The sequence below is a fragment of the Mercenaria mercenaria genome, chromosome 6 (assembly GCF_021730395.1).
Source record: "Mercenaria mercenaria strain notata chromosome 6, MADL_Memer_1, whole genome shotgun sequence".
NCBI classification, from domain to species: domain Eukaryota; kingdom Metazoa; phylum Mollusca; class Bivalvia; order Venerida; family Veneridae; genus Mercenaria; species Mercenaria mercenaria.
Window position 1 is genome coordinate 63,730,681 of NC_069366.1, and position 275,710 is coordinate 64,006,390.

The 275,710-nt window shown below is 35.9% G+C and overlaps 11 protein-coding genes across 15 annotated transcripts; 4 read left to right on the forward strand and 7 right to left on the reverse strand.

The window, feature by feature from the left end:
* The first annotated feature begins 6,992 nt into the window (after positions 1-6,992).
* On the forward strand, positions 6,993-8,330 carry LOC128558063 (piggyBac transposable element-derived protein 4-like). Its single transcript, XM_053546857.1, has one exon. It carries the CDS (start codon positions 6,993-6,995, stop codon positions 8,328-8,330), a length of 1,338 nt encoding a protein of 445 aa, XP_053402832.1.
* A 14,238-nt stretch (positions 8,331-22,568) lies between these two features.
* Positions 22,569-40,442, reverse strand: LOC123550039 (uncharacterized). The gene is made up of 9 exons (XM_045338478.2): positions 40,292-40,442; positions 38,013-38,076; positions 36,874-36,989; positions 36,427-36,593; positions 35,003-35,030; positions 34,644-34,758; positions 25,628-25,765; positions 24,505-24,603; positions 22,569-24,033 (listed from the first exon to the last, which is right to left on the reverse strand). The coding sequence occupies exons 2-9, from the start codon at positions 38,050-38,052 to the stop codon at positions 23,885-23,887; spliced, it is 852 nt and encodes a 283-aa protein (XP_045194413.2). The 5' UTR covers positions 38,053-38,076; positions 40,292-40,442; the 3' UTR covers positions 22,569-23,884.
* A 702-nt stretch (positions 40,443-41,144) lies between these two features.
* LOC123550399 (uncharacterized) lies at positions 41,145-92,986 on the reverse strand. Of its 2 annotated transcripts, none has more exons than XM_053546145.1 (14): positions 92,915-92,986; positions 65,921-66,047; positions 64,500-64,714; positions 63,339-63,540; positions 61,156-61,305; positions 59,891-60,033; positions 57,919-58,144; positions 55,342-55,488; positions 54,657-54,803; positions 52,554-52,657; positions 50,880-51,081; positions 50,021-50,121; positions 48,627-48,801; positions 41,145-47,252 (listed from the first exon to the last, which is right to left on the reverse strand). In XM_053546145.1, exons 2-14 carry the CDS (start codon positions 66,045-66,047, stop codon positions 46,993-46,995), a joined length of 2,199 nt encoding a protein of 732 aa, XP_053402120.1. In that variant the 5' UTR covers positions 92,915-92,986; the 3' UTR covers positions 41,145-46,992. The 2 variants fall into 2 exon arrangements, with proteins under 2 accessions (XP_053402120.1, XP_053402119.1); XM_053546144.1 differs by having other exon boundaries at positions 48,627-48,797; positions 50,017-50,121.
* A 7,410-nt stretch (positions 92,987-100,396) lies between these two features.
* On the forward strand, positions 100,397-103,041 carry LOC123550038 (uncharacterized). Its single transcript, XM_045338477.2, has 2 exons — positions 100,397-100,534; positions 100,807-103,041. The coding sequence occupies exon 2, from the start codon at positions 100,810-100,812 to the stop codon at positions 102,463-102,465; it is 1,656 nt and encodes a 551-aa protein (XP_045194412.2). The 5' UTR covers positions 100,397-100,534; positions 100,807-100,809; the 3' UTR covers positions 102,466-103,041.
* Positions 103,042-106,206: 3,165 nt separating this feature from the next.
* Positions 106,207-177,770, reverse strand: LOC123550398 (uncharacterized). The gene is made up of 13 exons (XM_053546858.1): positions 177,222-177,770; positions 176,363-176,521; positions 175,576-175,848; positions 175,307-175,397; positions 169,579-169,814; positions 167,996-168,074; positions 164,691-164,803; positions 163,887-164,220; positions 162,020-162,110; positions 152,741-152,879; positions 150,668-150,813; positions 147,956-148,141; positions 106,207-110,194 (listed from the first exon to the last, which is right to left on the reverse strand). The coding sequence occupies exons 1-13, from the start codon at positions 177,768-177,770 to the stop codon at positions 109,243-109,245; spliced, it is 3,348 nt and encodes a 1,115-aa protein (XP_053402833.1). The 3' UTR covers positions 106,207-109,242.
* Positions 177,771-182,513: 4,743 nt separating this feature from the next.
* LOC128557803 (calmodulin-A-like) lies at positions 182,514-197,987 on the reverse strand. Of its 2 annotated transcripts, none has more exons than XM_053546153.1 (7): positions 197,811-197,987; positions 191,525-191,570; positions 189,651-189,794; positions 189,212-189,321; positions 188,702-188,792; positions 186,915-186,971; positions 182,514-183,566 (listed from the first exon to the last, which is right to left on the reverse strand). In XM_053546153.1, exons 1-7 carry the CDS (start codon positions 197,835-197,837, stop codon positions 183,385-183,387), a joined length of 657 nt encoding a protein of 218 aa, XP_053402128.1. In that variant the 5' UTR covers positions 197,838-197,987; the 3' UTR covers positions 182,514-183,384. The 2 variants fall into 2 exon arrangements, with proteins under 2 accessions (XP_053402128.1, XP_053402129.1); XM_053546154.1 differs by lacking the exon at positions 197,811-197,987 and adding an exon at positions 192,677-193,180.
* A 4,643-nt stretch (positions 197,988-202,630) lies between these two features.
* On the reverse strand, positions 202,631-205,796 carry LOC128557802 (heat shock 70 kDa protein 12A-like). Its single transcript, XM_053546150.1, has 3 exons — positions 205,454-205,796; positions 204,691-204,847; positions 202,631-204,413 (listed from the first exon to the last, which is right to left on the reverse strand). Exons 1-3 carry the CDS (start codon positions 205,682-205,684, stop codon positions 203,959-203,961), a joined length of 843 nt encoding a protein of 280 aa, XP_053402125.1. The 5' UTR covers positions 205,685-205,796; the 3' UTR covers positions 202,631-203,958.
* LOC128558064 (heat shock 70 kDa protein 12B-like) lies at positions 203,445-203,903 on the reverse strand. Its single transcript, XM_053546859.1, has one exon. The coding sequence runs from the start codon at positions 203,901-203,903 to the stop codon at positions 203,445-203,447; it is 459 nt and encodes a 152-aa protein (XP_053402834.1).
* An 856-nt stretch (positions 205,797-206,652) lies between the features above and the next one.
* Positions 206,653-213,839, reverse strand: LOC128558065 (heat shock 70 kDa protein 12B-like). The gene is made up of 2 exons (XM_053546860.1): positions 213,768-213,839; positions 206,653-206,982 (listed from the first exon to the last, which is right to left on the reverse strand). Exons 1-2 carry the CDS (start codon positions 213,837-213,839, stop codon positions 206,653-206,655), a joined length of 402 nt encoding a protein of 133 aa, XP_053402835.1.
* Positions 213,840-217,613: 3,774 nt separating this feature from the next.
* LOC128558066 (protein suppressor of hairy wing-like) lies at positions 217,614-231,264 on the forward strand. The gene is made up of 8 exons (XM_053546861.1): positions 217,614-217,706; positions 221,094-221,271; positions 221,976-222,578; positions 224,616-224,728; positions 225,205-225,538; positions 227,302-227,392; positions 229,070-229,208; positions 231,115-231,264. The coding sequence occupies exons 2-8, from the start codon at positions 221,121-221,123 to the stop codon at positions 231,262-231,264; spliced, it is 1,581 nt and encodes a 526-aa protein (XP_053402836.1). The 5' UTR covers positions 217,614-217,706; positions 221,094-221,120.
* A 9,130-nt stretch (positions 231,265-240,394) lies between these two features.
* On the forward strand, positions 240,395-258,027 carry LOC128546095 (uncharacterized). Of its 3 annotated transcripts, none has more exons than XM_053546143.1 (6): positions 240,395-240,445; positions 241,302-241,917; positions 250,143-250,301; positions 250,823-251,095; positions 252,150-252,240; positions 254,149-258,027. In XM_053546143.1, the coding sequence occupies exons 2-6, from the start codon at positions 241,360-241,362 to the stop codon at positions 256,683-256,685; spliced, it is 3,618 nt and encodes a 1,205-aa protein (XP_053402118.1). In that variant the 5' UTR covers positions 240,395-240,445; positions 241,302-241,359; the 3' UTR covers positions 256,686-258,027. The 3 variants fall into 3 exon arrangements, with proteins under 3 accessions (XP_053402118.1, XP_053402116.1, XP_053402117.1); XM_053546141.1 differs by having other exon boundaries at positions 240,426-240,727; XM_053546142.1 differs by having other exon boundaries at positions 240,426-240,723.
* Positions 258,028-275,710: the final 17,683 nt, after the last annotated feature.

Genomic DNA, 275,710 nt, shown 5'->3' on the forward strand with positions numbered 1-275,710 from the left:
TCATTGCGTGAAATTAAAAACAATTACAAATTCTATGATACTTATATGTTACAGATATATTCTCTTATAGAAAGACGAATACTTAAGTTATGATATCTTTCAACATATGTTTCATGATCATTGTTTAAAAAAGTAAATGGTTCTACTTTTCATGTTTAAACAGTAAATGATTCTACTTTTCATGTTTATGTCACGTATATTCAAGTTTATCATATTTTCCAACATATGTTTCATGTCCATTGTTTCAAAGTGAATACTTCTAATTTTCATGTTATGACCATTTATTATTGGTGTAATGTTAATATAAATCATTTCAATGAATGCAAAAATGTTCTTGTTTTAAAATTTTCGTTCTCGTTTCAGAAGTATACATGTTTTCAATGCGTTGACACCTAGTGAGTTGGCATCTATCCCTGAATCTATCCTATATAGACGGTGCAAAACAGAACATATGTATATGTGACTTATGTGACTTTAGTTTTATGTGGATGACAATGTGAATCGAACTGAACATTTTTACAACTATGTTAAATCTTAACTGTGCGTTAATGTTGAATTCATATGTGTTACCAAATTTATTATGTATTATTGAATTATTTAAATAATGTGTCTAATGAAGGACAATAATGTTACCATCACTAAAAAGAAGATTATCACATGTACTAGGCAAATAATGTTAACATCGCTAAAAAGAATATTATCAAATGTACTTACCTTTATTGAGCACCTGTCCGAAATATTCTTTTCACAATTGTTTATTCTAGAACACTAAAAGTAAATTTGATGCCCTCCACTGGAAGGGGTTGCCTTTTATTACGAAGGTAACTTTGAGGTGACAGACAATTAGAGATGATTCTCAGTATCTTTAATTGACTGTTTCCGATATACGTGCAATATATCTGTCATATCAGCTCAATTATCTCGATATTATAATTATCGCAACATCACACATTTACCTAATTATCGGCTATGTCAAAATTTTAGGTTATTTTTAGGATAATTAAAGATTTGATAAGACCCTGAGCAATATTTTACCTCGAGCGACATTTAATGTTGTGTTTAAAAAAAATATAAAAAAAAGTAAAATCTGCACTCTCATTATGTAATAAAATTTTTCTTTTGTAAAATCTAATGCATAAAGGACTCTTTTCAAACTAATATTTAATTTCTAACATAAATTATTGTTTAAAACGGGTTTTGGTTTATTTACTCTTTTGACAGATTAACTTTATTATCTTTATTTTTTTATATTTTTTTTATATAAGAATGAAAGGAGTTGTAGCATTATGGGGTTTTCTTAATTATATAAAAGTTTTAAGGAGTTTTGGATTTCATTTATATTAGGGATTTTGATATTATTGAAATACTTTTAATATGTTTAAATTTGAAATTCTCTTATTAATTTAAGTATGTTAAATGTTTAAAGTTTTCTCTAAAAGTTTAATACGCCTGTCAATTATATCAATATATTATATGCCACAGGGTCATATCATATTTATTATTCAGTATATTTACGGAAAGAAACAAAAATACCCAGACTTAACTCGGAAATGCACGAGGAAATAAAGTTGTATTGCACAAGCGTGTCTAGTACAGAACATTTTTTTTCTTTATTTTTAAGACACAGATTACAAAATACAAGTATTCTGCAATAACATGTGAGCAAATAATTATTATAGAAAAACAATATATATTATGGGTATGGACAATCGGTTGTGGAATATCTAAATAGTAATACCAGATAAAAACATTTTCACTTTATCAATTAACATGTCATACGGGTATTGTTGTAGAAAATTAATCCTTTAACAAAAGAGAAGAGAGTTATACCATTTACAATGTTTTTTTAAGTTCAATACAGAGTGACTACAGAAGTACTTTCGCACGAGAATTTCTTTGTATTAGACGATCTACTTATATGAATGAATTACAGTCGCGCGATTTGATTGGCTAAAAATACTATTTCAGAATGATTTAATTCATGAAAATGCGATACACATTTACTATGGATAATGGATTTAAAAAGAACGTGAGTTAACGCAATTTGTTAAAACCTTCTAAAATGTTCAATCAGATCTTTAACAAAGTAAGCAAGATTTGTCAAAATAGATCCCCTTGTACTTGATAATAAATCTTTAAACTTGATAATATTCGGCCTTTGATAGAATCTTTTTGGTATAAGCTTTGATCTTTTATCAACAAAGAAGGGACATTCTAATAAGTAGTGCATTTCATCACCAAGACTGTTAAAGTGACATAGTCGACATTTGCGCTCTTCATGTGGGACAAATGACTGGGCCCAGCGGCCGGTTTCAATAGGGAACCTATGGTTGCCGGTACGAAAATGCATCAGGGACAGTCTTAATAAACTAGGTAACGAAGTAAGATATTTCTCCTGGTCAAATGAGTCTTTATAACAACTGTACATTTTACCTTTATTAGAAGTTTCTAATTTTGAGGACCACTCCTGTTTAAACTGATCCGTTAACGTTGATGTGACAAGTTTATGGACATTACATCCCCGTACATTTTCCTGAGTATGCCAGAGATATGAATTACCCGTTTTGTCTAAAACAGTTTTTATGAAATTAGTCCACTTAAAAACATGGTCAGACTGTATCATATTTCTATAACATATATTTGATATCTTTGTTTCATTAGACAAGATTAACTTATTCCAGAATTTAACCATTCGGGACTTAATAATAATATCTATGGGGTAACGACCTAGCTCCGCATATAACATATACCGGGGAGTACTTCTTCTCGTTTTTGTAATTTTACGTAAAAAATTAACGTGTATTTGCTCAATTAAGTCTATGTTCTCATAGCCCCAAATTTCACTTCCGTATGTAAGAATAGGTAGGACAGTATGATCAAAAAGCTTTATTTGGAGATCAATGGGGAGGTCAAGGTTGTTTATTCTCATGTATAACAGGTGCATAGCCTTATTCGCCTGTGTGACAATATGTTTTTTGCAAGACAAAAAACTCCCAGAAGCAGAAAAAACTACCCCTAAATATTTGTATTCCTTAACTACCTCTATAGTTTGACCATTTATGCTAAAAGAATATCTGCTAGGTTTATTTGTACCGAAAACTATTATCTTTGTCTTTGAGAAATTTATATTAAGTTTCCAAGTTTGGCAGTACAGGTAAAAATTATCAAGACATGATTGGAAAGAAACTTCTTCCTCGCCTAAAATGACTGTATCGTCTGCATAAAGCAAAATAAGAATTTTAAGAAAACGGACGGCGTCGTTTTCGTGTATATCAATTAAGATACCATTGTTAGGTCTTAAGAGAAAAGATTCTCTCCTGCATATAAGCGTATGTTTTGAGATGTAAAATTAGATAGAGTCGGGAGAGATAGCTAGATAGGCTGAAGGTTACTTATACATTCTGTCAGTTATTTATATGTATGGTTAAAAATTATAAATATGTTGAACTGTATACTTCATGAAATAAATTGATATTGAAACTTTAAACTTATATTTGTGTTACTCTACATTTTTCAATACATGTATTATTTGAATCTTTACTACATAAGGACGTGTTAATCTGCGATACTATATCATTTAAAACAGGTAATTTTCCTATCAAATTTCTTCTAAACAACATTTTCTTATCTTCTGACCAATAAATACTTTCTTTCTCATATTTCGAGTGTAAGGTTACATCATATTTATAGTCTGCCTATATATCCAAAAAAAGGCCTAGAAATAAATTGCCTTTGATGGCATTTTTTGTTAATGCCCGACAGCCATGTTCATTGTTAACTTTATAAAAATTGGAAAAGTTTCAGGGGGTGGGGGCTGTCGCCTTCTAAGGGTCATAGTAAGGTCACAGCACAAGGTCAGAGGTCAATAAGTGCATTTTTATTATAAATGTCAGATTTTCGCCATTTTTGTTAACTTCTAATATAAACTTGTAATTTTTCGGTGATAATTATGAATTTGAGAAGTAAAATAAATTACTTCAAATAGATTTATTGCATTTGACACTGGAAAAATTCAAAACGACTGAAGTTATTTCTATAGAATGAGCTTAACTTTTCGTACGCTCTGATATTTTGTTCATTTATGAAAGTAATCTTTCTAATGTTTCTAAATTTCCGTTTTCTGGCTAACAATTTCCATAAAGGCTGGTTGGTTACCTGTATGATTGTCTATATGAACAGCACAGGTAGAAAAAATCTGTGGCGCGTTTTTTTGTAAAGTAGTACAGTCAAAGTTCGTTTGCTCGAATTCGGATTATCCAATTACTGCTTTTGGCTCGAACTCAGCGTCAGATCTATATAATTAAGAAATAATAAGTTCCCAAGACTGGCCGGTTTATAGTAGAATAACCCATGTTTTGAGTTCTTATGCGTGGGAATATTTCACGAAGGCCGTAGGCCGTACCAATTTTATTAGTATGGTCTTTATGACTGTGAATATAGGGATAAAGCATGTTTGTTTTCCTGTTACAACACCTTTAGATTTCCGAGTGATTGTTGGTGATAGAACCGAGTAGAGCAATTTACCAATGTATCACGAAGGAATATACTGATGTTACAAAATAAACAAAAGTGAGCTAACGCTATTGACATGTAGCCTTAAAAGTGTAAAATTAAATATATTGTCAATCAAATTCATTGCGGAATGCTAGAATGAACTACCCTTATATAAAAATAACTTCTTACCCTTATATAAAAAAATGAATAAACCCCATAACAATTCACAAGCTATGGACGTCTTAGCCTGATATATTCAATCGGCAGTATTTGTTTATTATAAATCCATCGTTTTGAAATCTCTCCTTCATGCTCTTCTCAACCTGCAGGAAGTTATTTTTTACGCATTGTATATCTCTTAGTTACTATTGAACCACTATATTTCATCATTTTGATTAGCTGAACCATCAAGGACATCCTGTCTGAAACCAAGTGCCCGATCTGTAAATTGTTACGGTTTGTTTTGAACGGGAAGTGAGGGTGTAGAAGCAAAGTCAAAGATAATAAGGATCGAAACAGAAATAACGTGCTGAATTTCCAGAATAAAATGATGCAAATATCGCATTAACCACTTCGATAGCCTAGTAGTAGAGCGTCCGCGTCGGGTGCGGGAGGTCGTGGGTTCGATCTCCGTCTGCGCCATACCAAAGACATAAAAATGGTACCAGTAGCTCCCTTGCTGGGCGCTCAGCATTAAAGGAAAACTGGCCTCTTCTCTCATACCCTCGTGGCGATGGATTCCATCAGGAATGAGGTGTAGAGAGTGATCAATATAAGTTGTAGAACTTCCTTTACAATCGACCTAAAATAAATTCTGTATAAACTAAATATCACAATAAGAGCTTCGGTGATAGAAAATCTAGTTCTTGAAATGTGATGCTAAATTGCAAATACATAAAATATGATGATAAATGCCTGACCGATAGTAAAAAAGAACGAAATAAAGGAAATAGTGTATAGATAAACTACATGTAGTTTAAATCGTACAGATCTGTTCTGTTTTGTTTATTACCGTACATGTACTGTGTACACCTTTGATGTGACCAATATTTCATTTATTCCTTATTCCTCTAACATGTCTAATATGGTCCTATTTAACCATCACCGCGTGGACAAATTAACATAAATATATATCATATGAATCATCACCAGATTTGAAATAATTTCTTAAGGAGCTGAAGAGTCATTCCATATGATTATATAAATGTTACCTTCAACAATATTTCAGTCATGTAATGGCGGTCAATTAAGGACTATGTTATTTTGACAATGAAAAATTTCTATGTAAAACTGAGATTGTCGTAACAACACGAGAAATGCGCGGGGATCAAAGAGAAACTAATAATAATGAAAAATATATCTCCGAGTAAATTATAAAGTATCAATGACACTCGAAAGCATGTCCCAGCAGTGTACTTGAAGAAAATGCATAGAAATTTTCGGGGTAGGCATTTGGTACCGTAAGTCTCTCATATGTATACAATATATATATATTCACCAATCAAGGAAATGTCAGTGTAAATGAGCTGAGAGTTAGTTTTCTAAGAAAACGTCGTTAAGCTGTGTTACACAAATTACACGTGCACCGATTTTTTACAAAAATATGTCCGCCATGTTTTCTTCAGTGAACGAAATAAAATGAGTATTTTACCTTAGAATTCCTTATTGTATAGCGCGATTCACTCTCTAATCTAAATAAAGCATCACCTTTTTTATAATATCCCACTGTCCGATCTTTCTGATCACTTAACGGTCAATCACAATTACAAAATAAAACCAAAGTGTCATCAAAATTATCACTTTACACGGCTTCATGGAGATCACGGCCTACTAACATTAACTCCCTGGGGCCGATATGCGTCTATAGTCGTCATATTTTCTACCCCTGTAGCGTCGATATGCGACTATAAGCGCGTTATCTGGACTCCCCAGGACGGCGATTGACGAGTATAGTCGCGGCATCGAAGTCATGCTGATTGCGTCACATACTTGTTAATTTTTGATAATACTGACAAAAGCAAAATTAATTTGCATACTGGGAATTATTTCTTAGATGTTGTAATTATTAATTATGTTAATAATTAATTCCCTTGTTTAAATAAATGTTCGTAATTATGCGGTCATGTTAAAGGGAATAAAAATATGAACTCCGCTGTGTTTTGTTCATACTTTATTTGACTTTTCAAAAGAGTACAATAATGTCGTCTGCCAGTGATCTTTCTGAAAATGAAGAAAATAATTATTCTGACTCTGACATATCAGTTCCGTCGGATGATGATTCAGATGATGAAATTCCGTTGATTCAGTTAGCAGAACATCAGAAAAATGAATGGTCGGAGAATTTGCATGGAATTCGCACTCAGCAGTTCGAAGGAAATCCTGGACCGACGTCAGTTTTATCCGAGGACAAATATGAAATTGACTTTTTTGAAAAAATCTTCAAACCAGAAATATATGAGGACTTAGCCCGTGAAACAAACATGTATGCCGTACGGAAAATGCGTGAAAAGCCGGACGAAAAATGGCGCGAAGTGACTGTGGCTGACATCAAGGCATACATTGGATTTCAAATCGTTATGGGAGTGATCATAGCACCACGACTTGATGACTATTTTTCAACTGATGAAATGTTCGGAATATGTGGAATCAAGCATAGAATTAATCGTGATAGATTTGACAAAATTAATCAGTACTTTCATGCCGCGGACACATCGATGAATCCACACAGAGGAGACGCCGGTCATGACAAAATCGCGCACGTGCGTCCTGTGCTTGAAAAAGTACGAACTTCACTGTCGTCTGCGTACCGGCCACACAGGGAGTCGGCAATTGACGAGGCAATGGTTGCTTACACCGGAAGGCTTTCCATCAAGCAGTATGTCCCGATGAAACCAACGAAGCGCGGGATAAAAGTATGGGTTCGGGCTGATCCGCACAATGGTTTTATCAACGACTTTCAGGTGTACCTTGGAAAGGAAAACAACACAGGAGAGTATGGTCTTGGCGAAAGAGTAGTGTTGGACCTAACTAGAGACATTTTAAATCGCGGGCATCATATTTACATGGACAACTTTTTCACGTCGGTGAAGTTATTTGAGAAGTTAGAGGAGAACGACACATATACCTGTGGAACTGTTCGAGCTCAGAGACAAGGGGTACCACCGCAAATACGGAATGCTAATATAAAGAACCAAGGAGAGTCTGTGATTATGCAAAAACGAAATATGGTTGCCTTGACATGGAAGGACAAGCGCCCTGTGAATTTGCTGTCAACAAACACTGATCCCCGACGGCAAACTACCGTTCTCCGACGTCAGAAAGATGGTTCCCGTATTGACGTGCCTTGTCCAGAAGTTGTGAAAAATTACACAAAATTCATGAATGGAGTAGATCGCGCAGACCAGCTTAGGGCATTATACTCCTGTGGTAGAAAAGCAAGTAAATGGTGGAAATATCTGTTTTGGTTTCTGGTGGATATTTCAATTGTGTGTGGGTACATTCTGATGAAGGAATCCCCTGATCATCAACGGAAGTCTCGAAACGGTAGACAAAAACAACTGTCTATGGTTGACTATCGCAAGTCGCTAGCAAAACAACTTATTGGTATCTACATGGTCAGAAACAAACGAAAAGCTATGAAAGAGAACACCTCATATGCCGACGGCTCGAATTGCTGGGTAGCGGACATGGGAAAGAAACGTCGGTGTGAACATTGCAAGCCCCGTGGTATCAGGCGCGAACCCCGATTTGGATGTGAAGCATGCGGCGTGAACCTGTGTGTAGAGTGCTTCAAACCATACCATCTAGAACGATTTCCGGACCGATATACTCGATGAAAATTGTGTACAACATGAACCTTCATTCAAAATGTTTAAGTTTTAGAAGTTTGAAACATTCATAAACATACATAGACTACACAAACAAATGGATAAAATTAATACAACAAAATATTTTCCATAAAATAAAAAAAAAAAACGTTTGTGAATAAAGGCATGTTTGTGAATTTAATAGTATTTAAACTTAAGATGGATGTAAATATCGTAACTTTACTGGACTTTACACATGCTCTTAGCGCGTGTCACACGTTCATGTACATATTTAAAAATAGATTTTACATCAAAATAAACCATCGATATACGCACAAAAACGGATGTAAATTTCAAGTAATGCTGGTGCTAATATTCTGTGTTAATAATATATCTCTATTTATTGGAATTTACCGTCTTTACATGTGAAAAAAAAATAAGAAAAATCAGAAATGTATAAATATTCAATAAACGTAATAGGTGTGTTAAAATTGTGAATATTTCATTGTGAAAATATTATTCTATGTGGCTATAAGTTATGGGCAAAATATGGATATAAAAATGTTTGTTAAAACTTCGAAGAGTTTGTAAGTTTATTTTGATTTACATCCCAGTTATTTATGTTTTCCTGCATGATTGTACTTGACTGCATGCGAGTGTTATTATGATAAAATCAGAAAATGCTCTTCGACGTCTAGTGGTAATTCTTATCTCGCCGCAGCAGGTATATTACGATATCGGCCTCAGGGAGTTAAATTTGTAAACATGCGCCAACCGAACAAATGATGAAAGATTTGAAAATTTGTATTCAAATTAGAATTTTATGAGTAAATAATACCTACCTGACATTACCGTAAGGATTATTCCGTTCGGCACGGCTTTTAACCCGCTCTAAACCGGAAGTAAAAACCTTGACCTTCACGGTCAGATGTACTTCCGTTAGAAGCACCATGCTTCAGTTTCCTTGTAGGCGTAAACAAGTCGCCTGGAAACAAGATATTAATGGGGAGGATAGGAGGGTAAATGTAATGTCAGGTAGGTATTATTTACTAATAAAGTTCTAATCTGAATACAAATTTTCAAATTTCATTTCGTAAATAACCTACCTGACATTACCGTAAGGATATTCTAGATTCCAAAGCAATGTCATGGGAGGAAGGAAATCTGTTTCCAACCCCAAAAAATCTGAATCATATAAAATAAGTATTAAGCAACAGATAAATTAAGTTATTTACCTGAATTAATCTTCATCTGTACTCTACAGTTCATACGGACATCCAAGAATAAAACACCATGGTCTTTCCACTATTTACATCTAATATACAACAGTTACTGTAATATCCCCTATATACATGACTGTAATCCCAAGTTCACTGGTTTTAATAAAACACTGTTCAAAATCCGGGCAACCCGCCGGAAGAGATAACACAGTAAAAAATTATTGAAACTTCCAAATAATTAACATTAACTTGTTTCAAATAATGTTTCACAAATGTGGTCTCTTTTGACCAGTCCGCTGACTCCATAATTTGCTGAAAAGATGCTCCTTTAAAAATTGCCCACAAAGGTCCTATACTCCGTGTAGAATGTCCAGTTACACAACCCACTGACGTATTGGACTTTTAATAACAGTATTTAATAGTACTAGTTATCCATCTAGATATTGTCTGGGATGAAACTGGCTTATGAGGTTTGTTGATTGCCAAGAGTAATTTCAAAGAAACGTCTGATTCACTACGAAACTTTTCAGTTTTCATTAAGTAATATGTCAGAGCTCTTTTGGGATCCACAGATTTATCTCTTGTGAATGCAGGTATGAAAATTGACCTTTTTATATGACTAGGTCTATCAGTCTTGGATAAACCAGTTCTAAGAAAAGTGACACCTTTCTTCTGTATATTTACATTTTGTTCTCCAAGCTGTAAAGGTTGTAGGTCACTGCATCTATGGAAAGTGGTGACAGTGATCAAAAAACAGGTTTTCCAAGTAACAAATTTCAAAGCAGCATCCTTCATAGGTTCGAATGGAGCCCGTCTCAAACAACCTAAAACGAGAGGTAAATCCCATTCGAGTATTAGTTTTTTTACGGGTGGTCTTTGATTGAAAATACCTTTGAGAAGACGAATAATACAAGGATGCTGACCTACAGGTTTTCCCTCAATTGAGGGTAACACTGAAGATAACATGGATCTGTACCCATTGATTGTCCTATATTTTAAACCTTAGTCAAAAAATAGAAAAGACAAGAAATCTGCACAATCAGTTAAAGTTGCTGCATACGGATCAACCTGTTGTTGACTACACCAACTACTGAACAGTCTGAATTTGCAGCGATAATCTTTCTGGGTTCCTTTTCTCCAGGAGGAGGCCAGTTAATTTCTAGTATGTTTTGAAAACCCCTTTGATAAGTTTCTGTCGATAACAGCCATGCAGACTGAGAGTTTGTGGGTTTGGGTGTACAAGTTTGTTCCCCCTTGAAACAATAGGTCTTTCCTGCATGGCAGTCTGACTGGTTGTGCAATCAGTAACTGTAACAGCTGGGGAAAACAAAACTGTCTTGGTCAACAGGGGTTAATCAAGATTAGTCTACAAATTATTTGACACTGAAAATGTGACAATACCCTGGGAATCAACTGGACAGGGGGGGGGGGGGAATGCATAAGCAAACATGTTCATCCAGGATATTGACAGGGCATCCACTGCAAATGCCTGATGATGTTCGGTCCAAGAACAAAACACTGATGTTTGTTTGTTTTGTGCTGTTGCAAATACATCTATCTGAGGTGTCCCCAGAGTGTTGAAAATCTGAAACACTACTGTTTTGTTCAAGCACCACTCGGTTTCTCGGACTAAGTTCCGACTCAAAGCATCTGCTATAGTGTTCAAACTCCCCTTTACAAAGGCTGCTTTCAGCTTGATATTGTTCTGTAGAGCTAAATTCCATAGCCTCCAGGTCAGGCGACACAACTGTTGAGATTTGGTACCCCCCTGTTTGTTTATATACTGGATAACAGTCGTGTTGTCTGATCTGATTAGAACATTCTGGTTCTGTAATTTGGCAAGAAATGTTCCACTGTATGAATTACAGCTTTCATTTCTAGACAATTTATGTGTAGCAACCTCTCTACCGGGGACCAACGACCTTGCACTATACAACGGTTCATGTGACCACCCCACCCCCATATCGAGCTTGCATCTGTCGTAATTGTGACTGGAAATAACTCTGTCACAAGTGTGTGACCCCTCAAAATGTTCTGATCCTGTAACCACCATTCTAAATGTTTCAACAGGTCTGGTGTAACAGAAATCTGGTATGACAAAGCCATTTTGGAGGGACTCCAGTTGTTCAACAGATGAAGTTGGAGTGGTCTCATGAACAGTCGAGCATTGGGTATAAGTTCTAGGCAAGATGCTATCCGACCCAATAAGGTAAGGAAATGTCTTGCAGTTGCTTGCCCTTGCATTATACTGAGAACTGCTTTTTCAAGTTTACTACTCTCTCTTGAGTAGGGTACACTAATCCATGATTTAGTAGAAATAGGCAGCCTATGAATGTTGGATTCTGAACAGGATTCAATTGAGATTTGGTTTTGTTTATCATGAACCCCTGCTCAAAAAGTGTACTGAGAATTACAGTTCTGTCCTGTAATAACCTTTCTCTGCTTTGTTTCAGAGCTAGCCAGTCGTGCAGATAATTTGACAGTATTATTGCATGTTTGCGTAAATGCGCTGTTACAACTGAAACTATTTTTGTAAAAATTCTCGGAGCTGAAGTTGGTCCGAAGCAGAGAGCTCGGAACTGAAAGATTTTGTTTTGTTTTCTGTGATTTTTGTAAATTTTTATGTTAAAATAGGCATCTTTCAGATCTAGATTTATACTCCAGCTGCCTTTTTCTACTAAATGCAAAACCTTTTGAATTGTCTCCATTTTGAAATGTAATTTCCGGAGATACCTGTTTAGAGGTTTCAAGTTGATGACTGGTCTCATTTCCCCATTTTTCTTCGGGACAAGAAATAATGTGCTGTATAAACCTTCTTTTGCATGGTTCATTTTTACTCTTTGAATGACATTTTTTTGTAAAAGCTTGTCTATTTCTTCTTTTATGAAGGGAATATGGTTTGAAGGCACTTTTGTAGTTTTGATGCCCGAAAAAGAAGGTTTCTTTAAAAATTCCAGTTTGTAACCGTTTTTTATTACATCTAGTACCCATTTGTCTTGAGTAATTTGTTCCCATGCTGGTAGAAAATGAGACAGTCGACCCCCAACAGGAATCTCCGGATGTTTTGCTATAGTACCTACCTTGTCATTGTTCATCTGCTTTTCCCAGTCTTCCTTTAGTTGCGGTATTCTGGGAAGATCTCTTAAAGTGGGTAAAGCTAGATCTCTTCTGTTTGTGACTGAACTTGTCTTGATCTCTGGATACCTTGGGAATCCGAAAATTGTTAAAAGTACGGTCTGCAGTGCTAGATGTTGCTGCAGTATTTTGACGTTGTTCCAATCTAGGTTTTTTTAAAACTATGATCCTGAGTTGGTATAGCACCTTGTTTTTGTTTAAGATCTCTCCTTTTTATATCTAGAACAATGCCTTCTATTTGTTTCTTTTTCTCTTTCCTACTTTTCAGAAGGGTTTCAAAGTCTGGACCAAAAACACCTTTTCCTGACAGAGGGAGATTGGCCAGCTCATTAGCATTGTCTAATTCAAAAAGTGCAGAATCGGTTATGGCTACAGTGCGACGAATAACATGGTGAAAAGCACCAAACCTTCCCCTTTGATCTAGGGATTTAGTTGTCATTGCGAATATATCTTTGACTTGCTTCATAGCCTTTTCTTTGTCAAAGGAATCATCTTGATGCTGTTGAAGTAATGTCGTAAGACTCTGTTGAATATATGTAGTCATCACGATGCCTAGCCTAGCAGCTTGTTGACCTTTATATGCTATTTGTTCCACTTTTTTACGTGGCTGAGTAACTAAAGACCTCGAACGAGATTTACTGAATGAAGCCTTAGGTCTATGCCGTTTAACTAAACAACTTTCAATAAGGGTGTCTAGTGGTGGCACCTGAAGAAATTCATTTGTTTCTTCATCAACTGGAAAAAAGTTCAAAGTTTTCTTCTGCAAATGAAGATAAATATCTAGGTGTCTTTGACCTAAAACTGTTTTCTATCACTTCCTTTTGAGAAGCATCGAGTGAAATGCCCTCTTGTTTGACATTTTTCTTGATTGTAGCATCTTCGCCAAACAAATCAAACAAGCACTTTTTATTTGTTTGTGATAACTGTTGATTGTCATCAGAAATTTCTTCTGTGAACATATTGTCATGTTTAGACCGTACTGACAGCGCATCATCATTTTCACAGGAGTTATTTGATGAAGCATAAGAATCACTGTCTTCAGAATGATCTGAAAAATGTTTCTGTCTGTGTGACGAAACTTTCCTTTTCTGTCTGTGCGACAGAGACTGTTTTTTTTTCTGTCTGTGTGTGTGACGAGAAATCATCCTGTCTGTGTGACGGGGAAGAAACTGGAGACAATGACCGTCTGTGTGATCGGTCATTCTGTCTGTGTGACGGGGAAGAATCTGGAGACACTGACCGTCTGTGTGATCGGTCAGATTTCAAACTTTTAATCAAATCTGCTAAACCTTCCACAGTCTTATTGACATTGACAATATTACTGTCTAAACTATTCAAACGACCATCCATATTGCCAAATTTTTCATTCCATTCCGCTTCTAAAATGTCATAGCGGGAACGACGCTTACCTTTATTACCAGTGGAAGGTGTACCGGAATTTGTTTCCGAAGGAGAAAAGTCCGAAATGTGTTCATCTTCGGAGGCAATATCCATCCGAGAACGTTTGGCCTCTAACTCGGTCATTCTCAGACACGAAACATTCAATATCCTCAAACAACAAACTTTTTTAAAAAATGTTAACACTAAGAGCGAGTAGAAAAACGTCCGACTTGTTTGCGCCGAAAGAGAAAAACCGAAGCATAGTGCTTCTAACGGAAGTACATTTGACCGTGATGGTCAAGTTTTTTAGGCTGATCACTACCAAATAGAATGTTAGCCTCCGCAGGTCTAGTCACAAGTAGTCCAAATATAAATAGTACTAATCTTTTTTCCTTTCCTAGTGCATTTTCTCGGCAGCAACGTGCTTACTTTTACCCTACCGCGTTTCAGCATGTATCACTTTGCATTCTGTTGAAATCGGCATGTTCCTATCGCATGTTAGATAAAAAATTTCGGCGTAAGAATTTAATGTCACGAAAAGAGAAATTGAAAGAAGCGAAAAGTAGTAAATTCAGCGGGTTGTATTTAACGAACTGTAGTTTTCTTATATAAAAGTTAACACCCCCTTTTCTGTTTGTTTTTCTAAAGTAGCGATCTAGTTCTTTATGGGAATATAAGTCTCTGAAAATCTGATATGCTAGAAAATGTCGAAAAACCGTTATGAAGTGAGTGGATTTTATATGAAATAAAGAACAGCGGGATTTAGTGGTGTTCAGCCTATAATTTCCTCTTCCGGTTTAGAGCGGGTTAAAAGCCGTGCCGAACGGAATAATCCTTACGGTAATGTCAGGTAGGTTATTTACGAAGTGAAATCGGGACTTTTTCAAAGATATGTTTTATTTCCAGAAATTTCCTGATATTCTAACGTTTAAGCAACAGAATTGTATGCACAGAAAATAACGAAGTTATGCAATATAGCTTTTAGTTAAAATTTTGGACCTATCTTTTTCCAGCCCAACAACATGTATGTATGTCCTCGAAAGGTTTTTTCACGCAGTTGGTGTGTTTTTTTCCATATAACTGTGATTAAACGATAACTTTTTTAAACTTTACTACAGCCTAATTATTGCTGTATATTTTGATACTTTTTTCAAGAAAATAGGATGAATAGTCATTAAAAACATTTATTTGTATCACTTCAAAGAATTTAAGCATGGGTCGCAACTTTTGACGTTACGTCGGTGTATTCGACATACCATTATATTACTGAAAAGTTAACTTTTTTTTGTTGTTGTTATCAGGGGAAGTAAATCACCTGTAACTTCTTCATTTGAATTATGAAAGTTACTTCCCTTGCCTCAGTCATAATTTATACTAACGAAAGTTGAGCATTCTGTTCTACAGATTCTCCTTTTTTCTTTTGATTGGTAACCTCACTTTGTAATATATCTACAGTATTGCAGATAATGTAGTCATATTTGGTAATTTAAGTGTATATAGTTTGAGAGCATGGTGCTAATTAGTTTATGCCTGATCTGATCAGGGGTAATAATTGATATTTTACATCCATTCTTTAAGCTGTGCATTTTTGTGCCAATTTTGCTAATCACTTTTTATGTAAATTTCTTATGGCAGTTTTTAGGCTTGCTCGGGTTAGATAGTTAAGTCAGAATTAGCACCATCAGCTCAAGTTTTTAAACTTAATTACTAGAGCAATTGTATATCATAGTTTTACTAATTATGTGAATATTGATAGTCTCTTATAATTCTGCTGAAGAATGGTCTTGCAAATTTTTTAAAGTGTATAAACTATGGGTTTTTTTTATGATTGTATAATGTATGCAAGAATGAGACTTTAATAAAGAATATACATATACCATTTGTAATTTCCTACGGTTAATATCATTAAGACTATCATTCATGTTTTCGAAATTTAATTGAATATATAAGTTTAATACTTGCAAAAGAAAAAAAAAACGTAGATATAAGTGTTCAATTCACAGGCTATAAAAATCAGCGTGAATATTTCATAATGGTAAATATTTCAAACGTTACTTCTATAGATGCCTCCGTGGCCGGATGGCCAAGGTCGCTGACTTCCAATTCCTTGCCACCGACGTGGGATCGAAACTTCACTTTAGGTGTAAAATTCTTTACGTAATAGGGCAGCCACCAGCTGACTTATCGAAGGTTGATGTCTCTATTTAGGTACTCGCCTGAGCCCGAAAAAAATGTATGGAGGGGCACCTGGAGTCTTTCCCTACCAACAAAACTTGGGAAAAGTTAATTGTGTCGTTTCGATCTTACTCTATACCCAACAAAATAAAATAGATAAACATAATTCCGGTTTTTATTTGTTTGTTTGTATGTTTGTTATATTTTTATATATATGGATATGGGGTATTTGTTTGTTTCAGTGTAACGACAAAATATAATATTACAATTATACATCAACAGTGAACGCCACAGACTGAACTATCTACGGAAACTCAGAAATAAGGAAATTGACATAGACCCAGGCAATCTCATCCAGCCTGGCGATTCCCGCACCAGAGGGAAAGTAGATTAAGACAGCGCGGCATACATTCTACCGTGTACCAACAGTCATTCTACCCAAGAACTGTCAGTGAGTGGAACCAACTCCCCACTCGAATCACCGACATCGACTCAACTGAAGGCTTTGCAGCTGCCCTGGATGATCTGCTCAGATGTGGCTCCTTCGTCTTCAAAGCGTAATTACATCAGCGCCATGTACATAGTTTTAATTTGTAAATACAGCTGTACAGATATTTTTAACCTGGAGGATGATCATGGCTGTCTCAACTTTCTACGCTGGTCAACTATACAGTCAGACGATGACTCCTGACCATATATTGGAAGAAGAAGACATAATATTTTCACGAGGAGTTAATGCTTTGATGTTACATGTAAAACAAACATATCCCTTTTGTATAGAGGTAAAGGTCTTGTATATTATAGTGTCATCCCTATTCGAAAGGACAGCCAATTTGGCTTATGAGACACCTTTATTGTGCTTGTCAATTACATCCCAACTTCTACCACTATGCCAGGCGCCATGCGGATACAAGTCTGTAACCATTTAACTAGCTCGCGGCTGAGGAACCGGCCTTTTCGGAACGAATCCCCTGACCCCAGTGCAAAATCATCCATGCTAATAATACGTACGATGTGTTTGCTTTCTCAGTCTCTAACATTTCCGAAACGATATATGTTATTATACCGGAGCCAAGGAAGAAGCACTGTCGAGTCAAACAGTACACTAGGAATAGAAGGGCAGCATGAGAGCACTGTCGAACCATTTGGTGGATTGCATGAAAGACTGCTAAATCTAAATATACACTGGGAGTGGCAGGGTGGCAAGTCCTCGGTAGAGTTTTTTCACCTTAGAGTGGTGAAAACAAATGGAAACTTTGCTAGCAGTGTAAGCAAAAAATTATTAAGTAAATTTATTGATCTATTTATACGTAATTACATACTTGAACTTGTAAGTGAATGAAGTATTGCAATGCAATACAAAGTCCCCTACTGGAAGGCACCTAATTTTCTCTACTGCAGTATAACATTATGAATGATATCTGTCAATGATGTATAAACAATAGTGTACTATATATCCTTTCCGCAGCCTTAACGTACTAAAACGTATTAGCGTCTGATGGCCCTTTCACGCTTCCGTAGAAACATTTATGACACGAAACTAATTTTGAAAATATTTCTGAAATGTCTAGGTCTGCAGCTTTCAAATACGGTTATATCTTACATCTGAGGCATATACTGACACTCTCAGACAACATCAAAAATGACATTTTGAGCGATTTGATGAAGTTCCAAAATTATCAATGTTACGGACCCCTGTGGGATTTCTGTTTATCCAGAGCTCATATATTTTTTAAAAGCTGACATGCTGTAGTACTAAAGCCCAGGTAATTTCAATTCGTAATAAAGTGCTGGAAATTGGCTCCCCAATAGCAAAAAAAAAAAAAAAAAAAAGAAGTCCACGCGCATACATTTAGACGGGGTGACCCCTGCGCGTGACCCCTGACTATCTACGAATCAAAATGCGGCTTTCGTTTTCAAGTTTAGCATTTCTACTTTCATTTTATTTACTTCCGGAAATAGCTGAAGGTCGAGTGACGTCATTTTCTGTGTTGTCAAAAACATACGTATGCCTGGCGAGATTGCATAAATATGTGCTGGCCGTCCTAAGGATATATATACAATATGTTATAACAACGCCGGTTATAAAAAAGTTATCATATAAGTTATTCATAGTAACAACAAAGGGAAATTAATCCTGAAAAAAAATCTATACTGGTATAATGTAAGTCCACTAGAAACTCTTTACCAGGTAGAGATAGGTCAAAATACACCTTACAATTGGATGTAACATGCATGTTGTACCACAGAAAAGTGGTCTCGATTTTTCTCTACCGCCAGTAATAAAAAAGTTACAATAAAATGTATTAATAGTAAAACAAAGAGACATAATTCTAAAAACAAGGGTGCCTCATGGTGGTGAACATTTGGTCCAAGTTACATCAAAATCCCTCCACGCATAAAGAAGAAATGCTCCGTACAAAGTCATTCTTGAATTTGACCTTTAACCTCTAAATGTGACCTTGACGTTAGACCTAGGGACCTGGTACTTGCGCATGACAATCCGTCTTATGCTGGTGAACATTTGTGCCAAGTTACATCAAAATCCCTCCATGCATGAAGAAGAAATGCTCCAAACAAAGTCATTCTTGTGTCTGCCCTTTGGTCTCTAAGTGTGACCTTGACATTAGACCTTGGGCTTGGGTTTTGCGCATGACATGTTGTCTCATCCAGGGGGAATATTTGTGCCAACTGATATCTAAATCCTGTTTTGCATGACAAAGTTATAGACCGGACAGGAAAAAAATCCTATTGACCTTTGATCTCAAAGTGTGACCTTGACCTTTAAGCAAGGGTACTGGGTGGTGCGCATGACACGTCGTCTCATCATGGGGAACATTTATGCCAAGTAATATTGTAATCCCTTGATGAATGACAGAGTTCTGGATCGGACAGGAAAAAAACCTTATTGACCTTTGACCTCTAATTGTGACCTTGACCTTTGAGCTAAGGGTCCGGGTTTTGCGCAGGATATGTTGTCTCATCATGGAGAACATTTGTGCCAAGTAATATTAAAATCCCTTCATGGATGGCAGAGTTATTGACGGGACAGGAAAAAACTGTTGACCTTTGAGCTAGGGGTCCGGGATTTGCGCATGACACGTCGTCTCATCATGGGGAACACCTGTGCCAAGTGATATTAAAATCCCTTAATGAATGTCAGAGTTATGGACCGGACACGGAACAGACCCTGTTCATGCTATGTTAACCTTGACCTTTGAGCTAGGGGTCTGAAAGTTGTGCATGACACATCGTCTTATTATGAGGTACATTTGTGCCAAGTAATATTAAAATCCCTTCATGGATGGGAGTGTTATGGACCGGACAGGAAAAAAGCCCTGTTGTCCTTTGACCTCCAGTTGTGACCTTGACCTTTAAGCCAGGGGTCAAGGTTTTGCGCATGACATGTCGTCTCATCATGAGGAACATTTGTGCCAAGTAATATTAAAATCCCTTCATGGATGGGAGAGTTATGGACCGGACAGGAGAAAAAGCCATGTTGACCTTTGACCTCCAATTGTGACCTTGACCTTTGAGTTAGGTGTCCGGGTTTTGCGCATGACACGTCGTCTTATCATGGGAAACATTTGTGCCAAGTAATATTAAAATCCCTTCAAGTATGCGAGAGTTATGGACCGGACAGGAAAAAAGCCCTGTTGACCTTTGACCTCAAATTGTGACCTTGACCTTTGAGCTAGAGGTCCAGGTATTGTGCGTGACCTGTCGTCTCATCATGGGGAACATTTGTGCCAAGTAATATTAAAATCCCTTCATGGATGACAGTTATGGACCGGACACGAAATTGCGGACGGACGGACGGACGTACGGAATGACGGAAAAGCGCATTCCTATAGTCCCCGAAACTGGTTTTCAACCAGTAGGGGACTAATAATGGCTGGATTATAAAGTACGTGTCTTATCAAGATTACCACCTGATCTATTTCGGGTTAGATCCAACAAATTTATGACGGAAAAAGTAACTGCAACATAGTGTTGATTAGATAAAATCAAGAGAAATAATGGTCAAATACAGTTGAATATAGCTTATAATGCCATCTTTGAAAGTAAATAAGCCGGAAAATCTGATATTATTAAAGAAATAAGTGTTTGTATGTGGCTATAAGTAATTTCAATGTACCATTTTATGGGCAAATTTTATTTCATAAAATATTTGATGGCCCTCAACACACTTAGTGCATTTCGGTATGGCATATTGTATACATACTCATCAGCATACTTTAGGCAATCAGAGCAAAATCCATCATCATAATGTTGAGAATTCGTTGAGCATCTTGGCCTCGGAATTTCGGTAGTTGGATTTGCTAGCACAATGCATTCTCCTTCCATTGTCTAGTACATGTGTGCTTATCATAAACAGAGCTTCAGCATCATAGTGTGCCTATTTTGTTTCTATGCAATTTGGCTAGAAATCTATCATTTCATGCTTCGTTTCAAGATACTTCTATCTCATATAATATGCCATGATATTTCATTAATTTTCTGTAATGATATTAAAATAATAAAAGTCACGGCCTTATTCCATTCAATCAGCATTTGTTATTTATTGTCAATAGTCAGAAGAGACAGGCCGCTCTAGGCTTACTGATACATGGTTTAAATCTAGGTCACTTCTCGTCATAGTTAAAACAACATGTCTCTCAGAGTGGGGCGAGTCTGTCGCTTCTTATATTCATATCCTACTGATAAAATAAACCATGCATTCTTTTGTAAAATAAATGTAAGCTTGTATATATTTGACATCCTGTCAGTGGACGTATAAAATCTGGATCTTTTGCGCAGCCGGAAGTGTGCTTGATATCATATGACACAACCAGTGTTTTGTTCGCACAGGGAAGTGACACCGCACAAATTAGTAAAGACAAGGCAGTCTACAAGACAGCTAAATCCCCCGCCACTGCTATGGATAGTGAAAGGGTAAACCTTTGATTTTTGCTGTGACCTTGACCTTGAACTGACATGGCTGACTCATGAATTCTGCACAACGTCTTGATGAGGTGATCATTTGACCCAAGTTTCATGAAAATCCTTCAAGGGGTTTAGGAGATACAGAGCTGAAACCTTTGACCGTCAGTTGTGACCTTGACCTTGAGTTGACATGGCTGACTCATGAGTTCTTGATGAGGTGATCATTTGACCCAAGTTTGATGAAAATCCTTCAAGGGGTTTAGGAGATACAGAGTGGACACAAAATGGAAGGCTCATACCTTCGACCCTTAGTTGTGACCTTGACCTTGAGCTGGCATGGTTGACTCATAATTTCTGCACATCGTTTTGATGAGGTAATCATTTTACCCAAGTTTTATAAAATTCCTTCAAGGGGTTTAGGAGATATAGAGCGGACACGAAATGGAAGGCTCAAACCTTTGACCTTCAGTTGTGACCTTGACCTTGAGTCGGCATGACTGACTCATGGGTTCTGCACATCGTCTTGATGAGGTGATCATTTGACCCAAGTTTGATAAAATTCCTTCAAGGGGTTTAGGAGATATAGAGCGGACACACAATGGAAGGCTCAAACCTTTGACCTTGAGTTGTGACCTTGACCTTGAGCCGACAAGGCTGACCCATGGGTTCTGCACATCGTCTTGATGAGGTGATCTGATAAAATTCCTTCAAGGGGTTTAGGAGATATAGAGCGGACACAAAATGGAAGGCTCAAACCTTTAACCTTGAGTTGTGACCTTGACCTTGAGCCGACAAGGCTGACCCATGGGTTTTGCACATCGTCTTGATGAGGTGATCATTTGACCCAAGTTTCATGAAAATCCTTCAAGGAGTTTAGAAGATATAGAGCGGACACAAAATGGAAGGCTCAAAACCTTTGACCCTAAGTTGTGACCTTGACCTTGAGCCGGCATGGCTGACTCATTAGTTCTGCAAATCGTCTTGATGAGGTGATCATTTGACCCAAGTTTTATAAAATGCCTTCAAGGGGTTTATGAGATATAGAGCGGACACAAAATGGCAGGCTCAAACCTTTGACCTTGAGTTGTGACCTTGACCTTGAGCCGACAAGGCTGACGCATGGGTTCTGCACATCGTCTTGATGAGGTGATCATTTGACCCAAGTTTCATGAAAATCCTTAAAGGGGTTTAGGAGATATGGACCGGACACGATTTTGTTACGGACGGAAGGACGGAAAGACGGAAGGACGGACGGACGCAGACCATTCCTATAATCCCTCCGCCACGGCGGGGTATTAAAAAACCATGAGCATGTTGCAACACTAGCGGAAGTAGGTCATACATAATTATCACTGTTTTGATGACCTCTTTAACGGCACTGAGAATGTTGTCTGTGCAATCCATGGATACAAAGAATACAATAACGTCAACAAACTTATATATTACATGTTTCTTGAAAAGTATCAAGTACGTGCTGGCAATGCCCTGAGTACATATAATGGTATGGACATGAGTCTATTGCCACTGTGAAAGTTGTCACTTAAAATGCTCATAACACGTGCGAACTACCAATTGTTTATTTGGATTCAAACTCATGAGAGCTACCCAATTCTACCAAAAGTAGATGAAAGTGGATGGAAATTTGGATCAGAAAATTTGTTGGAATATGACAGGTGTTCCGGTAATATAGTACCTCAAGAACTAGCTGAAATTATTTGTGACACACCAGCAACATGTGACGAAGATGACTCTGATGATGACTATGAAGAAGTAAAAATCACCAATATAATTGGCACCATATACGAAACAGACAGTGATTATGACGACTTAGGTGACTGAAAATATCAAACTGAAAAGAACTGTTAATAGCAGTAATTACTAATTTGCTTATTAAAAGGTAGCAGAAGAATGATTAATGCTACAACTTAATTGTTTCTCAATTCTAATTTATGTGAACTGATTTGGTAAAGCAGATAAGCAGTTGTAAGCGTGTATTTTCCAGTTACTAAAATACACATACAGTAACGTATCGTAACGTAGGTTACAATGTCAATGCATTTTTATATCAAACTAGTTCGAACTTGATAAGATATTCGCATTATCTTAGTCTAAACATCATAATAAGGATAACATAAAACACCTATTGACTGAGAAATGAAAAGATTAGATCTATATCGTGAATTTTAGTAACGTATATAATAATGGTAACGTTCTTGTTCTTAAAACTGTGAAACGATAAATTTTTAAATAATATGCATATGAAAATGCTATATTTTAGACATATCTGATATTTTCTGATAATTAAACCTATTTTCAGAACAAAACTAAGCGGGGAACAATGACAACAGCATATTTTGCATATCACTGAACACACTTGCTAATGAATTTGGTTGTATAAATCACCACATTCCAGTTTTATCATGGGGTCTGCAAAAATTCTATGAGGGTTCACCTTCCAGATCTAGACCTAATATTTAAAGCTGTGAATTTTCATGTTCACGTATAAGCTATACAGATATGACTGAATTTCATTTTTTCTTTCGTCTTTCCTTGTGTACCGGTATTTTAAACTACCAAAGGTAAAGACACATCCAAATAAACAAAATATTTCTCCGTTTGAAAAATATACCACTGAAATTCCAAATTCTCTGAAAAAGTTTCATGACGAAAACATCGCTCCAACTGTTCTGCTTCAATCATTTTTGACATAATTTTATGTTTTAAAAAAACGCATTAATTAAAGTAAAGTTAATCAAAGCTGCCGAAGCTTCCACAACTCCCACCGCTGCCGAAGCTGTCTATGGAGCTCCAACTACCTGATCGTCCCATTCCAAACTTTCCAAATCCTCCCAACATCTTTTTGGCGCCATATCCTAATGCAGCGCCACCTAGCAAACCTGGAATACATTCGAAAACACATCAGACCTATCCGTTATATAAACATACTAAGAAACAGGTATAAGTCGGACTCGTGTTTTTTCATTTCTGTTATTGTTCTCATCAATACAATATATAACTTAAAAAGACTCTAATCACTTGTTACAGTCCTGTACAATAAATCTCTTTGCCATAAAATCCTCTTTAATAGCCTAAAATTGTTTTCTTAGAAATGTTCAGTTTTAGTTTGAAAAAAAAACAACATTATTATAGAACATTTGATCACGATAGACTTAGCTTTCAAGAGTATAGGAACTTAATTAGATTTATCTTGCATATGGGCGATAATAAAGACAAAATGTTTAGTTTTAAAAAGCTTTTGAAGTCTCATTTGAAACAGAACCAAAACAATTGTCATGATTCTAAAAAGATCCAACTTCCTTTTATATAATTGTTGAAACTGCAAGTCTATAACACAGCAAACAAAATACCTGCTGCAATTTTACCCATTTTGCCTCCCGGAAAATTACTCTTCTTTTTATGATGGCCTAGATATTGACCTCCCTGTGGCGGCTGCTGATAAACGTATGCTACAAACAGAAATAATACAATAAGAAGGACACGAAATTTCATGGTTTCGCCCAAAGTGACTATTTCATGCGAACATAAATGTGCAAACTCCTGAAAAACTGTATTTTCAATGCGCCATCAGCTGATTTCAAATATTTAATATAAACAAAAATTTAACTTTTTAGATTGACATAACGGCTAAATCCGCCAAAAATACATCCCTCATGAAAACTCATGACTTCAAAGTGGATGGTCTTGATATAAAATAATACTTTAAACATAGAAACTGCAGTTTCCAAGTATATTGTAATTCTAAATTAAAACTATTCAGATATCTGTGTTTGACTGGTTGACTCTGAACGATATCTTAAAATTGACCTAATGACATGGTTGTATTCTTACAGTGGTGAGCAAACTTAGAAATGGTAATATTGAAATTGGTATGAATGTACATTGTTATGAGACTTCATACAGTAGTGACTGCGGGGCAACAACAATGAGTTGACTGAAACTGTTTTGTTTTGTTTTTATACATAGGTTGTTGCTTTGGAGGGATCAGTTTTTGTTTGGTTTCTTTTTGTTGTTTTTATTGAAGTTAATGTCGCACTGACAAATTTACAGGTCATGTGATGACGTTCCAGCTTTGATGGCGGAATAAGACCACAGGAGTCCCTCTTAACGGACGGGCACCTGGGTAGAACCACTTACTTCTGTAAGCCAGCTGGGTGGCTTTCTCATACAGATGAATTCTACACACAATGTAAGGTTCCCAACCCACAGCGATGAGAGACAAGAGATTCGAAGTCAGCGACCTTAATGTACTAGGCCTTAGAGGCCAAGAGAGGTAGCAATTTCTTTTTGTCGTGAACAGCTTAGTTATATAATAATGGTTAGTGCTCTGAATTTGATCACTTAGATGTTTTTAGAAACCCCGTACGTACGCGTCAGCGTATACTCTCTATTTGCTAGGAAACCTGTCCAGTTAGGAAGTGTAGGAAGTACTTGTGTTTAATAAAAGTTATACACATAATGTATATTTCTTACGTTGTTGTCCATAATATTGTGGTTGCTGATATCCTTGTTGAGGAGGGTATCCCTGCTGCGGTGGATACCCAGGTTGTTGTTGTGGATACACATATTGCTTTGGCGGATACTGATCTTGCTGTCTGCCTTGAGAAGAACCTGGAAAAATGGAATTATTTTGTAATTTAATACAGAGGAACGTACAGCTTACAAGAAGCTTGATAGAAGGTACATGTATTTAAAAACTCGTTTCTTATGGGGATGTTCTTTACAGTAAGACATGGGTCATGGCAATTTTCCAACTGTATTTGGAAAAGTTATCGTTTTATTAAAAGAGGTTATGACACAACTGTTTTGAGACTCACCGAATGTTAAGTCAACTTAAGTGTTCAACCCTTTTAAAGCTTTCCTCTTTAATTGATTATGACGGAACAGGCAGAGAACTTTATGACAGGTAGCACTTAAATCCCACCAGGATTAAGCTGTTTTGATATCTGTCTTCTGGCCTGTTTTATCAGGCCCTTACGGATGTTTTCCTTGAAGCTCTGTCTTCTACAGAGGCATCGAATGCATGCGGCATTCTTTTTTTTTTTTTTTTTTTTTTTTTTGCTATTATACAAATTTACAACAACATCTTTTTGTGTTTTATATAACTTGCCTTTTGTTGCCAATGGGTATCTTAGGAATTCACCTTGCTGGATAACTTATTTACAGTGTCGTGTGACTTTTGAACATGCTGGGGATAAGAATGAGGTTAGGTGCACTATAAATATTTATCCTTGTATTTTTCCAAAGAGAAACTTATACACACTATTTTTCCAAATTTTAGACACTATAAATACAAATTCGTAAAGTAGTTGCGCGGCACTGTTTACTTAGTTAATTTTATAATATTAGTAAATGGTCAGTAGATGCCACCTATAGCTTTGGGGTCAGTAGCATATAATATAGGTCAATGGTCAGTAGATACAACCTATATAAATCCTTGGGGTCAGAATAATATAATGTAGGTCAATGGTCAGTAGCCACTTACAGCTTTAGGGGTCATTAAGTCAATGGTCAGATGACGGCCCCTATAGCTTTTAAGGTCAGTAAGTCAATCAGTCAATCGTCCGTATACGGCGCCTATAGCTTTTGGGATCAGTACGTCAATGGTCAGTTGATGACCAATCGTTTTAGAAAGGTCAAAGGACAAATTGATATTTCAGACTAAAACAGCTCTTGTCAACATTTGTTTTTGTAACCCATCCACCTTGCATGGTGCGGTGTTACATAAGATATTGACCCCATTGAAAATTGACACCATGGGCCCTTTTTCAACGTTGAGAATTGAACCCGCTAACATTTCAACATTAAATTTTGCTCAAAAGGGAGTTGAAAACTGATCGGTTGTTAAAATTTAATCAGTTATTGGGTCATTTTAAACGGTTAATAAAATTTAAGTTAAACGTCGGAGATCGTCTGTTTGTAGAAGAGAAACACACAGGAAAGAACCAAAAACAATCGCAGGCTTGCTTGATAGCTTCTTTAAAAATAATTTAACAGAGGCGAGCCCGGGCTCAAACTGACAGCTTCCTCGAGGTAGCGAGATCATCTATACAATGTTATTATGTTGGACATGGAACTGTTAACGATAGTTAATCACAACGATTTTTCGACAGACACATCGGGACTTCCATACAAAAAGTATCTTCTCCGATCATAACAAGATATTTATTATGGATATCTCTGTAAATCATAGTGATATCTCTTTAACACAAAGGGATGTATTTTACATTATAAAGATATATCTTTATGTTAAGGTATGGAAGCGTCCTAGTGCCAGGTTTGAAACATTTTAAGAGTTACTAAGTTCTTATTACGAGATAGTAGAATTAGGACTTAATAACTTCTAATTATGAGATAAAAATATTACAATATCACCATTTTTCTAACCTTTTATCGGTTTTATTATTTGTATAATATAACACTAAAAGCACCAACTATTCTTGTAAATACTTATCATATATCATTTTACGAATATCAAATACAAAACTTATACTCGAGGAACTTATGGGGGACACGTGACCAGATCAGTGTTTGTAAACACCAAGAATATTTTTGGTGTGTATAAAAGCCGCGTTTGAAAATACACCGACGGTTTTGATGCTGTGTTTCATTGGCTGAGCTAAGTCAAGTTTGAACTACATAAAAGATGCCGCAAAGAAAGATCAAAGACGCTGAGGCCGTGTATGAATCGACGTTGAAAATGTTTCAGGTTGACACTAGCACTTTGGTCTACAAGCACGATGGAGGGTCTGGATGAAATAAACGTATATAACGAAGATAGAATATCCAAGCCGATTTAACAATGTATTTAAGAAAAGAAACTTTAGAAGGCAGGTTATACCATTGACAAGTCAGGCGTTATAACACGGCAAGAGGGTGTTGGACGATTCAGACTTGGACAAGGCATTGTGAAGCATACACAACCAGCCGCATGGCTGTCACTTAGGCATAAATAAAACGCAAGTGCGATCATAATCATTTTCATATAAAGATCTTGTAATGGCACTCTTATGCTCTGCCTTATTTGTCTTATCGACGCCCTTATTTTCGCTGTAACGTGTTCTCCTTAAATGTTGTACTGAAAGTTGTTTTCCAGAAAACGGGATCCATTATATTCTAGGAGTCTGGGGATTTGTCATTTTCAGTGTTATCTTAGCTTGGGGTTTCCATGTTAGCTAGCTGACGTATATGGAGAAAGTTTTTATAAAGATCAAATTCTCATCTGCTTCTAACAATTAATTTTGCTGGTTATCAAAAAAATGTTTCAGGTAATGTCATACTGATTAATCTAATCATTATCCGGTTTTGGCACCTTTAATCTACTTGCTGTTCCCATGCAATGACCATGCATTCCTTTCAGCGGAAAGAAGGACACTGTATGTCTTTAAGCAGTGATAAGTTCGGAAACATGTAGACGTTTTGGCTGAACTATTTTCATAGTATATAATTCTGAAAGCTTCAGAATGTGCGCAATACTATCTCATTTCACCGAATCTTAAACTTTGAATGGTTTAACTTGATCCACCCATAATATATTAGGCATTCGTATCAGTTAGAGTTTCATTTTTGGTCATGTAAGGTGGTTTAACGTTATATTTTGACCCCGTCCATAATTTACATAGGGGTTATTTTACAACGTTGAAAATTGATCTCCTGTGTCATTTCAATGTTACAAAACCGTTACATGACAGACCCATAAAACATAAACAACCAGGTCAGTAGCCTACTGCGACTCGGACCAATGGCCCTAAATCGATGAGAGCTTTTGAATTGAACGTTGAAATATGACCGGACTGTAGTCGATCAGTTTTCAGACATCCCGTCCATATGTTACACGTAGTTACCAATTTTGTATATAGACGGTAATAAGCAACTAAAGAAGTTTAGCTGGGTTTTAATTTTTTTATATCTTACCGAGTTATGGCCGATGAATTGGCAGATAATTAGAAGTATTATAAGCTTGTGGCGCGCTCGAATGTACAACTAAACGTTTCCTGAAAAAAATACAGAAATGTTAATCTTTGATCTGTGTGGTAATAGGCAAATTGCGTAAGATTACTGGGAATCAGTTTTCAACGTAAAGATATGACCTGACTATAGTTGATCAGTTTTCAACGAGGGTCAATTTTTCACGCATGGGTGGATCAATAAATAACGGGCGGGGTAAACTTTCAACGTCGAAAATTGATCAGTCATCCGTTGAAAAAGGACCCAGGGGGTCAATTTTCAACAGGGTCAATATTTAATGTTACACCGGCAATCACTGTCAACAAAACGTATTTATTTAAGGGACATATGACATTTTAATATTAACATGTCCAATTTTATAAAATATTTTTTATTATTATGTTAGAGAACAATATGTTAGACTGGCTACAGCATAACATATTATCATTGTTGAAACGTACATGTGATCCAAATTTCATATTTAAGAACATAAACGATTACTTCATAATGTTTATGAAAACATAAAATTAACAAGTTTATATATATTCAAAGTACTATGCACCTGAAGTACATGTGTTTGGTATCATTTTCAAGACTAGCACTTTACCGAGGCAAAGTAGTAGAAATAATGGTCAAACATCATACTTTGCTTCAACCTGTCAGGGGTCATTTTTTAAACATCTCGTGTATTATGATTTTCAGTTTTAGCTTTTTATTTGTGCCAATGGTAAGTTTGAGAAAACATATACTTTGGAATGTTACTTTATAAGAACAGTTTCAGCAACATAATCAGTTTTGTCTAAAAAATGAAATTCTAATCATTTTCTGAGATAATGGAGTATTCACTATATGTGAATTGAAATAAGAGTACTTGCTACACAGCCAAAGAGATAAATTAGCATCTGCTACATGCGCAAGGAGATAAAAGAGTATTCATTACACTTGTGCAGAAATTAGAGAATGTTCATTAAATGTGCAATGCAATAAGAGTATTCACTTAATGTGCATGGAGATATAAGAGTATTCACTAAATGTGCATGGAGATATAAGAGTATTCACTATATGTGCATGGATATATAAGAGTATTCACCAAGTGAGCATGGGGATATAAGAGTATTCACTATATGTGCATGGGGATATAAGAGTATTCACTATATGTGCATGGAGATATAAGAGTATTCACCAAGTGAGCATGGGGATATAAGAGTATTCACCAAGTGAGCATGGGGATATAAGAGTATTCACCAAGTGAGCATGGGGATATAAGAGTATTCACCAAGTGAGCATGGGGATATAAGAGTATTCACCAAGTGAGCATGGGGATATAAGAGTATTCACCAAGTGAGCATGGGGATATAAGAGTATTCACCAAGTGAGCATGGGGATATAAGAGTATTCACCAAGTGAGCATGGGGATATAAGAGTATTCACTATATGAGCATGGGGATATAAGAGTATTCACTATATGTGCATGGGGATATAAGAGTATTCACTATATGAGCATGGGGATATAAGAGTATTCACTATATGAGCATGGGGATATAAGAGTATTCACTATATGTGCATGGGGATATAAGAGTATTCACTATATGAGCATGGGGATATAAGAGTATTCACTATATGTGCATGGGGATATAAGAGTATTCACTATATGAGCATGGGGATATAAGAGTATTCACCAAGTGAGCATGGGGATATAAGAGTATTCACCAAGTGAGCATGGGGATATAAGAGTATTCACCAAGTGAGCATGGGGATATAAGAGTATTCACCAAGTGAGCATGGGGATATAAGAGTATTCACTATATGAGCATGGGGATATAAGAGTATTCACTATATGTGCATGGGGATATAAGAGTATTCACCAAGTGAGCATGGGGATATAAGAGTATTCACTATATGAGCATGGGGATATAAGAGTATTCACTATATGTGCATGGGGATATAAGAGTATTCACCAAGTGAGCATGGGGATATAAGAGTATTCACCAAGTGAGCATGGGGATATAAGAGTATTCACTATATGTGCATGGGGATATAAGAGTATTCACCAAGTGAGCATGGGGATATAAGAGTATTCACCAAGTGAGCATGGGGATATAAGAGTATTCACCAGTGGCATGGGGATATAAGAGTATTCCACCAAGTGAGCTATGGGGATATAAGAGTATTCACCAAGTGAGCATGGGATATAAGAGTATTCACCAAGTGAGCATGGGGATATAAGAGTATTCACCAAGTGAGCATGGGGATATAAGAGTATTCACTATAGTGGCATGGAGATATAAGAGTATTCACCTATAGTGTGCATGGGGATATAAGAGTATTCACCAAGTGAGCATGGGGATATAAGAGTATTCACTATATGTGCATGGAGATATAAGAGTATTCACCAAGTGAGCATGGGGATATAAGAGTATTCACCAAGTGAGCATGGGGATATAAGAGTATTCACTATATGTGCATGGAGATATAAGAGTATTCACCAAGTGAGCATGGGGATATAAGAGTATTCACCAAGTGAGCATGGGGATATAAGAGTATTCACTATATGAGCATGGGGATATAAGAGTATTCACCAAGTGAGCATGGGGATATAAGAGTATTCACTATATGTGCATGGAGATATAAGAGTATTCACCAAGTGAGCATGGGGATATAAGAGTATTCACCAAGTGAGCATGGGGATATAAGAGTATTCACTATATGTGCATGGAGATATAAGAGTATTCACCAAGTGAGCATGGGGATATAAGAGTATTCACTATATGTGCATGGGGATATAAGAGTATTCACTATATGTGCATGGGGATATAAGAGTATTCACTATATGTGCATGGGGATATAAGAGTATTCACTATATGTGCATGGGGATATAAGAGTATTCACTATATGTGCATGGGGATATAAGAGTATTCACTATATGTGCATGGGGATATAAGAGTATTCACTATATGTGCATGGAGATATAAGAGTATTCACTATATGTGCATGGGGATATAAGAGTATTCACTATATGTGCATGGGGATATAAGAGTATTCACTATATGTGCATGGAGATATAAGAGTATTCACCAAGTGAGCATGGGGATATAAGAGTATTCACTATATGTGCATGGGGATATAAGAGTATTCACTATATGTGCATGGAGATATAAGAGTATTCACCAAGTGAGCATGGGGATATAAGAGTATTCACTATATGTGCATGGGGATATAAGAGTATTCACTATATGTGCATGGAGATATAAGAGTATTCACCAAGTGAGCATGGGGATATAAGAGTATTCACTATATGTGCATGGAGATATAAGAGTATTCACCAAGTGAGCATGGGGATATAAGAGTATTCACCAAGTGAGCATGGGGATATAAGAGTATTCACCAAGTGAGCATGGGGATATAAGAGTATTCACCAATGATGCATGGGGATATAAGAGTATTCACCAAGTGAGCATGGGGATATAAGAGTATTCACCAAGTGAGCATGGGGATATAAGAGTATTCACCAAGTGAGCATGGGGATATAAGAGTATTCACCAAGTGAGCATGGGGATATAAGAGTATTCACTATATGAGCATGGGGATATAAGAGTATTCACCAAGTGAGCATGGGGATATAAGAGTATTCACTATATGAGCATGGGGATATAAGAGTATTCACCAAGTGAGCATGGGGATATAAGAGTATTCACCAAGTGAGCATGGGGATATAAGAGTATTCACCAAGTGAGCATGGGGATATAAGAGTATTCACTATATGAGCATGGGGATATAAAAGTATTCACTATATGTGCATGGAGATATAAGAGTATTCACCAAGTGAGCATGGGGATATAAGAGTATTCACTATATGTGCATGGGGATATAAGAGTATTCACATATGGCATGGGATATAAGAGTATTCACTAATGTGCATGGGGATATAAGAGTATTCACTATATGTGCATGGAGATATAAGAGTATTCACCATAGTGTGCATGGGGATATAAGAGTATTCACATATGTGCATGGGGATATAAGAGTATTCACTATATGTGCATGGAGATATAAGAGTATTCACAATGAGCATGGGATATAAGAGTATTCACTATATGTGCATGGGGATATAAGAGTATTCACTATATGTGCATGAGATATAAGAGTATTCACAGTGAGCATGGGATATAAGAGTATTCACTATATGTGCATGGGGATATAAGAGTATTCACTATATGTGCATGGAGATATAAGAGTATTCACAATGAGCATGGGGATATAAGAGTAATTCACTATATGTGCATGGAGATATAAGAGTATTCACTATATGTGCATGGGGATATAAGAGTATTCACTATATGTGCATGGGATATAAGAGTATTCACTATATGTGCATGGGATATAAGAGTATTCACTATATGTGCATGGGGATATAAGAGTATTCACTATATGTGCATGGGATATAAGAGTATTCACTATATGTGCATGGGGATATAAGAGTATTCACTATATGTGCATGGGATATAAGAGTATTCACTATATGTGCATGGGGATATAAGAGTATTCACTATATGTGCATGGGATATAAGAGTATTCACTATATGTGCATGGGGATATAAGAGTATTCACTATATGTGCATGGGATATAAGAGTATTCACTAAGTGAGCATGGGATATAAGAGTATTCACTATATGTGCATGGGGATATAAGAGTATTCACTATATGTGCATGGGGATATAAGAGTATTCACCAAGTGAGCATGGGGATATAAGAGTATTCACTATATGTGCATGGGGATATAAGAGTATTCACTATATGTGCATGGGGATATAAGAGTATTCACTATATGTGCATGGGGATATAAGAGTATTCACTATATGTGCATGGGGATATAAGAGTATTCACTATATGTGCATGGGGATATAAGAGTATTCACTATATGTGCATGGGGATATAAGAGTATTCACTATATGTGCATGGAGATATAAGAGTATTCACAATATGTGCATGGGGATATAAGAGTATTCACTATATGTGCATGGGGATATAAGAGTATTCACAATGAGCATGGGGATATAAGAGTATTCACTATATGTGCATGGGGATATAAGAGTATTCACAATGAGCATGGACATAGAAGAGTATTCACTATAGTGCATGGGGATATAAGAGTATTCACTATATGTGCATGGAGATATAAGAGTATTCACTAAGTGAGCATTGGGATATAAGAGTATTCACTATATGTGCATGGGGATATAAGAGTATTCACTATATGTGCATGGGGATATAAGAGTATTCACTATATGTGCATGGGAATATTTAAGAGTAATTCACTATATGTGCATGGGATATAAGAGTATTCACATATGGCATGGAGATATAAGAGTATTCACTATATGTGCATGGGGATATAAGAGTATTCACCAAGTGAGCATGGGGATATAAGAGTATTCACAACATGTGCATGGAGATAAAATAAGTTCTAAAGAAGTAAAATCTACATAGCAAACTAAACGTATAAGTGGATGAACTGTATGCAAATTAAAAAGAAAGCATTACTGTAAAATCCTACAGGGTGTGACATTGATGCGCCTCCATGGTGGGGCCCGGAGCTGTACGGTGGCGGCTGGCTACTCTGTGAACAGCTTTCCTGTCCCCATGATCTAGGTCCTAACTAAAATAGTTTTAGATATACTGAAAAATCACTTATATTCGTGGGTGAATGATTTTTAAAGAATAAATCCAAAACTTTTTAACTTTAAACTCAGTACAAAACAAGCCATTCTGGTCAAACCTTTGAAATCATATTTAGTTCCATTGAAGTTCATAGTCTAATACTCAGTTATAACTGTTTCAAAATGATCTACATTTTATACATGAGGAATTTTCTCAATCCAACATCTAAGAATTCCACTTACTGTTGAACAGATGGCTGTCATCCATTCGCTGAAACAGAAAAAAGGCATAGTTAATACCTTCATTATTATAAGTTTTGCTCAAACAAAAACTCAGTTTTGGGTTATAGACCCAACTATAGGTTGGTATGTTAAATGAAAAAGCATTTTCTGCAGGAAAAACACACGGAGAATACGTATATGAACGGGAAAATGCCGAGTGTTATTACGGATTCAGTGATACCAACTGCCAAAACATTAATACATCTAAAAAAAAAAGAGCAAGCAAATAGAGATTAAGAGCAAGAAAATAAAGAATAAAAACCTAAGTTTGTTTAAGAGTAAGCAAATAGAGAATAAGCACTTAAGTCAGAACTATAGAAAGTAAACATATAGAATAAACAACTAAGTTTGTTTATGAGCAAGTAAACAAACAATAAATAACTAAATTTGAAGCAGAGCAATCAAATAGAGAACAAGCACCAAAGCTTGTCCGCAGAATGGTTATATCGGTATATCAACAATTTACAGTCATATCCTAAAAGACAGCTATAACCACAGCAGCTGTTATGGATAGGGAAAGGCTTGATGTTATTGGTTGGAAGCATTAACTTTATAGTCCATGTATGACGACATCAATGATTTTTTTCCAAATCTTTGACCTAAAGCTTCGGCCTTGACCTTGAGCCGACATGGCTGACTCATAAGTTCTGCACATCGTCTCGATGAGGTGATCATTTGACCAAGTTTCATGAAAATCTTTTAAGGCGTTTAGAAGATACAGAGCGGACACAAAATGAGAGGCTCAAACCTCTGACCTTGAGTTGTGACCTTGACCTTGAGTCGAAATGGCTGACTTGTAAGTTTTGCACATCATCTTGATAAGATGATCATTTCACTCACGTTTAATGAAAATCCTTCAAAGGGTTTAGGAGATACAGAGCGGACACAAAATGAAAGGCTTAGACCTCTGACCTTGAGTTATAAACTTGACCTTGAGTCGACATGGCTGACTCAAAAGTTCTGCAAATCGCATTGATAAGGTGATCATTTGTCCCCTGTTTCATGAAAATCCTTCAAGGGGTTAAGGAGATGCTGCGCGGACACAAAATGGAAGGCTCAAACCTTGACCTTGAGTTGTGACCTTGACCTTGAGGCGACATGGCTGACTCATAAGTTCTACACATCGTCTTGATGAGGTGATCATTTGACCAAAGTTTCATGAAAATCCTTCAAGGGGTTTAAGTTATATGGAGCGGACACAATTTTCAGGGACGGACGGACGGAAGGAAGGACGGACGGACGGACGGTCGGACGGAGACCATTCCTATAAACCCCACCGCTCGTGGCGGGGGATTAATAAATCGCTATCAGGACTAATGATGACAGCGCTATACTTAGTTGCTTGCCTTGCTTTACCCTTTAATACTTATAATGTATAAACTTACTGTAACTCTTGTTCATTTTGCATCAGAAAAAAGTGGGGTTTTGAGTTTCTGTTGGGTCTTTCTGGTATCGCCAACACACACAAGGGGCTTGCATATGGTGGCAACGCGGGGAACTCCCTAAAGTTCCTAACTGCATGATCTCCATAGGCAAAATGTTTGCACACATCCTGTTAACAACAAAATAAATTGTCAAAGTTGGAAACTCCGTCCTTTGAACAAATTTTCAGTATGAGAACTATTTTAGAGTAACAGAAATAGAGAACGAACAATAACATGATAAATAACTGATCTATAATTTCAAACCCGTCAATTTCAAATTAAAAAAGTTAAAACATCTTCAGACCATTCAATCATACATTTCAATTACAAAATGTCAAAAGTAATATTCAAACAATTTTCATACTTTTACCCAAAAGATATTTCATGAACAATGCCTCGTTTACCTACCCTCATACATATTCGAACTTTAGGATAGCCGTCGCCTTGCCTTTTAAAAGCCAGTAGAGTACTGTCTGAATAAAGCTGCAAATAAACATCTTTCCAGCCTCCGTGTAACAAACTCTCTGTAAATGAAAAATTATATAATTGCATAGTCAAATACAGACTGGTATGGAACGTCAGTGGAGGCAACTAGAGTTAAAGATTCAGTCTAAATACCTTTGAATGTTTAAGGGCGTATCTCATTCGTTAATTTATTCCCACCTGCACAACAGTGTTTTGAAACCCCATCTTTTAAATATTTCAATTAAGTTTCATACTTTAAATAAAGTTTCAATTTATATGGGCATCTTTTGAATATGTCAAAATACAAAGATTGGTGTAAGACTTATGGACCTTGTGTATTATGATATGATTGATGATGTGGAACAACCATTTTTTAAAGTTTGTAAAAGAATCCATTTAGTCTAGTAATTACAGCGGTAGAGTGAAAGTGCATCAAAAATTTAACCTGAAATTCTCAGTAAAAAGGGGAATACTAGTAATTCATGAAATATTTGTACATGAGGTATGAATAACTATTTTAAGTTTGAAGGAACTGGAAACACATTGATACTTGTACATGATCATTACAACATTGTCAGCTGTAGGTGATAATCTATATACAGTTTGTTAATAGTTCTATTTTCAAAAGGTTATAATTATCATATAATCTCGAATGTTAAACAATAAATTTAAGATCTCCTATGCTTAATGGCTAAAATACTGCTTCAATCCAAACATGTTATTGAGGCAAAATTCTGACCAAGTTTCATACGATTTTGCAGAACTTGTAGACGACTAATAACTAATACTGGGTCATCCATCCGTGTTTACACCATCTCATCTGGAACCTTTGGTTGCTAGCGGAACAGCATCTCATCGTCATAAAACCCAGGGAACCTTGGTAGACCTCTGTGTACCAGAATGACAATAGCCAATTTCCGTACGATTACGATTTATTGTACGCTTTTTCGGCATCCTTCGGGCATGACAGAAGTCTGCTGGAGAATACCGAAATCACATACGGAAAAAACCCGAAAAATACCAATTGTCATTACGGGTCCACTACCATAATAAAAGCAAACAAAAAGTTTTGAGTGACTTACTACTGTGTCGTTTGACGTAGCCATCCTTCACAATTGACATTTTGTAAAACTAATTTTCTTCTATCTGAAAAATATAATATCAGATAGTGTATCCTTATCTCTATTAAATGTTACAATGAAAAACATGTTGTTTTGTGTATCAAAGTCTATTCTATATAAAATAACTTTATTAATTAAGTAAAACAGACTTAAAACTAGAACACGGAGTAAATTTTCCCTGCTTCTCATAACACTATCTCAGGACAGCTAAGGTTTATTAATAAATATTATATACCCTTTCCCAAATGCGCTCATTGATTGGTCGAAATAAGTGCACGCGCGTGTCCGCAAAAAGCGATATTGACCTGCAAAAGTGATAATGACTCTTCCGATATTACTTTTTCTTATATATATGAAATATGGGCCAGTCAAACAAATGCATTTGAGAAGGGCATATAATATAACAATTATAGACATATGTTGAGGTCAATATGTGTTTTTACGGACCTGTAAAAAATGATATTGACCGAGGACGCAGTCAATATGTGTTTTTACAGGTCCGTAAAAACACATATTGACCTAAACATAAGTCAATAACTGTATAAGACACAATCGCTCAAGCTTTTAACATTATTTGATGCAAATCAGATTGTCATCTTTATATAAACTATACTGGTATTCAGATTTGTTTACATTCCTCCCACTAACAGTATTGGCAGAAAGACGAAATACTCAACGCTATATTTAATTAGCATCTACAACATCTGATAAGGTATATCAGCGAGGGCTTGACAGTTTGGTGTGAGTGTAGAGATGATTCTGTAAATGCTTCATCACGCATACTTCGAGAGAGCTTCCCAAAGTGATACTAGTATACCACCCCAAAAGTTCAATAGTTGTGTCCGCTTCGAGTACGGAAGGTTGGGAACTCTATCCTGACCGCGTAATAATACTAAAGTCATAATTGATGGTACTGGAACTCCCTAGCCCAACCCGTTGCGTAATTATCACTTTCATTTCATTTCAGTTTGAATCAACAGTAGATACTCATATTCCAGCAAAAGACACTTTGCTCTAAACTGCCAGTTACAAGTCAAGTCAGGTCGAGTCAATATTTATTTATTGTGGGTATATAAAATAACATTATAAACATAAGCTATGTATAGCTTTTGACAGACATTACGTCTTAACAAATTTATGTGGATCATTCGGATTTTTTTAAAGCTTTTGTGAAAACAGATAATAAAAAAGTACAGCCGAGTTATAAAAATCTTAAAACAGTAACGTTTACTTAAATTTAGATGCAGTCAACTTGGAAACTTTCCATTTACCTCAAGGCAAATTCAGTTTTGTTTAAGACATACAGTCATACTGTCTACCATGACATTACTATCTTTTGTCTATGTCACATCAAAGAAATCGGTTAATAGATCTTGAGTCCCATATTTACTTTATAGGCAGTTATTCACATTTGAGCAACTCTCGTGCACATCTTGAAGATTTAAGTAATACCGCCGCTAAGCAGATTCATATAATTTTTTATAATACGGCTGTGTGGCGGCTGATAAAAGTCTCCCCATACTTTGTTTCAATGTTGTTTTGTTTTTTGTTTCTTTTCAATTGTTCTGTAATCGAATTCCCCTTAAGTTCAGGTGCTTGCTGGCATGAGGGATGCTGCACTAACACAGATAAAACTGAGTCTGGTAGTATTTTTAGGCTTTTCAATCGGCCTTCTTAGAGAGTCATATCGTTACATTAAGCCAGATTCCAAACCAGAACCGTATCATTTATTTTATTTTTTAATTTTGTACCTCTCTTTTAGAACGTATGCTTTGTAGATAAAACCTGTTTACCTTGATTTCAACAAGACTTCCCGTTTCACAAATTAATCAGCGGGAATAGCAGAAAGTTTCTGACACTGTACATTTATTCAATATGGTTAAAAGGTAGGTGAGCGAAATTGCAATGTTTAGTTCTTTTGTTTATTGCTGCAAAAATTGTGTAGCATTATTAAGTCAGTTACAAAATTTTCGGCCCTCTTAAAATTTCTTAGTGGTTTTTATTAATCTGAAAATGAGCAACAAAGTTTGAATTTTTAATTCTACTCGTTATGTATATATTCACTTCAATTTTTTTTTAACAAATCCGCGGCAATTATTACAAGTACACTGAACAGTCGTAGCGAATTTTTATTTAACATTTGTAATGAGGGTTGTGTCTTCTATAAAATTAATTTGACCCTCGGTATGTACTTTTGTGAGTAAACAAAATAAACATGTAAAAATACAACAGGTACTTACATGTTAATGTAGCGGCTCCTTCAAATTATATACAATAATCACAATGTAAATTGCTAATGTGCATGACTTTTCTACACAACATTCTAGAAAATGTAAACAACGTATTTATCATGAGAATTACTCATTGTCCATCGAGGTTCTGGAAGTGTTGTGGTTGTGTATAAAAATAAACGCATGCATGTACATGCAGTAGACTTAATTTCCCTTTTACACAGGCATACCAGGAGTTTTCAGTTGGGCAGATTGTTTTGATAGAGCTCAGTCCCACCGAGCCCGAAAATGTAATATGGAAAAACGTCAAATACAGCGTTGTGGCCAGTAGCTGTGCGAAAACATTTGGCCTCTTAGCTGTACAAAATACGCAATTTGACATTTTTAGTTTGAATATTTTCAAAGGGGAGAAGCGGACTAAATATCAAATAAAATTTATCCTGAACAAGTAGCGGGAGAAGAGGGTGCAGGGCATGTATAGAAGATCTCTCCCACAAAAAAGAAATAAGATCAAGAATCGGACTTGTGCCTTGGAGATAAATTATGTTTACTAATGCATGCTCGTTTCATTATCATCTCATGAAGTTTGTCTCAAAATTGCATGGACTGTCTGGTGCTAATTCAAATAACTCACTTAGGTGCTATTTGCTGTCCTCATTTTAGAAGTTAACAGTAGGCCTTATTTACAAACTTTCAGTGGTGGCTCCGAAGGACACTTGCAATTTTCCCTAGCACTTCTTTTTTGTAAAACGATGTATACACACAATCACCTATGGGCAGCTTGCCTGACAGCAGACTTACATTTAACAACACATAAAGTGTTTAAAGAACATATACTTAATGAAACTGGTAAGAAATCGTCAATAGTTTTTGCAGTTTATTTCGTCATTCTAAATGTACATTCATGAAATATCTGATATACTTATAACAAGAGGGCCAAGATGGCCCTAAGTCGCTCACCTGAGTAACAAACAGTAACAGAGTAAACATGTTTTACCTAGTGATTTCATGGAGACAAATATTCTGAACAATTTTCATTAAGATAATTAGATTGGACCAAGAAACGTGGCCTTTTGAGTGTAAACAAGCTTATTCTTTTATTTGACCTGGTGACCTAGTTTTTGACTCTACATGACCCAGATAAAAATTCATCCTATATTTCATGCTCACAAATTCATGCACATCAAATGAACAAGTGTTCACAAGCTTTTCCTTTGAATTGACCCGGTGACCTAGTTTTTGACCCCATATGACCCAGTTTCAAACTTAGCCTAAGAATCATCAAGATAAACTTTCTGACCAAATTTCATGAACATAGGGTCATAAATAGGGCCTCAAGAATGTTAACAAGCTCTTCCTTTGATTTTACCGAGTGACCTAGTTTTTTTCCCCATATGACCCAGTTTCAAGTCTGGCCTAGAAATCATCAAAATAAACATTCTGACCAAGTTTCATGATGATAGGGTCATAAATGTGGCCTCTAGGTTGTTAACAGGCTTTTCCTTTGATTTGACCTGATGACCTAGTTTTTGACCCGACATCACCCCGTTTCGATCCAGGCCTAGAAATTATCAAGATAATCATTCTGTGCAAGTCTGTATCAAATCAAAGCAAAAACGAAACTTCTATATGGCTGAAAGTGCTAAAACTAGAAAATTTTGCCCCTTTCAGGGCCAGTAACTCCAGAACCCATGATGGAATCTAGCTGGTTTTCGAAAGGAACTGATATCTTACTGTGACTTAAATTGTGTGTAAGTGTGGTTAGAATCAAATATAAAATGTCACTTCTATCGTGTTCACAATGTAAAAATTAACAGATTTTGGCTCTTTCAGGGGTCAATCAAGGGCCGTAACTCTGGAACCTATGACAGGATCTGACAGATTCATCATGGGATTGCAAACTTGTATCAAATCAAACCAAAAATGAAGTCTCTATATGGCTGCAAAGCCAAAATAGCAAATTTTGGCCCTTTAAGGGCCATAAGTCTGGAACCCATGTTGGGATCTGGCCAGTTTTCGAAAGGAACCAAGACATTATGCCAATACAAGTTGTGTGCAAGTTTGATTAAAGTTGATTGCAAGATGTGGTCTCTATTGTGTTCACAAGCCAAAAATAGCAAATTTTGCCCTTCAAGGGGCCATAACTCTGGAACCCATAATGGGATCTGGCCAGTTTTCGAAAGGAACCGAGATATTATGCCAATACAAGTTGTGTGTAAGTTTGATTAAAACTGATTGCAAAATGTGGTCTCTTTTGTGTTCACAAGAAATTGTGAATGGACGACAGACGACGGATGAATGACGGACGATGAACAAAATGTGATCACAAAAGCTCACCTTGTCACTACGTGACAGGTGAGCTAAAAACAGCATATTAATAACAAATTAAAACTTTAACAAAATCAAGTATATTATGCTATAATACCATTTTATTAATTTTACAACCTCAAGTCACAGAAATGTAAGTAGCTGCTTAGAATGTATAAATACGCATATGTATTGTTCTAAGGAAGGAAATGCAAAATCCAAATATTATATATAACTCTTTTACCATGTCTTTAAGTAATTAAAAAACATTTGCCTGTATTTTTGTGACTGAGGTTGTAAAATGAAATATTTAAAGAGAGTTCTTTGCACTTTTTGATTTTGTTGAACATTTACTCTATTCTTTACAACACGTTTGTCTAAATGTGTGAAGAATTCCACAAATGCGCTGTTATAAGTATGAAGGATAAAGCCTACAATATATCAATTAATTTCACTTAGGGTTTCAATTAAAGCAGAAAGCTAAAAGAATAGTAAGAAGGTTAGTATAAAATATATAAACAATGGAAAGAAAGCATAATCAGACGTTAAACATGATCAACTAAAACTGAAAATGCCTTAGTGGCTGCCCATCTTATGCAGTCACTTGCCTTAATCAGCCAGTCAGCGAACTTCCCAAAATGACTTTTGGTTCTAATTTCAACTTAGGCAGCCAGAATATGTCACTCTCTTGGCTGACTGGTTGATACAGGTTTAACTGTATCTTTAAAGAGGCATACCTCTTAATGTACCTCGAAGTTTCTCAAACTGATAACAATGTCTATATAAACTAACAAATATCATTAAGCATCCAATAAATGTTTTAATATTTGGCTACAGAAATAATTTTCACAATACTTTATAAAATTTGATTTCAGCCCCGCATGTACATGTATGTGTCAAATAAAGAACAGCCATATGGCATAAATTATGAAGTGGCCATTTATATATTAAATTATGTATGCTAGATACTGTAAAACTGTTCATTTTACACTGACTGGAGAGTTATCACAACATGTGTTAGCTACACTTGATGACGGCTTCCTCCTTCAAAAGGAATTGCAGAGACCGCGGTCAAAGTCAGCTCTCAACAGGATTTTAATCAACAACCTCTGGATCAAAGCTGTATCAATTAAGTTGATATCTAACAAGTATCATATACCAATTAAGTACACAATTTTATAAATTAATTCTGTATTATCTGAGATATTTAATACACAACTTACACAGCTAATAACCATAAAAAATTGAACATATTTTACAAACTATACAAGTGATTTTAGAAACAGATACTGCATGGAACAATGTAACAGAATCATTGCAAAAGAAACTCTTTTTATCATTTTTGTTTGGTATTGCATAATACATAACATAAATCTAGAGGCACATGTTTATACAAGCACATTTTTTTCCAAGATAAAACTTTTTTATGGAAACAATCTCTGTCAATTTTCGCTTAGAAATTCATTTAAAAAAAGAAGTATTTACAATGTAAATATTGAAAATATTGCACTTAGATAGCACAGACACAGCATGCATCCTCTACAACTCTTATCTATCTTTCGGAAATGTAATATATCCACACACAGTACTCTAGGGTAGACTATTAAAGCACATTTTTAGTGTAAGGGGAAGGATGGGTTAGAGGAGCACGGTCATATTCTTCTATATAATACTAATTTGATAAAACAAAACAAGGTCTCAGTGACTAAGAAATTCCTTATGAAAACAGCCAAATGAGATTTAAGTTAAAGAAAGAAAACAAATATTTGAGGTCAGCTGCAAAAAGTTAGGCAGCTAAACAATGAAAAAAAAAACAGTATTTTATCTTCACATCTAAGCATATCAGGATACTAACAAGAAAAGATACAAATTCATCATCAGATCATAAAATCTATGAACTTTATGCCACAAACTTCATTATGCTATTTCATGACCAAAACTCCTTGCAGGGATTACCTCAAACAGCACTATGCCATTTCATGACAAAAATTCCTTGCAGGGATTACCTCCTGTAATATTTAAACTTTATTATGCTATTTCATGACCAAAACTCCTCACCCAGCACTATGCTATATTTGTGACCAAAACTCCTTGCAGGGATTACCTCCTGTAATATTTAAACTTTATTATGCTATTTCATGACCAAAACTCCTCACCCAGCACTATGCTATATTTGTGACCAAAACTCCTTGCAGGGATTACCTCCCATAGTACATGAACTTCATTATATTTTTGTAACCAAATGCTATATTCCAGCACATAATTTAACACTAGGACTTTTACCTACTTTTCAATATTATTTCTTCTCATCTAAAATTAGAAAATGAATAATAAAACATTCAATTTAATGTAATCCTGCTATGTTTGTGGTCACAGAGGTCCCTTTGCAGAATTTTATGAGACTTTTTCATAAGAGATTCTAACTTCAAAGATTAGCAAGGACACATTCAATCAATTTTGATAAAATTAAATTATTCTTTCATTCATCAATGATAAGACAAAAATGCAGGTTACAATGAAAGCAGTCAAACACACATTCCTGCAAAATTATTGACTTTCCACTCCAAAACAAGAGCGCCATTATTATTATTATTATTATTATTATACCAGATTTATATAGCGCCCTTTTCATGATCAATTTCACGTTCAAAGGCGCTTTACATAGTTCAAATGCAGCCACACAGGGCGCATTATTCATTCTCTACTAGTACAGACACAGAGCGATCTGACCAGAGGGACAGAGTGAGACAAAGCCCCCACGACAGAGAGATCAGAAATCAGATACAGGCTTGTCCAGCTAACTTAGCCTAGCTCATTTCGAATAGACAGCCTGGTTCTTTAACGTGCCCAGTGTATAGCACTGATACACGCAAGGATTAGCCATAAAGTCCCGTATCAATGACCTGTCCAAGTTTTGACTTAAGATGTCTAGATTTCTAAAAGAGAACAGGTTGAAAATTTGGGTTCTAGAGTGTTAACAAAAATTCTCTATGACATAGTAATTGACAACAGATGATTCAATTTCGAACTTTAACCAAAATTCATAGTCAGACATTCTGACATTGTTTCAATTAAGAAGATTTGCTAGAAAATAATGAATGCTTTTGTGTGTATACAAGTTTTTTTATACAGTTTGAATTAGAGACTTACGGGATTTTTTAACTAAATTTGATTCAGATTAAAACTCGACTAGATGCAGTAAAGACATGGTTTACATTCTGACCATATATTATGAATATCTAATAGAAAAAGTTATCTCTAGGGTTTAACGAGGTTTTCCTATAATTAGACATAGAAAACTAGTCTTTGAACTATGATGACCAAGTATCAAATCTTCCTGACATTTTACTAAGGCAAACATTAATGAGCCATGCCATGAGAAAATCAACATAGTGGGTTTGCGACCAGTATGGATCCAGACCAGCCTGCGCATCCGCGCAGTCTGGTCAGGATCCATGCTGTTCGCTAACAGTTTCTCCAATTCCAATAGGCTTTAAAAGCGAACAGCATGGATCCTGACCAGACTGCGCGGATGCGCAGGCTGGTCTGGATCCATGCAGGTCGCAAACCAACTATGTTGGTTTTCTCATGGCACGACTCAAATGTTTTTCATTCAGATTTCAGAACATCAAGCACAATGACCTCTTCTTTATTGTCTGAATTTTCTTCAGATACAATATACTGTTTATTCTAACATGACCAGCAAATAACCTACATACATGTAGAGCAAAATTTATCTCGGGGTTATTCTGCAATAAACCACTTGCGTGCAATGACGTCATCTGATCCAGGTGCATAGCACGGTTGTAAAAAGTAGTTACAATTTTTTCTAACACTGTTGATACTAGTGTGTCATGTTAGAATCGAAATAATAAGTTCCCAAGTGTGATTTATCATAGAATAACCAGAGTTTTTTGTTCTTATGCGAAACAATATATCACTCAGGCCTACGCCTAAGAATGCATAAGAACTCAAAACACTGGTTATTCTAGGATAAACCATGATTGGGAACTTATTATTTCTTATTAAATAACATTCTATATTGCAGAACAATATTTGTTTCAAACATACAGAGCTACCTAAACAGTTGAATAACAGATGGACACAGGGTGATCAGACTAGGTCCTCTTAAGCACTTAATGTTTAGGTTGGCTACATTTGTAAAAATGGAATAAGCTAGCTAAATATCACAGTTTCAGAAGTTATAAATGGAATGGATAGTTTTACTACATGATGAACATAGTCATTTAAGCTATTTGAGCCATGTGCTAGCTCAAAATTTCACTTTAAATGTTTCAAAATATGGATGAATCATCATGATTTTTTTTCATAAACAAATATAATTATTTGGAGCAAATTTGGGCCATTCTATCCATTTAATACAACAGATGTATTGCTAAATGCTACATAAAGTTGAGAGAGAATCTATAACGTCTTGACATGTCTTCCTCCTTGTAGGGATACCAGAATATATAGTTAGTTTCCCATACATTGTTGTACAAATTAAATGACACACCATTCATTTCTTTGACTTGGGGTGTAGGAAGCGGAAGCGTGGAAACGTATTCTGTTCCCGACAGTATATTCACAATAGGTGCATCAAGGGAGACAACTTCCATACCCTTCACACTCTTATCTATGTAGTACATTCCTCTGTTGATAGCTGTAAAAGAAAATCTTATTACAATAATTCCATAAAATATTTGGAAGAGGCTAGCCTCCGGTAATCAATACACTATTTTCTGTATTACCGGTAGGCCTGTATATGGTATTTTGCTGAGGATATAAGCTATGATCAGTTGCTACATAAAATTTTCTGTCCATATTTTTTATAAATATCTCTCACTTGGGTTTGAGACATAATGTATATGAAATTCTGCTATTTACTTAGAAATTATACAGATTTAACAATTTGTGAGCACAATCCGAGTGTAAAATAATAAAGAAAGTTTAATCCTCCTCTCCCAAGAAATACACAAATTTGATAAAAAAATTCCAAACAATGCTTAAGTTTTATTAACATGTATCGATTCAGGACTTGTTACTGATAACTGTCCATACATGAAGCACATCTGATATGCTGGAAGTAATGGCATAACATCATTTATGCAGATAATGTTTAATAAAGCCTGGACTTGGAATAAGGAAATGAAAATCGTTTTACATATTAATGGCGATCATAGTGTAAATTTATTAAAATAGAAACATTAGTATCATTCTAAAGATATTTTTTCCTAAATTTTGACATTTCAAATAGTTCCAAATAATGTCTTAAAATCAGCTTGAAATCTGTAAATATCTCAAGAACAAGTACACTGACCTATACATTTTACTTCACCATATTACAGACCATACATTTATTTATGACTAGAAGAAGTGTCACTTCAATGTACACTGTAGAAAAAATTTCTATTTGAAGAAATGTCATCAAAATTGTGCTCTTCCCACAGAATCTCATTATGAAAATTGCTTGAGGTTTTTATTTTCCAAATCTGTATTGCAAAATATCAAGCACACAATCCTGGTTTTTTTACTTGCTGCATTTCTTAAATATATTATGAAGTTTTGAAAACTCAGGACTTAATCAAATTCTGCGTTAGAAAAATTTATGGTCCTATCCTGCAGAACTACATTAACAACAAAGAGCCACAAAACATCCCTTTTTTACATACAACAACAGAACATAGAGGGTACATTTACCAACCACAGGCAATCATCCTATGCAGTTTAACTACAGTAGGTCAAAGTATACTCTTGATTTTGATCAGAAATCGAATTTACAAACACAAGTTAAACATTATACCCCCTTTTTCTAAGGGGCGAATAATAAAAATAAACTCTACCTTTCAATATAAAGATATGTGTAAATTAGCATACAGACTACTGTAGTATTGAGCTTTACTTGCTTTTGGTTAGAAGTTACATAAACACACAGAATATGTCTGTTAAAAATGAAGAACGGTTTTAATCTGGTTATGAATAGTAGTATAACAGAACATCTCAAATATCATCCTAATTTAATTATGGAAAGTATTACCATGCAATCTCTGGCTTCCATTAACAACAACATTCAGTGGGTCTATCAAATCCTCTATCTTGTTCACCCACCATTTATATCCCGGCTTCTCGACAGGTGTAAATACAAAATGCATTCCCTCAGGTAAACGTGTTGGAACCTTACTGAACCATTGTAGTACTATGTCAATACCTGTGTAATATGACATGAAATCAAAATAAACAATGCAGAGTGTTTTCTAGGTCAAAATTTATAAAGCAGAGTTTGTACTTGGTAGCTGATGTATAGAACATGTCTGAACCTACATTAAGGTAAAGGTGTCAGTAAGGAGAGGCCATCAGGTGAAATAGTTATCAAATGAGTTTGTACTCAGCAGATGTATAGAACATGTCTTGACCTGCATTAAGGTAAAGGTGTTGGTAAAGAGAGGTTGTCAGATGAAGCAGGTTATCAAGGTGAGTTTGCACCTTGTTTATATTTATAACCTGTCTAAACCCACATAAGTTAACACAATGTTAATATGTCAGCTATGACATGTATAAGGATAAGGCAAATTATCCAAATATACCTTTTATTTGGTAAAATGCTCTCTAATCAATACCTTATTTAAATGCAAAATAACAGTACCTTATTTAATTTTCATAACATGCATTAAACCAATAAAATCATACATATTTGTTGGCTGAGAATACATCAGTTGGTAATAAAATTTGTTCATTTCTACCAGAATATTTTGAGATCTATAACTGGTTACATCAGCAATAAATCATGTGCAATTCCACTGGAAACTGCCTACGTGTTCTCTAGTTACTGATTAGTTTAAAGATTACCATTACTTTGACCACTGACCTTCAGATCCCCACTATGACTGGGGTCATTTTATGACGACAATTAATCATCCTATAAAATTTTACCACTGTAGGACAAAGTAATCACTAATAATTGATTATAAACCAAACTGACTACCTATACTGATTGATTGACTACCTATACTGGTTGAATGACAACCTATACTGACTGAATGACTACCTATACTGATTGAATGACCCACAGAAATAAGCAAAACAATGTACCATATCTTTTTTGAAAGAAGGCATAAAATTAAAACATCTGTATGCACAGAAGCATACTCTGCCAAAAAGTTAAAGATCTGCCTCGCTGTTTTTTCATGTCAAGCCACATCAATACAAGTATCTAATAATTCTAACCAAGTCTCATCAGTGTCTGTGATATCTGACAATAACATTATTCCAGACAACTTTTACCATACAATGTGAAAACTTGGCTTTAACCACTATCATGACTATTCCAGACAACATTTAACACATACAGTGAATACTTTGCTTTAACTGCTGTTCCAAACAACATTTAATATTCTACCAGTCCGACCAGAATATGGATAAAGTCTTACCTAAGTTTGAGCAGGTATATTCCAGAGAAACTTCTAATGGAGCTCCATAGTATGTTCTTGTTACTGGATCTACCATTGATAACATCACCACAAGCTGACTAGAATCTGTCAGTAAACAGGGGAGAGATATTGTGGCAAAATAACAATGTCTAACTATACAAATATTAAGTGCGTACTAGTTTAAACCTACCGGTAATTACATAGAACTGTTAATGCAAATAAACTTGTTTTAATATTTGATGTATAAATTAAACTGTATGTAGTAAACTGTAATTTTCATATTTTCAAATTTCAAATTTGCATCTAGTATACCTTTAAATCTCATGGCCACTTTACAGTTTTAATCAGAGCAAGACCCAACTTGCACCACTAATAAGGTGTTATTTTAGTCATTTTAGTAGAACTAACAACATTTTACAAGCCAGCTGAATGTCTTAATCACTTGAAAGAATTCAAATAAACAGTCGCAAGTGATAGTAAGTCAATGACCTTAACCACACAGCTATGGTGGTCCCTATATTCTTTTATTTGGTTCAAATCAATGGCAGATTAACACAGAAATATTTTTCTGCTACATTTTGTGAAATCATAAAATTTCATGGACACAAAATTTTTTATTTTGGCAAAAATTGCCATTTTTGCAGGAATTTAAATGATAAAATTATGTGATTATAGAATAAATGGGAATTTTACCAGTTCATTGGGATTTAGTCTTTTGGATTTATTCAAAACATGAATTACATTAATACTAGTTCCTCATGAAAATCACTGATTCCTCAGTAGAATAATAAGATTATGAATATAACTAATGGAACCAAAACTTAAAACTACACAAGTATAAATTCTGTATTTGTAAGAAATACCTTTGCTTGCAAACAGAGCATTAACTTTTGTGTCCCAGACTCCACTTTCTGCTTTAGAGTTTTTCGTCATATTAGGTTTTCCTATTCCCAGGAAGAAATCTTTGCTGAATGGTGTTGTAGCATTGAAAAATTCGTCAAAATCTGTCTGATTATATGTACGGTACACAAACTTCCCAACTGGACGCTCTGTTGTGGCCCAGTCCTGAAATGGAGACATATTTCACTGTGGTGATATATAACCTGTTGTCTATGGTGAAATAATTTATTTATTTATTTATTTATTTGGGTTTTACGGTGCACCAACACAGTATAGGTTATATGGCGCCAAACAGGACTACAAATTTTGGTTCCACAAAATGGTGAAATTAGGGAGCCTGAGTGTGTGTATGTAAGATTTCATTCTTTAGTTTCTGATGAGTAAAACATACAAGACATTACATTTATTAAACAAGCATTAGGTTTTAATCTCAAGTGTCTACTCCCAAGAAAGGGGTAGGCAAACTGGCTCATTTTCTATGCCAGACTTGATAGAATCTCATTTATTCATATACTTTAAAATATGGCATTATTAATATCTAGTAAAATTATTCAGTCCAGTGTTTGCAAATGCCAATTATGCTTAAAAAAGAACCTTTAAGCTGAGTAACATCTTTATTTTACTTACCAGCATAGAAAGATGAGTATAAAAGAATTAGACATAAACACTCAAGATGTCCTTGTAAAACCTAGACCTAGGTTTTTTTACACATATATTTACACAGATGTAGATTTACATTTATATACAGATTTAAACATACAGTATGTTTACACACAGGTTTAGACATAGAGTTACATACAGATTTACACGAAGGCTTACATATAATGGGCAACCCAATTAAAGTTTTGTTACTGTTTTTTTGCAGAAGCATATTACTGTGTAAAATTGTTTTACACATATGTGCAGATATACATGTCTTGAATCTCAACCCCTCTGCTGGTACAGCTGGCCTGCTTACCTCAGAAATGACGACATAACACAACTGGCAGGTCAAGAGATTGCTCATTGGATTAATATAAGAAAATGTTCCAAATATTTTACAGAAAATGCTTTAAATTAATTTATCTCCTAACATTCATATGAGGAAGTTTATCTACGTTTGGAGAACAAGGGAAAATGTAACCCAGAGAAATAGGTTCAGTTTACCTAATATCATTAAACAACTGAAATGTTGCAGAGAGATTGTACTAAAACTCTTTTTGAACAAACAAGAACAAGTTGTATGCATATCTCACTAAAAACAAAACATAGATTCTCAATGAACAGATTTTTCTGATACCTTAAACCTATTGTTAAGCAGATAGAGCAGCTGGGTGAACTGAATACTGTGGAATCATTAATAATAATTATTCGTGGGGGGCTAATTTTCATGGATTTCGTGGTTGAGTCAATCCACGAAATTTAATCCCAACAAACAAGTTTATTTTCCATTCATTTTATGTTTGAAAGTTGAAATGCACAAATTCATAACCTCACGGAATTGCTGTTTAGACCAATACCACGAAATTTCATACCCACGAAATTAAATGATTTTAACAATACAGTTATGTGGATTGAATAGTCAGTTGGACAGAACAGAGTTAGGTGGATGTGTAAGTTGACTAAATAAACATTCCAGACACAGAAGAAAACCGTACCTGTCCACTAGGGTCTTTGAGTTGTATAAGAGCACCTTGCTTATCAAACTTCAGTTCAAACTCCCCACATTTATGTGATGAAGAAATATCAACTTGGGAAAAATCTGAAATTGTTACATTGAAGAAAAGTCAACTTGGTAAAAGTTGGAGATGTTTAAATGGCAGTAATATAAACTCTAAGGAAATCTAACATGTTTCAACAGAATGAAAACCAACATTTGAAAAAAATTTAAATGAAAATTTTGGAGAAATTTTAACTTGGGAAAAGTCTAAAATGGTAAGACTGAAGTAACATCACCTTAAAGAAAGTCTAAAATCGTCAACGTCCAAACGAAGAGATATAAACTTAAGAAAAATGTTGAATAGACTGAAGAAATATCAGTTTGGGGAAATAGGAAATGAAAACAAGAGGTCCGTGACGGCCCCATACTGCTCACCAGAGTTGACCTGGCCTACTGGCCTAGTTTTTGACACCACATGACCCAGTTTCGAATTTAAACTAGAAATCATCAAGACAAACATTCTGATCAAGTTTCATAAAGATTGAGTCACAACTGTTGCCTTTAGAGTGTTTACAAACTTTTCTTTTGATTTGAACAAGTGATCTAGTTTTTGACTCCAAATGATCCAGATTTGAACTTGACCTAGAAGACAAACGTTCTGACCAAGTTTCATAAAGATTGAGTCACAACTGTGGTCTATAGAGTGTTCACAAGCTTTTACTTTGATCAGGCCTACTGACCTAGTTTTTGACCCCACATGACCCAGTTTCAAAATGACCTAGAGATCATCAAGGCAAACATTCTGACAAAGTTTCATAACTATTGGGTCACAACTGTGGCCTCTAGAGTGTTCACAAGCTTTTCCTTTGATCTGGCATACTGACCTAGTTTTTAACCCAAAATGACCCAGATTCGAACTTGACCTAGAGATCATCGAGAAAAATATTCTGACCAAAATTAATAAAGATTGAGTCATAACTTAGGCCTCTAGAGTGCTCACAAGCTTTTCCTTTGATCTGGCCTACTGACCTAGTTTTTGACCCCACATGACCCAGATTCAAACTTGACCTAGAGGTCATCAAGACAAACATTCTGACCAAATTTCATAAAGACTGAATCACAAATGTGGCTTCTTGAGTGTTTACAAGCTTTTCCTTTGATCTAGCCTACTGACCTAGTTTTTGATCCCACATAACCCAGTTTCGAACTTGACCTAGAAATCAATATGATAAACATTCTGGCCAAGTTTCATAATGATTGGGTCACAACTGTGGCCTCTAGAGTGTTCACAAGCTTTTCCTTTGATTTGACGGGGTGACCTAGTTTTTGACCCCACATGACCCAGATTGAACTCGACCTAGAAATCATCAAGACAAACATTCTGACCAAGTTTCATAAATATTTGGTCACAACTGTGGCCTCTAGAGTGTTCACAAGCTTTTCCTTTGATCTGGCCTACTGACCTAGTTTTTGACCCCACATGACCCAGTTTCGAATCTGACCTAGAGATCATCAAGACTAACATTCTGGCCAAGTTTCATAAGATTAGGTTACAAATGTGGCCTCTAAAGTGTTCACAAGCTTTTCCTTTGATTTGCTAACCCAATATGACCCAGATTCATACTCGACCTTGAAATCATCAAGACAAACATTCTGACCTAGTTCATTAAAAATTAGGTCACAACTGTGGCCTATAGAGTGATCACAAGCTTTTCCTTTGATCTGGCCTATTGACCTAGTTTTTGACCCCACATGACCCATTTTCGAATTTGAGACTAACATTTTGACCAAGTTTCATAAAGATTGGGTAACAAATGTGGCCTCTAGAGTGTTCACAAGGCGAATGTTGACGGGCGACGCACGACAGATGACAGATTACGCACGCAAACGGACGCCGGACAATGACCGGTCACAATAGCTAACCTTGAGCACACACTTTGTGCTCTGGTTCAGCTAAAAATTAAACAAACATCAACTCGAGAAAAAAGTAAAATGGAATGTATAAGCGTAAGTTTTCCCATTTGTTATAGCAAATGATACTGGTAGGAGAGCAGACAGTTGTTTATCTAATGCTGTTAATCTATAAACACCCAGCCTATACCTGTTATATCTGGCAATTTTGGCATTATATTTTTGAACTCCTGTTTTAAGTCTTCCACCACTGTGTGATTACCAAGGGCTTCAATAGCCAAGTTTGTCATGTATCTCTGTTCATCCCAATATCTGGAAGCATTCTGGAAACCACTGTCTGAAATATTAAAACTGTATGAATAAACTTCAGGTTCGTCAATTCTACTGTGAGTAACTTTAAAGTTTTAAAAACTAAATCTCTCCAGAGGTCCATTACAATGTTTTTATTTTATTTGTTTTTGTCACATTGACATGATTTAGGTTAAATTGTGTTCTTTCCTACTTTTGATATGGAGAAAGCATTCCCATCCCTGTCTAGGCATTGTTTTCAGGTACTAGCATGCACCTGGGCAGTACAATCAACCTTCTATAAACTAGCTAGATGCATTCCTCACAACAAGAATTCTACACCCAAAGCATTGTTTCATACCTACATCAGTAAGGTGCAAGTGATTTAAAGTCGGCTATCCAAGCCACTTGGCCACGTAAGTTTCGTTCAAAATGTGTATAAACATAACAAAGAGGACATAGAAAATTAATGAGTTTGAAGTTCAAAGCAGCAACAAATAAAGATATTTTAACCTTTAATTTAAAACATTTTAAATTTTCTCATTCTAAGAAACCTTAAGTAAGCAGTATTAGAACATGTAACTTACGAGGAATTTTCAGCATTTTGTAGAACTGATCATTTGTCCAGTGAATACCATCAACAATTCCCCCATTGGACCCCCAGGTATGTTCTGCTAGCTTCAGCATAAATCTACTTGCATTGTAGACTCTCGGATCGTCTAGTGAGCATTTACCTGATAAAAGATTCTTCAAACTGTAAAATACCATGTAAATAAAAATTCACGGAAATAACGCTTTGAATTTGCAAGTACTTTATTTAGTCAAAACTTCAAATACAAACATTTTCAATTACTTCATGATGAATTTGCAACAAGACAAACTCATGAATTATAATAGCTGAAATACATAATTTTAGCAAAATTTTCACAACCGATGTAAAATATATACTTGTGACTAATAAGAAGAGTGGACATCTCAATCTAATCTTATATTTCAACAGTTCATTTCAATAACCATGATATTTAAAGCTGGTATGATGTCACCTTGATATTAACATTCATGAGTTTTGAATTTATGCTGAATTGAATTTAGCAAAACTTAGTCATCTGCAAATGCAAATAAAAAGCTATTTACAGTAGGGAATTGAAGATACAATTAAAATTAAAATGCAAAGAATAAATTTGAAAACTTTTCACCTATTTCTCACAGATACTTAAAATATAATGCAATAAGGCATATTGGACTTCCTGACTCTATGTACAACATAAAGTAGCAACCTCTATGACTTTATATAAAGCATCAGCGTTTTTTGGTGTTTTTTTTGTTGGGTTGAAGTCACAATGAGTCAAACTAGGTCATAAAACATTTTTTCTAGCTCTTATGATGGATGCCTCTCATGAAATCATTTCAGACATGGACAGGCACCCAGGTTGAACCAACAACCAGCTGGATGGCTTTCTCACATGAAAAATTCTACACCCCAAGCAAGTTTTCAGCCAATGCTGGTAAGGTGCAAAGGTTTTGATGTCAGCAATCTTAAGAACGCAGCCAACAGTACCACTGTACAAAGTGACATGACTGAAATATGTTACAAATTAATAGAAATGGCTCACGATGTACACAATAATATCAACATTATCAAACCTGTTCTTGGCAAGTAACTGCTAATTTCCAAGCATGAATCAGAGGTGGAGGACGAATGATTTCAGACACAATGTCTTCTATCAAATCATCACGGAGAACTCACGACCCCGCAATCCATGGATCTGCACACTCCCTATTAAGCTAAGCGGGTGGGCATCAATAAAGTCTTTATTTTATGTGTATCACGTAACATATTATTAAAAGGAAGTAGTTACTCCATTTCTAACTCTTATAGTTCTTATACAAAAATTAGCCAAACACTACACTTATTTTCTAAATATAATAACTGCCTACACTTCAATGGATCACTTTATTTCTACTTTTTATTCAAACTTTATAAGAAATTAAAGCATTTTCCGAGTTCAAAAATAATTCACATAAATCTGAGGCATTCACCTGTTAAATTAGCTAGGAAGATTTCTAATACATCACACAATGTACTGTCACAAAAATATACTATCATACTACATACTGTTACACAACAGACTGTCACATTATGTACTGTCACAAAACTGTACTGTAATACTACATACTGTTACAAAACAGACTGTCACACTATATACTGTCACAAAACTGTACTGTCATACTACATACTGTTACACAACAGACTGTCACACTATGTACTGTCACAAAACTGTACTGTCATACTACATACTGTTACACAACAGACTGTCACATTATGTACTGTCACAAAACTGTACTGTAATACTACATACTGTTACACAACAGACTGTCACACTATATACTGTCACAAAACCGTACTGTAATACTACATACTGTTACACAACAGACTGTCAAACTATATACTGTCACAAAACTGTACTGTCATACTACATACTGTTACACAACAGACTGTCACACTATGTAATGTCACAAAACTGTACTGTCATACTACATACTGTTACACAACAGACTGTCACTCTATATACTGTCACAAAACTGTACTGTCATACAACATACTGTTACACAACAGACTGTACTGTCACAAAACTGTACTGTCATACTACATACTGTTACACAACAGACTGTCACACTATGTACTGACAAAAAATATACTGTGACCACGATGTGACAAAAATGCACTGTCACAATATGAATTGTCACAAAAACGTACGTCAACATTTTCGTACTGACAAAAAAGCATACTGTAACAAAAATGTACTGTCACACTACATACAACCACACGATGTACTGCCACTGTTGTGGCAAGGTAAAACCACAATATACTTTCACACAAAATACCACACAACTTACTGGCTCACAACGTACTGCCACACAATGTACTGTCACAAAACTTACTGTCACACCACGTACTGCCACACGACTTACTGTCACATAGCATACGGTCACAAAACATACCATCACAAAACAGACAACTTACTACTACAAACATACTACCATAAAAAATACTGCTACAAATGCACTTTCATTCAACTTACTATCACAAAAATGTACTTTCACAAAGCGTACTGTAACAAAGCAACTGTCATACAACATACTATGACACAACATCTATGTACCTGATTTTATACAATTTGCTCTGACCCTGTACTGAGCTCTTAATAAAGCTGTCTTTAAGGGGTCAGAGCCAGCCCCCTGTATCCATACGTCGCCCATTTCCTGTGTGAACACCGGTAATGATGACTGATAAGGTACAAGTTCAGCAACAAAATCCTCAAACTTTGAAGCATTTATTTTTGCATTTGGAAACTGTGCTCTTGCAATCTCATACACATTTAATACTTCCTGAAAACAACGAAAAATATGGGCATTTGGATACTTTAAAATGCTTCCTCAATGTAGTTTCAATCCAAAGGCACATAAAACGATATCCCCAGCTTAACACATTATACTGACACTGCACTCAGTCAGATAAGTCCTAGATCTATCCCCTTAATGCTAATTGTCAAACAACTTTACTACCACATTGTAATACCACTTTTATAAACAGGGTTTCAGAAATTGTATGTTCAGAGCCAAAGAGCTACTAAAAGATACAGCCAGGCTACTAAACATTTTCACAGCTAGCTTGCCTGGCTACCTTGAAAACAAGAGCTGTCGGAGGACAGCAACGCTCGACTATTCAACAGCCTTGTCGACTGAATGAATAAGAAAGTCGAAAAAGGGGCATAATTTAGTAAAAAAAGCAAAATAGGGTTATGGAACCTGCATAGTGCTTATCAGCTCATGACAGTGGACAAGTGTATGAAGTTTCAATCTATTCCCGTAAGTGGGTACTGAGATACCAGCTTACATATAAGAATTTAACCAAAAACTCCTAAGTTGAAAAAGGGGCATAATTTTGTAAAATGCGAAGTTGAGTTATTGACCCTTTGCACTGCATGTCATATCATGACAGAGAACAAGAGTGTGAAGTTTCAATCCTTTCCCATTAGTGGATACTGAGATACCAGCTTACATACAATAACTTAACCAAAAATTTCTATGTTGAAAAAGGGGCATAATTTTGTAAAAAAGCAAAATAGAGTTATGGAACCTGTGCACTGTAAGTCATTTTATAACAGTGAATAAGTGTGTGAAGTTTCAATCCATTCCCACAAGTTGTTACTGAGATAACCAGCTTACATACAAAACCTTTACCAGTTTTTCTAAGTCAGAAAAGGGGCATAATTTTGTAAAAAAGCAAAATAGAGTTATGGAACCTGTGCAATGTAAGTCAGTTTATCACAGTGAATAAGTGTGTGAAGTTTCAATCCATTCCCACAAGTGGTTGCTGAGATACCAGCTTACATACAAAAACTTAACCAAATCGGGACGCGGACGCGGACGCCGACGCATGGGCGAGTCCAATAGCTCTACTATTCTATAAATAGTCGAGCTAAAAATCTGTGTTTAGAACTTTACACGTCCAGAAATCTATAAACTAGTTTACCAAAGCATGGACTTTGAATATTGAATGATAAATGCCGTTTTCCCTCACATCAGGTTTTGTGAATCTGGCTAAAATAAAGAAACCTTATATAAATTTACCCCTTCTTTTTTACTGTAATACATGTGGACTAAGCAAATAATGCCATACAAACCAAAATATTTTGGACACCAGACAAAAATAGTGTCTTATAACTGATGTATCCTGGATTATTAGTTTTCCATACAACAGACTTCAATCTTTCCAAAAAAGAAACTAACGTAAGACAGAAATCAAGTATATCATCTCTAATATGACTATTATGCCACCAGCAGGGCTGCTGTCAAAAACATGTAAACAGCCAGCGGTAAAACAATAATCAGTTACCAAACACATCCAAACTAGGACCCCATTTGAAATGTTGACATATTTTTGATACCTTTTCTTTCTCCATTCTGAAGAGTAGCTGTGTACAGACATGGCTCAAAATTTATTACCTACTCTAAATATGGTGGATGTTCATTATGATTTTGGATTTGCCTTTAAATTCATCTATGCATTCTCTAATTTGAATTAAAATACACAATGTATTACAAACTGTATTTGAATCTCTCCTAATATACCTCAAAGTCAACTGGTGGTCCATCATTATCACTGCGGAAAGCAAAACACAAGGCATGATCCAGACCAGGTACCATAGCACAGTCCTTCTTTGACAGACCTCCCGGCTTCATGGGTGTTGATCCATACTGATTGGGATATCCCCCTGTGTATAGATAACTTACATTAATATCGAACACCTACATTTATAGCCCTTTCCTTTGGTCCAGACACAATAACATGATCGATGGTTAAAACTGACTTGTAGGCAAAGCCAAAAACACATATTGACCATTGTAATAACAGTTTGATATTATGTCAAAGTGACATTCGTATAGAACCAAAAACATTGGTAAAATGTCAAACCACTGCAAATGTTTGGAATTTTCTTAATTAACATGAATTATTGGATTTAATAATATGACTATTGGTGCCTTTACAGTTCCATCATTATGAAGATTTATAAACCTGGGGAAAGGTATATCAGCCTTGGTCTACATCCTCAGTCAATACCACTTTTTCCAGGTTGCTAAATCGTCATACCAATCTTTCTTAACCTTTAGCCTGACAAATTTCTAAACTGTACTAGTCCATCATTTAATTTGGGCAGTACAATTTATTATTTGAAGGGGCGTTCAATGAAAATTTACAGACTGAATAGTGGACAGTGAAGACCACGAACAGCTTGCATGGATCTTGGTTTGCACTGGTCTCAAAGGCAGAATCACTTGCTGGCAGCAGGCTAAAGGTTAAAGGCAATAATTGTACAATCTGCTGGTATGTGTACCAAAGTTCTATAAGAAACATTGAAAAATTACATATTGAAATAAACCTTCTTACCATATGCTTTATACATCTTTGCAAAAAGCTGCAAATTATAATAAATCTAATAATAATCCCCACTCAAAGAAGTTGTATTTCAGTGATTGCAATATCTTGCATGATAAACAATTTCCAAATTTATCAAGTGGGTAGCTAAGCCAGTGGATAATGTTATTATCTGGTAATGCTTATAGTCAAGCCACACCAAGATAAAACTAACATAGTGCATTTGCAACCAGTATGGATTCAGACCAGCCTGCGCATCTGCGCAATCTGGTCAGGATCCATACTGTTCACTAACTGTCTCTCTAACTGCAATAGGCTTTGAAAGTGAAAAGCATGGATCCTGTCCAGATTGCGTGGATGCGTAGGCTGGTTCGGATCCATGCTGGTCGCAAATGCACTATGTTGGTTTTCTCATGGCGCTGCTCAATCATTATTGTATATAATCATGTAATGGATATACTTGGGTGGTAGAGAGTAATCAATGATTGGTTCCCGTTTTTCCACAAAAACACAGGTGGTACAGCTGCTGGACATGTAGCCCCATTTACACCAATAGACAGAGCAGATATACCCATCTTCTTCAGAACCGGAATGACAGCTTGTGTAGTTCCTACAATAACAAATGTCAACACAGGTTATTTACATCAACAAATAATACAAACATATCCATCTTATGATGTGTGTTTGTGTGACATTTATAGTAACAAATATTTGTGACAGGTTATTTTTGAACACCAAGCATACCTAATGGATGGGAGTTTCTGTTGTTTCCTCTAGAGCTGCCAAAACTTGTCATACACCGAGGAATGCAATGTAACTTTTGTGCTGCGACATCATAACGAATTACACTATTATTGGTCACTAACAAACACAATTTTTGGGTTTATCAGTGACCTCGGAGGAAATAGGGTCAGTATGATAAATGGAGGAAGAGGCGTTAGGCGAGTCCCAATATTTATCATACTGACCCCACATTCCACAGAGGGTCACTTACAAATCCTATATTTGATTTGTATTATCTACCACTTATTTTATATCCTAATCGATTATTCACAGAAGTATAGTGGGTCACCATGTGACCACAATTTAATCAATGAAAATGCTTGAATATATTGGGCGGTAAAATGCTTATAATTGTATGCATAAATTTATTTATTACCATCAGAATACTGTATATGAGGGAGGAGCAAATGAAACAAAACGAGTGACCTTAACCGCTAACCAATGACATTTAAACTACTATTACACATAAAAAACATACTAGAAGATGTTTTTGTTGAAAAGCGCATTTCTCCCCCAGTGCATAGTCATATAGGTAAGAAGTCAATAGGAGACAGGAACAAAAGTCAAAGAGACACTGATGGCTGGCTGCAATAGGGATCATCTACTTGGCATGTCCAATCATCCCACCAAGTTTCAACATTCTGGGCCTAGTGGCTCTCAAGTTATGAATAAGAAATGGTAAACGAGGTTTGTATAACGAACACAATTTATATAGCGAACACTATTTGACTGACTTTGTTGCACTCCGAGTCGACCATGAATCATAATGGAAGTGTGATCATACGTCCATTTCTAGAGATGTAAGGTAAACTTGATGCAATGTTATACTGAAATATGTTGTAACAGGCGTTTAAACTAATATAGCCAAAAGTACGTCAGTAGAATGACATGATTTGTGTTTATTCTGTCCGTTTCTAAAACTTTTTTAGAGAGCACTACTTATGATATAAGATATCTTCACCCTATGCCGAATTGCAATGTTTAGGAATAGGCTCAATACTATGATAAATAAATGTTCATAATTAATACAAAAATGTTAAATAGACTATCAATTAAAATTAAAAGTAGGGTTATGCATACAGCATACTCTAGCAACGCGCCAATCATACGGATTAAAGTTGTAAATTGTACCTAAGTTTGCTATTGTCCATGTTACACCTGCCAAATTTTTACAATTGAAATTGGTAAACTGGACTTTTGTCCCTTGTTAATCATGCGTAATTAACACATATTTAGGTAGTATGACTACCGTGTCCGCTACTGATTTTCATTCACTATGTAAATAATACCAATACATCTGAACATAATGAGTACTAAAGTTATGATGATATTATGTTTTTCCTTATCATATCATGGCATAACAACTAAGACATAGAAATGAAATAATATTTATATCACGGAAGTGCGATGTTATTCCCGACTCATCACAATTCCCTTTATTCAATTTCAAATTTTATTCTTAGTCTGTTCGCTATAACCGAGGGGTTTTCCATTGAATTTCATACTTTGGGACAGGAAAAAATGTTCCTTATAACCGAGTTCCCTATAACCGAGGATTTTTACATTGAATAAAGAAGGAATTAGATCGGGGAATTGAAAACTGTTCCTTATAACCGAGTGTTCTTTATATCAAGTTCCTTGTAAGTGAGGTTTACTGTATTATATAGCAGTAGCTTGTTTTAACTGATTTAAAAATCCTGACTTTGCTATATTTCTTAATGAATAATTCACTTGGGAAAACCCCTAATAATATTTTCCATGGTATATATGGTACATATAATATCTTTGTTGTGTTTAAATTAATTAAAACAAACATATTGCTATATACTTTTTTCTAAATGATGCACTTTGTTCATGTACCTGGTACATCTCGCTGACTAACAGTCCTGTACTTTCTGTTGATACCAAATCTCTTGTCTAGATCCAAACTCAGTTGTATGCCAAACTCATTCATTGATTCATCCATCATTTCAAACTCCATATTCATCGGACCAGCGTGCCAGGTTATTAATCCAAGATTTATTGCGTCTATAAAGTTAGACCTGTTCTGAGCATCAGGACACTGAAGAAAAATTAAATTCAAAATTGTGAATAGTTCAAAATCACTTGCTTTGCAATATTTAAATAAACTTTGTCCTTGCTTGGGTATAAGTTACAAGAACACAATTTAAATGGGGAAAAGGGGGAGGGGTCTGGGTAGATCCTTGGTGCACCTCCAGACATTATTTTCAGCAAGAGGGAGCACTGTGATAGAAGTAAAGCAACCTAGTTTATATATCTTCCTCACATGACAATGGAAGCAGGGACTCTTAACTTACTTTTATTAGAAATCCCAGTCGTGACATATTATCATGCCTTCAAACTGAAAGATTCAGGAGAGTTTTGGTGTAACATTTGTGAAAGAAGTTTGTCACATGGTTATTTGAATTTTTTATTCTAAGGCTTTACAGATACTGCAATATACAATTTCATTACTGTAAAAATATTATAATTCCAAGACACAACATTCCGTGACCTTATAAACATGCTAGTTTGTGGGAATATGAATTTGTGAATGTTAACTTTTGAACATAAAATAAGCCGTGCCATGGGAAAACCAACATAGTGGGTGTGCGACCAGCATGGATCCAGACCAGCCTGCGCATCTGCGCAGTCTGGTCAGGCTCCATGCTGTTCGCTTTTAAAGTCTATTGGAATTGGAGAAATTGTTAGCAAACAGCATGGTTCCTGACCAGACTGCGCGGATGCGCAGGCTGGTCTGGATCCATGCTGGTCACACACCCACTATGTTGGTTTTCCCATGGCACGGCTCAAATAAATGTGAATTTTACTTGTTTGTTGGGATCAAACTCAACTGCAAAATCCACAAAAATCAGTCTCCATTGAAAGTTAATGATTTCAAAGTATCAGTCAAGAAATACATAAATTGCATATGTTTTTTTTTACAGCTTGCATAGCTCTTGTGTCTGAACAAACAATAATATTTAAAGTATTAAAACATGAGTTTATCTGTACATTTACCTGAAGTTTTATACCTGAGGGCAGCATCAGGTTTGGTGGGCAGTCCAAATACAGACTGACAAGCCATGGATGAGTTGTGTAAACAAATCTTTCTACATAACCAAGCAAAGGCAAGTCAAAGGCCACCTTGATAGCTCGAGGAAAATATTCTGTGAAATATTTATTCAACACATTTCCAAGATATCCAAGAGAAGAGGGCAGTGCATATCCAACATCTGAAAAAATTAAAAAGTGGTAAGGTGCTAAAAATCTTCACAAACCTCCATTTGCCTACACATACATTTGTATACCATGTACATAACATTGCATGTGTAAAGAAAGTTCTTGTTTTATCGTTACTGAGTAAGCAGATCTAAAAAGACTTATTTTTACCAGCATGAAAACTGAATAAATTTGGCCTGGCCCAAGGTTATAAAAATGAGTTTAGGAACCAGTCTCAAATCTCCACCATGTGATTGGTTGATTCTGAGCTCCGAGCCTCAAACTTGAAACTGACCATGACAGGGCTGCATTCTGATACTGGTCACAATACTCAGTTTTATAATACATTAATTTAATTTTTCAGGATTGAATTTATATCATAATTGGTGCAGGAATTTTCTGCTGAATGTTTTGCCAAAGCCTCATATTATGCACATATTCATATAGACATTTAACATCCAGTTTGTGAGTAGTATTAAAGCAACCTGAAATATTCTTCCATAATTTTCATTTATTTAATATTTTTGCAATGAATCATAAGACAATTACTTTTTATTTCATCACATCTAGAATTTTGGCTGGCGCAACTTAAAGTTTACTTCAACATGACTAAAGTTGCAGTACGCTGAAATTGACTTAAATGGAGTAAAATATTACATTTAAAATGGATTTCAACAGGAAATGAAAAGTTCTTTGAGATGGCTGGAATTTCGAAATGTTTAAGTTCAAAATACAGAGTTTTAATGTAATTGTCCTCTAGCTTCAAGGCTGACACAGTTTCAAACTCCAATAGCATTACTTCCCCTTATCAGTACAGCAGACAACATTCCTGTGCTGAAATCGAAACAAGGTAAAACTGAACAATTCAACACGACCCAAAATGCAAACTAAATCCAATTTTCCTCTAAAAGTATTACACAGACTCTATCAATGGCACATATTGTTAAAATGAAACCATTTTCACATCAGAGTGAGCTTAGCTGCAAAAAAAAAGTGTTGATGTATTCAGATATAGGCGTTAAATAAAGCTATATAACTAAGCTTCTCTGAGTTTGATACCTTTTGTACAGTATTCCAACATATAAAACTGAGTTACAAAAACCAGTCTAAAAACAAAGTAATCTGATTGGTAGTTTCTGAGCACAATTTTAAAAGCAACCAATAGCAAGACTACTGGTCTCCAAACTCAATTTTTACAATTCTGAACTCAGAATACATACCTAGATGATTCATGAAGATGAGATGTACATGTTTTATGTCAGAAGCATCTATCTCACTTCCTTCATATTCCTCAGTACCGGCAAGGACACCTGTACTTAGAAACACCACCAATAACAGCAGCAACATCTGCAGAAAAGTAAAAGAATTGTAAACAACAGGATGTGAGTCAATATTTGAATGTATATGCATATGACTCTGTTTTTAATTAATCCTTATATACATAATTATATAAGTTTCTGTTAGCAAATTGTTCGATAAAATATTAATTCTCATGGGGAACTGATTTAATTGATTTCTTGGTTACATCAAAGCACAAAATAAACTCCCAATGAACAAAAAAAGCCATTTCAATTTTTATTGTTGAAAACAAAAAATTTATATCATTTTGCTGAAACTAGGAAATTTCATGCCCATGAAATGAAAAGATTTCACAGTAATCTTGGGCAACCTAAAAAACATATGTTTTGTCTCCCGCAATCACAGTATTACAGCTGTGTAGAAGGAATTTTTTGTACAACTCTTTTCTGCGAATGCATTTATAGAACTAGACCTATTACTGAAGGTGATGAATGTACTCCTATCCCCACACACACTGACACAGTACATTGCAATTTGACGCACACAAGCTGCATAATTATATGTAACGGTATGTGTATACACTCTACAGTATGTTTATAGTATTGTAACAAACAAGAGGGCCATGATGGCCCTATAATGCCCACCTGAGTACCATTGCTTTAACCAAAAACAAAAAGAAAAAGTTCTTACAAGGTACTGATATGTCAAAATACACCTAAAAATTGGAGGTACCATCCATAGTTGCACCACAGAAAAGTGGTCTCAGTTTTTCCCTACAGCCAATAATAAAAAAGTTATTAATAAGCTATTTATAGTAACATAAAAGGGAAGTAATTAAAAAACAATTATTGAAAGCGAACAAAAGAAGGATCTGCCAAATAAAAACAAGAGCACTGCAATGCAACACAAATGCAGAACAATATTCACACAAAACAAAGTCATATGACCTTTGATCCCTAAGTGTGACCTTGACATTGAAGTGAGCCATCCGAAACATGCGCTCTGCATGTCATTTCAATGAGGTGAACATTTGTGTCAGGTTTCTCTGAAATCCATCAAAGGGTTCAAGAGTTACAGAGCGGAAGGGAAATTGCTGACAAACACACAGGCAGACAGACGGACACCAAGGCGATAACATAATACGTCCCTCAGGCATATAAAAAGGAATCGAGATCTTATGGTGATACAAGTTGTGTGCAAGTTTGGTTAAAATCAAATCATAAATGAAGCTGCTATTGTGCAGACAAGGTCAAAATATCCAATTTTGGCCCTTCCAGGAGCCATAACTCTGGAACCCATTATGGGATCTGGCCGGTTCAAGAAAGGAACCAAGATCTTATGGTGACACAAGTTTTGTGCAAGTTTGGTTAAAATAGAATCATAAATGAAGCTGCTATTGTACAGACAAGGTCAAAATAGCTAATTTTGACCCCTTCAGGGCCATAACCCTGAACCCATAAAGGAATCTGGCCAGTTCCAGAAAGGAAGCAAGATCTTATGGTGATACAAGTTGTGTGCAAGTTTGGTAAAAATCAAATCATAAACAAAGCTGCTATTGTGCAGACAAGGTCAAAATAGCTAATTTTGGGCCTTTCAGGGGCCATAACTCTGGAACCCAAAATTGAATCTGGCCAGTTCAAGTAAGGTTCCAAGATCTTATGATGATACAAGTTGTGTGCAAGTTTGTTTAAAATCAAATCATAAACTAGAAAATGCTTTTGTAAAAAAGCGCATGTCTCCCCCAATGCAAAGTCCTATAGGCAAGAAGTCAATAGGGGTCAGGAGCGAAAGTCAAAGAGACACTGATGGTTGGCTGCAATAGGGATCATCTACTTGGCATGTCCAGTCATCCCGCTAAATTTCAACACTCTTGGCCTAGTGGTTCTCAAGTCACTGTTCAGGTTCCTGTGACCGTGACCTTTGATTAAGTGACCTCAAAATAAATAGGGGTCAATCATCCTATTAAGTTTCAACATTGTAGGTCAAGTGGTTCTCAAGTTATTTCCAAAAAATGATTTTACATGAACTGGCCACTGTGACCTTGACCTTTAACAGACTGACCCCAAAATCAATAGGGGTCATCTACTCTGCATGTTCAATCATCCTATGAAGTTTCAACATTCTGGGTCAAGTGGTTCTCAAGTTATTGATCGGAACTGGTTATCAATGTTCAGGCCCCTGTGACCTTGACCTTTAAAGGAGTGACCCCAAAAACAATAGGGGTCATTTTCTCTGCATGAACAATCATCCTATGAAGTTTCAACATTCTGGGTCGAGAGGTTCTCAAGTTATTGATTGGAAATGGTTTTCCATGTTCAGGCCCCTGTGGCCTTGACCTTTAACAGAGTGACCCTGAAATCGTTAGGGGTCATCTACTTTGCATGACCAATCATCCTATGAAGTTTCATCATTCTGGGTCAAGTGGTTCTCAAGCTACTGACCGGAAATGGTTTTCAATGTTCAGGCCCCTGTGACCTTGGCCTTTAATGGAGTGACCCCAAAATCGATAGGTGTCATCTACTTTGCATGTACAATCATCTTATGAAGTTTCAACTTTCTGGGTCAAGCGGTTCTCTAGTTATTGATCGGAAATGGTTTTCAATGTTCAGGCCCCTGTGACCTTGACCTTTGACGGAGTTACCCCAAAATCAATAGGGGTCATCTACTCTTCATGACCAATCATCCTATGAAGTTTCAACATTCTGGGTCAAGTGGTTCTCTAGTTATTGATCGGAAATGGTTTTCAATGTTCAGGCCCCTGTGACCTTGACCTTTGACGGAGTGACCCCAAAATCAATAGGGGTCATCTACTCTTCATGACCAATCATCCTATGAAGTTTCAACATTCTGGGTCAAGTGGTTCTCTAGTTATTGATCGGAAATGGTTTTCAATGTTCAGGCCCCTGTGACCTTGACCTTTGACAGAGTGACCCCAAAATCAATAGGGGTCATCTACTCTTCATGACCAATCATCCTATGAAGTTTCAACATTCTGGGTCAAGTGGTTCTCTAGTTATTGATCGGAAATGGTTTTCAATGTTCAGGCCCCTGTGTCCTTGACCTTTGACAGAGTGACCCCAAAAACAATAGGGGTCATCTACTCTTCATGACCAGTCATCCTATGAAGTTTCAACATTCTGGGTCAAGTGGTTCTCTAGTTATTGATCGGAAATAGTTTTCAATGTTCAGGCCCCTGTGTCCTTGACCTTTGACAGAGTGACCCCAAAAACAATAGGGGTCATCTACTCTTCATGACCAATCATCCTATGAAGTTTCAACATTCTGGGTCAAGTGGTTCTCTAGTTATTGGTCGGAAATAGTTTTCAATGTTCAGGCCCCTGTGACCTTGACCTTTGACAGAGTGATCCCAAAAACAATAGGGGTCGTCTACTCCAGCAGCCCTACAACCCTATGAAGGTTGAAGGTTCTAGGTCAAATGGTTCTCCAGTTATTGCTCGGAAATGAAGTGTGACGTACGGACGGACGGACAGGGCAAAAACAATATGTCTCCTGGGGGAGACATAATAAAGCTGCTATTGTGCAGACAAGGTCAAAATAGCTAATTTTGGCCCTATCAGGGGCCATAACTCTAGAACCCATAATGTGATCTGGCCAGTTCAAGAAAGGAACCGAGATCTTATGGTGATACAATTTGTGTGCAAGTTTGGTTAAAATAAAATCATAAATGAAACCAATATCGTGCAGACAAGAAATTGTTGACGGACAGACGGATGGACTGACGACGGACGAAGGGTGATCACAAAAGCTTACCTTGTCACTATGTGACAGGTGAGCTAAAAACAAAGTCCCATAACTCTGCAGAATATTTATGTGGAAGAACCTAACATGAACCACGTACAAATAAGGTTGGTACTGACCACTTGTGTGAGTTTCAATAAACTGTGTGCAATGATTCAGGAGATTAGGTGTGCACAAGATTGCATATGCAGACTATGTATATAGCATAGTAACATTGGTACAAGACATAAGTAGTCCTGTGATTTTTTCCTTATTTATAGACCAATTATCCTCCTTACTGCATGAAAAATGCAATTCAGGTATTTTTATCGACAATTCAATACCTGATATATTATGTCTGATGTTTGCAGACGACATTGCAAATTGTGCAGAAACTGTATTTAAGTTACAACAACAACTCGACGTAATAGAACAATTTTGTAATTCAACAGGGATGGAAGTTAACCTCAGTAAAACTGAAATAATTGTATTTCGAAATGGTGGACCCTTAAGAATTAATGAAAGACGGTTTTTCCGTGGCCAGTTAGTTAGCGTTACGACTGTTTGTAAGTATATGGGCATCTTATTTACGCCAACCTTATCTTGGACAGCAGCTAAAGAAAAGTTAGCGTCACAGACACAAAAGTCGATATATGCTATGTATAACTATCAAAGGCCATTTGGGTATTTTAACATTAAACAGGTGTTTCAGTTATTTGATGCTATGGTAAAACCAGTACTCTGCTATGGATCTCAGATTTGGGGATATAAATACTAATTTTTGTAAAAAATTTTTTGGAGTAAAAAACTCAACGAATAATATAATTGTTTTGGGAGAATGTGGCAGACTACCAATGTGTATAACCAATTATTCAAACTGTGTTAAGTGTTGGTGTAAACTAATACAGATGGATAACTCTAGATACCCTAAACGATGTTATTATATGCTAAAATCTTTAGATAACGTAGGGCAGAATCACCTGGGCTACTCAGGTCAAACACTTGTTATTTTTGTATGGTTTTGGCTATGTTTGGGTTTCACATGATGTTGGAGATATTGACTACTTTGTTAGTATTTTTCGTCAAAGACTCATAGATTGTCATACACAAAACTGGAAAGTCTATCAATGAATCAAGTTGATGTCACCATTATAAACATTTTAAAACTTTATTAAATACAGAATGTTACCTTACAATAAATTTGCCATTTAAATATAGGCTAGCAATGTCAAAATTTCGTTGTTCAAGCCATAAGCTGCATGTTGAAACTAGTAGGCACAACAATACCCCCCTTTGAATCTCGTATCTGCCAATTTTGTTATAGCAGAAGTAACACTAGTATTGTTGAATGTGAATATCATGCTTTTTTTTTTCAATGTGAGAAATTTAGTGAGATCCGTAATCAGTATCTTCTTAATTGGTATTCATCTAACAGAAGTATACAAAGTTTTTATAACATACTTAGCTCTGATAATAAAAAGGTGTTATATCAAACAGCATTGTATCTTGAGAAGCTTTTAAAAAATGTTTGACCTGTTAATTATGATATTCAGCAGCCTATAGAACTATTATATTAAGATATGTTTGCTAGTCGACTGTGCGCTGAATCTACGAATATGTATCTCAACTTAATCAATGTATATGTATATATTTTGTGGGATCACAACTATCTGACTGAACCACTTACTATATATTATATAGTGTATTTTGGGCCAGAGGCCTTTGTTACATTTAATAAACTTTTGACTTGAAAAAAAAAAAAAAGTAACAAAAAACAAAGCCTCATAACTATGCAGAATTTTTTCTAAAAGAACTTAATATGCACCATGCATAACTAGGGTTATAATTGATCACTTGTGTGAAGTTTCATTAAACTGTGTGCATGGGTTCAGGAGATTAGGCGCGCACAAAATTGCATATGCCGACTCTATGTATGTAGTATAGTAACAAAAAACAAAGTCCCATAACTCTGCAAAAACATTTTCTGAATAAACCTAACATGCACCATGCACAACTAGGGTTACTACTGATCACTTGTGTGAAGTTTCATTAAATTGTGTGTATGGGTTCAGGAGATCAGGCACATACAAGTTTGCATATGCAGACTGTATGTATCTAGGGTAGTAACAAAAAACAAAATCCCATAACTCTGAAAAAAAAAATCTGAAAGAACCTAACATGCATCATGCACAACTACTGTTGTTACTGATCACCTGTGTGAAGTTTCATTAACTTGTGTTAGGGGATGAGGAGAGTTGTTGCGCACAAGATTGTGTCTACAGACGAACAGACAGACAACCTGAAACTAGCATGTCAGCTCATCACAGTGAACAGGAGTGTGAAGTTTCAATCCATTTCCATATGTGGTTACTGAAATACCAGCTTACATACAAAAACTAAACCAAAAATTGCTAGCGCCGACACACGAGTGAGTCCAATAGCTCTACCTATTCTTTGAATAGTCAAGCTAAATATCAATCTGTGCCTCCAGAATATTTAGCAGCATTTTCAGCTATTAATAACAGTTAGATGTAAATAAATAAATCTATTACCTGTATCATCAGTATGTTCTGAAATTTACATAAATGAACTGAAGTTTCTTTTTAGAATAAAAACCAGAAATCCTAAATATAGTATTGCTTTCATATTTGTAGTAAATATTCTGGGTAGGAATTTTTTTGTGTGGGTACAATGTACATGTAGGTAGGGGGAGGAAAAACAAGTTTACGATATATAATTTCAGGCCCAATTCACTTAATACGGTCATGTAAATCTACAGCTTCAAAACTTCAGATTCTGGTATCAACATTATGAAAGACAGACCTGTACCTTTTAAATAAGTACAACTAAATACAACATGCAATTTTTTGTACTGTGACACCTCAGATGCTTATTGAAATAAAGATGAAATTTTATATACATGTACACATTCCCATACATGATACAAGAATTATATAATGACCTTTCTATTCTAGATGACCACATCGAATAGTCTGGTGTTGAATCTATCTCTTACATTTGATGTCTATCCACTTTTGACTTTGTAATTTAGTAAGTTCATTTAGCACATCTGAATATCAGAGCATTTCTGTACTAAGAGCCAAGGTCACAGTAAGTGACAGAACAGGGGAGGTAATTCTAAACAAGAGGACCATGATGGTCCTGAATCGCTCACCTCTTCCCACATGACCCAGTTTTGAGTATGACGTCGTTTTTTCTATTATTTGACATAGTGACCTAGTTTTTGAGCTCATGTGACCCAGTTTTGAACTTGATCTAGATATTACCAAGATAAAAATTCTGACCAATTTTCATGAAGATCCATTGAAAAATATGGTCTCTGGAGAGGTCACAAGGTTTTTCTATTATTTGACCTATTGACCTAGTTTTCAAAGGTACGTGACCCTGTTTTGAACTTGACCTAGATATCATAAAGGTGAACATTCTCACTAATTTTCATGAAGATCTCATGACAATTATGGCCTCTAGAGAGGTCACAAGGTTTTTCTATTTTTATACCTACTGGCCTAGTTTTTGACCGCACGTGACCCAGTTTCGAAACTGACCTAGATATCATCAAGGTGAACATTCAGATCAATTTTCATGAAGATCCATTGAACAAGAGGACCATGATGGTCCTGAATCGCTCACCTCTTCCCACATGACCCAGTTTTGAGTATGACGTCATCAAGGTGAACATTCAGATCAATTTTTATGAAGATCCATTGGAAAAAATGGCCTCTAGAGAGGTCAAAAGGTTTTAATAATTTTAGACCTACTGACCTAGTTTTTGACCGCATTTGACCCAGTTTCAAACTTGACCTAGATATCATCAAGATGAACATTCAGACCAACTTTCATACAGATCCCATGAAAAGTATGGCCTCTAGAGAGGTCACAACGTTTTTTTATTTTTGATCTACTGACCTAGTTTTTAATGGCACGTGACCCAGTTTCAAACTTGACCTAGATATCATCAAGGTGAACATTCTGACCAATTTTTATGGAGATCCATACACAAGTATGGCCTCTAGAGAGGTCTCAATGTTTTTCTATTTTTAGACCTATTGACCTAGTTTTTGACCGCACATGACCCTGTTTCGAACCTGACCAAGATATCATCAAGATGAACATTCAGACCGATTTCCATACAGATCCCATGAAAAATATGGCCTTTAGAGAGGTAACAAGGTTTTTCTATTATTTGACCTACTGACCTAGTTTTTGAGGGCACGTGACCCACTTCCGATCTTGACCTAGATATCATCAAGATGAACATTCAGACCAACTTTCATACAGATCCCATGAAAAATATGGCCTCTAGCGAGGTCACAAAGTTTTTCTATTATTTGACCTACTGACCTAGATTTTGATGGCACGTGACCCACTTTCGAACCTGATCTAGATATCATCAAGGTGAACGTTCTGACCAATTTTCATGAAGATCTCATGAAATATATGGCCTCTAGAGAGGTCACAATGTTTTTCTATTATTAGACCTACTGACCTAGATTTTGACCGCACGTGACCCAGTTTCGAACTTGACCTAGATATCATCAAGATGAACATTCAGACCAATTTTCATACAGATCCCGTGAAAAATATGGCCTCTAGAGAGGTCACAAGGTTTTTCTATTATTTGACCTACTGATCTAGTTTTTGATGGCACGTGACCAAGTTTCGAACTTGACCTAGATATCATCAAGGTGAACGTTCTGACCAATTTTCATGAAGATCCTGTTAAGTATATGGCCTCTAGAGAGGTCACAAGGTTTTTCTATTTTTAGACCTACTGACCTAGTTTTTGATGGCACGTGACCCAGTTTCAAACTTGACCTAGATATCATCAAGGTGAACATTCTGACCAATTTTCATGAAGATCTTGTGAAATATATGGCCTCTAGAGAGGTCACAAGGTTTTTCTATTTTTAGACCTACTGACCTAGTTTTTGAAGGCACGTGACCCAGTTTCAAATCTGACCTAGATATCATCAAGGTGAACATTCTGACCAATTTTCATGAAGATCTTGTGAAATATATGGCCGCTAGAGAGGTCACAAAGTTTTTCTATTTTTAGTCCTACTGACCTAGTTTTTGAAGGCACGTGACCCAGTTTCGAACTTGACCTAGATATCATCAAGATGAACATTCTGACCAACTTTCATAAAGATCCCATGAAAAATGTGACCTCTAGAGATGTCACAAGGAAAAGTTTACGCACGGACGCACGGACGGACGACCGACGCTGCGCGATCACAAAAGCTCACCTTGTCACTTCGTGACAGGTGAGCTAAAAATATGGCCTCTAGAGAGGTCAAAAGATTTTTCAAATTTTAGACCTACTGACCTAGTTTTTGAACGCAGTTGACCCAGTTTCAAACTTGACCTTGATATCATCAAGATGAACATTCAGACCAACTTTCATACAGATCCCATGGAAAGTATGGTCTCTAGAGAGGTCACAACGTTTTTTTATTATTTGACCTACTGACCTAGTTTTTTATGGCACGTGACCCAGTTTCAAACTTGATCTAGATATCATCAAGGTGAACATTCTGACCAATTTTCATGAAGATCTATTCAAGTGTATGGCCTCTAGAGAGGTCACAAGGTTTTTCTATTTCAAGACCTACTGACCTAGTTTGATCGCAGTTGACCCAGTTTCAAACTTGAACTATATATCATCAAGATAAACATTCAAACCAACTTTCATACAGATCCCATGAAAAATATGGCCTCTAGAGAGGTCACAACGTTTTTTCATTATTTGACCTACTGACCTACTTTTTGAAGGCATGTGACCCACTTTCGAACTTGACCTAGATATCATCAAGATGAACATTCTGACCAATTTTTATGGAGATCCATTCACAAGTATGACCTCTAGAGAGGTCACAAGGTTTTTCTATTTTTAGACCTACTGACCTAGTTTTTGCTGCACATGACCCTGTTTCGAACTTGACCTAGATATCATCAAGATGAACATTCAGATCAACTTTCATATAGATCCCATGAAAAATATGGCTTTCAGAGAGGCCACAAAGTTTTTTTATCATTTGACCTACTGACCTAGTTTTTGATGGCACGTGACCCAGTTTCGAACTTGACCTGAATATCATCAAAATGAACACTCAGACCAACTTTCATACAGATCCCATGAAAAATATGGCCTTTAGAGAGGCCACAAGGTTTTTCTATTATTTGACCTACTGACCTAGTTTTTGACGGCACGTGACCCAGTTTCAAACTTGACCTAGATATCATCAAGGTGAACGTTCTGACCAATTTTCATGAAGATCTTGTGAAATATATGGCTTCTAGAGAGGTCACAAGGTTTTTCTATTTTTAGACCTACTGACCTAGTTTTTGAAGGCATGGACCCAGTTTCGAACTTGACCTAGATATCATCAAGGTGAACATTCTGACCAATTTTCATGAAGATCTTGTGAAATATATGGCCTCTAGAGAGGTCACAAGGTTTTTCTATTTTTAGACCTACTGACACAGTTTTTGACCGCACATGATTCAGTTTCGAACTTGACCTAGATATCATCAAGGTGAACATTCTGACCAACTTTCATAAAGATCCCATGAAAAATGTGACCTCTAGAGTGGTCACAAGCAAAAGTTTACGGACTGACGCACGGAAGACGGACACCGCGCGATCACAAAAAGATCACAAAATCAAATTGTAATAACTTTCTTCATCAAATTTAAACCTGTCTACAAAATGCTTCTGATGAGTCATAGATATCAACTAAATCAAAGCATTAAAATTGTTTCAAAAATGAATTATTTGTTAATATTGCTATCTCCATCTGACAATTTTCCCTAAACATTTTAATCAAAAGCTGTTGGTTAAATCTTCTGTTAGTTTGTTTGATGGGGTTGATGCCTGCTATATATCAACATTATTTCAATTACATAACATACGCAAGTAAACTTAACCTGTGCTCCTGCCTCATTTGACTGCATATACAGTCAAACCTGTGAACAAAGATCACTCTTCAGAACAAGCAAGTGGTCTTTGTTCACAGGTGGTCTTTATTCTGGGGGAAGGGTCACTTCTGAGTTAGCCATTATCATGCTGATAATTAGTATTTTTACAGCTTCTTGCTTTCTTTATGTTCTATGTATTAATTTGGCCGGTGCAAACTTGCAAACATCAATCACGCAGTAATTATTATGTTTGCTATAATGCGAAAGTCATGAAATTTAGGCGGATTTCAAATATTTTCATGCCGGAACAGTCCAGCTTGGTCGTTATTGGGGGGCAAATATGGCCCTTGGGAATGAATTAGGCCGGTCGCTGGTCGCAGTCACCAGGTGGTCGCTATTCATGGCCTTTTTATGAGCATTTTTCTACGGGGGGACCTGAGACCGGTCGTTGTCAACAGGTGGTCGCTATTCACAGGTGGTCGCTTGCACAAGTTTGACTGTATAAGTGTTTTATAATATCGGTATACTTGATGTTTATGAGCTTCCTGAAAGTCACTAAACAAGCAAATTCAGTGAATTTATATTCCCCACCAAATAGGTTATTTTGTGAATGAGGGAACAGTATTTTGGAAGATAATTCAATTTCAAGATATACATAAGTTATGTACAAAACGACAATGCAATAATTATATAAATATAGGCCAGTTTGTAGCTCTTGCCGTAATTGTTAATTGTGAATATGATCTAAATCGGGTCAATAATGTGGGCTGCAGGCAATCTGGTTCATATGGATGAATGAAGGTCAAGGTCGTCTATATATATATATAGGTCAGTTTGAAGAGCTTACCAGAAGTTTTGTTGAGTGTGAGTTTGAACTAAATATGGTCATTTATGTGGGTTGTAGGACCAAAAATATTGTTTATTAAGGTTTTAAGTTTGTGGGTGAAGGTCATATGAGGGACAAGGTCATTTATATAAAGGTCAGTTTGAAGGTCTTGAAAAAGGTTACTTGAATCGGAGTATGAATAAAATCGAGTCATTAATGGGGGATGTAGGCAATCTGGTTCGTATGGATGGATGGAAGGACAAATAGATAGTTCAGTCCATATGCCTGAGGGCATAAAAACTCTGCCCTACCATGGCCTTCATGAAAATCTATTAATGAATTACTTTGTTTTGTGGGAACTTATGAATTGCAAAATAGTTAAAGGGCAATAACTCTAAAGTTAACAAAATGATCCTGACGAAAATTGCGTGTGCACCACAGCCTCTACATTTGTGTAAAGATTTATGAAGGTGAATTAATGAGTTTAAATTAAAACTGAAACTAGAATGTGTCTGTTGAACACAGGGTGCGACCCACTGGTACATCTGTCACAAATAAGGGGCAATAATTCAAATGTTTGCAGTCCTAAGGGGGTATAGCCTCAAAAACATTTTATAACAAGAGGTGTCAGTGGACAGCCCGCTCGACTATTCTCAGTGCTTGATAGTGTAATATAAGCAATGAGTAAAACTTTAACATTACAATAAGCATATTCTAAGTCAAAAAGGGGCCATAATTCAGTCAAAATGCTTGATAGAGTTGCCTCCTCCTTTTTACAGACTGGGGTCATGATGGTAAACAAGTATGCAAAATATGAAAGCAATATCTCAATGGACTTTGAAAATATTTGGGGTGGTATGCAAACTTTAACATTTGTTAAACGCGAGTAGGATAGCTCCCTTATTCTTCGAATAGTCGAGCTAAAAAGGATTCATTATTTTAGGCCATATACTTTTTGAGCTATGAGCATCACAAACAAAAAATCCACTATTTTAGCTATTTCAAGGGCCATAACTCTGTAATAAGCACTAAGGTTCTCAAGAAGAATGCCAAGTGTGCAAGGTAACATCCTTATAAAGACTCACTCAAGGTCTCATGAATTTACATATAATACTTTTTGAGCTAGGTACATTATTAGGTGAAAATATGCATTTTTTGGCTATTTTAGGGGCCATAACTTTAAAGATAGGGGGTGGAGCCAGCCAATAAATAAGAGATGTGCAAGTTTATATCATGTTAAAGACTCATGCAAGTTTTCATCACTCTATATCAAATACTTTTTGAGCTAGGCACGTCACAAGGTGTATATGTGTTGTTTTTACTATTTCAGGGACGATATCTCTGGAAATAGGGGGCATAGCCAGTTGAAAAATAAAAGGTGCATAAGTTTATATCATGATAAAGACTCATGCAAGTTTTCATCAATTTATATCAAATACTTTTTGAGCTAGGCATGTCACAAGGTATAAATGTGCATTTTTGACTATTTCAGGGGCAGTAACTCTGGAAATTGGGGGCAGACCAAGAAGAACAAGGCAGTCTGAAAGACAGCTAAATCCCCCGCCACTGCCATGGATAGTGAAAGGGTAAACCTTTGACCTTTAGCTGGAACAGACATGGCTGACTAATGAACTCTGCACAATGTCTTGATGAGGTGATCATTTGACCCAAGTTTCATGAAAATCCTTCAAGGGGTTTAGGAGATAAAGAGCTCAAACCTTTGACCTTGAGTTGTGACCTTGACCTTGCATTGACATGGCTGACTCATGAGTTCCAGATGAGGTGATCATTTGACCCAAGTTTGATGAAAATCCTTCAAGGGGTTTACGAGATACAGAGTGGACACAAAATGGAAGGCTCAAACCTTTGACCCTAAGTTGTGACCTTGACCTTGAGCCAGCATGATAAGTTCTGCACATCGTTTTGATGAGGTGATCATTTGACCCAAGTTTTATAAAATTCCTTCAAGGGGTTTAGGAGATACAGAGCGGACACAAAATCAGGCTTTCCAGTGACTTTTGAAGAAAAAATAGGAGAAAAGTAGGAGCCTCTAACATAAAAAAGTAGGAGAAAAGTAGGAGGAAAGTAGGAATCAGATCATTAAAAGTAGGATCTTGTAACGGTCAACTTACCATTTGATCTTCTAATTACTCACATGTGCCATCATGTAAACACTTGAAATGAACTCATTCTTTGGTGTATGAAGCTGTTTTCATTCTCATCAGGTTCTGAAGTCAATGGAAGTGCTGCCATCAACCTAAAATTTTTTTTTCATTTTATTATTCAAACTGAACATTTTTACATATCATAAATCACAATGTTATATAAAAGCTACTGTTCTAGGGAGATATATTGAAAACTTTAAGCATTATGTTTCACAACTGGGCCTTAATACTATGCCTGAAAAGTTCTTTGAAACATATAGATTTTGTCCAAAAATAAGCCAAGTGTTTTCTGCTCATCTTCCCTAGAACAGTCTAGTTAATCTAGACAGTACAAAGTGATTATGTGTAGCTCTTTATATAATTACAGGCAATGGTATTATTAAAGGCACTATAAGCCACAAAGCATCTAAATGATACAGCAAAGTAAAGTATCATGCATTAGCAATAACATTTTCTAAAATGCAAGGTCAAGTAGATTTTAAAATGTTAGCTGAAAACATTGACATACAAGTACTAATCTAATACTAAAACAACCAAACATGTATTTTCTACATCTAGCAAGCCATGCCCCATTTTAAAAATAACCCTAAATGATGGACTTAGCAGATATGAATGTTGTGCACTGTATTAATATATTGTTAACATCAGTTTGCAATACATATAATATTCCTATACATGATTGTGTCACACCATATTAAAGCTATATAACCAAGAGCTGGTTTTGTGGCTTATCCTCTCTCTGTATAGTCAATTTCCTTTCTTGTTTGATTTACTTGAGTCCAATGATGTTTTCTGTTTGTACATAAAATTGTCAAGCATCTTTTGCCGCTTGCAATCAATGTCTTGCCTTTTTTCTCTGCAACATTCCAAAGCATCACCAACCTTATCAAGGTTTGATTTGGCAACCTGTAACAATCCTTGTGCTATGTCTAATTCCTGGAAGTCTTTCTTCTTTATTGCTTCAGAAAGTCTATTATTTGCTTCTGCAAAGACATGCTTTGCTTTTGACAGATCATCCTTTAACTGCTGTTCACTCTTCTTTACTTCTTTTTCTTTTTCCCCTAATTTTCGTTTTCTTTCTTCATTCAGCTTCAGTGACTGCTGTTCTTTTTCTCTTTGTTCTTTCAATGCTTGTTTTTTACTTTCAGTCAATCTAAATTCAGCTTTTTCTGTCTCAATTCTATCCTTATACTTCTGATAGGACTTGGCAACAGAAGACTGTAGATCTTTGGTCATTGGAATGTCTGTGACCTTACCCTTGTACATACCAACAGCATCCCTAGTCAACCTGAGGCCATTCAGGGATTCTTCAGACAATAGTGTTCTTTCATTAGTTAACAGTTTCTTATTGATAGACAGACTTCTTTCGACATCTGCATTCCCATGACTTATGCACAAACAGCTTATCACTAACTTTCTCAGATTTTTATACTTTAGACGACCTGATGGTGTTTTCCTGCTCAAGACATAGCCCCAATAATGATCTATTCTATCAATCTCATCCTGGTCATTATATATCTTGCTATCTGGAATATCATCTGCTCTATACAACTTCCATTCATCCCTGATTAAAGGAACTTCTTCTTTTGAAATACCTGGCAGAGTCTCTGATAGCCTTTTCAAGTGTTTAAAGGCACTTTCCTGCTCTCTTACTTCTGGATGTAAACACTGAATATTTTTTACCAAAGCAACATCAACCGGAAGCTTTTTAGCCAAGTAACTTGTTACTTCTTGATAAAATTTCCTCATGTCATATTGCAGACTTTTCTGCTTTCCTGAGTCAAGCTTAGATAACGTCTTCTCAGTGTCACTACCAACTTCCATCTCTTTCAAATCAAGACAGTTGTTCAGATCTTTCACATCTAATTTAACCAGTTTAGACCCGATGGCATCTGCAACAATGTCATGTTTGACAAATCTAAGCATCAATGTCCTAATAAGGTCACAGGCTTCTGAATACAACATGTGAATTAGAGGCTCTTGCTTTTGGAACATGATCAAAAATCTTTCAAAGACTGGCCCACACTAATAAGAAACTGAATCTGTGCTAGAATTTCTTTGGACTTCAGCTTTTCACAAATCCTGAGGTACCTAGAATTCTTCTTCAGATACTTGTCAGTTCCTTGATCTTTACTAATCTGTGGTAGCACTTTCAAGAAATATCTACTAGAACCCTCCCAATGCTTGAGTAGTCTTCCAAGAGCGGGTATCAATGTCAGCCACCTACACTGAACGTGTCTTACAAACATGTTTTCATCAAGATTAAGGTCTTCCAGCACTGCAGCATAATCTTCTCTCTGACAGGTGTGTGATTTAAACCACTGAAAGAGGTCGATGGCTAATTCCTCTGCATCCTCACCATAGACATTAAGACCTTTTCTGAATCCATTGTGAACAGCATGTATAGAACATGGAACAAATTCAGTAAGTTCAGGTAGACCGAGAGAAGCTTTATGTGTATTGACATGGTTCCAAACAGTCTTATTAACATTGGGACCATCACTCCCAAGTGATACTAATAAATCTAAAGGTATCTGATAAGTGTTTTCATTCAAAGTATCAATTAAAGCCTGTCCTACATCAACACCTTTGGCATGACCAAACAGTTCACTCTTTAAAAACATAGTGCTTATTTCACCTTTCTCTTCATTCCAAAACCTGATTAATATATCACACTGTTTCATATTTTGGACTGTACCAGTTTCATCAAACTGAATTGTATATGGTATCTTATCAGTTGCTATTTTATTTGCTATAGTCTGTCTAAAATAAGGACCAAGCCCATCTGATATCATATATGATACTTTTGATTTACTCATTGTAAAGTCCTTTGCCACAGAGCTACCTGGGAACATGCTTTGGAATAACTCTGGTGTCCCATCACAAGAACTGTATGTGTAACCACTAGCTGCTACTTTAAACGCCCACAGTGTCTCTGCTTTACAAACTTGCTCCTTATGGGATAATGACTGGAGCTGAATGATTGAAGATTTTTTCTCGGTATCACCTCCTCCTTGAGAAGTACTTGCAACAACACTGCTCTGTTTTTCAACAAAGAACTTCTTCTGGGAGCATGAATTTCTTAATTTCATATTATCTTTGTGCTTTTGTCCATCAGCATGGTTCATAAGTTGCCCAACACCAGTATTGGAACATGAAATTGATTTATCACAAATAAAGCAGAAGCCATTCAAGTTAGATGACGAATCCTTTCTACACCACTGATTAAGTTTGTGTCCATTTTTATCAATCTTATTAAGCCAAGAAGCATTAAAATGAGTCTTTCCACCTGGCATAGTTAGTATCTATGTTAAAGGATGTTAGTTTATCTTTGGTACATCTAGACTGTTAGTTGACACCTGCAAAATATATCAAGTTAGCTCAGCTACTACAAGCATTAATGTTTGCAGCTGATACTTCAAAAGCTCAAATGTTTTCTTAAAACATTTTCAGTGGCTTAGAAATATTTTCATGTAATTATACATCAAAATATAAATTACATTTGAGAGAAGTACCAGTAGCAAACTGATCAGGTTAAGGCATCCCAGCACTGCTACAACAAATTCTTATCCGGCTTAGCCAGATAGAATTATAGTTGGTCACTACAGTTATGTTCTACCTTAACCTATGCTTAGAGTGAACAGAAACATTATAATGCACTTTGAAATAGTGAAATTCAGATCACAATATTTTATGTTTTAAAAAGATGTCTTTAGAAAATTGGGTCTAAGTCAAAGTACAGTGTATCATTTCTGTTCACCCAATTCCCTCAGTTTGCACATCATTGGGAAAGAGTTACAGTGCACAGCAATCATATCTGTTAGCCTACTTGTGTTCAAATGTGTATCTCTTTACCTTTAGAAGACAATATTTGCTGGATCCGGCACTGAAGATTCCCTAAGAGGTCAATGGCAGCATGTCCAGTAGTCCAATCAGAGCCTGATGAGTAGCTATCACACCATAAATCATATAACACAATTCATTCTACAAATAGACTAAAGCATAATCATGTTAACTACTTAATTTAAAATTTCATTGAACATGTTTTAATTTTTTTTTATTTTGAAAATATCAAAAAAGTAGGAGAAGTAGGAGTTTTCTGAGAAAAAGTAGGAAAAATGTAGGAAGGGATCTAAATAGTAGGAAAAGTAGGAAAAAGTAGGACTACTTGAAAGCCTGCAAAATGGAAGGCTAAAACCTTTGACCTTGAGTTGTGACCTTGACCTTGAGCCGGCATGGCTGACTCATGGGTTCTGCACATCGTCTTGATGAGGTGATCATTTGACCCAAGTTTCATGATTATACTTCAAGGGGTTAAGGAGATACAGAGCGGACAAAAAATGGAAGGCTCAAACCTTTGACCTTCAGTTGTGACCTTGACCTTGAACTGACATGGCTGACTCATAGGTTCTGCACATCGTCTTGATGAGGTGATCATTTGACCCAAGTTTCATGATCATCCTTCAAGGGGTTAAGGAGATATAGAGCGGACACAAAATGGAAGGCTCAAACCTTTCACCCTAAGTTGTGACCTTGACCTTGAGCTGGCATGGCTGACTCATGGGTTCTGCACATCATCTTGATGAGGTGATCATTTGACCCAAGTTTTATAAAACTCCTTCAAGGGGTTTAGGAGATACAGAGCGGACACAAAATGGAAGGCTCAAACCTTTGACCTTGAGTTGTGACCTTGACCTTGAGCCGACAAGGCCGACTCATGGGTTCTGCACATCATCTTGATGGGGTGATCATTTAACCCAAGTTTGATGAAAATCCTTCAAGGGGTTTAGGAGATATGGAACAGACACGAAAGTGTTACAGACAGACAGAAGGACGGACGGAGACCATTCCTATAACCCCCCACCATTTGTGGCGGGGGATTAAAAATAGGAGGAGTGTGCAAGTTGTATGTGTTGTAAAAAAAACTATTTTTAATGATAATTAACCCTTAGGGTATTTATGTTACGACATACAAGGGACGTTTTCACAAACAGTTTCTTTTACTTTAATAATGTAGATTAATTGATTATTAAACCATCAGTTTCATGCCAATTATTTTTATCTCTTGTTAAATAAATAGGTGCATAATTATTATTGTGCCTTTTTTCTGCTGAATTTCATATATAATTTATTCAACGGTTAGATTCCCTCATTAATCTGTTATCAACAGTTTGTTTTACAATAATCGGCATGGAACAGTGTATTCATTTGGAGTTCCTTGGTTATTTAGCTTTTGAAAGAGAAGGTAAATAATCAGGTGAATGCTGGTATCTGTAAATCATTTAAATCCAAGTTTTAAGTGAACACTGGTTAAGTCTTACTTGTCATTTCATTTTCAACAAAATTTAAGATGTAAATAACCCTAAATATTGAGAAAAAGAAGGTCCGTACCACAAGAAAACCCCTAACAGGTTTGTTCAGAGGACCAGGTACGGATCCATACCTCTAGAATCAGATTCTAGAGGTACAGATCTGTACCCCTAGACACTTCCTTTGGGTAAAGTAACAGGTAAATACTTACATGTTTATACATGCATGATGGAAAGGTGATTTTTCAGTTTATTTTGCACATCGTTGTTGTTTGCATAGTCATTATTTTCATGAAATTTAATACTTTTCAGAAGGGATGGGAGCGAATATTCCAATATTCGAAAATCGGTCAAATATTCGAATATGAAAATCAAATTCGAATATTCGTAAATTATTGTTTTTTTTTTTTTTCAAAATAAGTATCATTGATTTTGGGCAATATGAGCATGCTAATTCTATAGAATAACACCATGTCATGTTTGTTTATCGAATATCAAAAGATGTCCAATTAACAAGAAAATAGCAATGCATAATTGGCAGGGGCCATCGTTATGGATTAACAGTTTGCAACAGGCGTCAATGTGTCAGATGCATGTCAAAAGATGTCCAATTAACAAGAAAATTGCAATGCATAATTATAACATTTTGTATTAGGCGTAAATGTGATATCTTTTTATCTTTTGTTCATTTTTATTGGCGCCTGTTTTATGTAACAAGTTGTAGAATTTTTTTTCGAAAACAATACCAAACTTGTAGATATTGCCGATCTTTTCACAATATTTTGTACGACGTTTCAGACCATCCGCAGAATCGGTTTTCATCCGCAATTGACCGTATTCACATTAAATTCTGAAGTACTTTATAAGAAAATCAAGAAATAATATATGATTGATGCATAAGTTCATGTTGAAGGAGGTTTAAGTCTGCCTTACTTGGCTTTTACACGGCGATTTTTACACGCCAATTGAAAATTTTCAAAATGGCGGCAGTAATACAACAGTGCGTCACGTGTTTAAATGGGACGACCTGCTATTTTTAGATAAAATTGAGACGGCCTAAATTATAATCGTCTTGATTTTTTTGTATCATTTTGAAGCTAAAACACTGAATTAGTTAAATATGTTCATGATTATACTGACAGAATAGTGAAATAAAACGCTAGGATCGGCGGGTTTTGCTAGGTAGGCCTTATTACGTACGATGATCCACGCTTTAAACAAATGAATACGTTGTGTATATGCCAATCACTTAATAAGAATTTAAAGCTTCCATTAAAACAAACGGAATATTCGAATATGACAAACCGAATATTCGAATATTGATTTCAGTATTCGTTCCCATCCCTACTTTTCAGCTGACCCACTGGCCTCCAGTGGTACTGTATTTGTCTGGGGCCTCCATTGGTATTGTTTTTGCGTGCACTTACCAGAACGATGCTCAAAAGGAACTACCCCTTGTGTAAAGGTAAATTTTATTTACCGTTGCTTTGTGAAACAATTAACATAAGCTCTGTAGAGCGACCCTATTTTAAGAACAGTTAAAACCAATTATACCTTACCCCCAGCAATTTGCTGGTACCCATTTACAGCTGGGTCGACTGAGGCAATCGTGATAAAGTGCCTTGCCCAAGAAAACACCGCAATGGGAGTAGCCAGGATTCGAACCAGGGGCCTTCACCTCCGAAGGAAAGCGTCTTAGCCCTCTCGACCACTGCGTCCAATGTGTCAAATTATGTAGGGAATAACTCAGTTTTGTGAAATAATAACAAAGAATTGTTGAATTTCCTGCTAAATCCTCACAAAGTACATGAATTTTCCTGATGTACGAAACTGCACAGACCAAAACCGGGTATACTAACGCTATGTATTGTATGATCCAAGGCCCAGGATCTGATAATTTCAGAAACTATTTTTGATACATTCATCATTGGAAATTGGTTATTAATAAAACCCGGACCGACCCGGCCCGGCCCAAACCACGGAAATAGCCGATTCCGATTGTACGGAAACCACCGGAAACTTACGAACGGAAGGCTAATATAATTACGAATGATATCGTGTTCATATCGACTTACATATTTAGAATTTAGTAAAAAAAAAAAAAACACTGAACTTTATGATGCCCGCGAGGAACTTCTTTGATGAATGGGTTAAGACTGTGTTCTTTCTGGTTGCAAAAACGTCTTAATATAATTTGTAAACTTGTACACAGGAAGTCGTTATACATAGCGTTGTTTTGACGAGCTTTCTAATTAGTTCCCGATATTTTGTATCGTTATCATTATATACTATTTTATAATTACGTTTCGTCCAAAAAATTGTTATATTTCGAAGAAAGGATATCCTCTCGGGCCTCAAAGAGTTTTTGTTTCACCTGTGCATTCCCAATAATTCTTTGTGTCCGGTAACATGCCTAAAAATAGTTAGTAAACAGGCAGGGTTTTTTTTATGATACTTTTTGTTCAATGAGACTTTACAGAAATTATTTTTCTGTCAAAAAAAGAAAGAAAATGAATACGAATAATTTCTAATATCACTGACAATTTTTAAAGAATAGAATGAGCACTTTTTATTAAAAGTTTTAAAAATCTCGAAGACCATAAAACATTTGGGGTCATGTAAAAAATTTAGGATAGGTCGGGATACCGATTACGCACGAAGAATGCAGCGTTGAATATTGAAAAATTTTACACACGGTACCCCATATTTTTAAAATATTCCTGTATAAATATATAGAAAACAAATTGTGAGATAGGTTTGTTCACGCAGTATTCTGAGTATCTCTTGAACTTAGTCGACTGAATTGACGTACGATGAAAGTCACACATTGAATATATTGTGGTACATTGCAGTTTTTAGCATAGTCTTTGTACTTTCAATATTCGATTTCATATTCGGCAGGTTGCTATGATGTTTTAACATCTTTTTTCTCTCTTTTTTTTCAAGTTTGCAAGTAATCTCTGAATAAACTGACTTACTTAAGTTATATTCAAATTAGTTCAAAACTATATAGAGTAGAATCGAGATACAAAGTTTACCATTTTTTCATTTTTGTACAGATGTCTCGTAATCCGGAGGTCGCGGGGTCGGATCCTGTCAGCGGATTTTAACCGTAACTCCAACAGTCCCTTCTTTCGGTGAGAGTACTGGTTAGTGTCCAGGAAGCAGTCATCGAGTGTATTTCACATTAGTTGGTGAACCAAAACTCGACGCGAAAAAGAAATCTTTTAAATGGGAACAAAATTACCATTTAACTGCACTCAATATATAGAACGAATCACAATGTTTCGTGAAAAAAGACCAAGTAAAAACTTGTTAAGGTTCGTTTGGATATTTACCAATGCTCTACACTTTCAGATTATGCATTTAGATACTTCAAGATTAAACTTCAATGGTTAGACATATCTTGCAAAACTTTGCAATTTATTTAGGTTGATTTGATATAATTATTGTATACAGAATACCCTTTCAGTCAGTTTGCTAGTGCTCGGCATTTTTGATACATAACAACAGAAGAATCGTTTGAGCCCGCTAATCATAATTTACAAATAAGTCTGGAAAAAGAAAAAGAAAACTTTGAATGGATGGTGTTTCTTCTAATCTCACAAATTTTCTTCATTAAGATTTTTTTGTAAATTTATCAATATCACAGTGTACTGCAGACGATTTATTCTAACATTGCTTACTTTACTATGGTCACGTGACCACACCGGGAAGTGAACTGTACTTGGATCTATATTGAGCAGCTTTAATGCTGTCGCATTCTGAGACCCTACGTTTTGTTAGTTTTCTTGGTAGAACCAAGCCTATTGTAACTATGCAAATTAAACTGTTGCTTTTTTATATACAGAGTAAATGTACGATAGTTTGCAGTTTTTTACGAAGGATCTGAGTGTAATTCTCCAGCTAAAATGGGTTGTTAAACGACCATGTGTGGCCAAATCCATAAAGCATCTCAGAAAAGTTTTAACCTACATATTTTTTCAACTTTACGGTAAAGAAAGTGTAATGAGCGGGATTTTCCAAAAACAAGTTGCATCCTTCATAACTTGTTTAAATAATAGTAAAAGTTGATCTTCACCCGATATTACATTGTATTTAAAAGATAAAATTCGTACTTCTTACGCAAATCGCGTCGAGAAATCACATTTTCGCTCAACCCTAAATATAAATTGTTGTGACATTTCTGTTTTTACGAAGATTAATTTATTTTTTGGGTTGTCCATTATATCCAAAAAGTAATTATGTTTCATTTGGTATACCGGGTCCATTATATGTTTTCAAACGGAATGACTAAGTAGTGTGTTCTTTTTTCACAAATACAATTATGATAAAAAAAATGAATTGTAATATGAGCGAAAAATAAACAGGGGTCTCCTTCTTCGATTTCGCGGTATTGTCTTAATCTTCTCTTACCCTATTTTCACGCGCAGCTATTGCACACTCAATTTTTACATACAAATGCTTGTATCTAAGAGAGAAAATAAGTTAATCACCAAAAAAGTTTACAACTGCATACATTTCATTTTAATTATATTCTTATTTTGTTAGCCATTTTCGATTTCTTTCCGATCTTTATTGTTACGCGTGTATACCTGAATACATGTTACACACAAAAGCGGCGTAATGAAAAACATAATATAGTACTTCTTATTAAACATTTTACTGATCGTTCGCCACTCAGTATGTATCTTTTATTTTCTGAAAATGTTCCTGAAATGTTTTTGGATGAAATAAAATTATAAAGTGACTACCAGGTTCATTTTCATGCTGCGGTGCTAGGAAAATTTTGACTGTGCATATCAAAGTCCCGACCAACTTAAAAGTCAGAGTTAGCGGGAAGAATTATTTCCTATTGTGGCCTTTTAGGATTTTAAGCCCATTTTCGTCAACATTTTATTATACATTTACATTTTAAATACTAAACACTTTCTCTACTGTAACTTACAATTGTCGCATTGAAAAATATTAGTCACGGATAGAGTTATTTCGAGGGATCACCCTCTCAGGAATACATTATTTATTTTATTATACCGAAAAATTAATGAAATGATTTATTTAACATTAAAAAAGTTATTACTTACCAAATAATGAAGACAGAATTAAGGAGGCTTTACTAGTAAGCACTTAGAAATTGTCGCGACTTTGCTGTATAAAAATACTTTTTGATAGATATAGTCTTGAGGTTACATAACGCTGTATTTATGGGCATACTTCAACAAAATCAGCAGCAGTAACATTCGAAAAACGGCAATAACTACGGAACATATAATGAGAGCACTTATTTTCTTAGTATTTAGTAGTTAGTTAATTTCCAATCTGATGGTGACAGTTTCAGTTTAATATTTGATGAAAAATTGTTTTCAAAATGTTGCATGTAGAACAAATCATTCAAAAGCAGAAACGAAAAATAGGCCGGTCACACATGTATGAACACAAGATAAAGTAATTTAATCCTATGTATAAATAAGTGCATCGTCTTTTAATCAGTACGAAAGTATCGATTTTACATAGGGAGACATGAAAATGTAATGTCACATGCGCAGAAAAACAAAATAGCGTTGTTGCGCATGCGATATGAAATTAGTTTTTTTTTATCATTAAATCTATATTTATAGTCCTTTCCATTGTTCTAGATGTAGTCACATGTTCAACGATAAAAAGTCGTATTTTCTCGAAGGCGGAGCAAAACACACGTATTTACCTCCAGCTGTGACGTCCACACGTTATGCGACGTCGTATACAACTAACCACGAAAGATGACCTAAGGTTGCAGACATTTGTATCTAATGTTTATACTTATGAGTAGGCTGGATTTAATAATAAAACAATTGTCGCCTTTTATGTGTGGTAGATATGTGGATTTATCGACCTGTTAAAGCGAAATCAAGTCGATAAATTCGCCCGAGGTTGATGTTGCTTTTATCAGGCCGATAAATCCACATATGAGCCACGCCATGAGAAAACCAACATTGTCTATTGCGATTAGAGAAACCGTTAGCAAACAGCATGGATCCTGACCAGACTGCGCGGATGTTGGTTTTCTCATGGCGCGGCTCATATCGACCTCACCAAAAGGCAATTATTGTATAATATCACATGCGCAGAAATTGAAAATAACGATTTTGCGCACGAGATATAAAACGCTTGTAAATAAGATATATTATTCAAGTTAAACTAATGGGAAAATTGCATTGGACATTGTGTGGGGTATAATACTTTAACATCTGAATTGCACACATTTGTAATCCATGCTTTGAAATGTTCATTTTAAAAAACAAAAAGTTAACATTATGTGAATAGTTGTACAAGCATAGGCTGAAATAGTTCGTAGTCCGACCAGACCGGGTTTTCTTTTTAATTCTGTGTTAAAAAGATATGCTAATATTATTTCAAATATAAAAGAAAGAAATAAAAAATTAAATAATCCAAAAACAAAAGAAAAACGTTAGCAGTAAATTGTTAAAACACGAAAGTTCATTGCTATCACTACCCTCCCATTTCCATATTACATATTTACTCTTTTTTTATTGTTGTGTTTTAAACAGACTGAGCGGGCATGTTTCGGGGTGGGGGTCCGGGTTTGAAACTTTGCGACCGATCTTTCATACCTTATACTCAAGTTCATTCATTTCTACAACTTACTGTAACTCCGGGTATCATCTCCATACATATCACCCGGTTTTGTTTAAAGCTAAATCATATGATTTATCATTTGAGCACATTTTATGATATTTTTTTTCAGTTTTCTTGTATTTCAGGAACAAAGACTTATTACATAGAGTTATACCTCTTCTGGAAATGTTTACTTTGATACTTTTTATGAAATTTTGTAATTGTCTCCCTTTAATATGAAAAAATGTAAAAAGTGGACTATTTTTTTAGCTTTTGATATAATTTATAGTTTTATATTCAAATTTGAATACTTCAACAACCTGAAACAAATGGCAAGTATGAAAACAGCTCATAGCTTCAAAGTTCATCTATTTTTGATCTGTCTTGGTCCGAGATAGGCAAAAGGAGTATAATAATAATTTCATAAACTTACATTTCTAATTAATTTTCGCAAAATGTGTACTTATCAATGCAAATCTTTGACAACCTTAAAATAAGAGTGTTTATATTCATATGTTCCCTAAGGCAATATATTTTTATTAAATTAATACTTAATATGCTAAAACGCTATCTTGGTCGGGCAACCAAATTTCATAAATACTTCCAGTGCACGGTATAGACCCTTTCGCTGTACTACACAACCTAGTGTCACATCGTTAGGTGTGAAATAACGACGCACCATTAACTAGCCTGTCCAGTTCTGTTGAGTGAAAGTATCCTGCAAACTGCTATCTCGTGTCTGTACGGTACCGACTGCTGAACGTATTACTTCTTTGATTGAATGTGATTCAAATATCTTGTTATTTTAGGTCTTTGCTTATGTCAAGTGCAATACTTCATCAAACATACGTATCATCAATATTAAATACTTTGCTTCTACTTTTGTAATAATAAAATAACATATACATAAATTTGCCTTGATTAAGATGACGGTATTACCATTCGTAATTATATTAGCCTTCCGTCCGTAAATTTTCGGTGGTTTCCGTACAATCGGAATCGGCTATTTCCGTGGTTTAGGCCGGGCCGGGCCGGTCCGGGTTTTATTAATAACCTTGGAAATTCAATAATGAGACTTTCGAATAAGAAGAGGGACTCTAGCAATCAGGACATTAGCACTGTAGTCAATGACATCTATCATGTAGGGCACAATCTTCAAACTCTCATCGCTATCCGAAAAACCTAACATCCGAATATAAAGACAGTTAAGGATTTATTAAAAATTATCCAGCTGAAAATAAAAACATCTACAGCCAGTATCTATAAAAGAGGATTAGAAAGTGATAATAAAACTGTCCTAAAACATTGAATTACATCACAAACCTCAGAAAACAGACTATTTTTGTGTCTTGTTTTTCCCGGAAGTCATATGAATGGTTTTTTGTTATAAAAATTTGTTGTGAAATCTTGTCAACAGGGGTTGAGGTATACCAACGCTAAATAACTGACCACTTTCGGGTTTTTTTTTTTTTTTTTTTTTTTCTTTCTTTATTTTTAATTATGATTGATTTAATTAAACATCATACTTCTAAAAATAAAAAGAAATAATTATATTTAAGAAATAATATATCTCATCCAGTGATTTGTCGTTGAATAAATCATTGCTTGGAGTTCAGATGCGAAGGAATTATATCACGAGGGCGTAGCCCGAGTGATATAATAATACGCATGTGAACGACAAGCAATGATTTATTCAAGAGCAAATCACTAAATGAGATATATTATTTCGATTCTAACTCGTTATAAAGGATTTTAAAGTACATTCTTGATGACATGCATTAAATATTTGCCCGTTTTCAATCGGTTTCTTTTCCAGCGCGCCGCTATGCCGCTTGACGCCATGACGTAATAATTGTGACGTCAGAACAGTGATTTGTTGTATGATAATTCACTGCTTTCTTCCTTCTTTGTTTAATAGGAAAATGAATCGGATCGTGTTAGAATGCTTCATTATGATCACGTATCGTTTCGTTTCGTCAAAGCCTTCTAATGGCCGTGTTGTCTCTCCGGTATATATATATACCGTACACGTTATACGTTGTTGTTTTTTTCTCAAGTATGTACTCTTATAGACTCATAGTATAATATTTCGCGAAATTCGGTTGTTTTCATTTTATAAAAAGGTTTAAAAAAATCTTTTGGATGCTTCAATGAAGTCATCAATTATAGCTGACAAGTTTTCCCGGTGTTCTTTGTAGGGATCATCTGCTGTATTTACAAAAAAAAGTTCAGCGCTGACGTCTCTGATACCCATGTTAAGGAATAACTTCTGCTTTAGCCTTTCTCTATGGACTTCATATATGGGACACTCGTCTATAAAGTGTATCACAGTCTCTGGTTCTCCACATCTGCCGAATGGCGTGTTTTTATTTCCTACTTTATTTTGATATTCGTTGAGGCAATATTTTCAATCCCTGGAAATTGATGTACTTAGGTTTAACTTCTTGCCTGAATTGATATAAATGTCGTCCATTCTCAGTGATAACCAATTTTCTTTGCCATTTCATACGTACCGACTCTCTAGCAGCACGACAGATGTCTGCTTGACTTGTAACTATCTCATCATCTGTCATGCTTTCCGCCTCTATAGCTGCCTCTTTGGTCAGTCTGTTTGCTGTCTCATTCCCATTGATACCAGCATGTCCTGGGGTCCAATCAAGGTGGATGTCTACTTCAGTCATTTCCAGATCTTTCCACAGTTGGAATATTTCTGATGACAAGAATTTGTGTGTTTTATTCTCCCATCCAAAATTAACAATTAACGTAACCCAATCGTGCATTGCAGTTTTCTTGTCGCTATCAGACCAGGCATGGTGATTAAATTTCCAGCAAAAATAAAAACAGTACTTTTACTTTATTACATTTAAGCATCCTCGTAGTCCGCGTTAATAGTGTCAATGCAAGCAAACCCACAGTAATTCCAATGATATACATGTATACTGACAAGAGTAATAACATCTTTTTGCTATATATATATCTCATATTGTCAGTGGTCCTAGGGGTTGTTTTATTCCCAATAACAGATTAGCCATTTCATTAACAGTATTTTGGTGCAATTTTGTAGAAAATTCATTTGTGTTTCAGATGGAGCCATGAGATGTAACAGAAACTATCCCATACAATTGTTTTGATACAGTACTTGAAACACCAAAACCTTAGAAATCGACCAAGAGATTCTTGTAATCCCGCGATTAAGACTTGACTCTTCAGCTCAAGCAACTTGTAGAATTTAAAACATTTAAATTACCATAATGCAATAAAGTGATATATTCTGTTGCAAATGCATCGAGAAATATAGTCTATACATAATTTATTTTGGGTCGATTGTGAAGCTGGTTCTACAACTTAGGTTAATCATTCTCGACACCTCATTCCTGATAGAATCCATCGCCACGAGGGTATGAGAGAAGAGAAGCCAGTTTCCCTTTTAAACCTCCTGCACTCGAAGTTGACGTTCTACCACTAGGCAAACAGGGTTGCCGAACCCCTAGCCACTGCCAATTAAAATCGACCGTACTACATACATATACTTTAACTTCCACGAGAGTACCTAGAACAAACAGGTAAATGGTTACGTATAAATTAAATTAAGAGACATTATATTTTGTTTCCGCGTTCACTGGTTCTATTGTCGGTTGAAAATTATGAAAATAAATAATCCATACTTTCGTTTCGGTACATAAAAAGCTGGACTTGTTTTATCCTTTGTCCGCCACTAAATATATAAATCGTTAGACATCTTTCTTCTTCAGAAAATGGCAGTTCCTGGATTAAGAACCGCTGTGAATTTGTTAGCGATTATGTCAATGGTCACAGGACTTGTTATTTAAGTTCATGTCTTTACAGCAAAGAAAGAGATCTCGTTCGCCGCTGTCTATATATGGGAAACAACGGTTTTCGTCGCGTCATTAATTTCAATGATGAGGCTTACGCTATTAAGGAAGAACTCAAATCATCTCGAGGCAGTACGTCTACAAAATCGACGCAACGGAAGTAAGATAGCACGTGATGGAATTCTACTTTTATGTGGGACCGGAAGTGGAATTTTGCCGCTGTTTGAGGCATGGTAGGATTTCCAATGCATGGGCCCTAAGATAGATTTCACAATATATGTATCAAACTTTGTGTCGCTATATAGTATTGTCGGGTATCTTTTTTTATTCTAGAGCTGACTTTCCTTGCTTGCTTTAGAAAATACAGATGTATTAGCAGCCATGCCCGAGTGCTTGTATCAGTTGTATTGTCTGCAAATGTATGTATGCTCACAAAGTTTATCCTTAACATCATTCGTGCTCCAAACACCATGAAACAATTAAGTTTTGGAAGGAAATAAGCTATTAATTACACGAACATGTTAGTATTTTGTTACTGTGAAAATAAGACAGAATACCTTGGCAATGCAAATCCTGTACAAATGTACAAATATACCAATACATTCCTCTTAGAGTTCGGACTGTTTGCGTTTGGTATTCTAGAACCAATGTGGAACATTATAGCTCAGACTCCAGATATAAATATAAATCGTGACGACAGAAACGATGATGTTTCAAACGGTGAAAACGCAAGCCATGTCTAGTGCGACGACAGAAACTTGATTACACAAAATGACGTGGACAGCACAGCATTTATAAGATTTCTGTCAAGGCATTCATTCAAATTCAGTTTGATATTCGCGTTACCAGTTCTTGGGTTCCATATCTACTCGGAAGTTCACCACGTGGTGAACGAAAATTCTGACATCGTCTCAGGAAATGTGGGGATAAACAACACGCTATCGCTTTTCAAAAAGAGCAATTTCTACTCAGACTGGCTATAATTACATCATTAGCATTATGCCTTTTATAGGATATCCGATAGTAAGGGGCATCGATGCTTCCTTGTGTCTTAATTCCGACAACGTTCTTCTAGTTGCAAGTGGCCGGGTGTGGCAATATGCTTTTAACATTGTTCGGGACTGCTGACGGCATCGCTGGCTTTCTTTGTTTTACTAATCAACATCATCTTACAGAAGAAATTCTGTATTTTGTGAAAATTCTTTTCAATTTCATAGGCATTTATTTTCAAATACTCTTTATCATGAAGGCGCATGGCGTTGCTAGAGATCCAAGCAGACAACTATGGAACAAGCGTCTGCTTATCAACGGTATGATCATATTCCTAGGCGTGGGTAACACGGAACGTTGGCTAGCGGACAGTTTTTTTGCCTCCGACAAATTTAAGGTATATAAATGATAAACAAAACGAGGACACGTTGGGTGTCAAAAACTGGTGGTTTATCACGGAATTTTTGTTTCCGATTGTGACCTTTTATAGACTTCTATCAGCGTTATTGTGTTTTGAGGTGAAGGCTCTTTTCCACGAAACTAGTATCTGTGCAATATGATATGTACATTATTATCGTTTCCATACCGATTTTTTCTGCACAAATCAAAGTCACTTTAAACGTTTATATCAAATACAAAAATACTTCATGCGAAGACGATAAATAAGTTTGTCACATGATATAAAGTAACTGCTTGGGACTTTTCCCGTAGACATATGGGCCGTCAGTAAATGCATTCAAATCAAGATTGAATATAATCTTGGCGGTGTTATTTTGAATAATTTTACTAAAATCAAACTGCATGTACATATCATCTGTTCAAACTAAAATGGTCAAAGAAAGCGAAATTGCCTAATGTTATATCTTATTTGTGGCTTATATGTTATTTGTATTGCATATGTAATCTCGACAACTTTGTGAACTTCTCAAACAAGGTGCTCAGAGAACTGAAGGGTGCGGAGGTTTAATTTCTATAATGACTAAGATGAAAACAATGCTCATCTTTCACATAAATACAGTAGACTTCTTCTTGAAAATACAGATGTGAAACAACAGCTTGATAAGAACCAATTTATATTAAAAAAAGATCCTTGGAAACAATACAATTCCGTTGATAAACCGCCTTTCTGTTTGTTTAAGGCTTGTTCCTGATACTGTTCAGGATTTTTGTCACGGGGACCAGTTGCTATTAGTGTTTATGAAATTAGGACTAAACCTGACCAAGACCTGACTGTATACGATTTGGTGTACACTCCTTGCGTCTTACCTCTAGTAGCAGGTTCAGCGAGTCTGCTATTTTTCGCTTGATTGAAGTCTATGCTTCTAAAGGATCTTTTAAAATAGAAAATAGATTTCTTTTTTATCCTTGGCCGGAATCTGCAAACACACTATGGATACAAATAATTCAATAATACAATCATGTACTTATTATTCGTAAATCACTAAACTGATATCAAAATTGACCACAGAGGGATATTATTTTATCATAAAATGCTAAAAGAACCATCGTCGTTTGTTTCATTTTGTTAAACGTTTTTTAAGCAGTTTTTTTACTACCGTACATGTTCTACCAGTTAAAAATCACCGTTACTTCTCCCATCAATGGCCACGATATATCATCACTGATAACACCCACCTCCTCCAGCAGCTACAACTTCCTGATTTGAATTGGTGTGCTCTTCAACTTATTTATCTAGCCAAGTGTACATATACAAGTAGTCTCCTTGTCATTCTAGAATGGTGTTTTTGGTTATGCTAGATAGACATCAGTTCGTTTTCTGCCGTATCATATTGTTCGGATTTTAGAAGTCAATAATTCTTTTAACTCAACATATGACTGTAATTTTAGGCAGATCTGTTTAAAGATCTAGAAGCGGAGTGGCCAGAATATATTCTGACAAAAAAGCGTGTGAAAATTCACTTAAATTGGTTCAAGTTTAAGTGCTTGCGAAATATTCGTGATGATGACTATCCTGAAAACAGTAATACCGGAACATTAAAATAACATGTAATAATATAAAGTAAAGAATAACATATATCTTTCAAAAATGGCCAAGAGGTGGATCCGGGATTTTCGGAATGATTCAGAAGTGAAGGGCGGTATTTGATCCTTAGGCACGTTGGCAGTAGAGATACATAATATATGCACTGTAACCATTCTATCATACCAGAGATTTACCAAGGTTCCTAGTGGGTTTCGGGATTCTGTCGAACCTCTGATGGACGAGACTTCGAAGCTACTGTCTAATCATTAAATGCCACGTTCATGCTTTTGATATAAGCGATAAAATGTTATTTTTTCAAGCGTGTCGTCACATACAATCTAACTGTCTTAATGAAGGCTGCTTTTAGAACAAGGCAGTCTGAACGACAGCTAAATCCCCCGCCACTGCTATGGATAGTGAAAGGGTAAACCTTTGATTTTAGCTGTGACCTTGACCTTGAACTGACATGACTGACTCATGAATTCTGCACAACGTCTTGATGAGGTGATCATTTGACCCAAGTTTCATGAAAATCCTTCAAGGGGTTTAGGAGATAAAGAGCTGAAACCTTTGACCTTCAGTTGTGACCTTGACCTTGAGTTGACATGGCTTACTCATGAGTTCTTGATGAGGTGATCATTTGACCCAAGTTTTATAAAATTCCTTCAAGGGGTTTAAGAGATATAGAGCGGACACAAAATGGAAGGCTCAAACCTTTGACCCTGAGTTGTGACCTTGACCTTGAGCTGGCATGGCTAACTCATGGGTTCTGCACATCGTCTTGATGAGGTGATCATTTGACCCAAGTTTTATAAAATTCCTTCAAGGGGTTTAGGAGATATAGAGCGGACACAAAATGGCAGGCTCAAACCTTTGGCCTTGAGTTGTGACCTTGACCTTGAACCGACAAGGCTGACTCATGGGTTCTGCACATCGTCTTGATGAGGTGATCATTTGATCCAAGTTTGATGAAAATCCTTCAAGGGGTTTAGGAGATATGGAGCGGACACGAATGTGTTACGGACGGAAGGACAGACGGAAGGACGGACGGAAGGACGGACGCAGACCATTCCTATAATCCCTCCGCCACGGCGGGGGATTAAAATGAAACCGGTGTAATTGGACAACAGACAAATGATGACATGATGCTAAAACATGAACATAATGGTAAATGTGTTATCGAACTGTCCGCCATTAGTGTCAGAACTTTTTAGTTTAAGGTACTGTTAGATAGCACCAGCAGTGCACACGTGTACAGAGTCTTCAGGCGCCATAATAAAACATGAGCAATTTTACATGTTCCGTCGTCATTTGAACATAGCAAGAAATCGGATGCATTCGTAGTAGACCAGCTTCTGTAGGAGGGGACGATGACAAGCTTTCTCAAAGACATTTCTAAAGTCTAGAAGAATAGCGTCTACTTGTTGTTGATTTTCATGACACCTTTAAGTCATTGATGGTAAGCACAGTGTTGAACATTTTTTTCGACAACCAAGTATAGCTTAATTCAATAAATACCTAAAAATCCTCGATCTTAGTGCTGTTTTTTCTGATATATCCTGCTAAAAAAACTGTAGAACTATAATAGCAATAGTATGGATATTTTCAATCAATACTGGATATAGAACTAAATCTCATTACATCTCTTGATAACCAAAAGAGTTCTTGTTTATTACTTCTACTTTTTAGTGCTTCCAGAAAATGAGAACAACACAGACATCGACCTAGACTGTACAAATAAATAAATATGTTTGTCACCTGATTTCTACAATCAACAGTAAACTTAAATGTATTGTATTTTCACTTATACGTGATAAATCGTATATGTATGTTGAAGATAATATTTCACCTGTAATAATTAAGTTATCTGTATCAATACTTCCGTGTTAGAATTATCGTGTTTTTAATTGTTGTGTACAATTATCATTAAACAAAATACCAATGTCCATTTTGATATGTAAACATTGCTGATGAGATACTGTGTCAGATAATTTAAGGTCTCACTTTTACTTATTTTATTGCAATAGATTAACGCACTAGTGAAAATGCGCATATATTCACACAGACTTACGAATGCAAGCAAAAGTGAAGGTTCTATGAGACTTTAAGTTTCCAGAGATTACCTACAACAAAGAGGTAAATGTTACGTTTTAAATTAAATTTATAGGGACATCATATGATCACTTAGCTTCTCATTTCCCGCGCACTTAGTTTCTCATTTCTCGTGCAATTTATTAAATATGAATTGTACGTACTTGTGTATATAAAGTTATGGTGTTTAAACTCAATGATTTTCGAAGAACTTGCACTCGTGCGTACATTTCTATAAATAAAAAGCTGGTCTTGTTTTACCTTAGTCCCTCAGTAAAGTATATTTACACATCTTCAAACTTTTTTTTTTCTTTCAGAAAATGGCAGTTCCTGGATTAACAACAGCTCTGTATTTGTTTGCGATAATGTCAATGGCCACGGTGGTTGTTATTTTAGCTCATTTCTTCTCAGCGAAGAACGAGATCTCGTTCGCCGTTGTCTACATTTGGAAAACAACGGTTCTCGTCTTTGCATTAATTTCAATGATATGGCTTACAATATTAAGAAAAAACACAAATCATCTCAAGGAAGTACCTGATCAAAGTCGCCGCAGCGCCAGTAAGATAACACGTGATGGAATTCTACTTTTATGCGGAACCGGAAGTGGAGTTTTGCCGCTATATGAGGCATGGCAGGATTTCCCATGTACGAGTTCTAAAATAGAACTCACATTTTATATATCGAAATTCATTTCATTAGTACTGTCGGGTATCTTTTTTCTTCTAGAGTTAGTTTTCCTTGCTTGCTTCAGAAAATACAGGTGTAATAGCGGCCGTGCCAGAGTACTTGTATCAGTTATATTTTCTGCAAATGTATGTATGCTCACAAACTTTATCCTTAATATCATTCGTGCTTCAAACACCAATACCAAGCAACTAAATTTGGGAAACAGGGCAGAAGATTATACGGAAGTGTTGGTGTTTTCCTACTGTGAAAATAAGACGGAACATCTTGACAACACCACTACCGTGGCGGAACAACTGTACAAATACACAAACACTTTCGTTCTCGAATTCGGACTGTTCGCTTTAGGTATTCTAGGACCAGTGTGGAACGTCATCGCTCAGACACCCGACAGAAACATAAATCGTGCCGGCAGCAATGATGACGTTTCAAGCGTTGGAAATCCAAGCTACTACGACGACGACGATGATAACGCATTGATAACACACAATGGCATACTAGTAGATAACGCACAATCTTGGAGATTTAGAATGGTAAAGGCACTGAAAAAGACCCTGATTTTCGTGTCAAAGCATTCGTTTATATTCACCTTGTTACTCGTTTTACCAGTTCTAGGCTTCCACGTCTATTCTGACGTTCACAACTTGGTGAACAAAAATTCTGACATCGTTTTAGAAAAATTTATAAAGAACGAAACATTTGAGCAGGGAAACTATTACGTACAGACTGGCTATAATTACATCGTTAGCATTATACCTTTTATAGGATATTTGATAGCAAGGGGCAGCGATATTTCTTCCTGGTGTCTTAATTCCGACAACGTTCTTCTAGTTGCAAGTGGCTGTGGCCATTTACTGCTGGTGCTATTCGAGACCGCCGACAGCATCGCGGGCTTCCTTTCCAGTACTGATCAAAGTGAAATTGCAACGGAAATTATGTATTTTGTGAAAATTCTTTTCCATTACATAGGCATTTACTTTCAAATAATGATTATCACGAAGGCTCGTGCGATTGCCAAGGACCAAAGCAAACGACAAAGAAACAAGCGTCTTTTTATCAATGGTATAATCATATTCCTAGGTGTGTGTAACATGGAGCGTTGGCTAGCGGACAGTTTTTTGCCTCCAATAAATTTAAGTTATGTAAATGATATACAAAATGAAGACACGTTGGGTGTCAAAAACTGGTGGTTTATTACGGAATTTTTGTTTCCGGTTGTGGCCTTTTATAGACTTCTGTCAGCGTTATTGTGTTTTGAAGTGAGAGATCTTTTTCATGAAGCTGGTATTTGAATGTTCATACCGATTTTACGTCACAATCAAAATCGCATTAAACATATATGTACCAAAACATGCCTTGTGAAAAATAAAGTGCTGTGTCAGTGCGTGAACTTTAGCTTTCCTAATGCCGTGCTAAAGAAGTGTACATGATGACGATGGTGCATTTAAAATGAAACAGTTTTATCGGAGATCATATTTAACACAAAACCAAATAGGTAAAAAAAACGAAATGGTTTATACGCGATATTTATTGCATATTTTTTGTATAAAAACACGGAATGGTTTATAGTTATAGACGATTTTTTATTGTACATATTTTGTAATGGTCAGAATGGAAAAACATCTTTTTTCAGTTGATCAGTACAAGACTTCATATTCATTAGTTCTTTGATAAATACGAGGGTTAAAACCGTGAGGCATAATGCCAATGGAGTCATAAATTGTGAATAATGAAAAAGACAACACAACAAGAATACTTAAATATGTGTAATTTATGGTCTTAAAATATCATAAAGACATTTATCAAATTTGTATTTTTCTCAGCATTAAAGGATTATAAATACTTCTCTCTCCAATCACTTGCATTCCTCTTAAACTACACAAAGGAGATAATTTGTCAAAAAGAAATATGTGTTTTTGAATTTTCAAACCCATTCTTTTATAGATACTACAGTATCATTTCTGAAAATACCGTTTTCAGTACTCGTATGGAGTACCAGACCTCTCTAGAAAGCCCATATATGAGTAGTCTAGATATCCAGTAACCCGTGCAGTAGAATTCGTGTCTAGAGGCCCGGCTACTAGTCCCATGGCCATAGCCTGACTGCATGATTATGTTTAAAAATACAGCAAACATTGCATAACATATTTTTTTAGCCTCTAAAACAGTACATTTTCATCTGATGGCTGTTGGGAGCTAGGGGCAATGAAAATGTTAATACTGAAACACCTTGTAAAGTCCTTGACTTCCAAGAAGAAGACGAAGAATAAACGATGTACTATTATATGTCTTTATTCTTTCTTGATGACACATCAGATAATACTTGAATGTCCACTGAGACAATGATAGGTGATCATAGGTAATACTGGACGGCCACAGTTATATCGGATGCTCACAGAGAGTAAAAGACTGCAAAGAAAACAAAAAAGATCCTGCCGGTCATGATCAACCTCCCTACCAACTTTCATGATCCTAGACAAAAGCGTACTCGAGTTATCATCCAGAAACCGTTCAACTGGTCTGGGTCCTTGTGTTCTTGACCTTTGACCTCAAAGTTGAACCTGACCTGTATTTTAAGATGTAACACCTGTGTAACAAAATTTATTCTGCTAGGCCCAAGCATTCTCAAGTTATCGTCCAGAAAGTGTTCCGTGGCACTGTGACCGTGAGCTTTGACCTACTAACCTCAAAGTCGAACTTGACCTGTTTTTTTTTTTATAATATTACACATATTTACTAAAATATATGATTTATGCATTACTACAGTCTAAATAGTTTTTTTTCTATTCTTAGCTCTAGCAACCCCTAAAAGGGGCAAAGTGCGACCATACAATGATGCTACAAACCAAGTTTAATGAAGATCCATCATGCGTTCCATGATAATAAGTCGTTTAAAGGTATTTTTATTTTTAGCTCTGAAATTGGTCAAGTGCCCCAATTTGAATAAACTTGGAAGAGGGTCATATAATGATGCTACAGACCAAGTTTGATCAAGATTCATCAAGTGGTTAAGGGTAAGAAGTCACTTAAAGGTATTTATTTTCTTATCTTTTGCGCGGTGGTGGGGACCAAGTGCCCCTATTTGAACAAACTTGGGAGAGGACCATATAATGATGCTACAGACCAAGTCTGATGAAGATCCATCATGCAGTTCATGGTAAGAAGACATTTAAAGGTATTTCTATTTTTATCTTTAGCGGCCCCTAAAAGAGGCCAAGTGCCCCCATCTGAAAAGACTTGAGAGAGGCCCATATAATGATGCTACAGACCAAGTCTGATGACGATCAATCCAGGGTTAATGAGAAGAAGTAGTTTAAGGGTATTTCTGTTTTTAGCTCTAACTGCTCCTAAAAGGGGCAAATTACCCCCATTTGAACAAACTTGACAGAGGACCTCTTCAGGATGCTACAGACGAAATTTGGTGTTATTCTGACCTGGTAGTTTCAGAGGAGATGTTAAAGTAAAAATATGGACGCCGGACCATCCACCCCATACTAAAAGCTCAACCTGAGCCTTCAGTTCAGGTGATCTAAAAATATGACGGAACAAACAGGGACGTAAGCCAGTCTATCATAGCCACTGCCCGATCGTTCCATTTGTAAGGCGTTTAGCCATATTTCCATCAGTGTGCAGTGATATGGCTTTAGTTGCACTTTCTGGATCCCACTTATTCATAGGACATTTCTTGGCAGTGTGTTTGACCATATAATGATACTGAGATAAGCAACTTATTTGGTTGTTCCACTGCTGGAATCTGTTAGAGTACAAACCTGTTCCCCACAAGTAACTGCATTCTTCTCACCATTAGAGTCATGGAGAACGAATGATTTCAGACACAATACATCTTTTGTCAAATCGAGACCGGAACATTCAGCTCACTGGGGGATCAGTCACAACCCTCATGATCTGTAGATCTGCACTCTCCATGTAGAGCTAGAGGGGCATGCGGGATAAGCAACAATGTATATACGGAATCATTTTAACATGGCTTTGTCAGATAAGTATTGTATATTCTGCGATAAACAGTTCTTGACCAGAACTTTGAACTTTCGGCGAGCCAACCAGATGGCTTCCTGTTATAAAACATCTGACAGCGACTCGCAACCACATCTCCGAAAGCAAGTATTGGACACGATGCCTTAAAACATCATATTCGGAGCCAATCATGTACATTCAGTTACATTAAAGTGTGACAATAAGAGATCATTTGAACAATAAATGGAGACAATCGAAATACCATCGCCATCACACTGGCCAATATCTTAAAATATAATTACATGTAGGAAACATAAAAAGACTAATAGCTTTACGAGATACGTGAATTTGTTCTTTCCTGAAATCGCTGCAGAACTAGTATTTCTTATGATATCCTTAAACATTATTACAAGCAGAACAATGGCACCTGTGATGCAATAACTATGGAAAAACATCTTCTATGCAATTTACAGCCTAGATGAAATCTGACCAAAAAGATAAAAAACACTCATTGCTTTTTTTTCAAACATACTAAAGAAATTTTGTGATTCTTGCAAATGAATAGAGTAAATTAAATCTGTGAAAAGATCCTTTGGAAGCAGACTCAATTTAATGGTGTCTGGTTATGAGAGGTAACACAGGGTTTTCCAAAGAATCTATATACATGTATTAACAATTAAAACACAATGTTCCCGCAGCTTCATGCACAAATTCTGTTTAAAAATGCCTGTTATAATTCATTTATTTATTTGGGTTTTACAGCACACCAACACAGTATAGGTTATATGGCGCCAAACAGGACTACAAGTTTTGGTTTCACATCTCATTTATATTGAAATAAAAACATGAGGTATGGAATCAAAATTTGCATACCTGCTGGAATGACAGAGTTAGGGAAAAACCAAAAAGGATGATGTAAAGCTAATAATCTTTTTATGATATACACACCTAAACATACTGATATCATTACATATTATGATTATGATACTTGTTAAATTGGAAATATCTTTGTAAATGATCCTTTATCAAGACAACACCCAATGAAACAAAGTCACAAATAACTTCTTTCAAAACATTTATTGAATCAATACAAAAACAGATATTAAATTTGATAACAGCTTAAATATTTTCATTACTTGACGGAGACTAATACTATTACTATGTTTATAGAAATGAAGTATTAGTATATACTTGTAATGGAACAAGGTAACAGGTCTGATAAGACCTCCAAAAGACTTTCTTCCCTTGCGCTTCATAGAAAGCAATGCCTGTAAAAAAACAAAGAGAGGCATGATGACCCAATGTCACTCACCTCATTGTCTATGTGTGTTAAGTATGAAAAAAAAATAACTAAGGACATGACAGAATCCATAAGTATGACCTTTACCTTAAAGATCTGACCTTTAAAATATTGCTGGAAAGCCACCATATGGTTCATGATGAGGAGCTGTTTAAAAGATTTTCTATTTTGAGTTCTGTTGGCCCATTTAGGGTCCATGCACAACGAGTTGAACAAACTGGGAGGACCATGAGAGGATGCTACATTTTATAAGGGATCTTGCAAGGATGCTACAAACAAATTAGAAGAAAAAACATATGTTTAACTAGAAGAAGTTGTTTAATTTGTTTTTGTTTTTTTTAGGTCAAGTGGGTCCTTAATGAGGTTAATTAAATTTGAGAAAGAAATTACACTGATATCTCTATTTTTGGCTTTTGCAATCCTAACATGGGACCATGCACCAGCATTTGAACAAATATAAGAAACCTTCAAAGGATTCCAGTTTGCTGTATAAAGGATTTTGTGTTTTTAGATCTGGCTGAATAAAGCAGAGTTTTACAATGATGCTACAGACAATCTTTGGTAAAATCCCTCAAGTGGTTCATAAGAAAAAGAAATTTAAGATTTTTTTTTGTTTTTCTGCAAGGTGTCAAACAGAATAATTTGAATACATTTGAAAAAAGACCTTATGCTAATGCTTCTAACAATATTTGATGATGATCCATCATGTGCTTTGTTTGAAACTTTTTTCTGTATTTTTAGACCTGGCAGGTATTAAACTAGGCCAAGCAAAACCATCTGAATATACCTGAGAAAGGACCATTCAAGGATGCTTCTGACCAAGTTTGATGATAATCCATCATGTGGTTCGTGAGAATGCTTTTTTTCTGTTTAACTCTAGTGACCCCCATAACAGGAAACAAGAGTGCCATGAAGACGCTGTATCACTCACCTGTCCTATTGACCTAAAGATCATCAAGATTAACATTCTGACCTAGTTTCCTTTAGATATAGTCATAAATGTAACCTCTAAAGTGTTAAATAGCTTTTCCTTTGTTTTTGACCCGGTGACTAGTTTTTGACCTGACATGACCCAGATTCAAACATGACCTAAAGATCATCAAGATTAACATTCTGACTAAGTTTCATGAAGATACAGTCCAAAATGTGGCCACTAGAGTGTTAACAAGCTTTTCCTTTGTTTTGACCTAGTGACCTAGTTTTTGACCCCACCTGACCCAGATTTGAGTTTGACCTATAGATCATCAAGACTAACATTCTGACCAAGTTTCATTAAGATATGGTCATAAATGTAGCCTCTAGTGTGTAAACTAGATTTTCCTTTGATTAGACCCAGTGACCTAGTTTCTGATCCTATATGACCCACATTCAAACTGGACCTTGAGATCATCAAGATTACCAAGTTTCATTATGATACAGTCATAAATCTGGCCTCTATAGTGTTAACAAGCTTTTCCTTTGATTTGACCTGGTGACCCAGTTTTTAACCCCAGATGAGGCAATATCGAACTTCTCCAAGATTTTATTAAGGGTAACATTCTAACCGAGTTTCATTAGGTCTGGGCCAAAACCTCTAGAGTGTTCACAGTCAAATTGTTGACGACCTATGACTGACGGAAGGCAGACACAGGGCGATCACAAAAGCTCACCTTTGAGCACTTCATGCTCAGGTAACCTAACAAGTGGGTCATAATGACCCTGGATCGCTCACCTGGGTTTATATTAGCTACATGTTTCAAATGTGAAACTGATGATTTTCAGAAATATTTTGGAAGATTTTCCGACCTACAATCAAGTAACCCCTGGGGTGGGGCCAATTTTACCCCGAGAGTCATGATTTGAACAAAGTTTGTAGAAGTCTACTAGGCAATGTAACATATCAAATATCTAAGATCTAAGCCTTCTGGTTTATTTTTAACAAATTTATGAAGATTTCCCTCTGTACAATCAAGTAACCCCTGGGCCCCCCGAGTCAATTTGACCCTGGGGGTTTCAAGATTTGAACAACTTTTGTAGAGGTCCACTAGGCAATGCTACATGTCAAATATCTAAGATCTAGGCCTTCTGGTTTATATTTTAGAAAATTTTGAAGATTTTTTCTACATACAATCAAGTTACCCTATGGGGTGGGGTCAATCTGACCCTGGGGAGGGTCATGATTTGAACAAATTTTGTAGAAGTCCACTAGGCAATGCTACATGTCAAACATCTAAGCTCTAGGGCTTCTGGTTTTTGAGAAGAAGATTTTTAAAGTTTTTCCTTTTGGTAGCCAGTGCAACAAGAGTTCTGCATGGAATTCAATTCTTTGAACAATTTTTGTAGAGCTTCCCCCAAGGAACATTCCTCTGAAGTTTGGATGAAATTGTCCAAGCGGTTTATGAGGAGATGTTGTTTAAAGAATAGTTGACGGATGACGGACGCTGGACGGTGAGAGATCAAAATATTTCACCCTGAGCCTTTGGTTCTGTTGAGCTAAAAATGAAACCATTTGAATCAATTTAAGAGGACCATACAAGGATGCTAAAGATCAAATTTGTTGGAAGACCCATATAAAGTAGTAGTTTAAAGGTTTTTCTATATTTAACTCTAGGGGCCCTTAAAAGGGTCGAGTAGAATCATTATAACATAGCTGAATTTTAGCCCAATTTAAACAGGATGCCAGTGTCTACTGTTCCAGGAAACAAAAGTAACACTGTGCTGAAGTTTGATACCAGCTTTTAAACAACTTGTCACACTTATCAGCTAATCACAGACATATCTCAATATAATCTTGTTTAAAGAAAACCAATTTAAGCTAAGTTTCCTGTTGTAGTTCAGTAATGGTACCACTTTCCTGCCATTCATTAACTCCAGATATCTGTATCACATTTATTCCATCTTTTGATTCATTTTGGTCTTGTAGAGTGACCTCCCTTGTTATCTCTTCCCCTTCTGGCAGATGGAATGTAACTGTATGAGTTGTCACCCCTTCTTTTAAATTTGTCTCTATAGAAGTTTGAATTTCACCTCTCTCCACACCTGCAACTAAACCCTCTGAATCTATAACGTCTTTCCCATTCTGAGGATTCTGGGAAATAGCAGTGAGAGCAGAATAAACGAGCTGAGCTGCTGCAACGTCATTGGGTGCTAGACCTTCATTTGCAAATTCTTCAACAGTAACGTTTTCACCATTCTCATTCATTTGTAGATGGAAATGGCTTACTTGCCCTTCATCTAGAATGAGAGATGGAGTGTGCAGAACAGGCTGGGTACCAGATGTTTCTATCACTTCCTGTAAATCTGAATTCTGGGTAACATGTGACTGTAACACTTCCTGAACATTTGAATTATGGGGAACATGTGTCTGTAATACTTGTAATATATTACGGTTCTCAGCAGGAATACTGGTATACACTGTAGGTAAATTTGAACCTATAATCATGGTTCCCGGTCGCTTTGCTTGTGGAAATTTAGACAGATCTAATTGAACTTCTTTTACATTTGGCTCAGTTTTTATCAATCCATTCTTATGGTCCATCTGATGATTTTCAAACTGCTGCTTATTTACAGTTTTGTATAAACACCATTCACAGCAATATATACCTCCCATCCCAGGATGTTTATTTTTCACATGCACTTTGAGAGAAATTGCCTGTATACTGGCATATGGACAATGTGGACATCTGTAAGGCTTTTGTCCTGTGTGTCGCATTTTGTGTCTTCGTAAAGAATTGTGGTCTCCACAACAGTAAGAACATTGATCACACCTGAAATATAAACATATACATGTGAATAACAAGCAAATACACAATGTACAAAAAACAAGAGGACCATGAAGGCCCTGTATCGCTCACCTGACCTATTTGACCTAAAGATCATCAAGATTAACATACTGACCAAGTTTCATTAAGATTTGGTCATAAATGTGGCCTCTAAAGTGTAAAATAGCTATTCCTTTGATTTGACCCTCTGACCTAGTTTTTGACCCCACATGACCCAGATTCAAACTTGACCTAAAGATCACCAAAATTAACATTCTGACTAAGTTTCATGAAGATACAGTTATAAATGTGGCCTCTTAAGTGTTAACAAGCTTTTCCTTTAATTTGACCTAGTGACATAGTTTTTGACCCCACCTGACCCAGATCTAAACTTGACCTATTGATAATCAAGCTTAACATTCTGACCAAGTTTCATTAAGATACGGCCATAAATGTGGCCTCTACAGTGTAAACAAGCTTTTCCTTTGATTTGACCCTGTGACCTAGTTTTTAACCCCACATGACCCAGATTCGAACCTGATCTAAAGGTCATCAAGATTAACATTCTGACTAAGTTTCATGAAGATACAGTCATAAATGTGGCCTCTAGAGTGTTAAGCTTTTCCTTTGAAATGACCTAGTGACCTAGTTTTTGATCTCACCTGACCCAGATTTAAACTTGACCTATAGATCATCAAGATTAACATTCTGACCAAGATTCATGAAGATACAGTCATAAATGTGGCCTCTACAGTGTTAACAAGCTTTTCCTTTGATTTGACCTGGTGACCTACTTTTTGACCCCAGATGACCCAATACCAAACTAGACCAACACTTTATTGAGGGTAACATTCTGACCAAGTTTTATCAAGATTGGGCCCAAATTGTGACCTCTACAGTGTTAACAAGCTTTTCCTTTGATTTGACCTGGTGACCTACTTTTTGACCCCAGATAACCCAATATCGAACTCGTCCAAGATATTATTGAGAATAACATTCTGACCAAGTTTCATTAAGATTGGGCCAAAATCGTGACCTCTAGAGTGTTAACAAGCTTTTCCTTTGATCTGACCTGGTGACCTAGTTTTTGACCCCAGATGACCCAATATCGAACTCGTCCAAGATATTATTGAGAATAACATTCTGACCAAGTTTCATTAAGATTGGGTCAAAATTGTGACCTCTAGAGTGTTAACAGTCTAACTGTTGACGACGACGCCGACGACGGACACAGGGCGATCATAGCACTTTGTGCTTAGGTGAGCTAAAAACTACCATTTTTTTTAAACTCTCAGTAGACTTTTTTTGTTGTTCTATGCAATATGCACACACATTTAGTGTATATTATGCATAATATAGGGTTAGTATCACCATGGTTACAAAATATATACATTTAAGATATTCTCTGCTCAAATGCTCGAATCCTGTATACACCATTGTCTGTAATATATCACAGATGCACCAGATCTGTTTTTGGTCACAGCCTTATTAAACAGAGTATTCATTTTCTGTATATCCCATAATTCAAAGGTGTATCAGTGTTTCTGTCTGTTAATCCCATAATTCAAAAGTGTATCAGAGTTTCTGTCTGTTAATCCCATAATTCAAAGGTGTATCAGTTTTTCTGTCTGTTAATACCATAATTCAAAGGTATATCAGTGTTTCTGTCTGTTAATACCATAATTCAAAAGTGTATCAGTGTTTCTGTCTGTTAATACCATAATTCAAAGGTGTATCAGTGTTTCTGTCTGTTAATCCCATAATTCAAAGGTGTATCAGTGTTTCTGTCTGTTAATCCCGTAATTCAAAGGTGTATCAGTGTTTCTGTCTGTTAATCCCATAATTCAAAAGTGTATCAGTGTTTCTGTCTGTTAATCCCATAATTCAAAGGTGTATCAGTGTTTCTGTCTGTTAATCTCATTGTTAATCCCATAATTCAAAAGTGTATCAGAGTTTCTGTCTGTTAATACCATAATTCAAAAGTGTATCAGTGTTTCTGTCTGTTAATCCCATAATTCAAAAGTGTAATCAGTGTTTCTGTCTGTTAATCCCATAATTCAAAGGTGTATCAGTGTTTCTGTCTGTTAATCCCATAATTCAAAAGTGTATCAGAGTTTCTGTCTGTTAATCCCATAATTCAAAAGTGTAATCAGTGTTTCTGTCTGTTAATACCATAATTCAGAAGTGTATCAGTGTTTCTGACTGTTAATCCTATAATTCAAAAGTGTATCAGTGTTTCTGTCTGTTAATCCCATAATTCAAAAGTGTATCACTATATATTATCAGTGTTTCTGTCTGTTAATCCCATTGTTAATCCCATAATTCAAAAGTGTATCAGTGTTTCTGTCTGCTAATCCCATTGTTAATACCATAATTCAAAAGTGTATCAGTGTTTCTGTCTGTTAATCCCATAATTCAAAAGTGTATCAGTGTTTCTGTCTGTTAATCCCATAATTCAAAAGTGTATCAGTGTTTCTGTCTGTTAATCCCATTGTTAATACCATAATTCAAAAGTGTAATCAGTGTTTCTGTCTGTTAATCCCATAATTCAAAAGTGTATCAGTGTTTCTGTCTGTTAATCCCATTGTTAATCCCATAATTCAAAAGTGTAATCAGTGTTTCTGTCTGTTAATCCCATAATTCAAAGGTGTATCAGTTTTTCTGTCTGTTAATCCCACAATTCAAAGGTGTATCAGTTTTTCTGTCTGTTAATACCATAATTCATAAGTGTATCAGTTTTTCTGTCTGTTAATACCATAATTCAAAGGTGTATCAGTGTTTCTGTCTGTTAATACCATAATTCAAAGGTATATCAGTGTTTCTGTCTGTTAATCCCATAATTCAAAAGTGTATCAGTGTTTCTGTCTGTTAATTCCATAATTCAAAAGTGTATCAGTGTTTCTGTCTGTTAATCCCATAATTCAAAGGTGTATCAGTGTTTCTGTCTGTTAATCCAATAATTCAAAAGTGTATCAGAGTTTCTGTCTGTTAAGACATCACACTGAACAAACTATAAAACAAGAAGGCCAAGATGGCCATAAGTCGATCACCTGAGAAACACATCATAAAAGTGTAAACATGTTTTCCAGATGACCCATATATGAACTTGGCCTAGACTGCATCAAGGCAATCATTCTGAATAAATTTTAGAAATATCCAGTGTAAAATGCAGCCCATATTGCTTAAACAAGGTTTTTCTTTAATTTGACTCGTCTGACATAGCTTTTGACCCCAGATGACCCACATTCAAACTCGACCTTGATTTCATCCAAACAAACATTCTGATCAAAGTTCATGAAGATGTGGTGTAAAATACAGCCCTTATTGCATACACAATGTTTTATCTTTGATTTGATCTAGTGACCTAGTTTTTGACTAAAGATGATCCAAATTCAAATCTGACCTAGATTTCATCAAGGCAATCATTCTGACAAACATTCATGAAGATCAATTGAAAAATACAGCCTCTATCGCATACACAAAGTTCTTTGATTTGAACTAAGTGTTTTTTTTTTTACTCCAGATGACCCATTTTCAAACTTGACCTACATTTCATCAAAGTAATCATTCTGACAAAATTTCATGAAGATAGTTGAAAAATACAGCCTATATTGCATACAAAAAGTTTTTCTTTGATTTGACCTAAGGACCTAGTTTTTGATCCCAGATGACCCATATTCACAATCCTCCTGGATTTCATCAAGGCAATCATTCTGACTAAATTTTATGAATATCCAGTGTAAAATGCAGCCCCTATTGCATACACAAGGTTTTCTCTGATTTGATCAGGTGACCTAGTTTTTGACCCCAGATGACCCACATTAAAACTTGACCTAGATTTCATCCAGACAAACATTGTGATCAAATTTCATGAAGATCTGGTATTAAATGCAGCCCTTATTGCATACACAAGCTTAAATTTCTATTTTCTAATTTTTTTACCTATACAAGCCTATTTTAAACTTGGGACCCCCAGGTTGGGCCTCTTTTCATCTCAGGGGCATTATCTGAACACCATTAGATGATGTCACATACCAAATATCAAAGGCCTCAGCCCTATGGTTTTGGACAAGAAGATTTTCAAAGTTTTTTCCTTCGCAAGTCTACATAAACTACGTGAACCCTAGGGCAGGGCAATCGTTGACCCTAGGGGGATAATTTGAACGAACTTGGCACCATTACATGATGGTACATACCAAATATCAAAGCCCTAGGCCCTGTGGTTGTGAACAAAAAGATTTTCAAGTTTTTCCCTGTATTTGTCTATATAAACCATGTGACCCTTGGGACCAGGCCATGTTTGACCCTAGGGGGATAATTTGAACAATCTTGGTAGAGGACCACTATATGATGCTACAAAACAAAAATCAAAGTCCTTGGCCCTGTGGTTTTGGACAAGAAGATTTTTAAAGTTTTTCCATTCATTTACATTCGCTATGGAAACCAGAGTTCTGTACAGAATTCAATTTTTTAAACAATCTTTAAAGAAGACCATTCAAGGAACATCCCTGTGAAGTGTCAACAAAACTGGCCTGATAGTTTAGGAGGAAATGTTGTATAAGGGAAAGTGTGGACTGACAGTACTTTAATTTCATTGTTTTCATTTTATCTAAGTTGGCGATCACCATTTTGTTTTTCAATAAATTCTGAAGGAAGGTGTTCAGTAGATTGATCTTTAATGGAGTTATAAACAAGGATTGCCTTATTAGCTCACCTGAGCTAAAAGCTCAGGGTGAGCTATTGTGATCGCTCGTCGTTAGTCTGTCCATTGTCAGTCTGTCAGTCGACCGTCTGACCAGCGATCACAATAGATCCCAGGCCTTAAACTTTAAGACAAGAAGATCTTTTTTTTTTCCCTATATATGTCGATGTTAAACTTGGGACAGGGCCTCTTTTCACCCTAGAACCATGATTGGAACCATTTTGGTAGAGAAACAAGAAAGGAAACATACTAAATAGCAAAAGCCTAGGCCCTTGCAGTTTCAAGCAAGAAGATTTTAAAAGTGCTTTTCCTATACAAGAGCTGTCCGTAAGACAGCCAAGCTCGACTATTTGAAATATTGTCCCAGAAGCAGGAAAATATTACCCAAAATGTTAAATATCAAACGAGTTTTAAGTTCAAAAGGAGACATAATTTAACCAAAATACATATCAGAGTTATGGGACATGCTGCTATCATGTAGTTTTATAACCCCTAAGACACATGTGAAGCTTCAACTCAATATCTGCATTAGTTTTGGAGATAGTAACTTGCATGTAAAACCTTAACCAGAATTTTCTAAGTCCAAAAGGGGGCATAATTCAGCCAAAATATATGTCAGCGTTATGGGACTTGGCCCAGTGAAGTTGGTAATTGACCTAGAAAAAGAAAAAATAAGTTTCAAATGTATATGCCTTTTAGTAATAGCTGCATGTACTTGCATGCAAAACTTTAACTAGAATTTTCTAAGTCCAAAAGGGGGCATAATTTGGCCAAAATGAAGGTCAGAGTTATGGAACTTGACCCAGTAGGGTTGGTAATTGACCTAGAAAAAGAAACAAGAGCTGTCTGATGACAGCGCGCTCGACTATTCGAAGAATTGATTGAAGAATGGGGTCAAAATATTTCCACGGATATTCAGACAAAAGAAATAAATAGATTAGACAAACAATGTTCCTATATTACTTTGATTTCGATAAGTCTTGCACTAAATGGCAAGATATGAGACAATTTCAAAGTCCAAAAAGGGCCATATTAAATTCAGTCAAAATAGTTATGTACTCTTGCCTACAGATGGAAATCATAATGATAAACAAGTGTTCAAAGTTTAAAAGCCATATGTAAAATAGTTTTGACAAAACATGGACTTGTATGAAAACAGAACCAATTTCAAAGTCCAAAAAGGGCCATAATTCAGCCAAAATAGATGACAGAGTTATTTTCTCTTTCCTACAGATAGAGACTATTATACTAAACAAGTGATAAAAGTTTCAAAGCCATATGTCAAACACTTTACAAACAAGAGGACCATGGTGGTCCTGAATCGCTCACCTCTTCCCACATGATCCAGTTGATAATCATTCAGACCAACTTTCATACAGATCCCATGAAAAATATGGCCTCTAGAGAGGTCACAACATTTTTTCATTATTTGACCTACTGACCTACTTTTTGAAGGCACGTGACCCACTTTTGAACTTGACCTAGATATCATCAAGATGAACATTCTGACCAATTTTCATGAAGATCCATTCACAAATATGGCCTCTAGAGATGTCACAATGTTTTTCTATTTTTAGACCTACTGACCTACTTTTTGACCGCACATGACCCTGTTTCGAACTTGACCTAGATATCAAGATGAACATTCAGACCAACTTTCATACAGATCCCATGAAAAATATGGCCTCTAGAGAGGTCACAAGGTTTTTCTATTATTTGACCTACTGACCTAGCTTTTGATGGCACGTGACCCACTTTCGAACTTGACCTAGATATCATCAAGATGAACATTCAGACCAATTTCATACAGATCCCATGAAAAATATAGCCTCTAGAGAGGTCACAAGGTTTTTCTATTATTTGACCTACTGACCTAGTTTTTGAAGGCACGTTACCCACTTTCGAACTTGACCTAGATATCATCAAGGTGAACATTCTGACCAATTTTCATGAACATCTCTTGAAATATATAGCCTCTAGAGAGGTCACAAGGTTTTTCTATTTTTAGACCTACTGACCTAGTTTTTGACTGCATGTGACCCAGTTTCGAACTTGACCTAGATATCATCAAGATGAACATTCAGACCAACTTTCATACAGATCCCATGAAAAATATGGCCTTTAGAGAGGTCACAAGGTTTTTCTATTATTTGACCTACTGACCTAGTTTTTGAAGGCACGTGACCCAGTTTCGAACTTGACCTAGATATCATCAAGTTGAACGTTCTGACAAATTTTCATGAAGATCTTGTGAAATATATGGCCTCTAGAGAGGTCACAAGGTTTTTCTATTTTTAGACCTACTGACCTAGTTTTTAAAAGCACGTGACCCAGTTTCGAACTTGACCTAGATATCATCAAGATGAACATTCTGACCAATTTTCGTAAAGATCCCACGAAAAATGTGACCTCTAGAGTGGTCACAAGCAAAAGTTTACGGACGGACGAACGCACGAACGGACGCACGGACGACGGACGCTGCGTGATCACAAAAGCTCACCTTGTCACTATGTGACAGGTGAGCTAAAAATATGAACTGGTACGAAAAACTTAACCAAGATTTCTAAGTCAAAAGGGGCCATAATTCAGCCAAAATCCTTGATGGAGTTATGTACTCTTGCCTATAACTGGACATGGTGATGGTAAACAGGTGTTGAAAGTTTCAAAGCTTTATCTCAAAAGACTTTGTCAAAATATGAATTGGTACGAAATATTAACCAAGATTTCTAAGTCGAAAGGGGCCATAATTCGGCCAAAATCCCTGATGGAGTTATGTACTCTTGCCTATAACTGGCCATGGTGATGGTAAACAAGTGTTGAAAGTTTCAAAGCTTTATCTTCAAAGACTTTGTCAAAATATGAACTGGTACGAAAAACTTAACCATGATTTCTAAGTCAAAAGGGGCCATAATTCAGCCAAAATCCTTGATGGAGTTATGTGCTCTTGCCTATAACTGGCCATGATGATGGTAAACAAGTGTTGAAAGTTTCAAAGCTTTATCTTAAAAGACTTAGTCAAAATATGAACTGGTACGAAAAACTTAACCATGATTTCTAAGTCTAAAGGGGCCATAATTCAGCCATAATCCTTGATGGAGTTATGTACTCTTGCCTATAAATGGCCATGGTGATGGTAAACAAGTGTTGAAAGTTTCAAAGCTTTATCTTAAAAGACTTTGTCAAAATATGAACTGGTACGAAAAACTTAACCATGATTTCTAAGTCAAAAGGGGCCATAATTCAGCCAAAATCCTTGATGGAGTTATGTGCTCTTGCCTATAAAAAAGAAAGTTTCAAAGCTTTATCTCAAAAGACTTTGTCAAAATGTACGAAAAACTTAACCAAGGTGTGACGCCGACGCCGTGGTGAGTAGGATAGCTCTACTTATTCTTTGAATAGTCGAGCTAAAAATATGTTTCAAATCTATATGCCTTTTAGTAATAGCTGTATGTACTTGCACGCAAAACTTCAACCAGAATTTTCTAAGTCCAAAAGGGGGCATAATTTGGCCAGAATGAAGGTCAAAGTTATGGGACTTGCTGCTATTAACTAGTTTTATTTTGGAATTCAATTTTTGCACAATTTTGACAGGAGGCACCAAATATCATTCCTGTAAAGTATGGTGTAATTCTGCCCAGTAGTTTTAGAAACTTTTTTAGAAATTGTTGACAGACACACGACGGACGATGGACACTGAACAGTCACAAAAGCTCACCCTGAGCCTGTGGCTAAGGTGAACTAAAATGAACTTGTCATCCCAAATTTGGGCATTTACATTTATTATTCAAAGGGGTGTTCACTGTTCTGACTGAATAGCAAACAGTGCAGATCATGATTAGCCTACATCGATCATGTGCAGGCTAATCTTGGTCTGAACTGGTCACAAAGGGAGAATAACTTGCCACCAGCAGGCTAAAGGTTAAATGCACTAGTAACCTGGCATAATAAACAAATATTAGACAATAAAAATTGAAAATCTCTGGCAGCTCACTGGATGAAAAGACTAGTGAAACTAGCAGCACTGAAAAAGTTTTTAATTGATTTAACCTATATCAATACTTTTGTAAACACTTCAATACTGCGTGATACCTGTAAAGTAGAGATTTTATTATAAACGTGCAACCATTGTTATTGGAATATAACATAATATTATCTTGACGTTTAAATAAAGTTCTTTTGTTTTAGCAACACTGACACAAAAGATCTACTTCAATTTGTTTGCCTTCAATTTGTAGATTATACCATTTAATACTAGATCAAATCAATTATGCCTATACAAAATGTTTGCCAAAAAAGACATTATGCACCTTTCAAGGTTAAAATATCTGCATTTGCTTTATTTCCTGCTTGCTGTTAAGAAATGAAAATGTCTAGAAAGTTGAAATTTGGAGATTTACTGATTATTCTTACAATACAGGTTCTATTTGCATTATCTGGAGCAATTCCTGCAGATTCAAGTGGAATGAAAAAGCAAAGATGCCTACAAACAGGTTTATCACTGGAATGTAATTATATTCCACAGGATATACCAGAAAATGTTACAGCTGTTCGTATTGCTGGTCGGTTTTCAGACAGTTACTGCACCGAAAATACTTTTCAGTCAACTACTTGGAAAAAAGTTAAAATTCTGGAAATTGATGACCTTCCAAAAGGTGAGTTTAACACCGGTGCATTTCATCTGCAGTCAAAATGTTTTCTCCAATTTAAAGAACTTCAAGAACTATATCTACATTCAGAACACTTTGATCTCTACGAAGGCACATTTCTTGGACTTGAAATGTTAAAGCGCCTTGATTTAAGTGGAAGTGCAAGACTACTAATGGCTCCTCTAAACAAAGCATTGAGAGGACCAAACAAGGTTCCAAACTTAAGAGAAATTTCTCTGTCAAATGCTGGCTATCTCTCAGCATTTCTTCAACTGGATGAAGCATTTGCTGATGTGCTATCAGACAAGCCAGTTGAGGAGATTGATGCCAGTAACACTCAGATTACCGTTTTGAATGCTACAGAAATAGTTACTAAGATAAAACATTTGAAATATCTTAATATTTCCAACACTATGATCGGATATGCCGATTTGAATGGTTTAAACCTTCCATGGCGACTCCAAACAATTGACGCAAGTTATGCAACATTACCATCAGATACCTTTATGTTTTTTCCTGGAAAGCTACGTTTGTCAAATTTATCGTTCAATTACAACCAGTTAAAAGAACTGGACTTTATGACTATGTTGTTATCTACCAAAAGTTTAAACTTTACAGGCATTGTTCCAGATCAGACAACCATATGGTTTGAAAATATTACTGTCTTTGTCAAAAATCCTCTAATGTGGAAAGTAGAGGAGATCATTTTGAACAAAAACAACTTAAGAAGAATGAATTGTCCAGTTGTGTTTGGAAACAACTCAGTCACAACTGTAACAAAGTTAAGTTTGTCTGATAATAAAATGGACTTTATCCATCCAAGTATTCTAACTGTAGCTCCAAATCTGCAAATTTTAGATTTGTCTAGAAATTACCTTGATAAGATGGCAAAAGAAAATTTTCCACTCTTTGAAACATTGCTAAATTCTCTCAAACAGCTAAACACAGTCAGCTTGTCAAACAATGGTCTTAACAAGATACCTTCAAAATTTTTGGCATATCCCATGCAAAAACAGGGCCTTTGCAGAATATACTTTTTATCTTTGCCAAATATTTGCCGTAACCTTTGCAGAACAGTTGCAGCACATGATTGCTGAATATATTCCACAGATGAGTAGAAATGGAACGAAACGTGCAACTATTCTGCAAAGCTTTCGCAAATATACACTACGCACACAGAATGCAAATACTTCGCAAACAATCTACAGTTCGCAGCTGAAACTTCGGCAAATAAATCGCAAAGTGATAGCAAAGTATTTGCAACTTGCATGCAAATAATATGTAAAGTATTCGCAAATACATAACAAATAGCAAACAAATGAATTTCTGAGGTTCAAAGAAAAGGACTTTGTTTAATATCTGAAAAACAGATGTAAATTCACAAAACCATTTGCAGTTTAAATAACTATTAAAAGTCAATCATTGTAGTGATCATTCAGTAACAATAACTAAAATCATGTAATAATGTAAGTTTCAACAATTGCTTCAGTAAGAAGTGTTTTATATAACTATCATTGATTAACATTACCTTTCCACATGCTGCAATATTCTCTGGTTCTTGGAAGTCTTATTGCTTAACAACATGGTATTGCATTATCCTTATTCAACAAAGTTTATATCCAGAAAAAATAATTAGAATATAATAATATGTTTAACACAAGTTTGCATCACCACAATGTTTCTACTAACTGATGTGTAAACATTTCCTCACAATATTTTCAAAAATCCTGCCATTTGAATATAGACCAATCAGAAAACAGAATGGTTAATTACTTCCTGTACCTAGAGTCTACTCATCTATGTTAACTTTTTGCAAATGCTTTGCTTTTTTATTTGTGTACAAAGTGTTTATTTGCAATACCTTTGCTAACTAAATGAGCTAAGTGTTTGTTTGCAAATGCTTTGCTGTCTGCTAGTTTAATAAAGTATTTGTTTGCAAAACCTTTGCAGTCTGTAATTTATCTAAGTGTTTATTTGCAAACCCTTTGCTTCAGTGTGATACGTTTTGCAGACTGTTTGCAAAAGTCTGATGCAAATACTTTGCAATCACTTGGAATATAGTTTCTGAGAAAACAAATATTTAAAATATATTCTGCAAATACATGACAAAGGGTTAAATGTGTATGGGATAACATGTACCTGGAAATAATCGACCTATCAAACAATAACCTCCAACAAGTGACCTTTGAACTTCACACACTGAAGCATCTGCGAGTGTTGAATCTTAGCAACAACAAAATAATCAGACTTAATAAAGTTACTTTGAACAACTTTAATAAACTTTTATCCGTAACGAATGACACACACTCAGCAAAATTAATGATCAATCTGGATTCAAATCCTATCTCATGTGCCGCATGTGAAGACCAAAACTCTATTGATTGGCTGTTGAGAATAATCAAGTTGAATTCAACCAATCAAAATCTTCAATGTCAACAGGAAAATGGCCGACAGGAAAAAATACATGAAACAACCTTGAGAAAATTACAACAGCTGTGTCAGAGAAGGTTAATTATCCTTGTGACCTCAGTATCTGTTGGCTTTGTATTTCTAGTGACTATTACCCTTTTCATTATCATTTACAAGAGAAACAAAATTATGAAGCAGCGGAAAAACAGAGCAAAAACTCTGAAGCGCCTAAGTGATGGTGAGGATATGTATAAATTTGTGGCATTTCTAGGATACAGCAGTGAAGATGAAAATTTTATAGACACTTATGTCATTAAACAAATGAACGAAACTTTAAAACAAATAACTGGAATAGATCGAAATCTAATCTGTACAGGTGATCGGTACTTCAGGCCTGGCCACATGGTCCACGATGAAATTGTGACATGCTTAGAGCAAGTATGTGTTATGGTCGTCCTGGTAACCGATTCTTACTGCTCAAGTATTTACTGTCGCAGTGAATTTGATCAAGCTCATCTCTGTCAAAAACCTATTGTTCTGATGTTTCGTGGACAAGTTGATGAGGATATGATGTCACCTGCTATGAAACAACTTTACCGGAGGAACACCAGAATATTGTGGTCCGAGGAAAATGGGGAATATATACTTAAAACATCATGGGAAAATGTGTGCTTATCAATTCTTAACCTCATCAAATAGACTTTTGAACTCTTTTTCCTTCTTTAAACAGCTTATTATGGTTTACATTGTAAAATGGCCTTCCATGCAAGTTGCTAAACAATTAATGACCATTAGTATCACCCTTTTAAATTACAAAACTTTCAAAAATATTACGAATCATAACAAGAACTGTCAGTGGACAGCGTGCTCAACTATGAGTAAAACTTTAACATTACAATAGGCATATTCGAAGTCAAAAAGGGGCCATAATTCAGTCAAAATGTTTGATAGAGTTGCCTCCTCCTTTTTACAGACTGGGGTCATGATGGTAAATAAGTATGCAAAATATGAAAGCAATATCTCCATGGACTTTGAAAATATTTAGGGTGGTACGCAAACTTTAACATTTGTGTGACGCTCACGCTAACGCTAACACCGACTATTCTTCAAATAGTTGAGCTAAAAACTGTCCCTTCTACAAACCTGTGCAAAAAGATCCACTAATTTGATGTTGCGTCAAACGTTACTAAAAGACATATGAGAGTATTATGTATTTAATGAAGTTTTTTTTCAAATGAACTTAAATTATGCTGGCCAGCATGCCATAATATTCCTTTAATGAACCGAGTACCATATTATAAATTATTCAGTACTGAAACTGCACGAAATCAATATTCTATTTCACATAATCATAAATAACATTACACCATAAAGTTAACAAGGAAGATGGTAAAAATAATATTCCTGATTAAAAATAGTTCCATTATCAATGTAATGAATAATAAATATATGAAACAAGAAGCTGCGTTCAATAAACGCTTGATGCCCCCAGTGGCATCCTTGTCGATACAAAGCAACCTAAGTCCAAAACGAGGTCAAGGTCAAACTGAGGTCAGGTGATGTTTGAAGATGAGGAATGGTCACAGGTTACATCTGCATTAGTATCAAGTCATTCTAGTAAGGGGTATTGATGCTAGACGAAACGGTCCAATTTGGTTAACCAAGAGGCAACCTAAGTCCAAAACGAGGTCAAGGTCAAACAGAGGTCAGGTGATGTTTGAAGATGAGGAATGGTCACAGATTACATCTGCATTAGTATCAAGTCTAGTAAGGGGTATTGATGCTAGACGAAACAGTCCCATTTGGTTAACCAAGAAATGGCCCATACAAAGCATTCTAGTTAGGGGTATTGATGCTAGACGGAACGGTCCCATTTGGTTAACCTCGTACGGACGGACGCACGGACGGACTGACGACGGACGAAGGGTGATCACAAAAGCTCACCTTGTCACTATGTGACAGGTGAGCTAAAAAAAAAACATAAAGGAATGGAAATATATATATGTATATATATTTATTTTTTAAGGGTGTGGGGGTGCGGGGGAACGGGAGAGGAAACAAAATTTCACATGTTGATTATAAATATTGATGGAAAATTAAAAATGAAAAACAAGAGGGTCATGATGACCCTGGAACGCTCACCAGATTAATATGAGCTACATGTTTCTAATGTCAAACTGTTGGTTTTTAGAAATTTTTTGGAAGATTTTCCGATGTACAATCAAGTAACCCCTGGGGCGGGGCCAATTTTACCCCGGGGGTCATGATTTGAACAAAGTTTATAGAAGTCTACTAGGAAATAACTAAGATCTAGGCCTTCTGGTTTATTTTTAGCAAATTTATGAAGATTTCCCTATGTACAATCAAGTAACCCCTGGGGCTGGGTTTGAACCAATTTTGTAGAGGTCCACTAGGCAATGCTACATGTTAAATATCTAAGCTCTAGGCCTTCTGGTTTATTTTTAGAAAATTTTGAAGATTTTTCTATGTACAATCAAGTAACCCCATGAGGCTGGGTCAATTTGACCCCGGGGGTCATGATTTGAACAAATTTTGTAGAAGTCTACTAGGCAATGCTACATGTCAAATATCTAAGATCTAGGCCTTCTAGTTTATTTTTAGAAATTTTTTGAAGATTTTCCTATGTAAAATCAAGTGACCCCTGGAACAGGGTCAATTTTGATCCAGGGGTCATGATTTGAACAAATTTTGTAGAGGTCCACTAGGCAATGCTACAGGTGAAATATCTAAGCTCTAGGCCTTCTGGTTTATTTTAAGAAAATTTTTAATGATTTTCCTAAGTAAAATCAAGTGACCCATGGGGCGGAGTCAATTTTGACCCCACGGGTCATGATTTGAACAAATTTTGTAGAGGTCCACTAGGCAATGCTACATGTGAAATATCTAAGCTCTAGGCCTTCTGGTTTATTTTTAGAAAATTTTGAAGGTTTTTCTATACAATGAAGTAATCCCATGGGGCATGGTCACTTTGACCCTGGGGGTCATGATTTGAAAAAATTTTGTAGAAGTCTATTAGGCAATGCTACATGTCAAATATCTAAGATCTAGGCCTTCTTTTTTATTTTTAGAAAATTTTTGAAGATTTTCCTATGTAAAATCAAGTGACCCCAATTTTGAACCCAGGGGTCATGATTTGAACAAATTTTGTAGAGGCCCACTAGGCAATGCTACATGTGAAATATCTAAGCTCTAGGCCTTCTGGTTTAATAGAAATTTTTTGAAGATTTTCCTATGTAAAATCAAGTGACCCCTGGGGCAGGGTCAATTTTGACCCTGGGGTCATGATTTGAACAAATTTTGTAGAGGTCTACTTGGCAATGCTACATGTGAAATATCTAAGCTCTAGGCCTTCTGGTTTATTTTTAGAAAATTTTTGAAGATTTTCCTATGTAAAATCAAGTGACCCATGGGGCGGGGTCAATTTTGACCCAGGGGTCATGATTTGAACAATTTTAGTAGAGGTCCACTAGGCAATGCTACAAGTCAAATATCTAAGCTCTAGGGCTTCTGGTTTTTGAGAAGAAGATTTTTTAAAGATTTTCCTATGTAAAATCAAGTGACCCCTGGGGCGGGGTTCAACTTGACCCCGGGGTCACCCCGGGTGACCAAGGCAAGTGGCAACCAGGTGTGGGTGTGCAACTTCACATTTTATAATAAATGTTCACAGAAAAGAATGAAAGAAATTAATGAAATTCTGCCAAATGGCAAGTTTGTTATGTACATATATGTGGATTTTTAGACAATTAAAGGGCAATAACTGCAGTTACAAAAGAAATCCATACAAAATTGTGTGTGCACAACCACATTATAGTGCTCTAAATTCTGTTAAAGTTTCATAGTTCAAGGTCAAATATATCAAAAGTTATGATGCAGAAATTGCCATATTTAGAGTACCCTATATAGTTAACACTAGAAACTTCTAAGGGTCATAACTCTGGTGTTACTTGGGCAATCTGACACTTGACGGGCCGCAAGAACTCATAGTGGTTAACATGTATATGAAGTTTTAAATAAATATTCCCAACCATTTCCTAGATATGGCTCCCGACGGACAGATGAACGGACGGAAGGACAGAAAGACGGACGGACAACGCCAAAACTATATCCCTCCGATTTTTGTCGGGGGATAACAAGAGGGTCATGATGACCCTAGATTGCTCACTTGAGCAATATGGGCCACATATTTCAAATGGCAAACTGATGCTTAAATATCATTTATTTATTTTGTTGGGTTCAATATTGCACCGCCACAGTTTGAGGTCATATGGTGACTTTCCAGCTTTGATGGTGGAGGAAGACCTCAGGTGCCCCTCTGTGCATTATTTTATCACGAGAGGGCAGCTAAAATATTAAGAAGGTAGATCAGTATTTTTTCCTACATAACACATAATCATAACAAGTGACCCCCAGGATGGGGCCTCTTTTCACCCCAGGGGCATAATTTGAACAATCTTGGTAGAGGACCACCAGGAGATGCTACATATCAAATATCAAAGGCCTAGGTCTTGTGGTTAAGACAAAAAAGATTTTAATTTCTTTTACTTATACAAGCCTATGTTAAACCTAAGACCTCCAGGCGGGGCCTCTTTTCATCATCTCTCAGGGGCATTATTTGAACAATCTTTGTAGAAGACCATTAGATGATGTCACATACCAAATATCAAAGGCCTAAGCCCTATGGTTTTGGACAAGAAGATTTTCAAAGTTTTTTCCTATGCAAGTCTACATAAACTATGTGAACCCTAGGGCAGGGCAATCGTTGACCCTAGGGGGATAATTTGAACAAACTTGGTAGAAGACCATTACATGATGGTACATACCAAATATCAAAGCCCTAGGCCCTGTTGTTGTGAACAAAAAGATTTTCAAGTTTTTCCCTGTATTTGTCTATATAAACCATGTGACCCCTGGGACGAGGCCATGTTTGACCCTAGGGGGATAATTTGAACAATCTTGGTAGAGGACTACTCAGTCAAAACCAAAAATTTGACCCACTTTAGAAAATTCCGTGTTGCCTTCATTCTAGTTCATCTTTTACAAACACATTATGAATAAATTACATTGGAAAGAGGTTTTTACTTTAGCCAGGGCATATTCTTTGTTTTTTAATACTTTTGGGCCGATATTTTTTTCTACTTTCTATGTGCAGTAGGACTGAAATAAAAGCTTTCTGCTAATTTCAGCCATGTCGCCAAGTATACTGAGACAAATAATAACTCTGTTGATAGCACTGGAGTACACCTGTGTGCCAAAACTACATGCAGTATTATGAAAGAGGGTTCATTATAATTGCAGAAGGACATTTTCAATAGCATAAGCACAAAATGCATTCATCCCGGTCATAATTATTACTGTCGTCATAATTATTACTGTCGCCTAAAACAGTTCTCACCTACCGTAACAATATCAAATATATTAACAAAGTATTTTGAAAAAGGTATACATGTGACAAAAGTGACACAAACTGTCCTCAAATGATATAACTTTATTAAAATAACACCCTTGTTACTATCTGAAAAGTAAATATTTCTGATATTATTGTTTCCAGTTCATTTTATTTTGTCGCGATTTAAAATCTCTCATTCGTAACGGGGACTTCTTCAAATGTACGTGATAACAATGTTGTTTTCCCTCTGTGTCTGTATCATTTACCTTGATTGCATTAGTAAGAAGGTTTGTTTTCAGTATATGCAATGAAGGTATCGAACAGTTATCAAATACTGAAACAATTTTATCTCTTCCGTAACATATCACTTCCGTAACATAATATCTTAGCTGTTCTAACTGCCTACTGAAATGCGGAAAGCACAATAAAGTTTTTCTCATGCGTCACTCGAAGGAAACAGAGGCTGATCTGCAAAGGCTTTTAAGTGTAATTTTAAATTTTTTGTGGAACAGTATTTCAAGTAAATGAGATAAGTTCATAGTTATATACAAAAAAAGCATTATACCACATGATGTTTATGAGATTATGTTTTAAGGTGTTTGAATGTGTTTTCTCTGCTTTTCCAATTGGGTTTGAACGTAAAACTATACATAAAATATGGCGCTGAAATAAATATACCTCTTTAAACATGTCCGTTACGGAGGCGATAACGTGTTCATATATTCCAGTGCGACATTCAAATTCCATACATGAACATTTGGCCAAAAAGATATGTCAAAACAGACTCAGAATCAAGAAATATATATTTTTCTGACTATTTTATCTGAAGAAAAGTGATATAGAGCTTGATTTTTCCTACAATAGCGTTATGGAGGTGAGATAGTTTGTCTGACTGCATTGAACTTGTCCTTGTTTAGTTACTGCACCCAATATGATCTGGTTTCAGTAATGTTCCCGTCATTATGTAATATTTAATATCTTACTAACATTTTTAAAAAGAAATGTGACTTCGGCGACCACATGTTTTATTTTGTTACCGAGAAGATATTATGTTACGGAGGTTACATAGAAATTTTCTTATTTATGTTGCTGAAATAAGGTATTCTTAGACTTGTTTTATTGTAATTAGGTTTCTCTGAATTTCCTTTTCTGACAAATTTGACTTTATTTTCTTCCATGTGCAAAGAAGATGTAGTGGCACATATGACTTACAATGATTTGAACGGACTTAATCAAACTGAGTCTGCTACCATTTTAGTTGACTGCATTCTTTGCCCTCAAAGAATCTTTACAGAATTTATTATCTAGTAGAAACTCTTGTATGTTGAACGTCCGAAACATCGATGTGACAGAATGAAAAACAGACAAGAGATCACAGAGTGATCTTGGCGCCCACCAACGTGCCATTTTTGAGTGTTCCAAATTTCAAGACTTATTGACTACCTCAAGGTCAAATTTTATTTCCGTACACAACACTGTGCGTGTGGTCCAAATTCGAAAGCTGTAGCTTGAGAAATGTGAAAGTAGGTCACTAGGTCAATGTCTAGGTCAAAGTTTGTTTCGGTACACAATCCTATGCATGTGGTCTAAATTTGAAGCTTGTAGCTACAGAAAGGTGAAAGTAGGTCACTAGATCAATCTTAAGGTCAAAGTTCATTTTGGTACACAAAACTATGCAAGTGGTCCAAATTTGAAGGCTGTAGCTTGAGAAATTTAAAAGTAGGTCACTAGGTCAAAATCAATGTCAAATTTTATTTCGGAATGCAAAACTATGCATGTGGTCCAAATTTGAAGCCTGTACCTTCAAAAATGTGAAAGTAGGTCACTAGGTCAATGTAAAGGTCAAAGTTCATTTCGGTACACAAAACTTTGCATGTGTTCTAAATTTGAAGACTATAGCTTCACAAATGTAAAAGTAGGTCACTAGGTCAAAATCAAGGTCAAATTTTATTTCGGAATACAAAACTTTGACGCCTGTACCTTCAAAAACGTGAAAGTAGGTCACTAGGTCAAAATCAAGGTCAAAGTTTTTTCCAGTGCACAAAACTATGCATGTGGTCCAAATTTGAAGGCTGTAGCTACAGAAATGTGAAAGTAGGTCACTAGGTCATAATCAAGGTCAACTCATGTCAAGGTTCATCTTGCCACTCAAAAATATACATGTGGTCCAAATTTGAATGTTGTAGTTATTGACAAGAAGATTTTAAAAACTTTTCCCTATATAAGTCTATATGAATCATGTGACCCCCGGGGCGGGGCCATTTTTTACCCTAGGGGGATAATTTGAACAAACTTGGTAGAGAACCACTAGATGATGCTACATTACAAATATCAAAGCCTTAGGCTTTGTGGTTTGGACAAGAAGATTTTCAAAGTTTTTCCTTATGTAAGTCTATGTAAACCATATGACCCCCAGGGCGGGGCCATATTTGACCCTAGGGGTATAACTTGAACAATCTTAGTTGAAGACCACTAGATGATGTCACATGCAAAATATCAAAGCCCTAGGCCCTGTGGTTTTGGACAAGAGGTTATTCAAAGTTTTTCCCTATATAAGTCTATATAAACCATGTGACCCCCAGGGCGGGCCCATATTTGACCCCAGAGAAATAATTTGAATCATCTTGGTAGAGGACCACTAGATGATGCTTCAAACCAAATATCAAAGCCCTAGGCTCTGTGGTTTTGGACAATAAGGTTTTCAAAGTTTTTCCCTATATAAATCTATGTAAAATATAGAAATAAACAAAGGGCCATAACTCACTCAAAAATTGCTGAACCAGTCTAATTTTCAGAGGGACACAACTTGGGTACCAATACATCATTCTGACAAAGTTTGGTCAAAATCCCCCCAGTAGTTTCTGAGGAGATGCGATAACGAGAAATTGTTAACGGACGGACGGACCACAGACGCAGAGTGATTTTAATAGCCCACCATCTGATGATGGTGGGCTAAAAATGTTAGTAAGGAAACATTAATTAACATTATTTAGTGAGTTGGAAGTGTTCAGAGAATGGTAGGCAAACACACTAATATCAGAAAGATAACCGAAAAATGCAAATTTAACTGTTGCTTTCAAATCACAGAAATTTGTGTGCAAGGAGACACATCTGGATGGCTGCGTAACTTAAGACATGGCTCCTGTTAAAGTTCTGATTAATTTTCTTTCTGAATCTTGAAAATATTGTAACAAATGCAAAGTCCCATTCGTCCAAGATGTAAAATGAATAAAAGAAATCAGATGTATTCAAAATAGCTGATTATTTAGAAAAGACAGGAACATCAAGAAATGTTCGATGTTCTTTGACGGAGATCGTAAATGGATAGAAAGCCTGCATCATGGGAGGGCTCTATCATTTGAACTTTATCTAAAGAGCCCTGACATCTTATATTATGCTCATTAATCTTTTACACACAGCAGTTTGATTAAAGGCTTAACTATACATGTAACACAATTTCCGTTACGCATTATCACTTCCGTTCCTAGATGCTCCTATATTTGCTGTATATACAGATTTTGTATAAATGCCACACATAGTAGTTTAGTTTAGTTGCTGTTTAGTCTTTTTGCAGGTTATTGTTTGAAAATGTACTGTTTCAATGGCTGTCGCTTTAATGAAATGTATTGTTTTTTAATTTATGTTAGGTGACAGGCTTCTAATACTTAAGCACTGCCGGAACTGTAATATGTCAACTTATTGTGTTGTGTTTTAACCAATTCTTTAAAGCATTTGATAAAGTTCCAAACCCATGTTCCCATGGTAGAAACAAGATTTATTCAAATATCTTTACCGAAACAAAAGTTATTGACCGGAAACACCAGTTTGACGCCGCCCGCCCGCCCGACCGACATCTACCCCAATCTAATAACTCGGTTAAAAAAAACACAACAATATATTCTTAAGGCTTATGTTTTCATTTCGTGTAAATTTCATCACTTCCGTAACGGAGTTGTATGTTTTTAGAATCGCCATTCCAACACTGTGATATATGTAGCACATCCGCAAGTTTTTGTGTGGTGTTAAGGACATTCTAAATTGACAGAGGGTTGCCAATTTCCTTCTATACGATGCTCAATTTAATAATTATAACGAGTGTAAATATTCAAATTTTTGTTTTAAGAAATACAGCTTAAAATTGTCAGTCATATACCTTTATTCTCTCTCGGTACTGACGGTAGAAAATGTCATATTGATTGGATTGTGTGTCTGATGTGTTTATCAGTTATGTTACTTAGTGTTTCCTGCAGACTCTTAAAGGGGCATGGTGCTTCCACTGTAAAAGGGCACTTTTAACGCGCGGTTTGGCACTGAAAGGGCATTCGTTGAAGAACGCTTGCCGGCGTCATTTTACAGGTGCCATTTTACATACTATTTTCACATTGCATTTGTGAAGCTTTCATATCTCAGATATGGGGTAGATATTTTGTATTATTCTTTAGGTAATGTCTACAATGTTGTGAAAGAGCTTTCCTTTCTTTTGCTTAAAGATGAACTGATGATTCATACTTTCAAACATTCTTATTCTGTTACCCTCATGAAGTGTTGGCTTGCATTTTCAGAGACAGATATCAAGTGGTAATTAATAAGCAACAAGTTTTATTGAACAACTTTCAATGCGCAACTTCATTTTGTCAATCATCACATATCATTTCACCACTGATTTACTACTGCATAGGTAGTTCGTCAAATCTACATATAATCCTGTCAGTTCTTAATCAGGGTCATTCACGGTTGATGCACCCGCGTGTCGACCTGTTGATCAAAGCCGCTAATTGACGATACAATACAATACACGGAACATGTCCCGCGGACATTGGCTATCCAGACTGGTTTTGAAAGGGCACTTGTCAAGATAAATACACAAGCCTCATAGAATAAAAGGGCACGTGGCGCAAACGGGCAGTTTGATGGGCAGCTTGGCAGCACTTAAAACGGGGCATGGCGCGCGCCATTTTAAAAAAGGCCTGCGGGAAACATAGTTACATTAAAGTGTTTCTTTTGAAAATTTATTGCGTTTTGTTTAAATTTTTAAGTCCAAAATTAGAGGTCACAAAATTACCCCCCAAACATATAAATGCCATATGTATGGATGTTTTTAGGTAAATTTTACAAAGCCGCGCTTTCAATTTACTCACTGACCCCTTTGTGCTACTGGATAGAAATCAGGGCCCGGGCCCCTTTAACCGCTTGTTGACAATGATACCCGCTTGTTGACATGCCCCTGTTGTGACAATAACCATGCGGCTGGAAGTTCAACTTCTTTGCTGCTTAACCCTTGTCTATAAAAATTTCTTTTGGAAAAGTGACGGCTGTGTCCCCGTTTGGGAAATTTAACATCTATGGTTTCCCGGTTAATTTTGGTGCATCCAAGAAAAAAAATTCCCCGTGGAAAACCCAGAAAGGAAATGTCCGGGCCTAGGCAAAATGGGAGAAACATAATGCCCTTTAAAAATAAATGTCCCCTTTTGATACAGGGGCGCTATTTTTTCAAGGGGTCGTGTTTTTTCCCCCCCCCAATGGTGGGGGTTTAGGAATGGTTCCGTCCGCCCTTCATGCCCCTTTTCGTCCGTCTTTCCTAACCTTTGTGCCGTATATCTCCTCCCCCCCTTGAAGGATTTTCATGAAATGTGTCAAATGTCATCTCACAACGTGTGCAAAACCCATTAGTCAGCACCCGGCTCAAGGTCAAGGTCACAACGGGGGGCAAAGGTTAAGCCTTCCATTTTGTGTCCGCTCTATATCCCCCAAAACCCCCTGAAGGTTTTCTAAACTTGGTCAATACCCTTTATCAAGGCATGGCAACCCCTGAGTCACCACCCGGGCCCAAAGGGAAAAGGCCACAACTAAAGTAAAAGGTTTGGCCTTCCCTTTTGTTTCTGCCTGTACCCCTAACCCTTTGAAGGATTCTTTTAAAACTTTGGTCAAAGATAACCTAAAGGCGATGAGCGAACTCATAGTAGCCATGTGTCAAGTAAGGGCACAATCAAGGTAAAAGGTTTGAGCCTTCCTTTTTGTGTCCATCATATTTTTAAAACCCTTAAAGGGAAATTTTTATAAAATTTGGGGTCAATGATCACCTCCCCCAAAACGATGTGCAAACTTATGATCAGCCATCCCGGCTCAAGGTTAACTTGGGGTAAAAGGGTTTAAATTTTCCCCTTTTTGTTTCCACTCTTTCCCCTAAACCCTTGAAGGATTTTCATCAATTGGGTCAAATATCACCTCACAAAAATCTATCAGCCATGTCAACTCAAGGTCGCCCCAAATCAAGGTCAAATTTTTGAGTCTGTACCCCAAACCCCCTTAAAGGGTTTTTTATGAAACGGGGGTCAAATAAAACCTCTCAAGCGTTGTGAAATTTATGTTTCAGCCATGTCTTTAAAGGTAAAGGTCCAGCAAAAAGGTAAAAGGGGTTCCCTTCACTATCCTAGCAGGGGCGGGGGATTTAGCTGTTTCAGATGCCTTGTCCGTTTTAAAAAATTTTTGCGGGAAAGATTATCAGGAACCCAAAATGTAAAAGGGATCTAACAAATTTACTTTTTTTAAAGCCATTTTTTAACTTTCTATTTTTAATGTTGCTTTTTTTAAAGGACGTTTTATATAAATGGGATCGTCTAAAATTCCTGAGAGTTCAAAAATTAAACGGTTTTAAGGACAGAATTTCAGATTCAAAATAATGTGTAAAACTGTCATTTTGAACATGTGAAAAAACGGGGATGACTGTTTAGGCTAATTAAAAACCCTTTTACCCGAATTTTCCCCGTTACCTTTTCGTAAAAATACAACTTCCCCCCCGGTATAAAAAATGACGTGCAAGTTGCACTTTGCTTTGCTTTTTTCAATTGCTTAGGGCTGTTGCATTTTTCATATTGTGGGGTCACATCGGTTTTTTTTTTGGACTTTTTAAAGGCTGTTGCTTATTACGCTCGGCTGTTAAAAATTCCAAAAACCCGGTAACGGCACTGCTTTTCCCAAAGAAATTATGATTGAGCGAAAAGAATTTTAAAACTTCCAGCCGCGGATCTTTGCAGCAAGCAAAGTTCTTGTCAGAAGCAGGGTATCATTGTCAAAAAGCGGGGTATCATTGTCCAAGCGTGTTAAAAGGTGCCGCATGCATAACAAACCCTAACACAAGGGGAGGTCAGTGAGTAATTAAAACTCGCGCTTTGTGTAATATTTACCAAAATATCTTTCCCAAATATTATCAACATCGATTTTATTTTTTAAAAACGTATCAATGTTGGGGTAGAAATTTTTCAGAGAAACCAGGAGATTTGGTTTTTTAAATAAACAATTAAGAACGTTTTTTTTCCATTTTTGTTTTTAAAATTGAAACTGGGCCAATTTTGGGTTTTTGGGCTGCACTATATGATATACAAAAAAAAACAAGCCCAGGCCCTTGGTTTTGGAAAGAGATTTTTTAAGGTTTTCCTTTCTTTATATGCATATTTTTGACCTGGCAGAGAATCTTAGAAAGGCACCAAGGGGCTATTTACCGTTTGTTTAGGGTAATCGCTGTCATTAGTTTGGGGTTTCTTTCCGTACGAATAATCCGTTTGCACAATTACCTTTTGATTAAAATGGTAATACCTTTTACAAAAATACTCCCCCGGGTCAAAAAATGCATAAATTTCGCTAAAACAAGTTCTGTGCAGAATTAATTTTTTTAAACAATCTTAAAGAAGCCATTCAAGGAAACCCCTGGAAGTGTCATAAAAACGGGCCTGATATTTAGGGAAATTTTGTAAAGGGGAAAAGTGGGGACTGACAGTATTTAATTTATTGTTTCTTTTTATCAAATTTGGCGATCACCATTTTGTTTTTATAAATTCTGAAGGAAGGGGTTCGTAGATTGATCTTTTGGAGTTATAAAACAAGGACTGTTTCAGGGGAGCTATTGTGATGGCTTTTCGTTATTCGTCCATTTTCTCGTCATCGACCGTTGCCCAGTGATCAAAATAACCCTGGGCCTTTAAAAACCTTTGACAAAAATTCTTTTTTTTCCCATATATGTCTTTTTAAAACTTGGGGCAGGTTTTTTTCCCCCTAAACCTGATTGGAACCTTTTTTGGTAAAAACCGGGAAAAAGGAAACATACAAAATAAAAAAAGCCTGGGCCCCTTGCGTTTCAACAGCGTTTTAAAGTGTTTTTCCCTATTAATCAATGTAAAAAGTTGGGGCCCCCAAGGGGAAGGCTCTTAAACCCAAAGGGGGCATTTTTTTGAACAATTTTGGTAGAGGACCACTGGCAAACCACACAAAATTCAAGGCCCTGGCCCTGGGGTTTTGGAAAGAAAAAATTCAATTGTTTTCCCTATATAAGTTAGAAAACCATGGACCCCAGGGCAGGGCCATTTTTTGCCCCTAGGGGGAATAAACAATCTTGCTAAGCCACAAATGAGCCCATCCCAAATTTAAAACCTTGCCATGGGGGTTTAAGACAGAATTTTTTCAAAAATTTTCCCTTTTAAGTCTAGAAAACCCATAGGTCATTGACCACGGGCGGGTCTATTTTAACCCTATTGGTAAATTTGTAATCTTAGAAGAGGACCACTAATGAGCAAACCCCCCAAATAAAAAACCCTATGAAGTTGTTTTGTACAAGAATTTTTTTAAAAATGTTTCCCTTTCTATTGAAAAGGAAACCGAGTTCTGTTGAATTAAATTTTTGCACAATTTTGACGGGCACCAATTTTTCTGTAAAGGGGGGGTTTAATTTGCCCATAGTTTTAAAACTTTTTTAGAAATTTTTGACAGACACCGAGGGACGATGGACACTGAACTCAAAAAAATCACCCGTGGCTAAGGTAAACAAAAAGAATTGTATAAAAATTTTTGGGGCTTTTACATTTATTTTTTAAAAGGGGTTCACTAAAAATTTTGACTGAATAGCAACAGGCGATCATTTTTAGACATCGTCTGTCCCGTAATCTTGGTCTAACTGATCAAAAGGGGAGAATAACTTGCCCCCAACCCCGGTTAAATCCTAGTAACCGGGCAAAAAAAAACAAATATCAGACAAAGGCCCATGAGGCCTAAATCGTCCCTCTTCCCCCATGACCCGTTTTGAGTTTGACCGTTTTTTTATTTTTTGACATGGCCCCTTTTTTTTTGAGTCGTGACCCATTTTTGAATTGACCAGTATTATCAAAAAAAAAATTTGACAAATTTTCAGAAGACCCATTAAAATATGGCTTAGAGGGGTCAAAGGTTTTTTCTTTATTTGCCTTTGCCTAGTTTTCGAAGGAAACCTCCCTTTTTGAATTTTCCAGATATCATAAAGGTGAACATTCCTCATTTTCAGAAATTCTGAAAAATAGGGCCCCTCAGAGAGGCCCAAAAGGGTTTTTTTCTTTTTTTTAAAAATTACGGGCCTTTTTTTTTTGACCGCACGGCCCCTTTTCGAAACGCTAGATACATCAAGGTGAACATTAAATCAATTTTCATGAAGATCCTTAAAAAATTGGCCCTAGAGGGGTAAAAGATTTAAAAATTTTAGACCTACGACTATTTTTTGACTGCAGTTGCCCCGTTTAAAATTTGATCCAAATCATCGATGAACTTGACCAGCTTTCTACAGCCCCATAAAAGTATGGCCTTAGGAGGTCACAATTTTTTTTTTTTTTTTTTTTTAATTTTGACCTACTGACCTATTTTTTAAGGATTGCCCGTTTAAACTTGATGATATCATCAAGGTAACTTTGACCAATTTTTAGGGAGACCCATTAAAAAGTATACTTAGAGGGGTCCAAGGTTTTTTTTTTTTGCCCTACTGCCCTATTTTTGACCCCTGCCCCTTTTCAAACTTGACCTAGTATCATCAAGATGAACTTAAACCCAAATTTCATACAGATCCATAAAAATAGGGCCCTCTAAGAGGTCCCCGGTTTTTTCTTTTATTTGCCCTACTGACTGTTTTTTAAGGCAGTGCCCCCTTTTCGAACTTGCCCTAGATATCATCAAGGGAACTTTCCCCTTTTCTGAGATCTCTGAAATATTGGCCTAAGAGGCCCAGGTTTTTTATTTTAACCTAAACCTTTTTTTGCCGCAAGCCCCTTTTCGAACTTCCCCAGAACTCGGGAACTTCAAACCACTTCATCAGATCCCTGAAAAATGGGGGCCTTTTAGAGGGGTCAAAGTTTTTTTTTATTTGCCCTATGACTAGTTTTTGATGGCATACCCTTTTCGAACTTGCCCTAGATCCCTCAAGATAAAAGTTCGCCAAATTTTCATGAAGACTGAAAATATATGGTCAAGGGGCCCAAAAGGGTTTTTCTTTTTTAACCCTACTGCCCTTTTTTTTGAAGGCATGTACCCTTTTCGAACTTGATCAAAAACATCAAGATGAACTTTTGCCCAAATTTCATAAGCCCCATGAAAATGTAACCTCTGGGTGGTCCCCCAAAAAAAATTTACAACGGACGCCCCCGACGGACGAAAAGGGCACCCGCGTCACAAAGCTCCCCTTGCTTTTTGTGACAGGTGGCTAACAAAAAATTGAAAACTTGCATCAGGAAAAAAAGACTGTGAACAAAAGCAGCAAAAAATTTTTTTAAAATTGTTTAAACCTATAATTAAAAAACGCTTCAATACTGCTGTACCGTCCTAAAAATTACAGTTTTTATGACTGGAAACCATTGTTTTGGACTAAACATAATTAAATTTTGTTTAAATAATATAAAAATGTTGCCAAAAAAGAATTCCCCTTTTAAAGGGTTTAAAGATCCCATTTCTTTTTCTCGTTTGTGTTAGAAAAATGTTAATTCGATTATTCTTACAATACAGTTCTATTGTTTTAAAAGGACATTTCGCAATTCAAGTGAAATAAAAAGCAAAGATCCTACAAACTTTTCCATGGAAGTTTTTTTCCGCGGTTACCAAAAATTTTACGGTTGTTCGTATTGCTGGTGGGTTTTTAGACAGTAACTGTACCGAAAATACTTTTCAGTCAATACTTAAAAAAAGTTAAAATTCGGGAAAATTAATCCTTCCAAAGGTGAGTTTATCCCCTGCTTTTTCTCCAGTCAAAATTTTTTTGACCATTTAAAAAACTTAAAGAATTTAAATTCTTTCAAACACTTTGATCTTATAAAGGCAATTTTTGGGGATTTAAAATGTTAAAGCGCCTTGATTTAAGGGGAGTGAAGACTCAAAGGCACCTCAAAAAAAGCTTGAGAGGACCAAACAATTTCCCAAACTTCGAAATTTTCTGTCCAATGGGTTATTTCCATTTCTTCAACGGGATGAGCTTTTGGAGGCCCGAAAGCCAGTTGAGGAATTGATCCCCGTAACCTCAGAACTTTTTAAAATGCTACAAAAATAGTTATAAAAAAAACCTTTGAAATCCTTAATATTTCCCACAATATCGGATACCGTTTAAATTTTTAAAAACCTTCCAGGCGACCCAAAAAATTTGCCGAAGTTATGAACAACCATAAAATCCTTTATGTTTTTCCGGAAAGTTTTTGTAAAATTTATTTTCAATTAAAACCATTAAAAAAATTGGATTTAGGATAGTTTTACTACCAAATTTTAAATTTCAGGCTCTTTCCAATCGAAAACCCATAGGTTTTTTGAAAATGTTAGTTTTGTAAAAAATCCCCAATTGGAAATAGTGGGATTTTTTAAACAAAAAAACTTTAAGAAGAAAAATTTTCCCATTTGTTTGGAAACCTCAGTCACAATGAAAACCAAGTTAATTTGTCTATAAAAAAAAAGGGACTTTATACCCAAGTATTCTAAGTGTAGCCCCAAAATCGAAATTTTTAGTTTGTCTAAAAATTACCTTGATAAGTTTTAAAAAGAAAATTTCCCTTTTTTAAAATTGCTTTTCTCTCAAACACTAAACACTCATTTGCGGAAAATTCTTAACAAGATCCCTTAAAATTTTTTGGAAATAACTGTCGGAAAAAATCGCCCTACAAAAAATAACCTTCAACAAGTGACCTTTGAACTTCACCACTTAAGCTTGCAGTTTTGAATTTTAAAACAACAAATAACAGATTAATAAAGTTATTTGAACAATTTAATAAACTTTTACTGAACGAATACACCCTCAGAAAAATAATGTCACTGGTTTAAAAAATCCTATCCAGCCCCGCATGTAAAGCCCAAAAACTCTTGATGCTTTTGAAAAATCGAAAAATTACCTAAAAAATCTCAATTTCGACGGAAAAATGGCCGACGGGAAAAAATAATAAACAATTAAAAAATTCAACGCTTTTTAGAAAAGGTTAAATTTTCCCCGTGCCCTCATTTTCTTTTGGCTTTGTATTTTAGTGACATTTACCTTTTCATTTCATTTACAAGAAAAACAAAATTAAAGCAGCGGAAACAGAGTAAAAAACCTGAAACCCCTAAGTGATGGTGGGATAGTATAAATTTGTGGCATTTCTAGGATACAGCGTAAAGTAAAAAATTTTATAGACCTTATGCCCTTAAACCAAGCGAAACTTTAAAAAAAAAACGGGAATAGATCGAATCTTCTGTACAGGGGGTACTTAGGCCTGGCCACATGGCCCACGATGAAATTGTGACTGCTTAGAGCAGTATGTTTTAGGGTGCCTGGTAACCATTCTTATGCTCAAGTATTTACTTCGCTGTTTGATAAGCTATCTCTGTAAAAAAACCTATTTTTTGATGTTCGTGGAAAATTTGAGAGGATATGAGTCCCCTTATGAAACAACTTTCCCGGAGGAACCCCAAATTTTGTGGCCGGGGAAAAAGGGGGAAATTATTTTAAAAATCGGGGAAAATGTGGCTTTAAATTTTAAAACCTCATAAAATGACTTTGAACCTTTTTCCTTCTTTAACAGCTTTTATGGACTTTTAAAGTTCCGTGAAGTTGCTAAAAAATTTAATGACCATTAGTATCACCCTTTTAAATACAAAACTTTCAAAATATTACGAATCAAAAACAAGAGGTCAGTGGAACAGCGTGCTCGACTTTTCATGCTTGATGTAAAATAAAGCTTGAGAAAACTTTTGCTTCAAAAACATATTCAAAAGTCAAAAAGGGGCCAAAAATTCAGTAAAAATGTTGATAATTGCCTCCCCCCTTTTTACAACGGTGTCATGACGGTTAAAAATAGCAAAATATAAAGCAATCCCTCAAATCGATTTAAAAATATTGGATTTGGGAGAATTTTTTAACAATTTATTCTAACCGACGGGGGCCAAAATTCGTCAAAAAGCTGATAGATTCCCTTCTCTTTTTTGCAGACTGGGGTCATGTGGAAAACCTTTTTGCAAAGTATAAAAGCAATATCCTATGCTTTAAAAATTTTGGGGGGGCCCCAAATTTAAGTTATTCTAGTTGAAAAAGCCATAATTCGCAAGCTTGAAAAGGTTGCCCCCTCCTTTTTTACAACTGGGGTAGAGGGTAAAAAAAAAGTATAAATATGAAAGAAATAATCAATCGATTTCGAAAATTTTTGGGGTGGTATAAGAGCGTTGGTCTACGGTCGGGGGTCTGAGTTGATTCGGGCGGGGCGTATGTTCCCCTGACTATTTAAAAACGACATTTTTGTTGAAAACATTTTTCCTCCCCCTCTGTTCATGTGGGGAAATTGGCATTACTTGCGGGGAACGGTTTTACTGGTACAGATTTCCCGGAACCTGGGTTTGGTTACTGCCCCCCGGGTTTTGATGAAATTTTTGAAAACGGGGTTTAACCCCAAAAAAAAAAAACCCCCCCCTTTAACATTTTTTCTAACCAAAAGGGGGCCCTAATTTGTCTAAAGTTGATAGAGTTGCCCCCTCCCTTTTTACAGACTGGGGGCTGATGGGAAAAAAATATGCAAATATGAAAGCAAATCCTTGCTTTGAAAAAAAAATTTGGGGGGGTCGCAAACTTTAAGATTTATTCTAATCGAAATGGCCCCTAATTCACAAATGCTTGACGAGTTTTCCCCTCCTTTTAATAGCGGGGGCAGAGGGAAAAAAGAGCAAAATAATAAAAAACAATATTCAGGGGTTTGAAATATTTGGGGGGGGTACGCAAAATTTTAACATTTTGGTGACCTAGCAACAACCAATGCGGGGGGGTAGGGCGTCCCCCTTTTTTTGAAAATTGAGCTAAAAATTGCCCCCAAACTGTGCAAAAGTCCCCTAATTTGGTTGCGTCAAATTTACTAAAAGACAATGGAATTTTATGTATTTTTAAAAAATTTTTTTTCAAATGAACTTAAATTATGCTGGCAGCAGCCCAAAAATTGTAAACTTCAGGTACAGTAACCTTTCTGAATGGGGGGGAAGCTTAAATGTAATTTTTTTAAGGTTTTCAGGGTTTTTAGTAAATTTTTTATTAGTTTGGTTTTTGGAACTTTTTTTTAGCCCCCCCCCCCTCTTTATGAGTTTATATAGCAGTAAATTTTTTTAGAATAGAAAAATGACTTTGGTTTTTTGGTGTGTTTTTTGTTGTACTTTCAAGCATTGGGGTATTTTTCTTGCAAATACCTTCCTAACTTTGGGTTTCATTGTTTTATATGAAAAGTCATTTAAAATTTAAAAACAAAAGTTCCCAAAACTCACTTAAAAAGGGAAAATTTTATGTTATATCATTAGATTATTTTTTTTCTTTCTTTTCTTACGCGAATTCCCTTCGAAATTTTTTTTTTTTTTTGTTTTTCTTCTAAGTTTTTTTTTAATATAAATTTCATTTAATGCTGGGGCAAATTTCACGATCAAATAACCCGAAAAAAAATTTAAACCAAAAATTTTTCGTAAAAAGTTTCTGTAAAAGAAAGGGGTTTTTGTGCGTAATCCCGGGGCATACCGCCATTTCCATCACTCAATGAACGAAATTGTTTTTTTTATTATTCACAAAACATAAAACCAAAATTTTTAAACGAAAAATGAAAAATTTTTTTTTTGGGAAAAGAAATAAAACGATTTTAAAGGGCCCAAATTTAAAAGATAAAAACGATAGGCATGACTCCCTTTGATCTCTGGGATTATTTAAATATGCTGTTTTTTAAAAAGGGGACAGTTTTTTCCTTTGTGGAATAAAATGTCACATGGTAAAGACCCCTGCTTTTTTCTTTAAAATTGGCCCTGGTAAAAAAATAACATAAATTTTAAAATGAAAAAGTGTGATTTGGTAGGACAAAGTATGCCCTCTATATTTCCTCTTTTGGCATCTCAATGGGCAATTGTTTTTAAAGTGGAAATAGACTGGAAAAGTGTAAAATTTCCCTTTTTTTAATCTCCCTTTCGTTTCATTTCGTTAAAAAAAAAAAAGCAAGCCTTCTTAAATTACATTTTTTTTTACATTCGTCAATTTCCCCTATGAAAAATATAGCATTTGGGCAATTTTTCAAATAGGGTTTTGTAAAAAAACTTTAACTATTTTCCCGCAATGAATTATTATTTAATATTAGAATAAAACCAAAAAATAGCTTCAGTTTTTCTTACGTATGCGCGACGGCTGCTTTAAAAGCTTGAGATCAAACAGACTGGTTCGGAAGGTGAGTTCACTTACTAATATTTTTTTTGTCTTTTGTTTTGGCTTTTGTTTCCTTACATCTAATTCACGCTTCCACAACTCACAGTTTTTTTGTAAAAGGGGTTACATTTTTTTGTGGGTTCACATATCCACACATTTTTGTGTGTCCTTCCCAAATTTTTTTTGAATTGGGAGGAAAAACCCACTCTGCCCCGTTTTCGGGTTCCATCAATCTCTGGCTTGAGCGGCTGTTACGTAGATAATTTAAAGAAATATTTAAAGAAGTTTCAAAATTTTTTTTTCAAAGAAGAACTGGTGTTTTTTTTCCTGCAGTATTTTAATTTTTAATTTTGATAAACTTTTTAAACTCTTAAACTGAAAAAAAAAAAACCCCGCTATTTTTTTTTTTTGGATCAACTTTAAATTTTTTAAATGTTGCTCTGGTTTTGTATTGAATTTTCCGACAGTTTTCAAAATTTCGGTGGGCTTGATTATTATCTTTAAAGAATAATAGACCTTTAATAAAAAAAATTTTCACCATCTTGAGAACTTGGGAATTTTTTTACAAAAAACTCCCTGACTTTTTTTTAAGAGTTTTGGGTGAAAATGAAAAGTTTTGTGAAATTTTTACTTCAATAAAAAATAGTTTAACTTCAAAGGGGTTGAAAATTGTAGTTTAAATGAAAAAAACCGGCCCGCCAATAGTACCTCAGTTTTTTAACATACTTTTAAAAAATTGTCTATTAGTTTCCCAAAAAGGGGTTACACTTCAGCCCTGGGGCAACATTTTAATCGGGTACAAAATTGCCAACTGCATATACCCACAGCATAATATAGAAATAGATTCCCTCAAATTTAAGTTTTCACAGAAACTACATGGCCAACGTAAACTTTCCTTAATGAACCGAGTTCCTTAAAAAAAATTTTAGTACTGAAACTTCAAAAGAAAACAAAATTTTATTTCAATAATCTAAATTACATTTCACATAAAGTAACAAGGAAATGGTAAAAAAAATTTCCTGATAAAAAAAGTTCCATTATCAATGTAAAAAAAAATAAATTATGAAAAAAGAAGCTGCGTTTTAATAAATCTTATTCCCCCCCGGGGGACCTTGCGATACAAAAACCTAACCCCAAAAGAGGTCAAAGGTCAAATGAGGTCAGGGATGTTTTTAAGAGGGAATGGTCACAGGTTCATCTGCTTAGTATAAATCATTCTAGTAAGGGGGATTTAGCAGAAAAAACGGTCCAATTGGTTAAACCAAAGGCAAGTCCAAAACGGGGTCAAGGTTTAAACAAGGTCAGGATGTTTGAAATAGGAAAAGGGCACAGTTACATTGCATTGTATCAATCATTCTGTAATGGGGATTTATGCAGAGAAAAAAATCCCATTTTTTTAAAAAAAGAAATGGCCCATACAAAGCTTCCCTTTGGGTTTTGATGCTAGACGGAACGCCCATTTGGTAACCTCGTACGGCGGCGAAGGGGCGACGAGGAGGGGGAAAAAAACAGGCAAACATATGCCTCCCCCTAGTAGATTCGGGGCAAAAAAAATAGCCCCCAGGGAACTGTCGGCTGGCCCTTTGACCCATAACTGTGACCCAATTAATGGGGATGAATCTGCTCCTGAGTTAAACTTCTGCTGAATTAAAAAAGATTTTCCTAAAATGTCCAAGTTTGGGGGATACCTTTTTCCCCCAATTGGACCTTTACTTTTTGCAAAAACTGGGTTTGCTGAAAACTCTGGGAACATTTTGCCAAAAATAAAAAAGATTTCCCAAAGCATGTCAAAGTTTTGGGGGCCCGGGTGAGGCCTAAAATGACCTTGCCTTAACGTGCCTTTCCTTCGGAAAAACCTGAGGTGGCTGACACATCATCTTATTTCAAGGTACATTTGTGCCAAGTAAATTAAAATCCCTTCAGGCAAAGTTTTTGGGGGCCCAAAAGGAAAAAGCATTGTTTCTTTTTACCCCCAACTGTGACCTTGACCTTTAAACTAGGGGTCAGGGTTTTGCACATGGCACGTCGTCTTATCATGGGGAAATTTGTGCAAAATTATTAAAATTCTTTAGTTACGAGGGACCAACACGAAATTGCCTACAAGGGACGAAAAGAATGATATAGGGGCCAATAAAAAATTGGGTAGTTTAAAAAATTTTAAAAAAAAATATCTAGATTTCAAGCGAGGTTTAACGACCTGATTCTGAAAAACACAACGGCCTTTCTATAATTAATTGTGAAGGAAAAGCTTATGTGTCTCTCAAAAAGTTATTTTTTAAAAACGTTTCTAAAAAACTGTATTTTGTATTGCCATCCCATAAATTTTTTTTTTGTACAGTCAACTGTTCGCTGTTTACAAAGTGTATTGCTTTCTGACAAAATTTTAAAATTAAATTTTCTATGTACTTTCTCAACGGGAGTTTTCATATTTTTATGCCCCCATTTTTTTGAACATATTAAATTTTTTTCTTCTCTTTTAAGTTTTTATTTTAAAAAAGTAATGTAATCTTTTAAAAATATTTTTTTTTATTTATAAATCATTACTGAATAATATACAAAAACGAGACAAGGGGAATTTGACAGAAATTAATTTTATATTTTTTCCTTTCCCCTTAAAATAATTTGTCCTTTGTGTAAAAGTTCTGTCATTCTTACATGTAAATTTCTTTTAAAAATTTTTTAAGAGAGGACCCAAGGGTATTGGGCGCTTAAAGTGTCCCTTAATGTAAAAAAAAGTTGTTATCTTTCTTTATTTTATTTTTACTTCGCATGTAAAAGCGGGGCAACCTAAAAGGGTTCCCGGGATCGTAGCGTTAACTTCCCTTATGAATCCCAACAACATCTTCAAGAATCGGTGGAAGTCAAAGTTTTGACACAAGCTTCTAAACAAATATGCCTTTTTGGGGTCAACTCGACCCGCCCTTTGTGAGCTATGCTCTTGTTTTGAACAAGGACGAAATTGCAGTGGCATTATCAATTTTTCTACCCTGAAAAAACAATTATACTTGACCTTTATAGGACCCCACCTTTTACCCACAAAAAATCAGTATTGTGGGACTGCATAATCACATATTGCCCTTAAACACAACCAATTTTATGAGACGACAGACGATGGATGGAAGGGAGACAATGGAAAGGCATTTCCTTTAGCCCCCCCCCTGTTTCAACAGTAGGGGATTAAAAAAGGGAAGGCTATGTGTTGGATGAAACAAGGATTTCCCGCAACAGAAGTTTTATACTGTAAGGCTATGTCAATGGACCTTTCCCCAAATTTCCCAAGGGTGACTGTTTCCCTATTTCCCAAAAATTTTCCCAAAACACGCCCAAAAATCAAAATTTAAAACCGAACCATTTGGTATGAATTTCCAAAATAACTATTTAAGTTTCGAATAAAACCCAAAAAAAGCCACATCATTTAAGCTGGAAAACCATAGCCCCGCCCGGAGCTGTAATGTATTGGAATTTCTAAAATTATTTTTTAATTATTGGCAACCAGTTTAAATTTTTGAAAAAAAAAATTGCTTCCCCCACTGACATACTTTATATTAATTTCAAACACTAACCATTGCGCCCATTTTTTTTAAAATTTTGGGGGGTTCATTTCCAAATTGTGGAGGTTTTTGATGGTCAAAAGCAAAGTTGGTGAAAAAACAATATTTTTGTAAAAATCAAAGTTACAATATAAACTTTCCTGGAAAAAACCCAATCCCTTTTGTTGTTTAACACTGTGATTTTTCCCTATTTACCTAGAGTAGACCCCTTTTGTAAAAAGGCAAAAAAAAAACCTAATTCTTTTTATATTTTAATTTAATTGAAACCCCTTCTTACCCCCAAAAAACCCACCAAACCAAAATTAAAAAATTTTTTAACCCTTTCTGCAGTTAAAATAAATTATTTTTGTGACGAAGGTTAACAAAAAAAAAAAGCCCAAAAAAGATATCCCGGCAGAATTTGCCACTGTCAAGTGTATCAACCCAAGGGGCCCTGGTTCTTGTGCATGGCACTCTGTCCCCAATGGTAACCCTTCATTTAAGTTTTCATCAAACCCCTGATAAGAAGAAAAGCTCCGGGGCAAACTTCAATTGATCTTTGCCTCCAACTGTGACCGCCTTTGGTGGAAATGTGTGTGAAAAAACGAAATAATTGCATTTGTTTTGGATATTTTTCCCGGGAAAAACTTTTGTCATTTTAAAAATTCAAAAGGGACTATCTTTTTCCCAAAAAAAATTCAGATTTTTTTAACTCACCTTTCACCCGTTTAATCCACCCCAATAAAAAGATAAATTTTTAATTCAAATCTGCATTTACTTCTGAGCCCAAAAAATTTTTATGAAAACTTTTAACCTTGATTTTCCAGAAGGATAATTTTATAAAATTTGTACAAGTTAGAGCCTTGGATGTGTAACCTTTGGGTTTTTACCTGAAGATCGTGTAGTTTTTTACAAGTGTCTCAAACATTAGATACGGATTTTCTTTTTTAAAAAAATTACTTAAAAATTTAAAAAAGGGGGATAAAAGCTCTAAAAAAAAAAGCGGTAAATTATTTTCTTAAACAGCTTGTCTTGTGCATGAGCAAACTTCGTCGCAAATTCTTAACGGAACTTCAGTAAAGAAGTAGATATTGGGCTTCAGTGGAAACTTTAATGAAACATTTTTCAAAATTCCAAGGTTTTTATTGCTAGAGATGGTACCTAAGGCAACGTATTCAATGACAACAGCAACAAATTAAGTGCAAAACTGAAGTGCATATCTCTTTTTTCACACTTCAGGTACTCCAGTATTAAGTTTTCAACAGAAAGTAATATCAGATGAAAAAAAACTGAATTCTACTATTACAATTCCCCAACAGCATGTGGCTTTCACTTTTGTGTGATTTAAATTCTGCAAAATTTTCAGTTAGAAAAAAAACATAGACACTTTCAATTGCAAAAATAAGAACTTAATAAAGTAAATCTTCATTTGAGCCGCACCATGAGAAAACCAACATAGTGCGCTTGCAACCAGCATGGATCCAGACCAGCCTGTACATCCATGCAGTCTGGTCAGGATTGATGCTGTTCGCTATCAAAGCCTACTGCAATTAGAGAAACTGTTAGCTGGTTGAAAAGCCACTATGTTGGTTTTCTCATGGCGCGGCTCATTATTTCATACATACTTAAATGGTTTATGTCCAGTGTGTATCCGGAGATGTAAAACTAACATGGCCTTCCTCGAACACTCGTAACTGCAGTATGTACATTTGAAATCTTTTTTCCCACCATGCACCACTTCCTTGTGTTTTTTCATACATTTCACATTCACAAATCTTCTACCACAGATATTACAAGTCTTTGGTGTATGCCTGAAATAAGAATATGAGCCGTGCCATGAGAAAACCAACATAGTGGGTTTGCGACTAGCATGGATCCAGACCAGCCTGCGCATCCGCGCAGTCTGGTCAGGATCCATGCTGTTCGCTAACAGTTTCTCCAATTCCAATAGGCTTTAAAAGCGAACAGCATGGATCCTGACCAGACTGCGCGGATGCGCAGGCTGGTCTGGATCCATGCTGGTCACAAAGCCATTATGTTGGTTTTCTCATGGCATGGCTCATATAACATGTATGGGATAATCAGAGTTGCCACTTAGTTAAGAAAACTTAATTCCCTGACTTTTTCCTGACTAAACCTTACTTTTCACTGACCAATACCATCATATTTTTTCGGCCTTTTCCTCCACTACAACCATCCAATCTTCTCTTTTATATTTATTTTGTTTCAGATATAACAATCTTTCATTAACAAAGCCTTTCAGTCTTCAAAATTTCAAAGTTAACACAAAAACGAAATTGATTTAAACACATTTAAATTATGTTTATACACAATTACTCAAAACTGTGTTTGGAAATACTTATAAACAACCCTTGAAGACCGCTATAGCCACTTAATATTATGAACATTGACCCAGAATTTCATTTTTCACTGACTTTTCGAAAATTTCATTTTTCTCTGACCATCACCAAGATCTCCCTGACAATCCAATGACCTTGAAAAACAGATCATTTTTCCCTGACTTTTCAAGGTAAGTGGCAACACTGGATAATACAAGCACCTGCAGACATTTATGATGGGTGTGAAAATAGATTGTACATGTACTATCAATGAATTGTGATTATTAGATGAATGTCTTGACAGAGTGCATTCATGGTGAAAGTTATATGTACAATCAAGTAACCCCATTGGGCGGGGGCAATTTGACCCCTGGGGTCATGATCTGAATAATTTTGTAGAGGTCCACTAGGCAATGCTACATGTTAAATATCTAAGCTCTAGGCCTTCTGGTTTATTTTAAGAAAATTTTTGAAGATTTTCCTATGTTAAATCAAGTGACCCCTGGGGCAGGGATTAATTTTGACCCGGGGGTCATGATTTGAACAAATTTTGTAGAGGTCCACTAGGCAATGCTACAGGTCAAATATCTAAGCTCTAGGCCTTCTGGTTTATTTTTTTTTTTAATTTTTTGAAGATTTTCCTATAGAAATCTATGTAAAAATCAAGTGATTCCTGGGGCGGGGTCAATTTTGACCCTGGGGTCATGATTTGAACAACTTTAGTAGAGGTCTACTAGGCAATGCTACATGTCAAATATCTAAGCCTAGGGCTTCTGGTTTTTGAGAAGAAGATTTTTTAAGATTTTCCTATGTAAAATCAAGTGACCCCTGGGGCACGGTCAATTTTGACCCCGGGGTCATGATTTGAACAAACTTGGTAGAGGTCCTTTAGGCAATGCTTCATACCAAATATCTAAGCTCTAGGGCGTCTGGTTTTTGAGAAGATTTCTAAAGTTTTTCCTTTCGGTTGCCATGGCAACCAGAGTTCTGCATGGAATTCAATTCTTTGAATAATTTGAAAGGGGGTCACCCAAGGATCATTCATGTGAAGTTTGGTGTAATTCTGCCCAGTGGTTTTCAAGAAGAAGATTTTTTTAGAAATTGTTGACGGACGACACACTACGGACATCAAGCGGTCACAATAGCTCACCTTGTCACTTCATGACAGGTGAGCTAATAAAAGTATAATTATGCTAGATTAAAAAATCTTCAGAGTACTATTTGTCAGTCAGGGGTGTATCTGTTTTAAGTTATGTAACCTATTTCAGTTACTTTTTCAAGCATTTTATAACCTGTATTAGTTACAGTGAAATAAGTAGCAATCTGTGCTTAATCAAATTCTCTTTTAGTCTGATCATGACCTGATAAGCATAATGGGATGCTAAGAGTTTTATAGCTTTAAACCTTTTACGTAAAAGCTGGAAAGATGAGTTCAAGGATTCAGGAAAAAAATGCATTAGTCACATTCAAAATGAGGAATAGGCACAGGAGGGCTTTGTAATATTTTATGATAACTGAAACAAGTAATGAAAATATAAGCAGTAAGTTATAAACTGCGATAACTTGAAACAGTTACACCCCTGACTGTTTGTAGGAATGATCACTAGCAAACTGTTTTGTAGGTACTGTATTCTGTTTGTTGGTATTTTCTAAAACAATTTCATCTTATAATATCTGTAATCAAGCTAGTGATACTACCTGAGGGACTTGAGACATGTATTATTCAAGAGAACAGCTTAGCTGTGATATATGCAATTTTTTCATGGAATGTGTGTGTCACTTAAGGATACGCATGCCACCAAAAATCACCAAAGTTAGTGAGATTTCATTTGGTTATCAACAGATTAAATGAGATTTCATTTTGTTGTCACCACAGTGAGATTTCATTTGATAATCACCACAGTAAGTGAGATTTCAATTGGATATTTTACTCTCTTTGGTGATCTCAGATCTATTTTATTTAATACATCTTTCAAAGACTTTGGATAGTTAACTCACCATCTGTCTGACATCTCCTTCGAGTTGACAATATCTTGTGAGAGGTGACAAGTTTCATGATTCTTCATCTGAGCAAATTGTTTAAATGCTTTACCACAAACAGGGCAGGCATAGGGACGTTCTGAACCATGTGTCTCCAAGTGAATCTGAAAATATATGTTTAAATGCTTTACTACAAACAGGACACATTTTAACCATGTGCCTCTGAGTAAATCTGTAGTTACATGGTTTATTAAATGCAAACAAGAGCTTCTTTCTATTAAATATTAGAGATTTTTGGTTTTATTTTAACAAGAGATCCCCTGTAGGTATACATATTTTCTCCCAGACTGGAGGGTCAAAATCCAAATTTTTCACCTTTGCCTCCTATCTCCCAACCAAAACCATAATTCTCCCACTTTTCAAAATTTTTGGATTTTTTCCTTGTGACAGTAAATGGGTTGATAATCAATGAACACTGCAAAACAGGTTAACACTGTAAATCTAAGTGTAACTGACTATTGTGTATCATATATGTGTGACATGCATGTAGCTTGAGGAAATGGTCGTTTTCACAGGTGAATTCTGATAAAATGATTGTTTTGATGAGGGATTAGACCAGCAGGGCTTTTTCCGCCTGTCTAACAGGGCTAAATATCAACCCCATTTCCAAACACCAAAAGAAGGACCCTATTTTATTTACAAAAAAATATTGTAGGAAAACCAGAAAATTTAGTATTCTGTATATGTAGTGAAAATTGGCTCTACTCAACCAAGAACTGTGACCTTGACCTTTGACATAGAGAAATGGCTTTGTGCATGACACATCATCTATTCATGCTTATCATTTTCATCAAATTATTTTGAAATTGGACCATGCATGTCAAAGTTATGGACCAGACATGTAGACCACATTATCAGTATATACGTAGTGAAAATTGGCCAAGTTCAACCAAGAATTGTGACCTTGACCTTTGAGCTAGTGAAATGGCTATTGCGCATGACTCATTGTCTATCCATGCTTATCATTTGTGTCAAATTATTCTGAAATCGGACCATGCATGTCAAAGTTATGGCCTGGACACGAACACCACCCTTTCCTGAACACAACAAACACACACACACACAAACAAACATACAGACATGGGTAACACTATATGCTCCCACCACCCCCACCCCCATTTTATGGGGGCATAACTAGATGCGTGTCCACAGAACACAAGTTCCCCCCACTCCTGTCACTGTACATGGTTTCATGACTCAAGGTGAAACATTTTTTAAGATGTTTGCAATACAAACTTTTAGAACTTAATGAGTATTTTTCACTTCATAATTTTGGCCTAGCTGAGCAAAATCTCAAAGAGAACAGTGGTTCAAAACTTCATAGGCTATCCTCTAATATTTTATGACTCTAGGTAAAGTACATATTTGGCATACGTTAGTATTGTTATTTCTGGCACTTCATTCAAAAATATTCTGTGAATAAGAGTACTGCTAATGTTGACGCTTGTGGTAGTGAGAGGTGTTGAAAATTTCATTGCTCTGATAAACTGATTCATTTTGGTTTAAGCCTTGGAAAAACTTAATTACAAGTCACTAAAGTGACTTTCAAGCTTTTGATGGTAGAGGGAGACCCCAAGTTCACCTATGAGTCTTATTTTAGGCATGAAAAGGCCGCATGGTAGAACAAACAACCTTCCTTCAGCAAGTTGGATGGTTTCCTCACAACTCTAGACTCCAAGATAAGTTTTGGACCAACAGCGGTGAAGACCAAGTGACTGAAAGTCAGTGACCTTATCCATTAAATTATCTGACTATGGAGGCCCCCTGTTTTTACCTTAAGTTTTGAAGGTATTTCCATTTTGAACAGTTTTCTTGGCCACAGAGGCCCCTTGACCTTTCCTTTAGTTTTCAAGGTGCATCTGATTTTATAGTTTTCTTGGCCACTGAGGCCCCCTGACCCTACCTTTAGTTTTGAAGGTGTGTCTGTTTTGTATAGTTTTCTTGACCACGGAGACCCCTGACCCTACCTTTAGTTCAGAAGGTGTGTCTGTTTTGTATGGGTTTCTTGGCCACGGAGACCCCTGACCCTACCTTTAGTTTTGAAGGTGCATCTGTTTTGTAGAGATCACAGAGAGGGCAACTGATCATGTCTATACTGATTCTGTGTATCTTCCACATATGAATTCTCGCCACTCTCCAGGTATCAAACGTCTCCTCACATGCTGTACACCTAAACAGATTGAGAAAGAAAAAAAATTCCTTTATTTTTCTGGTTACTGCTTATGATTTCATGTTTTCCATCAGTTAATTAAAATATTATGGTTGATTATATTTAAAACTTGAACTGTTGAAATAATTTGTTCTTTTTGTTGGATAGAGCATCAGCCTCACATGAAGAGGTCAATCTCCTAAGTGATACTTGAACCTATATAGGTGAGGGGCAAGTGATCTGGGCAGCCACCTTAACCAATCTACCAAGAGGGTCCCCTGTGTCAAACAGTGGAATCTCATTTTATACTTCAACCTTAAATTTAAAGTAAAAGCGGACATAATTCATAAACTGGAAATGTGTCCATGGGACACAGATGTCCCCACTACATGACATTAAAATGACAATTTTTTCCCAGGTCAGGGGCCACAACTCCTACAATACCAAATGAATCCAGATGCGAAACCCCAGGTGCAAAACTGCACATGCTGACCAACATTCCTGTAAACTTTGGTGACTCTAGGTCAAATACTTTTGGAGCTACGCACGACACAACATTAAAATGACCCATTTTTAACTAAGTCAGTTGCTATAACTCCTACACAACTGAACGAATCCGGACGCGAAACCCCAGGTTCACAACTGCATATGCTGACCAACATTCCTGTAAACTTTGGTGATTCTAGGTCAAATACTTTTGGAGCTATGCGCGACACAACATTAAAATGACCAAGTTTTTACTAAGTCAGGGGCCATAACTCCAACACGACTGGATGAATCCGGACGCGAAACCCCAGGTGCACAACTGCACATGCTGACCAACATTCCTGTAAACTTTGGTGACTCTAGGTCAAATACTTTTGGAGCTATGCGCAACACAACATTAAAATGACCAATTTTTTACTAAGTCAGGGGCCATAACTCCTACATGAGAGGATGAATCCGGACGCGAAACCCCAGGTGCACAACTACACATGCTGACCAACATGCCTGTAAAGTTTTGTGACTCTAGGTCATATAGTTTAGGAGCTAGGCGCAACACAACACTAAAATGACCAATTTTTACAAAGTCAGGGGCCATAACTTCTACACGACTGAATGAATCCGGACGCGAAACCCCAGGTGCACAACTACACATGCTGACCAACATTCCTGTAAAGTTTTGTGACTCTACGTCAAATACTTTCAGAGCTACGCGCGACACAACATTTTCGGAAGGACGGACGGACGGAAGCACGGACAAGAGCAAATCTATATGCCCCCCCCCTCAAAGTGGGGGCATAAAAATTGATGTCAGAGTTAAGCACCTTATATCACATGATGTGGGAGATGATGTGGAACAACTATTTTAAGTTTGAATCAAATCCATTTAGTAATAACTGAGATATAGTGAAAATACAACAAAATTAACCTTAAAGTCTAAGTAAAAGGGGACATAATTCATGAAAACTTGGTGTCAGAGTTATTCACCTTGTGTCACATGATGTGGGTGATAAGGTAGAACATCTATTTTAAGTCTGAATCAAATTCATTTAGTAATAACTGAGATAATAGATTTCGCGACACGACACAACAGGACGGGACAAAACTGACTCCTATATACCCCCCACAAACATGTTTTGTGGGGGTATAAAAAGCAAACAAGAGCCCTGGCTGCCTGCAACCTTTTATGCTTTAATATCAAGGTCAGTATTCAATTCACATGAAGAACTGTCAGCAGGTTTCTGCATGTATAAGAGAGCAGCATGTCAAAGGTCTCTAGAGCCTAACCAGTACACCACCAGTCCTTATATTATGTAACAAAATTCATTATACAAATAGACTCACAACATTTGTTAACATATTTCTTCAGATAAAACTGTACAAATACCGGTAGTAGGAGTTTTTTTAAACAAGAGGATCATGATGGTCCTGAATCACTCACCTGTTCCCACATGACCCAGTTTTGAGTATGACCTTGTTTTTTCTATTATATGACATAGTGACCTAGTTTTTGAGCTCATGTGACCCAGTTTTGAACTTGACCTAGATATTATCAAGATAAAAATTCTGACAAATTTTCATGAAGATCCATTGAAAAATATGGTCTCTAGAGAGGTCACAAGGTTTTTCCATTATTTGACCTATTGACCTAGTTTTCGAAGGTACGTGACCCTGTTTTGAACTTTAACTAGATATCATCAAGATGAACATTCTCACTAATTTTCATGAAGATCTCATGAAAAATATGGCCTCTAGAGAGGTCACAAGGTTTTTCTATTTTTATACCTACTGGCCTAGTTTTTGACCGCACGTGACCTAGTTTCGAAAGTGACCTATATATCATCAAGGTGAACATTCAGATCAATTTTCATGAAGATCCATTGAAAATATGGCCTCTAGAGAGGTCAAAAGATTTTTCTAATTTTATACCTACTGACCTAGTTTTTGACCGCAGTTGATCCAGATATCATCAAGATGAACATTCAGACCAACTTTCATACAGATCCCATGAAAAGTATGGCCTCTAGAGAGGTCACAAGGTTTTTTGATTATTTGACCTACTGACCTAGTTTTTTAAGGCACGTGACCCAGTTTCAAACCTGACCTAGAAATCATCAAGGTGAACATTCTGACCAATTTTTATGGAGATCCATTCACAAGTATGGCCTCTAGAGAGGTCACAAGGTTTTTCTATTTTTAGACCTACTGACCTAGTTTTTGACCGCACATGACCCTGTTTCGAACTTTGCCTAGACATCATCAAGATGAACATTCAGACCAACTTTCATACAAATCCCATGAAAAATATGGCCTCTAGAGAGGTCACAAGGTTTTTCTATTATTTGACCTACTGACCTAGTTTTTGAAGGCATGTGACCCACTTTCGAACTTGACCTAGATATCATCAAGATGAACATTCAGACCAACTTTCATACAGATCCCATGAAAAATATGGTCTCTAGAGAGGTCACAAAGTTTTTCTATTATTTGACCTACTGACCTAGTTTTTGATGGCACGTGACAAACTCTCGAACTTGACATAGATATCATCAAGGTGAACATTCTGACCAATTTTCATGAAGATCTCATAATATATATGGGCTCTAGAGAGGTCACAAGGTTTTTCTATTTTTAGACCTACTGACCTAGTTTTTGACCGCACGTGACCCAGTTTCGAACTTCACCTAGATATCATCAAGATGAACATTCAGACTAACTTTCATACAGATCCCATATAAAATATGGCCTTTAGAGAGGTCACAAGGTTTTCTATTATTTGACCTACTGACCTAGTTTTTGAAGGCACGTGACCCAGTTTCGAACTTGACCTAGATATCATCAAGGTGAACGTTCTGACCAATTTTCATGAAGATCTTGTGAAATACATGGCCTCTAGAGAGGTCACAAGATTTTTCTTTTGTTAGACCTACTGACCTAGTTTTTGAAGGCACTTGACCCAGTTTCGAACTTGACCTAGATATCATCAAGGTGAACATTCTGACCAATTTTCATGAAGATCTTGTGAAATATATGGCCTCTAGAGAGGTCACAAGGTTTTTCTATTTTTAGACCTACTGACCTAGTTTTTGATGGCACATGACCCAGTTTCGAACTTGACCTAGATATCATCAAGATGAACATTCTGACCAATTTTCATAAAGATCCCACAAAAAATGTGATCTCTAGAGTGGTCACAAGCAAAAGTTTACAGACGCACGCACGCACGGACGCACAGACGACGGACGCCGCGCGATTACAAAAACTCACCTTGTCACTGTGTGACAGGTGAGCTAAAAAAGTAGGAAAAAAGTAGGAACAGACCTAACAAGAGCTGTCGGAGGACAGAAACGCTCGACTATTGAACAGCCTTGTCAATTGAATGAATACAAAAGTTGAAAAAGGGGCATAATATTTATAAAATGCAAAGTAGAGGTATTGAACCTCTGTACTGCATGTCATATCATGACAGTGAACAAGTGTGTGAAGTTTCAATCCTTTCCAATTTGTGGATACTGAGATACCAGCTTACATACAAAAACTTAACAAACAAGAGCACCGCCTTGCGGGTGCTGACGCTCATCTGATTTTTTTTTTGTATAATAGAAATATTGTCCTACCCATGATTTTCTAAGTCTAAAAAGGGCCATCATTCTTGCAAAAAGCAGGATAGAGTTATGTTTCTTGATGTACAGTGTCCACTTATGATTGTGAACAAGAGTGCAAGAATGTCACAATATACGCCCGTCACAGCAAATTTCTTTACTCTAGCACCTGTATTTGCAAATGGAATTTTAATTTTGTAGTTGTTTAGTAATAACTAAGTGTTTTGTTTTTCTAAGTCCACAAAAAAACTCCTTACCAGGTAGAGATACCTTAAAATACACCTAAAATTGGAAAGTAACATCTATGTTGTACCACAGAAAAGTGGTCTTGGTTTTTCCCTACGGTCAATTATAAAAAAGTTACAATATAAGTTATTTATAGTAACAACTAAGGGAAGTTAATCTTAAAAAAAAAAAAAAAAAAAAAAAAAAAAAAAATCAAAAAAAAAATTGTAAGTCCACACAAAAATCTTTACCAGGTAGAGACTGGTCAAAATACACCTCAAAATTGGATGTAGCATGCATGTTGTACTACAGAAAAGTGGTCTCGATTTTCCCTACGACTAGTAATGAAAAAGTTACAATATAAGCTATTTATAGTAACAACAAAGGGAAGTAATTCTAAAGAAGGGAACTGCGCATGACACTTCGTCTCATGATGGTGTATAGTTGTGTCAAGTTACATCAAAATCCCTCTATGCATGAAGAAGAAATGCTTCGGACAAAGTCATTCTTGTATCTGACCTTTGGCCTCTAAGTGTGACCTTGACCTTAGACCTAGGGACCTGGTTCTTGCGCATGACACTACGTCTTGTGGTGGTGAACATTTGTGCCAAGTTATATCAAAATCCCTCTATGCATGAAGAAGAAATGCTCCGGACAAGGTTTTCATTCTTGTATCCTTTGACCTCTAAGTGTGACCTTGACCTTAGACCTAGAGACCTGGTTCTTGCGCATGACACTCCGCCTCATGGTGGTGAACATTTGTGCCAAGTTATATCAAAATCCCTCTATGCATGAAGAAGAAATGCTCCGGACAAAGTTTTCATTCTTGTATCCTTTGACCTCTAAGTGTGACCTTGACCTTAGACCTAGAGACCTGGTTCTTGCGCATGACACTCCGCCTCATGGTGGTGAACATTTGTGCCAAGTTATATCAAAATCCCTCTATGCATGAAGAAGAAATGCTCCGGACAAAGTTTTCATTCTTGTATCCTTTGACCTCTAAGTGTGACCTTGACCTTAGACCTAGGGACCTGGTTCTTGCGCATGACACTCCTTCTCATGATGATGAACAATTGTGCCAACTTTAATCAAAATCCCTCTATGCATGAAGAAGATATGCTCCGGACAAAGTCATTCTTGAATTTGACCTTTGACCTCCAAGTGTGACCTTGACCTTAGACCTAGGGACCTGGTTCTTGCGCATGACACTCCGTCTCATGATGGTGAACAACTGTGCCAAGTTTCATCAAAATCCCTTCATGCATGTAGAAGATATGCTCCGGACAAGGTCTGTGGACGCCGCCCGCCCGCCCGCCCGCCAGGGGCGTTCCCATAATACGTCCCGTTTTTCAAACGGGCGTATAAAAACTGTTGCAAGTTTTAAAGCAATAGCTTTGATAGTTTATGAGAAAAGTTGCCTTAAACATAATACTCAACCAAGAAAATGATTTTCTAAGTCCAAAAGGGGCAATAATTATTGCAAAAAGCAGGATGGAGTTATGTTGCTTGCTGTACAGGGTCAGCTTATGATGGTGAACAAGTGTTGCAAGTTTCAAAGCAATAGCTTTGATAGTTTAAGAGAAAAAGTTGACCTAAACATAAAACTTAACCAAGAAATCTGATATTTTTTAAGTCCAAAAGGGGCCATAAATCTTGCAAAAAGCAGGATGGAGTTATTTTTCTTGCTGTACAGGGTCAGCTTATGATGGTGAACAAGTGTTGCAAGTTTTAAAGCAATAGCTTTGATAGTTTAGGATAAAAGCTGACCTAAACATAAAACTTAACCAAGAAAACTGATTTTCTAAGTCCAAAAGGGGCAATAATTCTTGCAAAAAGCAAGATGGAGTTATGTTTCTTGATGTACAGGGTCTGCTTATGATGGTGAACAAGTATTCCAAGTTTCAAAGCAATAGCTTTGATAGTTTAGGAGAAAAGTTGACCTAAACATAAAACTTAACCAAGAAATCTGATATTTTCTAAGTACAAAAGGGGCCATAAATCTTGCAAAAAGCAAGATGGAGTTATTTTTCTTGCTATACAGGGTCAGCTTATGATGGTGAACAAGTCTTCCAAGTTTCAAAGCAATAGCTTTGATAGTTTAGGAGAAAAGCTGACCTAAACATAAAACTTAACCAGGCAACGCCGACGCAGACGCCGACGCCGACAACCGCTCAAGTGATGACAATAACTCATCATTTTTTTTCAAAAAATCAGATGTATTCCAAGTTTCAAAGCAATAGCTTTGATAGTTTAGGAGAAAAGTTGACCTAAACATAAAACTTAACCAAGAAATCTGATATTTTCTAAGTACAAAAGGGGCCATAAATCTTGCAAAAAGCAAGATGGAGTTATTTTTCTTGCTATACAGGGTCAGCTTATGATGGTGAACAAGTCTTCCAAGTTTCAAAGCAATAGCTTTGATAGTTTAGGAGAAAAGCTGACCTAAACATAAAACTTAACCAGGCAACGCCGACGCAGACGCCGACGCCGACACCGACGCCGACGCCGACGCCGACAACGCTCAAGTGATGACAATAACTCATCATTTTTTTTCAAAAAATCAGATGAGCTAAAAACTGCTAAGTCAAAGGGGCATAATTTTGTAACAAGAGCACCGCCTTGCGGGTGCTGACGCTCATCTGATTTTTTTTGTATAATAGAAATATTGTCCTACCCATGATTTTCTAAGTCTAAAAAGGGCCATCATTCTTGCAAAAAGCAGGATAGAGTTATGTTTCTTGATGAACAGTGTCCACTTATGATTGTGAAAAACTGTTGCAAGTTTTAAAGCAATAGCTTTGATAGTTTATGAGAAAAGTTGCCTTAAACATAATACTCAACTAAGAAAATGATTTTCTAAGTCCAAAAGGGGCAATAATTATTGCAAAAAGCAGGATGGAGTTATGTTGCTTGCTGTACAGGGTCAGCTTATGATGGTGAACAAGTGTTGCAAGTTTCAAAGCAATAGCTTTGATAGTTTAAGAGAAAAAGTTGACCTAAACATAAAACTTAACCAAGAAATCTGATATTTTCTAAGTCCAAAAGGGGCCATAAATCTTACAAAAAGCAGGATGGAGTTATTGTTTCTTACTGTACAGGGTCAGCTTATGATGGTGAACAAGTGTTGCAAGTTTTTAAAGCAATAGCTTTGATAGTTTTAGGATAAAAGCTGACCTAAACATAAAACTTAACCAAGAAAACTGATTTTCTAAGTCCAAAAGGGGCAATAATTCTTGCAAAAAGCAAGATGGAGTTATGTTTCTTGATGTACAGGGTCTGCTTATGATGGTGAACAAGTATTCCAAGTTTCAAAGCAATTGCTTTGATAGTTTAGGAGAAAAGTTGACCTAAACATAAAACTTAACCAAGAAATCTGATATTTTCTAAGTACAAAAGGGGCCATAAATCTTGCAAAAAGCAAGATGGAGTTATGTTTCTTGCTATACAGGGTCAGCTTATGATGGTGAACAAGTCTTCCAAGTTTCAAAGCAATAGCTTTGATAGTTTAGGAGAAAAGCTGACCTAAACATAAAACTTAACCAGGCAACGCCGACGCAGACGCCGACGCCGACGCCGACAACCGCTCAAGTGATGACAATAACTCATCATTTTTTTTCAAAAAATCAGATGAGCTAAAAATGCCAAGTAGAGTTATGGGACCTTCACAGTGCATGTTAGATCATGACAGTGAACAAGTGTGTGAAGTTTCAATCCATTCCAATTAGTGGATACTGAGATATCAGATTACATACAAAAATTTAACCAAAAACTGCTAAGTCGAAAAAGGGGCATAATTTTGAAAAAAAAGAGAGTAGAGTTATGGGACTTGCTTAGTGCATGTCAGATCATGATAGTGAACAAGTATGTGAAGTTTCAATCCATTCCCATTAGTAAGTACTGAGATACCAGCTTACATACAAAACCTTAACCAAAAATTTCTAAGTCGAAAAAGGGGCATAATTTTGTAAAAAAGCAAAATAGAGTTATGGAACCTGTGCAATGTAGATCAGTTCATCACAGTAAATAAGTGTGTGAAGTTTCAATCCATTCCCACAAGTGGTTACTGAGTTACTAGCTTACATACAAAACCTTAACCAAAAATTTCTAAGTCGAAAAAGGGGCATAATTTTGTAAAAAAGCAAAATAGAGTTATGGAACCTGTGCAATGTAAGTCAGTTTGTCACAGTGAATAAGTGTGTGAAGTTTCAATCCATTCCCACAAGTGGTTACTGAGATACCAGCTTACATACAAAACCTTAACCAAAATCGGGACGCGGACGTCGACGCCAACGCATGGGCGAGTGCAATAGCTCACTATTCTATGAATAGTCGAGCTAAAAAGTAGGAAAATACTACTTGAAAGCATGCATTTGTGAAAAACAGATTAAAATTTTCACTTTTAGCAGCACCACTCAAGAAAATTTTGCATCTTATTTTCACTCCGTGAAAGATCATTCATTCTAACCCTAATACAAACAAGTTACAACTACCCTGTTTTGATTATTGTAAAATGCAATTCCTAGCATTAATCGCAATAATACTCAAAATGCTTTTGCAAGCATATGGGTCTTATCACAGACCTCCGAAGACTGTCTGGACTGGTTCAAAGAAAGAAATATGACTGAAATTTGGTATATGATTCTACCTCTTATCCTGCAAATAAAGTGTATGCAAGTAGCAGACCATGTTTTTACAAGGATTTAAAAACAAGTATCAGTAATACTATGATATGCACTTATAGTCCTGTAGCAACCTGTATCTCATTCTGACACCAAAATGTACAACAAAAAACATAACACTCGTAGCATTTGCTAAATGAGAATGGGAGAAAATTCTTTAGAGAAATCTTACTTGAATTGTGGACCTGTTACACCAGCATCGTCTATATGACACTGTAAATGTTGTCTCATTGTTTCTTCATCTTTGAATCGCAATGTACAACCTGTAATAAAACGCTACACTAATATGAAAAAATTAATTTCATGGTCATGTAATTCCATGATTTTGATAAAAAACTACTAATCAAAGCTTTTTGTAAGAGACTACCGGTAGGTTTTTCCTGGACTTCATGCTTAGTCAGCAAAATTAAATCCCGACTTTTCCAGCTTCTGATAGTGGAGGAAGATTCCAGCTGCCCTGCTGGCATTATTTCATCAGGGTAGGGCACCTGGGTAGAACCAACTACCTTATGTTAGCCGGCTAGATAGCTTCCTCTCTTAAAGAATTCTACATCTCCAAACTTCGAGCAAGGTTTTCAACCCACAGACAAGTGATTCATGTCAGCTACCTCAACTGCTCTGCCATGGAGGCCCCTTTATCCTATCTTTTGTTTCAAGTTGAGCTTGTTTTGTACAAACCTCTTGACTTGTTTAACAGGGACCATCAAGGGAGATCGTATGCTCAGCTGTTTTGATGTTGGATGCTTAAATAGGGCATATCTGAAGAAACTACAGCTATACTGCTTGTTAAATGAAACTTAACATTTCAGTGGAAAGTTTCTGAATTGACAAAGTGAAAAAAATGTAAAGAAGTTGGTATGGGTGCCTCTAGATCTCATACTGCCAAGGAAAAAAGTCACACATCTAAACATCAGGGACCTTGTCATAAATGATAACGTGGGTTTTGACATGAAAAACTGAGTAAAGTTTGAATCAAATCCATGCAGTAATTATAGAGATGAGTGTTAAGTTTGAAGCAAATTCATTTAGCAATTACAGAGATAGAGTAAAAATACATGGACATCAAAATTTTAACCTGAAATTCTAATAAGTAAAAGGAGGGCATTAAGGTACTCGTTATTTATTGTTTCCATAGTTACGGCTTTTTTGTCATATCATGGGGGTGATGATTTGAAACAACCACTGTTAAATCATTAGTATTTGTGGGGGACTAATTATCGTGGATTTTGTATTCGAGTCAATCCACAGAATTTAATCCTAACGAACAAGTAAAATTCCCATTCATTTTATGTTCAAAAGTTGAAATCCACAAATTGGTATCCCCATGAAATTGCCGTTTGACCAAAACCAAGAAATTTCTGCTCACAAAATTAAATGATTTTACAGTATTTCAGGTTTGAATTAAATACTTCATGTGGTAACAGAGACAAAATAAACATGCATAAAAAATTCTCAGTAAAAAGAGGCTTTATTCATGAAATATTGGTGCCAGAGTTACAGCCTGTGTATCATGTGAAGTTGGTGATGATGTAAAACAACATTTTAAGTCTGAATGAAATCCAGTTCATAGTAATAGAGATAGCGCAGAACTGCATCAAAACTTTCACCTTAAATTCCAAGTTTAAAGGGCATAATTTATAAATGATGGTGTAAGTGTTATGGCCCTTGTCTCATATGATGAGTTTGAATCAAATCTAGTAACTGTAAGTAATAACAGAGATAGAGTGAAAGTGCATCAACACCTTGAAATTCTAAGTAAAAATGGGGCATAATTCATAAAACATTGATACAAGAGTTATGGCCCTTGTGTCACATGATGCGGGTGATAATGAGCAACAACTGCTATAAGTTAAAAACTAATCTATGAAGTAAGAACAGTCTCTCAGTGAAAGTGCATCAAAGCATTTGCCAAGCTCTAGACACAGAAACCCATCCCGCCAGAAGGGCATGTAGGATAGCTTTCCAAATACTTTGTATTCTTGAGCTAAAAATTAAAATTGTATACATTCAACAGCAATCAGAATACTAAGTAACCCTACCTTCCTTTTCACATTTAGTGTTAAGGTCTTTGGGTTCTCTCTTTTTCTGTTCTTTTCTTTTTGTTCTACCAAGGTAATAGTCATTCTTTAACGCCTGTGGGGGTTTTCTCTTCCGGCGACTTCGTGTTGAGTATGACATCAACTGTTCCGCCCAGTCCTCATCAGATTCTGACATCACTATTTCCTCCGGCTCTGTCTTAATTTGCTCAATGAGTTCAGATTTTTTCTTCCGTCCAGGTTTCTTTTTGGGTTCAACTTGAGTGCCAGCATCTACTCTACAACTTGTTTGAAAGTCTGTCACCTCATGAACATTTGTCATATGATCTTTACATGCCTGCAGGAAAATGTAATAACTAAATTTTCATAGTTTGTATATGAATGTGTTGCCTTGACAACTAAACAGAACATTGCACAAATTACATATCTACATGAGTCAAGTACAATAATACTTTAAGTTTTGATGCAATTTCACTCTATCTCTGTTACTACCAGATGTTGTGTACACATTAATACACTATCACTGTATTTTGTTCTAAAATAATAATTATCTAAAGAGCATTAAAGGTGTTATGTATTTCTTGTTATATTTTCTCTTCAGCTGTTGTCTTTTGGATTTTATCAAATCTCGGATGTTCTAAAGTTATTGCAAATCTTGCACCAATAGCTACAATAGGAACAGAGAAATTACTAAAGTTGTATCACTTCTTATACTTTCTATGGGCAACATCCAATTAACAATGCTTCTATGACTAATTAATACATCCCTGATTTGGAAGTATTATTAGGTATTAAATAAATACATGCCTGAATGGAAGCAAATCCCTCACTACAATTTCCACAGAGATACAACTCCTTTGTGATGACATCATCCTGGTTTTCCGTCTGCTTCACTTCATCCAGGTCATCCTCTGCTGTATCTATAAGTATGTAAGGGAAGATTTTTTATGACAGTTCAACACCATTTTACAACTGCAGATCAGTGTGTTGAAACAGGCGAGAAATTTCACTCAATTGTGATTCCACACAAATTACATTGGTATGAGCTCACTAAGAATTGCTATCAAGAGGTGTACATTTGATGATAACGGTAAAAACAAGAGCTGTCTCCATAGGATGACACATGCCCCCGATGGCACTTTAAATGAATAGTTATGGTCGATGTTTGAGTTTAGGACCTTTGACCTATGGAGCTGGGTCTTGAGCGCGACACGTCGTCTAACTGTGTCAAACATTTATGCGTAGTTATTTTAAAATCCATGCATGAATGACAAAGATATGGACCGGACACGCCCATCAATGCACTATCATGAAAAAAGACCTTTAACATCTAAGTGTGACCTTGACCTTTGAGCTACGGACCTGGGTCTTGCGCAAGACACGTCGTCTTACTGTGGTACACATTCATGCCAAGTTATTTGAAAATCCATCCATCGATGACAAAGATATGGACCGGACACGCCCATCAATGCACTATCCCTTAATGTCTAAGTGTGACCTTGACCTTTGAGGTACGGACCTGGGTCTTGCGCACGACACGTCGTCTTACTGTGGTACACATTCATGCCAAGTTATTTGAAAATCCATCCATCGATGACAAAGATATGGACCGAACACGCCCATCAATGCAATAACCTTTAATGTCTAAGTGTGACCTTGACCTTTGAGCTACGGACCTGGGTCATGCGCGCGACACGTCGTCTTACTGTGGTACACATTCATGCCAAGTTATTTGAAAATCCATCCATGGATGACAAAGATATGGACCGGACACGAAAAATGCGGACAGACCGACAGACTGACAGACCAACAGACTGACAGACAGACGGTTCAAAAACTATATGCCTCCCTTCGGGGGCATAAAAATAGCTCCATGTACTTTCCTTACTGCAAGCTGAAAATGCGGGAATCTCAGTATTTTTTCAAACTAACATTTTAGTCAATCGTAAATAAAGACCACAACTGGAGGCTCAAAATTTTTATTTGAGATCTCAATGTTTGTTTAATATTCCTTTTTTTTTTTTATAGGAGAATCACTCCCTGGGGTGTTTTATAAGTTTGTATTCTTAGACCCATTGCAAATATCAGAAGAAAAAATGTTAGAAATATAATTGGAAATACGTACATATATGTAAATAATTTTCTATATCTGGCATTTCTGGTGTGGAAGATGTAACTAATCGGTTTATAACTACTCACACCGGTCCACCCAAAAAGTACCGGATTAACACGATTAAAATATTGGTACTGTAGGGTGTGAAAACAATGGAAAGATATTGTCTCGATATGTATTCTTAGATGGACTAGGGCCTATGGCTATTGTGTTTTCTTGTTAGTTGTTTGAACAGTGTTTGTTATAAAGACCAATTTAAAAATGAAAATGGTTGTGGACTTGAAAATCATATAGTTCTGTTACTGTCAATCCCGCGTGGGTGGAGTAAAAGCTTAGTAACATATTGTGTCCTTTAAAGAAGATATGGTGTAGAGATATATTGTACCATGCTTTTGCCATTAAAACCATCGTTCAACCTTTTGTAAAGTTAGATGTGGTTGGCAATCCAATCAGCTTGAGACCGGAAGATAATGAGGAATCTACCGGTAGATTCAGCGCTTGTGTCCAGTTTGTCAGATTTTTAGTTGATGATAGACTTTTATTCGAGATATTTCACTTATGAAGACTTAAGATTGATTATGTTTGAAAAAGCAAATGAAGTAGTCCTAGGTTTCAAGCTAAGTGCAGTTTGGAAGAAAAACTAGTTGCTTTCAAACGCTTTGATTACAACCAGCCAACGTTTTAGTTTTTACAATTCAAGAACATTAATTTTAACGACCTTTAAATTACCTTCAGTACGTTTTAAGCGCTTTAGTTTTGTGAGCGTAATTAACATTTTCAGTTAATTTAGAGTACCCTTCAGAACGCTTTTTTTTAATTAAAAATTTTCGTTTGAATTTATATTAATACTAATACATAATTCGTTCTACAGTAACACTTTGTAATGTTTTTTTTTTAACTTATTTTACACTTGGGGTTTTCTCTCTAATATCGGTGTATTCTTTACGATTAACGTTACAACTGAGGTAGTGTATCATCCCGATATATACAGAATACCATTATATTGTTTTTCGTACAATAGAGATTAGTTTTCGTTACGAGCGTTGGCACTTGTTCTTTAATCCAATGGCAACGAGTGCGCATTTTGAAGCGGATTAAGTACTTAGAATAAAAGCAAATAAATCTTAAATCTGTGTATAGTTAAATTGAATTATAAAAACAAAACATTAATTGGTTTGACTCTCTATTGGTTTTCCGTAACTATGGGTACGATCTGAGAATATTAGTATTCTGTTAATCAGAAAGATGTTGTTAAAAACTACATTTAAGATTGAGCGTAATAGGTATAAGGGAACCAAATATATAGATTTTGTAAAAACCGGCTGAGGGTGTTAGGTTTTAGTAAAGGGGCTTTCTAAACACTGAACAGATCGTACGGATTTACCTTGAACAACGTAATATAAAATGTTTTTCCGTCTTCTAATGTGTACAGATTGTTGGTATTTAATTATTTCATTTTGACTGCTATTGTTTGTACAATATTATGCAGTTAAAATGACTATTGTAATTTTTTGTTAGATTTTATAAGTTCTTAGACAGAAAACCAAAAAGAATAGAAGTCGGAGGTAATTCTTTTCAGTCCACTAAAATAATGGAAAATAAAATAAGATAAAATGATATACGTGTAAATAATAATCAAACTTGTCATAGGAATTCGGGGACCAGACTAAAGTACGGATTCTCATGACAGTTGTTAAGATGTAGTAAAACTCAGAAGTTTGACATAAAACATTTAACCATATATTGCACTTATTCGCCCATATATGTCGGTGTTATTCTTTACGATTAATGTTACAATAGAGGTAGTGTATCATCCTATAATAGAATGCCACTTATTGTTTCTCTACAATAGAGATTAGTTTTCGGTACTAATTCGGTGGCGTTTTTTACTTTAATCCCGATTGTCAACGACTGCGCGTTGAAGGGGATTAAGTATCTTGAAATGAATGCAAATAAAACAAAAACCCTTGTATTTATAAAACTGAATATGAAAACAAACCTTTTATCGTTTGTCTATCTGGATGTTTCCTTATTATTGTACGGATCTGAGATATTGGGTATCCATAGTCATAAAGATTCTGTTAAATTAATCAACACAATTCAGCAACAAGCTATTTCTGTTTAAAACAATACAGTCCTTCCGATGCTATGTACGATTTTATTAATGTATTTATTAACTGATTATTTGAAGCGCAATGTGTAATGTAAATGCATTGAGCCATTCACTACCTACTATCGTGTTATTCTAGGTTTCGTTTAAAGGAAGTATCTTAATTTCATTTAAACAGAAATAGCTTTTTGCTGATTTGTGTTCATCAAATACACGCAATTTGTATGAAAACAGGCCGAAGAGGCAGTTTTATAAATGATGGATGTGTTAGCATTGGATCTATGTGGAAAAATATTTTCTGACTGTGTTGAAAGACCATACATACCGTTATATTACGTGTTGGACTACGAGCCGTATAAACTGGCTCTTGGCAAAATAACGCCACACAAACATTTTCCCACGGAGCATAAAACAGTGGCTAAGAAAAGAGCACTTTTATATCTTTTAAAGACACTTTGATCGATACGATTCGTTTTCATAAGATGAATTTGAATATTGAGGCAATCAGTGAAAGTGACTGGATGACTTATATTCCTGAGAATGAGGAAATAGCGCTTTATGTCAAAGATGTGATACGAGGTGGTGGCCAAGAACTTCAATATAATTGGTTTCCAGTCTTAGAGAAGGATAATAAACAAAATCTTATTCTGCTTACGAAAACTGTAGATATCGTTGATGCAATTCTTCATTTAGAACTGTTAGAGACTCTTATTGAAAAGCATGATATCAATTTGTAAAACGATGTTGAAGAAATAAAATACGATAAAGGAATACGATTATTTTATTTGTGTACACCAATACGTCAACCAAAGATTCATCGTTTCTGTCAAAACAAATTCAAATTTATGGGTTTTATAACACAAAGGTATATTAATGTTCTTCAAATAAAAAGAAAGATCTTCTCCGACTGAAATAAATAAAAAAAAAAGTAATTTCAACGCTTTTGATTAAAACCATTCAAACTTTTACAGATATGTATCAATATAGAATTAGCTTGCGCATTTTATCAACCATGAATGTCCAGTTAAAGAAATACGGTTCATTAAAATATTACAGAAAGCTGTTTAGCGATCCTAAATTCAACTATTTACTTGTTTCTTATATAAATTTTGCATGAAAAGAAAATAAGTTGAAAATACTTTTAACATTAACGACCCAAAATATATCGCTACATTAGAACGAACAGGTTCTATATAGATCTATCTGATATTTAGACCGACACTATTTTTTATATATTTTTTTCAGTATCATTTAACTACACATGCATATGTAACTCTATAAAAATATGGGCTATAATTCAAATTTCGTTACAGATATATTGATAGAAAGACACAGTTGTATCTTCATGTTCAAGTAAATGCGTTTATATGGAAACTGTAAATGATGTATATGAATGAAGGTAAAAGACCATATTGGATAAAAAGTTCCTTGTTGGAGGAGTCTGCCCTGAATTGTTAGGTAAAAGGTTCTACTTGATAGATCTCTTCTTCCTCCGTGTGGTGATCACTCTTTCTACTTTTAAACTGAAGTTTCTCCGTCATTTTTGCCAGTGAGAAAAAAAAATGTCTACGTGTTAGTTTATTTACGTATTCGTCTATTTTAAGCATGCGTGCTGCGTTAGAACGCTTCTGGCTACCCTCAAAACGCTTCTCCTCCAGGCGGGATTGATTGTTTTTCATGCGAGATTCTCGATAGTCTTTACATTTCACTTGTAACATGAACATGTCTATAATGCTCGTGCATACATGTCCAAACCCTTTCATTTCCGTCTCCCAGGCAAACAACAGCTTTTCATTTTCCAAGTACAATTACATGGTTCTATAAATGACAATCTTCGTTTTTAAACTTCGTAGATGGGTTGATCAATTTTTCTACTTTTAAACTGAAGTTCCTCCGTCATTTCGCCAGTGAGGAAAGAACATTGTCAACATATTAGTTAATTTACGTGTTCGTTTATTTTTAGCATGCGTGCTGCGTTAGAACGCTTCTGGCTGCCCTCAAAACGTTTCTCCTCCAGGCGGGATTGTTTTTCATGCGAGATTCTCGATAGTCTTTACATTTCACTTGTAACATGAACATGTCTATAATGCTTGTGCATACATGTCCAAAACCTTTCATTTCCGTCCCCCAGTCAAACAATAGCTTTTCGTAGTCAATACCGTCTATGATATCGCCATAATAAGTAAACAGCTTACTTACTCTCTTCTGGGTACAAATTTTGTTATCGATATAAGCGTCTTTGGCTTGCACGCTCGGTTTATTATTCAAACAAGTATGATCCCTTTGTGACAGCCAACCTTTGCTACACCCGAGACAAGTGTGATGAAATGCGACAGATTCTAGCGTATCTACGACGTACCTAGCATACTTTAATTGTAAAGAGAACTCGAGTATACACACACTTTGGTGTTGTCGAGACAAAACATTTGCTTCGTCCATTATAATATACGTTCTATTTTAAATTAAGAGATAAATAGTTATTTATATACTACAATTGATAGAGTACGATAACGCATTTATTGATTGGTACACTCATACGTATTCACCTTTGAATTGGTTCAGTACGTTTAGCGCTTTGATTTTTTAACGCATAACATTTTTAGCCTTTAGTGTGACTATCGCAAACCACGCTTTCACCGTATTTTTTTTACCTAAAATATTGAATTTGAATAGACAGACAGCGGAGTATTTTACATATCCTTTTTAGAGCCTATATTTGACTAGTCTTTCTTCAGACCCAATGTCTTTTTGTTTGTTTGTTGTTTTACTTTTTATAGGAGATCACTCCTGAGGCATTTTATATTTTTGTATTCTTATGACCCTTCTCAAAACATAATAAAACCAAAGACGGATGTGGTCAGAATAATATGAGAAACTATTTTCAAAAAAAAAACGACTAACAAATTGACTTTTCATCAAGGTTTCTTCCCTTAGTGAATAATTTCCATCACTTTTCGACTTTATTTTGACTATTTTCATTACCTGTTTTATACGCGTTAGAAGGGCACCGAGTTGCTAATAATGATCTTCCCTTAAATAACGAGGAATGTGTTCTCCGACTGAAATAATAAAGTACTTTCAACGCTTTTATACTAAACTTTCCACTTTATAAATGACTAATTAAATTAACCTGTTTCACCTTTAAATTACTTCAGTACGTTTAGCGCTTTGATTTTTAACGTATAACATTTTCAGTCTTTAGTGACTATTGCAAACCACGCTTTTATCGTATCTTTACCTAAATTATTAATTTGATATGGATAGACAGCGGAGTATTTTACAACCTTTTACAGCCTATATTTGACAAGTCTTTCTTTAGACTCAATGTTTGTATTCCTTTTTTATATAGGAGATCACTCCTTGGGCTATTTATATTTTTGTATACTTATGACCCTTTTCAAAACATAATAAAAACTGTTAGAAAATAATTGAAATACTGGCAAATTATATATACTGCTGTTAATGTAAGGGCTTTTGTATTTTGCATAAAAACTTTTTTTTTGTTTGTTGTCGGATTTTGAAAAGTAAGGTATCATTTTGTAGATAAATTCCTGATCTATTGCATGATATTTTTCATTTTTTCTATCTTTAATAAAACACGAGATATTTGCAAACGTGACTTTGTGAGATTTGGCCCATCTGCCGCGTGAGTTGGTAAGATTTAGAAAAGCTGCATTTCTTTGTATATTATAGGTCTTTGATTACACTCATCCAGAATCGGGTTTCAAGGGGGCCCCGCAGTCATTTCACTGTAATCCCCAGACTGAAATGGAGCAGATTAACCGCGTTTGAATGCTGTTACTCATGAGTATAATTTTCTTAATATATATGCAAAAGTGTTCAATTTAATGTTCTGTTCATAAATGCTTATTTGATAAGAATCGGTACATAAGTTGTTAATTATTAGTCTGTGACTAAAACTTCTGTTAGGTGGCTTAATGTCCGTCCTCCAGAACGTCCGTCTAATTGTTTCAATAAGTGTACAAAAAGTGGATAATGCAATACCTTCAATTTGTTTAACTATCATCACATTATTAAATATAAAAACATCAAGTGATTATACACGCCATTTTGTTTCTGCCTAGTATGCGAATGTAAGAAACTATATCCGAAATGACTTAAACAGCACAATGGCAGGTCATTGTAACTTGCTATTCTGATAAGCGGTACGTCATTTAATTTGTGAATTTTTTGTGCCTTCTCATGAGAAAACTTTAATAAAACAGCTCCTGCAATTAATTGAAAAGCAATAGAGGCAGATCAGTTAGGAACCTTTGCTTACAGATGGGTACACACTTAAGACATTTGACCATTCCTGTGTGAAAATTATACAATTTTGATAAAGGATCATGCGATGATTTTAAAAATATTTTTGTTGTATATAGACAGAGAATATTGAGAAGATAGTGACTATGAGGATCTTAAATACCCGCCTGTGTAACACAAGTTGTTTGGGCTTTTTTTTTCCTATCCGACGGACAGTGTGGGATGAAAAAAACAACAACAAGGGTTCCCAACAATATTCGTTCTATCATTATAATCCTGTAAATCTTTTCCTTATATTGCACTTATTTGCCCATAAATGCCGGTGTTATTCCTTACGCTTAACGTTACAATAGAGGTAGTGTATCATCCTATAATAGAATGTTACTTATTGTTTTATTTTTTCTACAATAGAGATTAGTTTTCGGTACTTCGGTGGCGTTTTTTACTTTAATCCCGATTGTCGACGATTGCGCATTGAGGGGATTAAGTATCATAGAATAAAAGCAAATAAAACAAAACCCCTTGTATTTATAAAACTGGATATGAAAACAAAACTTTACTGTTGTCTATCTGGATGTTTCCTTATTATTGTACGGATCTGAAATATTGGGTATCTATAGTCATAAAGTTTTGTTAAACTACATCTAAGTTTTGCAAATATGCTGAGGGGGACCGGAAACAAACGCCGACTTGTGCAGTTTTGGTAATTAGGAAGAATTCCGTTGTTCTACTATAGCCATAGAAAGATCAATATGTTCGGTTGAAAATAATGAAAAATATGTACATGGAAAGTCAAATGTTTACTTTTCTGATGAAGCAGCCAAAGACTTTAATGTTATTTACAAAGTGGAAAATATTAGTGAATTCATTGTTTGTGATTACCGCCCTTTATCGCTATAACTAAAAAGTTCATGTGTGATATTGAAGGTAGAGATTTTCTGTTCGTGTAATTATGTATAACATCTAAACAGACATTTGCTTTATCTGATTTTTAAACATTTAACTTTCAAATTCATTTTTTAAAATGCTACGGTTGCTTGGATATTGTTGAAGACTAAGCGCATATGTTTCTGCTCTGTATCATAGTCATAAAATGAAAAGAAAAAGATATAATCATTGCATTTGTAAAACCGGCTGCGGGTGTTATTTTCAGTCACTTAAAATAATGGGAAATAAATAAGATAATGATAAACGTGCAAATAATAATAAAGTAAAATGCGCTTATCGCTTTCGTTTATATTATACAGAATATTCCGTTTTGTATTTTTTTTTCTAATTTTTAAATAATTTTTAAGACCGCGCTGTCTTCACACAAATCAGAACTGAAAATGAAATTAAGAACGGTCGTAGATAATTTTAATATCCCTGTGGATAACATTACTTTGTTAGCATTGTATAAGGTGACGTATAACTTTATTATAATGGAACAAAGGGTCGCAGCACCTTAGGTTGTAGTTTAGACAATTTTGCCAGAATTAAACATATTCTATATTATTGCTATATAGATCTTGAATTCGAACCACACTCCACAACGATTACGCATTGAAGGGGATTAAGCCGGATTAGGGATTATGTCGGTTTAGGGATTAAGTCGGATTAAAATGCCCCGCTGCCCCGCTGCCCCATTGCACCATTGCCCCAACTCTGTGAAACGCCTCGTTATATACTACTACCGCGAATCGGCATGGAAATTGCTGAAACCAATACCATCGTAAATCGCCCAACCTACAAACCATTGCATCACTGATAAACAAACTTGTCAAAAAATTCTCTTTTCGACAGGGCATATATATATGATATTGTTTTATTTGCCCTGATGAGTATAAACGAAACCGGTAGGCCAATATAATGTTACTCATGTTATGTTGTTTATTTTTTCTTTATAATATACTTGATCCGGTACAAACTTTTGCATTATATATATATATATATATATATTACTCTGGGCAAATTCTTTTGAATGCCAGTACCGTTAGTCTGACCAGATATACGGTTCCATTTCTATAGTATCTGCCCACTTTTATGGATTGAATTTCAAGATAAAACATACATCTACCAACTTAGGCAAACATGAATTGAAAAAAATATCTATCTGGGCAAAGCAATGGTTGGTTCAGTTCAATGTTGCTAAGACTGAAGTAATGTGTTTTTCACTACCCAGAAATAATCGCCATTCTCCTGATATATATTTTCAAAACACACAACTAAATTTTGTTCACTTACAAAATTCTTGAAACAATGAGAATGCTTAAGGTTAAATTAAATAGAAGCACACTTTAAAATAATCAAATTTATAATCATATCGTATTTAAGACCGGTTAATGAAACTAGATCTGTTTATAAAGATAAACTTCTTCTTATCAAATCGACAAGAACGTTCGAAAATGATTAATATGTGTCTAGATCTAAATTAAAATACATTTTCAACAATGCCTGTCTCAGGTGTATATTCGGTGTTTGCGATGAGCTTATGGGCAGGAAATATCAACACAGGGTCTTCTTCTTTTTCCTTCTCCCCTCTTTCCAAAATCAAATATTATTCCTTCATTGTATTTTTACAACTTTTTTCTCTTATTCATTTTTGAACTTCATTATTAAATAAAATTTTCCTTCATTTCATGTAAATGCGACGAAAATACAAAGAAAATAATGCTCATTTTGTTACTAGCAGTATGACGTCTGGGAAGGGCCAGTCCGCTAATGTTGTTAAAACTTGTGGCCCAACCCTTTTGCTTTTATATGTAATTTGTATATCTATGCGTTTATAATATTCTTAAATTTAGTTCGACTCTTGTATGCATGTTTTGTAAAATTGTATTGAAGAATCTGAAAGCAATAAGATATGATTAAACATGGAAAGGAACTGGGTAATAATAAAACTTTTGTAAAAAAAAGAAAATCTTACCTTTTCCGTTATTTATGTTATATAATTACCTTGTTTTCCTTCAACGTAGTCTAACTGTTTCTGGTGATTTTGACGTATGATGTCCAGTTTGTCTACTTTACCCTCCAGTATTGTAAGCCGCTGAAATATAATGACAACGTGGCGATTTATAGAACTGAATACTGTGCGTAGAGATTAAATACTTAATTGTATCATAATGTATTTGTGGCTACAAAACCAGTCAAATGGAATTAATTAATGACAAGTACACAGCATATTCCCTGTAGTACTATATGTATACAGAAAGTAAAATTATTACCCGTTTTGTATCCGAATGATCTAATTCAAGCCGTTCAACTCTTTCATATAGTGTCTCATACCGATTGTCTGATTCTCCCAAAGCGTCTCGCAAAACTTTCTTTGTCTCCTCACCTACTGCTTCAGTAGCTTCTGCTTGTTTCTTAGCAATGTCGTCTTTAGCTTCTTGAATCGTTTGTTTCAGTTCTTCTGTTTTGTTGGTGATGGAGGTTAGAGCATCTCTGCAAACATCGACCTCGTTGTGTGTGGTAATGATAAAGTTCTCCAGCTTCAACTGACAGCAGAATTATATTGGTTAATATCGTAATAATGTTTTTTATGACTTTGAAGATTGGCAAGCAAAAAAGTTGCAATATCGGAATCATGACAAATTTTGAAGAATGTAAATTTGACATGTATATCAATATGTAACAATTCAGGCAATGACTGTTAGCAGTTGCTTTATATGAAAATTCCAGATTATTTTGAACGGAAGTAAAACAGCTGAACCTAATTAAGCGGTCACCTGTATCAAGCAGCCACAGTGCTGTATGTGCGGCTGCATTCTTTGTATATGTAAGGTTATATATGTATGTATAAGTATCACAATTTCCAAAATATTTTTGTTCTAATTTAAACTTTAGCAGCCACATACGTTTAGCAACTAGGTTGTGTCGATCCTTTTTCTGGCTGCTTGACACAGGTTTGACTGTAAATAGGAATAATACTCGTATTAATAATTATAGTTTTCCTTGAAAGTTATTCCATCATATAACAATAGAATCGTCTTGTTGTATATGACAACATACCTGTTTAAGTTTTAAGACTGCTTCTTGAGCATCATGCCTTGCTTTCAGTTCTTTTTCATCCTCAAGTATGGCTATGATGTCATCTATACATTCACCCAACTTGGAATCTTCCATTTCCATGGTCGGTGAATGGAATAATTCATTTCTTCCTTGTAGAAGCTGAAGAAACAAATAACGTCAGTATGGTTTTGTTACTAACGACATACAACAAAACAGGCAGTAATGGAAATTAAGCTAATCAATGAATTATTGCTAACAAGTAGAAAGGCAAATTTATGTCATTTATAGATAGAAGGAAACAGTCACGTTCCTGAAATGCAGCCGCAAAGTTTGATCAGACTAGAACATGAACGACAGGACCGGGCTGTAAAATGAATGTCTTGATCAAGCTTTGACACTTAAATCATTACCAGGTTATGAGCGGACTTTGACACATGTTTAGGCTGTTGCACAAAATCTTTTCTCAGGCTGTGATACTAAGTCATAACTAGGCTGTAAATCTAGTCATGACCAGGATGTGTCACTATAGTCAGGAAGTGAATCTAAAAATTTGATAAGGCAAAAAATAATATAGGCCTACTAATGATCAGATTGTGAAAGTAGTTATTATGTGACTGTTACACTAAAATCATGATGTAACTTAGCAAGTAAATGAAGACATGACTAGGCTGTGAAACTAAAGTTATTATCAACCTGTGATAATAAAGCCATTAAGCTTTGAAATTAGTCATATCTAAAATTCGACAACAGTGAAAAGATCAAAATCGAGAACGCAACAAGCTATAATCTTAGCTTTAAAATTCGCAACAGCTCTCATTCAACAATCTGTTAAAAAGAAAAATGAATTAACGATACGAACCTTAAGAAATATATCGTCACTACTGTCGGACAAGTGTGTTTTGTGACTGATATTGTTGATAAAAACATGAAGTAACCCTGAAATGTCAATATTGTCTGCTCCAGACTTGTCGGAATATCCTGGTGGTTTGATGAAACATTTTGCTATCTCCCATGGATCCGAACACCATTTCTGCATATCTGTATTTTTCCAGTTTGGTGACGGCGGTGCCGATGCGTGAATTTTCAGAATTTCTTCCATGATAACGTTGCATACTTTATTAGGACATTGTTTTTTCTTTGTATACAGACAGTTACAGCTATTCTGGCCCCAAGAGCATTTGTTTTTGCCGGCCTGATCTTTTTGACAAGGATGCAGTGGTCGCAGGCTTCCATTGGTGCATTGGTTACAGCTACGTCCGGATATGACATCCTGATTAATTCTCCTGTGTTCTTCATTAACCACATCATCAGCAAATCCTTTGATACCTTCTTTAAGGTATTTATACGCCAGTCCACCCCTCACCCAGTTTCTGTATTTCTTTTTCTGTAACTCTTCTTGATGACCCATTTCGCAGATATATTACTTTCTGTTATCCAACTTTCGTTTTCGATGAATTTCTCTAAACATCAAAGTATGGAACAGAGTTAGAGAAAAACTGCATTGTCCTTTGGTAATTTCAATCTTGTGATTTATATATATGCATTCGGTATTCTCATGTTTACATGATTACTTCGGACATCCCATTTTGCATTGTTACATGACCATTTGTGCATCCTATGCTTACGTGTTCCTTTCTGACATTCATAAATGCTTACTGTGTATTAGCTTGTGGTTAACCTAGACACACCTTCCCCATTTGATTATGTTGTCTATATGCTGATGATATGGACAGAAGTGGCTCCTGGACAAGTGGAATGTGCTTACTCGTACGGATGAACAGCTAACAATGTTTTAAACAGACACAATCTGACTTGTCACAATGCAGAATGCAGCATAGCAATTAGCATAATGAGGTAACCATAATGTACATTTCTCATTATGATACCAGAGGGCGCTTTTATATTCTCGAAAGCCTCCGCTAGGTCACGGGAAAAATACGACACTTCGCACTTTGGCTATGTGTCCGGTGACCGGACCTAACCTGTTTGATTTGTCTAGGCGTTCGGTTAACAAGTTCGAAACGGCCTGTGTATCATCAAACATGTATGCATGTTATTTACTGCATTAACTGAATTTAAGTCAATTGAGATACTATTCGTTTTTAGCTCGACTATTTAAAGAATAGTCTAACTATTCTACTCACCCTGGCATCGGCGTTACACAATGGTTAAAGTTTTGCATGCAAGTACATAAGGCTATCATTTAAAGGCATATTTTTTTAAACTTATTTTTTTCCTTTTTCTTGATAAATTACCAACCTCACTAAGTCAAGTCCTATAGCTCTGACATGTATTTTAGCCAAATTACCTCCTTTTGGACATAGAAAATGTTGGTTAAGGTCTTACATGCAAGTTCACTATCTCCAGAACTAATGCAGATATTGAATAGAAACTTCGCATGTGTGGATTATAAAAGTAGATGACAGCATCTAGTCCCATAACCCTGACATCCTTTTTGGCCAAATTAAGCCCCCTTTGGACATTCAAAATCCTGGTTAAAGTCTGGCGGGCAAGTTACTATCTCCAAAACTAATATAGATATTGAATTACAAATTTCACTTGTGTCTTCGGGGTTATAAAACTAATAGCATCAAGTCTCATCACTCTGACATGTATTTTTGGCCAAATAATTCCCCTTTTCAGACTTAAAAAAAATCTTAAAGTTTTGCTTGCAAGTACATATGGCTATTACTTTAAGGCATATAGCTTTGAAACTTATTTTTCTTTTTGTATGTCAATTACCAACCTCACTAGGTCAAGTTCCATAACTCTGACATGTATTTTGACAAAATAATGCCCTTTTTGTAGTTAGAAAATCCCGGTTAAAGTTTTGCGTGCAAGTTACTTTCTCTAAAACTATAATGCAGATATTAAATTGAAACTTTACTTGTGTCTTTGGAGAGTTATAAAACCAGGTGATATTTAAACATTTAAGGAACCACTTATGTTCTTTTCATCAACTAGCATACACCATTGACGCTCCAAAGAAGACACAATGCCAGTAACCATAAATAAAATGAATGCAGGATAAAGTTTGTCGGATTATAGCATGTCCGAAAGCAACACGGATATTTTAGCAAAAATGGTGCAAGCACAGTTCATTTCTCAGAATTAAGCATGTATGAATATCAGAAAGAAACACGCAAACATAGGATGCACACATGGTCATTTTTTGTTGGATTTAACATCGCACCGACACATGATAGGTCATATGGCGACTTTCCAGCTTTAATGGTAGAGAAATACCCCAGGTGCCCCTCCGTGCATTATTTCATCGCGAGCGGGCACTTGGGTAGAACCACCGACCTTCCGTAAGCCAGCTGGATGGCTTCCTCATATGAAGAATTAAACGCCACGAGTGAGGCTCGAACCCACATCGATTAGAGGCAAGTGATTTGAAGTCAGCGACCTTAACCACTCGGCTACGGAGGCTCCTACACATGGTCATATAACAAAGCAAAATAAGATGTCAGAAAGGAAGCATGTGAACATGAGATTCATACATGTAAATCGCAAGATTGGATATATGAAAGCACAAAGCTGTTTTGCCCTAATTCTGTTCCATATCGAAGGAAAATTTTAAATCTCAGTCTCTTTTCATTACGCATATGATTGTGTATGGGTACGTCTTGATAAATTAATATTCTATTCTAAAAGATAACAAGAGGGCCAAGGTGGATCTAGGTCGCTCACCTGAGACACATCCTAAAAGTGTAAACATGTTTGACCTTGTGACTTGATGGAAACAAATATTCTGACCAGTTTTCATTAAGATTGGACAAAAATATGGTCTCTTCAGTGTAAAAACGTATTTTCTTTGATTTGACCTAGTGACCTTGTTTTTGACCACACATGACCCAGATTCGTGCTTGTCTAAGATTCCATAAAAACAAATATTCTGATAGTTTCGGGAAGATTTGAGCAAGAAACACAAGCTTTTCCTTTTTTGTCCACGAGACCCAGATTCGAAATCATGCAAGACTTTATGATACAAACATTCCGACTAAGTTTTAAGAAGATAGAATAAAAACTATTGACTCTAGAGTGTCAACAAGCTTATTCTTTGATTTGCCTGGTCACCTAGTTTTTAACCACACTTGACCAAGATAAAAATAACACAAAATGTACTCCGAGATTTTATGTAGACAAACTTCCTGACAAAGTTTCATGCACTTAAAATGACAAAATGCAGACCCTATTGCATACACAAAGTGTTTCTTTTAATTTTACAGCTGACGCAGTAATTGACCCGAGATGACCCAGATTCGAAATTAGGCCAACACATCACAAAGATAAACATTTTGACCAAATTTCATGAAAATATGTTCATAAAAGACGCTACTAAAATGTTATCAAGCCTTTCCTTTTATTTGACAGGATGACCTAGTGTCTGATCCAACAAATGTCATGAAGATCAATAAAAATACAGCCTCTATAGCATACACAAGGTTTTAATTTATTTGAGCTAGTGACTTAAGTTTTGACCCCAGATGCATATTCAATCGTGACCTAGATTTCATCAAGGCAATAATTCTGAGGATCAATTGAACAATACAGCCTCTATCGCATACACAAGCTAAATGTTGACAGACGTCAGACGACAGACGTCGGACCCGGACATTAAGCGATCATAATAACTCACATTGCTCAGGTGAGCTAAAAACGAAAGTTTTGTTTGTTTGTTTTGGGTTTAAAGCCGTTTTTCAACAGTTTTTCAGTCATGTAACGGCGGGCAGCTAACCAGTGTTCCTCGATTCTGTACCAGTACAAACCTGTTCTCCGCAAATAACTACCACTTTTCCACATGAATTATCAGAGGTGGAGGACGAATGATTTCAGACACAATATCTTTTATCAAACCGTCACGGAGAACATATGCCCGCCCGGGGATTGAACTAATGCTCTCCCTACTCAGCTGAGTGGGCGGACTAAAAAAACGAAAGTAGACATTTTTGTACAAACGGTATTGAATGTACAGTATTTAATTTTAACTGTTCTTTATCAAATTATCAAGGAATAATTCATTCATAAATTATACATATAACATTGTCAAATATAGTGTCTTACTCTAAATCTGTCATATCAATTAAAATTTATGTAAATGCTTACCTCTCCATTGTAGAGTGGGCGTTCTCAAAATGGTAGCCGACATGCGCACGAATGGTAGCCGACATGCGCACGATCACTATCTTTGGAAGGTAGATAACAATTTGCTTGTAACATTTGCCAAGGCCAAGGCCCGTATCTAGATTTATTTGTTAGGGGTGGTACCATTCTAGAACGAAGATTTTATATCCGCCAATGGAAAAAGAATCTGAATCAGTAAATGTAAAATGTAAATTAATGGAAATGTACAAAATAAGAACAAGAACGTCGTTTTTTACCTGGGGGAAGGGGTGGGGTAAGGAGTACGGGAGGCGCCATTGATGCGGCATATAAAGCAGTGGCCCCCATTTTTCTTTAAGGAATCGGTAGCGAATGAAATTTTGTACGCTTGCAAAAATCTGTCCGATTGTTTTCAAGTATAGACGTCTTTGCGTAAAATTTTGGGTTCAACTCGACACCAGTTTTGCGTGTTTTGCGTTCACAAATCGTTTCCTCCGACGTGAAGTTGAAATAAAGTTGACAAATTATATACCATTGATGAATATACAAACGCTTCTTAAAAAATACCTGTCAAGTACGTCATTTTGCGCACTGTTGAAAACAATGACGTTATTGGACATGTTTTCATATAGATTCACAGATGCAAATCGGACACTAACAGAGAACTGAAAAAAATACTAGTATATCCGAATTATCGTCAACTTTGATATGTGAAAATTTCATAACAGTCCGTTGAAAATCGGTAAGTAGCGCATATTACCTTAACCTTATTTATTGTGCCCACACGCTGGGAGGAACGAACTAGTACCATCTCAGAAATTTTCAGTGCTAGGAGCGACATAATGAAAAAGTCCATATTAATTAATGAAGGCAGACACGATAAATAACATGCACAAGCAGAATGTCCACGTTCGTAATATGGTCATATTTCGTCATCTAGGAAGCAGACGATAGGTTTCTATAACATATAGCATGGATAGGTTTCATGTATGAATGCGGGTTTCATAGTTAATAAATGCTGAAATAAACGAATAAAACGTATAATTTTTTTTACATTCGTTTTATTTTACAATGTATATAACAGAAAAGAAACAAATAACACATAACAGCTTTAGATTACTCTTGTTGTTACTCTTCTTTTCGTAGCACTTTATAGTATACATAAATTTCTCACAACATTTTTCAATAATTCCAATATTATTTTGAACTTATAAATTCTGTAAGCGATAGTTTTGGAAATGATGAATTTTAAATATATAATCTAACATATATTAACAACTCATAACAAGAACTGTCACTAATGGTGACAAATGCCCCCGCAGCGCCTTGACCTGGTGACCTTGACCTTTGACCTGGTGACCCCAAAGTCAATAGGGGTCGTGTACTCAATAAGTACTATAAGCATGTGAAGTTTGAAGGTCCTGGGTGCAGTGGTTCGCGAGTAAAGTGCATTCATGCAAAAAGTTAACGTTGCCTTCATGCAAAAAGTTAACATTGTGACGAACGAACGGACGGACAGTTGAAAACTAATATGCCTCCTTTCGGGGGCATAAAAAATCAGATATTTTCATTCCAATAATACTGCATTCTTATATTAAGTTCTCCCTAATCATTAACCTCCGCACAACGACTGCATTTCTCTCTACCCAGATGTGTTTGCTCTATACAGGTTCCGCTGACTTGAAACATTAGAACGCCAGCGAAGGTTGTAATTTCACAAAATGAATTTTCAAAAAAAAAAAACAACAACAACAAAAAAACTGAATTTCGCACAGAAAAATGCTGTTTGTGCAGTTAATACACGATTGGCATGCGAATCGTCGAAGATGGTTTGCAATATAGCCTACAAATAAGGTGAGAATGTCACAGTAAGATAGAACTTTGGATAAACGTTTTTTCCACTTTTTTCCGGCGGTTTATTCTGGCCCGTCCTGCACTTTTGATGTACTAGGATCGGCGTTCCTTTCGACCACGCCCTGGGACTGCGCCCGGGTTTTCTCCGGTTCTGACTGGCTCACCTTGGGGCTGGGCCGAGGTGACTCTACCTTCCCCTCGTCCTTTTCCGCACTGGTGTCTGAACAAACACAGGCTATGAACTCTGAAATACATTTTTACACATTTTTCTAACCAGTATAAAACTTTTCGGCAATACAAGACTAATCCAAATAAAATCTACTGACTTATTAATCTTTATATTAATGTTTAGACAGATGTCTGAAGTGCTAGAAAACTTTAGATGGAGTTGACGTATCACGACATGTTTTTAGAAATTCAAGATGGCATCAAAGATGGCAGCCAAAGAGCACTTTTTATCTCTTTTCTGGTCTGCACTACGACGCTGTACTACCCGTATGAACGGCGAGATCTCAAACAGAAGCAAAACAAATTGGAGCATTTCAATGCAGTTTTTTCCCCACTACGAGTACCAAACCAAAGACATTGTTTCATTGGCAATACCTTGGGCGTACCAACGCGGCCGGTGAAACAACATTGCATCCGCAACTATTTGTGATCAATGAAGATATAGAATCGTGGTCAATAAATATCACTCAGCGCCAGTCAGCGGAGTACTTAGTTGATGTTAAAACGTAGGGACTATTTCATTTAAAAAAAATTAATGCCATTTTGTCTACTGCAAGGTAAATGACTCTGCTCTTACTGACTGAATTCAATGATTTTTTCAGGTCTAAAGGAACTGCTTCAAAAGTCAGATTTTGTTACCTTTTGAAGGAATAAAAATAGTTTCAATTCCAGTGGAGTAGGTTGCTGATTTAAATTAAAATTTTGGTTCTTGATTCTATTTGATATTTATTTTGCTAAAGAAAAGAAAACATTTTTTTCATTTATCTTTGGAGCACGACAGGAGGGAATTATTTTTTCTCAGAGATGAAATTTTCGATCCGAAGAACTACAGATAAATTTTGGAAGGCCTTGAAATTAATTCATATCTTTGCCCACGAGAATTTAAACAAACCTGGTATCTGATAAACTAAATTTATTGTAACATCGGCCCAGATTCATATATATTGACGAAATGGTTTATAGTAATAACTCGATAAACTACGTTAAGGAGATATCATCGTTCATCGCTGAATCATCAAAAGGCGATGTTAGGATAATTGAATGGTAAAGTGGAAGCAACTTAACCCCGATGGCTGACCTTTGTATTATAATACATAATGAAGCACAACCTATTATTGAAAAGGTGTGTACGTATACATACTTTAATACTGCACTGTATACAAACATATGCGGCTACCCTAAGCACCCCTTATTTCTACAATGAAATAATCGATATGAATAATCAGTCTATGGTCAACCATCGCGGTAAAGTTGCGACTACTATAGAATAGTAGGATGACGATGGCATCAAAATCAATTTATAATTCCATGTCAGAGCGTCGGTTGATCGTTCAATATGTTCCGAGCGGCGTGTCTTTCATAATTCTTTGGTTCAAAATTGCTTATTATGTACACGTACTTAATACACGCGCGAAGAAAAAGAGGAAAGGCTATGCTAAGAATGTAGGATAGTAGGATGATAGGAGAGCGATAGTATAACAGTAGGATGATAGGATAGTAAGACAGTATGATGGTAGGATAGCGATGTTACGATGGTAAGATAGCGATAGCAGAATAGTAGAGTGGCAAAATATCGTCAATATATCATCGCTATCCTATCATCCTACCACCACCAATCCTACCATCCTACTATCCTACCACCGCCACTCCTACCATCCTACCATCATATTATCCTACCCTTGCCAATCCTACACTTCTGCTGTCCTACCACCAACAATACCACTATTCTGCTATCCTACCACCGCCAATCCTACCATTTAGCTATCCTACCACCGCCAATCCTACCATCCTACTATCCTACCACCACCAATCCTACCATCCTACTATCCAATCACGGCCACTCTTACCATTCTACTATCCTAACACCACCAATCCTACCATTTAGCTATCCTACCACCGCCAATCCTACCATCCTACTATCCTACCACCACCAATCCTACCATCCTACTATCCTATCACGGCCACTCTTACCATTCTACTATCCTAACACCACCAATCCTACCATTCTGCTATCCTACCACTGTCATTACTACCATCCTACCACAACCAATCCTACAATACTACTATCCTACCATTCCGCCAATCCTACCATCCTACCATCCTACCACCACCAATCTTACCATTCTGCTATTCTACCACCACCAGTCCTACCATCCTAATATCCTACTACAACCAATCCTACCATCATACTATCTTACCACCGCCTATCCTACCATCCTACTGTCCTACCCCCACCAACCCTACCATTCTACTTTCATACCACCACCAATCCTACCATCCTACCACTACCAATCTACCATTATACTATCCTACCACCACCAATCTTACCATTCTGCTATTCTACCACCACCAGTCCTACCATCCTAATATCCTACCACAACCAATCCTACCATCATACTATCTTACCACCGCCTATCCTACCATCCTACTATCCTACCCCCACCAACCCTACCATTCTACTATCCTACCATCACCAATCCTACCATTCTTTTATCCTATCACCATCAATTCTACCATCCTACTATCCTACCACCACCAATCCTACCATTCTTTTATCCTACCACCACCAATCCTACCATCCTATTATCTTACCACTACATATCCTACCATTCTACCACCGCCAATCCTATCATCCTACTATCCTACCTCCATCAATTCTACCATTCTACTAACACACCACCAATCCTACCTTTCTGTTATCCTACTACCGCAAATCCTTCCATCCTACTATTCTACCACCACCAATCCTACTATCCTACCACAACCAATCCTTCCATCCTGCTGTCCTACCACAACCAATCCTTCCATCCTGCTGTCCTACCACAACCAATCCTTCCATCCTGCTGTCCTACCACAACCAATCCTACCATCCTATTATCCTATCACCGCCAATCCTACTATCTTACCACCACCAATCCTATCATCGTACTATCCTAACACCACCAGTCCTATCATTCTGTTATCCTACCACCTTCAATCCTACCATCCTACTATCCTACCACCTTCAATCCTACCATCCTACCACCGCTATTCCTACCATCATACCACTGCCAATCCTACCATCCTACAACCACCAATTCTACCATTCTGCAATCCTACCTAGGCCAATCCTATCATCCTACTATCCTTTCACCGCCAATTCTACCTTTCTGAAATCCTACCATCGCCAATCCTTCCATCCTACTATCCTACCAACACCAACCCTTCCGTCCTACCATCTCCTATCCTTCTATCCTACTACCCTATAAAACTTCTATACTATCATCGCACTTTAATAATTAGGCGATGGCCGACGGTAGAATATGAACAAAACAGTGTTCCATACATACATTTGTATAATAAACTGTCATGATTTCATAATTACCATCATAATCAATCCTTCCATCACCGTCTATATCAACTTCCGCAATCATCTCGTCAACTGAAATGGAATTATAGTCTTACACCTAATGTAATCATCGGACAAAATCATTATGATAACAAAAGATTTCAGAAATTTTACAAAACATTTGCATGGAAATTTTGCTTAATACATGCTTTCTAAGTATCTGAAAACTATTAGAACAATTCATACACGAATAAGGTCAAAATCGAGGTTTGTAAATACGTTGTTGCAAGAATGTATGAAATTTACAACCAAAACGATAAATTCAAAACTAATCAAGACATTGGGAATTTCTTTTCTAAATCCTATCAACACCCTCGATTTTATTTGGATAAATGCGTAATACCAATAGTTCAATTGTGAAAAATCAAAGAAAAATCTTGATACGGAGATGGATCAAACACGAGCCATTTGTTTATATTTGCCTGCAGTGTATTGATTTTGGTATTGAACATCTAAATGTACGTTGGCAAGGCTTTTGAGAAAAACATATATGTTATAAAATCAGTTAAACATGTATACGTGCAGACATGAATCCTAGTACTAGATTCAATGTAAAAGACAACTAAAAGTATTACATGGAATTCAACATGACATCCAACCACCCCCAAACTTGCTAATCAATACGTCCCACTCTTTTTAATAATCATGATCACAGCCGAAGGAAATGCCCTACAGTAATGCTAAGCCTTCTCTAAAAAGACATAACTACAGGCAACCTTTACAAAGCATTCCTATAAAGGCCATTGCTTTGTCTTGCCGTTAAAGAAAAGGGTTCATGTTTAACGTGGGTAGTCGCGAAAGCCCCCACCTGGAATGGATGGAACAACATATTTCCAGCCGTGCCAACGACAGGTGTCATATGTAGCTCCCCAGCATCCAGTATAGCCTGATATTGCAGGATACAGTTCCTGATTTAAAAGTCAATCTCACAGCAATGAACGCTAGCCAGGATATCAGCCGCGACCGAGAATCGAACTGGATCGCTTGCATTGGATTCCACTGCGCCACTGCCTTCCCGTTTAATGACCATAAATAGTGTGACAATATCTTGGTTTTTCACTTTCCAAGGGTGCTCTTTTAGAGATTTGACTGTAGTTTCTATATCATTCCTCTTTTCTCGTCACTTTTTTTAAACATTCGATTCCAGATATATCATATAGGCCGGTGTTATAAATCTAAATCAATTTTACTGATCAAATGTTTCCAGCAAACGTCTGTAGAAATGCAAATTTACAGTAATTTCAGAAGCTTGAAACAACAGGGGATCGATATGTTAACAGAACACTAATTGCTTTTTATCGACAGCCTTTGCCAAGACATGAATATTTTGTGGAGAAATAATACCAGAATTTCAAGAAATTTTAAACATGGTACGATTTTTTTTTAAACGCAGCTAATTTGTATTCTACGAACAAGCGGTGAAATGAATATGGCGCCACATTACGATGGGTTTTTATGATGCCCAGGGTGGAAAGACTCTTATTTGCATTTTGTATGCTTTATTTCACATAGTAGAGTATCCAAAAATTATATCTGTAATGAGTGAAAAATGGTTGTTTTAGATTTTAATTGTTTTTTAAGACCGTGAATTACCATTATTCTAGCAATTTATCAGCCATTTTGACTTTTAATGAATAAATGAGAGTATATGCTTGTCTGACACTCAAGAATATCTGGACGTTGTAAAATACTCCTCATAATTACAATTCGAAATTAAAGACTTGCAAAAAAGGATAAAAGACGAGATATTCTGTGTCTCTTACTTTCTTCCTCAGTCAAATCTTCCCCCAAACACTGTAATATTGCCCGGATGTCGGATGCACAAATGTAACCGCAGCCAGTCTTGTCAAAAACCTGAAAAATACTAAAACATCACAAAAAAGTGTTCGCACGAAAGCAACGTGCCGACATGAGCATCACGAATTACAACACAACACGTTAGTATTAAGTATTGTAAATAGAAATACAAGATGCGAGTATCAGGATTGGAAAGTCAGCAACTCTGTAGAGATTTTCCATGATGCTAGTAAATGACATGAAGGATCAGCTCAGAGAACTAGTCAAGGTTCAGATACATTCTAAGCAAGTAGTATATATATAATACGAATGAAAGATTTCATGATATAATATTTGTATATGAAGAGTTTTTTCAAGACGTATTATTGACTTCAGTGGCCCTAATAGACAATGTATTTCTAGTGATTCCTTGCTGCTCATGAACTGATAAAGATGAAAGTCTTTTAGGTATACAGCACGGTAATCTCGTGTCTTACAGTGAAAGCTTGTCTGAGTTCCTTTTCTTCGTCTTCCTCTGATTGTTCACTCAGTCCACCCATGTTAGCCATGACCTGAACAAACTCTTCAAAACTGAACGTCCCATCTCCTGAAACACGTGACAATTTCGCCATTCAGCTCAACGTGTTCATTTAGAAGTTTAACTGTCCTCTTATATTCCATCATATACATTTGAATAAGAAGTTTATGTGGGAATATGATTAAAATATTGATTTGCTCACCGACATTGTCAAATACAACTTTAAACTCCAAAAATCATAACTTTAAAACCCCAAATATCAAAATCAGTATAGCTTTTCCAGTATCTATCACAAACATATACAATGACGATTTTAAATACAAGATGTTCACTCATTTCTACAATACAATTTAGTACAAAGATTTTTATGTCAAACATTTGAGAAAAGATTAACTTACCGTCTATGTCGATTTCTTTCAACATCATGTACAGTTCGTCGGTGGACGGAAACTGACCCAGATTGCGCATGACAGTCCCAAGCTCATCCGCGGTAATAGATCCGTCGCCATCTTTGTCAAACAACTTGAACGCTTCCCGCAGTTCTGCCAGAGAATACATAATTTGTATACTAGTTTGAAATAAAATTTTTATTCCTACTTAAAACAGTACAATTCACTGAAGTTGTGCACAAACATAACATAACTAAAAAAAGATGAAATGTCAAAGAGATATCTACAAATGTCAAATATATAGTAAAATGTTTAGTGTTATTTTTACAGCATTGAGAATTCATAAAGTAAAGTTTCTAAAAAATCCAGTTATGGAGAAACTTTGAACTTATATAAATAGTTCTCAAATCAACTTCCTTCGGAAAAAAGTAGTACTGCATGGTTACAAGATTATAAACCAGTCTCAAACTTTTTCAGAGGATCTGATTGGTTGTTTCTGAGTACTGTTTTCAAATTAACCAATGGTTGGGTTACATTCTGAGACTGGTCCTTAAACCTTGAATCAAGGTGTAGTCACACCACTGACGGGGTCAAACCCGCGATAAAGTTTAAAGTTCCAAAGCACGTCTTTTTTGACGTATCTTCTACCTATTTCATTATTAAACTATTGAGAAATGCCAAAGACACATAATTTGACTGCAGATACATGTTCTTGTATGCTATTTTGGCATCCCTCGATCATCCTCAAGGTTAGCTTTTTGTAAAAGCCAGTCAGCAGCCCGTTTATCATATTACTAAACACAACCGACATCGTGTAGTACATCCTGGTATACCGTCGACCAATCAGGTATAAAACACAAATAATTTTCAAAAAAATGTCTCTTTCGGTTTTTACATTGCAATAGATGGTTCTCAGCATGCCATGCCCGCACAGTAAGCAAGGTAAAAATCCATGTTATTTGAAAGCTTCGGGTTTTTTGTTGTTTTAAAATAAAAATTCTATCGTTATTCCTACACGCGAGACAGTCTGGAATAGCAACCGGAGAATGGGAGAATATGTATTATGACTGAAAATGCCAATTGTTATCATCGGTCTACTACCTTAATGTTGTACTTACTAAAGCCACTAGGTATTACTTACTGAAACTATAATATGTAGCTATGTTGCGATTTTAGAAAGGGTTATCTTTGCTACCTTCTGCTGAATGTTGTGTAATTCAACATGTATCGTGTCTGGGCTACCTATGCTATAATGATGCAGCATATCATACTTTGGCTTAGCATCTAAAAGTTTTAATGTCTGTATAAATAGGGTTGATTTTCGATGTTGGGGATGAATAGTATGAAAAAGTAGCTTCTATGGTAGATTCTTGTCGGTTTATTATGCACAAGAAGTCACAAAGATTTGAAAATGAAAAATGTAACTTTATTCAGCTGTTGTTATTTCGTTTTCAATATGTGTTTAGAGTATGACAAAATGACATTTTAATGTAGATCTTAGTTTGATCTTCGAGTGATATATCAAAAACGAATAAATGGAGTGATAATTACCACACGTAAAAATGCAAAACCTACTACTTTGCTTGATGTACAGTAAAATTGACATTGATCATATTTTCTGGAAAAAAAACTAATAAAACACGAAACACCTTTTTAAATAGGTTCTAAAGACTAAATAGAAAAATGGATATAGAGTTTAACCTGCCTTAGAGGTCAACTATATTAAGCAGTCACTTTCCTTAAGCAGCCAGTAAGCTAACTTCCAAAATTAAGTTCTCGTTGTAATTTCAACCTGTCTTAAGCAGCCGGATGGTGTCGCTCCCTTGACTGGCTACTTACTTAATACATGTTTGATTGTATAAGCAAAGAAATGTTTACATTACCTCGTATCTGACCAGGCGAGTACTTGGACAAGATGTCCGAATCCTTCTGTAATAAATAGAGAGAACATTTGTGAACAAAAAATATTTATCAAATGTTGTGTTTTTGAATTTTGTGTAAGTTCAATAAAAGGTGCAGCGGTCGACAATTTCCGTTCGATTTACGAATTCTCCGTATGTCATTTCGGCATTCTCCGGTTGCTACGAAAAAATGATGCAAAAATACCAAACGAAAATACTTAATCGCACGAAAAGCGGCGATTGTCATTACGGGTCAACTGCTAGCTTTTTAAAATGTTGACATCAAAAGTGTAGGAGTTGTTTTGGTCAGTAGAAAATATTCTTTTTGTCTTGTCATGGTAAGTACTACGTCCCAAAACACTCCACGTCGTCAATTTGCGTCATCAGACGTTTTTATGCCTAGAAGCATATGAAACTGTCCAAGTCCCATTTATACATCTGTTGTAATTATTACGCTGATAACGGGCCAGTGAGGGAAAGTAGCTGAATTGTGTCACAATATAAACCATTCAGATAACACATGCAACCTCAGCAGACATAGATCTATACGAGCCGTGTCCCATAATATTCATAATTATCGGCAAAAGTTTACCACGCTGTGTCAGCCTCATTTGAGACCAGCTACAAAGTTTGTTTGAAATAATATAGGATGAAATAATATATGATACGCAAAAACGAGAGATAAAGTCTGACATATATTGCAAAGCTTAAATGCGATACTGCAAGTTACTGTACAAAATACTCAGCTACTCGTGAAATCAGGAAGTGACTTTGCAATTCTGACATCATTAGTATCAGGCTCAACCAACGTCGCGTACTTTCGTTCGCTCAATTCGTAGTCGAATCAACGTTAAATAGAGAATGACATGTAGTGTACCGGTTAGCATATAGCAAAACATAGGATATCCATAATATGTCTGTAGGGCTAAATTTCAAAAATAAACTGAATAACAACAATTCTCAAGGTGGATATTCGAGCAACACATTGTGTTGATTTAAATGATGTGCACATGTATAAACAATTATTATATTCTCCGTCACGTGTACATGTTCGAGGTGCACAGCATTCCTTTAGCAAACAAAACAAAATTAGAACTCACAAAGCGTACTAAGATTCAGTTTATATATGCTTACCTTTTTAGACATATCTAAAACTTCCAAGTTTAATACAATGTATATTTACTTTAAAGTTACTGTTTTAACATGCACGAACAATTCCCAACTAATTCCTAGTATTTTCTATAATTTACATCCTATTTTCACCAGATGTGGTAATTCCCGTGTCGTCTGCGTTACAAAAATCTATCTATTGAACGCTTCGTTTAGAAGTAGCAGACGACACTCAAAGCAAGATAAAGCTGACAAATGACGATATTCCTGATGCCAAATAAAGACAAATCAAAACCCTAACAAATCGCTGGCTTATTTTCACATTATCCAGACTAAGCAAGTATTTACGTCCTCTCAACAGACCAATGTAAATGAAAAGTTTTACGACTTAAGACACGACTAATATGGAAATACCAATCCAAACACACTAACAAAGTTATATCAAATAGTTCAAATCTAATCTATGCGAAGAGGAGCAATTTGATTTAATTTAATTCTTTCATTCCTTTATACCGGCCATCATTTCCACTTGATCCCTGTTTAAATATTTATTATGTAAACACTTGTGCAGCAATATTGACGCAATTTTACAACGATTATGTGGTATACCGTTTCAAATAATGTAAAGGGGGAATATGTTTCTTTGATTATTTATTTGATTTTGATTAAAATGAACAACTACTGAAAAAGCAAGCGGAAAATGTCTCATAATTATCTGTTTCGTTCAAATTTCAAACTTTAATTTGAGGTTTTCCAAATTAATTTTCGATCCTTTAAATTTCAACAAAAAAGCCAAAACAATGAATTTAAAACAGGAGAACCAAATGGTCCTAGGTCGCTCACCTGAACATGTTAAAAGTGGGACTGAAGAAACTGCGCTCTATTTATATGTATTTTTAAAGAAAGAAACAGAGAGGACATAATCGAACTTCACCTAGACTTCATCGTGGCAATTTATGTTATTATCACATGCCCTTAAATTTCATGAATATCCAGTGAAAAAAGCAGCCCCTTGCACACAACAAGTTTTTCTTTGATTTGACCGATTGACCTAGCTTTTGACCCCAGATGACCTATATTCAAACTTGACCGAGATTTGGTCAAGCAAATTCCGCGAATATCTAGTGTAAAATGCAGCCCATATTGCATGCAAAAGGCTTTTCTTAAATTTAACCAGGTGACCTAGCTTTTGACCCCATAGGTGACCCGTATTCAAACTTGACCTAAATTTCACTAAGAAGATCATTCTGATCAAATTTCACAAATATCCAGTGAAAAATGCAGCATACTATATAAATAATATTTATGTAAAGTAAGGTATATTAACCACAAGTCCACAACTGAAAATATGTCGCATTGTTATAGATTAAAACCATCTGCAAAATTTTGGTTAGTATTAACGTGTGTTGTTTGGCACATAACATTTCTTTTTTTCTTTCTTTTTTTTACGTTCCGTGCAACTATTGCACATTGCCTTGTTTGCTTTTTATGTTATGATCATATGCCCTTAGTGGGCCGTGTTTGAAAATAAAACTTGAAATTATATTTACTAAACTATTCAAGTTAATACAGCTATAAAGCACTTACAGTTGTAGTAAAACATGTTTTATGATCGACACATGTGTTTAGTCCTTTACAAAATTCTAAAAGAAGTGCCTAACATTTGATTGGGATGGGGATGGGGAAGGGGAAGGGGGTCCTTATACGCAATGTTAGACGTCTGGTGAAAATAGTCTAAATTACTCGCAATTATCTTATTATTCAAATCTTGAACTATTTATTATTTTATGGGACAGACTTTCTTTTTTGTACATCTTAATTGTCATGTATAATCTTTGTGACGCCTGGTAATTCTTTTAAAACATTGTTATTGTTATATTACGTTTATTTAAGACTTCCTTAATTTGAGACGTGTTTGTCGAGAAAATTTAAGTAATTCTGATATGTGTATTTTTGTATAAATGTTTAATTATAAATTTACTTTTTGATTGTGTGTATGTGTGAATGTATTTCAGTTGAAGGCCATACTGGAAATAAGTTGTATAATATCTGTATTTGTACACTTAGTATGTAACCTTCAGAAAATAAAGTTATTATTATTATTACACGTAAGTACACGGTTTTAACGTGAGACAAGAAGGCGTATGCATAACATTTTTAACGTGCACGGGTAAATTGGGCAAAAATAGTGGTGATCTGAATTTAAACATTCAAAACGCTCTAAAATAGAAAAGGTGGAAACTCCGCAGAGTCGCTCAACATGACAAAAACGAAAATGTTGCAGTCTCGGCTTAATTGAGCCTGTTCATGGACGGTAGTGGAAATGGACGCTACCATCCACTCTAGAGCAGAACTCAACATTTACACATGCTAAAAGTACAAAAAACAATTAAGAGACATCCGAAGATGTGTTTATACGGCGGTGAAAGACCTACAAGTACACGTAAGAAAATCTTAGACGTCTTAGATGTCTATACATAAAAATGTTCAGGGTAGTGAACTCGTGCCGCTTTCTGTTGATAAACCACAATTATGTCTTATTCCCCTTGCCAAAGAAATTAACCAATTCATTTAACATGCAATACGATATTTTAATAAGTGTGCCTTGCACACCAAAATAAATAAATTTATCGATATTTTAAGTACATGGGCGGACTCTTTCTGGTGTTTAATTTCTTTTATTTTTATGGGCTGTAAGGAAAGACGAGATAAATAATTGGTAGATCTATTTATGCAAACCACAAAACTCAATACCCGGAGTGACTATGCAAAAAATAATTAAGAGACAGTTTTACAGTTTTATTAATGACATTTAACAATAGAATATCCCCCATCAAGGCTTTAGTGAATTTCGTATTTGAAAGTGGAGTGAATTTCTTATAAATAGGAAACAAAATTAATGTATTTCAGATAATTCATCCGCGATATTCATATATGTAACTATAGAATCTAAAATAAATTGAAGTTACTTTTAGTTGCTGAATTAAGATAAATGTTACATTTACGTAAACTGCGGAAATTTATGTTATATGCAGAACTTATAACTTGTTTTCAAATTGACTAGTTATTTTTTATTGACCCTTTACTTGCAAATGCAGAATTTCAAAACATATTGATTACAAACAGGGCCGAGTGGAAAGCTTCGAGCTTTAAAAAATCCTTTCTAAAATTCAGTTATCCTATATTTTATATGGGTAACAACATAAAGAGTACTGATCGATATACCAACAACAGTTTCTTTGCGCCTGCAATTAACTCTAAAGTCTTAGCAATGTATTAGAAAGTCTGCGCATTCATTTTATAAACTTGAGCAACAAAATAAATAAGACGAGAAGCAAAAATGATATTTAGACATTTACGTTGATTAATGTATGATAACATTAAAATACAAATCATTAAAACATAGAAAAGAACAGCAATGGGTAATGAGAGAAAGATGGATCGATGGTGTACACAGGTCTGAACTTTGTGTCGTTGTGTGGATGTGTTAGCTTCTTGTGAAAGGCTAGTGATTTCAAAGGAATGTGTCAAATTACGGTGTTCCGTTAGGGCCTGCGCATGCTTCCTATGAACGCAAAGCGCGAAGATATGACGGCAGACTACGATGGCGATAACACGACGGTACTGTACTGTGGCGAAGCGAAACAGTACGATGGTGACACTACGATCAACTGTCACCATCGTTCGACGGTCACTCCCCATCCCCTCCCCTTTGAGAGTGGAGGTCCAGCATATGCCTTGGCCACTGCCCGGTCCCCACTTGCTCCCCCCTCCCCACCCCCACCCCACACACACAAACACACATTACCATGTTGAGATCGCTCGTACGCCAGTGTGTCTGAATGCAAACGAGGAAAACTTAGTAAAGTCACTAGAATGTGGTAACTTGCAGAACATTGAGAATCATTTTATAAATGCCTCTGAAATAGCGTGGTCGTTACTGTGACGACATTATTGGTTCGAACAGGTTCTGAACAATGAATAACACACTGACACACTTCCTCATTTTTACCTTTATGGGCACGACTGTTAATTTTTCGCAATCCTATTTAATTAAAAGTCACTTTATATGCGCTGCCATCCCCTTCCCCCCTGCCCTTTTATTCGTCAGTGATATCATATTTTCATAAATGTTTTGACCTTGAGTTTACGTTGTATGTAGTATTATAACCTTATAGTTGTTCAAGCATCAGATACACTACAACACCTGAATTAATCGCAAAAACGTACATATCACACCAAGATTGTTATGACTTTATACATGGATGCATTTCATCTATTTTAAATGTGTGTAAAACACGATGTTATGGTACACAGTAATCTTGAATGATAATTTATAAATGTATATATCGTACAATTTAGGACCAGGCGGAATTTCATTATCAAAAGTCAACAGGACTTCAATAGTGTACTTGTCGTAAATTATTTCCTGGTGATATATATACGCACATATTATGAATTGATATTATATCTTTTTCTTGGGGATGGAAAAGGCCAATTTTGAATGTTCTCGTTCTTTGGGAAAAAAGATGTAGAAAGTATATAATGTATAAAACAATTAATACATTAAACATTTACTTTCACATTGCACGTGCATGCACGAGTATTTGTAATTGCTATTGTTATTCCAAAGAAATTAAATCTATTACTTGATATCCTGAATTATTTAAATATAAGAGGAAAATATGTCCGGTGATTTGGTTTGTAAAATTTGGTAAAAGTCATGGAATAAAAATAAATATTCCGAGTACGGGCAAACACCAGAACTTATATTTTTACAATGGAACTGGTGAAAATATTTCATCTGGTATTTCACACGGACTGTGCCACTGGTCGTAGATGCAGGTAGGTGGTAACTGTCTAAGCTATAGTGAGGCGTTTACACAAATATCCTCTATATGTATATGTAAAATAATAAAATCATTTAACTTTATGCGAAACTGAAACCTCTAAGCAATATATACTTGACATGAAATTTAAAAAAAAAAGAAAAAAAATGAAATTAAGGTGTCTCTGTAACCGGGAGGTTAAGCTCACTCGCCCTTACAGCTATGGGATCCAAACCTCTATTGTGAATTGTGTTGGTGTGACGTTAACCTCCACCACACCCCACCCTAAAATATATACATACAATATATATAAATGAATAATAACTTACATATTGAGATAGGTCTTCCTCGCTCATGTTAAACTCCTAAATTGATTTATAAATTATTTTAGGTCTAACATCCATGGAGACGACCCTAGTTTACCGGTATTCAGCGTAAAAACGATAAATCGGCTATCAGACACCCATTTATTAATCATAAATTACAACTATTAACAAAAATCTTTTGAAATATTTAGTTATATTTGGGCGGCTTTATCAAAATGTTCGCAATTCATCGAGTGAAGATGTGCATGAGTGTAGACATGTTAAAAGGTACCACTTCCAACGGTTGAAGTCTGTAACTAGAAACACTTCTCCGCTGACACGAGGGTAGTTAATTAAAATGAATAAATTGCAAATAAAACTTTAACGACTTAATAAACCGCTTCTTTTCTGTACTTTGTTTATGATAATACGTTTTGCTTTTGATTAATAAAACGACTGCATAAATGATTTCGTACTTGTACACTGTAATGATATCTCGACCATGTTTCAGAAACTACCGTAGATGGTCGAAGGCATTAGTACTGTTGATAAATTAAACAAAAAGGAAATATCAATCGTACAACGTTTACGTAATTCAGAACCATACTGATGTAATCTTACATAATCTTACACTGTTTGGGAAATTTAATGCCGTATAAAAATGATTTCTGTAAAAGTTTTGATCTTACATTACATAATTATGGCCTTACATCTGCGAAAGTGAAAACTGAGACGGTTCGATATGATATTTAGTTATGATAATTTAAGAATTAGCTCGTTTATAACGACAGTTCTACCTCTCGGGTTCATTGAAAACGTACTTGGATAAATTTTCTTCAGGATCGCGACTTGTACATTCCATTATTCTAAGTTAAACTGAGTCATATGTTCAGAATCAAGTGGTAAATAATTGATATTGGTGTTCGGCATCAGTCGACCTGTCACGCCTGTTCAAAGCTTCATCAAACATTTTATATCAAATTAATAATAAAAGAATGTTCCGAAGAATCCCGGGTTTGATAAAAAAAACATTACCAGAACTGGTTAAACTAAGGCAAATACTTCCTCCGGCTAAAATACGTTTTCAAGAACCTATATCCACCTTATTGACATACATGGTATCTGTACAATACTCAGGCAAGCGACTCAGTGCCAACTTGGCTCGACAAAATGTATGTAAATAATAACATTTCATGTATTGATAAAATAGTACTTACTTTATAGAAATAGACGGTTACTTAATACCTTTTTATTTTGATTAAAATGAATTCGGTGTAAATAATACAAGAAATGTAAACTATTTATTATTCAAACAACATGAACCGTTTTCAACTCTGAAAAAAAGGAGACAACGCCTAAAAGATATTATGTCATAAAAGAATCATATTCTAAATAATCATCATTCTCTAGGTATAAAACAAAAAAGTAACTAAATTTCTTTCTTAACTCAATTATAATCGTTAGTTCAATTGCGTCAATGAATTTTCATTTCGCCATTTTATGACAGTTACATACACCATAAAGCAATAACAATGAACCATCTTCATTAAAATTTTCAGATCTGGACCCTATGCATATAATATACGTCGTTCAGATTTATGCATATTATTTTATCGCTTGGGCTACATTATATTATACACCATACGGTGATTTAATTCAAGACTAAAATTTCACTGTTTAAGAGAAATATATCATTTCGATTCTGACAAAATGACAATGATACGTATCTACTTCCTTGATGGCATTTCTTTTCCAACGTATCGCTTTGACGTTTGACGTTCATACGGTAATTTTGTTGCATATTCTAGCATAAAACTGCTGTTATTGTCACTTTTCGGGGGTGTTTTAACAGGAGAGAAAACGTGTGTTAACAAGGAGATTCTCGCGCTCGCGTGCTGTTATAACACCTTTTTATATATGCGCGTTCCGTGGCAAAGCGTAAACGCCATTCGGCCCCAAAACGGATAATTCAAAACGAAATGACGTCAACGTAAAAAACAACACAGACATTCCCGCGCATTTCGTGGAAATTTAATGACGTTGAGTGACAATGTATTCATTTATCAGTTTTTTACGCGTTTTATGCTAGAATAGCGTTAGCGCATGTTGATTTCGTGTTATATCATCTGCAGAATCCATCGGGATACGTTGGTACCCTCGCCCTAACGGGCTCGGGCACCAACCAATCCCTCGGGATTCTGCAGATGTTATAACACGAAAAAACATGCGTTATCCCTACATTAAACGTCGAAGTTTAAGTCTCCTTTCAAAGCGTGACATACTAGAATTCTAAGAAATTGAACGGTCAGTTTCAACGTGACGAGGCACTTTTACCATTTCAGAACAATTACACAGCATTTTGCTACGGGTTGTTTCAAGATTTTTTCTCAGAATGGACTCTACTGTAATATGGGACTTTTGTTTAATATGGAAGACTTTGAATTATAGCAGTAATTACAGGAGGCAATTAAGTAGCAAACTATTTGTCTATGCCTTGTTCTACAGTAACTGCCTATTGATTTGTTTGTAAGGTACTGTTTGATTAATTTATTCCGTGACCGCCTTTCTCGCGCAGTACCGCTTAATTTACCATTCATACACCACCATTCTTATGGTAATAGAGACATTTTAAAGTTAAAAATACATATTCAGCGGGTTTTTTTTATCGTTTTTAAGAAAAATGTAAAAAAAAAAACCCCTCAAAATTTTACAAACTTTCTGAGGCAACCTTAAAATACGTGTACAAAAATGCGTAGCGTTATTCTTGCTTTTCTATAAACTGTGTTTTCTGGAAGTTTAATAACATGAGAATTAGACTATATATGAAGTCAAACGCTCAATTAGAATTGTATCGCTCAAAATGAACTTAACGCATACAATCATAAGATACTATGTAATACTTTATAAGTAGATCTATTAGAAATAAACTACTGACAAAAAACTGTTACAGAAGGAATGAATCAAACATTAGCGATATTTACGCGGAATCAAGTGTCACTGTGATTTATTAATTTATTATGATCAATATAAACTCGTATAAAGTATTGAATAAATATATTGCGATTAGATTAATTAACAACTTAGATGAGTGTTTTCCGATTAGCTGACAACTGGCAACTGACAACAATGTTTTTACTTGATGCAAATGTAGGCTTGTCCATATCTCAACCCAGACGAGATTAAAGCAATTAAAGAGATGATAATCTGTATAAATACTTGCTAAACAACCCATAGATTTTGCATCTGCAGTATCTGAATCAACTTTTATTATTGGACTGTTTTTGTCATGGTAGTATCTACTTTTATCTAAATATTGATTCTTGGCCTCGTGTTCTTCAAGTAGAATCCAGCTACACCCCATCTGCACACGCCCCTTATTTCAGTTTCGAACTGGAATGGTTTGAGTTTCCGCGGTTATTATACACCAACTAACTGATGTTACGCTATTAACAGAACAAAACGGAACAGAACAGACATTTTATTTAGTCTAATTGCATATACAGATAACATTAATAAAAGCGATGAAAACAATGGTAATAATACATAATAAGTAACATAATAGACAGCCGAATACAAAAGTACACCAAACATCGAATGAAAATTTTGAAGCAGCAAAATAAAAAAATTTAACAACAGCCCCAACCACCTATATTCCAAGTTTGAAACTAATACCTTGAACAGTTTTAAAACTGGGCTTTGGACACAAAATACAAAGGACAGATTTTAACACCGTTTGTGACTTTGAACTTTTACCTGCCAACCAAATTCATGCGATTTGCACATCGTCTCATCTCCACATATATATATATATATATATATATATACCAAGTTTAAAGACAATACCTTGAACGGTTATTAAGTTATGCTCAGGACACAAAATATGGACGGATTAGAACTGCTCAAGTACTCTAATAATAAGGCACAAACATACAAAAATATAAAACTTTTTTCCTTGGTGTGTGTGCGTGTATTAGGCGGGAGGGGGAGGGGGATTAATACAAAGGGCGGGGTTTGGGTCGGAATAGGGGTAATATGATTGTTGCACTCCAAAATAATCTTATCAGCACCCACATAGTCCAAGCTAAAAGTCAATATCCTGAAGAGTTTAAAAGTTATGCTACCAACCAAAATACAAACTCAGTCAATTTGTGACATTGATCTTTGACCTACCGACTAAGGTCACGCACATCATCTCATTGCCACCTACCTTTATGAAATGCTTAAAGTCAATATCTTGAATGTTTATAAAGTCATTATACGAAATGATGGACAGATTTACCTTGTTGTGACCTTGACCTTTGATCTCATTGCCACCTACCTACATGCCAAGATTGAAGACAATACCTTGAATGGTTATCAATTTATGATTGGAATATGAAGGACAAATCTGACATTTAAGCGCCATTTGTGACCCTGACATTTGATCGACCGATCTGGTTCATGCGCTCTGCACATCGCCACATCACTTCCTACCTAAATGCCAGGATTATAGTCAATACCTTAAATAAATACAAAGTATTCTTCGGACACGAAATAAGAGGGACAAATTTGATACTGAAGTTTTATTTCCATTGGTGACATTGACATTTGACCTACCGACCTGATTTATGTATTCTGCAGTCTCATCTCCATTTACCTATATTCCAAGTTTAAAGTTAATACCTTGAATGGATACTGAGTTATGATCCGGACACGAAGTATGACGAACAGACTGAGACGCACGCTTCATTACCTCAAACGTCTGTTTTTCAAAAACGGCTGTATAAATAAGTAACGAGAGAGAAAAAAAATAAGTAAACGTAAACATCTAATAGTAATTAAAATATCATACAACATTTAATTTAGAAGTGTGTACCTATATGTTTGGACGCTTTAATTAAATATACAGATATCTTGTAAACTACTGGATTTCTGCATATCTGCAAATTTGGTCAGTACTTTAAATTCTTCACATTAAATCACTAAATGAAACTTAACTTTTGTCCCAAAGTTCAAACTATTTTTGCCGTTCAATATGTCTGTGCCGACCATACTCAATTAACTATATAACCTTTCCGGGATTCTGGATTTCTATAGTGAGAGAGTTAAAGAATATATAGATGTTATATAGCAAAGCTGCTTTATTTGTCTATTATACAAGAGGTATTACATTCAACTCTTTTTCGTCGAACACTTAAAATAGCTAAAACAGCCATGATTAAGACAAAGCAAAATCAGAAACACTAAAACCTTCGAACCTAAAGGCTTATCTTCAGACCGGAAACTCACTTCATCTCCCGACAATATGATGCATTCATAGCACGTTACATTTAGGTAAGATAGATACAAAAAATGTACATTAAACAGAAAAAGTTACTCACAAACGAATATTTATACGTCTGTCATTCAACAAGGTACAAAAAGAAACATTTCCCTAATTCCCTATTTCAAGAGTTACCTAAAAGGATCCGAGTAAATAGTTCATTTGAATAGTTTTAGCCCACAGTTTTAAACAACAAATAATAGATACAATGAACATTACGCAATCTGCTAAAAAAAGTCGTGCGCCTCGATCACGAATCTTTAAAAGTTTCTATCCAAGAAAGTTGGTGCAAACACTTGTTTCCTTGCCTGTTGTCTCATCGACAGCTTTGACGACTATTTATGTACCACTGAATGTCATAGAGACAACAACACCTCTTCCTGGTAACTCCTCTGGTTCATAGAACTTAAGTGTGACTTTCCCAATGTGTAAATACATTCGTCTGTATACCTAACGTTCGTCAGTTCGGTGGCGAAAATACGAAATGTTATCCGGCGTTGGAAATTGTGAGCCGTTTTGTAACTTTTCTCCACGTGCGGTTCATTGCATTTTACGATCTGACCTCTTTCAACATGTTTGCTAAATACCCAGCATCTTTTCCCTTTTGCAGTGGTAAGCTTAAGATGTTCTGGATCAATCCCCTCTTTGAACTTCTCGGCAACTTCAACTCCGTAGGTATATTTCAAAACTCTCTCTTGTATAGATGTCGGGCTATGACCATAAACTAGCGCCCCTCTCAGTATAGTAGAAGACGCGCCAAGCGGGATGACAGTGTCTATTCCAGGGAACGCGTCTTTGATTGCGTGCTGAAGCATCGGGGATTCTTAATAACCACCGACCATCAAAATAGCTTTAACTTTTCTAGCATCTTCATCTCTTAACAACGACTTCACATGATCGAGAGTTTTTTTGTACCGAAAGTTCGAAAAAGTTCTTGAACAGACTGGCAGAAAATTTGATTTTGTCCCCACAAAACTGAATATCTTCAGAATATTTTGAACATTCGATTGCATCCAACAGATTCGTTTTGGTAATATTCTCAAACGTGTTGCCGAACGAAAGTGGGAATTTCATGTTAACGCGAGCGCTCTTTTCTGGCGAAATGGCCCGCTTTTTCACTTCAAAATCACGCCAAAGATCCAACCAATCTTCCGTTTCTGTGCGTTTGAATGTGTCGTAGGCTTTTTTCCCAACAAGATCAATGAGTAGATTTTCAAAGGCTTCGTCAACCAGAATCCCTCCCCAACCACCTCCACTAGCTGCCTGAATTTCTTTTACGCTGTTTTCGCTGACAACTTCGTGCACTGTTATATCAATTGTTCCACCTGTAAATGAAAAATATGAAATGAAATTTGTATCTATGTTTAAATCTAAGTATTTACGGCGTAAACCCGAGGACATAAATAACAAACCTTCATTTGAAAAAGCGAATTGCAAAGGTAAACGTGGAGTAATTTTCTATTTCTCCCAAAACACATTCATTACCAAAACACTTAACAAGATTTTTTGTTAAAATATAAAATACATGATTCCTTTGACTTGGACCTTATTATTATGGAACATTTCGCAGCCAAAGCAAATGATGAAATCTGTAACACGTACCTCCCGCGCCAAGAACCATGTATTTAGTACCAGCAAGCATTTTTGCTATGGAGATGTCTCCGCCACAAACTGCTGTATCAACGGACAAATGGCGACAGAATATCGAGGCAGCTTCCGGCTCCAAAGCAATTGTCAAGTTGCCCGTAGAAAGCCCAGCCTGCAATTTATCCTCTCATAGAAGAATATGAAAGATTTCCCTATATCAATGCTGCAATTACCTATCTATGTTCCCAATAATAGGAACCCGTAGTATTTTATGAAGTACTTAGAATTAGAAAAGGGACTCTCCCCTCTCTAAGACAAAACCTCTGTAATTTGAAAAAAAAAGATATAACAATTTACTTGTAAAACTTGATGTTCATGTAATATACAATAAAACATCCTGCTCGCTTGAAACAAGTACAGCAAAACTGTTACTTTTTTTAAAACTATTTTCGTTCATGTGTGACAGTTACAATCTCTTTCGATCCTCTTTAGGGCAGAAAATTAAATAAACGAAATAATCTGAAAAGGTAAGTGATCATTTCAAACAGAACGGTATCAATCAAATTGTCGATCTGATCACACCTCCAAAAGTGTATTTTACCTAATATACGGAAATATCCGTGGTTTCACGATTGTTACATTAGGTTATTTTGCACAGGATACGGAAATACCATTTATACATACGATTTCGATACAAATATTTTAGATGCCACGACGTAATGATATATCTATCTCCTTTAAATATTAATCAAATATCAATAAGTATAGTTACTTATACCTCTACCGCGGCTTCTCTCATAAATTGCTTAGCAGCGTCAGTCCAAATTGCTGGAACAGTCAGTACCCAGTGAACGTCTTTTATCTCAATACACGACGTTACTCTATCAGTTACGTTCCTCATCATGTCTTCAATCAAGTATTTTATTGCCATGGCACAAACGTTCAAAGCAATCAACGACTTTCCCATCTCATCTTTTATGGTTAGCTCACGATCCAACTTCTGAAACATGACTTAATAATAATAATAATAGTAATAATAATCATAATAATATGTTTGTATCACAGATAATCATGTTAAGGTAGTTCTGCACGTTTGATAAACCGGAAGTGATAGCGTAACGTCATTTATCCGGAAAACGTAGAAAAAGCCTGGATTCGCCGTACGGAAATGAAACTCATTTTATGAATTAATTGAAATATGCAAGTAAATTTATTACAGTGGCACTGTTGCTATATTTCTTAAGTCAAAATATGATATTAAAACATATAACACGTTACAATATTCAAAATAATGTCTAAAAATAGCGTGAAATGTCCGGTTTACTTTAATCATGGTCAAATATCTCAAAATTAAGCACAGGGCCTATACATTTTATTTCATCAAATTATAGGCCATGTGTTTATTTACAACTGTGAAAAGATTCATCAAAATCTACATTGTATAAAGTTTTCTATTCGCGAAAATGTTATGAAAGAAATGATTTTTCCATAGACTCCCATTATGAAATATTGCGTGACGTCCAAATTTTTCAAATCAGACTAGCAAAAAAACAAGCACACGACCCTATCTTTTTTATTTGCTGAATTATCTAGGTATATTCTGAAGTTTTGAAAAATCAGAGTTAAATCAAATTCTACATTGTAGAAAAAAAATCGATCCAAACGTGCAGACCTACCTTAACATTAAATGTAGAGAAAGCTGTCTTATCAATTGTAGCGTCAGGCTGTTTAAATTTGTGTTCATACACATTAATCAAAAATAGCTGTAATTAGTATTAGAAAAATTGAAAACATTCTACCAAAAGTAATCTCACTACTATGAAAAACTTCTTGTCAACATTTTAGAAACATCCAGTAAATTTTTATACTTGCACTGCTTTTATTTGAATAAAATCCAAGAAGATCTATTGGAGCGTAGAACAAACAAAATAACTATCTAAAACTCTCTATCTAAACCTAATTGCCTTATTTGACATATTAATGTCCTGATAATGTACTTACATCTCCTAGTTCTTTTTTGAGTGTCATTTTAAATCTTCCGAAGTAGTAGTAGTCCTCGTGGTCTCCTTTGTCCGTTAGGTCCCTGTATTTCACCTCAGCAGCATAGCCAAATGCCTCGAGTGTCTTTCCGTCCGGCTTTATCAACACACATGCGGGCACTTTCTCTGTAACAAGATTCCCGCCAGAACGCCATTGCCTCACTGACGCTTTCGTAGGGTCTGTCTGAAACTCGTGTAGAAAGGAAAAGGCCCATCCAGAATTGGTTGTACCGAAATCAATAGCTCCAACAAGTAAGTTTCTTGCAGCCTGAGGAAAATGAAACAATTTAAGTTCGACTGTGTTGTTTCCCGCGGACTTTGGGCTTTTGTTTATATCAATATGTTCATTACATAAATTAAATCTTACAAGGCGCCTATATCAAAAAGTTAGGTTAAAGTTACCAAATCCTTAAGGAATTTTCACATGTCTTCTTTGTTTTGTAAATGAAAGATATAATTTATCATTTTACAGATCTCGTGCATGAATTTGTTGAATTTTGAAGAAACTTAGATTCCTCTTAATTTTGGAGCAAAATATAATTTCCATGACTAATTCCTTGCATTATTGCTGTACCTATAAAAATAAATCATAAAAATCAGATTTCTCAAAATTTTATAATTCTAAATTTTATAACTTTTACGCAGTTGTTTATATTTGTATAAATTTAAAGTCCGATTTCTATGCTAAAAACGAATTATTATTTGAAATACGGTATCAAAAAAGGAAATATATAATGTTTTCTTTAATAACTTACCATGATGTCGCTTCTCAACATACAGCTTTTCTTCTGAAAATCGGTTTACAAATTCATACGATCGGGAAGAAAAATACCTTTTACAAACTTCCGCGAACTTCCGAGGGATCTACCTTCCAGAATTTATTTACTAATGACGCGTACAAATGAATCATATGACATTCCAAGTAAATAACCAGAATAAAGCCTGTTACACAATTTCATGCATGTTGCTCATGAGGGATTTTATACATTCTACAAGTTATTTATGTACAGCTCAAAGTTATTGTCACACATGTGAAATGCATTTGTTTGAAATACTACCGTGTTCTTTCAATAACAAAATGAACATTTAGGGACAAGTGACAGCGAAAATTTATTGACAGTGATCCTGAAAATGTATGCACGGATGATAACGAAAATTTACAGGCAGGTGATACCGAAAATTTAAGGACCGTCGAAGTTCTAATAATTCTCCGGTTAGCGGCAATGTCGTCCTTACATACGTCCCAGGAGACCCCTGTCGCATAGTATACCCTTAAGCATTTTCCGAACACAGCACTTACAATTTTTGATAACATATTTATCGTTAACTTTCTTTTTATAACATACTAGAATTGTTGTTTCTTAGTCTTATTAAAGTTTTCCTTCCTAACAAGGAAAATAGCTTGATTATAAATAGATAATAATCAATATATATAATTAATTTTGTATTTTGTGGCTTGTGGCTTTAAAAAAGATGGGCTCATGTCGTAAAATGAATAAAATCATAATTTATCATTGTGAGATTTTCTTTAGATATCAATACTTTCGTTAATTTTGAAAGCGCTAAAAAAATCTGCTTCCATATATTTTAAAGATGTTGGTAATCCATCAAGTCTATTGTATTAGAAGAATTGTTATTTAAAGATTTAAACACTAGAAATGAATGAGAGCACATGCTCAAACGCCTTTAAACAGAGTTTGAAGACCAGGCTAAAGATTTTGGTCTATAACTGTTGTTGTTTCTTTGAAAAAGTAGTCATGCACAATGCAACAATCTATGCCAAGACACGACTTCAACTCAGTAAATGCCAGGAGGAACACACATGCGCTTCATCCACCACAAAAAGCTGGGTTAGGTTTTCTGTTTCTACGTTTGCTTTAAACTGCCTTTGTAGACAAGTTTGAAATTAAAGCGTCTGGTTGATTTATTCGCCAACATAAATCACCCCTATTGGAGGCAGTAAACAGCGTTCAGCTGTTAGTGTCGAATTGTCCAGGTCAAATTTACAAATAAGATTACACTTTACGGATTGAAGTACATATCTATACTTTAGAACAATAATAATTTACAGTGTCAAGAATTGAGTTTCAGTTATTGAGCTTGAAATTTTTACGTACTTTTGTAAAAAAGCTCATGTCTCCCCCAAAGCAAAGTAGTAATAGGCAAGGAGACAATCAGGGACTAGAGCGAAAATCAAAGAGACACTGACGGTTGGCTTTAATATGACTAAAATGAAATAGGGATCATATACTCAGCATGTCCAATCACCCTATGAGGTTTCAATGTTTTGGGTCAAATGGTTCTGAAGTTATTGATCGGAAACTGTTTTTTCCATGTGCAGGCCCCTGTGACCGCAACCTTTGATGGAATGACCCCAGAAACGATAGGGGTTGTCTACTCTATAAGCCCTATTATCATATGAAATTTCAAGGGTTCCCCAGTTATTGATCGGAAATGAAGTGTTACGGATTCTGGCCCCTGTGACCCTGGCCTTCAATGGAGTAATTCCAAAATCAATAGAGGTCGTCTACACGGCATGTCTAATCATCTTACAAAGTTTCAACATTCTGGATCAGTGGTTGAAGTGTGACGGACGGACGGGCGGATTGACGGAAGGACGGGCGGACAGGGTAAAAACACTATGTCTCCCCAACTATAGGGGAGACATCAATACATGCCTCCGTTAAGTTAGTTTAAAGTGGAGCTGTCATTTGGCAGGGGCCTCAGGCAAATTGAAAGAGGAAGAAAACGGTACGGATGGCACATATATTTGACCTTATTTTCAGATTTTATAGTGTTACTGTAGTAAGAAACCGTGTAGTAGTTGGTGCTATCATTTGCATGGAACTTCTTGCAGTGATATGAAAATCAGCAAATTAAGCGACCTGGAGAGCACAAATTCAGTGCTTTTAAGCTGAAAACTAGATGGTAGGCAATGCATTGCTGATGATTTGTAATGAGACACATACAATCATATTAAAATTGCAATATCTTTATTTCAGGTGTGTAGTTACAGGCTTTCGTGTGAGGTTTAGGCGACTGTAGTCCGAGAAGCACTGTGTCCTTTTGATGTACGCACGTATTTGTTGCTAAAGGTAAGAGTCAGTCAGTCAGTCAGTCAGTCAGTATTTATGTTTATTTAAGGATCCAGCCGCCAACTTTTATGTGACCGTGCAGCATGCGTTCTCATTTACGTTTCTTTTGCGTTCAAACCTGCACCTAACAAATCTTGATAGTTTGCAAATAAAATTATGAAAATACATATTTGAAATTATAACGCTATAAGAACATTAAAAGATAAAATCAAAATATGCTAAAATATACTTTTATTCAAGTAATAATTACACATTGAATTTATAAACAAGCGATTTTCCCTGTAAGGAAGGGAAATTATAATAAAAACAAAATAACACGAAATTTCATTTTTTTTTCGTGTATCTGATTTTAGTTAAAACTCGACAGCGAGAAATTCGCAGGTTTAATGATTGAAAAACATTAAATTTATGTGTATATGTGTGGCTTTAACTAATGGGGAGAAATCGTAAAACGAAAAAAAAATATGTATTCGAATTTGTCATATAATATTGACAATATTATTTTAAATAGTTTGCTAAAATTTACTGTATGGGCAGCAATAGCCAGACATTTACAAAAATGTCTATAAGATGTTAAGGATAAACTGTGCGACTGGACTCCTTTGGAGTGCATTTCAAATGTGTTTTCTTGTTGCACGTTAACCTTAAGATTGCAAATATAATATTAGAATCGAAATAATTTATAGCAAAATCGTGTTTTAACACTATTTATACACTCGGGCGGTAACACGTCGTACAAATAATTTCACTCGTGCTGCGCCCTCGTGAATGTAAGTTTTTTTAAAAAGGTAAAGGTAAGTTTTATTTACCGTCGCTTGGTGAAACAATAACATAAGCTCTATAGAGCTTTTCTGCGACCCTATATTAAGAACAGTTAAAACCAATTATACCTCATCCCAGCAATTTGCTGGTAACCATTTACAGCTGGGTCGACTGAGGCAATCGTGATAACGTGCCTTGCCCAAGGACACACCGCAATGGGAGTAGCCAGGATTCGAACCAGGGGCCTTCACCTCCGTAGGAAAGCGTCTTAGCCCTCTCGACTAATGCGTCAACAAAAAAAAAATAAAATTATAGAGCCCGACGTATCATAAATAGTAATAAAAAAACTCTTTTGCTATAAATTATTTCTTAAGTCTGCTGCTGGCAAATTATTTTGCCTTTGCGACCAGTGCAGACTAATATCAGCCTGCACATCCTGGTCTGCATTGTTCGCTATTCAATCAGTATTTTAGTTTTACTGAACTATCCATGGAATAATAAATGGTAGGCTACTGCTAAAATTGAATGATAGACAAGTCCATTTTAAAACTTAGTAGGCTAAAGGTTAACTATTCGGTATCATCTTGACTGTCGGCAATTGCAAAGAGATGGTTATACCAATCTATAGCGGTCAAGAAAATGTCGTTTATGAAGTCCCTTCGAAGTAAATGTGATTTATTAGGTGTGGTGGAGTCTTCAAAGACATTTTAACAATGATTTCAAATAAGTACGATTATGCCTGGTACAGATTGAATTGTTCATAAATATGCACCATTGATCATGTATTGTTTATCAGTTGAAATGCATGTACATTTTTCTCAGAAGCATGTCGTCTGCGCTCCTTGCTAAATTATCCAATATTGATCTGTTTATTGAGCTTAGACGGTGGAAGAGAGACAAGTTTTACCATCAAGTTCGAGCTGCATGTAACACTCGCGAGAGGTGTCGGCAGTTATCAAAGATAGAAACAGTAACTGGTAAATGTAGCCTAGTTTGATTAGTTACTATTGTAAAATATAGTATCAAGAAGTATTTCTGCACAGGCGCGTGACCGAACGCACGTTAGTTGCTACTTGCTCTCTATTGTCGGAGGGGAAGAATATGGTGGCGCCCTTGGGAACATTCCTAAAACATTAACTTTTTAATACTTTTGACAATGACACAGGTCACATGACCATCCAGACACAATCCTCTTCCAGCTACCTTTTGATAGCAAACAAACACTGAAAAAGCTGTAATTCCACCACAGCCCCATCAACATTTTCCTATCTTTCTAAGCTCTTTTGAAACTAGATGACCCACGCTCATCCGTGCTAGTTAAACTGTAGTTTTAAGATACGACATATCCATAAATCAACAGGAGGCACTACGTTGCCATAATATTTGAAGTATACCTACAACAGTAGGTAATCAAAGTAGCCCCTATCCAATCTCTGATGTAAAACCACAGGCGCTTGAAGCTCTATCAATAAATATATGCATTACCATATCCCACCCACCTAATATACTATGAAATAGTACTGGATCTCTTTCAGAGATCTATGATCTCTTGGAGAGATCTAACCTGCACATATATTTCGTTGACAGAGCTTCAAACACCTGTGGTAAAACACACACACACACACACACACACACGTATACAGTAAATTTGTACTGATCATTTACCTGGAATGTCATGATTCATTTACACACATGATTAGTAAGTTCGTGGAAATTGAAATTATCTTCCTGTTCGGACTAATTAAAAAGGCAACTTGCATATGTTGAGAGGAAAGTATATCTTTACTATCAGTAAAATTTGTTTTAGCATAAAATCAACCTTAAACGTATATATATATTTGTGTATGTACTTGGTCTCATCCGTGTCTATACAACTGATGTGCAAAATCCTTTATCAGCATGTTTAGCTTCATACAAACAATTTAGATTTTCTGAAATACTGTAGATTCTATTATGCAAAACATTTTTGAGGATGCAACTACCCTACATTGGCACTTTGTAAAAACAACAAAGCCCTGTTACTCCGTATCTTCTGAAAATTGGTCATGCAGCTAACAAATTAATATATCAATTATCAAATAATACTTAATTACCAACATGATGAAGCAGCAGCAACAACAACAAAATTTATTTTAGCTTATAAACATTACAATGTCTCTTGCTATATAACAAAGTGTAGTCTAGAGATTTACATGTGATACAACTGCAACCAAACCAAATGTACTGAAATTATTTTACGGCACCTAAAAAACTTAACCGCATGCCTATTAAACTATTATTAAATAAACGGGAAAATGTATTTAAAAATCAGATAAATAAACTTGTTAATTAATATTTTAGAAAATAGCCAATAAGGTAAATACATATACACACTTAAAAACAACAAAAGAAAGTATACAAAGCGTGACTGTTTATCAATGAATCGATTAGCGAAAGAAAAAAAAATTATGAAGCAAGTAAAACAATAAATGTAACGTTTTGTTTTTTGTCGAGCACTATATAAGAGTATGAAAATAGTGTTTCAAAATTAAATGATTTTGGATCATGGAGTACATTCATTTTTATTATAACAGAACTCCACTAAAGCCGGAGCTAGAGGCGCGAGGGGTGTTGAAAATCTTATTGCCTCTCATGAACAGACTCGTTCAGGCCGACTCTGCTGTTATGTTGCTTTGTTGCTTCTTAGGAAGCTTCACTCCCAACAGGAGATGGACATGTTCTATCTTTTTTCAGTATTTGTTATTGCCCTTTTAGTATTCAACATAGTATACTTTAGTACCGTGTCTTGTCCATAGTATTCCTTAGCGACCATTCGCTGGAGTTATCAAAATTAAATTAACTTCATAGAAACTTCACTCCCAAAAAGGAGATGTAACTTTTGTTTTTATGTTCCAGTCGAATGACATTTCAGTGGGTGATTACCATATGATTATTAAACTAAACTCTAGGATACTGTAGTAACATTTCTTGTCCAGAGTATTCCTCAGCAACCACTGGTAACCACTGGTAACCACTGGCTGGAAGTCAACGAAATATTTTTGGATGTTTCACTCTCAAGAGGAGGTGCGCATATTATCTTTATGTTCAGGTGGGATGCTTTTCAATGAGATACTGCCCTTTGATCATTCAACATTAGTAAACTATGTGCCCAGTCAGTGCTCTTTTAATATGTAGTAATCATATTTCGGGAGCATACATTGGTTTTACCGATATTTGCTTGTCTTTTACCCTCCTGCGTTTCAGTCTGTATGTGTATCCAAATTGCCATGTTCCTATCGCATGATAGGTGAAAATGATGGCATAGAAACTTTAAGGCTTTAATTGTTTTGCTTACTCTGGATCGTGTCGAGTTTAAACATGCGCGATACTTTTATGTATGCGTTTTTATATCGCACTAAATGGTCTAAACTAGCGGTTAGAACAACAACGTTCCGTAGTTCCTGAAATATACCCAAGATTTTTTCACATGCATATAGCATAAATATGATATGTTTTGATATCAGAATTTGATATGTTTGATATGTTTAATTATCTTTTGATGATGTATCAAACTTAAATAAGCTCGCCCCGCTAAAGGAGAAAACAATAATTCAGAGAGCAATATCTAATCTAGCGTAAATGGAGACGTTACAGTAAAACAGATCAATTTGAGTCGTTTAAATCAGTAAGAAACGAATACAATTTTGAAATAAAACGTGAAAAGCGAAACACACACAGAGAAAAGATATAGAGAATGCTGAAGGTGATTCCAAGACTTTGTATAGATTAGTATCTTATTGGTACCAAATCTGAAAACCGACTGTCTCCAGCAGAATCTAATAATCCATCGGCCGAAAAATTTGCTGACTTTGTAATGACAAAAATCTCAAATATACGTCAATCCCTAGTGAATAACAAAACTTTTAACCTCAATTAAGTAAGGGATTATCAAACGCAAACAAATTTGTTAAACTGACTTAAAATGAAGTGAAAAACTCGTTAGTGAATTGAACTTCAGAGCTATCTAAAATCACCTGTAGACGATTTTTGGCCTTGTATCATTTTCATTGCAAAATGTGTTTTTCCTGTGAAATGCAAACGATCTGTTGTTAGATCTCTCCTCAGAAAGCAGGCTTTGAAACAGAGCTTTCCAACAATTGTCCTGTGTCAAAACTTAATAAGAAAGCTGTTCTTTACGAACACGTTTACAAATCAAAACAGTAATTTGCCTAAGACCCAGTCTGCATAAAGGAAATATCACTTCTGTAAATCTGCGCTACTTCAGTTGGTTAATGATCTTCTAATTGGTATCGAGAGACCTTATTGCAATTGATTTAAGTGCGGCATTTGAAAAATGTATAGACAGACTCAAAATGCTAAGACTGGAACTGGATACTGATTTAGACTCTTTCCTTCATGTGCAGCTGACACGTCAGTTCCTAGTTGGCAAAGTTTGAGATCATCAGAAAATTCTAAATGCCGTTACGTTGTTCTATACAACATGTACAAAACATTTAGTGACAGAAGTTTCTGTATTATTGGTCCAAAACTGTAGAATGAACTGTCGTTAGCATTACGCAAAGGTAAATTACTAGATAGACGCTACATTCAAAAATATCTTAAGATACTGCATTTTAGAGACTTCATGGCATTGTTTTTAAGTTATTGATAAACGTTTATATGCGATAACAGCATGTGTTAATTTTTAATTTCATGTGAGTTTTTACATTTTATCATTAATATTTTAATTAAGAAATAATATATCTCATCGAGTGATTTGTCGTTTAATAAAATCAATGTTTGGAGTTCATATGTGAGGGAATTATAATAATACGCATCTGAACGACAAACAATGATTTTATTCAAAAGCAAATCACTAAATGAGATATATTATTTCGATTCTAACACGTTACCAAGAAATTTTAAGAACATCCTTGACGACTTCCGTCAAATATATTTACCTGTTGTTTTTTTTGTTGGCTTCGTTTTCAACACGCCGCTCTGCCGTTTGACGCTATGACGTAATAACTGTGACGTCAGAACAGTGAATTGTTGTAAATTCTAACACGATCCGATTCATTTTCTTATTAAACAAAGAAGGCTGGAGACAGTGATTTATTAAACAACAATTCACTGTTCTGACGTCACAACTATTACGTCATAGCGTCAAGCGGCGTAACGGCGCGCTGGAAAAGAACCCGATTGAAAACGGGCAAATATTTAATGCATGCCGACAAGGTGTACTTTAAAGTCCTTGATAACGTGTTAGAATCGAAATAATATATCTCATTTAGTGATTTGCTCTTGAATAAATCACTGTTTGTCGTTCAGATGCGTAGCATTATATCACTCGGGCTACGCCCTCGTGATATAATTTCTTCGCATCTGAACTCCAAGCAGTGATTTATTCAGCGACAAATCACCGATGAGATATATTATTTCTTAATTCTAACACGATTTGCAGCAATTGCTATATAAACATATAGCGAAATCGCCTATACATGAATCTACGATAAAATATGGTTGGCTGTTACATTTCACCCCCTATGATTGTGGCATAAGAGATTCTACTTCAGTTCCATTACATACACATTATTTCAGGGCCAAACGGCATTTCAAAAACACAAATATGATAAAAAAATGTCATACTGACTTATGTGAAGGACCGTAAAACACGTTTTGATCTCTACGAGCGAATTCAATTAGCTTAATTAAGATTCAGCGGTGACGTCATAAATGTATGACATAAAGTATGACGTCATAATGATGTGACGTCGTATAAAGTTAAGCTCGTAACTTGTAACACAGGGTCAACTTGCCTAATTTGATGATTCTCTTCATAATTAGTTTGCGAGCTGTTAGATTCAATCGTGCAACATCGGGCATTTCCGTATACTCCGGTAAATACGCGTAGCATAAAGGCCGAGGTGATCAGATTGCTGTTAGATTACTAATTCATAAATACTTCTCAAAATTCTGATAAAAAGAAACAAATATCTATACGTTCCATTGGCTATGCAACTCTTTCTAACCCCATAGGGTGTAAACTGTAACAGCATATGACCCGAATGACGTATCACGCTGAAAATGTTGTACTGTAAAATGCAAAGTATTTGAGTTGTTAGAATCGAAATAATAAATCTGTTCCAATAATTTTATCAATTAATAAAACATGGGCAGTCGTTTGGATGCGAATAATTAAATCACGAGTGCGTAGCACGAGTGATTTAATTATTACGCATCCAAACTCCTGCCCATATTTTATTAACTGATAAAATATAGGAACAGATTTATTATTTCTTAAACAACACATAACTTTCAGCCTTCTTTGTGTAATAAGAAAGTGAATAAAGTCGTGTTAGAATGTTTGTTGATGTACAACGACATTGAATATATCATTGTATAGAAATAGGGGTTTAATTAAATGATTCTTTTTCGGTTTCAATTTGTATTTGGTCATCGATAGAATTAGTCAAGTAGACTTTGTAATGTGTGTTTTTAAAGACACAGCTGTGAGGATTTAGTTTAAGACCAAAGCGTTTTTACTCATTTATTCTGCGTGTTTATTTTCATAGTTTATTTATGTAAATAAGTTATCAGTGAATATTAAGTACGACTGTGAGTTGTGCAAAACTTCCACTTTTATATTTCCACTCCGTCATGTTGTGCCCTCATATTCTTTTTCATTCCCTTAAAAAGAAAGAGTAAGATTAAGGCATATTTTTACACTCATGATATGCTCTAGATGTATTTATCCAAACGTGACTCTACTCCAGTGTTTGCAAAAAACATAAGGCTCTTAGTTTCGGTAAGAGACATTAAAAGAAGTAAAACGGTTGAAATTTAGATCTAGGGTTATATTACAAAAAAAATGTAGATCTATCTTTCTTTTATAAAAGTTTACACCCCTTTTTCTTTTTCTATAGTATCGATATAAAAATCTGATGTACCAGAAAATGTGGAAAGAGTGGATTTATTTGAAATATAAAAACAGCTGGATTTAGTGGTTTTCATCCGTATTCGTTTGTCTAAATTTTGGTGACCTGAGTCCCCTGTCTGCTAGCTCCCTTCATAGATATCACTTCTTACGCTAAAGTCGAGGTGAAAAGTGAGCGGGCATGTAATTTAAAGAATACAGATTTATTTGATTAAATATAGGGATAGTTTTATTCTTTTTGTGATTAATGTCATCTTAGCTTATCGTTATATACACTTATCTTGTATATAGCGGATGTAGTTGTGATATATTTGTACAGGGATAAAATGGCGTCGAGGATAATTTGAGGCCCGTAATGAGGGGTGGGCCTAATTGCGAAAATAAGGTTATTTTCGTGAAATAAAGATATTTTTACGAAAATAAGTCATTTTTTAAAACATTATATTTAATTTTATTTCACACAATACTGATCCCACCTAAGCAGAATACTAGAGATATTGCATTAACACATTTAGGAGCCAATACTAAATAGCGTAAAAAAAATAAGGGCAGTTTCCATTTTAGCTGTCCCCTATTTATTTTAGGAGTGTTGTGTTTAAATTCTAATGTTAGAATAACATAGCTTTGGTCTGGGGCCAGTAACGCTAATGGAAAAAGCAGGGGTGTGGGGGCAGCAGCCCCAAAAGTAACGTGACGTCATGACATATTTCCGACCGGGGACTGCTAAACTGGAAGTGCCCCAAAAATAGAAATAGTAAGTGTACCTGGTTACTCACAGTGCACCACGGTTTCGCACACCAAAAAATTTTATGTTCCTTGTAATGAAATTTAATACTTGCCAAGAGAAATTTAAATATAGAACTGTTTGTTATTTTATATAATACAATCAACTTCTGCTGCTTCCCACAATCACAGGTCCAGTGTATATTTTTTTGTTTAATATAAAAAAATCCCGCTTTTCACACAGATTACTTTTTATATATTAGTCAAATGAAAAAAAAATCGATGACCAAAAATCCGGTCACAGTATCATATACATTGAAAAGGTGAACTATGCGAGCGTAACGCTATGGGAAGCTACTCGGCAAACTTGTAGAACATTTCAAAATCAGAGTTGATACACTTGCAGCCGCTATCTGCATGATCGCACCTTCCAAACATTTGAAGCCTTCCATAAATACTAAACTGACCCCATAAATTGCTTTAAAAAACAAAGTACAAGTCTCTACGAGCGAAATATTTCAGTTATCCTCGGCGATTTCATTCCGGATAGCGAACGTGTTCCTGGCTTTTATCACTTTGTTTGGCAGCTAGGTCAAATCAAAGAAAAACCTTGTGTATGCAATAGGGACTGCACTTTACACCGGATCTTCATGAAATTAAGTCAGAATGGTTGCCTTGATGAAATCTAGGCAACATCTGGGTCAAAAACTAGGTCACTAGGTCATATCAAAGAAAAACATAGTGTATATATTATATGCAACAGGAACTGCATTTTACACCAGATCTTAATGGAATTTTATCAGAATGTTTGATATCTACGTCAAGTTCGAAAATGGGTCATCTGGTGTCAAAAACTAGGTCACCCGTTCAGATCAAAGAAAAACCTTGTGTACTCACTATGGGCTGCATTTTACACTGGATATTAATAAAATTTTAGGTTCATCTGGGGTCAAGAACTAGGTCACAAGGTCATATTAAAGAAAAACTTTGTGTATGCAATAGGGACTGCATTTTACACTGGATCTTCATGAAAATTGATCACTATGTTTGTCTTGATGGCCTCTAGGTCAAGTTTGAATCTAAGTCATGTTGGGTCAAAAACTACGTCATCCTGTCAAATCAAAGGAAAAACTTGATAACACTATAGAAGCCACGTTTTTAACCATATCTTCTTGAAATTTGGTCAAAATGTGTATCTTGATGATCTTTGGTCCATTTTTGAATCTGGGTCATCTGGGGTCAATAACCTGGTGTATGCAATAGGGGCTGCATTTTTCATTTTAAGTGCTCTAGGGCCACATCATTTTATTCTATCTTCATAAAACTTGGTCAGAATGTTTTTAGCTCACCTGAGCACGAAGTGCTCAAAGGTGAGCTTTTGTGATCACCCTCTTTGCGTCGTCGTCCGTCCGTCAGTCGTCCGTCGTCAACAATTTGACTGTTAACACTCTAGAGGTCACAATTTTGGCCCAATCTTAATGAAACTTTGTCAGAATGTTACCCTCAATAAAATCTTGGATGAGTTTGATATTGGGTTATCTGGGATCAAAAACTAGGTCACCAGGTCAAATCAAAGGAAAAGCTTGATAACACTCTAGAGGTCACATTTTTAGCCCAATCTTAATGAAACTTGTTCAGAATGTTACCCTCAATAAAATCTTGGACGAGTTCGATATTAGGTCATCTAGGGTCAAAAACAAGGTCACAAGGTCAAATCAAAGGAAAAGCTTGTTAACACTCAAGAGGTCACAATTTTGGCCCAATCTTAATGAAACTTGTTCAGAATGTTACCCTCAATAAAATCTTGGACGAGTTCGATATTGGGTCATCTGGGGTCAAAAACTAGGTCACCAGGTCAAATCAAAGGAAAAGCTTGTTAACACTGTAGAGGCCACATTTAATTTATGACTGTATCTTCATGAAACTTGGTCAGAATGTTAATCTTGATGGTCTCAAGGTCCGGTTTGAATCTGGGTCATGTAGGATCAAAAACTAGGTCACCAGGTCAAATCAGAGGAAAAGCTAGTTTACACTGTAGAGGCCACATTTATGACCATATCTTAATGAAACTTGGTTAGAATGTTGATCTTGATGATCTATAGGTCAAGTTCAAATCTGGGTCTGGTGGGGTCAAAAACTAGGTCAACAGGTGAAATCGAAGGGAAAGCTAGTTAACACTTTAGAGACCACATTTATGACATGTATCTTAATGAAACTTGGTCAGAATGTTAATCTTGATGATCTTTAGGTCAATAGGTCAGGTGAGCGATACAGGGCTGTCATGGCCCTCTTGTTTATCATAAAGTCATGGATGATTTCAAATCTGGGTCATGTGGGGCCAAAAACTAGGTCACTAGTTCAAATTTAAGGAAAAGCTTGTATACACTCTAAAGGCCTCTTTTTTCTTCCAATCTTCCTGAAACTTTATCAGAATGTTGGTTTTTATGGATTCTTTGACAAGCACGATTCTGGGTCATGCTAGGTCAAAAACTAGGTCACTAGGTCAAATGAAAGAAATATTTGTTTACACTTGAGACAACACTTTTGGTCCGATCTTAATGAAATTGGTCAAAATATTTGTTTCCATGAAATTACAATGTCAAACATGTTTACACTGTTATGGTGTGTTTCTCAGGTGAGTGACCTAGGGCCATCTTGGCCCTCTTGTTTAATTTGTGTTTCTTGATATTGTATCATCATATCACATGATCCCCCATCACCCAAATATATATTTTTTTGAAATTATCATGTCTTGATACTGTCTCTAAATATCCTGTTATCTCCACACTGTGACCCCATCCACATCACGGGTTATTGGTATAATTTGAATATTAGTCAAAAAGACTAAAAATTACTTTAATATAACGGATCTGTTACTTCTTCAGTTACAGTCGGTGCTCAGGTGTGGCTATGGAGATCAGTGAGGAAGATGACAACCTTGGACAGTTTATGGAGGTAGTCACAATGTACAGGTGTAAATTCTGTGTGTTCACTGCACCTGGTGCAAAAGAGATGACACAGCATGTCAAAAGTGTGCATGTCAGAAAACCAACATTTCCTGGTAAATTTTCTTTATTATTAAATCACCTAAGCCAGAGGATATGGTGATATGATGTATTAGATTTAAGCAGTCATTGTCAGTGTATCTGTCTTACATTTGTCAGTTTGTCTGCCCAGCCTTTGTCATTGTGTCTGTCTGACCTTTGGCAGTGTGTTTGACCAACCTTTGACAAAGGTTGGTCAAACACACTGCCAAAGGTCCTTTGTACCGCATAAAGTTTTAACTTCACAGAAATGATCATTGTATTACCATATACATGTACTGAAATAAATATGTTCGCACTGTACAAGAAATTAGAAATGAAAAGTATTTCTGATCCTATTCCTGGAGCTAGTCTGTGTGCTTCATACCACATATATTTACAGAGTTGCACTCTAGCTATAATTTCCAGTAACATCTTGTAGCACATCCCTAAAGTGAAGATCCTTTGGAATGACAGTGTACAAAATAGGAAAAAAGGAGCAAACTTGGTTTGATTGAGCTTTGCTGATATATAGACCTGTTTTAATCTGCAGGCTGCAAGTTTAAAAGCACAGACAAGGCAAATGTTCTTCTTGATCGTTTGACACACTTACTTTCATAGATTAGTTTAGTATAGATTCCAGGAACACTTTGTAGGTTAATTAATTGACTTCCATTACATATAGATTTGGAATACAGTTGAAATGCAATAACAAAATATAAACTATTTTTATCATTTACAGAAAGTACTATAGGTATGACCAGTGTCACCCAGACAAATCAGGCAGTTGTAAGCATAGTGAAGCCTTTGCCTGGAAACCATGTACTTAAGACTGAGGAAACCCAGGTATTGGCTGCTGATGCATACAGACAGACAGACACATTGGAGTCAATAGCTGCCGATGTCAGTTATGAACAAAGTGGGTTTAATTCATCAAACAATGGTTCACAAGAAATATTTACAGCTATGTCCTCGATGAACATGCCAATAGGGACAAACAATTCTTCTCCACAGAATGTGATTATTACATTAACTAATAACAATGATCAAGCTATTATTGAGTCAGGTCAACCGGACATTGTACCGGAAGAGAACAATACTGAACCACAGATTGGTGATTACCAGTTTATTTGCCAGAACTCAAATGGGCAGTATGTTTTACAAAATTCAGAGAATGTTCAGATAGGGGACAATGGAACGGTGCATGTTTTAGTGCAAGATTCTAGTACAGGACCTCCAGAAACTACAGATGCACTGACGGAAAACATGGGGGAAAGTTACGTTGTGGCAGGGAGCCTAAATGAACAACCTGGTCTAGATACAGAACTTGACCAACAGACTCGAAGTAAGTAAAACTAATCTCTCTTCCTCTATTTATACGCCCGTTTGAAAAACGGGACGTATTATGGGAACGCCCCTGGCGGGCGGGAGGGCGGGCGTCGTCCACAGACTTTGTCCGGAGCATATCTTCTACATGCATGAAGGGATTTTGATGAAACTTGGCACAGTTGTTCACCATCATGAGACGGAGTGTCTTGCGCAAAAACCAGGTCCCTAGGTCTAAGGTCAAGGTCACACTAAGACATCATGAGATGGAGTGTCATGCGCAAGAACCAGGTCCCTAGGTCTAAGGTCAAGGTCACACTTAGAGGTCAAAGGATACAAGAAAGAAAACTTTGTCCGGAGCATATCTTCTTCAAGCATGGAGGGATTTTGATATAACTTGGCACAAATGTTCACCACCACGAGGCGGAGTGTCATGCGCAAGAACCAGGTCCCTCGGTCTAAGGTCAAGGTCACACTTAGAGGTCAAAGGATACAAGAAAGAAAACTTTGTCCGGAGCATATCTTCTTCATGCATGGAGGGATTTTGATATAACTTGGCACAAATGTTCACCACCACGAGGCGGAGTGTCATGCGCAAGAACCAGGTCCCTCGGTCTAAGGTCAAGGTCACACTTAGAGGTCAAAGGTTACAAGAATGAAAACCTTGTCCAGAGCATTTCTTCTTCATGCATAGAGGGATTTTGATATAACTTTGCACAAATGTTCACCACCACGAGATGGAGTGTCATGCGCAAGAACCAGGTCCCTAGATCAAAGGTCAAGGTCACACTTAGAGGCCAAAGGTCAGATACAAGAATGACTTTGTCCGAAGCATTTCTTCTTCATGCATAGAGGGATTTTGCTGTAACTTGGCACAATTATACACCATCATGAGACGAAGTGTCATGCGCAGTTCCCTTCTTTAGAATTACTTCCCTTTGTTGTTACTATAAATAGCTTATATTGTAACTTTTTCATTACTAGTCGTAGGGAAAAATCGAGACCACTTTTCTGTAGTACAACATGCATGCTACATCCAATTATGAGGTGTATTTTGACCAATCTCTACCTGGTAAAGATTTTTGTGTGGACTTACAATTTTTTTTTTGGATTTTTTTTTTTTTTTTTTAAGATTATCTTCCCTTAGTTGTTACTATAAATAACTTATATTGTAACTTTTTTATAATTGACCGTAGGGAAAAAACAAGACCACTTTTCTGTGGTACAACATAGATGTTACTTTCAAATTTTAGGTGTATTTTATGGTATCTCTACCTGGTAAGGAGTTTTTTGTGGACTTAGAAAAACAAATGACTTACAATGATTACTAAACAACCCACAAAATTAAAATTCCATTTGCAAATACAGGTGCTAGAGTAAAGAAATTTGCTGCGACGGGCATATATTGTGACATTCTGGCACTCTTGTTACACTTTTTTTTGCAATATTTTAAAAAAACTTGTTTAATTAAGAATTTGTAAATTTATCAAAGCATTAATTAACTACAGTGTATATGGAAAGTAAGTGAAAGAGCTTTTCTGTGTTTAGTCATAAGAAAATGCATTTGGCCATTGCAATTTGAATATAGAGGCTTATAGTTTTTTTAAAGTGAGGGTAGAATAATTATTAAATTAAGGGTCATACTGGGGACATCAGTCATCTGTTTTACATCTTTATCTTTTTTGAACACTATTTTTAATGCTATTTACCGATACACTGTATTTTAAATTTACCAAGAACTTAAAATATTCAGTAATAAAAATTTTGAGCCTCCAGGTGTGGTCTTTTATTTACAGCATTGACTACAAATGTTAGTTTGAAAAAATACTGAGATTGCTGCATTTTCAGCTTGCAGTAAGGAAAGTACATGGAGCTATTTTTTTTACCTTTATCATCAAATGTACACCTCTTGATAGCAATTCTTAGTGAGCTCATACCAATGTTATTTGTGTGGAATCACAATTGAGTGAAATTTCTCACCTGTTTCAACACACTGATCTGCAGTTGTAAAATGGTGTTGAACTGTCATAAAAAATCTTCCCTTACATACTTATAGATACAGCAGAGGATGACCTGGATGAAGTGAAGCAGACGGAAAACCAGGATGATGTCATCACAAAGGAGTTGTATCTCTGTGGAAATTGTAGTGAGGGATTTGCTTCCATTCAGGTATGTATTTATTTAATACCTAATAATACTTCCAAATCAGGGATGTATTAATTAGTCATAGAAGCATTGTTAATTGGATGTTGGCCGTAGAAAGTATAAATAGTGATACAACTTTAGCAATTTCTCTGTTCCTATTGTAGCTATTGGTGCAAGATTTACAATAACTTTAGAACATCCAAGATTTGATAAAATCCAAAAGACAACAGCTGAAGAGAAAATATAACAGGAAATACATGTACATAACACCTTTAATGCTCTTAAGATAGTTATTATTTTAGAACAAAATACAGTGATTGTGTATTAATGTGTACACAACATCTGGTAGTAACAGAGATAGAATGAAATTGCATCAAAATTTTAAGTATTATTGCACTTGACTGATGTAGATATGTAATTTGTGCATTATTCTGTTTAGTTGTCAAGGCAACACATTCATATACAAACTATGTAAATTTAGTTATTCCATTTTCCTGCAGGCATGTAAAGATCATATGACAAATGTTCATGAGGTGACAGACTTTCAAACAAGTTGTAGAGTAGATGCTGGCACTCAAGTTGAACCTAAAAAGAAACCTGGACGGAAGAAAAAATCTGAACTCATTGAGCAAATTAAGACAGAGCCGGAGGAAATAGTGATGTCAGAATCTGACGAGGACTGGGCGGAACAGTTGATGTCATACTCAACACGAAGTCGCCGGAAGAGAAAACCCCCACAGGCATTAAAGAACGACTATTACCTTGGTAGAACAAAAAGAAAAGAACAGAAAAAGAGAGAACCCAAAGACCTTAACACTAAATGTGAAAAGGAAGGTAGGTTACTCAGTATTCTGATTGCTATTGAATGTTTACAATTTTAATTTTTAGCTCAAGAATACAAAGTATTTGGAAAGCTATCCTACATGTCCTTCTGGCAGGATCGGTTTCTGTGTCTAGAGCTTGGCAAATGCTTTGATACACTTTCACTGAGATACTGTTCTTACTTCATAGATTAGTTTTTAACTTATAGCAGTTGTTGCTCATCATCACCCGCATCATATGACACAGGGGCCATAACTCTTGCATCAATGTTTCATGAAATATGCCCCATTTTTACTTAGAATTTCAAGGTGTTGATGCACTTTCACTCTGTCTCTGTTATTATTCACAGTTACTAGATTTGATTCAAACTCATCATATGAGACAAGGGCCATAACACTTACACCAATATTTATAAATTATGCCCTCTAAACTTGGAATTTACGGTGAAACTTTTGATGCGCTTCTGCTCTGTCTCTATTACTATGAACTGGATTTCATTCAGACTTAAAATGTTGTTTTATATCATCACCAACTTCACATGGTACACAGGCTGTAACTCTGGCACCAATATTTCATGAATAAAGCCTCTTTTTACTGAGAATTTTTTATGCATGTTTATTCTGTCTCTGTTACCACATGAAGTATTTAATTCAAACTTGAAATACTGTAAAATCATTTAATTTTGTGAGCAGAAATTTCTTGGTTTTGGTCAAACGGCAATTTCATGGGGATACCAATTTGTGAATTTCAACTTTTGAACATAAAATGAATGGGAATTTTACTTGTTTGTTAGGATTAAATTCTGTGGATTGACTCAGCCACAAAATCCACGATAATTAGAGTCCCCCACAAAAATCAATGATTTAACAGTGGTTGTTTCAAATCGTCACCCACATGATACGATACAAAAGCTGTAACTCTGGAAACAACGAATAATGAGTACCTTAATGCCCTCCTTTTACTTAGAATTTGAGGTTAAAATTTTGATGTACATGTATTTTTACTCTATCTCTGTTATTGCTAAATGAATTTGCTTCAAACTTAACACCCATCTCTGAATTCAAATTTAACTCAGTTTTTCCTGTCAAAACCCACATTATCATTTATGACAAGGTCCCTGAAGTTTAGATGTGTGACTTTTTTCCTTGGCAGTATGAGATCTAGAGGCACCCATACCAACTTCTTTACATTTTTTTCACTTTGTCAATTCAGAAACTTTCCACTGAAATGTTAAGTTTCATTTAACAAGCAGTATAGCTGTAGTTTCTTCAGATATGCCCTATTCAAGCATCCAACATCAAAACAGATGAGCATACTATCTCCCTTGGTGGCTCCTGTTAAACAAGTCAAGAGGTTTGTACAAAACAAGCTCAACTTAAAACAAAAGATAGGATAAAGGGGCCTCCACGGCTGAGCAGTTGAGGTAGCTGACATGAATCACTTGTCCCTCACATATGTGGGTTGAAAACCTTGCTTGATGTTCTGAGTTGTAGAATTCTTTAAGAGAGGAAGCTATCTAGCTGGCTAACATAAGGTAGATGGTTCTACCCAGGTGCCCTACCCTGATGAAATAATGCCAGCAGGGCAGCTGGAGTCTTCCTCTACCATCAGAAGCTGGAAAAGTCAGGATTTAATTTTGCTGACTAAGCATGAAATCCAGGAAAAAGCTACCGGTAGTCTCTTACAAAAAGCTTTGATTAGTAGTTTTTTATCAAAATCATGGAATTACATGACCATGAAATTAATTTTTGTCATAGTGTAGTGTTTTATTACAGGTTGTACATTACGATTCAAAGATGAAGAAACAATGAGACAACATTTACAGTGTCATATAGACGATGCTGGTGTAACAGGTCCACAATTCAAGTAAGATTTCTCTAAAGAATTTTATCCCATTCTCAATTAATAAATGCTACGAGTGTTATGTTTGTTATTGTACATTTTGGTGTCTGAATAAAATGCAGGCTGCTACAGGACTATAAGTGCATATCATAGTATTACTGATACATGTCGGAGGCATATTAGTTTTCAACTGTCCGTTCGTTAGTTCGTTCGTTCGTTTGTCACAACGTTAAGTTTTTGCATGAAGGCACTTTACTCGCGAACCACTGCACCCAGGACCTTCAATCTTCACAGGCTCATAGCACTTATTGAGTACACGACCCCTACTGACTTTGGGGTCACCAGGTCAAAGGTCAGTGTCACAGGGGCCAGTGTTAACTTTTTGCATAAAGGCACTTTACTCGCAGACCACTGCACCCAGGACCTTCAAAGTTCACAGGCTGATAGTACTTAATGGGTACACGACCCCTACCAATCAAATATTACTGGATCTGGTCCTGAGTTTGTTTTCATAAGTTCCTACTATTTATCTTCAGATTCCTACTTTTCTCCTACTTTTTTTGCCCCCGTCATCTACTGATGCGGGAGGCATATACATGTAGTGATTGTCCGGTCTGTCCGTTCGTTCATCCGTCTGTCCATTCATCTGTCCGTACGAGGTTAACCAAATGGGACCGTTTCGTCTAGCATCAATACCCCTTACTAGAATGACTTGATACTAATGCAGATGTAACCTTTGACCATTTCTCATCTTCAGACATCACCTGACCTCAGTTTGACCTTGACCTTGTTTTGGATTTAGGTTGCTTTGTATGGGCCATCTCTTAATTAACCAAATGGGAACGTTCCGTCTAGCATCAATACTGCTTACAAGAATGAATTGATACTAATACAGATGTAACCTGTGACAGTTCCTCATCTTCAAACATCACCTGACCTCAGTTTGACCTTGACCTTGACCTCATTTTGGAAGCTCTATTGTCAAGGATGCCACCGGGGGTATCAAGCGTTTATTGAACGCAGCTCCTTGTTTTATATCAGAGGCTCCTACTTTTCTCCTAGTTTTTCATCAAAGGTCACTTGAAAGCTGCAAATGAAAGATACTTTGATCTTAAAAGTGAAACATAAAGATTTTGTTCTTATTTCATGTTTAACCAAATTATGGCAGTTTCACTTGCCCAGTGACATGTGTATTGCAAAATGTCACACACAAAATCATGGTGTGACAGTGTTAATAAATGGGGAAAATTAAATATTTCTTGGAGATTACATTTGTATAACTATAAGGTGAAGTGCACAACTTACTGTTTTTATATACTACTATATATTCAATAATGTACATTTTGGAATCAATTTCAGATTATTTTTAATTCATACTTTTTCATGTTCAGGTGTAGTTCTGTAACAGTGAAAATTATAAAATGAGATTCCACTGTTTGAAACAGGGGACCCTCTTGGTGGAGTGGTTAAGGTGGCTGCCCAGATCACTTGCCCCTCACCTGTGTAGGTTCGAGTCTTACTTAGGACATTGACCTCTTCATGTGAGGCCGATGCTCCACCCAACAAAATGAGCAAATTATTTCAACAGTTCAAGTTTTAAATATAATCAGCCATAATATTTTAATTAACTAATGGAAAACATGAAATAATAGGCAGTAACCAGAAAAGTAAAGGAATTTTTTTCTTTCTCAATCTGTTTAGGTGTACAGCATGTGAGGAGACGTTTGATACCTGGAGAGTCGCGAGAATTCATATGTGGAAGATACACAGAATCAGTATAGACATGATCAGTTGCCCTCTCTGTGATCTCTACAAAACAGATGCACCTTCAAAACTAAAGGTAGGGTCAGGGGTCTCCGTGGCCAAGAAACCCATACAAAACAGACACACCTTCAAAACTAAAGGTAGGGTCAGGGGTCTCCGTGGCCAAGAAAACTATACAAAACAGATGCACCTTCAAAACTAAAGGTGGATCTAAGGGTCAGGGGTCTCCATGGCCAAGAAAACTATACAAAACAGATGCACCTTCAAAACTAAAGGTACGGTCAGGGGGCTTCAGTGGCCAAGAAAACTATAATATCAGATGCACCTTCAAGACTAAAGGAAAGGTCAGGGGGCCTCTGTGGCCAAGAGAACTGTACAAAATGGAAATACCTTCAAAACTTAGGGTAACAACATGGGGCCTCCATAGTTAAATGGATAAGGTCACTGACTTTAAGTCACTTGGCCTTCACTGCTGTTGGTCCAAAACTTATATTGGAGTCTAGAGTTCTTTCATGTGAGGAAACTGTCCAGCTTGATGAAGGAATACAAAGCTGCCTTTCCATGCCTGAAATAAGGCTCATAGGTAAACCTGGGGTCTCCCTCTACCATCAAAAGCTTGAAAGTCACTTAAGTGACTTATAATTAAGTTTTTGCAAGGCTAAAACCAAAATGAATCAGTTTATCAGAGCAATGAAATTTTCAACACCCACAGGTGTCGGCATTAGCAGTACTCTTATTCACAGAATATTTTTGAATGAAGTGCCAGAAATAACAATACTGATGTATACATGTCAAAAATGTACTTTACCTAGAGTCATAAAATATTAGAGGATAGCATATATTCATTGAAGTTTTGCACGGCTGTGTCCAGGCCATAACTTTGACATGCATGGTCCGATTTCAGAATAATTTGACACAAATGATAAGCATGGATAGACGATGAGTCGTGTGCAATAACCATTTCACTAGCTCAAAGGTCAAGGTCACAATCCTTTGTTGAACTTAGCCAATTTTCACTACATATATACTGATAATGTGGTCTTCCTGTCTGATCCATAACTTCGACATGCATGGTCCGATTTCAAAATAATTTGATGCAAATGATAAGCATGGATAGATGATGTGTCATGCACAACAACCATTTCTCTATATCAAAGGTCAAGGTCACAGTCCTTGGTTGAGCAGAGCCAATTTTCACTACATATACAGAATACTAAATTTTCTGGTTTTCCTACAATATTTTTTTGTAAATAAATAGGGTCCTTCTTTTAGTTTGTAAGTAGGACCATGCCAGTGACCTTTCTCGTGTTGCGGGGGAATCCATGTCTATGACACATTTTTAGTTTTGTGTTACAAACTTTGTATGCAAGAATTTCTTGAATAATCAAATATTCATTTCAGTTTGGAATTTTTTCTTAAGATTGGGAATTTTTGTTTCAAACTGGGAAAAATGGAGCCTATTTGGCGTTTGGAAATGGGGCTGATATTTGGCCCTGTGAGACAGGCGGAAAAAACCCTGCTGGTCTAATCCCTCATCAAAACAATCATTTTATCAGAATTCACCTGTGAAAACAACCATTTCCTCACGCTACATGCATGTCACATATATATGATACACAATAGTCAGTTACACTTTGATTTACAGTGTTAACATGTTTTGCAGTAATTATTGATTATCAACCCAGTTACTGTCACGAGGAAAAAATCCTGATATTGAAAAATTTTGAAAAGTGGGAGAATTATGGTTTTGGTTGGGAGATAGGAGGCAAAGGTGAAAAATTAGGATTTTGACCCTCCAGTCTGGGAGAAAATATGTATACCTACGGGGTATCTCTTGTTAAAATAAAACAAAAAATCTCTAATATTTGATAGAAAAAAGCTCTTGCTTGCATTTAATAAACCGTGTAACTACAGATTTACTCAGAGACACATGGTTAAAATGTGTCCTGTTTGTAGTAAAGCATTTAAACATGTATTTTCAGATTCACTTGGAGACACATGGTTCAGAACGTCCCTATGCCTGCCCTGTTTGTGGTAAAGCATTTAAACAATTTGCTCAGATGAAGAATCATGAAACTTGTCACCTCTCACAAGATATTGTCAACTCGAAGGAGATGTCAGACAGATGGTGAGTTAACTATCCAAAGTCTTTGAAAGATGTATTAAGTAAAATAGATCTGAGGTCACCAAAGAGAGTGAAATACCCAAATGAAATCTTAATTACTGTGGTGATAACCAGTTGAAATCTCACTTACTGTGGTGATTACCAAATGAAATCTTACTGTGGTGATAACCAAATGAAATCTCACTTAGTCTGGTGACAATGAAATGAAATCTCATTTAACCAAATGAAGTCTCACTAACTTTGGTGATTTTTGGTGGCATGCATATCCTTAAGTCACACACACGTTGTTCCGTGAAAAAATTGCATATATCACAGCTAAGCTGTTCTCTTGAATAATACATGTCTCGACATATAAAAAAATAATAAAAAAATTTTCAACGCATGTAAACGACTTTTTTACAGTGGTTTTCTGTCGCGTCACATAGTTTTCTTTGGGAAAATTATAAAGGTTTAGTAAATTTTAAATCGTGCTTTTTTCTAAAAAAAAGAACTTGGTTAACTTTTCATATTTTAAGAAAAAAACACCGATCTTAATCGAGGGGAAAAATTCACTAAAAAAATTCGAAAAAAGGGGAAAAAAATAATTACTTAAAGGGGTTATAAAATTTTTTTTAAGTAACGCCAGAAAATCTTTTTAGGTCCGTAAAGTTGGGGGGGTTAGGCTTTAGACATTCAACAGACTTTCAAACAAACCTCTCCAAGGGGCTTTTAGACATTTCGGATAGACATTCAAAAGAAAAGGTGAATGCCTATCAAAGCATTAGACATTGGGAGAGCTTTTCAAAAAGAATAGACGAATCCCTACGACAGGCATTAGACTTCGGGGGGCCCATTCGAAAAAAAAATAGAGAATGCCTATCTGAAGGCTTTAAAGACATTCGATAGACTTTTCGAAAAAACGAAAGTCAAATCCCTTCTGATAACATAACATTCGGTAGACATTCGAAAAGCTAAAGGGCTAATTCATATCTAAAGCCTTTAACATTCGGAAACATCGAAAAATCAAGCGAATGCTTTATAATTAAACTTTTTTGAATGACTTTTTCAACACTTTCTTAAACTACTAATTCCATACACTTTCTTTCATCCCCGTGGGAAGGGCTCCGATACATTACCATAGTTTTACAAAATTAACATCCTCATTTAGTTACTTATGAAAAAAAAAAGGGTTACCCTTCGATTATCACGTTTGAAAATGGTCAAGACGGGCTCTTTTCCGGAGGGGTCACGCCCAAGATTAAACACCTAGACTTCTGTTTAAAAATTTTGAGTCCGGGTGATTCATAATGAAACTTTATTTTCATTTTTTATACAAAATTGCATTTTAAAAATTTTAAAATTTTCTAAATTCAGACTTTTTTAAGTGACATCATAGGGGAGGTCAGTTTTAAATTTTTAAATTAATTTTCAAGTTCTGGAAAAAAACTAGCTTAAAATTTTTAATCTAAAAACCAAAGTTTCCCCCAGGTCAAAATTTCGTAAAAACCAGTTTTATGGGCAGCATCATAAAATGTCAACTAATTATTTTTTTTTGATTTGTCTCTCCAATGATATTTGGGGAAATTCCGTTTTGGGTCTTCGTCACACCCCAGCCCAAAGGCTTTTTTATACTTTTTTGACCCCTTTATTTATCAAATACTTTTCGAAACATGCATTTATGGATTTAATAACTCGGGCTTTGGGGGACTTGATAAAGATAATAACTCGTAAAAAACTAAAGGGTCTAAATTGTTTTAAAAAATTCATACTGTGGGAAAAATTTAAAAAATTACAGCACAGTAAAAACTAAATTTTGAAATGTTTGAAAGGGTTTAAGAATATTAATACCACTGCTTTTTTTTTTAGCGCGGTGCAAAAAAAAGTTATGAAAACGATGTATCTTGCGAGTGCAAAAAAATGGCGAGAGACAGTGCATTTTAGTGCGCAAGTGCATTAATACAAACCTAAGGACTCCTGTTCCATATAAACTACATACATTCTTGATAAAGAAATAACTTGTAACATATGTTGTCGGGGTTCCCCCCTACGCAAAAGGGATCGCCAATTTAAATGGGTAAATTTTTCTTGCATCGATGGGCTTTTCCCTCACCAAAGGGATTATTGGTTCAAATCGTGGAAAAGAGGGTATTTTGATCGTTAAAAAACAAACACCCTTTTTTTTAAACTGCTAGCGAAAACAGCTGAATTTCACACAACGTATAAATAAACGCAGCCTTCAAATAAAAAAGAAAAAGTTTGCGACCTCCAGCTTCTTGTTCAAAAAAAAGGAGTCAAAAAATTTGAATAGACAAAAGCGTGAAAATAAAGGTAAAAGGGCAAAATTTTAAACAAAAATCCCCCCACCCCATTATTGGGTTTTCTAAATTTAAAAAAAAAACGGAAAATTTTAAAATTTTAAAAATTGACATCATCTTTGTTTTTTAAGAAGAATATTTTGAATAGAAAAAATTTTTACGGCATTAGAAACCGGATGTTAAATATGCCCGTTAAATGACCTAACTTCCCCCAATTTTTTTTTGAGAAAACCGCTATAAAAAAACCCGCAGACGCTCGAATAAGCTGAAAATCTCGGGTTTCATCGCAAGACTCTTATTGGGGTTGCTGGGATAAGGAAAAAAACAAAATCAAAACATATGGGGCTTCCTTTCATACCACCGAAACTTACTAAAATAGAAGATTTTTTTTAACATTTTCCGACCGGAACTTTCCTTCACGATAGCAAAGATTACAAGAGCCCCGCAATGCGGAGCAATAACGCCCAAAAATGACCATTTACCCCGTGTGCCCCTTGACTTTAAGCGCACCATCCAAAACATCGCAGGGCGTCGATTGAGGGGGGACTTTTGTCCCAATTTCATTAAATCCAGTTCAAGAGTTACGAGTGGACGAAACAAAGCATATGACTTTTGACCCCTAAGTGTGAATTTTGACATTAACGACCATAAAAAACATGCCCCTGCACGCGTCTTGAGGGGCGAACTTTTTGTGTCTTTTTTCTTCGAATCCTTTTCAAGGGGGGACCAAGATTAGAGGGGGACCAAAACGCTAAGAGGGACAGAGGGACACCGTTCAAAATATAAACTTTCCCTTTCGGGCTAAAAAAGCGGTGGCTTTTATCAAATTATGGGCAAACTAGCCCAGCCCCAGACCAATCTTTTTCATTTCAGTAAAAGCTCTGCAAAGTTACTTTGTTTTTGGGGAAAAGTAGATATATAGCGACATTAAAAGCCTTCCCCCAAAGAACCAACCGACAGGTTGAAGACATTAAATCGCAATTTGATGCACATACGAAAAATTGAAAAGCACCCATCTTGTTAGCCAGTTTTTGTAAAGGGATGTACAAAGAACTCAATCTGATCGGTCACTATTATAACCCCCAACCAGTTAACCTAAACGTGTTACTGTTTTGACCAGTGTAGCTGCAGAAAAAGAAGATTTCCTTTTTTTGGTACAGAGGGGATTTTCATTTTTTTTTTTTTCTTTTTTTTTTTTTTTTTGCTGTTTGTTTCAGGCCCGTGGCTTTGGAACACACTGGGCGTCAAAACCCGGGGGTCCGGGGTTTTTAATCCCCGGGCCCGGGGGACTGGAAATTTTTTTTGATGCCTTGAGTTCCCCCCCCCAACTAAAGGCCTTTACTGGTTCTTTCCAGGGAAAACGGTTTTTAAAAAAAAAATACACAAGGGAATTTTTTTTTATTAATAATCGTAGACAAACGGAAGTGCGACATTTAACAGGGTGCGACATTTAGTGTGTTGGGCATTCATGGTGCCCAAAACATGAACAAATTACTGACGTCAGATTTGTAATGGCTTTGACGTCAAAGACCCACTTTTTCCATCTTTTTTAATCCCGATGGCAGCGAAAGGGGTAAATATGGAAAAAAATTTTAGATTTTTTAAGTTTAATTCGGGTGCCTATCGAAATTTTTCGATTTCCTTTTTTTATCCGTAATTGAACATTTTACAAAAAACGACACAAAGTATCAAAAAATTTTTTTCCGAAAATAAAAAAACAACTCAATGGACATTTTTAAAAATTAGTAACCTTTAAATGGGAATTTTTTATTTTTATAAAATGCTTTTTCTTTTTTAAAACGAAAAAAAATCAGGCATCGGGCGCGTTTTTATTTTTTTTGTTTTAAAAACGTTTTTAAAAAGCTGATTTATACATTTAAAATCTAGAAATCATTTTACAATTGATTTAATATGATTTAAACCTCTAAAAAAAAGTATTTTTAAAAAAAAAAAGTATTTATTAAAAAGGCGAACTCCATGATAGTTAATTCCGCTCAAAAAATGACAGAAAAATCGTGTATATAGGAACCTTTTAGGGGGCAGAGAGTTCGGGGAACCAGTTTGGCACCAAACTTTTTAAAAGAGAATAATCTGCGCTGAAGCTTGAGTCTACATGTTCCTATAATATTTTATTCTTAAAGTGTTTTTCCACAGAAACTTTTCCGTTTGCATTTTCCCTGTTTCATTATTAGGGAAAACGATTCGCGAAGCGACGAAAATCGGGATCCTTTAGGGAGCATCGATAAACCGGGAACCGAATGAATATACTATCGATTTAAAAAATGTGGTCTCCTGGTCTTTTTTTCACTAACACAGCGTCTAACATGGGGTTTTTGAAAGAATACATTGATGACGAAATCAAGTTTTCCCAATCCGGCTTTAAAACCCTTCTACCATATTTTAAATGAAAAATCTTTTCCATAAAAAGAAGATGTCTTGAAGTCCCAACATTCACAAAGGCCGAATTCATAGGTAAAGCAACAAATTCTACTTTAGTTTCTCATGAACCATCTTTTTTTCTTTTTTGGGCCTTTTTCAAGCTTCATTCAACTTTCTACTGTGCCCCCACTGAAACAAGCCCCGTTAGTGCAATTTTAGGAAAGATGATCCACTTTTAAATAACTATATCGTCCAACATATCCTTAAACATATTTAAAAAAGTTCTTGAACCCTCAATTTCAGCTGTTTTAAACCCTCTTTAGATTCTTGCTTTTTACTCCGTACAGCTTAATCAACTAGTTTTTATATACATACTCTCGTGAAGCGCTCGATAACGGGGTAGAATTTGTGCTGTCTTTTTCGATAAAAGCAAGGCCTTTGACAAAGTCGGCACAAAGGTTTCTATGTAAACTAAAACCCCAGGAATCACAGGTTCCTTTACAGGGTTTCCAAACCTCCTTTCATAGACTAACGCGTGTTCGCCAGGAGTCAAATCAACTGGGATTTCTCAAAACTGATTCCACAGGTTCAATTCTCGGACCTCTTCTTTTTTCCCTTTTCTTTATCAATGACAAATAGAACATGCTCAGCCTGTTTTCCCGATGATACAAGACTTATATCATAGTTCAGCAACCGGACATTGCGGCAAATCTGCTTAAAAAATTTCATCAACAAAAAAAGGCTTTTAACATTTAAACCCTTCAAATCAGAAACCCGTGTAATTTCAAGAAAACAAATTTTCAACTTCATTCTCCTCTTTGAATGTTTAAACCAAATTGTTCCCGAGGTCTTTGAACATAAACATCTTGGCGTATTCCTGTCAAATGATTATTGATGTCATTCTCATATCAACTTCATTGTAGAAAAGAAGAGGGTATACATAATGCGTAAATTGAAATTCTCACATGACCGTCGTTCCCTTGAAACCATATATATTTCTCTCATAAGACCAATACTCGAATACGCAGACGTAGTGTAGGGCAATTGTACCAAGTATGTAATGGATCAACTCGACAAAATTCAAAATGAATGTGCTCACATTGTCTCCGGAGCTACCAAAGAAACAGGAAATTCCAGGTGCTCCATACACGACTACGAACCAAATGCAGTGAACTGAATCAACATCTTTACCTAAAAGATATTTATCTCACACCATTGTACCAATGTGGACAGGCTGAAACTAATTTCCACTTCTTTTTTGAATGCAGAATCTTTAACCGTTGTCGAAACGATCTTCTTTATAATTTGCGAAATTTCGTAATTGACTTGGACACTGTTCTATTTTGAAACCTAGCCCTTTCTGATCAGAGTAGCATGATTATGTTCACTCATGTACAGACATACATATCCAAATGTAAGAGATTCTTTTAGCAACCCCGAGACATTCCCTTTTCTTCCCTCTTTCTCCTTTCTATTCTACGTTTAACTTGTTCTATCATTCAAAAATTCACTTTCAATTATTTCGCTAATAATACAGCAAAAAAACTAAGACAAAATGAACTTACTTAGTCTGTTATCTCCTTGTCCACCATCATGAGGCATGCTCGTGGAACAAATACGCGACTCATAAGTCAAAAATAATAAGTCATAAGTCAAAAGTCAAAAGTCGAAAATCATAACTCAAAAGTTAAAAAAAAACATAAGTCGAAACTCAAAAGTGGCCCTCCACGGCTTCCATAGGTAGGAAAAGGAGTAAAAAAGGGAAACAAAATGTTACTCACAAGAAGCAAGGGACTGTAATAATTTGTGTCTTGTGTTTTTAAATGACAATTCGATTGATTACATACTTGCAATATTTCACTTCTACATGTATTGTGTAACGTTCTCATCATTGTTCAAATGAAGACATGTCATTGGCAACAGACCGAGGGGTCTCGTGCACCCCCCCCCCCCCCCTACACACACACACATCAGTTGGCTGAAAAGGGAACTATACTCATTAGAGATGCATCCTACTATTTTAAAAGAAGAATAAAATTTTCTCAAAATTTAGACCCAGAAACGCACAGAGGCCACCATTTTGAACCTGTTTTTAAACATTTTTCGGTGGTGAAGTCTTCATTCTAGAATGGTGTCCCCAGTCAAATGTTTCTGGATACGGGCTCTACACCGTTTAAGTATGTACACCATTTAAGAAATCACCACATTCGCAACTCGATATCAGTTCATATTTTCAGGCCGAGTGCTTAACATGGTCTAATTATCATCAATATAGAGGCATATGATGATTAGTTCTAGTAGTGCATACGCCGCTTGTAAAATGTTTGAGTCTCTTTAGATCGAAAGTTTAGCCCTAAATATTGAAATCTTACACGTTGTCAAGCTCTTTTTATAACACATATTATAAAGACAAAGTTTAGTTCTTTTTGAAGTACAATATGTATATTAGATAGATACATAGTGTTAAATAGAAATAACATGAAAGAATTTTTCATGGAATCATAGATCGCACACCAGCACTACGTTTTCAGCTGATTTTACACTTTGTATGTTTGACTGAAAATATCTTTCTTGCATCAGGCATGACCCCCACTTTACTTTTGATTTTTATTCAGCACTGACAATATTTTACAAGAAATTTTAAGTTACAGACATTTAAAAAGGTTCCTGATGTGTGCTGCAGCCATTGGAAATATGTCAAATTTATATAGAATAAAGAAGAACAGCTATTTAGTGTGTTGTAACCTATACAAAACTGCTGATTTTGGGCTTACTCGATTAAAGGTAAAGGTCACCGGGACATGAACATGGGAAAACAGATTAATTGAGAACCACTTTACCTAGAATCTTGAAACTTCATGGGGTGATTAGAATGCAAGAAAATGATCCCTATTGCAACCAACCATTAGTGTCTCTATATAAATGTCTTTCACTCATATTCCCTATTGACTTCTTGCCTATTACGACTATGCACTGGGGGAGACATGGGCATCTTCTAGTTTGAAAACGAATTGCCCTCTATTAAAGGAGGAGGGGTATATTTGAAATATTATTGTTTGATGATGGATGTCGGTCGGTCTGTAGACCAATCCAAAAGATAACTGGAGAATGCTTGGGCCAAGGACCATGAATGTTGATCGGGAGATTTGGCATGACCAGCAGATGTGTGTTTGTTTGTTTGTTTGAGGTTTAACGCCGTTTTTAACAGTATTTCAGTCATTAACGATGGGAAGTTAACCTAATCAGTGTTCCTGAATTCTGTACCAGTACAAATCTGTTCTCCACAAGTAACTGCCAACTTCCCCACATGAATTATCAGAGGTGGATAACGAATGATTTTATCAAACCGTCACAGAGAACATACGACCCCCCCCCCCCCCCCCACTACCACCACCCCGGTATCTAAATCGCGATCCCGTGATCCGTAGACCAACGCTCTCCCTACTGAGCTAAGCGGGCGGGCTTGACCAGCAGATGTCCCCTATTGATTCTGAGTTCAGTAGGTCAAATGTCAAGATTACATTGACAATAAAACTTTTTTGCCGGAAAACTAGATAATGCTTAAGTCTAAACCCCATTTTGAAACAGAAGTGATTTAAGACTCATAAATGACCCATAACTATTGATTCAAGGTCAATATGTCCAATGTCTAGTGCGCAATGACCAGATAACTTCTGTTCCTTGTCAGTTACTTCATGCAAGTATTCTACAGGCTCTTGTTATAACTAGAATCTCCAAATATCACATTATTATCAATTAGTCCCTGACCTTTGCTCACATGTACTTTTCTTCCCCTTGTTCCAGTAAAAGCAGAGAATTTTCCCATTGATTTGTTAAAAAAAAATGCTTTCAGTTAAAAAAAGATTTTGAGCAAGATTAACCAAACCTCACAAAAGTTTCAATAAGCACACGAGCTTTGCTCATGTATTATTTTATCTCCTTTGACAGAGTGAAACAGAGGTTCACCCCTTATTTGGTAAAACAAAGTTGAAAATGCTTATTCATTAAAAGTAGTTTAACTAGAATCACCAAACTTAAGCAAAATGTTCATGACCATTACCAGAAGCTGTCAACCGCTGCTCACATCAGTCCTCTCAGTGCTTTGATTTATTTTTTTAATAGAATATTTATTTATTATGTAGATCTACTCACACAGCGTATACATTTGTATGCTTAATGAAAATCGCATACAATCAAAACAGACTGAGATTCAAACTTGTCCTTTGATGGTGTCTAGGGGTACGGATCCGTACCACTAGAATTTGATTCTAGAGGTACGGCTGTAGACAAGTCTCTTACTAATGCGGTCGTGTATCTTTTTTAAAGATAATTCTTGTTTGCAATAAAACACACACACACACACACACACACACACACACACACACAAACGCACCTTTATATTTTTTCACTTTTGGAAATAAATTGTACGCACGTGCATCAGTGCCCAGCTACGCGCCTGCCGTTGTAAAATCATAAAACTGCTGCAGGTCAGATGACTAACAAAAAAATGGAGAGGTAAACATCTAGATTTAATCAGGGCACGACACTATTTTACAAGTTTATGTGTATGAATACATATATTTAGATGAACGAATTACCAATTCTATACTTGTATATTCAATTTGATAGGCTGATGAATTACAGTGCTATTGGAATAATATACATTCAGTACAATAATTATTTGTACCGAAAAACTAATTCATGTACTAATAAACATTGATAATGTGGCAGTTGACCTCAATACAATCGCTTTACAATAGATCTGTGACGGATTATTTTGAGGCCTAATTGGGGTAGGTAGGTCGGATTTTTTTCATTTCTATTAATAAGGGAGACTTTTCGGAAATTATTTGTGTGTCAAAAAAAAAAAACAAGGGGGGAACCAGGGTGGGTGGTGGGGCGGGGTAGCTAAACCACCAAATATGCTATTTACGTTATTCATAAAAACCTGTCAATTTACAGAACGACCAGAACGCATCAGACGCATCCATTGAATTGTTTTCAAAAATAAATACAAATAAGGCGGGGTGTGTGTGTGTGTGGTGTGTGTGTGTGTGGAGGGGGGGGGAGGTGTTATGCCTTTAGAGCATCACTAAGTTTATTTCTAATATCACTGACTATGTTTAGAGCATTAGAGCATACATTAAAACTAACTATGTTTAGAGCATAAATTAAAAGTGCTTTTTTGCAACTTTTGTGAAAAATATTGAAAATATTATTCTCCAAGGTCATATACACATTTTTTGTCGGGCAGGTAGGGATACCGGAACAAACACTTTCAGTACGCCTAATAACACAATTATACGTTTATTGAAAATCAACATATATAACATCTAAGGAAAAACGTTGATGTTTTCCTTTAATATTTTAGAGAAATTCACCGAAAATGAAAGTCGGATAACAGAAAGTAATATACACGTATCGGTGAAATGAGTCATCAAACAGAGTTGGAGAAAAAGAAATACAGAAACTGGGTGAGAGGTGGACTGGCGTATAAATACCTTAAAGAAGGTATAAAAGGATTTGCTGATGACGTGGTTGGAGAAGAACACAGGAGAATTAATCAGGATGTCATATCTGGACGCACCTGTAACGAGTGCAGCATTAGAAACCTGCGACCACTGCATACCTGTCAAAAGGATCATGCCAGCAGATACAAATGTCCTTGGGGTCAGAACAACTGTAACTGTACGTGTACTACAAAGAAAAAACGATGTCCTAATAAAGTATGCGACGCTGTTATGGAAGAAATTCTAAAAAATCACGGATCGGCACCGCCTACACCAAACTGGAAAAATATAGATATACAGAAGTGGTGTTCGGATCCTTGGGAGATGGCCAAATGTTTCATCAACGCGCCGGGTTATGCAGACAAGTCTACAGCAGACGATATTGACATTGCAGGGTTACTTCATGTTTTCATCAACAATATCGGTCACAAAACACACTTGTCCGACAAGATAAACAATGGCAATATATTTCTAAAGGTTCGTATCGTGAACTCGTATTTCTTTTTAATAGATTCTTGTCAGTCCTACCAAAATGTCCGACAAGGTTACTAAAATCTAGCAGGGGCTATTCAGCTAGGCAAATAATCTGTAACTGTTAATATCCCATAAATCTCCATGGTCTGCTGTGCTAACCAACATCCTCACATTAATTACCTGCTATTTGACCTTATCTTACATGAATTACCGACCACAAGTTTTATGCCTTTTTACTAATCGGCAGAAATTTATAGAAGTCTTATATTGTTGTCTACAAAGCAAGGAATGTTTTTGTTTTTTTTTTCATCATTTCCAAAGAGCTATAAAATAAATTTAATCATATTTATTACTTTTTACAGGTGAGTAATAATATATTTTTTGTCTATATCAGTTATGTTCTTGAAACAAAATTTATCTGGAAAAACAATTAGAAGTACAGTACAGTTATTGTCGAGAAAGTTTTTTTTATTATTATACACAATAAAACTAAGAAAATTAGTATAGGTCTCTACCTGTTTCACTAGAGGGTTTATAGTTTTACTACTTCCACCAGTTTGTCTGTCCATGCTTTAATACGCATCGGTACTTATGCTGCTACAGGAGACGATACATAATATTGAATTCAATTTATTCGCTAATTCTTATTTAGTGATTATAACTTCTTTTAGGTGGCTTAATTCCGTCTACCAGAATGTCCTTCTAATGGCAGCATTCGCTGAGTTATCTTCCCACATGATTTGATAGGTGTCGCTACGGGCGAATAGGTCCTATCATGCGTATACTCTCGGCTTTTATCATAGTTAAACTCTTTTTCTTAACCTTTCATGCATTTGACAGCTGAATAAAAAAGTAATTAAAGTATTAAAAAAAATCTAATCGTGTAATGTATCAATATAATCTATTTGGATAGCTGTTTCTTCTGTTTTTAACATAAAATTTAAAGCCTGGTAAAATTTCATCATTTCAAAATGCAGGCTTGTAATATAAACTGAAATTATTATTGTAGCTTTAATTTAAGCGAGTCACATTCCGTACAAATTTATAAGCAAAGTGGGGCTAGCTATAGTAGCTAGTTGAAAAATATTGCTAAATTTTACCCCTGAATGGAAGCTTTGTTTCAAATAGACAATGGTTTTCTCTGGAAACATTTAGTTTGCATAAAATTGCCTATCCATTGGCTGCATACTGATTGTTACCATAAAAATGTACATGCCATGTGTCCTGTTAACTCTAGGGGGTTCAAGAATATGTCCTTGAAGCAGACTTAACACTTCCTGCTCCCACTTAGGTGTTAAATATAGGTCAGATGTTAATGTAATGTGTATAATAAGTTTTCTTAATACATTGCAATTTGAAATAATGTCTAATATGTCTCACATTTGTTTTTATTTTTAAAGCTTCACAGATTTGTGGTATGTGTATTATAAATCCTACGGGTGTTTTTATTAAATGTAGAGATTTATATTTTCACTTTATGTGGGCAAGTTGCTGGAACTGAATTGACTGAAAATTAAAGAGGCAGCATCATAAAATTAAATTAACACGTGGTATGTCAACTTGTCAATAGAGATCATTTATGCCTCATGGATGATATTTTCATGAAATATATGAGAAAACACCTATAATAAATTAATTGGGCTGATGGAAAATTGAAGGGACATCTTATCACAAGAGTATAATTATATTCTAACATTTTACAGTAATTATTATTATAATTTCTATATTATTCAAGATCTCATTGCATTAAACGTGTATGCAGATCTTCCGATTAATTTGTAACTTTAGGAATATATACTGTCTAGTATACTGATCCTTATTCTAAGAATATAGTCTGAATACTTGTACAATGATAAAATGACTTTCCAAGGAGGCATTTCAATATTGAAAAATACTTTAAAGCTAAATAATAGTATTTATTGTCACAATTAACAAACATAACAATCATACAGTCCATATATAAACTGACACACAGAAAATGCACTTTAAAACAGTCCTTACAGCTAGCCTCACAGAGTATCAATAAATATAAATAAAGCTCTTTCCTCAATTGCTCAAGGGATAAACAGCTGAATTTTGATAACATAATCGGATATTTTCCAAATCTACTAATATAGTCTGAAGTGACAGCGACTATATAATGTAAATTATGTAAACAAAATTTTCTAGGACCTATTCGCATGTAGCGCCACCTATACGCGCACCTGTTTAATCAGGGGAATTAACTGACCGATATCGCCCATTGTTTCAATAAGTGTAATCGGCGTGAAGTTGGCAGTACAGCAGTAGCAGCAGTAGCAGCAGTTAACTGCTCCTACTGCCAGCAGTTACATCAGTTAACTGCCGCTACTGCCAGCAGTACGGGCAGTTAACTGCTGCTACTGCCAGCAGTTACAACAGTTAAATTGTTTGTACTACCACAAGTGAAGTGCTGCTATTGCCATGAGTTATTACTCGGTTTTAAAGTTAGCGGTGCTTTATACTTTTTTAATGGAACGGTCTGCAATTTGGATAGTGTTTGCAAATACAATATAGTAGTATAGATTTATTTTGTATAATAATTAATTTTACCAACAAAAAGATGAACCGCCTAAATAGCTGTGATATTATGGTAGGTATAAGCAGTGCTTGTATATCCATCAGTATTTTAATCAATATAAATTTTCATCTTTAAATTCTTTAATACAGTGTTATGTAAAGCCGCAACAGATCAAACGAAATTATATGGAAGTCTAATGCGTATTATCATATTTTTTTAGAAGTAAGTACAAAATATTTTATATAATGCACAATGGATGTGATGCATGCATGTGCAAATCAAATTATTTATATTTTTATGAAATTCTTGGCTAAAAAATATTGTACTGTGGACTCTGACGAATTAGCTGGCGAAACTTACCAATAATGAAAATTATGCATGGTATTTTGCGTTAAGATGAAAAGAAAAATAGAAAACATACACTAGTAAGTGAAAGAATGAATTAATTTTATCGCACATAAAAGGTTAATAAAAATGAATTGACAGAGTACAGAGTCCCAACCGCTTACGGGACAATACTCCACGCAAAAACAACACCATTTTATTTAGACAGGAAGTGAATATACATTTGTAATAAAACACGGCTGATTTACAAAATTGAGACGAGCCTATAAATTGAACTCTCAAATGTCAAATCAGTTTATAGTGTAGTGTATTTAACTCTTGAGTTTTGGCCTTTACTATGATGTAATTACCTCCCCAGATTGTATTTTAAGAAACTGAAAGTAGAAAATCCCGCGCTTTTCTAAATTGCAAGGGATGGTTTCGAATTTGGCCCGGCACGTTTTCTAAATAAAATGAGTACATGTGTTTTATAGGCATATATATTCAAATAGTTATTTTTAATGATAACTGAAGTAAAAATACAAACAATAGTTTGAATAAAGTTGTTGTGTGCTAAAATCGAATTTTACCAGCTCCCGACTGAAAATTGAAAAGCGAGGAAGATTATGCAAAACAGGAAAGGACAATTATCCATCCATGTATTCATTCATGTACATTGTACAGATTAACATCATGACTGTAAAATCAGAGAGAAGTTTGGGGTTTCCCCAGCTCCGCCCCAGACCTTGACTTTTGGATCGGACGGGTGGCCGTTGTAGAGGGGGTCGTCCCCCACCCGGCACGGGTGGCCGCCATTCGGGAAAACTCTTGTTGGGAGGAACCCGGGTGAGGTGTGAGGCGGGGGGTGGCCTGAAATGCTTACAGCAGTTAATAGGAGGACCCTACGGGACCTTGACTTTGGGACGGGACCGGGTGGCCGTTGTAGAGGGTGACGGTGTATGGGGGGCCAGCATAGCGGCTACCCCGGGAAAACTCTTGTTTACCCGTGAGCGGGTCTCAAACTTGGTCCGAGGCCGTTTCTGGAGATTGTCACATTTTTCAGTTTGGGCACCCCCAGCTCCGCCCCAGACCTTGACTTTTGGATCGGACCGGGTGGCCGTTGTAGAGGGGGTCGTCCCCCACCCGGCACGGGTGGCCGCCATTCGGGGAAAACTCTTGTTTGGGAGGAACCCGGGGTGAGGTGGGGCGTTGTTTCCAAGGATAACTCTTGTTTTTAGGAACTCGGAGCTGAATGCCGCTTGAGTGGTTTTCTTTCAGCAGTAAATACACCAGAAATATATTCGAAACTGGTAAATTGCTCTCGTTGGCTGTAACAGGAGCCTTGTTATTTGCTGTCATAAGCATTTTACTGCTAGCAGTAAGAGGAGCCTTGTAAACATTTAATCGCTGGTAGTTACATGTAAAAAAACTGGTATACTGGTCTCATAAACCATTTGACTGCTGCCAGTAACACATAGAAAACTCAAAAACTGCTTTCATTGGTCATTTCACTGCTGGAAGTGACATGCTCTCATTACAGTGTACCGTTTGGACAATTGAATCTTAAACCGCGATGTACGATGTTACGATGACGAAAATGCGATGGCACGATGATGAAACAACGATGGTTCGATGGTGAAAACGCGATAACACGATGGTGAAATGTCGATGTAATATCGCGTTTTCATCATGGTACCATCGCGTTTTCACCATCGTGCCATCGCGTTTTCATCATCGTACCATCGCATTATCACCATCGTACCATCGCGTTTTCACCATCGTGTCATCGCGTTTTCACCATCGTACTATCGCATTTTCACCATCGTACCATTGCATTCCGGTGGTCATGCGCAGTGGTACAGTTTATATATCAGTAAAATACAGGCTTTATACAATCTCATTTTCACATTGCACTATATACCTTCTACATCCTAACAAGAATAAGCTGAGTTTGAATTATATCATGTGACTATTACACCCAGCTTTTTATTTACTTTCATGTATACGTAAAATACAAAGGACGTGGCCTTGAAGGTTTTACACAGTTTTAATGAACTGAGCACTGAACATTTTGTAAAACATATTGCAAAACAGCAGAATCTAAATGGTAAATTTCTTCTCACAAAATACATTGAGATACATTCATCTATTGTTGACAAAAAGTACAAGTGCACGGGACTAAGCATTTCCATCCGGAAGGCGATGGTACGATGGTGAAAACGCGATGGTACGACGGTGAAACCACGATGGTACGATGATGATAACGCGATGGCACGATGGTGAAAACGCGATGGTACGACGGTGAAACCACGATGGCACGATGGTACGATGATGACAACGCGATGGCACGATGGTGCGATGGTGAAAACGCGATGGTACCATGAGGAAAACGCTATATTACATCGACATTTCACCATCGTACCATCGCGATTTCATCATCGTGTCATCGCGTTTTCACCATCGTACCATCGTTGTTTCATCATCGGGCCATCGCGCCATCGCGTTTTCGTCATTGTATCATCGTGCATCGCGGTTTAGAATTATATAAAAAGTCACGATTGTCCTAACGGAACACCGTGTCTCATAGACCATTCTGCTGGCAGAAACAAAGAGACGGGAGAGACTTGTTAACCATTTAACTGCTGGTATTACATAGTTTATAGGAGAATTTAAGGGTAAATGGGACAATTTCCTATAGGGCAAAAACTTTTTTTTTTCTTTAAACATTGTATACTTACTGAGAATCAAGTTTAGAACGAAAATATGTATTAAAATCATAGGTACCCAGGCTTGATCCTGAATTTTCTGCCCTTGAAAGTCGGTTTCAAGGGCAGAAAATTCTTGATAGAAATAGATTAAGAACGCTTCAATGATCTTTAAACGATACGGACAAATGTATAAGCGGGAAGGGTAGGTTTTACGGCCTATTACACATCTGAAGGAAACTTGTAAAACTGATTTTAATAACACAATTTAACTGCTGGCAGTATTATGTGTAGGACACTGACAAAATAAATACCTTATGTCATTCTCATCATCTGGTAATACAGCTTTATTAAATGTTATAATTGCTGGCAGTAGTAGCAGTTAACTGGTGTTAGTAAACACGATCAATTGCTGTAACTAGTGGTAGTGAACTGCGACAGGCAATAAACTGCTGTAACTGCTGGCAGTAGCAGCAGTTAACTGCTGTAACTGCTGGCAGTAGGAGCAGTTAACTGCTGCTACTGCCAGCAGTTACAGCAGTTTACTGCTCCTACTGCTGCTACTGCTGTACTGCCAACTTCACGCCGATCAAATAATGCAATTTTGATGAAACTTTCTGTAGTATATGTTATGAAAAACATCAGGTGAAAATGCATGCATTTTGTTTTTACCTAGTTATGCAAATGTAAGAAACTGTATCCTGAAATGACTTAATAAGAAGTACATGGTAGGTTATTGTTACTTGCTATACTGATAGGAGGCACATCATTTAATTTTTGCAATTTTTGTACCTTGTCATAAGAAAACTTAATAAAACAGCTCTTGCAATAAATTGAAAAGCATTAGAGATAGATCAGTTAAGGGACTTTTTTTACAGAATGAGTACACACATAAGGCATTTGACCATTCCTGTGGGAAAATTATGAAATTATGCGATAATTTTAAAAGTATTTTGGTTGTATAAAAATAGGGGATATTGAGAAGATAGTGACATTTATGCTCCCATGTATTTTAGCATGTCTTCTTGCACAATAGTACAAATATGGGCAGTTCTGTCTTTATTCCAAAATGTACCTTTAAATTGATAGGGAACAGATCTTGAGCGAAACGATAAAAATCGGGATCGATCCATTTTCGTTAACATGCGATATACCGAATGATATATTTACTGTCGACTTGAAAATTGTGTCCTACGGTCCGTGCCATTATCAGACAGTTCTTTTTAAATGTTATGTTTGATCGATTCCAGTTGAGGCAGTGCTTATATAATCATGACATAATTGTTTTCTTTTCTAAAGGTCAAGTAACACTTAGGATTAACTTACAGCATGTTACCATATATTTTTCTGTGAAATTTTAGTTGTCTCTTCATAGAAAACTGTTAAAGACCTGCTCCGCTACTATTCAAATTCTTTTGTGTGTATGCAACCTATGATTACAATAGGTAACAGCTGTAACGGCCACGTGCCACACTTTAGCACGCAAAACCACAGGTATTTAATATAGAATTTTAAAAATAGACTCAATTTTGACAGGAGTCACTGTTCATAGTCAGGATTTTCATGCTTTTGTCAGTGGCAATTCAAGGTTAAAAGGTAGCACGGGAGCAGGGCTTTAACTGTTACCTATTGTAATCATGGGTTGCATACACACAGAAGACATTTCTCTCTGTTTTGCAATATCATTGAAATTGAAATACTACATGCTGTATTTCTGATTTATAATTTAAACTTTTAAAAAGCAACGCTAAATTATGTTCTGAGCAAATAAAGGCCAATTTTGTCAGAAAGTGTTAACTTTCTAGGTAAAATAAATGCTGTTTGTAATTATTACATTCAAAGTATTACTGGGCCTTTAAACTATTACTCCAATATGAACTGCTAATTGTAAAGATTATTTTATTAACTTTCATAGGTTCATATGTATTACTTGAATTTCAAGTGTGTGAAATTTCCTACAACATTTCATTCAAAATACAACAATTGTATCTTTTTCTTGATTCCTCAAGCAATAAAACCACCTGACCTAATGTTCATCTCAATGTCATAAGCTGACCATGGAGAAGAGTGCCGGTAATTTGATAGGGCTATTAAAAGCCGATCTAAAGATGCTATCTGTAACTCTCTGGCATTCCATGTTATTATAATTTCACGCCAATCATTAACCCTCTGACCAGAAATTTTATTATAGTTTGTTGCATTCTCTTCCTCCAATGGATGCTTTTTGCCATATTTTAAATAATGACTAACTTGACAGCTTAATGACTTTAATGCCACAGCCTGATAATAACTTAAGTTCCTCAGCCTATTCATGACTTAAGTTACTTGCTAAATCATGATTTTAGTGTTAAAGCCACCTAATAACTTTAGTTTGACAGTATGTTCATGAGTATAGTGTCACATGGTGAATATGATTACTTCCATCGCCTTTCCACTTCCTGATGTTAGTCACAGACACTTTGGGTCAGGATCGTCGTTCGTGCTTTAGCCTGATCATGAGTTTTGGCTGCATTTCAGAGACGCGGTTGTTCCTTTCGATCTACAAATGACATGGTTTACCTTTTTACTTGTTAGCAATAATACTTTGCTAAATTCCCATTACTGCCCTTTTTTTGTAAACCGTAAGTAACAAAACCATAAGACAATATTTGTTTCTTCAGACTCTACAAAGAAGAAATGAATTATTCCATTCGCCGACCATGGAATTGGAAGACTTAATGTTGGATAAATGTATAGATGACATCCTAGCAATTCTTGAGGATGAAAAAGAATTGAAAGCAAGGCATGATTCCCAAGAAGCAGTCTTAAAACTCAAACAGGTATGTTGTCATGCACAACAAGACGAAACTATTGTTATATGATGGAATAACTGCCAAGGAAAACTATAATTCTATAACGAGATTTATTCGTTTTTACAGTCAAACCTGTATTAGGCATCCAGAAATAGGATCGACACAACCTAGCCACTAAACGTATGTGGCTGCTCAGGTTTAAATTAGAACAAAAATATTTTGGAAGGTTTGATACTTCTGACAATTAAAAACAAGGACAAAAGTCCAACAGGAACAGCCATATACAGAGACCGCTGCCGCACATACAGCACTGTGGCTAGTTAATACATTTGAAAGCTTAATCAAGTTCTGCTGTTTTACTTCTATTAAAAATAATCTAGAATTTTCATATTAAGCAACCAAATACACGAATTATTACATATCATTTTTATATTCTTCATGAGTCCTTTTTTTGCAACTATTCTGCTTGCCAATATTCAAATTCATACAAAAACAAACAAACGTTATTCATGGTATTACAATATTAACCGATGTAATTCTGTTGTCAGTTGAAGCAAGAGAACTTTATCATTACCACATACAACGAGGTCGATGTTTGCAGAGATGCTCTAACATCCATTACCAACGAAAAAGAAGAATTGAAACAAACGATTCAAGATGCTAAAGACGACATTGCTATGAAACAATCAGAAGCTACTGAAGCAATAGGTGAGGAGACAAAGAAAGTTCTGCGTGCCGCTTTGGGAGAATCAGACAATCAGAATGAGACACTATATGAAAGAGTTGGGCGGCTTGAATCAGATCATTTGGTTACAAAACAGGTAACTACTTCACTGTATGTTATATACAGTACAATCGCGGTCCTACGAAAAGCCAGGGGACCGGCCGTTTTTTTCGTAATATCGCATTTTCGTTCGAGCGCAGCATAGGAAATTTCGCTATACAGCATCTTAATATTTACACATTGTAACCCGTGATATCTAAATATGTGATTTTCGTATCGGAGTACATGTATACCAATTTTATATGTACTTCTGGGTTTTCTACAGATCTTATTCCAATCTGAGCTCAGATGGTATCTTGAATCTAAAACGTGTTGTTTTTTTCTTCAATTTTTATTCACTGTACATGAAATATATACAAGGTACATTATTGCACGAGAAAAAAATCGCAATTGCATATACCGTTTCAGCTACCCTTCGCTGAATTTTTCGGAATAATAAAACGACAGTTTACAGATGATCAGGACTTAAATATTTTTTTATCTTCTACATGCAGTGAATGTTTGAGGCGTATAGATATCAAAGCAAGTGTGACTGGTATGCCATCGATCTGATAGTTAAAGGAGAAAAGAACTACTAACTTGTGTCATAGTGTACAGCGTTTGTTTCGGATTTAATTACTAAGTTTTCTCACTTTAATTACTGTTTACACCCAGCTAATTGATAGTGACATTTTCCACTCTAAAGCGTTTTTCACGCCATTATGGAAGGTGTGAAAACTTAGACGATACAGGTATTCGTAAAATCGCAACTAAAACAAGTTGAAAACAGGCTTAAATGGCATAACAAAACATTCGTAGGAGCGCATTTTTCGAAAAATTGCGTTTTCTTAAAACCGCGACTTGTAACATTTAAATAAGAAGGAAAGCAGCCGGGACCACAACATATTTTCGTAGTATACCGGTATTTCGTTAAATTGCGATTCGTAGCACCGCGAATGCACTGTATGTACTATACGGAATATGCTGAGTACTTGTCAGTAATTAGTTCCATTTTGTAGCGACATGTACATCTTAGTACAATTTAATATGTATTGTATTTTCTACGGAGAATATTTACTTCCAGAGATCGAAACGTTGTCATTGTATTTCAGCGGCTTACAACACTGGAGGGTAGAGCAGACAAACTGGAAACAATACGTCAAAATCACCAGAAACAGTTAGACTATGTGGAAGGAAAACAAGGTAATTATGTAACATACATGAAGTTTTAGTAGTTCACAGTTCCGTTCCGTGTTTACTTATTCGTTCGAACTTGAATTCATGTAAAGGCTCACCGTATCCAGCTAACATTAATACTATCATATATTATTTGCAGAAGCTATGGTATTTTATTTTTCAAAAATCGGTCACTGTTTGTTTCATAAATGGTCAATAAAGGAATTTTCTGACAGATTTGTTTATAAGTTATAAGTGAGCCAGTGGTACAATAGTTTAAAGGTTGGGCTACGTTTTGATTCGCTTATATAATGGTACTGGTTCTAGCAGTAATCGGAGGAACGTGGAGTTAATTACTTATTCCCTATTCAGAATTCCTTATTGCCGATTCGCAGTAAATGTTTTCTGCCTGTAGGCCAGCAAACTTGCTTGTAACTTATTCAAACATTCTTTTTCATCACGATTTAGGAGTAATTCATCAAAACACAGAAATATTTGATAAACGAATAACATCTTTACCAGTATTTAGAGATGGTACATAAAAAATTCAAATATATCTTTACATATCTTTTTCAGAGTGATAGCTAAGTGCATCAATTTACTAAATACATCTATGATTTTCCTGTTCTCTACGTAAAAGTAATAATATTTGATACTTAAAAATGACTTCATCAAAATATCTGAGGCAAAATGGACAACTCTTGTATTGACCGTTTTTCAATGACTTTAGGATTTCCCCATTTATAGTCTTATCAAAAGTCTTCATAGCTAAGTGAATTCAATAGAGTACAGTGTAAGTGTAGTCTACTTTCAACACTTTGAAAGAGCCTATACTGAACTTCGTTTTGTCTTATTAAAGTCAAAATCCAAGACTAGGCAAGAGTCTAAAATTCATAAAAAAAAATCTGAGTGAAAGAAAATGGCATGCTCTTTATTATAAGCTTAACAAAACCATACCAAAAATTTACCCGAAAGAAGATATTTAAGGTTTAATATATACTCTATGTGTAAACTGTTCAAGTTGAAAATCTGAAGTGACCCGCTTACATTGTTTACAACAATGAATAAAACACCTTATAGTTTATTTAAGGTAGTTGACCTGTAACGAAAATCATCAAATTAAGTAATCTCCATATACTTTTTCAGCATTTATTCGTTTTTCCTGGAAAGCAATAATCGTGATACATGTAGTTCCATCCGGAGAGTGTTGAATTGCTTAAAATACATTGCAGAGAGTCAGCTCCTTTAAAATGTTTTAATTAAAACCAAAGCTTTAAAATGTGTAATTTCCTTTGATGATAATGACTTTTTGTGTTACATTATTTGCAGCAAAGTACTCTTGAATAGTTAGAGAAATGCTTCAAAGTGACTAAAGCGTAAGGAGCACTTTTCAAAATGATTCAATGAAATGATGAATATAACTAGCTTCGCTACGTTACTACACAGATCTGATACCAATTTAACTTTTTTCAATAATTTCTAATCGTTGGATGTATACATTAATGATTTTACATTTTGATATATAAATTTTGTATTTACTAATGTATCATCATTGAGAGCAATAAATAATTTTGGGTTAAAGATCAAAAATTAATAACGTTTCTTAATGTCGTAAAATTAGTTTATTTAAAAGTAATACTAAAGCTTCTTTCAGGGCCTCACTAGAACTAATATTATGGAAAAAAAAAGCACTGATTTCAAAGCGGCCCCTGAAAGACCAACATATCTGCAGGTCTAATTTCCAGAAACTTTCCAGTTCAAGTAAAGTAACTATATGTTACTATATAAGCATCATGCATCATACATATATGAACACACGGTGAGTAAACTAGTCAACATATTTTGCTAATTTATAAATCGTCGAGGCATGTCCAAAGAGGGATCATAGACTAACTATTTTGAAACAGTGATTTTGAAACGTTGTTTCTTTTCCAGCACTTCAGAATGGCTTGGTGAAATTATATCAGCAGCATTATGTAAAAACATCTACTTCACCTTTGAAGTCCAGAGAGAATGACATAAGCATAAATGAGGTTTATGTTTCACCACAAATGGCAGTCAAAGAACAAACAACATCAAATGATGGAGAAGACAGAAAAGTACAAATGCGCACGCCTGAAAGAAAATATATACATGGATATCATGAAATATTTCGAACAAAGGGACAAAAACATAAAGCTGTTTATATAGTGGGTGATGCTGGAACTGGGAAAAGTTCTTTCTGTAAAATGATGATTCAGAACTGGTGCACTGCTTTTACAGATAATTCAGTCAATATTGTTACTGGCAGTAAGCGTGACAATTCTATGGAGTCTGGTACTGGAGCTACTTATGAAGTTATATATACACGTGACAAGGAATTATCGTCTGAATATTCATGTCCGTCCACGTCAGACACAAGTGACAGTGAATGGTCGACTGTATCTACGTCAGAATCTGAATCAGATGATGACTCTCAATACAGTGGTGATCAAACTTCAAATGCTGACGATGGAGATATCAATGAGATTAGACATTTTGATTTTCTTTTCTTCGTACCCTTGCAGAATATGTCTGGACTAAGCGATATAACTGAAATGATCAAAGCGATTGTTACAGACGCCGGTCTGGCGTCAACTGACATGATAGACGGAATACTTGAGCAAGAATCGGAACGTTGTCTTATCGTTGCAGACGGACTGGATGAATGGACTATTCCAAAAGATAAATATCGTTTATCACATGTCAGTTATGGTTTGCCAAAAAGAGACAGAGCAAAACATGCAACGGTCATTACACTTTCTAGACCGTCAGCTAAAGGAATACTCAACATGAAGTCTTCGGAATATGATAAAAAAGTGGAATTCTTAGGAATTAATATTAGATCAGTCAAATGTTTTATTGAAAAATACCTGTCAAAGTCTAACAATAAAGGTATATCTTCAAGACCATTAATGAAGAAAATCAAATCGGCGAAACTTAAACATCTGGAGAAAACCCCCCTACTCTTGCAACAGTTGGTATGGTTGTATTGCAACGGAAATGAAATTGGAAAGTCTATCAGTGATACAAACAGTCATATCATTAATGTTATGCTTGGATGGACACAGAACAAAGAAGAGGAAGAAACCACGGATGAAGACCAAATTGGCGATACAAATGAAGATAAAGATGAGGAGCTCCCCGGAATGTTACATAGATTTGACAGATGTGAGGCAAACAAAAGGTTTCTACTTCCGTTAGCTAGAGTTGCATTTGAAGCCATGACTTCAAAAACGGGGTCAAACACTTTCGGCCGAAATCATCTCCGAAAGAGAGCAGTGTCAAATAATTGTATAACTACAGTCATTAAGTTAGGTCTTCTGGTAGAAGAGAATTGCTTTGATCCGACAAAAGAGAACACCAGGCTTGCATTCATCCACACTTCGTATCTTGAGTTTTTCGCTGCTCTACATGTGTCTGGCCAGTATAACAAAGATCAGCGTTCAGTAAAACGAAAGACTGTTTTGGAAGAACTATTTCGAAATTGTGAATCAACTGCTGACATACTACATTTATCAAACGTTTTTAAAATGATATGTGGATTATCTCCATACATAGTATCAGACCTGTCAAAGATGATATCAGATATTGTATCTGGAGATGAAAATATGATAACATATAGAAACTTCCTTTCAATGAATTTGCGGGAGAGATCAAGCGAGGAGCTTGAACAGGTTCAGCGTCTTATGTTCGACTGTCTGTTCGAGGGAGATTCAGATGATAAACCAATGATCAGTCTGTGTGATGTTATCATAGACCGCAACACAGAGAAGTCCTTTCTCCAGAGAATAATACCGGAGAATGTGTTATCCCTTCATGCTGATTGTTGGGTCTTTGATGTACCGGCTGAGATGGTATTGTTATCCTCATTTATACAAAAAGCACCTTTAAGATGTCTTTCATTGTGTGGTGTAGATTTGATCCAGTGCGAAGATCATGCCATTGATCTTTCTATGCATGACTGTTGCCAAGTGATAATGTTTACACCAAGCACTAACAGTAACGCTGAAGATCTTGAAATATTACAGTTGAACTCATCCGATACATTGGATATCGATCTTCTGTTAAACAGCAGTATGACAGAAGTTCAATTTGAAACTCATTCGTCATATAACTTTACATACAACAAACAAGTAGATTCTGTGGTACATACCTTACGTCAGTTACGGAAACTCAGATTAGAGAAGGTAAAAATTTACACCAATGCCCTCACTGTTACACCCGAGATGAGAAACCTTGAATACATTGAACTATGGTCAGTCAGAATGAGTCTGGAAACATGGCGTACATTCATTGATAGTCTCCTTACTCTTCAACAATCTGTAACTGTACGCCTTTTTTCTTTATTTGGTATAAAAGACGATGAAAAATTTGACTATGTAAGACAGAATAAAATGTTTGAAGTGACAGAAGAAAATACATGGTATTTCAAATTTAGGACAAAGAAATAATTGTAACAAGCTCAGCATTGTCACAACTGGAAATATTGAGAACTGAAAGTGAAAGTATGACAGTATTTCTGATGGAGAAAGAATGGAAAGTGAATACATTACATTATTTTTGACTGAAAGTTAGAAGTGAAAATTTGGACAAGAGATAATATACATAAGATTTTTAAACTGCATTTCCTTTAAAATGCAACTGTTGTGAACAGATACATTTTATCATGATTCGACACTTGTACACATACTAAACGTTAATATAAATTATTATCAGTTTAATTAAGTATGTGCAGTTTAAATATCACTGTTTAATAAGACAGAAAAAAGCAATGTTTTTGTTGTGTCATATCTGTAAGAGGTTTTAAAAATTTTAAAAATGTTCATATTTATTTTCAAAATAGATTTCTGCACATGTCTGGTACCTTCTCAACATTGATAAGATGTGGAAGGTAAGATAGTGATGACAAGAGGACATAGAAATGACAGTATGAATTACTATTGCAACATCTTGTCTTTTCTATAAACTTTTAAACTTCACTGACACAACGGTAGTAAATCTGTGGAAATAGAATTCTGTGGAAATATAATCAGCGCCGTATAGTAGCTTTATGACACATGGCGGATGAAATAGTCTTGTTTTTCGAAAGAGTGAAAGAGAGTTCTGTTCTCCTTTTTTATTTGAAAAATGAAAGTAGGCCTACATTTGAAGGAATAGTGTTTATTAAGGTGTGTCTTTTTAGTTTAAACTTCAACTTTCTCAAACAACATAGCATTTTCAATGACGACGTAACAATATTAGATATATGTTTGTGCCAAGATCCATCTTTGTGGAGTGACGCCAAACTGTGTTTTGATGGCCATTATATTCTAACCGAGTATTTTCAAACAAAACAATAGAGTGTTGTCTATGCACGCGATAAAAAGAAATACAATCTCTATTGCATACTGTATATCTCTGTATTATCTTTGATTTGACGTAGTGACCTAGTATTTGACCACAGATGACCAATATTCTAACTTGACCTAGATTTCATCAAGGCAATCATCTGACTAAATTTTATGAATATCCATGTAAAATGCAGGTCCTATTTCGTACATCAGGTTTTTCTTTTATCTGACCAAGTGACCTAGTTTTTGACCATAGATGATCCATATTCAAACTCCACCTAGATTTCATATAGACAAACATTCTGATTAAATTTCATGAGGATACGGTGTAAAATGCAGCCCATATAGCATACACAAGGTTTTTCTTTGATTTTGACATAGTGAGCTAGTTTTGACCCTGACTGACCCATATTCGAACCTGATCGAGATTTTATCAAGGCAATCATTCTGACCAAAATCGTGAAGATCAACTGAAAAATAAAGCCTCTATTGCATACACAATGTTTTTCTTTGATTTGACCTAGTGACATAGTTATTTATCAGAGATGGCCAATTTTCAAACTTGGCCTAGATTTCATCAAGGCAATCATTCTGACAATATTTCATGAAGATCAGTTGAATAATTGTACAGCCTCTGTCGCATACACAAGGTTTTTCTTTGATTTGACCTAGTGACTTAGTTTTTGATCCCAGCTGACCCATATTCGAACATGACCTAGAGTTCATCAAGGCAATTATTATGACCAAATTTGATGAAGATCAATTGAAAAATACAGCCTCTATTGCAAACATAAAGTTTTTCTTTGATTTAACCTAGTGACCTAGTTTTTGACTCAAAGATGACCCATTTTAAAAATGGCCTAGATTTCATTAAGGCAATCATTCTGACAAAATTTCATGAAGATCAGTTGAAAAATACAGCCTCTATTGCATACACATGCAAGCTTTTTCTTTGATTTGACCTAGTGACTTAGTTTTTGACCCCAGGTGACCCATATTCGATCTCGGCCTAGATTTCATCAAGGCAATCATTATGACCAAATTTGATGAAAATCAATTGAAAAATGCAGCCTCTGTCACATACACAAGCTAAATGTTGACGGGCTACACACGACAGAACAATTTTTCCCAACTATTTTTAAAGAAAGACATCGCCACAAGAAGGTTATAGTTGCCATTCTTCTGTGAAAAGACCATAATGTGGGGATATTCGTTACTCTTGTGACATTTCTAGTAAAATCAACTTAGTTAACTTTTTCCTGATGTTAATTGTGCAAGTTCCTTTTTATTATGACGTTCTTGAACTGAAATTCAGAAAAAAAAATCCAGGATGATAACCAGCGAGCAAAACTTCATAGTTTAGATATATACTAGTGGAAAAAAGAAACTGTGCATGGGTATAATTAAGAAATAATATATCTCATTTTGTGATTTGTCGCTGAATAAATCATTGTTTGGAGCACAGGAGCTCGAGGTCGGGAACGCATATTTTTCTGCCTTATCCGGCCTTTATATATTGACAAAGCTTACGGCCTTTACGAATATATCCAAATTTTCCATAATCTCAACTTTTAAAAATTACTCACAAACTCGGGTATACTTGTTTTTTCAGTCTACCGGCACCTTGACTGTAATTTATGAAAGTTACGATTTGGGCAAAATAAGACCATATTCTTTGAGTTTGGTTCTACGGTCACGGTATAAAGGCAAAACCGCGCAGGAAAAATATGATCATGACTCCGAGCTCCTGTGGTTTGGAGTTCAGATGCTAAGGAGTTATATCATGAGGGCGCAGCCCGAGTGATATAATAATACACATCTGAACGACAAACAATGATTTTATTCAAGAGCAAAACACTAAATGAGATATATTATTTCAATTCTAACACGTTATCAAGGATTTTAAAGTACATCCTAGACGACATTTATTAAATATTTGCCCGTTTTCAATTGGTTTCTTTTCCAGCGCGCAGCTATCACGGGTATGAAACGTTGCCTGCGGCACAAAATGTGCCGCACTAAAATGAAGGCATCGCGCTTCCGACGGCGCAGGCATTGCGCAGGATGTTTACAAAAGTAACGAGCACGGTGAGTAAAATTGAATGTTTTTGGTTATTGTCTTGTTACAGTAAACACTTTTTAGAAATCGAGGAATGCAGCGGGATTTAGTTATGTCTTGCCGACAAATCCATGCCCAGTTTGTGAAGAAATATGTAATATTGTTATTTTGCGCGTGTTTTTCATCAGATACAGTAACATGAAAATTACCAAAGCAGTGAATATTCCGAGTCATTTCACATCCTGCAGAAAAAGGAATGATGCATTTCTGTAGTATATCATAAAAAGACATGATATCTGATCGATTGAGATAAAATACATGTCAAGGAAATGGCATATCCCCTCGTTCTGCCGACTTTTCAGTCCAGTGCCGCAGGCATCTCGATGGTGCCGCAGGCATCGCGAGGGGCGCAGTCATCTTGAATACTATTGTAGTCAGTAGTACGTGTAATTTCGACCACCTAACATGTATTAAAATCAATAACAATGTTGTTCCTCCAGTTATTGTGTAAGACAAATTTTTCTGAACCCGAACTTTGTAATATTAATAGCTTTTTTAAGAAGTTTGCAATATTTTTCCTCGCTGTTTTGGGGGATGGGGCCAGATCCCTTCCAGTTGAGAAAATCACGTCATTTTATATCGAACTGGGATTATTTCTCCTAAAATAACAATATTCAGTTACCAAATATTTCCATTTGTAACAATTATTGATACTTAGTTCAAAGCAAGGTATGAAAACCAGCATTGGAGCACAAAAACTGTCATAACATTTGTCATTTTTCAACCAATTTTGTTGTTTTTGTTTCAGCATCGAGTGTTTTTTCTTTACAGTTCGGGCGTACTTTTTATAAGCGGTGAGCTGAATCCCTCTCCATCTACACCCCCCCCCCCCCCCAAAAAAAAAAAAAAAGTGAGAATCGCTGTTATTGCGTTCCAGCGTTCCAAAACAAAAAAAAAAAAAAAGGAACGCAAAAAACAAACAAAAAATCGTAAAAACGTGAAACTTCTTTGGCTCATCTCGAGCCATTTTTTCTGTAACAGTACATCAGCACCAAATTTACTGTTAGGTCAAGATATTTAAATACGAACGAAGAATATTTAAAATTACTGTTCCCAAGTTTTGTGTGGAAAAGAACCAATGAAGTTGAGATCTTTCGAAAAATGTGTCCAAAATGGGTCTTAACTTGTTCTGAAATTCTACAAAAATATTAACGTACTTTACTCACTCTTTGTCGTTCAAATATGATTTAGGTCTGTGCACTGACTGTACACATAAAGTTTACGTCTGACGATAAGGAGTTCTGAATGATTTTCTTTTCCCTTTTAATATACACTGAATGCACATTCATCTGAAAATATAAAATTAATAAGATACTTAACAATCGTTAACTTCATAATTTGCTTCTTTTCCACATAAAATTTCTGAATAGTATCGTTGTAAGGGAAGTTTCGTGTTTTACGTTGTTTTTATTTTGTCTTGTTTAGTTCCTTTTCTTCGGAAAACCATAACTGATTTTTTCGCCATTTCTTTTTTTCTTCTTTCTTTCTTTTTTGTTAGGGTTGGGGTGGGGGAACTCAGCTCATCGCTAATCAAAATAGTACGCCAAAACTGTAAAGAAAATAAAAACAACAATACTTGATGCTGAAACTAAAACATCAAAACTGGCTGAAAAATGACAAAGTTATGACAGTTTTTGTGCTCTAATGCTGGTTTTCGTACCTTGGTTTGAAGTAAGCATCAATGATTGTTACTAATGGCAATGTTTGGTAATTGAATATTGTTATTTTAGGAGAAAATAATCCCAGTTCGATATAAAATGACGTGATTCTCCCAACTGGAATCGACCTGGCCCCATTCCCCAAAACAGCGAGAAAGAATACTGCAAACTTCTTAAAATAGCTATTAATATTATAAAGTTCGGATTCAGAAGATTTGTCTTACACAATAACTGGAGGAACAACATTGTTATTGATTTTTTTTGTACTTTAATACATGTTAGGTGGTCGAAATTACACGTACTACTGACTACAATAGTATTCAAGATGACTGCGCCCCTCGCGATGCCTGCGGCACCATCGAGATGCCTGCGGCACTGGACTGAAAAGTCGGCAGAACGAGGGGATATGCCTTTTCCTTCACATGTATTTTATCTCAATCGATCAGATATCATGTCTTTTTATAATATACTACAGAAGTGCATCATTCCTTTTTCTGCAGGATGTGAAATGACTCGGAATACTACTGCTTTTGTAATTTTCACGTTACTGTATCCGATAAAAAACACGCGCAAAATAACAATATTACACATTTCTTCACAAACTGGGCATGGATTTGTCGGCAAGACATAACTACATCCCGCTGCATTCCCCGATTTCTAAAATGTGTTTACTGTAACAAGACAATAACCAAAAACATTCAATTTTACTCACCGTGCTCGTTATTTTTGTAAACATCCTGCGCAATGCCTGCGCCGTCGGAAGCGCGATGCCTTCATTTCAGCGCGGCACATTTTGTGCCGCAGGCAACGTTTCATACCCGTGAGCTATGCCGTTTGACGCAATGACGTAATAATTGTGACGTCAGAACAGGGAATTAATTGTTGTATAATGATTCACTGTTTTCAGCCTTCTTTGTTCAATAGGAAAATGAATCGGATCGTGTTAGAATATGCTATAACTTAGGAGGTATATAAGAAATCGCAAAAACAATTTCAACAGGGTTTTATCTGACCTTTATTTAACACCAGCTCAGTTGATATGATTATTGCATCAGCAAATGACCGAGAGGGATCGATACACAGCTTACCTGTGGAAATTAAGTTTCAAGCTTTAATTTATAAATTTGAGCGATACATGAACATTTTACACATGCACAGTTTCTTTTTTCCGCTAGTATATAATTTTTGACAAGACTTTGTTACCGATAGTGTGAAGCACCTAACGACGCAGCAAAAGCATGATTCGCTTAACTGGACAGCGATACAGTTATACACGTAACAGCACAGCAACGTCATGATTCATCTAATGGTGCATATTACGGAAAAGCGGTAGCCTGATGCCGATAGCACGATGCACGTAACGGGACAGTGATAGCCTGATGGACATAACGGGACAGCAATAGCATAATGCACGTAACGGGACAGCTATAGCATGATGCAGTCTTAACGGGACAGCAAATAGAATGATGCACATAATGGGACAGAAATACCATGATGTACATAACATGACAGCGATAGCATAATGCACATAACGGGACAGAAATACCATGATGTACATAACATGACAGTGATAGCATAATGCATGTAACGGGACAGTGATAGCCTGATAAACTTAACGGGACAGTGATAGCCGCCTGTTGTACGTAACAGGATAGAGATATAGCATGATACACGTAACAGGACAGTGATAGAATGATGCAGGTAATTTGACAGTGATAGTATTATGCATGTCACGGGATAGTGATAGCATGATGCATGGAACGCGACAATGATAGCATGATGCATGTAACGGGACAACGATAGCATCATGCATGTAACAGGACAGTGATAGCCTGATGCACGTAACGGGATAGCGATAGCATGATACAGGTAACGGGACAGCGCTAGCCTGATGCAGGTAAGGGACAGCGCTAGCCTGATGCAGGTAATAGGACAGCGCTAGCCTAATGCAGGTAACGGGACAGCGATAGTCTGATGCAGGAAACAGGACAACTATAGCCTGATGCAGGTAACGGGACAGCGCTAACCTGATGAAGGTAACGGGACAGCGATAGCCTGATGCACGTAACGGGACAACTATAGCCTGATGCAATGCAGGTAACGGGACAGCGGTATCATGATGCACGTAACGGGACAGCGGTATCATGATGCACGTAACTGGACAGCGGTATCATGATGCACGTAACTGGACAGCGGTATCATGATGCACGTAACGTGACAGCGGTATCATGATGCACGTAACGGGACAGCGGTATCATGATGCACGTAACTGGACAGCGGTATCATGATGCACGTAACGGGACAGCGGTATCATGATGCACGTAACGGGACAGCGGTATCATGATGCACGTAACGGGACAGCGGTATCATGATGCACGTAACTGGACATCGATATCATGATGCACGTAACTGTTTTTTTTTTGTCTTACCATGAAAAAGTCAGCAATATTTCGGCCAATGTATCATTAGACTCTCATTGTGTGTTTGTTTTGGGTTTAACGCCGTTTTTCAACAGTATTTCAGTCATGTTACGGCGGGCAGTTAACCCAACCTGTGTCCCTGGATTCTGTACAAGTATGAACCTGTTCTCCGCAAGTAACTGCCAACTTCCCCACATGAATATCAGAGATGGAGGACGAATGAATTCAGGCACAATGTCTTTCATCAAATCGTCACGAAAAAAATACATCTCGCCCGGGGATCAAACTCGCAATCCGTAGACGAACGCTCTCCCTACTGAACTAAGCGGGCGGGTTAGGCTCTCAATGAGGCAGTACGTGGGTTTTCAGTTTTTGTACCAATTTGTTTTGATACGAATCCATACAGTCTTTGGGCCACCTTAAGCGTTCCCTCTTTTCACTGAGTGTGTTTCTCTTTTGACATTTAATTTGATTTCAACTTTGTGTTCGTTTGTTACTGCTGTATACGACTAAAACTGATGTGTTTTACCGCAACGCCTCTATGTTCGCGCAGGCTTTCTATGTGTAGGTTATTGTTTTAGACATTGAACCATGGTTTTGGAGCTTTCTGAATTATATTTTCTCTTTTAGAGGAGCGTACTTATTCAGGATATCTCCATTTCTGATTCAAATTCATTCTCAAACTTGTTGATATTCTGTGAATTAACTTTTACTGCACTGAGGCCACTGGAAAATTATGATTCGTTCAATTTTTTGAAGATACTAAATGATACGCTTCCACTAGTATTTTTTTAAGATCTACAAGAACATTAACAACACATGCATTGTTCAGACAAAAATGGCCCAATGAAGTCAAAGAATTCAAACTAGAAACACATCCTGCATGCCCAAGGGCAGAATGTCGAGCCCGCCAGCTGTCTAAAAAAGTAACATTTATGATTTACAGTAGCACCTGTATTATACTATTTGGCGGTGACAGAACTGATTTACAGTAGCACCTGTATTATACTATTTGGCGGTGTCAGAACTGATTTACAGCAGCACCTGTATTATACCATTTGGCGGTGTCAGAACTGATTTACAGCAGCACCTGTATAATACTTTTTGGCGGTGTCAGAACTGATTTACAGTAGCACCTGTATTATACCATTTGGCGGTGTCAGAACTGATTTACAGTAGCACCTGTATTATACTATTTGGCGGTGTCAGAACTGATTTACAGTAGCACCTGTATTTGCATATGTATTTTTTTACCAATTAAAAAAATATATATACTATTATCAAGTCAACACAAAACTCCTTACCAGGTAGAGATAGGTCAAAATACACCAAAAATTGGATGTAACATGCATGTTGTACCACAGAAAAGTGTTCTCAATTTTTCCCCTTGGCCAGAAATAAAAAAACAAAACAATATAAGCTATTTAAAGTAACAACAAAGGGAAGTAATTCTAAATACAAGATTGCCTCATGGTGTTGAACTTCAACGTATGTACCTAGTAACATCAAAATCCTCTTATGCATGAAAAAGACATGCTCCAGACAATGTCATTTTTGTGTCTGACCTTTGACGTCTAAATGTGACCTTGACCTATGACCTAGGGACCTGGTTCTTGCGCATAACACTCCGTGTCATAAAGGTGAACATTCATGCCAAGTAACATCAAAATCCCACCATGCATGAAGAAAAAATGCTCAGAACAAGCTTCAATTTTCACCTTTGACCTTCAACAGTACCTTGACCTTTGAGATAGGAACATGGGGCTTGCGCATGACATGCCTTCTCATTGAGGTAAACATTCAAGCCAAATACAAACAATTTTGGTCATGCATATCAAAGTTATGGTCCGGACAAAATCTGATGGACGCACGCATACACTGACGCACACATGCACATACACCAAAAGTGACGACTATATCAAGCTCACCGACAACAACAAACAGTACCATTTATTATTTGAAGGGCATTCACTGAAATTTACTGACTGAATAATGACCAGTGCAACAATCATCTTGGTCTGTACTGGTTGTAAAGGCAAAATCACTTGCCGCCAGCAAGCTATACATTAAGACATAACACAATGAAGCCTAATTAACGGTATACAAATTTATTGTAACAAATACAAAAAAATGTTCAAATCTCTTTAACACAGATTCTGTTGGAATGGTTAAGATAAAATAGATTTTCAAAACTATATTTAGTTATCAAATATATGTAACAATATATATCTATCAGTATTCAATGAAAAAGTTATAAAACCAGTCTCAGAATGCAGCCTTGCCATTGGTCAATTTGAAATTGTGCTGACTAAACAACCACTCAGGAGATCAGCTTATAGACTGGTCTCAAAACTTCATGTAATAACCTTTGACCCAAAAACTTTTAGCACTAACAGAAATCTGAAATGCCTCACAAAAGTGCAAAGTAAACTAATAGCATAGGTTCATATACTTCTAAGAGAATACAGTTCATGCAACCCATATAAAGAATACACTGACATTTATATACTGTTCTTAAAATAGGATAGAGGCTACATGAAATAAAATTTTAGATTTAAATCAAGTGTAGTGAATTTTCAATATTTTTTCAAACTTTGTCTTTCAAACTGGTATAGATCCAGTATTAGTTCAAGTACATCCAGGCATTTTTGATACTGTAATAAAATCATATTTTTTTTAAAACAGGTTCACAAAAATAACTAATATATATACATGTATATATATTCAAACCCAAGATGATCCTTTTCTTCTACTGATATTGAGAAAAGCACATACATATTGCGAACACATATCTAGAACATATAAGTACAGGTGCTTCAGCTTGAACTAACTTTAATTTTATTTCTTCATAGATTCTTCTTTGTTCTATCAAAGTTCCTCTTAGTCAAAATCATCCCAGTTAATAAGCTCAGAGTTGCTTTAATATAGAAAATTTCATTGAACAGTCAAATACATGCATGTATCATCTTTTATCACTTTAACATTTTATGCTTGACGTAATAAGTTAATCCATCAATAATTCCGACAATGACCAATAAAAGCATTGACTGACAATGACCAAATGGGAGTATTTGATGACAATTACCAAATGAGGGCATTCACTGACAAAAACTAAATAAGGACATTGCTGACAATAACCAAATGAGGGCATTGCTGACACCAACGAAAATGAGAGCATTCACTGACAATAACCAAACTAGAAGATACTTTTGTAGAAAAGTGCATGTCTCTCCCAATTCATAGTCGAATAGGCAAGAAGTCAATAAGGGACAGGAGCGAAAGTCAAAGAGCCACTGAGGATTGGCTGGAACAGGGATCACCTACTTGGCATGTCCAATCATCCTACTAAGTTTTAACCTTCTAGGCCAAGTGGTTCTCAAGTTATCAATTGGAAACGGTTTTCCATGTTCAGGCCCGTGTGACCTTGATCTTTTTCATTGAGTGACCCCAAATGCATCTACTTTGCATTTCCAATCATCCTAGTTTCAACATTCTGAGCCCAGTGGTTCTCAAGTTATTGACTGGAAAGAGTTTTCTATGTTCAGACCCCTGTGACCTTGACCTTAACTCAAGTGACCCCAAAAACTAAAAGGGTCATCTACTCTTGAAGTCCCATCATCTATGAGGTTAAAAAGTTCCGGGTCAAATGGTTACTGATAAAAAACCATTTTCCATCTTCTGGTCCCTGTGACCTTTTCTTTTGATCAAATGACCCAAAAAACAATAGGGGTGTCTATTATAAATGTTTAATTATCAGATGAAGTTTCAACATTAAGGGTCAAGTGGTTCTGAAGTTATTAATCAAAATGGTTTTCCATGTTCAGGCCCTTGTGACCTTAAACCTTTGATCTAGTAACCATAGAAATAGTAGGGGTCATCTTCTCAGTAAGCCCTATCAACCTGTGAAGTTTAAAGGCTGAAGGTCAAATGGCTCCCCAGTTATTGATCGAAAATGAAGTGTGACAGACAGACGGCCCATGTGATCTTGATCTTTGATGAGTAACCAAAAAACATTTGGAGTCATCTACTTTGTATTTTCAGTCCTAGCACCCTATAGATGGAGTTTAAAGGTTCTATGTCAAATGGTTCTAAAGTTATTGACCACAATGACCAGAAATGTATTTCTAAGTTCTGTCCACTGTGACCTTGACCTTTCATAGAATGACCCCAAAATCAACAAGGGTCTTCTAGTCTGCATGTCCAATCACCCTATGAAGTTTCAATTTTCTGGGTTAAATGATTCTCATGTTATTGATTGGAAATGGCCCCAGTGACAATAGGGGTTGTCTATTCATTAAGCCTTGCCACCCTATGAATTTTGAGTTTGAAGGTTCTAGGTCAAATGGTTCTCCAGTTATTGATCGGAAATGTAGTGTGACAGACAGATGGATTGACAGTGCAAAAGAAATATGTCTCCAAATAGGGGCAAATTACCAAACAAGTATATTCAACGCCAATAAATAGCAGACATTTGCTGACAATAACCAAGTGGGGGCATTGCTGACAATAACTAAGTCAGGGCATTTCCTGACAATTACCAAGTGAGTGCATATGCTGACAATAACCAAATGAGGAAAAACACTGACAATAACCAAATGTCAGTATTCTCTGACAATAACTAAACAAGAGCACCGCCTTGCAGGTGCTGACGCTCATCTGATTTTTTGTATAATAGAAAAATTGTCCTACCCATGATTTTCTAAGTCCAAAAAGGGCCATAATTCTTGCAAAAAGCAGGATGGAGTTATGTTTCTTGATGTACAGAGTCAGCTTATGATGGTGAACAACAGTTGCAAGTTTCAAAGCAATAGCTTTGATAGTTTAGGAGAAAAGTTTACCTAAACATAAAACTTAACCAAGAAATCTGATATTTTCTAAGTCCAAAAGGGGCAATAATTCTTGCAAAAAGCAGGACAGAGTTAAGTTTCTTGCTGTACAGGGTCAGCTTATGATGGTGAACAAGTGTTGCAAGTTTTAAAGCAATAGCTTTGATATTTATGAGAAAAGCTGACCTAAACATAAAACTTAACCAAGAAATCTGATTTTCTAAGTCCAAAAGGGGCCATAATTCTTGCAAAAAGCAGGATGGAGTTATGTTTCTTGCTGTACTGGGTCAGCTATTGATGGTGAACAAATGTTGCAAGTTTCAAAGCAATATCTTTGATAGTTTAGGAGAACAGCTGACCTAAACATAAAACTTAACCAGGCAACGCCGACGCCGATCAAGAGATGACAATAACTGAAAAGTACATATGCTGACAATAGCCAAATCATGGCATTGACTGACAACAACCAAAGGAGAGTATTTGCTGGCAATTACCAAACAAGGAGATTCACTGACAATAATCAAATGAGTGCATTGCTGACAACAACCAAATGAGAGCATTCACTGGCAATGACTGAATGAGGGCATACATTAACAATAACCAAATGAGGGCTTTGCAGAGAATAACCAAATGAGGGCATTCACTGGCAATAACCAAATGAGGGCATATGATGACAATAACCAAATGAGAGCATTCACTGACAATAACCAAAGAGGGCATTAAATGACAATAACCAAATGAGGGCTTTTACCCCCTCAAAATAAACTGTCAACCCAAGACAGCATATTCTGCCAAATAAAACTCCAGTTTCACTATCCAACTATAAACACAGCAAGTAAATACTACTACTATTGGTCTAACTGGACATTAATGTGAGATTCTTCATAGTAATGTACAAAACAAGAGCTATCTTAGGGCAAGAACAATGGACCATTCAAAAAGGTCCATAGCTTGTCTTCAAATAAACGTTAAATGCATGAATACCAGACATAAACAATACAAGTACAAAAGCACTAACAATTTTGATTGATTAAAGTAAGTCAAACAACGAATGTTAAATGTGGTACCAGCTTACAAACAAAAACTAAACCAAACATTTATAAGCATTTATAAGCAGACTAAAAGGTATAAATCTGTGAAATAGTTATGAAACCTGTGTATTGCATGTCAGATCAACATTTACCCCATATATCCCAGTGTAAATGCCCTGCTCCCCCTCCAACTATATTTACATGCAAACAGATCAATTAGAAAATTTCACAATTTTAAAGTAGCACTATGGTATTGTTGCAATTATTCAACAGAGAATTTGGATTTTATTAGCTTATTTCCACTTACGAAATTTTAAAAAATATGGGCGTTTATTCAGGGATATATGGTATAAGTTTTTTTTTCTACAATGCAAAAAACAATAAGAACTATAAATAAGCCAGCATCTATACACTACCAAGCACAATATTAAGCAAGTACACAGTATACATTTTACAGTTTATAGTAAATGAGAAGTAAAACCAAAGTTCCAGAAATCTCTTGAACATTGTGGGAATGATAAATCCCTCAAAATGACCTTAAATGATGTGTTATGTTGTACATTTTCCTCTAAAACTAAAAAAGATCTTAAAAATCGCAGACATTCTTGTGACAGAGATATCAAGTCTGTGATCATTACTGTCAAACTTTTATCTGAGATTTATCATTTGCATCAAGTGCACCTTTAAAAAGCTGAACATAATACATGAGCCATGCCATGGGAAAACCAATATAGTGGCTTTGCGACCAGCATGGATCATGACCAGCCTGCGCATCCGCGCAGTCTGGTCAGGATCCATGCTGTTCGCTTTCAAAGCCTATTACAATTATAGAAACCGTTAGCGAACAGCATGGATCCTGACCAGACTGCGCAGATGCGCAGGCTGGTCTGGATCCATGCTGGTCGCAAAGCCACTATGTTGGTTTTCTCATGGCACAGCTCATATAATGAAGATCCCATTTCCCACTAATGTGATGTACAAACAATGATTTTATTGTGTAATAACGCAACACTTTCAGTCTTCTTTGTAAAAATAGGAAAAAAAATTGTGTTGTGTTAGAATAAGAATTCATTTAATAGACAGGTTTCGAGGTTATAAAATCTGACTTTCAAAGCAAGCTTGTCATTGGTCTGTTTCAAAATTGTGTCAAACAGTGACCAATTAAATGCTGAAGTTTTCAGACTGGTTGCAGATTCAATAAATTACATAAGCAAATAAGCAAGTACAAAAATATATAACAACATAAAGTCTGATATGTAAATCATTATGATATGTGACAGTAGCAGGTCCTTAACCTATACCCTGCTAGATTTTTAAAATGGACTGGTCTATCATTCAATTTAAGGCAGTAACATTTTATTATTTAAAATGGTGTTAACTGAAAACAAACAGTGCAGACCATGATGAGCCTGCACGGATGTGCAGGCTGACCTTGATCTGCACTGGGCGCAAAGGCAGAACCACATGCCACCAGCAGAATGAAGGTTAAGCTTACTTTAGCAGAACAGTTTAATAAGTAAACCTAGACAAAAAGGTACAAACTGTAGACATGCTATATATATAAGGAATGACTTCAGAAACAGCCACTAACTGGTAATTTATCCAAAACTTTTATAAATGAAATAAAAAGGCATATCTTGTGTATAACAAATGTTGCTTACAAATGAATTAAGTAGTTTTGTTCACAGTAGGGATGACTCCTTAAGCTATGCAATTCTAATTATTCCCCTTTCCTTCTAAAAAACAAGATAATCTAAGCTGCTGATACAGAAATAGTGACAAAAATGGAAATTAAGAAAATATTTATCAAAGAAATAAAAAAGATTATCTTTTGTAGTCAAGCTATAAGTATTACAAGGACAAAGTAATTAAATGCGTAAGATAAACATAGTGTTATGACAGATAGAGATGAAGTCTGTACATAGATGTAAATAGTTTTAATTATCAGTGACATACCGGTATTCAGCACTTGACAATAACTCAGGAAGTATACACACTTTTCAGACTTCAAAGAATTTATACACATATCATATATACATATATATCAAATGTGCAATGTTCAAAACAACCACATACAATTATCATTCTGTCTTTACTTATACAAAACATACAAATATTGCCACGTGTCTTTGGCATTTCAAGAAAATGCTTACTGACTTAATGGTACAAAAATAAGTTTGAAGACCAGACTAAGCATGCAGTCTTGCAATTGGTCAATTTCAAAGCTTAGTTCAAAATAAACCAATCAGACTACATGTATAAAGTTTTGTGATTGGTCTCTGGTATTATGCCACAGCAATAAAATTAAAACAACTATATATGCAATATATTTTTTCTGCAAAGGTACAAAAGAATAGGACAAAAATCTGTAGGATCAATATTCAATAGAAGATTGGTATACTGGTGCAGTATTTGTGGTTCTGCACTGTACTTCATTGCAGAAGAAAAAAAGATAACGAGACATGTAGTTTGTGTGATAAAACATGGAATATTAAAATTATGAAGTTATGAAGATCATACACTAGATACCGGTACATTGTATGTGTACTATACAAGTTACTTTTAATTAGACAATAAACACTGCTTTTTTCAATAAGAAGGTCCATATGGCAAAACAAAACAAGAGCTGTCAATAATGGCGACAAATGCCCCCGCAGCACCTTGACCCTTGACCTTTGACCTGGTGACCCCAAAGTCAGTAAGGGTCGTGTACTCAATAAGTACTATCAGCATGTGAAGTTTGAAAGTCCTGGGTGCAGTGGTTCGCGAGGAAAGTGCCTTCATGCAAAAAGTTAACGTTGTGACGAACGAACGGACGGACAGTTGAAAACTAATATGCCTCCCTTCGGGGGCATAAAAATGAAAATTAACACAAAATATCATGTTCCAGAAAAGGACTATTCTAAAGCTCATAATGCACCATCCTCATCATTTCATTTACCAGACTTTATTAAGTGACAATTCTATCAAAAGACCACTTTTTGGCTGTCCCTTGTGTGGTCTCTCAAAACAATGTCTACTGTATGTGGCAGGTAAAGGTTATCTTATTGTTATGAGGGTACAGATTGTGTTTACTTGATATTAATTTTACAAGATACATATGTTTTACACCCTGTTAAACTTGAAAAGACAACAAGAGCTGTCACAGGAGACAGCTCGCTTGACTATTTCGATGCTGGATAGTGAAACTGTAGCTGTCACTGGAATGTTTAATGACTCCAATGGTGGATGAAGATATTGCACAATAGCTTGAGTCTGTGAAAAATATTAAGTAATACGAGAGGTGAAGATAAAGTGTACCAAAACACTATATAAGTACAATTCTTAGCAAAAAGGGGCGTAATTCATAAACTTTTGGTGCAAGAGTTATGCACCTTGTGCCATATGATGTGGGTGATGAGGTGGAACAACTATTTTAAGTTTGAATCAAATCCATTCAGTAATAACTGGGACAGGGTGAAAGTGTATCAAAACTTTGACCTGAAATTCTAAGTAAAAAGGGGGGATAATACATGAAATATTGATGCAAGAGGTATGGCCCTTGTGTCATATGACGTGAGTGATGGCGCTGAATTTAAGTTTGAATCAAATCCATCTAATAATAACCGAGATAAAATGAAAGTGCATCAAAAGTTTAACCTGGAATTCTAAGTAAAAGTTGGGGGGGGGGGGGGGGGGAAAGATACTTTATTAAATATTGGTACCAGAGTTATGGACCTTGTTTCATATGATGTCGGAGATGATGATGTAGGACAACTTACTTTCAGTCTGAATCAAATCCATTTAGGAATAACTGAGAATAGCCTGAAAGTGCACCAATTCTAAGTAAAAAGGGGGATAATTCATGAAATATTGGTGTGAGTGCGAGTTATGGCCCTTGTGCCATATGATGTGGGTGATGAAGAGGAATATCTTTTTTTAAGTTTAAAGCAAATCCATCAAGTAACTACAGAGGAGATAAGGAGAAAAAAGAGAAAGTGTAAAAAAAACTTTAACAAAGCTCTCAATAAACTTCGTATAGTCCAGGTAAAGATGAAAATTATCTTTCTGAATTTAGTTTTGTCTTTTTCCAACATTGAGCATAGTTAATTTAATCAATTTAATGCCTTTTTGGGTATCAATTTTATATTTACAAACTGCCATTTGCATTCCAGCAATCAGCTGTTTAGATGGGAGTAGAAGCTGTGACTTACCTAAACTCAATTTTCAGCTAGCAACATTACACATATATGAAGTTATATGGTAAGAACAGTACAAGGATGGAGGTTTTATGAGGATATGAAAGCTTTCGGACAAGCAAACATCGATGGATGTAGAATTTCTTCTAGAAGTAAAAAGTTCAGATATTGGTTATTAAGTCTTTCATATGTCAATGAAACAGTGGTTAATAATGAGTGTTAGCTTCAACTGATTTTGTTTCTTTTTGGGTTTAACACCATTTTTCAACAGTATTTAGGTTATGTAACGGCGGGCAGTTAATCGAACCAGTGTTCCTGGATTCTGTACCAGTACAAACCTGTTCTCCCCAAGTAACTGCCAACTTTCCCACATGAATCAAAGGCAGAGGACAAATGATTTCAGACACAATGTCTTTTATCAAATCACAGAGTCACAGAGAACATAAGCCTCACAAAGGGCTTAAACTCACGACCCCGTGATCAGTAGATCTGTGTGCTCCCTATTGAGCTAAGCAGGCTCAACTGAATTTATTTGTATATTGACCATGTCACTGCAATCTGTGGCAGTAACTAAAGCTGCAATTTTGAGCTCTGAAACACCATTTTTTCATGATAAGCATCCCTAAAAGAGAATATGATTTGATTCAGAATACATATAGGTTGGATGTACAAAAACTACAGATGCATAATCTATACCTATAGCTACAAAAAATTAAATATCACGCAACAGACCTACAACAGTCAACAGAGGCAACAGTGAAAGTAAAATAACACTTTTAAAGATAAAATATTATACACAGTCACTCAAAACATAAGCACTGAGCAAGTTTAAATACATAGAGTTTACTTATTTACAGTTTATAGTGTATCATACACTAAGGAAATCTCTACAGTAAAAAGTCCTAAAACTGACCTGTATCATTTCTTATTTCAATTCAGTGTAAAATTTGAGACTACAGTCCCTTTATTGCCATCATCTCTGGAAATGTCACTCTATTACAACATGCATTAGCATTGAATGTCCTTGCCATAATTATGTGGGTACTGTGTTGGTTATTGTGAAATAACATACCATATATAAGTACTGATGTCCGCTAATGTGGTATGATCAAGGCACTATGCATCAGAGAACTGGTGTAACTTTAGTGACATGCCACATCATGTATAAAAGTACTAGTGGAATGCTGTCACACCTCTATAACATGTTTGTGGTGAATGTTAATAAATTACATAGACAATAAAAATGAATTAAACACTGTTGTGGTTTCTGGATACTTGCAAAAGGATGTCATCTGTGTGGTGGCTGGGAAGAATTATCTGCCCCTGAAGGATTTATTGACTCCCATCGTATCTGTCCTCGTACTGGTACCGTTTCTAAAGAACTAGCATATGCTGATGCACCTGGAACCAGAAATTTATAAATATTCTTTAACACCTTGAACTTTAAAGAGCTAGTGAGATTTAAATAATTATTTTCAGTTTGTCAGTAAGTTATCAAGAAGACTCAAATACCATAATCATGGAAATATGAAACAATTTGTTTTGTCCAGTTTTTGAAAGTGAAACTGACAAAATTCAGGCCATATTGCAACTTTCAAAGTTTGAATAGTGGAGTAACTAATTCCTAATTACCCAGCAAGGATTTATTTCAGGCACAAGTAGGCTCAATCCTTCCACCAGCCTGCTGGATGGCCTCTCCAAATAATGACCCACACAGACTTGAAGCTACAGTCTGGGGCGAGTGATTCTAAGTCAGTAACATTCCTTAATCACTCAACCTCAAAGATCCTCAACTTTGAAAGTCAATCCTCAAAACACTAGAGAGACTGATTGATCCTGTGCCAATCATTAAGGAGATGAAAGAAAACAAATGTCTGTACCAGTTACTTACCAGTACCCATGACCCCTGTAGTT

Bases quoted from the DNA above. Each gene is read 5' to 3' on its own strand.
- LOC128557803 (XM_053546153.1), bottom strand. From the start codon at position 197,837: ATGAGCGAGGAAGACCTATCTCAATAT. The intron at 191,571-197,810 runs GTAAGTTATTAT...TATTTATTACAG, and splicing joins AGGAAGACCTATCTCAATAT to AAGGATTCGGACATCTTGTC. The intron at 183,567-186,914 runs GTAATTATGAAA...AATGTATTTCAG, and splicing joins TGGAAGGATTGATTATGATG to AGTTCATAGCCTGTGTTTGT.
- LOC128546095 (XM_053546143.1), top strand. From the start codon at position 241,360: ATGAGTCATCAAACAGAGTTGGAGAAAAAGAAATACAGAAACTGGGTG. The intron at 250,302-250,822 runs GTATGTTGTCAT...TTCTGTTGTCAG, and splicing joins CAGTCTTAAAACTCAAACAG to TTGAAGCAAGAGAACTTTAT. The intron at 251,096-252,149 runs GTAACTACTTCA...ATTGTATTTCAG, and splicing joins ATCATTTGGTTACAAAACAG to CGGCTTACAACACTGGAGGG.
- LOC128558064 (XM_053546859.1), bottom strand. From the start codon at position 203,903: ATGCTTCAGCACGCAATCAAAGACGCGTTCCCTGGAATAGACACTGTC.
- LOC128558063 (XM_053546857.1), top strand. From the start codon at position 6,993: ATGCGTGAAAAGCCGGACGAAAAATGGCGCGAAGTGACTGTGGCTGAC.
- LOC123550398 (XM_053546858.1), bottom strand. From the start codon at position 177,770: ATGGGTCATCAAGAAGAGTTACAGAAAAAGAAATACAGAAACTGGGTG. The intron at 168,075-169,578 runs GTAGAACCTTTT...TTAATTTAACAG, and splicing joins AGGAAGAAGAGATCTATCAA to AATCTTTATGACTATGGATA. The intron at 150,814-152,740 runs GTAGGGTCAGGG...ATATATTTTCAG, and splicing joins ATGCACCTTCAAAACTAAAG to ATTCACTTGGAGACACATGG.
- LOC128558066 (XM_053546861.1), top strand. From the start codon at position 221,121: ATGGAGATCAGTGAGGAAGATGACAACCTTGGACAGTTTATGGAGGTA. The intron at 225,539-227,301 runs GTAGGTTACTCA...GTTTTATTACAG, and splicing joins CACTAAATGTGAAAAGGAAG to GTTGTACATTACGATTCAAA. The intron at 229,209-231,114 runs GTAGGGTCAGGG...ATGTATTTTCAG, and splicing joins ATGCACCTTCAAAACTAAAG to ATTCACTTGGAGACACATGG.
- LOC123550038 (XM_045338477.2), top strand. From the start codon at position 100,810: ATGGCAGTTCCTGGATTAACAACAGCTCTGTATTTGTTTGCGATAATG.
- LOC128558065 (XM_053546860.1), bottom strand. From the start codon at position 213,839: ATGGCAATTTGGATACACATACAGACTGAAACGCAGGAGGGTAAAAGA. The intron at 206,983-213,767 runs GTATGCTCCCGA...CATTTTCCTCAG, and splicing joins CAAATATCGGTAAAACCAAT to GCTGCAAGAAACTTACTTGT.
- LOC123550399 (XM_053546145.1), bottom strand. From the start codon at position 66,047: ATGTTGCTGCTGTTATTGGTGGTGTTTCTAAGTACAGGTGTCCTTGCC. The intron at 63,541-64,499 runs GTAAATGTACAG...ATTTTTCTTCAG, and splicing joins CCTCAGGTATAAAACTTCAG to TGTCCTGATGCTCAGAACAG. The intron at 55,489-57,918 runs GTACATAGATGT...ATCTTTTATCAG, and splicing joins AGCAAATTGTATAAAATCAG to GTAAATGCTCACTAGACGAT.
- LOC128557802 (XM_053546150.1), bottom strand. From the start codon at position 205,684: ATGTTTCAGAAGTTGGATCGTGAGCTAACCATAAAAGATGAGATGGGA. The intron at 204,848-205,453 runs GTATAAGTAACT...GATAAATTGCAG, and splicing joins TGAGAGAAGCCGCGGTAGAG to GCTGGGCTTTCTACGGGCAA. The intron at 204,414-204,690 runs GTACGTGTTACA...TTTCATTTACAG, and splicing joins CATGGTTCTTGGCGCGGGAG to GTGGAACAATTGATATAACA.
- LOC123550039 (XM_045338478.2), bottom strand. From the start codon at position 38,052: ATGTCAATTGTGAAGGATGGCTACGTCAAACGACACAGTA. The intron at 36,990-38,012 runs GTAAGTCACTCA...TTTCATTTACAG, and splicing joins CTACGTCAAACGACACAGTA to AGAGTTTGTTACACGGAGGC. The intron at 36,594-36,873 runs GTAGGTAAACGA...TGTTGTTAACAG, and splicing joins AAGTTCGAATATGTATGAGG to GATGTGTGCAAACATTTTGC.